At 45.1% G+C, this 213,468-nt stretch overlaps 4 protein-coding genes across 4 annotated transcripts; 2 read left to right on the forward strand and 2 right to left on the reverse strand.

The window, feature by feature from the left end:
• The first annotated feature begins 57,055 nt into the window (after positions 1-57,055).
• On the forward strand, positions 57,056-66,658 carry RFC2 (replication factor C subunit 2). Its single transcript, XM_065418366.1, has 10 exons — positions 57,056-57,120; positions 58,229-58,270; positions 58,684-58,790; positions 59,793-59,894; positions 60,587-60,687; positions 62,479-62,636; positions 62,979-63,044; positions 63,708-63,788; positions 65,100-65,213; positions 66,331-66,658. Exons 1-10 carry the CDS (start codon positions 57,070-57,072, stop codon positions 66,439-66,441), a joined length of 933 nt encoding a protein of 310 aa, XP_065274438.1. The 5' UTR covers positions 57,056-57,069; the 3' UTR covers positions 66,442-66,658.
• A 6,542-nt stretch (positions 66,659-73,200) lies between these two features.
• Positions 73,201-97,348, reverse strand: LAT2 (linker for activation of T cells family member 2). The gene is made up of 11 exons (XM_065418099.1): positions 97,261-97,348; positions 94,204-94,243; positions 90,957-91,000; positions 86,966-87,020; positions 86,239-86,276; positions 84,024-84,062; positions 81,805-81,835; positions 80,678-80,733; positions 76,070-76,135; positions 74,629-74,691; positions 73,201-73,259 (listed from the first exon to the last, which is right to left on the reverse strand). The coding sequence occupies exons 1-11, from the start codon at positions 97,346-97,348 to the stop codon at positions 73,201-73,203; spliced, it is 579 nt and encodes a 192-aa protein (XP_065274171.1).
• A 17,648-nt stretch (positions 97,349-114,996) lies between these two features.
• EIF4H (eukaryotic translation initiation factor 4H) lies at positions 114,997-129,718 on the reverse strand. The gene is made up of 7 exons (XM_065418061.1): positions 129,620-129,718; positions 122,100-122,284; positions 120,891-120,955; positions 120,678-120,777; positions 119,889-119,954; positions 117,260-117,421; positions 114,997-117,032 (listed from the first exon to the last, which is right to left on the reverse strand). Exons 1-7 carry the CDS (start codon positions 129,673-129,675, stop codon positions 116,896-116,898), a joined length of 771 nt encoding a protein of 256 aa, XP_065274133.1. The 5' UTR covers positions 129,676-129,718; the 3' UTR covers positions 114,997-116,895.
• Positions 129,719-132,920: 3,202 nt separating this feature from the next.
• On the forward strand, positions 132,921-212,349 carry MYBBP1A (MYB binding protein 1a). Its single transcript, XM_065418350.1, has 27 exons — positions 132,921-133,085; positions 133,868-133,963; positions 135,268-135,351; positions 135,727-135,801; positions 136,555-136,662; positions 137,963-138,153; positions 138,533-138,700; positions 139,845-139,962; positions 144,458-144,747; positions 145,701-145,808; positions 146,414-146,539; positions 148,603-148,809; positions 149,920-150,028; positions 151,285-151,375; positions 154,508-154,659; positions 155,589-155,681; positions 156,433-156,579; positions 157,330-157,494; positions 159,609-159,766; positions 161,171-161,305; positions 162,793-162,913; positions 163,774-163,905; positions 166,402-166,470; positions 190,161-190,277; positions 208,021-208,122; positions 208,967-209,091; positions 211,869-212,349. Exons 1-27 carry the CDS (start codon positions 132,921-132,923, stop codon positions 212,251-212,253), a joined length of 3,837 nt encoding a protein of 1,278 aa, XP_065274422.1. The 3' UTR covers positions 212,254-212,349.
• The last annotated feature ends 1,119 nt before the right edge of the window (positions 212,350-213,468 follow it).

Genomic DNA, 213,468 nt, shown 5'->3' on the forward strand with positions numbered 1-213,468 from the left:
CTCCACACCAAAATCCGCAAACACAAGCTGGGTGAACAAGAGGGAGAATTCTGGCAACACTCCGGAGGCCGCAGCAAGTGGACATAGAGAAGAAGGGCACATGGGAGGGGAAAAACACAAAAACAAGGAGAATTCCAAGTCCTGAGTGCTTATAAATACACAGGACGCTCAGAGTAAGTTTCAGCAAGGAAGATGTCCACATGGCATCAGCTTAGGGAACCAAGAGAGATGGGAATTCATAGTGGTGGGGGGAAAAAACACCAGAGGTGAAATTTTGGTCCCATTAAAGTCAACAGCAAAGCTCTCATTGACTTCAGTGTGGTAGGGCTTTGGAGACCTGCACACCCTCACCAGGCTCCCAAGCTTTCTTGGGTGAAATCCTCTCCTCATTGCAGTCCATGGGAGCTCGGAGTGCTCCTCATCTGGGAAAAGACTATCAGGCCCAAGAGGACTGGGGGCACCCAAAATCTGAAGTCACTTCTGAAAAACGTTGACTTGTACCCAGACTGTGACAATGAGCAAGATCGCAGCAAGAGCCACAAATCTCGGATCGGCTCATCCACAGAATGAGGGAAAGTGACAAACTTCTCCACCCGCCTCCCGCTGCAGCTCGGGGATAGGTGAGCAGTGTGAGCAGGCGGCCAGGGTTCCGGATGGGCCTGCCCCTGCACTGAAACCTGGGCCACTGCATCTTCACTGCTGTTTTTAGCCATACGAGCTAGGTTAAAGCCAGAGCGGATATGCCAACCTGAGCTGCGATCCCACCGCCGACTGCAGTGTGGATGTACCCAGAGAGAGGCTGAGGGACACCGTCTTTCAGCATTTTAAACAACAAAGAACAAGTGTTGCTGCTGCTAAGAATTAGACTGGTGGCTTTTTGAAACTGGACCACCTGATTTTTAACCCTGCTTAGTGAAAAGGAGAGAGATCCTGAGAAGGGGAAAGAACCTTGCGCTTAAGAGTTCAGTGCAGATCCCAAACCTAAACCCACCTTTGGGCATTTGCCATCCATGCAATCCAGACTTGAAATTTCTCTGCAGTGGGGACTGTGGGTGTCTGGATTGCAGGGAAAAGAAAGAGGAGGAGAGAGAATTTAGAGATGGGAGAGTCCTATTAGGCCATCTAGTTCATCCTCCAAAGGCACTGCAGGATTGTTCTCACGGTATTTTTCCTCCTATTATTTTATCCAATCTAGTTTCAAGCGGAGCTTCCAGCACTTCTCTTGGGAGACCATGCCGCATTCTAATAGTTCTCACTGTCATATTCAGCCTAAATGGTTCTTTTATTAATGATGTGCTGTTACTCCTAGTTATACCCATTCTCTCCCGCACCCCACTCCACCCACATCACCCTAGTCTTATTTTTCATCTACGTGATCTGATGTTGCATTTGGGAGGCCTTTATGTTATGAATTGTAGCAGAAATGCTGTTTAAATCCATCCTCGTGACCCAGGTTCACAGGGTGGGTAGGGGAAGGGAGAGATTTAACAATAATTCAAGACAGAAGAAAGAAGCCTCACAATTTATCAGCCTCATAGCAGAGGAAGCCTCATAATCCAGGGTTTTGCAGTTACAGCCAAGCTAATTATAGGAAGTTGATCATTTATTCAATGAGTTCAGCCTGCTCTTCTGTTTTGCAGATTATCTGTGAACAGACTTGGATGCATTCGTTCATTATTTGGAATGGTGAGAATACCATGCAAGCATATTGCAGCCGATGGGTTTTTCCATTAACTATCTGCGTCAACTAAATCTTTAACTATTCAGTGTTCCTGGGGTGCGATTGGCCACATAAGTCACATGATATTGTTTCTACTCCCTGCTGGGATTGACCGTTTTTAAAAAACAAAACAAAAACCGGAGAAGGGAAACCAAAGGGTTTCAAGATGATCGCTCAAGCACTACTGGCAGAAACCTCTATGCAAACGCATTTTGGGAGGGTTTTACTTTCAAAACACTCAATCAAATGAATACCAAGGAATTTCCTGGTCTTCATTCTGACCAACAATGTTAGCTCGGACACAGCTTCCACACTTAGCATGAGCCATAGGAACGGTCAGAGGGGCAGCGAGGATGAGCGCAAGAGCTGAAACAGTGTTACACACTCAATACGTCATGGCCCAGATTTTTCGGCAAGTGCTCAGTCCCCACAATGGGGGCCAGATTCTCAACGGAGCACCTCTCCCACTAAAATACCAAAATAAGTCCACCTAATCTTCAAAAGACATCAGCATGATCAGCTCTTAAGAATCTGGCCAGGAGGGTCACAATGGGAGTTTGCTGGGTGCCGAACACTTTTGAAAATCTGGTCTTTATGGAGGCGCCTACGTGGGAATGGAGCTCTTTTGAAAATCTGGCTTTAATTATGGGCACTGAGCCCTTGAAGATCTGCCGCTCATGTAAACAGATTGGAAATGCCTCACGTATTCCTTTCCCCCTTCCCACACGCGATCGCATTTGCTCTGGTTACAGAGCTTAGCCTTTCAACGCAACCCCATGAAAATTAAGGAGGCTGGCATTCTCCTGGTGCAACCATCTTAAAACCCCCACCTCCCTTTGGGGAGACGTTGGGCCTGCCAGCTTGGATTCTTTTGCTTTCATTTTTCCTCTTCCGAGATGATGCAGACTACAGGGATTTTTCTAAATCTCAACTAAATTCTTCCCCGGTCCTTTCCGACGAAAATCAATGGCTCTGTGTGTTCCCACAGCCAGGAAAAAACATCCCCGGAATGCGCGATATGAAAGTCCTTTTCTGACAGCAGAAATTTTATATTCTCTCTTTACAGCCAGAGAGAAGAAGATGAATCTGCGTTACCGCGGCACACTCACAGGCATAGAAAAAAGGGAAACAGCCGCCAGCTAAATGCACAGACAGCCTCAGAAAACAGCTTTCTATAAAAGCAATGCACCCGAGTACATCACCCCGGACAGAATTGCTTCAGAAGAATCCTAGTTAGTCATCAAAGCAGCATGAGTAAAGGAGGATGCAATGATGGATTTGCTATTACTTTGCACCCCGTTACAGGAAGCATTTGTTTAAGAGTGGCGAGCAAGCGAGAGAGGGAAAGCAGGAGTGACAGAGCAAATAAAAGGGCCTAGATGCAGAAGCCTTTGTCAGCTTTGTTGGCAGAGTTCTGCTGCAGGATCCCCTGCTGGTGAGCCACTCTGCTCTCCTCAATAAGCATGAAGCCCTGCCCCCCATATCCAACGCAGCCCCAGCTTGGCTTCCCATTGAAGGTAAGCATGAGGTGCAAAATTCAGATCCTGAATTCAACCTCTCCTCCCACCCCCCTTTCAAATCAATGGGATATTCCAATCCCAGGTTTTGGTTCAGCTCATCAGTGTGAGACAGGGTCAGCCACAGAATACAGATCTCGGTTTGCAAGCAACTATCGCAGATGCATGTGGGATTTGGAAACAAAATACCCTCCGAAGCGCTGGCTTCGGATAAACAGCTTTGCTTGACCCACTCCGGCCCCACCCTAACTCCACCCCTTCCCTGCCCCCATTCCAACCCCTTCCCCAAAGTCCCCACCCCAACTCCGCCCCCTCCCTGCCCCATTGGACCCTTTCCCCAAATCCCTGCCTTGGCCCCGCCTCCTCCCCTGAGCGCGCCGCGTTCCCCCTCTTCCCCCTCCCTCCCAGCCACGCGAAATGGCGGAAGCGCTGGGAGCTAGGGCGAAAAAGCGGGCACTCTCTCGAGTGATCAACATTCACTTTCTTTCTCGAATGATCAACTCTTCTTTGGGGAAAAATAATAATGGCAAAATCCCGGACGTTTTTAGATATTTAAAAATTCCTCCTGGACGGCAATTTAAGAACCAAAAAGCCGGACATTCCATAAAATGTAAAAGCAAAATTTATAAGTGTGGACGCCTACAATTTAGATTCCTAAATCCACCTTTAAGCAACTAAACAAAAGTAGCCTGATTTTTTCCTCTTATGGCTATGCATGCCCACGTTTGCAGGATCAGGGCCCCAAAGCAAAAATATGTAAAGAAAAAATAGCCAAAGCTACCAGCTCAGCAGTCCGATCCCTGCCATGCTGACTATGAATACAATGTGCTGTTTGAGAAGTGGTAGAAAACAGACATTATAAAATACTGACCCATTTGAAGTTGTGGTTACTCCCATGAGACTGCTGGTATAAGTAACAGTTTGCAGGATCACATCCTGGCTCTCATTTTAAGCTCTTCCCAGCTAGAACAACCTTTAGAAACCCAATAGCTCGTGCTGTTGAAATAAGTGTAATACACCAGCTTTCCACACACAAGTACAATGTACGGGGAATGCCAGAAAGCAGAATGTGACCCTCTAAGGGGGAAGGCAAGGGAGTAAACAGACTCTCATTCATTTTTAGGGCTCTCGTGACCATGCAGTGACACAGCTGAATTATGCTCAAAGGCTCTGGCACTTTTAACAGTAAAGAGGCAGCTTGTGAAGCAAAACACACACACACACACACTCTCTCTCTCTCTACACTCTGCTCACAGCTGCTTTGCTACTGAAATAACCTTGACTCCACACACTAATGACAAATTCATTTTGTGCTTGTGAGATACATCCCCCATCTACTATGGCTAAAAGATAAATAAAATTCTAAATGCTGGCAGATCATCTGGGCAAACAAACACGTTGCAGGATGTTCCCCAATGTAAAATCCCCTTATGTATGTTTTTAAAATGAAAGCTGAGATTCTCACTTAATAAAACCCCAGCTCCTGGAGTCATGTTAAGTAGAACACCAAATATTGCTAGACCTGAGATGAAATGAAGAGTTATCAACACCAGAAACAACGTGTAACTGTTGATAGTTGGGGGCGGGGGGGCACAATTTAAAGGTTTTGTGGGATGCAGCAAGGTTCAGGGCAAATTGGGTTACCATACGTCCATATTTTCCCAGACATGTCCGGCTTTTTGGTTCTTAAATTGCCGTCCAGGAGGAATTTTTAAATATCTAAAAACGTCCGGGATTTTGCCATTATTATTTTTCCCCAAAGAAGAGTTGATCATTCGAGAAAGAAAGTGAATGTTGATCACTCGAGAGAGTGCCCGCTTTTTCGCCCTAGCTCCCAGCGCTTCCGCCATTTCGCGTGGCTGGGAGGGAGGGGGAAGAGGGGGAACGCGGCGCGCTCAGGGGAGGAGGCGGGGCCAAGGCAGGGATTTGGGGAAGGGGTCCAATGGGGCAGGGAGGGGGCGGAGTTGGGGTGGGGACTTTGGGGAAGGGGTTGGAATGGGGGCAGGGAAGGGGTGGAGTTAGGGTGGGGCCGGAGTGGGGCAAGCAAATACCCCCCCCCCGCTCCTCCCCATGGAGTGTCCTCTTTTTTGAATGTTCAAATATGGTAACCCTAAGAGCAAAGCATATAAATCCTGGCAGAAATCGGGGGTGGGGGGGTGGGGCGGGGGGAAGACATGACCTCTCCCCATGCATCAGCTCTGATCAACACCATCTCTGATTTCTGCCCTTTGCACTTGGTTCAGCTTGGCCTTTACAAACACTCAGTCTGTTTCACTTTCTGTCTCTCAGGCACTAGCCCAATCCCGTTACATGTAGGTTTGCAGCACTACAGAGGAAAAGTTAAGTAAAAATCCTTTCTCATGTAATTTTTTGAAGTGACGCAAAAAAAAAAAAAAAGTTTTGTTTTGCTAAACCATTGCAGATGGAAGGGGACTGAATTGAGAGGTCTGATTGGGTGGGGTGGCCCCAGTGGTAGGAGGACTAGCTCACTATGCCCCTTGTGTCTCCAGTCCATGGGTTAGTGGTAGTACAGGACTGCTTTAATATCAAGTCATTTACTGAAGATCCCATTCCTTAAAATATGCACATAAGACCCAGAAGAGCAACAAGGTGGACAAAAATGTCACGGCAGCTGCAGACAAAGTCCATGGGCTTTCGATTAGCTTGAAGAGGAGGAATAAAGGAAAAGTTTACAACTAAAATATTGCCTCTGTATTGAAGAGGATTATGGGGGATGAAAGAGTCACATGAACAAACCTGTTTCGTTACTTGGTGGTGTGCTCTCCTCTGCAGCTAGGTGTACCTGGCATTAACAACACGGCAAGCTACCTTGCTTCACGATTGATGTGCTAATGCGTTCTTGGGAGAGACCCTACCAAGAGAAGCAAGATTCTTTGTGCACGTGTGGGTCGTACTCTCTCAGCCAAGGGGGGGGGGGGGGGGGAAACCACAAAGCAAACATCTGAACTGAAGCACTTATTCCCAAAAGGATGGAAATAAGCCATTTTCAGATGTTAAGTTCCAATGTGGCATCCAATACTGCAAGGACTATTGGGAGGAGGGAATAACTTAGGAGCCTAAGTCTCAGGGCAAATTGATGGGACTTAGGATCCTAAGTCTCAGGGCAAATTGATGGGACTTAGGATCCTAAATTACATGCTTTTGAAAAGTCTCCCCTTATGTTTACAGAGGGACTGGCTCCTTGTTCCCAGTCATCTTTGCCATTTCTGAAAGCTGTTCCCCCACTTGGTTGGAAGTAAGCTGAATTTGGTAATCTTCCAGGCATGCTACAAAAGACCCCTCTTTGATATAGTTTTTGGAGAGGGCTACGGGTATACTTCCTATAATGAAGAAGGGATGAAAAGGTCTCTCTTTAGATGGCTGGTTGGCTGAGTTCCTGCTGGAATGAGAACTTAATGCTGCTGGGACTTTGTGGTGTTAATGCTGATAGGGCACCTGAAGACTTGGGTAGGTTTCCTTCTTATTTTAAATCTAACTGAATAATCCCTGTGGACCGAATGCGTTTGGGATTACTCAAAAGGATGGAAAAAACGGATGTAAATATCTTGGACTGCCCAGATGTAGGAGAGCTCAACACGCAGCTGCCCTAACCTCGACCAGCTCTCACGGCTAGGGAAAGCCAGAGATTTATGAGGCTCTCGGTCACACCACTTATTAAATGTGTTCTGCAGAATTAATGACTTACATGAGCGATGTTATTTATTGCTAATTCTGCTATTACTTTATCATGTAGCACTGATAGGACTTATATTTTTTTTTAAAAAAAAATAGTCATCAGTGACTAGCTAAGTAATTTTTATTCTACCGTTCCCTTTAAACTAAAATCTTATTGTGGTGGGAAGGGGCATCTCAATTTTTTTAAACATGTGACTTAAGTTGGTTGAAATGTTTTAAACAATTTTTGGGTGAAAAATTACATTTATCTTTATAAATAGAAATTTTTTCATAGAATCACAGAAATGTAGGGCTGGAAGGGACCTCAAGAAGTCAGCTAGTCCAGCCCCCTGCACTAAGGCAGGACCAAGTACACCGGAGATCTCTGACAGGTGTTTGTCCAACCTGCTCTTAAAAACCTCCAGTGATGGCAATTCCACAACCTCCCAGGAAAAGGGGTGAGGAAAAAGGAGGGTGGGGAGAAGGAAACCAACATTTTTTTTTTAAATCACATATATGAAAATGTCAATGACAAAAATTCAAATTGAAAAAAATGGTTCCTTTTAACAACCATGTAGAATGAAAATTACTCCAAGATTTTTTGAAATTTTGAAGTTTTTTTGCTAATTTTTCTGCTCTTTTTTGACCAGCTCTACTTTTCGCTAATAAAGCAACTAAACAAGTTACTGGTATATCATTCATTTTATAAAAAGTTAAGTCATATCCTACACTGTCTTTAAACCTACTGCAAATCTCCCACTGATATTCTTTACATGACTCCCAGAAGTGTGCCGGATGCTTCAGAGAAATGCAAAGACCTGGGGTAAAATCTTTTAGAACTGACTCCCCTAAGAACTAAGGACCTTTAGAAACCTCACCACTTTCCTCTCCAAGTGTAAGGTGCATTTCTTTGACATTGCCTTTTTTAACATAAACACTCAGCAACATTTATATTATAAACAGAAGACATCACACTGCACATTCTTCTCCCCCTGGGGAGAAGAGAGAGAACAAACATGTGACAGATGTCAGCCATGTTCCTTAATGCACTACTGGAACGGGCTTGGATACTAGGGTGATGAGCATGGTATATGTATATAGAATAGAACAGGATATCCTGACTCTATTAAGTCAATGGCAAAATTCCCATGGACTTCCAAAGGGAGCATGAATGAAATCCTTGCCCTGCCCCAAAGTCTTATTTGCTGATGCAACACAATGAATGAGAGTCACTGAAAATGTGGCGTGAAGCAGCACAGGCCTTATAATAAGAACATGGGACTCCCAGTTTTGGTGCACAAACACATCTTGCTGCCCACCCAATAACAGAGTATAGGCCAACAGAGGGAAAAATTCTGCCCTCAGATCGTCACAGCACAAAGTTTAACAAAACAAAACAAAAGAACCCACTCTCCCTACATGCAGGGAATTGCCTTTGTTACCACAGGAATCCTGCAAAGTTCAGAATATCCGAACTCGCCATACGTACCAAAGAGCAGAATTTGCCTTGGGAGTGAACTAATTCTGAAGGCAAGGCTCCAACTGTCCAGGCCTTCGTGAGGGACAGGAAATGAAGCCAGTCAAAATAAAGAGGATGATTTGATAAAGCCAAATTGCGGCTTTGCTGATATCAAAGGAAAAAGCAGATGCTGAAAACAGAGAGCAGCTTTATCTTGCTGCAGATTTAATTCCATAAATTGTTCCATCTGATCCAACGTGGTCACGCATTCACCTTTTTGCTTCTCTAATAAAGTTACTGACCGCTTGTCAGAGATAAAATAACTATTTCTAAAGCACCAGTTAGATTAGGATTAAATCCTCAAATTTAATCAGTGCACGACAGAACGGGGGAAGAAAAGATATTCCTTCTTAATTAAGAAGACCAGAATCACTCACCAAGAAAATATTTTCTGTGATAAATAAAATGGAGACAGGATCCTTTCCCAATAGCTTAGCTGAGCGAAAAGAGTGGCTCTGTGCTATAATCAAGTTTTTAAGGGAAGGGCACCCTGGAGTGTTCACTGGACTACACAGTACTCGTTTGGCAAACACAAGCTTCTCTCTTTCCCTGGTGAGGAGTCAAAAGTTTCTTGAGATGGTCATAATGATTTGCTGCCCTCACACTGCTCTCGCCACATCTATGGAAGATGCTCATCTCTTAAAATGTCTGTCTTTAATCTCTTCTTTATCCAGGTTTTCTGATATTTAGTGCATAGTGCAATAGGAAATCCTAGATGTATCCAGGGGCGGCTCTATGTATTTTGCCGCCCCAAGCACGGCAGTCAGGCGGCTTTCGGCGGCGCGCCTGTGGGAGGTCCGTTGGTAATGCGGATTCAGCGGCATGCCTGCGGGAGGGCCGCCGGTCCCACGGCTTCGGCGTACCCGCCGCCGAATTGCCACCAAAACCGCGGGACCGGCGGACCTCCCGCAGGCATGCCACCAAAGGCTCCCTGACTGCTGCCCCCACAGCGACCGGCAGGCCGCCCCCCGCGGCTTGCCGCCCCAGGCACACGCTTGCTGCGCTGGTGCCTGGAGCCGCCCCTGGATGTATCTTAGGGGGGTTTTTTTTGCATTTTTTGCTTAGTTCTTCTATGCATTTATACTGCACTAATCACTGTGCTGTCTAGGCGTCCGATAAGCCACAGAGACAAAAGAAAACACTATCAAAGGGAAAAAATGAGAGACTATTACCTAATACTGTGTACTAAAAATACCCACAACACAGAAACAAAACCAAAGTAGAAAAAACACAGGCTAAGGAGACTCAGACTCCTCATCATAAACTAACTGGGGAATAAGTATGAGCCTGGGCCTGCAGTTAACAGATTCCAAATCTCTGTTGCAGTCAACGGGGATGCGTACTCCCCATGCTGGCAACACGCTTATTGAAAACTGAAGGATCAGCCCCTTAGATAGCAGTAATGTAAACAACACAAATGACTCTGGGAATAGTTAGGGTGACCAGATGACCCGATTTTATAGGGACAGTCCCAATATTTGGGACTTTTTTTTAATATGGGCTCCTATTACCCCCCACCCCCATCCCGATTTTTCACATTTGCTATCTGGTCACCCTAGTGCTAGTGGAAGTCCAAACCATCCCCCATCCATGGGAAAAATCCAAGGGAAGGGCCTGGAAACTGCATGACCTCCAACTCCTTGGCATCCTCCCATGGATGGAGTGAGGTTCTCGTCTCTGGAGTGGGGCTGGGATTTGGCACCAACTGGTTTAATCAGTGCACGACCCCTTAGGCTTGATCCAGTGACTACTGAAATCAATGGAAAGATTTCCATAGACTTCAATGGTCAAGCCCAAGTTTTTCATAAAACAAGGGGGTGGGGTGGTGTGGTGTGGGGGGGGATTGTTTCTTTACAAATTTTTGATTGAAAATACTTACCATTTATCACCCAGCCCTATTTAGAAAGAGTCTGGTAGGAGACAGAACAGTGGGCAGAGTCCCAGGGAGGCAGTTAAGAGGTATGATAAAAATACAGTCCATCATACAGCTCTGCAACTTACCATTCATGGCATACCCTTTTAGATCTGACTCTTTCTGTAATTAAATACATGCCATAACATACACAAGGTGTACCGCATGGAGGAGTAAATCCTCCAGTAGAAACCCTCACACTGGGAATTTCCCGGCTTTTGACTGTTTCATTTAACACGGCATCAAAGTTTGCGCTGACACTGACTCAGTTATTCGTCACACCTTGGGCTCATGCACGTGGCTTGATTTGTTCATGGTTGGTAGTCTAACCTCTGCCCTGGGTTTGGATTATGAAATGAAAACAAGACTAAGGTCTTTTTTCCACCCACGCACCCCACCCAGTCCCACTTTGCAGAGTGGAATTGAAAGGCGGGTGCAACGTAAGTGCTGAAAACATGACAGCCACGGGGATGATGAAGGGAATTGCAGTTTCGCTCGACTTTGAACATTTAAAACAAACGTTGGTTCTATGAGATCATTTCCTTTCTGGAATTCATTTTCATCTTTTACCTGGCAGCAGGAGAGCTCCTTTGAAGTCAATAGAGCGGCAGCAGTTTACACCACAGAGAATTTGGCCAATAGAGAATAAAGAATTCAGAAAGTTTAGGGGGAGGCAGCAAAGATTCACCTTAAAACAGCAGGCTACATTCTGACCCACTTTACACCCCACAGGTGGGTGCAAGACAAGGAAGTATTTAGCCCAGTGGGTTTATATTAAAGGTCAGATTGAAAGTCTTACTGCTGAAAGGTTTGATGCATCCAACTTCAAGATGGAGATTGGACAGCAAAGCTCAAACAGGTTCTTGTTTCTAAGAGCAGTTTAAGGAATTCAGTTGGATGTGTATGGAGAGAAAGGGGAGCAAGTGTAACTTGCCTCACTTGCATACCTCTGGTAAATTCACCCTTGTGTGGGTCGAATCCGGGGAGTGGTTCCATTGAAGTCAAGGGGATTACTGACATAAGTAAGACAAGCCAATCTCGCCCCTATGTTTCCATGTAGCAGAACAGTTTGGGATGGCAGCATTTCAAACTCTCCTCACCACAAAGGAGCATCAAACTTTCTCCATTTCCTGGGGCTCCCAAAGGATCAAGTTTTCACTTGACAAATTGCCAGGCCACTGGGTAGAAACCAGGTGCCTTTACTGTGCTCAGAATCCCTCACTGCACTGAATTCCAGAGTCTTTTGAAAGCACTTGAACCAATTACTGATGTATTTTTAACCTCCTACGCCTTGTCTCTACAGGGAAAGGCCATTGCATTATAATGGACACAATGTGATCTAAGCATGATAGACAAGGACCATCCTGGTTAGCCCTAGAGTGAATCTTCACACCAGACCACCGTGTATGCTGTAAGTGCCACATTTGTTACAGAAATCCCATTAGACAAACTGTGACCGGCTGAGACATAATTCTGAGCATGTCTGTCTTATATATGCAATTATACACACACACACACACACACACACAAAAATGTCCCAATTTTTCACATTTGCTATCTGGTCACCCAACACTGAATGCTAAATCAGATCAGTTAACACACGGGCATTCTCCCATGTAGTCAAGCCCTTCAAGTGCCCTTAACACAAGCAATGTAAGGAAACAACTAACTTGACTCACTGCCTGACCCCCCCAAAAGCAAAAAGCTGACCCAATGCAGGGTGGAACCCAGAGCTCTAGAGAGAGGAAACACTAGAGCAGGGGGTCCCAAACTGTGGGCTGCAGCTCTAAGATGTGCCGAGGTACAGTCCCCAGTGGTCCACCGGCGTAACTGCCTTCTCCTGTCAAGTCAAACTGTTGGGTTTCAAAGATCTTGAAGCATTTCTTTGAGTGCCTGTTGCTAGGGATTTCTCTCGTTACAATGAAAAGAAAGCCTGGACATTATTTACAGTGTTATAGTTCATATGGTCTAATCCTTAAAATTAATAATTTTCCTCAAGAAGAGTTAACAGTGAGCCACAGTGCCTATTGCAGCTGCACAGGTGGGCCATAGGGGAAAAAAGTTTGGGACCCCCTGCCCTAGAGCATGGGTCTTGTGGCTGAATCGTGTATTGGCAGCGAGGACTACTGGGTTCTACTTTCACTTGGGCCAGTAATTTCAGCTTTCTGTGCCGGATGAAGAGTGAAAATAAGAGTACCAGTCTCACGGGGGGAAATGACATGAGGCTTAGTTCATGGATGGCTGTTACGTGGTTTGAGATCGCCAGATTGAAGGTGCTATGGAAGAGTGAAGTATCTATTCTTACTGAGCCCTAAGCCACTGAGGAGGCCCCGTCACTGCTCTTGTTCCATTGCAGTCATTCTGCTGTCTGTCTGTCACTATTCTTGGGGCAGCTCGGCAGTGACTGAGACCAGTTCCCAGAACCCCTCCTCCTCTTTGCTGATTCACCAGTGCACATTAAGTTTCCCACACAAAAAGCTGACCCACCCACCATGGTTCATGCTTCTCTGACTGCTGCTCGCTCTGGAGTCTCTGTGATTTCTCCAGACCACAGTTAACATGGACACATTTATGTAATTCCCACCACCCATAATGGTGGAGACAGGAAGGCCAGGAACTTAAACAATGTTTTTTGCCCAGTGTGCATTAGTCACATATAGTTTCCTACTTAAGCCTACGGAGCACCGGAACAAAAGGCCTCTTTGGAAGAAAAGCTCTGGATGGCTCAGGGGCTTGGAGCTAGAAGAAGAGCATTCCCCCTAAAAGTCACCAGTTCAAATCCTGCCCAAGTCAGCAGATGGCAAGTTTCAATTACTGCCACCAAGTGACTTATTACAACTAACATGTGCTAAAAATCAAATCATCATTGTTACACTGCCCTCCCTCCTGCCGGCTTCTTTATTCCACCCACCTCTTACCGTTTGACTTTTAGATTGTAAGCTCTTTGGGGCACGGGCTGACTTTGCTCTGCATTTGTACACTGCTTGCCATAAAGAAGCCTCAAGCAGAGTCGGGCCTCTAGGTGCTAATGCAACAGAGCCACAACAATCTCATCTGATGGGTGCGCACAGGCTTATGCAATATAAGGCAGAGGTCACGGGCTAGTTCCTAGCAGATGGGCATCCACAGCGCAGAAATCACTGTTCTGCACAGCAGTCGGATAGGCAAGGAAAGTGAACGACTCCCTCCCTCTGCTCTCTCTGCATCAGGGCTGAGGCACAGCTGGTTGGGGGGGAGGGGGAGGCTTGCACTGCATGGGACGTGCACATCCTGGGACGGGGCTATCAATCCGGCATCTTTCACCAGCACAGGATTCTTTTGCAAGAGCAGCTTTGCTGCACAGCCTGTTTTTAATCACACTTCTAATCTTACGGTTTCTACAAGCCACAGTGCTATTGGAAAGCACCCATATATTGGTTCTTAACATTTTGTGGAGCTAGGCAGACAGTGAGCAGATCCTGCTAGAAGGAGTATGGTGGAAGTAAAATTTCACATTATTAAATGTAAAGGGAGTCAGGAAAGTGCCAAAGTGACCGGAGAACCCAGATAGAATCGGAGTGTTAAAGGACTGTGCTTCATTTAGATCATTAGGGCGTCATCTCTTGATAGCTGTACCCCTGGCAGTTGCTTTACTGCTACAGCAGGTTTATTATGCAGGAAAATGTCATTTACCAAAATACACAGTCTTTCTGCACTACAAGTCCCATTGTTCCACCCTGTACTCTAGGCAAGACCATAACCATGTTCTGGAACCAAGGCAAAGACTTGGCCCTGTCCAGATGTGCCAGTATAGCCTGGTTACAAAATACAGCTACGGTTGTTGTACTAGGGGCCCCCGACACAATTGTATTGGTAGAGTAAACAAACAGTTATATGCAATGAAAAACTCAGAGCATTAAACTGGCTATGTGACTTCTTTTAGCCAAGGCAAGCCATAAACTTTGGGCACCCTAAGGGAGATTAGACCCTAAATATTCCATAAATGTGAACTATCCTATCACCCATGAGTGCCCTTTAGAATTTGGTGCCCCAAAAGGACATTTTTCAAGTGCCCTAACACCTCCTGTACTTTATAGCCAATGAACTCACGTATTAAGTTTCATTTTCATAGGGGAAAGCTGTGCTTGCTGATGCTTCAAAGGTCTCAAGACTAAAAATCTCCAGAAGGTTAGATGAATCCTTGTTATTTCAAGCACCATTTACTGGGATGCATTTACAGAGGGCTTCCCCTATAGAACAGACTTTAGCAAGTTCAAAAAGCTTTTGCGCAGATCCCAACGAAAGCTGGAAAAAAATTCCATGACATTCTGTGCTGTCCTACTGAACTTAAGCATAGACTTTCCCCAGGCTGAGCAGTATGTTCAGTACAGGATTGGCCAAGAAGATAGCTGATTAATGGGCAGTCCTATGGAGAGACCATACTGATCACATAGGATAGTGCTATTCATCTATATTCATTCTAGTTCCAATAGTTTAATGACTTTGCCACTTTAACCAGTTGATATATTAATTGGTGCATCTCATGTATTTGTATGACCTATAATATTTCCATGCCCTGTTCCAAATATGGAACCACCTGCTTTTCTTGTCTAGATACCGAGATTCTCAGTGCCAAAGATCAGTATTTTTCCTAAAATAAATAAAAAACAAATGCAAAGAAACTACCCAAGTATAGGTGTTTTAACTCACAAACCTCCTCATTCATCCACTCTTAAGTGGTTGTATTTGGATTCATCCCAGAATCATTTGCACTGGTTCCCCATGATACTTCAAACCACATGACAAGTCCTGCAGCACTTCAAAAAAGCATCATTAGATTAGGTGCCACACTTAGTGCGAGACTCTGGCCACTAAGGAGCAGATAGCAGGGAATAAAGGACAGAAATTTTCCTTGTGACACACAGGTTGAGACACCATTATATTTATGCCATGTTATCCCGCAGTAAACTGCCATTCAAGGAGGGACTGCTGTGTTGTTCACTAACTAAAATATCCTAGTTCTAGTCAAGGATGTCCTTATTTTACCCATGTGGAAACTGAGGCCAAGGAGGTTAAGTGACTTGTTCAAGATCACACAGTGCCGGACACTACCCACCAAGCGAGAGCAGTAACTTTGTTAGCTATAAACTAAACAGAAGCTATAGAACTAAGCTAAGTGGAAGCTCTATAGAACTACTATAGTAGAGCTAAACAGAAGCTATAGAACTAAGAAGCAGACTATAGTCTTGGGGCAGCCTGTGTGGAGAGATGTGACTACATGCATTAAACCAGTGTTTTACAGACACAAAATGCTCGATATTCAAAATGAAGCTAAAGAAAAATCCGTTAAGTACATTTTCCATGACGTAATTGCCTCGTAAGCTGTTCCAATAGAGGCCTCCTTTTCTGGGGTACTTACACATTCAGAAGCACTTCAACATCCAGGAGACACGCTAACAAGTCATGAATGGAAATGGGAGAGCTCCCAAGTGATGGGAAAGTCTGGGTTGTTTCTAGAGGCAGCTGCTTTTCACGCCTGCCAGGCTCAAAGAATTATTGAAAACTTTCCAGCACTAATTGGCGAACACAAAAGTCTTCAGAGCCTGATGCAATAAACCAGGGGGTCAGCAGAAAAAATGGATCGCCCAGAAAAAGGCGTTGTCAGTAATTGCACCGAAACTTGTTGCAACGTTTTGGCCACTTGGTTTTACAGGGGCTGTGTTGGGAGGGAAGTTACAGTTGCACATCAGCCCAGGCCCGGGTAGGAAGTGGTATGAAGGGGCTGATGAGATTAAAAAGAATTTAAAACAGACAAAAAAAAATCAAAGGGAAACCCCAAGTAACATGTACGTAGCTTCTTACTGTATTCTAAGTACAATACAAATGTTTAACGAAGCCTTCCCTGCAACACTGTGAAATATTAATACAATAAATAAGTTAATTATTACTGAAATGCCCTTTGAGAGTCAATGGAAGTTAGGTGCCCTGATGCTTTTGAAAAAAAAAAAAAAAAAAGTCTTACTCTGTATGAGTAATGGATAAATAAGTCCATTTTACAGATGGGAAAACTGAGGTACACAGGTTAAGTGACTCATTCTAGGCCACTGCGAGAATCAGTGTCAGAGTTCAGATAGTTCTCCCAAAATTAAGTAACAAATTTAAGCCGTGTCAATGTCTCAGATCGCTTTTGTGCCTTAATATGGGTCATTCCTTCCTGGGAGGCAGCCTGGGTCTAGGGGATAGGGGACTTGAGTGGGACTCGGGAGAGCGGAGTTTTATTCCTGGCTCTGCTACATAACTTTGAGCAAGTCACTTCACGTCATGCCTCTTTTATTATATTAATTATGTATTTATTATTGTACAGCAGCTAACTGCACAAGAGACTTAATTACTACTGTAACAGAAATAATAAAACATCCATAGAGCAGCAGTCTGAGTTGTGAGCCCAGACAGTCCCCACCCACCCAAACTGATATAGTATTTGAAGTCATCAAGCTGGAGTCAACAATGTTAAGCCACAGGAGTGCAATTTGACAATCCTTGGTTACATTTATTTAAATGTGTTCCTTTCACTTCTGCTGTAATTGCGCCAACTCTGGCTATTTGCTGGATCAGATTTTGTTTTTCGGTTTAGAAAGTAGCTAATAAAAATATCGTTCCTTTAGGACTTGTTCCAAGGCAATAGGGCTGATGCAAAAATGTTGTAATTTTTATTGGCTTTTTAACAAAAACAAACAACTTTTTTTTAAAAGACAAAACGAGAGATGAGTGCTGGTATAAGGTGTGACTCCAAGAGTCATGTGGAATGAAGTCATCTCTCCACTGAGGGAAGCACTGTGCTAGAACATGAAAACCAGAAGCTGAAACTGACTACAAACCAAGTGAAATTGACCTGTGTAGTTTTATCATCCCAGCAAAATGTAAAGAAACTGCATCAGGCCCCCCATCTAAGGAGCAGGTGTAATTGTGTTAAAAGTGTGTGTGCACTGTTGAAACAGACTCTGTACATGGTAGGGTTCTGTGTTTGTTTCTTAACAATCTACCTACCACCCACAATCAGTTTACAAATAAAAAGATGGTTTTTTTCCCAACTGCTAGCTCTGGAGAATCAACCAATGATCTGAGAGCTGAAATGGGTTTTTTACAGCTCACGCATCACTGTCAGCAATAAAGATTCTGCAACAGAAATGCATGTTAGGAGAGAAAGGATGATTCTGTGGCTAAGGCACTAATATAGGACTCAGGAGGGCTGGGTTCAATTCCTGGATCTGCTGCAGACTTCTTGTGCAAATCACCTAACTTCTGTTTCACCCACCCTTTGCCTGTCTTGGCTAATTGGACCATAGAGATCTCTGGGATAGTGTGTCTCACTATTAATTTATGCAGTGATCAGCACAACGTGGCCCCGGTCTCCAATTGTTGTTGGGGAACTACAGTAATAAAGCAGGTTTCAGAGTGGTGGCTGTGTTAGTCTGTATCAGCAAAAAGAATGAGGAGTACTTGTGGCACCTTAGAGACTAACAAATTTATTTGGGCATAAGCTTTGGTGGGCTAAAACCCACTTCATCGGTTGCATGCAGTGGAAAATACAGTAGGAAGATATCTCTGTGTATATATATCTTCCTACTGTATTTTCCACTGCATGCATCCGATGAAGTGGGTTTTAGCCCATGAAAGCTTATGCCCAAATAAATTTGTAAGTAATAAAGCAGTTAACAATCCTGGAGATGAGGAGGGAGCTAGAATAGAATCCAGACCACTCTCTCTGAGCTGTGTTGGCTCTGCAGGGCTAAGAGGAGTAAACTAATAAAAAATTACGTGTGTCACTAGTTAGCAGAGACAGCTCTGAACACAAACAGGGAACAGATGTGTTGGTGAAGAAAAAACTAGGTTTTTACATCATAGGCCCACACTAACAGTGACCCACAACGGGTTCTATTTAAAAGTGGGCTTGAGTCTTTGTTTATAAGGCCTCAAAGAGGTTTTTTCCCATGCTTGTTTTTTTTAACCTTAGAAATACGAGAAATGTCAACTCTGGTCTTCTCTCGTTTTGCTGGAAGAACTACTACTTGTCTCAGACCATGTGTATTGTGAGTTCTCACACCTCAACTGAAACATAGAGGAGCTGAAAGCTTCCAAGACATCTTTTCTTCAAAACCTTAATTAATGAATGAAGCTACACTGGCATTAACACACAAAGCTTTGTCTGACTCAATTCCCTTCCTCTCCCAACAGCTCAGCTTTCACTCTCCCGACTCATGCAATGTCATCATTCCACTGTCTAAGCAGGGACTGTCTCTTCTGAGTTTGTGTAGTACTACCTGGTACAATGGGGCCCCAATCCTGGCTGGTGTCAACCATAGAGTCCTCTAGGACAAAGAAGACCTGAATTTCTAATGTAAAAAACAAGTGCAGGGGCCAGGGGGAGAAATAAAAGCCACAGACTCACAAGCCATCTTTTAAAAAACTCATAAAGCAGTAAAAAAAAAAAAAAAAAAAAAAAAATTCTCTCTCCCTACCAGTAACCACCATTGACTTCAACAGGAGCTCTGGGTGGTCAGCACCTTTGAAATAAATCAGGTCATAGAGGGTTTACATAAATACTTTTTATCTGACCATTGGGAATGAGGCCAAACCAAGTTCTAACAACTAGGTGAACAAGAACAAGCCACGTTCTAGCCTAGCTCTCTCTGCCTGGGCTAACACATTGCTTTAATATAGAAGTAGTCCATTGAGGACCACTGCCAGGTGGCGTAGGTGGTTCTCAACCATGGATACATGTATCCCTGGGGTATGCAGAGGCCTTCCAGGGGGTACATCAACTCATCTAGATATTTGCCTAGTTTTACAACAGGCTACAGAAAAAGCACTAGCAAAGTCAGTACAGACTAAAATCCCATACAATGACTTGTTTATACTGCTCTATATACACTGAAATGTAAGCACAATATTTATATTCCAATTGATTTATTTTATAATTATATCATAAAAATAAGAAAGGAAGCCATTTTTCAGTAGTAGTGTGCTGTGACACTTTTGTATTTTTATGTCTGATTTTGTAAGCAAGTAGTTTTTAAGTGAGGTGAAACTTGGGGGTACGCAAGATAAATCAGACTCCTGAAAGGGGTACAGTAGTCTGGAAAGTTGGAGAGCCACTGGGTTAGAACAGCCCCCCAGCCCGGAGACGGCACAGAGCCAAGCAGAATATAAGGACACCCAATTGAATCTTGGCCTCAGCAGATAATCCAGGCCATGATTTTTATCACAACAGTGTCCCTTTGAATATACAGGTTTACACTAGTTCCGAAACATCAGCCCTCAGCCTTCCAAGGTCATAGCTCAACCCCTCACACGGCTCGTCATTGGCATTTTTATAATGGCTCTTGCTAACAATTTAACCTGTGGCTTGCCTCCGCGCTGCCCATTTGAAGTCCTGCACCCTTAGTAGTTTCTGCCAGGCCCAGTGACATTGGTTGGGGAGAGCCCGGCTGTCTGACTGCAGACCTGCTCCTTGCTGGACCTGGCTAATAGAAATGGATTACATTCAAGCAGCTTAACAGCAGGCAGCAATTGTTTTAAACTGCCAAATAACAGACCCAAGTTTAAGAACAGGCCAGGCAGCTCCCCCCCAGCAATGACAGGGCCGGGCTGAAGCGTGCTGATTAGAAGGGGCTCTTCATGACCGCAGCTGGATAGAGGAATGTCGCCTAGCAGCAAAGAGAGCAAAAGCTAGGGCAGACACCGCAAATCTAAAACCCCTTAAAATGCAAGTCACCCCCGAGAAAACCCTCCTTTCCAACAATGCAGGCTGGGCTGATGAAACTTGACACTCATCCCAGCAGGAATAATTTCTGAGCTGGGGTTCACAGGCCTACTAGACTGACAATCAGCAGAACAGTAAACAGCGCTTAGCACTGACATAGTGCTTTGTCTTCAAGCCATTTCCAAACATATCTCCGACCAGCCTGCCTAGATACCTAAAGATAACGGGCGCCTCTGCCTTTCGCTTACTCACGTTTATGGGGCCTGTCCAGATGCACCATTAGCCTCTTCCTATGTTTGGAACGGAAGCTGCCAGGGGCAGGGACCTTTATGCCGTATTATTTATATGAAGTACCACATACTCCTGCAGCACTATAGAAATACGAACAATACATTCCAGTCTGCCCTTGTTTAGAATGGCATTTCCCAGCTACAGACAAGAAGAAAACAGATCCTGTAGCACAGCAATGCCAGCCTCTAAATGATGAGACAACCCGAAATCAGCAGCGATGCCCAGCCCGGCAGCCAAAGAGTGCCACGCAATCAAACAGCCAGCACACAAAAGAAAAACCCAGCTCCTGTTTGAAACCAGAACTTGATCGAGTTAAGCAATAGATGATGACGGCCAATGTCATTCCCATCTCTCTGGTTTCAGGTCCCTGTTTGTTCCCCCTGCTTGGAATTAAGGAGAGGATGGAGCCATTCTGTGAGCGTGTGTATATCCTTACTGTCAAGCCTACACCCATGCGTGGAGGTTACAATCCAAACCAAGCCAGGATTGCAGTCTTGGTTGTGTTCAGGTGGGTGTGTACCAGGGAGGGACGGAGTGCACATCTCAAAACAAAAATCTCCTCTAACAGTCTCTCCCCACCACACACAGCCTTCCACGTTTAATCACTGCCAAGCCAAAGGGGACTGCAGCAGGCAGCAGCATCCCTAGCACAAAACCCAGCCTACCATAAGGACTGTGCCCTTTTCTTTCCCCGGCCCCAGGACAATGCTTTGCCATGCACAATCCTGTAGCAAGGAGATGCAATGCCAGACTTCAGCGCCCCACCCCCACCCCTGGCATTTTCCAACAGGGAACCACACCAGCTTCATTCATTCCCCCCTCTCCTTTGTTGCTGGCTCAAGACTCATAGATTCCAAGGCCAGAAGGGACCATTGTGGTCATCTAGTCTGAGCCCCTGGATAACACGGGCCAGAGAACTGCCCCACAATAATTCCTAGAGCAGCGTGGGCTTGCATGATGAGCCCCCCAAATCCCCTTTGCTGCTGTGTTCTCCACCCTCCCTCAACCCAGGCCCTTCTTACCTTCTTCCTTAGCATCCAGCTTGCAGGGGGGCTGTGGAGGAGCCCTCCAGGCTGTTTGCAAGCCCCTCTTGCCCCCCCCCCAGCCCTAGCCGGAGGCTGCAGCCCTCTGGAATACAGCCTGCCACTCCCTCAGGCTAACGCTGGCTGCATCCAGGCGAGGGAGAGAAGCCGGAGCAGGAGGGAATTGACGACACCGATGCAGCCAGAGCTGGAGGATGCTGCCGCCAGACAAGCCCAGGGACCGTACAGCGGAATCTCCCCCCTCTCCCTAGCAGGCCATGGGGAGGGGAGCAGGCACTGCAGTCAGGGGGGCTGGCTCGGCTCCCTAGCAAGGTGATGGCTATTGCTGGAGAGGCTCAGTCTATGTGTCTCTAACGCCGGGCTCTGCGAATCCCCCTTCCCCGCCTGCTTGGAACAAAAGGGGAAGGAGCAGGGGAGGGAGGGGCATTCCAGCTGTTTTTGTCAGAGCTGCACACAAACCTTAATCTTCCCGTTTCCCAGGCCTGAGCCCAGCAACAAAACGAGCGGGAGGCTGGAAAATGTAGACCCCCATACGATGCTTGCAGGCAGCTGAGGAGGAAATCTCCACAGATCAGTTTCAGTGAGGGTTTTGTTTAAAGTGCCCTACGTGTTTTTAATGGAATGAGGGATAGAGGCCAAGATAATCAGAAGACCTGGACAAGGAGTCTATTCCTAGCTCTGCTACTGATGCACGGAGGGGCCTTGGGCAAATCACTTCTCCGGTGCTTAGTGCCTCCGTTTCCCCCTCTATCAAGAAAGACAAGGGCAATCCTTACAGGTGTGTTGCAAGGCTGAATGCATCCGTACCTAAGAGGCACTCTGAGATGCCCCAAGGCAAGGTGCTCTTTGTACAATTATTAATTACCATGCAGGAGAGACGCACTGTAAAAAATCCCCCATCGTAAGTGGGAGTCATTTTTAAAACTGCCTTGTAGGCCAAGCAGCTGTACTGAGCCACCGAAGCCTCAGTAGGCTCTGTGTTTTGTTTTAAAGGCTTTGCTCGGGGCTACGTTATGCCGCTTGAGATTCAGGTTCAAACACCCCCCTTCTCCCCTAAAAAAAAGAATCAAACTGGAAGTCAGTCCAAGTCATCCAATTTCACAGTCTCCCCCGCAAAAATATAATAAGTAGTCCCAGACCCACTTGGAAGGCCACCTAACCTCACCTAGAGGTTCACAGCCCTCTGCCACAAATTCCCCCCAACTCTCCTGGCTTCACCCAGCTCTGATCTTAAAATACTTTTTCCTCCCTGCCCCTAAAAAAGGGGTGGGATGGGGAGGAAACTTCCCCTCCCACTCAACAGAGATGCTTGGTCCTTCTAAGAGACCCATCATTCAAGGACCTTCACGTAGCCCCCTTCCCTCATCATTTCGGTTTTGCTCCAGTTAACTCAAGGGAGGGTTTTTCTACACTACATTGAACTTTCTGGGTATTTTTTAACTTATGATGATTATTATTATTTATTTGTGTAAAGGAGGGGGAGGAAGCAGGAAATACCTTGTGGCTTGAGAAAGACAGCCTGACTCTGGAGAATTTAACTAGAGTGTTTCTAGGGAGCCCAGTAAAAAGGTACCACCTGCAGCTTGTGATTGGTAAGAGATGTGCCATTCGCTATGTTATCACCATGCTGATGCCCTCAGATCTGTAAGCAGGCACAGCTGAGCTGAATTGCTGCTTGGCTGGCCAAACCTGCAAGGCAGAGGTAGGTGCTGCAGGAAATGGCACTTTGCCCTCCAAGTCCCTAGAAAGTAGTGCTTCTGCGGGTGTGGGGTATCTCTGTGCTGCCAGAGGTGCGCTCTTTTGGATGAGAAGTCAGCATTAGCGATCCCAAGGTGCTTCACTCCCACAGCATCTTTTCTCCAAGGATCTCAATGGAGTTTACCAACATAAGTGAATTAAGCCTGAAAAAAGCCCTGTGGGGCAGGCAACTATTCTCATGTCCCATTTTACAGGCGGGGAAACCAGCACAAAGAGGTGAAAAGACCTGCTCAAACTCAGAACCCAGGTCACCTGACTCCTAGGCCCTTCTTCTCTGATATGTTAAGTTGCTACATATCCCGCCCCCTCCCCCAAATAACTGTATTTCAATGGTGGGTGCAGCAAAGTAGGGGGCACTGTGGCCTAGTGGAGAGAGGCCTAGATTACAAACTGGAGTCCTTGGTTCTATTGCTGGCTCTGCCACTGGCCTGCTGGGTGACCTTAGGCAAGTCACATCACCTCTCTGTGCTTCAAGTATCAGAGGGGTAGCCGTGTTAGTCTGTATCCATAAAAACAACAAGGTGTCCGGTGGCACCTTAAAGACTAACAGATTTATTGGGGCATAAGCTTTCATGGATAAAATACCCACTTCTTCATCTTATGCCCAGATAAATCTGTTAGTCTTTAAGGTGCCACCGGACCCCTTGTTGTCTCTGTGCTTCAGTTTCCCCATCTATAAAACAGGGATAATAATACGTAACCTCACTTTGTAAAACATTTTGAGATCTACTGACGAAAAGTGCCTTATACAAGCTAGATAAGAGATTTTCAAAGCTACCTCAGGGATTCAGACGCACAAAGAGCTTTGAAAATGTCACCTCTCTTTTTAATGTGCTTTCGGATAAGATGGTCATTAGTTAGTATTATGAAGCTTAAATAAATCCCTGTGTAACCTCCCTGGATTCAAATTTTAGGTCAATTGCACAATTTTATGAAATATTTTAATATGATATTTCGGTCTTGGTACTAAAATTTCCATATATATAATTTCACTTACAGTTCTCTCTCCATTACAGCATATAAGGTCAGCAAATTTTGTGTTGTATTTTGTCTGAGAACAGTTTGTGGTCTGCCCAGTGGTTGAATGTCATTTCCTCACTTCAGTTTCATTTTATTACAAGGTCCCAGGACTAATTTAATCTAAAAATGCTTTAAAGGTAGGGCTTGGAAGGATTAGATTTTTAGCAGTAAATGTTGATTTCATGATGCGCACACAAACTGAAGAAAAAATATTTTCCATCAAGAATAGTCAAAATTTGCAGACAGGCAAAGTATGAAAACTGCAGCTTGAGAACTCTTAGAGTTTGATTTTAAGGCCATTGACTTTATGTATTTTGATAAGTGATGTTGACAATTTGTGTTTTTAATGGTTTTAAAGCTTTAACTTTTTGAATCTCAGCGTCTATTGTCATTAAATAATTATTGTCTGACCACTGCCCCCCATAATTTCCCACAACTCTGAACATTTAAGTAGATAAAAATAGGAAAAAATGCTTAAAAATAAACTGAATTCTGCTAAGCCTGTTTTAAAGGCAAGTACATCAGGAGCTGGTATGTTCCTGAATGTCTTTGCATGTCACGAGCAGACGACTTGAGTTACAAGAGCACTTTGCTTTCTCCTGCAAAACTTCCAGTATTCCTGAGAGCTCCTCTCGTAAACAGCCATCTATCAAAGTGACTCTTATTTGCATTTCACCAGTGTAGCTTCAACCAGGATGAGAGGCCAATTGTGTTAGGTACTGTCCACACTTATAGGAGGACACAGTCCCTGCTTGAAGGAATTTACAATTTAGAGCCCTGATCCTACAATTGGGATCCGCTACTCGGAATCCCTGAAAACCTGTGGGGTCCCAGTGGGCTAGATTCTCCTCTCCCTCACACTAGTCTATATTAGTGTAAAATTGGTGTAAGTGAGAGGAGAATCAGGCCCATTGACTTCAACACAGAGCTGCTCAAAAAACTTTCCACTACACTTTTTCCATTGAAAATGCCATTTTGTCAAAACCAAGAGGTTTTGCAGAAATGTATCTGTTTTGATTACATTTCTCAGGTCCAGGATGGCAATTCTGCTGACAGAATGGAAATCCCCCCCATGCAGATTTACCAATAGCACAGTTGTTAGGTAAGCTGGGAGACCTCAGTTCAAGTCCCTACTCTGCTTGATCTGTAGGCAGGACTTACACCTGCATCTCCTACATTACAGGTGAGCACCCTAACCAGCAGGCTACGGAGCCAGTCTCTCGGGCATGCTTTTTCACAAAACATTTTGGAAGGTCTCCGTTTTGTTGCATAGTGAAACAAAAACAAATTTTGAAACCTCAGACTTTTTTTTTTTTGTGTGCAAAACAGAGTTGTTGTTTTCTGGACAGCCCAATGGGGCTCTGCATAGGTACAGGAGCCTGCACTAGCAGACCCCAAATCAGAATCAGAGCACCCCTGTCCTGCAAATAGTTACACATTTGCTTAACTTTACACAGGTGAGTAGTGCCAGTAGCGTCAATGAGGCTATTATATGCATAAATGTTGGCAGGACTAGGGCCTCTGACTAACGAACATTTCTAGCCTATTGTATTTGCCTTAACCGTCCTCCTAGCATAGACTTGCCTTGAGCTTTAAGTGATGGGATGTACATTTTGTTTTGAAACGTGGCTTTTTATAGGTAGTCAAAACTCTCTCTGCTTGACTGATACATTATTTTGATTCAGTGACTGGATTTGCATTAGCTTTTGGGATCACTGCAAATCTTCAGGGTTGGGTTTTTTTTAATGGTTCTGACAGATTGAAATGTTACACAGACAAAGTAACATAGAAACCAAGGGAATATTCAGTGCGCGCACACACACAGTGAAAAGAAAAGAGCAGACGCATGACATCTATATTGCTATAGCTATGAATGGGGGAAGCAGAGATGAAATGGACGCAAACTCTTACCTATTTTTTTTCTTTTGTTCAGCACATCCTCAATCAAATCACCAGGAGGGCTGACGAGATGTCTTGAAACACAATGAATCTGTCATTACTTCAGAGGATTACTCTTTCTAAGGCCCTGATGGTGCAAGATGTTCTTAGGGGGAGGGGAGGATCTGTCACTTCACATGGGGACCTGTGAATAACTTCTTGCTGGACCAGGTCCAACATTTGCTAATTCATTCAAATCTCCTCAATATGTATTGTTGTTTTTACATCACCCAAAGCAGGGCTAGGTGCAGCATATAAACTGCATAGGATCCCAGCCTCAGAGCTCACAATCCATGTCCCCCATCCAGCAATTGGATTTGAGTGAGCAGACCCCTGTGCCCATGCAGAGCCCCACTGACTGCAGTAGGACCATGTGCAGGGTCCATCCACATGAATCCAATTGAAGGATTGGGGCTTAACTGGGGAGAATACAAAGGAAGGGGGAAGGGATGCGACCCAAGACTCTTCAAAATCCGTTCTAATCATCTTGTCTCTGGGGCTTTTTCAGCTCTTTCCATTTTGTTGATTTTTATTTTCTATTTTTGCATTTGTTTGATTATAACATTTTCCTTTTTCCTTTTTGTTTTTTAATCCTTTGCTATTTTTCTTATTTCCACCCTAACCCTATTGGACTTAGGGTGACCAGACGTCTCGATATTTAGTTGTTTGTCCCACGTCCCGACCGATGTATGGTCGGGATGCCATTTGTCCCGATATTTTGCACTCCGGCTTTTTTTTTGCTTCGGCGGCATCTTGTTCTTGTCATCTGGTCACCCTAATTGGACTTCCCCACCCCAAACCAATTTCAAGCACTCCTCTTTTCTTTCACTTTTACACCAGTGTAACTACGACATCTCGGCCACACTCTGCTCCCCACCAGGGACTTCTCTCCTGACAGTCCTACGCTTCTTCTTACCTTTAGGGTCCTATAGCCCAAGTGTCATTGAATGAAAGTTAGTTCTGATGGCTAGTTCTGCTGACGTCAATTACCAAAGGCCAAAATGAGAAAAGTTTGGTGGGTGGAGATTTGCCCTGATGACAGTAGTCTGCTACATGGGACGCTGCAAGTTCTTCCCTGCTCTGTTGGTGTCCTCCAACCTTTTACACTGGTGCATCTCCCCTGACTTCAATGGAGTTACCCCTGGTTTACATCACTCAGAGAGAGAGAGAGAGAGAGAGAGAGAATGTGGCACAGGATCTTTGAAAGACCACTTGAACACATGTATGTTGGAGTGAGGGAAGGCCACAGGGGCCTGATTTGATATAATATGAGAAGTGGCAGGTTTGAATTCTTACAGGCTGTGTGTTTGCAACTACAAGTGCTCTTAAAAGAATGTTTATGTTAAGCAGCGGCCATGTGTGGCTATCAGTATGGGGAAAAATGCCAGTTGCTCTTCTCCCTGAAGTGAGCCCAAAAGATCCCCGTGAATCTTAAACATTCATGTTTCTGAATATATATTCCTGTGATTGTGACTTGGGCGGTTGGGGGTGGAAATCTACTTGTTTGTCTAGAGAATATCAAAATGAAATGACCATATTTGGAAATGTTGCATAACTTTGTCTGCTTCCTCTGTGCACTTATTTCATTCCCACCAGCTCATTGATGCAGTAGCAATGACAGCATAAGCTCTTCCTATACAATTGCACTGGAGCTATAAATAGTATATTGCACCGCAAGGCAAAGTACAAATTCCGGCATTGGTGGGAAAAGTAGAATTAAAAGAATGATTCCAAAAAACGAGGCATTTCGTTCTTTGGATCCAGATGAGCTGGAAGGATTTGCTGCTCTTGGGATTGGAAACTGCTTTAGGCCTGATTCATGTTGGGCCAGGAATAAAGTTAAAGAGCAGAGTGTGAGCAGAACTTAAACACAGCTCCAGCTAAACCAGTTTCCAACGCATTTTGACCAGGTAGGGCCAGATTTTCAAGGGTTCAGCTCCCATTTGGCACCGAAACAAGAACCAGCTTTTTAAAAGTTCTCTAGTACCCAGCAGCCCCCACTGTGATACTTATGGCCACGTTTCCAAGACCGCTCAGCACATTGGGTGCCACTGACTTTGGTGCCTGATGGGAGCCGATCTCTTTTGAAAATCTAGCCCCAATTGTGGGTGCTGAATTCTTTTGAAAATCTGACCCCGAGTATGGATGGGGCCAGTCGGTGTTACAACTATATTTTTAAAGTATGTTCTAGTTTGAAGGTCTAATCCCACTCCCACTGAAGACAATTGGACTGTTGGAGTTGATTTAACAAGAAGTAGGATCTGGCCCCAAGACTCTACTGCGGGGCTCTCTACACTAGGATGAGCACAGGGTTCTGGAAGGAAACTTTCCACATTGCTCAGTGCTGTGCATTCCTACACACTCGTTAAGACCACTGAGAGGCAGTGGGTGAAAACATTCTGAAGGATCATGGCAATTTTCTGAGGAATTGTGAAGACAGAGAAGAGCTCACTTGCTGCTTTTCCATTATTGTTCACCCCTGCTCAAGTTAAACGAGTATCTTAACTATTACTTGACTTTAAGACAACTGTATAATTTATTCATTAAAACTCTCCTGGTTCCTGTTGTTCTACATTTTTAAAATAAACCTTCTTGCAACATCCCTGTTGATCGTACGGCAGTGGTGAACAGACTCTACGCAAGAGCAACCTGATAAAGCTGCCCATGGCGTAACAACGGGGGAGTCAATGTGGTTATCCGCTGAAAAGGAGCAAAAGTGCTCAGCACCCAGCAGCTCTCATTGGGGCTGGAATTTCAAAACTGCTCAGCACTCAATATGTTGAGCCCTTTAGAAAATCTCACCCCAATTTTGGGAGCTGAGTCTAAGTGACTTGCTCAAGATCACACACAAAGCCTGTGGCAGAACCAATAATAACAGTACTAGCTCTTACCTAGCACTTTTCATCAGTGGATCTCAATGCACTTTACAAAGGAGATCGGTATCATTATCCCCATTTTACAGATGAAGAAACTGAGGCACAGACAGATGAAGTGACGTGTCCAAGCCCAAAGTAACCCAGCAGGCCAGTAGAAGAGCCATGAATACAAGCCAAGCCTCCTGAGTCCCAGTCCAGTGCTCTAGCTATTAGACCATCCTTCCTCCCAGCTGTCATTGAATGTGCAGCTGCAATCCAGATAGGGGTATCAAACACCTGGGGAGGCAGAACCAAATTGAAAAGTGACTCAGGTGGGTCAGAGCAGTGAGAGGCTGAAAGGAGACTTGCTGCTAATACATGTAACCTCCTATGCTCGGGAGAGAAGGTAACAAACCCGGATATAAAATTAAGGGGAGGATGTAACCAAGCAGCAATACTCCACTTGCCTTATAGCATGTTCACTTTCATTTTCTTTTCTTGATGCTGCCCTAATATTGCTGGCTTGCCTGAGTAAGGACTGCAAGATCAGGCCCTTACTCTCTTCTCGGAGGATCAAGGCTGCCGATTGTGCTAGTTCAGCTAAAAAGCACCACCAACAAGGAGCACTTATGGGGAGGACTTTCCCATTGTAGATTGCAAAGCACATTACAGAGGTGGGAAAGTATCATTATCCCCATTGCGCAGATGGGGAAACCGAGGCAGGGAGCAATTAAATGATTTGCCCAGGGCTGCACAATGAGTCAGTGGCAGAGGGGGGGACTAGAACCCCAAAGCCCGATTCTCCTCCTCATACTGGTGCATTTCCCTTAATTTAATCAGTTACTCCTGACATACACAGGAGAAGCCAGCCCCAGCTCTCCTGATATTCAGTCTTATGCTCTATCCACTGGACGAGGCTGCATCCAACCCCTCACCTTATGCCTGCTAATTCTTCGATTAATCTCTTACCTGCTACACTATACCTTAAAAAAAGATATTAATGAATGGGGCAACTCTGAATTGCTTTGGAAATCAGGATTAGTTCAGGCTCATGGATAGGGAGGGTTATCTTTAGAGAACATGATAAGATGACTTCTTCCTGCTGCTGCCTCAGCTATGCATCAATGGAGTTTTCTTTTTGTTGCAGGGAACAAGAGTCTCTTACCTCTCAGTTCGTATCGTTTGGGGTTTGTAATGATCAGGGCCCCCATCATATGGTGTGAAGAAAGCAGCCTGCTTGCCGGTTGTATGGGCCCTGACACAACTGCTGTTTTTAATCTGAGACTGAATAGAAGAACCAGATGTTTCTGGCACTAGAACTATGGACATAGTGAGCAAGGGGACAAGAGACTCCGATTTCCTTTGGATAAACTGGGTGTTTTAGAAAATCAAAGAGTGGGGATAAGAGCCAGGCTGAAAACGTCCCCTCACTCCAATTTCCATGGCTAGAATTTTCAGAAGAACTCAACATCCACAGCTGGGACTGCATTTACAAAAGGAGCTTAGCTCCCATTTAGGCACCTAAGGAAGGGCCAGATATTTTCAAAAAAGCTCAGCACCCAACGTGTTCAGCTCTTTTGAAAATCTGGCCCCAACTGCAGGTGCCGCGCCCTAGAAAATTTGACCCTGTCTGTTTATAAATTATTACATGCAATCAAATTGATTTCTTGGCTTCTTAGCACTCCAAAATAGTACGGCTCCCAAAAAAGAATTGGCTAGTGAGTCACACCTTGCATCAGAGTATCGCCAAGCATTTAAAAATGTAGGACCATATCATTATTCCCCACTTGGCAAATGGAGAAAAGTAAGGCAGAAAGAAATTGGTGAGACTTGCTCAAAGTCCTACAAAGAACATCCTGATGTCTCTTAATTTCCATCTGCCAAACTGTAACCACTAGACTACACTGTCTTTCCCATTTACAGGTGACCATGTATATGGTATTTGGTATTAGCCAAAGACCTTGACCCAACCCCTCAGATGTCACAGTAATAAGCAGGGTATAAACAGACAGATGAAACCCCAGAGCAAATCCTATTTCCAGACTAATGGTGGGAAGAGGAATGTGCCTCAGGGTTTTTCTTGGTGACAATGATTAAATTGTATTTTGTTCTTTTAACAGAAGTGTCCATATGCAGCAGCAATGCTCTCTTCTAGTACAGGGGAAATATCCAACATCTGTTGGAATTTCAGTTTTCTCACCACGCTGTTTTTGTCATCAGCCAGCTCCACCACCCACTAATCTCTGCTCTCCTTTGTTAGAGAAACAGTAAAAGGTTTACTTTAGAGAAAGAGTGCAATACTTTCATAGGAGAGAGACTATTTCTTTATGGAGTAAGGATATATGCCTCTTGACAGAAGAGTAGTGAAGGGCCCCGAATGACCTCATTCTGCCATAGGATATTGCTGGAGCGTGAATGCCATGTGGAAGGGACAGCAGTGACAAAAAACACTCGGATTAAAATGTTGATACAATCAGAGTGAGGAGGCAAACTATTTTGCCATGTGTTTTTATTGCTTTTAGAATGTTAAGTATGGAGAAAGTCCAGTGTAGTGTGGAGTTTGTCAGTTAAATGCCATAACAGATATCAAATCCAGGAACTCTCTCGCAATTTCAGGCTCCTGCCAGCTTAGCTGTACAACGTCTTGCCTGCATGGATATCCTGATACTAGACAGAATCACCACTAGGGGGCTCCATGGCACATACTATATATAATACTATAAATCTATTTACCCCATGTACCTACATAAATGCCTATGTAGGTACATGGGGTAAATAGATAGATTTCCATAGCAGGACCTAGAGGCAAAGTCTTGGATATCCTGTGAGGACACATGTTTCCTTGAGATTTTGAGCCCAATTTTGCAGAACCCAGAAGATTTAGCTAACTTCTCTGCCTCAGTTTCCACATCTGCACAATGGAGCCATTACATTATATTTATCTGCAGATACATGTGGTAGCATGTGGCTTAATTCATTAATGGTTATTAAAGTGGTTTGAGACCCTTAAATGAAAAGTAAATGCTACATGTCGTTCATTACATATTTCCTTTCTTCAGCGTATATTTACAACAATAACCCCTTATTTCTGTTATCTGCATAAAAGCTTCCATATGCACTGCAAAGTCTGTAAGATCCTAGAAACATAACATTTTATAATACTAGGTCCCATTGTGAATACCTACAGTTGAAGCCAGTGAGGTTGCACATGCTTGATACCCTTCAGTCATGTCAGGTCTAATAGTATTTAGCATTTATCTTCAACATGCAGTGCAAGACAGTGTGGCCTAATGGAGACAGTACTAGACTAGCACTCAGGAGACCTGGGGTCTATTTCCAGCTCTGTGAGTGGCCTACGTGGTGAGGCACTTCTCCATATGGGGATAATGATACTGACTTCCGTTTTAAAGGGCTGCGAGATCTATGGATGGAAAATGCTGTAAGAGCTAGCTATTGTTATTACAGCCTTTAGCCAATTCATCCTCACAACACCCCTAAGTATCTACTACTGTTCTCATTTCATAGATGGGGAAACAGCCACACAGCCAGTGAGATCTAGCATTAGAACCCAGGAGTTCCTGGGTCCCCGTACTGTGCTCCTGAGCACACTGCACCCATACCACATTACACATACACAGTGCTTGACAGGAGCAGCATGCTCTTTTACTACTGCTAAGTAAGGTACAAGAAGTATGATTGCAAAGAGCGTCCCTTTGGAATAGGATGGTCTATAAATCAGACACAAACTGATGGTTAATATTTTATGAACTACCGTAGGTTATATTCTGCATGGGGAGTAAATAAAAACCAGATCCCATCCATCATTTAGCTTCTTGAAGTTTTAAAAACAGTTTAACTTTCTGGAGCAAGCCCAAAGCAGGTGATGTGTGTATTCCCTTCCTTGACATCAGCAGCAAAGTGTGCCACGTGCATGAATGAACCAGACAGAGCAGCCTGCCGCAGCTGAATCACTTTTTGCAAATGTGGGCCCAAACATCCAAACACATACTTACTCATGGGCTTAAGTAGGATGGAAGTGGTGTATGGGCCTCATGCTGGGATTCTGCATGGGATGAGTTTCTCTCAATGTGAATTAGAAGGGACATATCACATGAGTACAAAATAATGCATGGATCAGAGGAGGTAAATTGTGTGCTCCCATTTACCCTTTCTCATTATACAAGAACAGGAGATGGTCAACAAAACTGAAAGGCAACAAATTTAAAACTGATAAATGGAAATCTATATACAATGCATAATCTGTGGAACTCATTGCTACAAGATATTAAAGGCAAATGCTTAGTGAATTCAAAAAAATAGACATTTACATAGATAGGAGACATTTGTAGAAGGGATATAAAACCACATGCTTGAGGGTATCAGAAAGAAAATTCTATGGACAGGTTATTCTGTAATTGTTTGCTTATAGGGTTTCTAATCCTTTCCTGTGTAGCATCTGGTACTGGTCGGTCTGAAAGGCAGGATATTGGATTAAATGGATGTTTGGTCTGATCCAATATGAAAAATGTTATGTTTCTAGGATCTTACAGACTTTGCAGTGCATATGGAAGCTTTTATGCAGATAACAGAAATAAGGGGTTATTGTTGTAAATATACACTGAAGAAAGGAAATATGTAATGAACGACATGTAGCATTTACTTTTCATTTAAGGATCTCAAACCACTTTAAAAACCATTAATGAATTAAGCCACATGCTACCACATGTATCTGCAGATAAATATAATGTAATGGCTCCATTGTGCAGATGTGGAAACTGAGGCAGAGAAGTTAGCTAAATCTTCTGGGTTCTGCAAAACTGGGCTCAAAATCTCAAGGAAACATGTGTCCTCACAGGATATCCAAGACTTTGCCTCTAAGTCCTGCTATGGAAATCTATCTATTTACCCCATGTACCTACATAGGCATTTATACCACACACAATGCCTTGTAAATATTTTTTTTTAAGCCAGCAAGATCTAACACCAAATTGTCATGTCACGTTTGTGCTAACCCTTCTCCGCCAGAGGCTGTAGTAAGAGATCATTAATAGCTTGTGACATCAAGGTCATAGTACAAAACCAAGATTGTATTGCAATTCCAGTGAAAATTGCCTTTTGAATGACATATGGCAATGACCTTCAACTCTTAATAATCTAGAAGGAGGTCACATCTGATGGCTCATGCATTCAGAAAGCCCAGCTCATGCAGAGCATCCTTTAGGAGGCTGAAATGATAGAGTTAAGGAAGAGCCAGAGGGGAAAAAAGAGCTTGTAGATGCAGGGCTATCTTCTAAAAACACTTCCCAAAAAGTAAACATTAAGCAGGGGATAATCCCCATAACTAGGGGAATGGCACTGCAAGGCTGCAGGGGAGATTAATAAAAACCACTCTGTTCCCTTCCCCTCTGCACGGCAGTAAATAGGATGATACTCTTATGGCTGTTAGTATAACTGTATGGTCATCGCAGAATATGACCTCAGCAGATCCAGGGCAGGTCCAGATGGGTGGCGGGTGAGGAAAAACTAAGCTCCTTTTCATCAGAGATGACACCCTCCAGCATCACTGCTTTGGTTTTGTATCCCAGGAGGCATGGAATGCTTGAGAAAATGCTGCCTCGGGGACTGTCCATGTGGTGGGCTAGGCCCACCCTGGCTAGCTCAAAGAGATGGAGTACCCCCCCACCCACTGCACTCCTGTAGGGGGAGGTCACTTCCAGGGGAAAAGAAGCAGCATTTCCACCTGCAGCTCTGAGGGTTTCTGCTGGATGGGGCAGCTCTAATTTCCAAAGGAACCTCACCGCCAGAGTCGGTGCTGAGTCAGCACATCCCCTGGCTATACCCGTCTCTGGCCAACATCTCCCAATTTTGTCATGCCACCGGCCCAAAGTAGATTGCAGCCATTTTCCTCCCAGGCAACCGGCCCTGCCCCCAGCAGACTTTCTACCATGTCACCCTTGTGCAGCAGGAGTTTACATACTAGACTGCAGTGGAATGGTTCCCACGGGCCCAATCCTAATCTGTCCTGAAGCCCTTCAACTCTCTCTGATGTCCGTGGGAGCTGAAGCCCCAATCCAGCAAAATACTTAAGTGCATGCTTAACTTTAAGTGTGGGAGCAGCCCCACTGGAATCAATGAGACTCCTCATGTGCTTGAAGTTAAAAACTTGCTTGTGTGTTTTGCTAGCCTGAGGAGGCTCAGCACCCCACAAGCTCAGGCCTTTACATGAACTCCATGTACTTCCATTGTTTCTGGGGAGCACAGCACAGGTTCACTGGGACGCCATTAGAGACAGCACTGGAATTTCAAATTGTAAATCGTTCATTTCCTCAGGAAAACTCCACTCTAATGCAGCAGCTGGTATCTTCAATGGCGTTCGGCCTTTTACCCGATTTTCCAGCTGGGCTGATTGAGGCATAATGAAGTCAAATGCATGCTCAAGGTTACAGTGACTGATAGGCTTTTTTTGCCCAGTACATTTTTGACTGTTGAAGATAGGGTGACCAGATGTCCTGATTTGATAGGGACAGTCCCGATTTTTGGGACTTTTTCTTATATAGGCTCCTATTACCCCCCAACCCCTGTTCCGATTTTTCACACTTGTTGTTTGGTCACCCTAGTTGAAGATGACATGTATCTTCAATCATTTACTGCAAGCAGAATTTTAAAAAAAGGACACCAATTCCAGCAGGAAAAATGATCATTTATAACCCTGTCAGATGAGGTGTGTCTGCTAGATATGTACCTCTTTTTCACACATGCACAAAATACTCTGTGGAACCCTTATTGTGAAGTCATTTTTTTCCAGAGAACAGCATTCTGAGATGAGATGCACTCTAATTGGAATGGCCATTTGTTCTCTACAATGCTATGAAACAAGGGGGATATTGATGTATGTTGGTTCCATGATAAATCATACACCAACACATCAATAATGTTAGAGGTGTGGCTGACATTGATAACCCATACAAGTAAAGCAGGTTGTATAACTGCTAATGCTGCTAGACTCCAGTGATAAATGTGCTCCAGTCTCTACGCTGGCTGTGATGCTTGTGCAACACAGCACAGGATGTCACATGCATTGTCCTATCATAGTCTATGAAAATAAATTCTGAAAGGCAGAGAGAAGCCACCAGGCCAACCCCACCTCCATTCTAGTTTCATGGGAGTACATGAGGTTCCCTCATTCTTTGGTGCTTATACCACAAACCATCAGTTCCCTGATCTGACAGTCAGTAGTGTCTTTAAGGGAACAGTAAAGGTCTGTCAGGTCACTATACACTTATGGAGCACTCAATTTGCATGCCCTTGCCAGCCCACGCAGCAGTTTAGCTCACCAAGAATCCTCCTGAACTGCAGCATTAAAGGCCAGTTACAAGAACAATGGCCACCTCATTGGGTGAAGAATAATTTGAACACTTAATAATTGCACTTGATTTACTTTAACTAGTACAGAACACTGCTGCATTTCTCCTCAGAAACACAGGCTACTACCAGCACATCAGACCTGTCCTTCACTCCTCCACTGGCTTCCCACAGAATTCTGAGTCAAGTTCATGGTCTCAGTCCTTATGTTCAAGGTGCTCCATGGCCAGGGCATGAACACCGTGGTTGACAGCTACACTCCTGTGGCCCAGTGGAACTCTCCATTATAAGGGTAAAACTTGTCGGCACGTGAGGCAGAACTTTCTCAGGGGCTGGTCCAAGACTGTGGAATGAACTTCCCCAGGAACTAAGGGCTATTATAAACCTCACCACCTTCCGCTCCAAGCATAAGGCGCATTTCTCTGACCTGGCCTTCTCTAACAAACAGAGAGCAACATGTGGATTTATTTTAAAACAAACCAAAAAAACCCACCTACCAAAACAAAACATTCCACTGCACATGCGTCTATCCCTGGGGAGAGGATGAGAGAACAAACACGTGACAAACGGTAGTCGCCTTGCGCAATGCATTAATGGAAGGCACTCAGATCTACAGTGATGAGCATGGTATAAACACATACATAGAGTAGAACATATAGCAGCTGAATCTACACCAGTACTTGCATGTGCACACACACTGAAACATGTATGTACATACACTTTATACAGGTGCATAATAAACACATGCACATGTATACAAACAAAGGAGGAACATACTAGTTCTTAATGAGAGTCATGGTTCCAGGTGTATGCCTGGCTTAGCTACTGAATTGCTCTGTGGCCTGATTCTTGCCTCAGTTTCCCACTCTATAAAATGGTGATAATAATGCTTACCTTGCAGGTGAGTTGTGAGTCTTAATTCATTAAACTCTGTTCATTGCTCTGTAACCGTTGGATAAAACAGGATCTAGAAGGATGAAGAATTATTATTAGTGCATGTGCATAAATTATTTCAGGGCTGAATCCTTCTGTTACCAAGCAAGAACCCTGCCTAGATTCTAAACCTTGGAAATAGTGAGCTATAATAGAAAAATTGGCACCTAGCAGGTCTGTTTCCTGCTGATATATATGTATATTACATTCAAAAAACTACATTAAAAACTTTAAGGTTCAAAGTTTAGCACTCAAAGATTAGGCAATGCCAGAAGTAAAGTTGTCTGTGCAACCTTAATTCAGCCCCTGCATTATGATACAGTCTTTAACTACATGATCGCATACTATTTTATCCACAGAACTGCCTGGTTCCTAGTAGTGAGAGCAATGAGAGCACAGGAGAGACAGTCACCTTCCTCATTTCTGGTGCCTTGTGCCACAACAACCCACAGTAGCCAGATGCAGCAACTGGAGGGAAAGTCCTGCTCAGTTCCTGCAGCCAAGGCCTGGAACATGCTCAGTACAGACAAAGTCTTCAGAGAATTTAGCTGCCAAACTCTCACAAGTCTCTATCGAGCATGTGCAAAGTGAGATTTATTTTTTTTTCAAAGAACTAGCAAAATTTGGGTGGTTTTTCATGGGAATGGCAAAAGGTTCAGCCCTGACATCAGTATGCCCCCTCTGCCAAATTTCAAGACCCTGCTCCAAAGCATGGAAGCACTAAAGCTTCTCAACAGAATGGTTGTAAGAAATTTTTTAACGTAGGTAAAACAATGCATTTTTCTCTAATCTCATTCTCAGAAAAGGCTGAATCATTTTGCTGAAACTTTCCAAAACAATTCAGCCTGAGGCAGACACCCAGCATGGAAACTATCAGCATAGACTGTGAAAGTTTGACGAAGTTATAAGCAACTGAAAACAAGGTCTTATAATGGGATGTTTTGGGCAACATTGACTATAGGCAGCGCTGATAGCGCTGCCTATAATTTTGATGCCCATAATTCAACTCTGCATGTCACGGAGCCTCAGCAATAGCTGACCGCATTCAATCTTGAAGGCTTGGGGATTGCTCTTTTCCTCTCTGCTCTGGCTCTCTGTCTATGTGAGGCGGGAGGCATCAGCAACCAAAGCAATAAAGAGCTGTGGGCCACACCAGCTGGCAGTGGTTTCCTCCCTTAGTGACTCCAGAAGAACAGCTCATATTTTATTCATGAAAAGCGGCTGCTAGAGATCTAGGCAAGAAACAGGAAGTAAATATTTCTTGGGGCACACTGGGTCGCAATCTGGCCAGCATCCAAAAAAAGGAATCGAGAGGGAGGTTGGGGGCAGGAGGCGTGAAACCTCCCTTGCTAACAGATGCTGCCGTGGGAAGGAGAAGGATAACGGAAGGCATGCAAGCCCACCCAGCAGATCTGCTCCCTGCATTATTTCCAGGCTGAGCAGCAGGCACACTGCATATAGAAAGAAGCTCCCCTTAGTGTGGTGCATGCGGGGGCTCTTTCACCTGGGGTGGCCTAACGTGGCATCTCTGCTCATGTCCTAACACTGCAGTGCAGATCCAGCCTCCTGCGAGTTGTTCTGAGTGCTGCACAGACCCTGCAGGGTATATAAGGGAACTCTCTGGTTCACAGAGACTGGCACCAGTCTATTCTCTGGTGGTCAGCCTCTTGCATGAAGGTCTGGCGTCAAGTAGAATCTAAACCTCCATGGAAACTTCCCCTCTCCCCCTGCCAGGTCTCCTACCCGGGGTCGCTCTCAGGCTCCTCTCCTAGGTCCCAATATTAAAGTCACTGAAGTCCAGGGTTTGCAAGTGACTTCAGAGGGAGCAAGTTTGGGCCCCTAGACCTTACTGGTAAGTGTGTTCAGCAGAAGCCAGGGCTTGCTCCTCCTCCATGCAGCTAGATTTCTCCCTTCTTCTACTTGTGTCTTTGTAGGGGGTGCTTGGTCTTTCCAACCCTCTCTCCAGGTCTCTTTGGGGGTTGCCAAGGGTGTTATCAAGGAAGCCACTGTCTTCCTCAATCTTACAAAGTTCTTGCAGGGACAGAAATGGTTGGGCAGGAGGTGCCCAGACAGGCAACCCGCTACAGCTGCCCAGAAACTGAGGAGGGACAAATGATATCCTGTAATCCTTATGCCGCAGTAACTAAGGAACCACCACTAGAAATGCCCCATGATCCCTACTCTGTTTGCTAGGGAGCACCTAGGGCTTCACAAGCTACCCTGCCCTAAGGATTATGGGGTGTTGTGTGTCCCTAGTCAGTCCTGAGCAGGACTGAATCAGTTTACCAGCTCTGGTTGCTTGATAAAGGGCATCCCTTTTTGGAAGATCTTTCAAGATGGGGCAGAGGGGCTGTCGTCCTTTCTGCTGTTCCCCAAAGATCTAGGGAGAAGGGAAGACCCTACACAATGCCCACTTGGAGACCTGAGGAGGAGGGACAGATGCAGAGGGAGATTCACCCACTGACAGTTACAAGAGAGATACAGCGTTTCACATTTACATCAATCATTCCTTTATTTTAATGACCACCTAATAAATAAATAGAGACCCCCAATATCCACTATACAAGGCCAGAAAAAAGAAACAAGTCACCGCTGGGCAGTTAGGGTGACAGGAAACAGGAGAGGCAGAAAGCAGCAACCTTGGTTGTAGTAAACTATCCTTATTTAATCATCCCAGTCATATGCAAAGTCTTTCTCTGTGGCAGTAAATCTATATTAACATTTCACATGTACTTTACAATTTAAGAATTAAATTCAGAAATCAACTTGGGGGGGGGGGAAATCACATTTTTCACATAAGTGAAAAAACTTAGCTACTAGCAGTACAAATATCACCTAAGATTACAACACATCTGAAGAAGTGGGTTTTTTACCCACGAAAGCTTATGCCCAAATAAATCTGTTAGTCTTTAAGGTGCCACCAGACTTCTTGTTGTTTTTACCTAAGATTACTGTAACAGAAAGAAGCTAGTGAAAAAATGGGTGAAATCCTGACCCTACTGAAGTCAATGGGAGTTTTGCCATTGACTTCAATAGTGCCAGGAGTTCACTTATTATATTTAGTTACCTTTTTAGTTAGTTTACTTTGAAAATCCCACCCAAAGTACTGTTTGAAGCACCAAGCCTCCATGGGATCTGAATGTTCAAGCCCCATTAGAAATTCATAGGAATTGGGCATCCACATATGGAAAACACAGACTCTGAGGTGCCATTCAAAATCTCAGCCTTGTTCATAGCTGGTTCCACTGTTCTCCAGTTACAGTTCCTTTTCCCCTGTCTGAAAAGAGTTATATATCTGAGCAGAAGGGGCAGGGGAGGAGGAGGGTAGCAATTAAGGAATATTTTGTTTTTAAATCAGGACATATTATTTAAAGAGTGCTCTATCAACGTATTTTTAATTAGTCAGAATTTTTAAAAAAATCAAGCTGTGTCTCTTTAAAATTTGAAGAGGCTACCAGAAATGAAGGTATGTCATATATATATTTTAGATATGATTTTTAAGGATGAGTTTCCCTGTACATTTATCACTGAAACAAGACACATCTCCCCAGTGGTATGGCTAGTTATTCTATGTATAGTGTGTCATGGCGTTTGTTTAACCTCTGTATGACAGTGATGATAATCATCTTACATTTATCCAGATGGGGCTCAAAGCATTTTACAGACTATGGCCTGGATCCTACAAACATTTAAGCACATCTTTAAGTGTTCGCAGGCTTGAAACCAATAAAGTCATTTCGCCAAAAAAAAAAAAAAAAGAGATGAAGACTAGTTTAAGGTATACCTGCTCCTGAGTCCCCCAGCCAATTTTGCTATATTTTTTACATTTTCTTCCTCCCAAATACTGTGTAAAAGACTCACACAGACAACAGGGGAAACTGATTGAATGCACTACCCATAGGAACCCTACCCCTAGCACGCGGAGCCCTACCCAAAGCAACCCTAATCCTAGGGCAGGTAGCCCTACCCATAGGAACCCTAACTCCAAATGGCCTACCCATAGGAACCCTAACTCTACAGTGTGGAGCCCTACCATAGTAACCCTAAACCTAGGGTGGGGTGTCGTACCCATAGGAACCTAAACTGTAAATCCAAGTGGCATAACCATAGGAACCCTAAACCTAGGGCAGGGAGCACTACCCATAGGAACTCTAACCCCAACTCCCAGTGGCATACCCATGGAAATCATAAACGGGAAGTTCTACTCATAGCAACCCTAAACCTAGGGTGGGGAGCCCTACCGATAGGAACCCAAACCCTAGGGCAGGGAGAACTGCCAATAGGAACCCTAATCCTAACTCCAAGTGGCCTACCCTTAGGAACCCTCACCCTAGGGTCGGGAGCCCTACCCACAGGAACCCTAACCCTAGGGCAGGGAGCACTACCTCTAGGAACCTTAATTCTAACTACCCATAGGAACCCTAACCTAATTCCAAGTGTCCTACCCAGAGGAACCCTAACCCTAATGCCAGGAACGCTACCCATTGGAACCCTAACCCTAGGACCTGGAGACCTACCCATACAAACCTTAACCCTAGGGCAGGGAGCCCTACCCACAGGAACCCTAACCCTAGGGTGGGGAGCCCTACCCACAGGAACCCTAACCCTAGGGCAGGGAGCACTACCTCTAGGAACCCTAATCCTAACTACCCATAGGAACCCTAACCCTAATTCCAAGTGTCCTACCCAGAGGAACCCTAACTCTAACCCTAAGTGGCCTACTCATAGGAAGCCTAACCCTAGGGCAGGGAGCTCTAACCATAGGAACGCTAACCCTAACTCCAAGTGGCCTATCTATAGGAACCGTAAGCAGGGAGCCCTACCCATAGCAATCCTATACCTAGGGCTGGGAGCCCTAGGAGAAACAGTAAAACCGACTATACAAAAAATGTTGTCAAATTCATAGAATAAACAAACTGGAAGAAAAAAAATGAGAGAAATACTATTTTTTTGCTTTCAAGGCTTTCCATTACTGTAATTGTAGGGTTTACTTGGAACAATAGCAGGTAAAAAATATTCAGAGAGAAGTGGTATTTTTTAAGTTAACATGGTACCTGTAACTGACTGCACTAACTATGGATTAGATTGTGATCTCAGTTATTCTAGTGACACTCCACTGATGTTAAATGCTGGACGAGATGGGCACTGGTCTGATCTGGTTTAGCAATTCCTAGCTTCTTGCATGTGAGATCAGTGGGGTGACAGAATCACTTTGACCACCACTAAAGTGCAGCCATCTCTAGGTGAAATGTGACAGCTGTTTAACAGCGCCCAGCAACACCTTACAACAGGTGAGGACAAAGAGGCCAGGTTTTCACTACCAACTTTTTCTGGCATAGCTGTGTCCATCAAAGGTGTGATGAGGTATGATCTCTGACCAACATAGCTATGCTGGCAAAATCCCTACTTTAGATGCAGTTATACAGACAAAACTGCTTTAGCTGGCAGCATACAGTATTATCATTCTGCTCTGATCCAGCACTTTGCATCCCAAGGTGATATGCAACCGTTAACACCAGTCCTAAAAACACAACCCCTGTAATTGTATCACGTGTGTGGAAATTTATATATAGCACTTTGGGTGAAATTCAATAATGTGCAGAAGGCCACCACAAGGACGATGAACCACTTAGGTTTTCTTTTCCTCCAGCAACCAACCTTCCCACTCACACATCTGCATGTCTGTCCATCGCCACCACCAGAACATTGCTGGAATCCATCCTTACTGTAACCTTCTGCTATAATCCTTCCTCTGGCTTCAAGTACTCCCTGACTTGACTACTGCAGTTTCCTTTTATGGCATTTCTATATCCTCACTCTGTTAATTTCAAGGAGACCAGAATGCTGCAGCCAGATAAACAATAAACTATTATTAGTCCATCTTTTAAACACTGAAATTGGGCAAAAATGCAACTGGTTCTGATCTGGGTCCCATTTTCTCATAGCCCCACAGAGCTTGGGTGGATGGACTCTGATGAGTAGTTTTGACCTCTCTTTCAGAGGCTATATGCAAATGAAATGAATTGCAGTGTGATGCATCACCATCAAGAGTGGAAGCCAGTGCTGAAGAATACCTGAGTGCTGATGCTAGGAACGGAGTATGAGATATTGCAAATGGTGTTAACACCACGCCAAGAACCTAGAAGCCTGCAATGGTTCACAGTAGAAAGAAAAATGTAATAGTTTGGGGTGCAGTAAATGGAAATGCTCTGGTGAGATATTTCCTACTAAATCTTGCTTGGGCTGTGTCTGTCCTGTAATCAGGCATTATTAGTAGTATTAATACTTTGTATTTCTGGCACACTCTCCATCTAAAGGGTTTTAAAGCACTTTATAAACATTCATCAAGTTTTATAATAACCTGGTCCACTTTTTTATATGGGGAAACTGAGGCCACAAAGGTTAAGTGACTCTGCCTACGGTCACACAGTATGTCAGTGGCTCAGCTGGGAACAGAATGTGCTTGGATCCCAACGCCAGTTCTCACCACTAGACAACATTACCCTACGTTAGAGTGGACTGAGCTACTGCGTTCCAATATGTGTCATCTGGATTTGCACAGCACCACAACTGAGTTTCAAAGCAGGATCCTCATGGTGCCTTGATTGCAGAAGCATCAGGTGAGACAAAGGGATCCTTCCTCTGGCTGAGCCAGTGAGCTTGTCTCAGCTGCAGGTTGCCCTTTGCAGAGTTTACGTTTGGCAGCAAAACTCACGCACACAAATGCTTTCTTTGTATCTTCAATGAAAGGAGAGAAGGCGGCATCATCTCTGCAAACACACAGCATGCAAACAGGATGCTGCAGCAATTCATAGGAGTGCCTGATCCTAACAATAAAAGGGGCCACCCCCTGCCAGCCGTTAGCAGCAGGGGTATGTGGCCAGAGAGCCCCAGAGTGTGTCAGCTGTAAGAGGGAAATATTTTAGGAGCCTAAATGAACAGTCGCTTCTCCACCATTTTTAGCATATTAATAATATCCCACATTTGCATCGTGGCCTCCAGGAAAATTTGTGATTAAAGGAGTTCTCTGTTTACATAGACTCAACAGGAATCTGTCTAGTTCTATTTGTTTTCATGGCTAGGGTACGGCAGTATAACTCCCTCTAGTGACTAGTGTTGTCACTTCCGCTCTCTTGCACTGATTGTAAAATTCAGATGGTTGAAACAAAAAGTTAAGGGGCTTTCATGAGGTTGTTGTTCTTAGACGATGCCTATACTATAGCTGCTACAGTGACACAGCCACGGCGGTGTAGCTGGGCCACTGTAGTTCCATAATATAGATGCTTCCTACACTGAGAGAAGGGATTTTCTGTCATTGTCATTAAGCTAACTCTCAGAGAGGCGGTCGCTAGGTCAACAGAAGAATTCTTTTGTTGATCTAGCAGCATTTACACTGAGGGGTTAGATCATAGAATATCAGGGTTGGAAGGGACCTCAGGAGGTCATCTAGTCCAACCCCCTGCTCAAAGCAGGACCAATCCCCAACTAAATCATCCCAGCCAGGGCTTTGTCAAGCCTGACCTTAAAAACCTCTAAGGAAGGAGATTCCACCACCTCCCTAGGTAACCCCATTCCAGTGCTTCACCACCCTCCTAGTGAAAAAGGTTTTCCTAATATCCAACCTAAACCTCCCCCACTGCAACTTGAGACCATTACTCCTTGTTCTGTCATCTGCCACCGCTGAGAACAGTCCAGATCCATCTTCTTTGGAACCCCCTTTCAGGTAGTTGAAAGCAGATATCAAATCCCCCCTCATTCTTCTCTTCTGCAGACTAACTAATGCCAGTTCCCTCAGCCTCTCCTCATAAGATCTACCTAACCACAGCAGTCAGGGCACAAACTTTTTCACAACCCTGAGTGACTTAGCTAGGTCAATCTAATATTGAGAGGTAGACCAGGCCTTAGTCATCAGTCCAGAGAGAGTGTGATCTAGAGGTTAGAGTAGGACCTGGGAGTCAGGACTGCTGAGTCCTTTCTCAATAGCCCCGCCACTCATTCACAGTAGGACTTTGAGCAAGTTATTTCTGTGACTCCATTTCCTTATCTGTACAATTGGGATAAACCTTCTCTACCTCATTGGAGTGTTGTGATCCAAATCCATTCTTTTAAGTGCTTTGATATCCCTTTATGAAATATATGTGTTATTTAAATGATAATAAAGATATCCGAGCTTCCCACTCAGGCAGTATGCTGCAAAAATCAATGCTGGATTGCTGCTATCTATTTTTTTACAACCACAGGCCCTATTGAATGTGCCATGAAGCTCTTCCAGCAGTATGAGATTGCTAACCTAGGGCTAAGGCACCAGGGTCACATTCTGATGTTACCTGTGATTCTATATAACATAAAAAACCCACATACAATACTTAGGCACATAAAGTAAAAAGTGAATACTGTACATGCTGTGCATAAAGGTACATGCCCAGAGTCAATTAACAGCAGTGGATAAACATTTGACTGTACCCATCCTGCCTATCCTGAGGTGCCGCCACTGCTCTGCAACAGCTGGAGTTGCTCACTTGGGAGGAAGGAGGACCTGGTGGGTAGAGATCTGATAACACAGGGCCTGGCAGAGCCAAGTTCAGTTCTCTGCTTTGCCAGAGATTTCCTGTGTCACCTTTGGCAAATCATGTAGTCCCAGATCCACAATGGTATTTAGACTCCTATCTTCCACTGAAATACCTTTGTGGATCTGGGCCTCTCTGTCTCTGGTCCCTATCTGTAACATGGCATTGATAGTAAGTTCTCTAGCTCACAGGGGTGTAGGCAGGATAAATAGAGTAAAAGATTATGAGATGCTCAGATACTATGGTGATAAGGACAATCTAGGCACCTTACATTGTTAGCAATCTAGGATACCACACTCTTGTTTGGGGTGATCAAGCCTGTTAACTCCACAGTAATCTCGGCCTCCACAAGTCTGAGGAGGGAGAGCCCAAGTCTTGGAGCTGAACCCACACAGCAGTGCAGTGTTTAACACTAGAGAACTAGCCAGCTTCCCTTGTGGCACTCCCTTTATTATTCCTTCAGCTAGTGGCTTCTGTACCTGCTTCCCCTTCTGTTATAGGTAATCTCTTACTGCACTGGGAAAAAAACAACCTGTGCAAAATAAAATGATCGGCAGCAGCGGTGGCAACAGCATTCGTTCCAACCCCACCAGCATGAAAGAGAGAGAGAGAGAGAGAGCAGGGAATATTCTCAAAGGGGATTGCAGACACTGTATTTCTCTGGCAATGAGACAGCCCATGCTGCATGACCTACTTGTGGCTGCTAAACAACAGCAAGTTGCAATAGGAAGCAACGGATTTAAGATTAAGAAGATGCTGGTGGGATGAATGAGATATTGCTCATGGAAAGAACGCTGCACATCTCCTAGTCACCTCACCTTTGTCCGACTTGTCCTCGTCCGTCCTACCACGAATGCAAGTCATAGAATCATATAATCATAGAATATCAGGGTTGGAAGGGACCTCAGGAGGTCATCTAGTCCAACCCCCTGCTCAAAGCAGGACCAATTCCCAACTAAATCATCCCAGCCAGGGCTTTGTCAAGCCAGGCCTTAAAAACCTCCAAGGAAGGAGATTCCACCACCTCCCTAGGTAACGCATTCCAGTGCTTCACCACCCTCCTAGTGAAATAGTGTTTCCTAATATCCAACCTAGACCTCCCCACTGCAACTTGAGACCATTGCTCCTTGTTCTGTCATCTGCCACCACTGAGAACAGCCGAGCTCCATCCTCTTTGGAACCCCCCTTCAGGTAGTTGAAAGCAGCTATCAAATCCCCCCTCATTCTTCTCTTCTGGAGACTAAACAATCCCAGTTCCCTCAGCCTCTCCTCATAAGTCATGCGCTCCAGACCCCTAATCATTTTTGTTGCCCTCCGATGGACTCTTTCCAATTTTTCCACATCCTTCTTGTAGTGTGGGGCCCAAAACTGGACACAGTACTCCAGATGAGGCCTCACCAGTGTCGAATAAAGGGGAACGATCACATTCCTCGATCTGCTGGCAATGCCCCTACTTATACAGCCCAAAATGCCGTTAGCCTTCTTGGCAACAAGAGCACACTGTTGACTCATATCCAGCTTCTCGTCCACTGTGACCTCTAGGTCCTTTTCTGCAGAACTGCTACCTAGCCATTCGGTCCCTAGTCTGTAGCAGTGCATAGGATTCTTCCATCCTAAGTGCAGGACTCTGCACTTGTCCTTGTTGAACCTCATCAGGTTTCTTTTGGCCCAATCCTCTAATTTGTCTAGGTCCCTCTGTATCCAATCCCTACCCTCCAGTGTATCTACCACGCCTCCCAGTTTAGTGTCATCTGCAAACTTGCTGAGAGTGCAGTCCACACCATCCTCCAGATCATTAATAAAGATATTAAACAAAACCGGCCCCAGGACCAACCCTTGGGGCACTCCGCTTGAAACCGGCTGCCAACTAGACATGGAGCCATTGATCACTACCCGTTGAGCCCGACGATCTAGCCAGCTTTCTATCCACCTTACAGTCCATTCATCCAGCCCATACTTCTTTAACTTGGCGGCAAGTCGACGCCACATCATTCTATTTTGTTGCGAGCACGTTCTTTCCATTTCTGGCCAAAGAGTTTTGTCATGGGATCGGCCCAGCGCGTTTTCAGTCTGCCCAGCGGTCGCTTGTAGTCTCTGGGGATCCAGTCACTGATGCAGGTTGTCCACCTATTGTCATGTCTGCGGACTACATGACCCAACCATCTTCGCTTTGCATTGTACATCGCCTGCACTACATCGGTCACCCCTGTATGCCTTCTGATCTCCTCATTCAGTATATGATCATGGAGCGATATCTTACACATTCGCCTTTCCATTGCTCTCTGGGTGACAGCGAATTTTTCTTCCTCCGCTTTCGTCGTTGACCAGCTTTCTGCTCCATATATCATTGCTGGCAAAACAGTGGCATTAAACAGTTCTTTCCTTTTCTTCATGGGCAGTTCATCATCCGTTAGAGACATCTTTATTTTGTTGAAACTTGCCCACCGCGCCTTTCGCCTCCTACTGCATTCCCCTTCGAATGAGTTGTCTCTGCTCAGCTGCTGACCCAGGTAAATATATTTGTCGACCTCCTCGATTTCTTTCACGTTTACAGTGATGTTTCCTTCTGCACAATGCTCATTCCACATCCACTTCGTCTTCAGTTGAGTTCACTTCCAACCCGAAAGTGTTTGCCATTGATGCAATTTGTTCTCCAGTTCTGCTGTGTCCTTTGCCAGTATTACACAGTTGTCAGCGAAGAGAAGATGCGTTAACTGTTCTCCATCAATTCTGATTCCTTCTTCCCAGTTCAATTTCTTGAACAGTGACTCCAGTACTGCTGCAAACAGCTTCAGTGACATTGTGTCGCCTTGTCTGACTCCTCTATCTATAGTAATAATGCAGGAGACATTGAATGTTATCTCTGCCGAACAATTGTGGTTAATTTCTTCCAGCAGGTCTACGTACCTCAGGTTAATTCCGATTTCATTGAGCGTGTTGAGTACAGTGTTAATCTCTACCGAGTCAAATGCTTTTGTGTAGTCGACAAATGCAATATACAATGGTACTTTGTATTCCTTGCATTATTGTATGAGCTGTCAAACTAAGTGGATGTGATCAATTGTCGAACACCCTGAACGGAAACCAGCTTGTTCTTTGCTTTCATGCATTTCAAGATCCTTCTTAATCCGATTGAGTATGATGCAGGTGAAGACTTTATACACTTGTGAGAGGAGTGTGATTGGACGGTAGTTGCTCAGTTCTTCTGGATCGCCTTTCTTCATCAATAGTATTATGAAACATGCTTGCTATTGATGTAGATGGTGAACTGTTGCGCCAACGCTTTGAAGAGAGTATCTTCCCCTGCTTTGAGATATTCTGGCCAAACATCATCCACTCCCGGACTCTTCCCTCTCTTTATGTTACGAACTGCGTATTCAATTTCTTCCCACATAACTTCGGGAACTTCTTCTGTAACCTGCTGCCTTGACGGTGTATGCTGGACATTGACATGCGAGGAGTAGTGGTCATTGTAGAATTTGTTACATATTTCATTCATCTTGCTCCTTTCCGATGTCCTTTCACCATTTTCATCTTTCAGCTCTGCTGGGATAATCTGTTTCAGCCTAACATCTCTTTCTACTTTCTTCAGAATCTCGTTCTTTTCGGCCGCCTCTCTCAATTTCTTCTTTCTATAGTCTTCGTAGTCTTCTTTGATCTTCACACGAATTTCTTTGCACTGTGTTCTATATTCTTCGCCCATTTTTCCTTCTAATTTCATGCATGCCCTCCTTGCCATCAGATTCACAGTTTCCTCGCTGATCCCCTGCTTGTGTCCCAGCGTTTTCAATGCCTTTGCCTTCTTAGCTGCTGAGATTATCTGAGAGATAAACTCTTCGTAGTCCTCATCAATGTCCTTGTTGACCTTATACTTGACGTCCATTTCACTCACTGCCTGTGCAAATGCCTCTTCTTTGAAGTGCCATGTGTGCTTCGGTTTCTGGCTTCTCTTAATTCAGTCTTCATAGATATTATCAACACATAGTTTTGAACGCAACATACGATGGACTGAGCCTGTGAAAAGGATTCATTCTCTTATTGTCGCTACATTGTTAAAGATTCTTCTGGTATCTGTCATTACATAATCAATCTGATTCAGTGTAACTCCATCTGGGCTTTTCCATGTCCACTGCCAACACTTTTTTTTTAAATATCGTGTTCATTGTGGAGATGGTTTGCCTCTAAGAATGCAACCAGACATGCTCCATTATCATTTCTTAAACCTTTACCAAATTTTCCCACGTACTTTTTCTTTCTCACTCTCCTTTCCACCTACTATTGCACTGAAGTCCCCTTGGATAATTGTATAGGTGGATTTCTTCTGCATCATCTCCTCCAGCTCTTGGTAGAAATGTTCCATTTCTTCCTCTTCCACTTGCTGCATGGGAGTATGCACCTGAATATTCCTAGTGCTGGAGTTTATAGTCTCAGCATTTGGCCTTGTATAAATACTGGACAATGAAAGCCACTCTGTGTTAATCCCAGCCTCAAACTAAACTAAATCCAGATGTTTCTTGGCTCTTTGCGTCCCCTCACCAGCCTCTTCTTCTGGTTGCTTATGGACAGAGTAACTCTTATGCGGGATTTTAGAGCATAAGTGGAATGATCACCCGGGAGAAATAGTGGAGGCTCCCATTGCTTGGAATACTTAACATTAAGCTATACTGTTGTGAACCTTCCTGCACGAGCGCCCAGTGATGGACTATATGGCCTAATTTTTCAATTCTCTGAGCTGGTCCTGGATAGTGTTAGAGACAGGGTAGCAAGCAACAGCACAGCTGATTGCAACTGACCAGCTGCCTGTCCAGTGGGCTATCCTGGTTCACTTGAGATAAAGATCGAGGATTTAGAAGCGGGAGTGTAACAAGAATCTATCTGGGGCCATGGGGCTAGGAGGGAGAGTCTGTCTCAGGTTAGGTGGGCTGTACAGGAATTGTATAGTCTGTCCAGGGGACCACAACATTTTGATTGCATGTTGGTTCCACTTACCATTGAAAATAATGGGAACTGCTGGGTGAGCACTTTGGAACGTCTGGCTACTTCATGTAGGCACCTAAAAGGAAGCAGAACTCTTTTGAAAATCTGAACTGAGAGCTTCATTACCCATCACCAATTCCTTGAGAAGTCTAATACTCAGGTTTTTTTTTACTTTGTTTGCTGTTTGCAGTGGGGAGTGTGAAAGCTTCAGAGAGAACAGTCATTATAAACAGAGAACAGTTTAGTTACCTCCTTCTGCTACCCATAATCTTCTGGCCTCTTCCCTGTTTGCAGGCTAATAGGATGGACAATACCATATCCTTTCTTCCTTCTATCTCCTTGGTACTTAGAATTTACTGAAAGCAGTCACAAGGGCAATTTCTCTCCTGCCAAAGAAAGAGGATTAATGATTATCGTGGGGTCCAACAGCACCCAGAAAGAATTTGCAGTGAATATATTTTCACAGCACAGTAGTTCCATGTGGTCTAAGCCTGAGGCTTTCTGCTCCTAAGAGTGTCTAGGGAAAAGTGTTGATATTGTTGATCGGGTTTGCTCCTTCCCATTATTAAATGCCATATGGTTTTGGTTGTATTTGCACGTGAGCTGTGCAGTCAGATCTTTGAGGGTTTGGTTAGGACATCAAGAACATCTCCTCCTCCAAAGCAGGGACATGGATAAACAAGGAACCAAAACCTTTAGAAACAATAACCCATTTTCTGGTCTGACAGGGGACCTGACATGGTCCTGCTGTACCCACCCCTACCCTGAGGATCATGACTGAGGCTCCCTAGGACTGTGTTTTCTCTCATATATGATTTTTCCAATTTTTTTATTATGATACCAGTTTGTACTTTTCTCTGTAGTATCCTGGTTAGATGCTGAAGGCTGCTTATTTTTTCCCTTCTTTAGGGTGTTTGCTTGTAACTGGACCTTGAATTACAGCTCTACCTGCTACATTCACGTGTTGTTTTTTTTCCAGGCTTCTTCATATTAAACAAGTTCTGCCATTTTGACACTGAACTGGATAGAGTTGTACCCTGAATTTGGTCCAGGAGCCTAATAAAGAGGCCAGCTTAGCAACGGTTGAAATTGTGGCAGGGAAATTATGGTTTTAAAAGGTCCAGTTCAAGGGGTTCTGATGTCCTAGGGAACCTAGCAAAAGTCCACTTTTCAACCTGCCCCAAATCACCACAGTTACAAGCAACCCTTAACATTCTTCTGCCCTAAATGAGTGCCCATTCTGCCTTTATGGCAAAGGCAAAGCCATCCCTGGTACCAAACTACTGGATCACCATGGATCTGAAAGAGGTTACTGCTCTTAACAGAAGCCTGGATGCCTGTATATAGGCTGCACAGGGCTACTACAGAACACTGTACGCCAAAGAAATATGTTAATTGCATTTAGCTAGTGGAATGATATCATGCAAGCTGTCATCATGCACTCAGCAACAGTTCTTCTGTATGGTTTTCCACAGTGCCTTTGGGTGCAAATTTGCAGCAATACTGCACACATAATGGGAAAATGAACGTCGGCCAGGAAATTCTATCTTATCTGAAGGTTGGCACCTCCTAAGAGTGCAACACCTGTTGAATTTGGCAAGAAACCAAAGCACAATCCACTGTTTTGTACCGTGGGAGCACTCTGACCAGCAGCACTCAGTCAGTTCAATGTATCTGCATTATCTCACTCTAGTGAGTAGGCTCGTTACAAAGTGGTTTAATGAGCTACCCCCCAAAGACAAAGCTACCCCCCAAAGACAAATAAAACAAATGCATTGACTGCCTAACTCTAGTGAGTATATAGTAAATTACTATAACTATGCATTCAGTTATCAATAGTGATGGGAACAGTGCAAACACTGAAAAAAGATTGACAGACAGATAAATAGGAGAGGCTTGTCCTGTCTCTGTCAGCCATATATTGCTTCCTTAATAAGTTTATTAATTTACTGCCCTTGAAAATCTGACCCAAAGTGACTTGCACAGTAAGTCTGTGTCAGACTTGTATCAGAATCCACAATCTCTTAGGTGTCATATCACTCAAACTCACTTCTCTTTCTATATTTTAATCAGTAATTCAGACTCATACATTTGTTGGGTTTTTTGGTCAGTTGCTGCCTTACCTGGGATACATCAAGCTATACAGAGATCCTACTTCTGCAGAGACTATATGGCTCTCTGACTCTTCGCACAACAAAACACTGACCTGAGCATGAAGTTTAACTACTGAGATTTGTAAATATAATTTTAAAAGGTGGGTATCCGTCTCCTCAAAGATCACAGCCAATTCTGAATTTCTAAACAAGGGAACATTACATTCCCGATTTTTTTCTCCCCATCAGTCTAATTCCATTGACCTTGAGTGGAGTTGCTACTTATTTACAACAGGAGAAAATCATAATCAAGCCTTCTATTTCCAATTTTTTTTAAATGAAAATGTGTCTGACTCTGTCATGGCTCGCCGCTTACACCCATACAAAATGCTACTGTTCTGATTTGTCTAAAGGCAGCACCCAGGACTCCCAATTACTCGAACACCAGCTCAACCCTCTCGCTCATGCTCCCACCTAAGGGGTGGCACCAGAATCTAGGAGTCCTGGTTGTCAGTCCTCTGCTCCTGGCATGAGCAGAGAACCCAGGAGTCCTGGCTCCCAGTCTCTGCAGTGGAAACAGCGCAGGAGTCCTGGCTCCCAATCCCTCTGCGGTGGAAAATAGAACCCAGGAGTCCTGGCTCCCAGTCCTTCTGCGGTGGAAAATAGAACCCAGGAGTCCTGGCTCCCAGTCCTTCTGCGGTGGAAAATAGGACCCAGGAGTCCTGGCTCCCAGTCCCTCTGCGGTGGAAAATAGAACCCAGGAGTCCTGGCTCCCAGTCCTTCTGCGGTGGAAAATAGGACCCAGGAGTCCTGGCTCCCAGTCCCTCTGCGGTGGAAACAGCGCAGGAGCCCTGGCTCCCAGTGGGCACAGAACCCAGGAGTCCTGGCTCCCAATCCTTCTGCGGTGGAAAATAGGACCCAGGAGTCCTGGTTCCCCACCCCGTGCTCTGTCCCTCAGGTCCCCCACGTAGGTACCCAGGAGTCCCCGTGCCGGGGCATGGGGGGGGGGTGAACACGGAGCCCCCTTAAGGCTGCCATGGAGACCCGGGCAGGAGGCCGCGCAGCCCCGACCGGGCGCCGCCTCTCTTAAGGTGGCCGCTGGCTCGGCGGCGCGGCTCGGCAGTGACAGGGCGAGGGGGCGGCGCTACCGCCCGGCTGGCGGGAAGGGGAGGCGGCCGCGGCCGGCATGGAAGTGGAGATGGCGGAGGCTGAGAGGCCTGGGCCGCGAGACGGGGAGAAGCGGGGAGCGGCCGACGCCCCTGCGGCCTCCGGCAGCGGCCACTACGAGCTGCCCTGGTGAGAGCGGGGCCGGGGCTAGTGAAGGGGAGAGCCGGGGAGGGAAGGAGGGAGACGGACGGGGATTGCCCGGGGGCGGGGGCTGTAGGGCGCGCCTGGGCCTGGCGCTGTTGGGGGGGGGAATCTGGGGGCTTGGGGCGTTGGAGGGGGAGTTGGGGTCTCCTGGCAGCTGGGGCCCCTTGAGGGAACGGGGGTCCCCAGCTGCAGTAAGGAGGGAGGGAGATAGATCTGCTATTGATTGGGGGGGTTGCCCTGGGGATCCCCTTAACTGGGGGTGCAGCTCTGCCAGCATCTGGGGCCGGCTGGGGCCGCCCCATTACGCTCAATATCATGTAACACTTCCTTAGCCCCCATCACCCTAATGTGCTCTGGGGGTGTCCCGCTGCCTGCACAACCTCACGGACATGCAGCTGGCTCTGGGGTGGGGAGAGGCAGCTAACCCCAGCATTGCTGCACAGCGAGTGGATGCAGCTTTGGCCAGAGATACGGTGGCAACAAATCCATAAGGAAAGGCTCATGTGCATATTAAAGTCTGGACCTGAAGCACCGCAGTGTATGGAACTGAAGCCTGAAAGAGCGGCATCCTTGCTGTAATGAGCTGGCCACTATGCAAACACCACTGCCTGCTATTAGAGAGCGGCAGCTAAAATTGTTAGTGGCTGTCAGTCCACTTCACTGACAGATGTAATGGCTCTGCACCTGTGGCTTCCATGGGAACATACATTTTGCTCTCTTATCTCTGGTTTGTGTAGCCCAATATCACCCATAACTGATGCTTCTGAGAAAAGGATGCTAGGCAGAATTATAAAAGGCCCATAGCCAGATGTGCAACACCATAAATAGGGTGGATGATTCCTTTTTGCCCTCACAAGTACTCTGGTCATTGATTATTTTTGTAATTTGCATAGCTGCACAAGTTATTAAGGTCATAAAATGATCAAATCCCAAGCCATCCTGCAGCTTGAAGTTCATGTCTGGCGCTACCATTTGAGAGTTCAATTTTGTTGTCACATGTGATTTGCTGATGCACATGGTACCTCTAAAGCAGTCACATCGCTGCAAGGTTTTCTGTACATGGCCATAAACTGTTGCAGCAAAACAAGTGTATTACTCCTTGGATATTACTTGTGGCCAAAGTCCAACTTGCATAATTACGTTATTTTCCTATACCTAAAATGTTGTATAGTGTAGATGTACACTAGCAAACAGTTGTTGCATTCCATCCTAGAAAGTGGATGAAGGAATCCCTTTATCCTTTGTATATCATTTAAAAGGACATCATCAACTCAAAATCTAGTCAGTTTGATAAATAATTAAAAGTTTCAGGTACTACACCTGCCCATGTGTCCCTTTGCCAGTTTTTGTGGCCTGCAGCTTTTAAATGGTTCTGTTTTGTGAAAAAACAAACATCCAAATAGCACAACAGATGGCAGTGTGGTCTAGTGAATAGGTCACTGAATTGGGTGTCAGAAGGCTTAGGCACTGACCTGAACAAGTCACTTCATCTCTCTGCCTGTGTTCCCCTCCTGCCTTGCCTATTTACATTTTAAATACTCTGGGGCAGATACTGTCTCTTACTGTGTGTTAGTACCGGGCCTAACACAATGGGACCCTGAACTCAGTTAGTCCTCTAGGTACTACTATAATACAGATCATGACAATAAAGAGGGTAAACTGAAACTGACAGCATGCTGTCATGTGCACAAAGTAAACAAACTGAAAAATAAGAATCTCTAATGTTTTCCTACTCTAACAATCGTAGGGGCTATACTTGTGGCAGTAATAATTTTTTTAAATACTTAGTGTGACGGCCTTGGGCTTTGTTTGTTCTAAGCTGATGGTGCTCTTCTAAGTTAGCAGATGCTTTGGAATTCTTTAGGAGGAGGAGTGCCATATAAGTGTAAGAGGCCATTAAACACTGCTGTCATTCTGCATGAGGGTAGAACCAAAATGATTTACCAGATATTTATACTGAGTTCTGTTTGCAGACTATGGTGTCTTGCTTGTGGTATAAACTAGGCAAAATGAGGACATGCTCATATGGCCCTGATCCTACAAATGGCATAAGCTTTCGTGGGTGAATGCCCACTTCGTCACATGCATCCGACGAAGTGGGCATTCACCCACGAAAGCTTATGCTCCAATACATCTGTTAGTCTTAAAGGTGCCACAGGACTCTCTGTTGCTTTTTACAGATCCAGACTAACACGGCTACCCCTCTGATACTTGACAACAATTAGATTGCTACCCAGCATAGGATTACAGGCCACATTGCATTTGTATATAATGTTTATTTAGAATCCAGCATTTTTTAATTATCTGAAGGGTGTAAACCCTAATCCTGCAATTGATAGTGTTCAGTGCAGCAGTTCAGCCTTATGCTATCAGTTGCAGGGTAGGGGGGCCTAAGTGTCATGTATGCAAATCAGTGTACAGCAGTTAAATAAATTTCTCATCATCCTTCTTTGTCCTTTACAAAAAAATCAGTCAGTTTATAATGATGAAATAAACAATCATTTGGTAAGATAAATTACTGTGACGGAATACAGTCAAAGGATCAGCATCTCCTCCCTTTGCATTTAGCAGCACCCGAAGATTATCAAATGGCTGTGTTCTAATATATTGACATATTTAAAATATTTATTGAATGTTTGCTCTTAATCACGTGAGCAATCTGCATGTAAGTTTCCTTTGAAGATGTCAAAAATCCTCAAGAAATTTAGACATTAACTTCAAACACTTCCAATTATTTTATACTAATTGAATCTTGATTAGTGTAAAACATGATCTAAATTAGATATGTCTAATGTTTTGGGATTTGTTTTTAAATAGGGTTGAAAAATACAGACCTATGAAGCTATCTGAAATAGTTGGGAATGAAGACACTGTGAGCAGACTGGAGGTATGTAGTTTGCTTTTTTATAACAAAAACAAATTGTCATCTTGTATTTATTTTGTATTGTTTTACTATACAATTCTGCTTAAAGCCCCAATTCAGGAAAACATTTAAGCCAAGTTTAACGTTTACCTCTATTCAGGAAATCACTTAAATGTTTTTTCCTTCAATGGGATTTAAGCCGGTACTTAAGAGTAAAGCATGTGCTCGAGTGTTGTCCTTTTCAGTAAGTATGCTTTCCCGAATCAGGGCCAAAGTTTATTCATTTAAACTTACTATCGATTTGTCTAGTTTTGATGTGGTTCAGAAAATTAAATTAGTGCCCTGCATGTTAATTGTAATCATTACTAAACATAGTTTGCATTACAACTGACTTTACTTTGTATCTTCCTACAGATATATTTGTTGTTTTTCTAGAGTTTTAAGTCAGGTGAAAAATATTTTCATTGTAGTCATCCTGACAAACTACTGTAGTTTGTAACAGAAATGTTCACTGATGTTGTGGTCATACAAAGTTATACTCAGTTTTGTATACATAAACATACTCAACTTATTTAAATTGTACTATTCTGTCGTGTGTGTGTACTTGAAATTTGGAATGACCATTTTAACAGCCTCCTTGGGGGTTACTCTAAGAGGAAGTGTTGTTTAATGGTTAGAATGTGGGACTGGTAGTCAGTATTCCGGAGTTCAATTCCCAGATTTGCTAGTGACTTATCACAATGTTGTTGGTTTTTAAATGGATGGAAGGAAAATGCAAGGATACTAAAAACCTCAGGTTAGATGAACCGTTTTAAGTATGACAGGACTCTGCACACAAAGGGTTAATATAAAGGATCAAGTAAGGAAACCTGAAGTAAGTAAGGGACCTGAAGAAGAGCTCTGTGAAACTCACAAGTTTGTATCTTCCACAAACAGAAGGGGGTCAATTAAAAGATTTCTTTATTTACTGTCTCTCTCAAGTAAGACGTATGAAAATGATACGGCGGGGTAAAAATTAAAGTAAGAGGGGAGGAAGTGAATGAGGAGTTTTTAATTCCAATTATGAAAAATGGTAGTATGTAGGAATTACTCTCCAATTTTCTGGCCAAGTAATCACTCATTTTTTTCCTAGGTTTTTGCAAGGGAGGGAAATGTACCAAATATTATAATTGCTGTAAGTATTTTTGTGTTGCACCATATTTCTTCTTGCTGTATTTTTGTTCTCTATTGGCGGTGTCGGTTCAGGATGGTAAACAGGCTCTCTCTAGTTGCATTGGTCCGTGAGTCTGTTGGTAAGGGAGACCTTAATTGTACAGCCAAAGAGCAGTATTTTTGTTTAATCCATAATTGTCCCAGATACACACCCTCATGCTCCAGGGGGTTAGGTTTTGTCCCATAACTGCAAGGTTTCTTGCACTCTTCTCTGAAGCATCTAGTACTGTTAGAAGCAGGATATTAGACTCCATGGACTTCTCATATGAGTCTGTATAGGAATTCCTGTGTTTTTGTTACTGCTAACAGAACACAGTAGCCAGAAAATGCAACTCACTTTAATGATATAATACTTAAAATTCATTGTATTCATAGGGTCCTCCAGGAACTGGTAAAACAACCAGTATCTTATGTTTGGCTCGTGCACTGCTTGGTCCTGCATTAAAGGATGCTGTTCTGGAACTGAATGCTTCAAATGACAGGTATGTATGAGAACTCCATAACTAAGTTTCAAATTAAGGAAGAAACACAACAAACTTCAAATGTTTTTACTTGAAATCTATATGCTTGTTAGATTAATGCTAGTAAGATTTCCAATATTTGTTTCTCAGTCTCTTCCCGCCTCCCTCCCCCCACAAAAGACTTAGGTGATCTTAGATGTTTTAAGGTCTCTTGTAGACATTATCCACTTCCTGTTTTGGGAACATTATAGATATTAATGGAATGGAATTGCAAAACATATGCAGATTATTAGGTCCTATGTAATCTAATTTCTGTCCAGAACTTCTCAAATTTATCCTAAAGAGCTCTCCTCCGTCTATTGTGCTCATAAAGTTCCCATTAACATTTAAAGGAAAATAATTTTATTTTGTGACGGAGGAAAGATTATTTGAGTTTAGGTATATAGGTGGTAGGAACCTCAAATACTAAAACAACAAGGAGTCCAGTGTTGGTTTTGTGGATACAGACTAACACTGCTACCGCCTGATACTCAAATACTAAAGATTGCTTTGTGGTGAAAGCTTATGGGCAGGAGAACTGGGTTATATTCCTGATTTTGCTAGAGATTTCCTTTATGATCTTAAGTAAGTTACTTAATTTCTCCCTATGTCATTTCCCTGGTTCACAAGGGTGTTTTAAGGCTTGCTTTGTGCGTAAGGGCTTGCCACACTACTGATTACTTTCAGGCTCTAAGTGCTTTGAGAACCTTTGCTGGAAGAGTGCAAGTATTTGTTCTGTCTTTATTGTTAACTTCAGTTACTGAGTAACTGTAGAACACTAAATTTTGTAACTTGAAACTGAACATCGAAGGATAATGAAATGTTTGCTCTTATTTTCCCCAAAACTATTTACAGTTCCCCTCAAATGTAAATAGTGTCCATTTTGTGTTAATGGAATGTAATTTTTTGCACTTCTTTCTTTAAATTGATGTGAAATACAAACTGGTGTGAGTGATCATTGAATGAATAAGATTATTGTTTCAGGGGCATTGATGTTGTGAGAAACAAAATCAAAATGTTTGCTCAGCAGAAGGTCACACTTCCCAAAGGTCGGCATAAGATAATCATCCTGGATGAAGCAGACAGGTACACTGTGTTTCTTTTGATCACAAATAACCCCTCAGAAGTGTTCTGCCTCCATGTTCTGAATAACTTGCATAAAATGCAAAGCTTCTATTATAAACCAATTTCAAGTTTAGGGTATTTTGCTAGCCTCTCAGAAGTAATTTAGTTGTGAATAGATGTCCATTTAACAGCACTCTTATCAGACTCTCTTCCAACAGAGGCTGCTGCATTTCAGAAATGTTTAGTATCTGAGAGAAGCACTTTAGGATTTGATGGGATGTAAAATAGCATCCAATTTACTGGCTATTTCTAAGCTCTCATTTGAAAAAGGGGTGACTGATATAGCATACATAGTCCTGCAGTAGATAATTCTATTTTAGCTTTCCTGGATGAAAAGGGGTTATGGGAAGATTGCTACATGTGCATCTACAGCTAGAGATCATTCTTCTAAATTTTGATGGCTTGGCTTTAATTGTGTAATATTTATATAATATTCAGAAATGGTATGTATTGGGGGGTGACTTGTTCCTGTAAGTTTCTGGATAAAGCTACTTAGCTTCCTAGTTGCCTAGCCAGAAGATCAAATAATTCACAAGGCAGTAGCTAATATAAATAGAAACTGTGAAGGTGGTATAAATATTTATTAGACTGCAGCTGGATGTTAGATAGTGAAGGGCAAAAGCCAACCTAACTACTTTTTTTTCCACCCCCAGCATGACCGATGGAGCACAGCAAGCATTGCGAAGAACAATGGAAATTTATTCCAAAACAACTCGCTTTGCACTTGCATGCAATGCCTCAGATAAAATCATAGGTAAAAGAAAGCTGTTAGTCTCTGTATACACCTTTATTACACCTCTTCCATGTTTACAGTTAGCTTCCTGCCGCTGTTAAAGTATGTGATGGTAAGGCCCCAAGATTGGAGCTCCCAAAGTCTCTTAAGTATAGCCATATGTCTGCCTTTGCTTGTACTTTCTTTGTAGAAGACTTTGGAGTTTGAGGCAAATCTTGATAAGTTCCGTAATACTAAACTTTTCAAGTTTAAATAAAGGTGGCCTGATTTTCATAGATGGGTGAGCATCTGTCTGCACACCACAAGAAGGTGTAGGTGCTCATCACCCCCCTTGAAAAAAATCTAGCTACCTATAAGCACCCATGTTCTCAAAAGTTAAGCACATTCCACTGGAGTAAACTCTCTGACCACCTATTCTCATAGTTAAGGAGGAAAAAACTTAGCACAGACAGATACAAACTATATCAGAAGTTAGCTGATCTAAGTAAAATGTTTTATCCCATTGTTCGGCTCCCTCTAAATATACTTAAAGTTGCAAGGTTATGTTAACTACTGTTGCATGGTGGACTATACGAGGTGCTGTCAGATTGTTCTGTTCATAGGGGCAGTTAAAAATCTAGTTTGTTAAAACAAGGGTGTCTTTTATTTTGGACATTGTCACAGGGTTCACTCACTGTTAGGGCACCTCCTCCTGATTGCTCTGGACATTAGCTCCTCCCAGCCTTATGCCCCCTTCTGCTGCTTGTTCACACACCCGACCACCTCTCTCTCCATGACTTGGCCCTTCAGCCAGGTTGCTGTAGTCCTCTCCTTCTGGGGTATCAAAGTCCCACTGGACAACTGTCCTTGGTAGTCTACAGCTCCTCTGCCTGGTCTGTGCCACTTCCCCAGTGGCTGGTAGGGAACCCAGGCCTGCCCGCTACTCCAGGTTCCAGTCCCGGGATCCTACAACCACCAGCCAACATCTGCACAGTTCCAAACCTTGCTACTGTTTCCCTGGGCTGCTCCTACTTTGCCTCTATCAGCCTCTTTTTCCACACTCCTCTGGGTACACGCTTCCTTCAGGGCTTCTATTCTCCCCCTGGTTTCCTCCTTTCCCTCTCAACAGCTAGAGAGTGACTGCCCGCCTCTATGCTGCAGCCCCTCTCTGCTGCCAGCTTCCTGCCTTTTTCATAGCCTCACCTGTTCCTTCTCAGCTGAGCTTTATTCCCAACGGGGGGTGGGGGTGGGAGTGGGGGTATGTGTGTGCTTATCCAGCCTAATTCCCCTCAGGGTGTACCCTATCCAGTTAATTGGCCCCCTTCTCTGCCTCATTAACCCTTTCAAGGCTGGTATGGGGTGAACACCCAGTCACAGTTACATTTCAGAACCAAATTTGGCCTTCGTATTAGCTTGCCGGAGACCTGGCCTTTGGTCTCAGTTGAAGAGCTCTGTGGCCAGAATCTAAGGGTATGTCTACACTGCAAAAAAACAACTCCTCTGCAGCTTCAAGTCTCAGATCACAGGTCAGCTGACTGGGGCTCGTGCTATGGGGCTAAAACTCCATCTATACTGCTAAATATACCTGACTCTGTGGCAGGTGGGGGTGCAGTACAGGTCCACTACCCACCACCATAAGTAGTGTGCATTGTAGACATACCCTCAGAGTGGGCTTTGACAGTGAAACTTTTCGATGTAAAAGGAAATCAGATTAAAGGGTGATGCAGAAATTTCACAGATGCCTTCTCCCAAGCTGAAAAAAGTAATCTTGGATGGATACTTAAGAAGACCAAGATGTTCCTCCTGCAAATGTCTCTCTCTCTCTCCCTTCAGAGCCAATCCAGTCTCGCTGTGCTGTGCTGCGCTACACCAAGCTGACAGATGCTCAGATCCTTGCAAGGTTAATGAAAATTGTTGAGAGAGAGAATGTACAATACACAGATGATGGACTGGAAGCCATTATCTTCACAGCACAGGGAGATATGAGACAGGTATTAAAACAAACCCAGCAAAAGAAAGGCCTTCTTACTGAAGTACAAAGCCTGGGGTTGTGGCCTTGCAGGCTTTAAGTTGTGGGAAGTAAAGGGGAGACAACATGATCTGCAGTACTCCAGTATACACTGTATGGTTTCGCTGAATTCTGAAATGGTTAGTCACTAGACCCTGCATCAATGGAAATTGAATGCTGACCTTTTAGAGTTTGTGCTATTGAATCATGGGAATGGTTGATATGGCAGCAGTTCCAAAAAAAAGTCTGCGCTTGACTCTGAGGAGGAGAACCAGAGGTAGAGCATTTCAGATAGTAATAGAAATGTTAATTTTACTCTTTACAGGCATTAAACAACTTGCAGTCCACATATTCTGGATTTGGCTTTATTAACAGTGAGAATGTATTTAAGGTTAGTAAAAGTTCTTATAGCAAGATGTGATTGCTCAGTATTTGCACTGTAATGGGAACATACATAACATATTTTCTTCCTAGTTTTCAGTATCTGGCATTGTTCCCACACTAAAAATACTTGATATCTGGCAGCTTAACTAGATCAGACATTGGCCAGGACATGTAAAAGTTTGACATTGGTTTGTCAATTCCCAAGCAGTATTATGTCTTGAATAAGATTGCTACATTAAGCATAAGAGATGCATGCACCTTTTGAAAAGATTGTCACAAAGAGGTTTTTCCTTTAATGCTGGAGAAAGAATGCATCTGAATGTAAACTGACACAGCTGAGACCCATTGTCTGTATAACAAATAATCTTAATAGGACTTCTTTGAAATTCAGTGATAGTAACTAGTATGTATGATAGTCTAGTATGTTGGGTGCTTTGTACTTAGTGATATAAAGTCTGACTTAATGTTGGGTGAGTAATTATGTTACCAGCTAAGTTAGTCACTTAAAAATAAAATGTGTGGTGAATAACCTATATTATAGGGCTCTGTCAGATATAGCATTTAAACTATCAACTATATAGAAGACTATGAAAATTATTCAGGGTATTTGGGTGCAGGAGGGAATATGTGCATTGATGTTTCCTAAAATTCGAATTTCTCTTTGGTATAGGTGTGTGATGAGCCACACCCTCTGCTAGTGAAGGAAATGATACAGCACTGTGTGAATGCAAATATTGATGAAGCATACAAGGTGTGTATTTTAGTCTTTTGGGCACTTTCTCAACAGAATGCTCGCTTTTCAAAAGACTTTAGTTTGCCTTACTTTCCATCCAAAACAAAGGTAAAACTATACAAATGCAGATAAATTCATGAATATAAACATTTTTCATGTAAGGGAGCTTAATATGTAGAAATCCCGATAGCATGTATATTTCTACACTGAGGCATCTTTGTGATTGACTGGATCTAAATGTCTGAATACAAGTGACACCACATTAAGTGACACACTTTGTAATTCACACACTAATAGCTGCAACTCCACTTCTCGAAAATTTAGTAGGCAAGACAAGATAAGAGCTAGTTTCACTATCTGTATTTTCAAAGAACATACTACAGAGCCGTTACTGGTGTATTTTGATAAATGGAAAAAATCTGTTTCCAAGATAAATAAACAAAATACATCTTAAGCACTATCCTTGCTTTCAGTCTTCACTTGCAACTCATTCATAATTATGTGAATTATTTACTGGAGAGGATTAATAGGGTTCTGAAGTTTTACTCTAAATAGCCCTTCTGGCATCCATATGAGGTTCTCTTCCCCCCCCTCCTTTGGTGCGGTTTTTAATTTATACCTCTCTGCTTTTAGTTGTCAGACAGTCATGGTGTTTCCACTTGCAAAGGAAAACGTGTGTTCATTATAGAATCCCACCAATACTACTTTGTAATGTGGCTGGTGGAAAAAGGTTTTGGTCTAAATAACGTGTCTGTTCTCTGCTGGCCTCTGAAACAGCTCAATCCCAAACCTGGATTATTCTAACGGCACCATGAAGGGTACCAGTGAACTTGAGGGATTTTAATATAGCCTGTTTACCTTATGGTGGCAGATGTAGCTACTGTGTAACAATACTTGATATAAGTATTAGGGCAGTAGCAGCACCAGGAGCAAATAAATATTTGCTCTCATATCACTAAACAGGAAACTTGTTGTTGGTCAGTCTCAGTGTTCTGGTAAAAGGTGCTAAATATAGCAATAAAATATCAATGTATTCGTTTATAAATGGGAGACCATTGATACTGGCTCCCGAAATTTGCGGCTTGCCTCAGATGTAATTATGTCTAAGGTGGAAAAAAAAGTAACGACCAAAACAAGTACGAATGGCGTGTCCCTTTGGCACAAAACTGCTTGCTAGCACACGATGGAGATTACACCTCTTGCTTTAACATTAAAGAACTATATGCAGTTTCGCCATGTGGGAAATGATTGGTTTACAAGAATGACTACAAACTTAATCCACAACTTTTTTCCCCCCAGGGAAATTCACATTTGTTTTCTCCTGCACAGATTCTTGCCCACTTGTGGCGGCTTGGGTACTCACCAGAAGATATAGTTGGCAATATCTTCAGAGTGTGTAAAACCTTCCAAATGCCGGAGTATCTGAAATTGGAGTTCATCAAGGTTAGTGCTAGCCTCGTTATCACATTAGTCCTTTAAAAAAGAAAAAAGATTCCTACTAAAGGGACAGCCTCCGTTTGTTCTCCAAGATTTGCTAGTACTTAGTACAAAAGGTATCTAAACCTCTCACTGTGTTTCCCCTCCCACTGTTTTAAGAATAGTGAGAGTTTATTTATACTTTAACAATATCAGAGGGGTAGCCGTGTTAGTCTGGATCTGTAAAAAGCAACAAAGAGTCCTGTGGCACCTTATAGACTAACAGATGTATTGGAGCCTAAGCTTTCGTGGGCGAATACCCACTTCGTCAGATGCATGTGTCTGACGAAGTGGGTATTCACCCACGAAAGCTTAAGCTCCAATACATCTGTTAGTCTATAAGGTGCCACAGGACTCTTTTTGTTACTTTAACAATAAATGCCCATGGAAGCTCAAGGTGCCATATTTAATTAGACTTAGTCATAATATAATCCTATTCAAATAATGAATAAACTCAGCCGGCCACTACATCAAAGCTTCAAATAACCATTTCAGCCTTTGGCCCTGGAACATACACTCTCTTATTTCCCCTAAAACTGTCAAATAAATGGTTTTTGCAGCATGGCCAGGTGGTCATCAAGTCTGGGTTATTTCAGTAGCTTACTAAAGGTTAAATGGCATTGAGTTCTAATTTGACACGTGATAATCATTGTATGTCTTGGAATCAGACCCCGGAGGGTTAAATCCTGACCTCAGACACAGGCATAGTGCTTCCTTGAAGGAAAATGGGAGGGATATGCGTGCACCACAGAGCAGCATTTGACCTGATCTATCTGAAAGTTGTTGTATTGCCCTAGCATGGCTGGCTTCAAGAAGAAATAAGCCCTACAACTTAATTTTTCCTTCAGCTCAGGGAACTTGAGGCCAGCATTTTTGGAGCTGACGGGCAAGCTCTATTCTATATGGTGTAAATGTAATTTGTTAATGTCTGGGGACTCTGTACAACGTGTACTATCACAGGACAAAGTAGACAAGACAAACTACAAGTCAAAGTCTTCCACTAAAACTGCCTCCCTTTGCTGTAGAAATGTAGACAAAGCAGCAGAAAAAGCTGAAGTTTGACACCTAATATTTGTATTGCCAGGAAATTGGATATACTCACATGAAGGTAGCAGAAGGGGTGAATTCTCTCTTGCAGATGGCTGGACTGCTTGCCAGGCTCTGTCAGAAGACGGCTGCTCCTGCAGAAAGTTAAATGGAGTATTTTACTGGACTGCAATTATAGCCTTGATTCTGGAAGTATGAGGTTACAGTGTTTAAGGCCAGCTGCTATCTGCATACTTGAACCTCGTGTATATAGTAAATTCTGAATTCAGTGAGCTTATTCTCTGTTCTTGCTGAACCTGAAAATGAAAGCCAGCATTTGTTTTTAAATTACTTTGTACTTTTTTTAGGCCAAATAAACTTAAAATCCACTGAGAACGGTTGTATCTGTGGTGTAAAAGTGGTGGGGTAGGACTGGATAGTACAGATGATTAGCAATAGAGTTAAAACCCCTTGTCCTGGTCTGCCTATTAACTTCTGGTCAGTACAGCCATGAACGATTTCAACAGCCAATGGCTGTTCAGTGACCGTGAAATGAAATGGTTTCAATCTCATTCCTAGTGGACAGGTGTATACATCACACAACTGATCATGACTGGAGATCTCAGTGAAGCCAAGGAAGAAATGGGCTGTGGAAAATGACCTGCCCTCTTGCACACATGTGATTTCACTAGGTTAGCGTTGAGCAGGTGCCATGATCTAAGCTATACCTGTGCTGTGGATAACAGGGAAACCATCCAGTAGGCACCTTTAATACAACTAACAACATTTGTATAATAAAGTGCAGATGTAGTCAAAGTGACACCATATCTTGGATACTGCCTTTGGAACCTTTGAACATGGAAGTACTGTGTCAGTATTGAAGTGTGTGCCCATCTCAAATAGATGCTGGTGCATTCTAGATTTAGGCATCAATTCTTGCTGGCCTGGGTTAACTTAATGATTAGAAATGAAGAATGCCTGATCTTTTGCCTGTTGGATTAATTCATCTAAAAGCTAAGGCATCTATTCTGCCCTTCCATGTTCAGTTTCAGAAGTAATTAGCAAGCGGTTCAAATACAGTCGTTCCTCTCATAAGCAATAACTGTATAAAATGCAAAGGGAATATAAATATGGAGTGACAATTTTACCCACCTCTCCAGGAAGTCTAAGAGAAGGCTTCTGGAAATGGAGCCATGTTAAATTACCCCAAGTTCATAATTTACAGGAATTATGGATACACAAAAGAAAGACAAATTAAATGCTGCTGCTGGTGGTGATTGCCTGGTCATGCTTCTGTAGGCAGGGGGAAAATGTCTTGCCTGATTCAGCTGCATTATGTACATCCCTGCTCACTGAAGAGACGTGAGAGCTGAGTGAATTACTGTCTGCACAAATCTCATTGGCTGTAGGGATTTCAGTTTAGGAAATATTTAACTTTTTCAGATGTAAAAAAGTGGAAAGAGTTGAGGCAGTTTGGCAGAACGATGTGACAAGTTCCTCTTTGGAAAGGGTAGTTCTAGACTGGAATGGAGAGGGAAGCTGTGAATGAGGCCTTTGCATCCAAAGTACAGGTACACTTGGTCTGATTGGTAATGCAAATGAAGACAGCACTAGAAGCAGGTAAGAGAGAGAGTCAAAGTATTTTATTTAATTAGTTAACCCAGTATTTCACTAAGTCGTTATCAAACTGTACATCATCACTGGCACGTCTGAGTCTCAATGTATATAGCAACTCCTTAGTACAAGTACAATTATAAACTATGCATTTATTAAATACTATTAATTCCAGGTTGGGACCCTAATCTGCTGCATGCTGTACACACACAGAGTCTTGGCCCCAAAGAGCTTACCAATCTGAACAGAGTAGGCAGACAAGATATGAAAGGCACTGAACTACTTCCCAAATCCTTCCCCTCTTTCCATGTATTCCAGACAACCTGCTCTGCCCTTAGCAGCCCAATGTGTCCTCACTTTCATAGCATTTACTACAGGCCCAGTCAGAAGCAAGGGGAACGAACTACAATTGCAGACGAGTCAGTTGTTCAAGGGCTTCCACTGGCACAGTGGCCAGGGCCCTATAGGGTTGGTCTTTGCCCCCATTGTGTCCTCCACTGGGCTCTCCTAGCTGTACATTTTCCCTATTCCCATAGAGGAGAGAAGAGCAGCTTTTGGTGACATCTAGAATCTAGGGTGACTCCCTCTTCTGTAGCAGCTAATGCCTGTTCTCCTCCTTCCACCATCGGCAGCTTCCAGCAGGACCTCCCAGGATTGAATGAAGATGTGGTTGTAGATGTACTCAGCTTTGAGCTAGTTCATGTCTCCCTGGGTTGTTGCTGGAACACACAGGCTGGATGCTACTCCCATTCACGGGCAGCCAACGTTGTACATACCCTGAAGTCCCTGTACACCTACAAATTAAAGATTTCTGAAAAGGCAACCAATCTGTCATTGTAGATACTTTTCTGGGTGTACATAGGTGACAAAGGGGTGTTTTAAAAGCTACACTGTAGAATTCCAATCACTTCAATATAATTTGTTTGTAAAATTTACTGGATATGTTCTAGCACACTGATCCTTGAGTGAAAGGTACCCTTGTTATTTTCAAGTGCTTCACAAAACTAAGAAAGGGTTTACCTCGCTTTACAGAGGACCCCCAGAAGGTGGGGATTTGCCTGCATTCTCACACTGGCAGATTGGGGAATAGAATCTGTATCTTCTCCTTTAATCACTTTCCTACCCCATTTATCTTATACAACTTTGAACTCCTGTTTGGGCAACAAATATTTTCCATAAATGCTCCAGGAAATATTACTTGATTTATTCACCTCTCCCTGCTGAGCACAGAGTACAATAAATCCTGTATTGCCCTGGCCTAACATCTGTTTAAATCCTGGAACTTAGTCAGCGTTCTGTTACTCGATTAACTGTATCCCAGGGAACTTGTACTATTGCTAAACTTTAAGCATTTGAATGTCTCCCTCCAAGTATTAGATCAGAATCTTAAACTGACACATCAACACAATTGCACTTCTCTGACAACTGACCAACATTTTCAAAATTGAATTGAAATTTTGAGACACGTTATAGAGTCACAACACTTCTGAAAATGAGGCAATTTTGAGAGGTATCATATTGGACATCCATCATCACCGGTCACATAACATTTTGCATGGTCTGTCAAGTAACCATATTTCTATAACAAAGGTTAGAACTTTTCTATTTAGTCACTTTGGATGAAATTCACCTTTCAACAAAAGAGCCAGGAGAAGGTCTATGCAGTGCATAAGTCTTCATATTAGGGCTTTAATTAGGGTGACCAGATAGCAACTGTGAAAAAATGGGACGGGGGGGGGGGGGAATAATAGGCACCTATATAAGAAGAAGTCCCAAAAAACAGGACTGTCCCTTTAAAAATGGGACATCTGGTCAGGAGCGCCACCGGCGGAAGGTCCCGCCCCGAAATGCTGCCCCCCCACAGAGGCAGCGGAAGGTCCCGCCGCCGAAATACCGCCGCGGTCGCTGCCTCCCAAATTGCAGCGCCCTAGCCGACCACCTAGGTCGCCTAATGGGTTGCGCCGGCCCTGCATCTGGTCACCCTAGCTTTAATGATTTACTAGGCCTTGGGTTGGACCCAAGTCTATTGTCTCAGTCTATTGTTGGTGTCCCTTATTTCTGTGGGCCCTTTGCACAGCAGAGAAGAATATTTTGGAAAAAAGGAAATGTGATTCTAGCTACAAACTGATAGGAAACTTGGGTCGGTGTAAAACCGACCCTGTTTAACTCCTGTTCTGAAACTGACTACGTATATCCCTTTCAAGAGGTTAAGGACATTCTAGATCGTTTTCTTTCCTACATGGGCTACATTAAAGGCCCTGTCTTGCTGCCTCTATGCAGACTTCAGGAGTACACCCATTAGTGGGAGCTGCGATTAAGTTTTCCCCCAATCACTAATTACAAAATGCTTGATTGGCCTCCTAGTTTCAGACACACGAGTAACGGGCACCTTGTTGCTGTGATTAAGGTGTCTCAAATACAAATGAAATGTTAAATCCACATCTGTAAAGAGGCTTAAATTCGACCTTAACTCTCACTGTGCATAGACTGATTAGATCAAATAGAGCAAAATTTCATGAGTGAAGTAATTTGTAGTAGGAAAGGTTTCATGTCCATACCTTCCACTTCATAGCTGACTCTTATTACCCTTCTCCGAGGTTCTCTCTAGTCACTGGTACCAAAAGGGAGGAAATTGCTTGGGTGACTCTTTCCCCTGCTAGTTAGAGAGTACCTGTTCATGCTGGAGCATAAGAGCTTGGTGAACCAGTTGCCAGCAGTAAGTAGGACTGGTAGGAGACAGTTGCTCCAACACATAACTTGCTGTTCTAAAAGAACTCCCTTACTAGGCATTTACCTAAATGTTCTCACTCTACCATGGGTGAAGTTTACCCCTATGCAGCAGGCCAGCATGTACACCACTTAAGACTGAAGTACTGCGTGAGCTTTTCCTTGATTTCCTGCCCAGAGCTGCATTTCACCCTTAATGAGCACATGCTGTAATGCTGCCAGGTAAAACGCTATGCTCATGAACATTTTAGTGGTCAGAACTGAAGCATGGTTCAAATGCAAGGTTTGAGTTCTAGCACTGATGTCAGCAATTCTGAAAAGCAGGTGCCATTCCTGAGGCTGACAATGTGGTAAAGATGAGCTCAGTGCCCCGCTATCTGTCTCAACTCCTATGGATTGCTGTAAAATAAATCCCAAAAGCACAAGGAAAGATACTATCTGTCAGCACTCTGAATATTATCTGTAGCTGCAGTGATCTTGTTTGTAGTAGCCTTCCGTCCTTCACCATGTGTGAGCACTTCAGTGTATTACTTAGCTATACAGAACTACTCCTATTCTAAAAACTTGCTGTCTGGCTGGAAGGTTGGATCCCACTGTTGAAAGCAGTGTCTGTCCAAGAGCTTTGCTGCATTGGGAACTAAACAAGAAATATAATTCATCAGCTTTAATACCTCCTTACAGGAGTCAGCTTGGCAAGTTAAACTGTCAACTGCGTTGCCGCTCAGCAGTTTAAAGATTCATTTCACACTTGACAGCAGAAAATATTGTTGAGCAGACAAGCCATCACTCCCTTGAATGGATGTGGAGGAAAATATGATAGAATAACAAAACCTTGGCATCTGCTGCACCGAGCAGCTGAAATTCACTTGTTGGGGGGCAGTGGGGTGGGCTTTCTCCATATACTTTTTCCAGTTGTATTTTTGTGGGACTTCTGGATCCAGTGCATTTACTTTCAGCAGTGTGCATCCATGTCCTTTAAGTTAGCTACTTTGGGCAGGGTTTGGAGAACAAGTTATTCCATTACACTTGTGAATCAAAGGACCCCTTTCCACGGTGTGTGTGGAGCAGTCTTCAAAATTAAACATAAGCTTCTGCAGCCTTGCAACAGCTTTTTTTTTCAGTTGTAGGGAAGATACCTTGAAATAAAAGAAAGACCGTGAGTTCACTGCTTTTTCTCCCCTCCCCCTCCCCGCATTATTATTGACTTTCGGCTTGCATTTTATTTTCAGTGCTAGGGTTTTCTCCCTTGGCTGCTATCATTCAGGTAGATTTTTGTATGAGCTGGATAATATAAAGATTTAAAATTTATGGGGAGTGTTATAACTGATAATCTCTGAACAGTTCCAAAAATATATGGATGCCAGGAGTCCAGATAATTTAAGAATCCATCATTCCTGGAAAATCCATCTAACTAAGGGCAAGTCTATACTAGAAATTCTTGTCAGCATAGGTGTGTTGGCAAGGGTTGAGAACCACTGATTTGTAACATTCAGTGTTGTTTACTATTTGTTTGTGGTATTAAGTGCTTACCTGAGATTTACGAGGGGACTTCCATTGAGTTTTTTTAAGTTACAGTACTTTACAGAGGTCTAATTAATCCTTCCCTCAGCTGGTGAGGTAGGTACCTTCCATTTTACAAAGAGAAACTGAGGCATAGAGAGACTGACTTGTCGGAGGCCACAGAGGGAGTCATTGTCAGAGCAAGGATTGGAACTTGCTCAGTCCCATAACAAAACCACTTGATTAATCCTCTCTAATATGAAAATTTAATCCCCTCCTCTTTGAAGTTCCTTTGGAAGGGGGGACCAAATGGAGAATTGCTTGCAAATGTTATCAAGTAGCCTTTTTCTCTGCTTTCATGTAGATCTGATTTCCCCGCTGCATTTGTCCAAACTAGTGCCTTGTAATTCAGTAAAACTTTCACACACAGCAAAAAGAAAAACTTCAGTTAATTTCCCCTAAAAAAAATTTCCCATGCCCCTTTCTGAACTAATTCACTTTTTTAATAATCACTCATGGAAAACTGTCATTTTGCTACTGTTAAAGCAAAGAGCGACACCTAGCTGTGAAATGCTGCTAAGATGTGGACGGTGAGTATCTTTAAAGATAAAATTGTTCTGCTCCCACAACTATGCATTTTAACTCCTAGCAGACTCCTAGTACCTCTCAGCTATAGTCTTACAGGGACTATAATGGCATACAATGGCTACTTGCTTTGGAAATTTAGGACAAATATCAGATAATTAACGTTGCCACAGCCATGACTTGGTTTGTAGCATCAACTAGATAATTTTATAGGCACTAGATATTTGCTAGCTGATCCAAAAATGTTAATTCCTGTAAACGGGCAATCAGCACTTGTCATGCTGTTACTCCCATTATGGATACATCAATACATGCAACATTATCCCTGCTTTTTTAGAGTCTGCCAATATAGAGATTCACTCCTTCCATGTTTGCTTTTAAACTAGACTAACACCATCTTGCAGTAGAATCAAGTTTGAGTGCAAATCATTATCTAAGAACAGATATGCCCCCACCCCTGGGTTTACAAAAAATGCATCAAACATTTTATCTATTTTTACCTTTAGTTTGGCACAGCTGCAACATCTGAGTTAACGTAATCTGGATAATCATCTGGGCTTTCTAAACGTAGAGAGTTGTTATTGGGAATTGAAAGCACTGATCAGTAAATGTGTTGATCTACGCACATCTTTATACGCCCTGCCAACCTTTTTAACTCTTGTTGTTGATATCAGCTTGTGTGTTCCATACCAGCCATTTTTCTGTATGTGCCAAGAAATACCAGATTCTAGCATCAAGGCTCCTTGGAAAGTCTTGAAGACTGTATATAACAGCAGTTTGCAGTGTTCCTTCAGTAGATTTTTAGAATAGATCATAACAGATCCACAGAGACATTCCAATCTACTGGATTTATAAACAGGGCACACACAAAAAAACCAAGAAACGGTTTGCCTAGATTTCAGAGTGGTAGCCGTGTTAGTCTGTATCAGCAAAAACAATGAGAAGTCCTTGTGGCACCTCAGAGACTAACAAATTTATTTGGGCATAAGCTTTCGTGGGCTAAAATCCACTTTTTGGTTTGCCTAGAGCAGGGGTCGGCAACCTTTCAGAAGTGGTGTGCAGAGTCTTCATTTATTCACTCTAATTTAAGGTTTTGCGTGCCAGTAATACATTTTAACATTTTTAGAAGGTCTCTTTCTAGAAGTCTATAATATATAACTAAACTATTGTTGTATGTAAAGTAAATAAGGTTTATAAAATGTTTAAGAAGCTTCATTTAAAATTAAATTAAAATGCAGAGCCCCCCGGACCGGTGGCCAGGACCCGGGCAGTGTGAGTGCCACTGAAAATCAGCTCGCGTGCCGCCTTCGGCACGTGTGCCATAGGTTGCCTACACCTGGTCTAGAGCATCCCGAGATCAGATATGAGAAGTTCCTAAATACGCCCAACAGTGCATCTCACAACTAAAGCTGTCCCAATGTGCTTCATGGGAAGCTACATATCCAATTGAACCTCTGTTTTAAAAAGTTAACCTAACCAAGGCTTTTATGCTGGCCCATCAGGGAGCTTCATACTCCAGGGACATAAGATACAAAGATACTGTTGCTTGTTCGTTTCCTGGTCTTAGGGCTCCAAAAGCAAGGCAGAGTTTGCAGCTTGGAGAGTTAAAAACTGAGAAGGTTTGAAATAAGAGAAGAAACAGTCTTCTGTAAGGGCCTGCCAGGGGACCACAGTCAAACTGTAGGTCTTCCAACTCTGTCTGTGCTCCCTTAAATATCAGAAAGGCAAGAGGCACATAAAGATTCCAAGCTAGTACTCAAAATCCTTGCTAAGATATGCAACAATGTGCAACTAATTTTTTTAATGTTTCTATTATCATGACTAGGGGTCATGTCTTCATCTGCAGCTCACAGAATGGGACCCCAATCCTAACTGAGGCCTTGGGGTGCTACCATAAAAATATTAAATAACGATAGTTTTCAGAACATACCTGATATATTTGATTGTTTCCATATCTTTATAGAGGCGCTGTTCTCATAGTCGTCCACGTCATCTGTGAGCAAGAAACGTGTGCACAGTGCAATGAAAGCAAGTGGACTAAGAATGTGGAACTGTTCTTTGAAATGTCTCACTTCTACCCTCTAAAAATGTAACCATTTGGACAAGGCTGAGTTTCCAGTCAGACCTGTGGGCTTGTGCATTTTAATGTGGAGCAACTCCACTCCCATGTCTGGTCATTGCCATCTCATCTACTTCCCAGTTTAGCGCGTGGTTTGTTTGTTTTTTTCCAGGCATGGGTTAGACCTGCCTGTTATTGGTACTGCTGCCCATTAAAACAGTATACCCAATGTAATCATTCAGCATAAAGCTAATTGTGATCAGATTCTGAGATGTTATCAACACAGCATATAATATCAAAAGCCAAAATTAATCCACAATTTTGAAAAAATATCCCAGAGATAAAAGTTCTCATTTCAGAATAAAGGCCTGTCATAACTATAAAGGGAAGGGTAACAGCCCTCCTGTGTACCACACTATAATCCCTCCTGGCCAGAGACACCAAAATCCTTTTACCTGTAAAGGGTTAAGAAGCTCAGGTAACCTGGCTGACACCTGACCCAAAGGCCCAATAAGGGGACAAGATACTTTAAAATCTTGGGGAGAGGGAAGGCTTTTGTTTGTGCTCTTTGTTTTGGTGAGTGTTCGCTCTTGGGACTGAGAGGGACCAGACATCAATCCATGCTCTCCAAATCTTTCTGAACAAATCTCTCATATTTCAAACTTGTAAGTACAGCCAGGCAAGGCATGTTAGTTTTATCTTTGTTTTCTCAACTTGTAAATGTACCTTTTGCTAGAGTGTTTATCTCTGTTTACTGTAACTTTGAACCTAAGGCTAGAGGGGTTTCCTCTGGGCTCTTTAAGTTTGATTACCCTGATGTTATTTTCCATCCTGATTTTACAGAGATGATTTTTACCTTTCTTTCTTTAATTAAAAGCCTTCTTTTTAAGAACCTGATTGATTTTTCCTTGTTCTAAGATCCAAGGGGATTGATCTGGACTCACTAGGAATTGGTGGGGGGAAAGAGAAGGGGGGAGAATGATTAATTCCTCCTTGTTTTAAGATCCAAGGGGTTTTGAATCAGTATTCACCAGGGAATTGGTGGAAGAGTCTCTTAAGGCTACCCAAGGAAGGGACTTAGCACATTGGGAGTGGTGGCAGCAAAAGCAGATCTAAGCTGGTAGAGAAGCTTAGAGGTTTTCATGCAGGTCCCTACATCTGTACCCTAAAGTTCAGAGTGGGGAAGGAACCTTGACAAGGCCTAAGTGAGTAAAGCTTTAAGCGAAGTGATTGGGGGCCCTGCTCCATGACTGGGGCGTCTCAGCACTACTGCAATACACACAGTAATCGTCCCCCCAAAACTGCCACTTACCAGACTCCGCACTATTGGATGCCCCAATCACAACATTTTGATAGGAACAGGAATCCTCGTCCTTTTCTGTAAGAGATAAAAAGGAAGGACTTAACGTGTTGGATGATGGTGAGAGCTCTCTGCGTGTGGCTCTGTGTACAACACTAAGTCTTAGCACCAGCTACCTGTGGAGAAGAGGTGTTTACCACAGAGAAACAAATGCACTACTTAAGAAAGTTAGCAGAAAGGTCACTGTTAAAGACTGTGCTAGAACTGGAGCTTGTGAGGCATGGTCACTTTCAGTATAATCACTTTAACATGTTAACATGGGATCGGATCCTGCATTGAAATCAACTGGAGTTTTGCAGTTGGCTTCAAGGAGAGCAAGACTGGGTATTCATGACAGTGTTTAGAGGGTAGCAGGGGGTAGCCGTGTTTGTCTGTATCCACAAAAACAACAAGGAGTCCGGTGGCACCTTAAAGACTAACAGATTTATTTGGGCATAAGCTTTTGTGGGTAGAGAGGCTGGGAGCGTCTGCTGCATGATATAGAGGTTAGGAATGGATGACCTACTACAACCTCAAATAGATTGTCCTGTATAACTAGGAGTAAAAAATTAAACTGGGGTTATTAATCCTGCATAATAGGGTAGCAATAGGAACAACCAGCCTGTATTAGCTCATTGCAGTTCTGGTAAACAACCAAAACCTCTATGATTTAGATCAGAACCTACAAGCAGGGGTAAAAAGTCCTCAGGCTCACACTCCAATCCTACAGTTGTAAGTGCAGGGTTTTTTCCTCCTTGTGAACTAAGAGCTGATCAGAGGCCTGATCTACACTGAAATGTTTCACTGGTATGTTGTTGAAGGGTGTGACTATTCACCGAAATACTTATTACCAGTACAACCGCTCGAGTACATGCAGTTATACCAATATAACAGGGTCTTACACTGACATAGTATGTTTCCTTTCCTGTACGGGAAATAAGCTAGCCCAGGATAAGCCCTTTTATACTGTATCCACACTAGGAAGTTGTATTGCTTTAATGATACTAGTATAGTTAAAGTTGTCTGAGTTGTATGTATAGACGAGCCCAAATGTGCCAGTTGGCAGCCCTTGAAACCAATGTTACCTACTGAGCCCACATGGCAGCCAGGCAGTGGAGAAACCTGCACCTGCTGTGCACTGCTCTACCTACCCAGATAGAGATCATTTCTGGGGTGAAAGGATTCTTCATTTTCCATGGCCAAATCACTCCTTGTTATCAGTCTCAGCAGAGAGGCCAAAGGTGCCAGCTGTGATGGTTTTCTTGGGACAAGGACACAGCTTCACAGTGAATTGGACGGAGACTATCACCAACGAACCATTCGAGAATAAGTTTCCGTCATTACCAGCCTGATTTTAATTGGCAATCTACACATGTAAAGTCTGTTACACATCCCTGAAGTGCCGCCTACTCTGAAACTGGTCTCTAAAAAAAATAATGGTGTTGGGAGGTGTCTGTGTTTACTGTCAGTCAGTGGCTTCCAGATCAAATGGGCACAGACTACTGGTTTTAAAAGATGTTTTTCTAAATACCAGCCCTGCAAACTCACTCTGGAATCTGAGAATCAAGCTGGGTTCTTTCCATCTCACACATCATGACCAGTAATGAAGGTTCTGCAGGCCAAATTAACCCCTCAGTGATACTTGAGAAACACCCCTGTCTTCCAGTTCTGGCCTCAGTGACAACTAAATAGCCCCATTGCTTTACTTATATTAATTATTATCAAACAAAATTGCTATATTCCAATTAATTTATCCCTAACACCGCCTAAAATAAAATAATTAAACTACCACTGTTTAGGGTTCTAAAAACCCCAAATAACACCCTCAGGCCCCACTGGAATACAAATAGTAAGCCATTATAATCACACAGCCAGCTGGTAAGATTGCTTTTGAATTAACGGGTACATCTTACAGGCCTGATTCCAATTTCAGCATGGAACTCCAGGAAGCTATTCTGGATTTACACCATGTCAGAGAGATCACAAGCTGGCCCTAGTCCTTATGTACTAAAATTCGTATGCTCTATATGTGGTTTGCTGAATGTGTGCTTTGAAGAATCCGTTCCATTTGATAAGTAGCTTCCCGTTGCCTCTCAGCCCACATTCACTATCTATTTTCAGACTAGCCCCACAGCTGAGAGATACTATTGGCTGAGACCAAGGCTCAAGTGCAGGCATTTAATAATATTTATAATTAGAATCCGTTTAAAAAGCAACCATGATGTACATGGGCAGTTAAACCACACGAGCAACTGCCTGTAGTTTACTATCTGAAATGTACATCCACAGATGCAGAAAATGTAACTGAAGCCTGAACAGTTGATGTGGTCACCACATCAAAGTTAGGAAGATTCTCAGATATTCATTCATGCAAATAGACATGCCAATCACTTTCCATCTTGCTTTAACCCCTCCCATGGCACAAACTGGAAGTGCTAGGCTAATAAAGTCAGTGGATGCTGTAGTCACAACACAAAAGTACCACTTGTCTCTGCACCACTCAAAATTCAGGATTTTCACATTTAGTTTTGAATTTCCCCCCAAAGAGTTACATTTTTGCCACCAAAAAAAAACCCCACCCCAAGAATATTTTTCTTTTTTCCCCCCTCAAAAATAAGACCATCTTTGAGTGGAAAACAGACAACGTTTTGAAATTTCTTTTGGACAAAAAAAATTGATTATCCAAAAATGGTGTCAGAATCAGAAATAATTTCAGATAAGTTTTGCACACTTTGGGATATCAAAATGGCTATTTCACAGAATTTCACACATGCAACATCCGCATTGCGTTTTTTGAGAGTCTCCTCCTGCCCATAATTTTCACACAGTCCTCAAGCACTAGTTTTATAAAATAGAAAAACAAAATAATTAAAGTCATTGCTTGGATTGCAAGCTTTTGGGACAAAGACTGCCAGTTAGTATGCATATGTATAGCATCGGGCACAATGGGGTCCTGATCTCCATTAAGTCCTGTGGTAACTACCACAATATAAAAGAATAATAATTAAACAAATAAGTCAGAGAAGTTTTTTTTAAAGGTCTTTACACCACATCCGTCTTCTGGTGACAGACTTAAATTAGTTAACCTCTTTTTTGTACTTTTAAGAACAGTGTATTAAACACCTCTTTCTGTTACAACGTATTTAACTCTAAGTGTGTTACAGGATTTAGTTTTGCAGAAGCAATTTGGGACACAGTTTTCATGAAAGACCCTAGACAAAATAGGACCCTAATTATGATGATTATTATTTATTGTTTGTATTATGGTATTGCCTAGAGGTCAGAGCTTCATTGTTCACAGCACTATACAAACATATAACAAAGAGACAACCTCTGCCCTGAAGAGCTTTCAATTCTGCAATGGGTTTAGCTGCGCCTGCATGGAGCCCCGTTAAAGTCAATGTCTCTCTAAACATAGCTTCCAGGCTCGCTACCTCATCTGTTCTGTATTTAACACCGATTAGTGTTCCTAATAGTAGAGATCTGGGGCACCGTCCTGCATCCCTCATGGGCCTACTTGTGAGGATGAGAGCTGCAGGATCAGCCCCAAGGTCGAGGTCCTGCAAGCGTTTACTTTCGGGAGTAGCTTGAGACACCTCAGGTAGCCAAATGGGATTATTCCCTCCCAGTGCATACAGGTAAGCACATCTATAAGTGTGTGTGGCGTCAGGCCTAGGTGGATGCACCTTTCTGTACGTAGACTCAAGTTATGAGAACACAGAATATTGTATGGTTTGAAAAACAAAAAGAACAGGAGTACTTGTGGCACCTTAGAGACTAACAAATTTATTTGAGCATAAGCTTATTTGTTAGTCTCTAAGGTGCCACAAGTACTCCTGTTCTTTTTGCGGATACAGACTAACACGGCTGCTACTCTGAAACTTGAAAAACAAAGTGACCATTGGAGATTTAAGACCTGTGGCACTTCACATTCTCTTCCTGGGACATTCCATTCCATTCTCAGGGAATTCCACCGTGAATGTTAAACCTCAGGGAATTCCACTGTAAATGTAAGGTGCCTATACGGACAGCCGTGCCCAAATCACTTTCCTGACTTGCTCGGGCTTGGGGTTGATTTTGTTTGCACCACCTACTGTACGCCACTGAGACAAGAACTTGATGGTGCTGCTGTTAGGCAGGGATAGCATCGCCTTTGAACATTCAGGGCTTTGGCTCTGGACTACATGCGGTGCGGCTTTAGGCAATGCTCTGCCACTGGCCTGAAGCCAACCAGGGCTTAATGAAAATAAACCAGCTGATTTGCATTGAAGTATGGCACCTGACCATAGCCCTGAAGCGTGGCACAGCTTTTCAGTGGTTTTGCCGCTCTGTAGCACCCTCCTTTTGGATTCCCCCCCGACACAATAACTTTTAACCCCTTGCTGCCCATGTCTATTCCTTAATTAAAATTATGTCAAACCATATTGTAACAAAGGAGAAAGATAAAAGAAGAAAACTGTCTGTTTCTAGCTCATCCCAAACCCACGCTACAACCTGGCTGGCTGGAAATACTTCATTGGTTTTATCTTCCATAAGTGGATTGAATAAACAGCAATTCATTTGTCTGTCTTGTGAACGTACCATTTGCTGGTCTCAAGAACGTCCCACAGTTCAAGTAATCTGTAGCTATAGGGTTGCTGGAAAAGATAAAACATCTCAGTCTTAGATATTTTTTGCCTTTGAGATGGCACTTGGGGCAAAATCCCACTCACCTTACTCATGCGTGGGACCCCAATTTCCCAGCCACCCAAATCAATCAGAAAGAGCCACAGAGCCTTCTTTTCCCAGAATCTTAAACTTTCCTTAAAGTTGCCACAGCTATCACAAGCTGCCTCATCTCCTGGGCAATGCACTTCTATAACTGAGTAAACCAAATACAAAACTTCCAAAGGTGCCTCCCAAAGCTATTTCTTTTAAATGAGATTTCTGTGACCCACATCAATACCGCTGTCCATTTCTGTGATTAATCTAATAGGTAGATTCTACAGTAGTGGGTCTATGCAAGGATGTAAATACCTTCGTGAAGGTGAAGTACAGTATTTGTATGTATGTATTGCACTGTATCTTGGTTGCATCTGGAATGGGTATGTTTCTTGTGATTGGCTCCTTGTCCAATATCATTCTTGAAACAAGCCTATTGCATTCCTCATGGTTCTAATACTACACAGACTATGAGATGTGTAGTTTCACGTTCAGGTGTGAGCTGCACTACAGGCTAATATGATACAATGGAAGTCATATTCAATACGAGTTATGTACAACTGCAGAACTTGGACATGGAACACCTTCTCTGTGCATGTATCCTGCTTAGCACCTGGCTTCCCATAGGTTATTCATGACAAATTCAGAAGCACTTAGGACAGATTTTTCATTTCCATCCTGAGATCTTGCATATTCTGCTGAGAGTAACCGCACTAGCAAGTTACTATTCACAGCGGAAACAATGGTTCACAGTAACGTGGCCCATTGCAAGGTCTTAGAGAGAGTGTGAAATTAACACAGCTGTTCACAATCTGAATAATGAAACAGAATGAATGTCATGATCTTCAAAGCTCTGCTTTGGAACCCAAATCTTTGGAATTCAATTTCCTCTTTAAGAAGATGAACTAAACCCACTGTAACATCCTACAATTCAAAGCTACCATTAGCAAGGGAGACTGAAGAGATTAGATTCAATGTACTGATGGATGAGAGAAAGATTGACTTACACATAGGCAGCATCCAATTCCTGGTTGTCTTCTGCAAGTACAAATCATTTGCCATTAGCACAGTCTCAGGGATATTTCTCACAGCGCAAAATCAAAATAAAGTCACAAAACTGATCCAGAAAAGGTCTATGCACTTAGAAACACGCAGGGCCAGGTTAGATTCTCCAGGAGCATCTGTGGCGATTGCTTCCCTTCAAACAAGCATTCCAGCTCTTTCCTTTCTCACTCAGTTTTTTACTGGATCTGTGTATCTCTTGCCTCGGGAAAATTAACACTTCTCCCCCCAATGCACAGACTGCACCAGTCTCACCTTCCTGTTCTCTTGTCTTGGTGTTCCCCGTCTCCTCCCCATTCTGCAACACCTTCTCCTCTACACGCCCCACCCTGCTGCTTTCTAATGCACTGCCCAGAAACTTCAAAGTGCACTGACCAAAAGGCATCAGCCATGTCACTCACAAGCCTGCAGCTCAGACACCTCAAGACAGGTTTGTGAGCAGGCTCAAAGTATTGAGCAAGCCACATCCGGCCTGACACCCCTGAACTAAACATGAATTTAATGCAAGTTTTGCCATTGACGTCCATGGGAGCAGGGATGGACCCTATGGGGATGTCTACATGGCAATAAAACACCTGCAGCTGATCCTCGTCAGCTGCCTTGGGCTTGTGGGGCTCAGGCTGCAGGGCTGTAAAACTTGGGCTGGAGCCTGGGCTCTAAGACCTTGCCGGGGGGAGCAGAGGGGGGAGGATCCCAGCCCAAGCCTGAACATCTACACAGCAATTTTATAGCTCCACATCCCAAGTCCCACCAGCCCGAGGCCACTCACGCGGGCCAGCCATGGGAGTTTTATTCAGTGTAGACGTACCGTAAGGGCCCAGGGAAAGAGAATTTAAGGGGCTTTGTTTTAGATAAAGAGTAATTTAGCATATAGTCTAAGTTATCCTAAAGCAGCGGTTCTCAACCAGAGATACGCATACCCCTAGGGGTATGCAGAGGTGTTCAAGGGGGTACCTCAACTCATCTAGATATTTGCCTAGTTTTACAACAGGCTACATAAAAAGCACTAGCAAAATCAGTACAAACTAAAATTTCATACAGACAATGACTTGTTTGTATTGCTGTATGCAGCATACACTGAAAATGTAAGTACAATATTTATATTCCAATTGATTTATTTTATAATCATATGGTAAAAAGGAGAACGTCCGCAATTTTTCAGTAATAGTGCGCTGTGACACTTCTGTATTTTCATGTCTGATTTTGTAAGCAAGTAGTTTTTAAGTGAGGTGAAATTTGGGGGTACGCAAAACAAATCAAACTCCTGAAAGGGGTACAGTAGTCTGGAAAGGCTGACAGCCACTGTCCTAAAGGACAATGAGGCCTGGTCAAGGGGCATGGATAGTTAAACAAAAGGATTTGATGAGCTCCTCTATAAAAAACAGACTGAGCAATGCCATCATTTGGGCTTTAACATAATCATCTGTGGCCTTTGTGATGGTTGCTTCACTCTAATCATTGCATCACAATGGGCTAGTGCCCTGATCAGCCCTATCTTCCTCCAAAGATAAAATGTCCTTTACAGAGCTGTGCTACTGGAGACCTCGAGACCAGAATAATTACTATATTCCTATGCATTAAAGAATAAAATACTAATGAAGGGAATTCGGACGGCAGGAGATGCCTTCTTCCTGCTACCTTTGTTATTATTAATTATTTGTATTACGGTACCATCCAGAGGCCTCAACTGAGATGAGAACCTTGTTGTGCTCTGGATGCTACTAAGAGACCGTCCCTGCCGCTCTTACAATCTAAACAGGAGAAAGGCAGCATTCTGACCTCCATTTTACAGCTGGGGAACATCTTTTAGCCTAAGAAATATCCTGACAGCTGAATACAGACAGGGTGTGATTAGAAACTCAAGGGGAAGCCAGCCCGTATACTAACAGATTCTCCATTCAGAGAAGAGACAGGAACAAAAATGTGATGTTGTTTCCAAAGGCTGGTGACCTTCCATCTAATATGCAGAAACACCCACATACATTAAAGCAGGGATCACAGCTTTTCATTTTCCCACTATTATTTTAAATAGAGGAGTAGATCCAGTCCTAGCATAAGTGGGCGCGAGTTCTATTGACTTCAATGGGAGTTACTTATACTAAGGCTGAATTTTGTCCGCCACGTTCTTAGCCTAATTGAATTATGTTGCAGTCATAATGTTTACCTCTAATGAAATTTTGATATCTGGGCTCAGCACCGTCACCTAGAAGAGAGCACATGTTGACATTGTATGTTAGCCATGATTTGCTAGCTAGCAATTACAGGGGCTATGAAATCCGATTCAGAGGCGATTGAGCCACCAGATGTGAAATTCAGGGGGGAGGGATAGCTCAGTGGTTTGAGCATTGGCCTGCTAAACCCAGAGTTGTGAGTTCAATCCTTGAGGGGGCCATTTAGGGATCAGGGCAAAAATCTGTCTGGGGATTGGTCCTGCTTTAAGCAGGGGGTTGGACTAGATGACCTCCTGAGGTCCCTTCCAACCCTGATATTCTATGATTCTATGAAATAGAGCTCAGTATAAAAAGAAAGGGGAAAATAATGAATTGTGGAACAATGGACCAAACTGGGGAAAATGCTCTAATGGGAAGAGCCACCTAGGTCACTAGTGAGGAAATAGATTTGGGGGTGAGAGAGGAAGAATCACCAACACCATCAGCTCAGTGCAGCACTGTAGGAAAAACAGAAACACCAGGTAGCAAGCGATAGTAGCAGAGACTAGAATCCAAGACACTCGCTAAACTCCACCCCTGGACAGAGAGGGTGGTGCTGTGGTCCAGGTCTGAGACTCAGGACAGCTCGTTTCAATTCTCAGTTCAGCCACAGACTTCCTCTGTGAGCTTGAGTGAGTCACTTAATCTTGGTGTTCCAGTTCCCCTTCTGTAAAGTGAGCATAACGACAGACAGACTTAATACGGGTCTGGGGAGACATTCATTAAATGTTTGTGAGGTCCTCACATATTACCTAGAAAGGTGCTTGGACAGAACCCTTAGGGACTCTCTGTCTCCATGGCAGGCAAGGTGCTTTGGAGAACAGTCCCTAGCTATACAGGGGGCCAAAGATGTGAAAACTCCCTCCTCTCTGGTATTTCAACAGAGCCCAGGTTTGCAGGTCAAACCAGGGTGGGGTGCAAGACACATGTTTTAGGGAAAGCTATGGTCCATCACTGAGTTATCTATTATTATTGGGCTGTTTAAGCAGTTGGAAGGGCTCAGAATTTGCAATCAGCAAGATCTTTCCCCCCAAGGAACAGGCTTTGTAGCAAGGGAAGGGAGGATAATAAATGAATATAAGCAGAAAGTCAATAGGAAAAACTCCCTGGATTGCAGTTTAACCCAGTCTTAGGGTCATTGGATGAGAAGCCTGATCTTCGAAAGGGCATTTTCCTTACATCTCACAAGCAGTCCCTTCTCTAGCCCTTAGCTAAGCAAGAGGAGAGGGTAAAGCTGAGCTGGGATTAACTCCTTGTTCACCAGTGACTAGGTAGCATATTGTCTCACAGCAGGACAGGGATGGTAGCTGTTTGTACTGAATATTGTGGGGAAGAGGGATTTCACTTAATACCACATTTAGGGCCCGATTCTCAGAAGCATTGAGCACCCAAAACTCCAGTTGAAATTACTGGGAGATGCAGGTGCTCCGCTTCTCCCCAAATCCAGGTCACCTGCCCACATGCTCCAGCAATGGGCACTCAGAAAATTAAAGCTGGAATACTGTGTGCAGAGCTGGCTCCCGCACCCCAGTAAGACGACCACTGCTTAGGGGAGAGCGCAGTGTAGGGCAACAGAGACCAGGTCTGAAGAATCTGCAAAGTTGTGGAAAGACTCAGGAGGTTGGTCTTAGTTTCAAAGGAAAAGAGAAAAGGAGAACTAAAAATAGGAGTTTTCAAAGGGACTGAGAGAGGTGCTGGAGAGAAATAGTCACATAGATAAAGGGTTTAAACACAGAATAAATGGATAGAGAATGTAAGCAACATTCCATCATGCAAAGGGTAACGAGTTACATGGGGCGTCATGAAGGTTCGTTGTGTGTGTTTGTATAGTTCTACAAATGTTTGTGCGTTAGGTATTATTATAGGAGTAGGTTGTAGCGTTAGCTAACTTACTTCCAAGGTAACCCCTGTCCCCATAATGCACCATTCAGAATTCAAAATGGATGACTATAAATGGGAATGGAACATCCTCTCCCAGGCTTAACTTCTGTGAGCTTTGTAGGCGTATATAGCAGTCAGGGATCTCTTACCATATATGTTCCATTTGCCAATATAAACAGGCAAAGATTTGTAATATTCCCACGTACTAATTTTGTATTGGAGTAACAACCCACCCAGGGCAGATAACAAAAGGTGTAAAGAAATGGATACTTTTGTATAAATACCTACCATCAATACCTGTGGCCTGCAGTTGCTTATTGGTTTTCCTGAAAGAGAGAAATTTATTAATTTAACAGATTCCGGCAAATGCGGTGTAGGTTAGTTTAATTTCAACTAGTGCCTCCATCAAACCTGCAGCGAGGACCAGGAAAGAGCGCTGGACTAACGCGGTGTAGGTCTATACCTGGAATACAAGCCATTCACACTGGAAAGTAGCTAAAATCCCAGTTCTAAACACACCATATTAAATATTGGATATTACAGAGGTCCCCAACCAATGGGCTGAACAATCCCCATGCTCCACGGAGCTTTTCCTGGTGGGGCTGTGCAACAGGAGACCTTTTGAGGACTAAGAAATGGGAATTGGGGGATTTGGGATGGGATTTGGATAAACAAATATATACTCAAGCGACAATATTCTGCCATATATGTTCCATATCAGTTTGCTTGGGCTTCACAATGTCAAAATGGTTAAAATCAAGGACCTCCTGCGCTACTTGCCTTTCACCCGCAATGACAGTTCATTTCCCTGGCTTGGTTTTAAGGATTCATGCTAGTGGATGCTATAAAAGCAGTTGGAACACAGATATCAAGAGGATTTAGAACATTATGAAAGGATAAGCAGTAAATTAAATATAGGCCAAGCCAGATGTGGACCCAAATCCTCAATTTTCTCAAAGTTTGGGTGGACCCAGTGGCCCAAATTTTGGCTGAAATATCTTATTTTGTCACCTACCTTGTTACTGGGATGTTGTCTGGCAATTTAATTTGATCTTGCCTTGTCACTGCAACTGGCGTGGAAAATAAAATCAGATGTTGAAGGTTATGGCAGTAGGAGACACGTTTTCAAACTGAGCACAGAGCAGTCAAATGCAAAGGATTTCCAGATATTTGCAGACTACGAAATCCAGAACTTTTTCAATTACCTTCCTAAAAAACATAGGGTGGGCCAGGGAAGGAAATGACTATAGAAACCTATTGTGTCTGCAAGCAACAGGAACAGGCCACTGCAAACAAATATGTGTTAGATAAAGCTCCAGTCCTAAAAGTTAGGCTGGTCCCTAGTCCCCCTGCAAATTAGCTGACATTTTCTCCAAATTTGCATGAGTTTCCATCCCCGAGCTGCTAGCAGTTCTTTTTTATAGACTTCCACTCTCTAAAAATTATAGCTATGGGTTCTCCTAGATCAGGGGTACTCAAACTGGGGTTCGGGACCCCTCAGGGGGTCGAGAGGTTATGACCTGGGGGGGTCGCGAGCTGTCAGCCTCCACCCCAAACCCCGCTTCACCTCCAGCATTTATAAGAGTGTTAAATATTTTTAAAGTGTTTTTAATTTAAAAGGGGGGGGTCGCACTCAGACTTGCTGTGTGAAAGCGGTCACCAGTACAAAAGTTTGAGAGCCACTGTCCTAGATGCTCCAATAGCAACTTCTCCTGAGGTTAGGTTGCATCTGTCATTGTCCTAGATCTTGTTAAAATAAAGATTCCTTAGATTGTTTGGCCCATCACTGCTTAATAATTCTCACTCTCCTCCAGGGATGAAAGGCTGCAGAAAGGCAAAGTATTATTAAATGTAAGTTGCTGCAACCCACTTTTGTTCATTTTTAAATTAATTTCTCTCCACACCATAAAAACCTCTTCCCAGTTCTAGCTATCTATATTAGGGACTTCTCTGGCCCCCCCTCACTGTAGTAGTCAAGTGAGGCTGAAAATTGCTATTATCGCCACATATTACCAATGGGGAAACTGAGGCACATAAATACTAAGCAACTTGCCCTAGTTCACATAGGGAATTTGTGGCAGAAGAGGGAACTGAATCCAGGTCTCCCAAATCCCAGGCAGGTACTATAACCACTGGACTATCCTTTCTCTCTATGCTGGTTTAATCCTTCTGTGGCTGGGAATACATTCCATTGTACAACAGAAACAGCACTCCTTGGACCCATGGATCATCAGAGGCAGGATATCCACAGCTCCTACTACTGGAGCTCTCCACAGCATTTGTTGCTGTTGATCATGATTTAGCATTGTCCCATTTTAAAGATATTGGAGGAGTCAATGGACACCTGCTGTGATGACCCAAATCCATTCCTTCCAGGCTGTTCCCAGACAGTATTGTTGGACAACTGCTCTTCTGCCACCAGTGCACTCCCTCATGTTTTCCCCCATCCCAGACAGTCACAGCACCTCGCTGCTGGGGAAAACTGAGACATCAAGTCAAATGCCAGCAATACATGGATGACACCCAGATCTCGGTTTCATTTACATTCTGAGCTAGCAGCACCATCTTTCAGCTATCAGAGGTCAGCACCTGGATGTAAAACAGCTGCTTAAGGCAGCAAGACAGAGGTATTGTAGGCAGAGAGAAGGAAATGCTTTGAAAATCCAACTCCCACCATGGTGTCTCACTCTGGGGCGGGAGCCTTGCTGCTCAGATCCTCATGTCACTTTGCAGCCCCTACACCCTTCTGGACTCCTCATTGCTGCTAGATACTCTAATGACAACCACTGCAAAAGACGTTATCTTCCAGCTGCAGCTGGCCAGAAGACTGCACCACATCCTGTCCAACACGTACTTGGCCATGATGCTTTCTAGGCTGGACTACCGCCACCATAGATTCACCGTATCTAGCTTCGAAATGCAATTGGTTCAAAATGCAGCAGGCCCATCTCCTCAGGAGCACAATCCCATAGTGCTTTGCTTGTTTTAATAGCGGCCATTAGAACGCCAGTCACATTCCAAGGTCTCAGTCCTATGCGCTCCATTGAATTGGCTCATGTTAGCCAAGAAACTTTCCCCTCTCTCAATGTGACAACACTCTCCCTAGAGATCTGTGGTCATCAGTTGCTAGGAAACAGCCTCAAGAACCCAAAGACAGAGTTTTCTCAATAGTCAGTTCAAGACCGTGTAACTCATTTGCACAAATCTTGCTCCTTTCAGAGCCAGGCATAACACGTCTTTCTTTCAGATTAGCTTTCCCAAAACCCGAACCGAAACAGCAGGGGAGGGGAAGTAGCAGCAGAAGATGGCATAGGAAGAGAAATAAAGAGAAGAGGGGAAAATCATTAAAATTAAAAAAACAAAAACAAACAAAGAATAGAAAATGTAAAGAAAGACAGACAAAGGAAGGGGGGAAAAGAAAGAAGGGGCAGCCGGAGAGGAAAGAAAAGCTCAAAATGAAAGTCCCCTTGAGGTGACTCAAAGGAACAAGGGCCCAAGTGATGGTGCCTTTGTTTGGTGCTGTGATATTACTGCACTCAGGATGATAGAAGTACTTAGATCGACTGCAACGGGAAGCCAGTGCCTCGGCAAGCTTAGCTTCCGGCACCTTCTTTGTTTGACCTTTAATACCAACCCAATCAGCAGCTCAGTTTAGGATGAAATCAAAAGGTCAGCTTGTAACCAAATGTGCCGCAGGAAGCAATGACAGGGCAAGGATAAATGAGTCATTCGTATCAATTTGGGTTCAAGTGTTTCCCCCCTCTCTCTGTCATTTTCAGGGGCAGTTTAAGTTTCTGCTCAGAAGAGCAGGGACCCTGTAGCCTAAGCCAATATGTTGTTACAGTTCACGATACAGATTCTATGTGACACTAAATATTTAGGCTGGGATTTTAAAGGAGCTTAGGGGAATTAGGTACCCAAATACCAAGTGGGCACCTAAGTCTGCTTTGAAAATCTCAGCCTTCTAGTTCTGTCAGTTAGGCCTTCCATGCTTTCCCAATTGTAATGTATTATTCTCTGAGACGGGAATTTAATTCTCTGCACTGCAGGACACTGTCATGAAAAAAAAAAAAAAGACACAAATTGGTATCCTTGCAAAAACTGCAGCCTGGAAAACTTTCTCAGTACTTAATAACTACAAGATTCTTCCAGATACCTATAGAGCATTGGTTCTCAAACTTTTTTTCGCAGACCACTTGAAAATTGCTGAGGGTCTTGGCGGACCACTTAATGATCTTTCCAAATGTTGTTTGTACCGTTAGCTAACTATTGTAAAGCACTTTGGATAAAAGTGCTATACAAAAAAACGTTTATAATAATTAACGTTATTTTGTTCTACAAATAAAAGCACACAACTCATATTTTAATATCAGTAATCTTACTTTTCTAATGCGATGGATGTGCCCGCTCTCCCCCACCGCAGCAGCCCCTGAGCTGGGGCTGGGAAGGAGGGGGGATCTCCCCCTCTCTCCCCTGCAGCGGCAGCCCCCGATGTGGGTCTTGGAAGGAGGAGGGGTCTCCCCCGCCGTGGCAGCCCCTGAGCTGGGGCTGGAAAGGAGGAGTGTCTCTCCCTCTCTCCCCCACCACAGCAGCCCCCGAGTTGGGGCTGGGAAATTGGGCCATCTCTCCCTGGCAGCTGCAGCCCCGGAGCTGGGAAAAGTCGCCTCTTTTTCTGGCCGCTGCAGCCCTGCACATCCCAAATTCCCCCCACCCCCTCTTCTCCCCCCACTGTCCCCTCCCACCTACCCCCAATCCCCCCAAGGCCACCACCTCACCTTACATGTGCGTCTTCTCCAGGGTCCAGGCACCTAATTAGTGGAGCCAAGCCTGCGCAGCTCCACTAATTAAGTGGGTGGCCCTTCATTCTCTTGTGTGCGGCCGCCCAGGCACACATCTTAGAGGGAACTATCCGCGGACCACCTGAATGGAGCTCGCAGACCACTGGTGGTCCATGGACCACAGTTTGAGAACCTCTGCTATAGAGCTTTGTAAAAACATATACTCACTTGAATAGGATCGTATCACCTCAAACCCCGACTGGTTTTCATGCCTGAAAATACAGGGAAAGTTCTGGCTAATGCAATAGGTACTAAAGGGAAAGACATGCAATGGGGGCGGGGGGCGTATTGTTAAAGTCACAAAGCATAAGACGGAGGCAGAAGCCACTAAGGGCATGAAAGTGGAGCCTAAGGAAAGCTGAGGCTTATATTGCACAGCACGTCAGCACGAAGGCTGTTGCAACCGAAATCCAAAGAAAGGGGCTTCTGTGATCACTTTAAATGTTAATATTTCTTGGAGGAAGGCAGAGAAGTTGTTTGATTTACAGCTAGAGCTGGGCAAATAACTGGCTTTTCAGTTCTCTGAGCTATAGAATCGTTCTCACTCTCTCTGGCCCGGTGGCTAGTCATGTATTTTATACAAAGTGGAACAGCTTCAACAGGAGAGACTGAGAAAGACCCGACCCAGAATACCCTATGGTCCAATGAGTAGGGCACTCCCTAGTGAGTGTCTTAGCCACAGGACGATAGGTATTAAGGAGGCACTACCCTCATCTTCTCCTCCTCCTCTCCCTCACCCCTCTCCTCTGGCTGTGTTACGAATGGAGCCTATGTCCCAAACATATTTTTTGGCCAAAGCTTTTTGGTGACATCATGTCACATTCACAAATATTTTCAGGTCGACCAAAACTGCATTTTCAGCAAACAAACTATTAGTCAAAATAACGTCACCCAGCTCTATTTTCAGCCTCTTTATGGGTCTGATCTTGTGACCTTTGACATCAAAGGGAGCATTGCCAATGACCCTTAAACACACAACAGGAGCTGAGGAGGGGACCCAAGGATAGGGGCAAAGCCATGTGTGATGAAGAGATAATCCTGGTCCAGAAAACAATGATGATTTTGACTCTTTCTATCCCATGATGAAAGCATTTCGACATAAAGTAAGTGCAGACTTGCAATAGAATTCAAAAGGTTCTAGAGACAGGTCCACAAAGCCCAAAAGGAAAGTTTAACCTCTCGCATACCTTGGGTCTATTCAGTCTTTTCGGAAGGCAAGCATCATGTTGTTTACTCTTTTTTTAATAAAGGTAAAAGAGCTGTTGACCATGCATTTTGCTGTGGTAATATTTAAAAAAAGAAGGTGACATACCAAAGGGAAGGGAATACAGCAGAGCTGTAATACTAAAGAGTATCTGTTACTGTGGGTACACACATTGAGGGAGGTTTTCAAAGCCCTAATGGGATTTGAGCACTCAGCTCCCATTGACGATGGTCGCGGCTGGAGATGGGATGTTGGATGGGGAGGGGCAGGGCTCTGAGATGGCACCGAGCATTCTTTCTCTCTCTCAGGTGCTTGGCTGGCTGGTTCTTGCTCACATGCACAGGGTCTAGCTCAGGGGTCGGCAACCTTTCAGAAGTGGTGTGCCGAGTCTTCATTTATTCACTCTGATAAGATTTCGCGTGTCAGTAATACATGTTAACGTTTTTAGAAGGTCTCTTTCTATAAGTCTATAATATATAACTAAACTATTGTTGTATGTAAAGTAAATAAGATTTAAAAAATGTTTAAGAAGCTTCATTTAAAATTAAATTAAAATGCAGAGCCCCCCGGACCGGTGGCCAGGACCCAGGCAGTGTGAGTGCCACTGAAAATCAGCTCGCGTGCCGTCTTCAGCACGCGTGCCATAGGTTGCCTACCCCTGGTCTAGTTGATCACCCTACGTGAGGCTGGGAAGGATTTTCCCCCACATCAGATTGGCAGTGACCTTGGGGGTTTTGACCTTCCTCTGCTGAGTATGGGTGCGGGTCACTTGCCAGGATAATCTGGGTATACTTCACTTAATCATTTCCCTGCCATTGTGGGGGCCTCGGGCATTGGTGCCCCTCCTATTCTCCCCATGACACATAATGGTTAAGTCTCCTGTGGGCTGTAACACTTCAGTCTCATTTCAGTTGTTGGGTTTGGTGTGCGGATGCTGGTGGGTGTTGGTGGCCTGTGATAGACAGGAGCTCAGACGAGATGATGTGGCGGTCCCTTCTGGCCTTCAACTCTCTGACTTTCAGTGAGCGCTGGGCACCCAACTCCCCTTTGTCCCTGCGAAAATCTCTCTTTCTTCCAGTAGCGCAGCTATTAATCTAACACAGACAGCGAATCACTCCATTTCTCTTCATTCTGATCAGCCCCGTTCCTATAGCTGGCACTTTAGTAGTGAACAGGGGTGTTTTCAACCAAAGTCCCTGTTTAGATTCCTTGGGAGTGTGTGGGTGTGTCACTGGGGTTGCAAAAAAAGCAACAACAACAACAAAAACAGCTATAGAAATGGAACGTGAAATCTTGACCCCTCTCAAGTCAGTGGTTGTTTAGCTACTGACTTCACTGGACCAGGAATACATCCAGGCTCTTGGTTTAATTTCAGCAAGCCAGGACATCTCTCTAACCCTAGACGGGATTCAGAGGGATAGAGCCCTGCGGTAGCTCTTCCATCAATTGCCAAACATCACACCAAAAGCCTCTCACATAGTCATTTTTAAATGGAGCAGCAGGGTGGCAGCACACAATATGGCCCATCACACAATATGGCCCATCCTTGGGCCCTTCCAGAGCCCTTTGCAGCAGGTTAGCTATGCTGCCAAAGGCAGGAAGAGGTTAAAAGCCATGATTTTTCTTTTTTCTCTAATCTTCTGACTTGTGGTTTGTCTGTTATTGAAGGAAACAAGGGTGTGTGTGTGAGAGAGAGAGAACTCATGTTTCCTTACTTAGCTGACATTGTAGGTGTGGTAGTTTAATGCTAGCATATGTTCTTATTAGCTAGCACATGTTATTGTTTAAATACAGGTTTTTGTACCTAATAAAGTTGTTAATCTACCTTAATCCTAGTATAGATCTATGTGGTGGCACCATTTTGCAACATACTAATTTGCTCCTCTAACCTTTCTCATCCAAAACTCTTATTAAAGCCAATTGGTACATCATTCAGGCCCAAGGTCATCGCTTGTCATTTAATTTCATGTTATTCTTTCTAAGGGCACTACACAGCTTTCCTCTGTCTCTGATCCATTCTATGTTCTTGGGCACTATGGGATTGTGGACTATCATTAATACTCTGAGGCAGCTATTTTTCACCTCCAGATTTCCTAATATGGGCAGATCTGGGATGCATAGAGCTCTGATCCCAGCTGCTGTGTGGGCTCTGTAATCTCCTCCCTATGAGGACCTCTTGGGGAAAAAATGGGAGAGTGAAGGGTAACTTACAGTTTCCTCTGCTTGCACAGCCTCTTTTCCCGTTTAGTAGCTGGAAGAAGATCATCAAAATGGGTGAGGAATTAGGAAGAAAGAAGACAAAAAACTTGACAACATGAGCTAACAAGAATTTAGACACCAAGAGGATCTGGAGAACAGCAGCTCTGAAAAAATTTCAACTAGTGCCTCCATCAAACCTGCAGCCAGGACCAGGAAAGAGCTCTGGACTAATGCGGATGTCCTGTTGGCCAACTGAGGGACGTTTTAACAACATCTGGAGGATCGGAACCAGGATCAGTCAAATTAATCCCTGGTCCGACAGCATGGAATGCAGTTTAGCCCAGCCTTGCAAGTCTGTGCCCAGCAAGCCGCTCAGTAGCAAACCTTAGAGCATTACTGTCAGCGGCATTCTCCAAGGGTCTGCTCCTTTGTGCAGCTGAGCAGTCTCCATTCCCGATGACTTGCATAAGAGGTGAGGGCACTCGGCACCTTGCAGCAGATGCTGAACACCTCACTTCTAGGTACTCTGCTGGCCCTCATTACTGTAGGGTCTGAGCACCTCACAACCTTTCCTTTACTGTCCCTGTAGATCGGACAGTGCTATTATCCCCATTTTACAGACGGCGAACTGAGGCCCAGAGAGACTAAGGGCCAGATTTTGAAAGTATTTAGGCCCCCAGTGGAATTTTCAAAAGAACTTCGGCACTTAACTCCTCTTGAAACAAGGGGAGTTAGGTGCTTTTGAAAACCCCACTAGGCACCTCTTTGTATCTTTAAGCACGTAAATAATGTTAACAACCTGTCCTTAAGTGCCATGCCCAAGGTCACACAGAAAGTCTGTGCAACAGCAGGAAATCAAACCCTAGGCTATCTCCCTGACCAGTAGACCATCCTTCCTCTCACAGGATCAGCTGTAAGCTGGGCAAGGGCCACTTCTTCAAATTTAGTACCACTGCTGCTTTGGGTTTTTCTCTCTCTAGAGCATGGGGTCAAACTCATCCTTTGTACAAATCCAATGAACTGAGTGGAATTCCACGAAGGATGAATTTGACCCATGGTTTCCTTTAAGGAGTCATTCCATCTCAGACAACAGGTAGGTATGCAAGCTCTGACCTTCGGGTGGGAGGTGAGGGTCCCCATATCCCATTGTCCTAAATGATCACAATGGCCAGACAGGTGGATGCCAGTAGCAGAAGAAAGATCAGTAATGCCAGACTTTGCTTTGAAACCATTGGCATCATGCTTAGCATAGAGCGCCTCCTGTCTGCGACCTCTTGGAATGACACTCTGGGCCAAATCAGTGCAACTTTATTAAACTGCTGCAAAACACAATCAAAGCGCGGCCAAAACCCACCCATGATTACCCCGTAGCAGGAGCCCACTCTGGCACTAATTACCAACATCTCCTAGTCAAACCAGCCTGGGGAGATCCTTTATGGCTCCGCACCACCGCAAGACAATGGATGAAACACATCCCCGGAGAATCTCCATGGCCTCGGAGATGGATTTGCCCCATTGCGCGCAGGTGCTGAACTGAGAGATGAAGCGGCAGAACAGAGATTCAGGTGGGAGATGTGATACTGAATGCGAGGGCTCTAGGCCACTTCGGAGATGCATGCTCCCTCCCCGCATTAGAAGGCAGATGATAATGAATCACAGAGTTGTAAAGGTCAGAGATGGCAAAGCTCTACTAGATCATCGAGTCCACAGCCCCTGCCAGAGGGGGAGTTGGCTAGGAAGGGAAAGTTTTAATCTCAGTGTAAACTTTATTCCTGAGCTAAACTCCACTGACCAACCACCACCAATGAAATGCCAGCCAGTCGGCGCTCTGCCTGATGTAGCTCTTTTGCTGGAGGAGAACAGAGACAGAGTCAGGTCCAGCAGCCTGGCTGCTTGTGACTATTGAGCCATATTGCTGCTGTGGTCGCATTCTTTTGCATAAGGCCCGCTCAGTGACAGAGCAGGGCAAGTATGCTTGGCAAGGCTCCCTTGATGTACTGCAGGACTGTGAGCCTGTCATCACGGGTCCCATGCACACACAGAACATCTCCATTTCAAAATAAGACTTCTTGAGTGTCTTGCTTTCCTAGTGAACCAGCCACAGCGAAGTGCTTTTCGATTTCTCCCCATCCCCAAGGCTTTGAAGCTTTGCCTTCTACATCCTGCAGTCACCTGCACTGACTGGGGTGGAGAGGGAACCCTGGACTCTCCTGCTGTCTCTCTCCCTGGGTAAGAAGCCAGGGATTACAACTCCTTGATCAATGGTTCCTTGCCTCTGTTCCCACTGGCCCCTAGACAGCACAACTCCTGAAGGGGCTGTGCCACCAGGGGCTGCCCCTACAACCACCCCTGAAAGCTTCCACAGCACGGATGAGTAAAAGTCGCAAGCCCACACGCAGGCTGTATTAACTTTCCCTTGTTACGTATGGCAGGGGTTAGAATCTGGAGGGGTCCAGGCAGATCCCCACCATCCATCTTCCTCCCTACTCCATTCCAGCTCTACAGAGCCCTAGCTCTGTGTAGGGGATTGCACTGGGTGAAGGGGGAAGAAGGGTGCAAGCCGCACAGGTGGGCACTGCCTGCGAGCACCAGCTTCCCGCCAGCCACCATTTCAGTAGCAGGAGTTGCATGCGAAAAGCAGTACTCGCCATGCACACGGCAGGGTCAGGGCAAGTGACTCCCTCGAGGACTTTGTGTATCAGAAGAGAATTGGCAGCAGGAGCTCACGCTGCACAGAGTGCAGGTGGCAGACAGTTAATGCCTAGATCTAGCCTTCCTGCACATGCCCAGGAAAGAAACGCGAGCCCAGGCACCTGCTTTGGGACATCAGACTCAGCTTGATTCTGGCGAGGATCATATCTGCAATGCTGAATGGCAGCAAAACCTTTATGCTCAGGCAAACCACCCATTACAGTTAACTCCCGAGTAGGAGAGCAGGCACCATGCCCAGCCCACACTGGGACTGCAGGGAGATATGTAGCTGTCTGGCATAGGCGAGCAGACTGAGCAATGCAGGATTTCCTCATGCTGAAGATGCCCCTGATTCAAGGCGGGAGGAGAAAGTCTTACCAGAACGCTGACACTTCATGCACATGCTCACAAGAGCCCCCAGCAGCATCAGTGAGGCCGCAGCCCAGAACAGCTCCACTTGGCTCATTGCTCCGCTGAGGTCCGGCCTGAAACACACGCAGCAGAGGAGGAAAACATTAACCGAACCTGTCAGCGCTTGACAGCAGTGTCAGCCACATGCATGTCTGTGGCTGGGAGGGTTTAAGCACAAACAAGACCTATTTCATGCCTGCTCAACAAGTCTCACACAAGAGCCAAATACTTCCCTCTCTTCACCCACAGAGCCAAAAGTGCTTTTCAAAGGGGATCCAAGTATCATCATTAAGTTGTGTAGAAGTTGCTTTTTCTTATTCCCTTTTCCCTGATCTTTGGGGTTAGATTGTGAGGTCCTCAGAGCAGGGGCTCTCCTTAAGCATTTGGAAAGCATCTAGCACACAGTGGGTGCTACCTCAAGTCATTCAAAATAATCATCCTCCCCATTTTATAGATGGGGAAACTGAGGCACAGGGTGGGAAAGTGACTGGCCCAAGATCACCCAGGAGGTCAGTGACAGAGCCAGGAAGAGAATCTGGGTTTCCTGACTCCCAAGGGAACTCCCAATCCACTAAGCCACACTGTCCCCACCCCCATAATTTTATTAATTAAAAAACAACCAGGAGAGACAACGATGGAGGGCAGGTAGGGTTTCCTAGCAGGTGGGAAAGACCTACACATTAGGCCATCCAGTCCTTCCCCCTGTTAATGTAAGATTGTTCTCTGTGCTATATTCTCCAATATTTTTTCTGCATTTAAATGGCTCAAACCATGGGGCCTCCACTGCTCCTCCACCTCCTTAGCAGAGCGCCTCGACAACAATATTTCTCACTATTCCGCCTGGATTTTCTTTTGCTTGGATTTCAGCCGTAAAAATGTGAAGCGTTACATATCATTATCCGGGACTAGAGAAAACAGAAGGCCTGATTCTCCCCTGCCTTGACCTCTGTGAAGCGGGTGTAAAGTGCTACCAAATCAGAGTTCTCCACTCTCACCACTGGTTATCCTTTTACAGCCACTTTGCACAGGTGAAGGTTGGAAAAAACGCACCCAAGATGGCCCCATTACCACAGCATCCAAGCACTTCACAATCTTTAATGTATCCTCACAACCCTCTCTACTATCCCCGCTCTACAGATGGGGAACTGAGGCACAGAAAGATTAACTGAAGGCCTAACATCAGACAGGGGGGCTGTGGCAAAGAAGGAATTGAGCCCAAGTCACCTGGCTCCGTAAGCTAGGACTCTACCACTGGGCCATCCATGCTCTCATGGGAACCCCTGGGAACCAGGCCTTGGGTGAAGTTAAGGAAAGGACTGTCCAGTACTTCAGGCCGATGATCACCTGGAGACAATGATGCTTTCTCTCTGCCAGCAGCACCTGGATGTCAGAAAGAACAGTAGTAGCTGCAGCAGGTGTGCAAGGATTACTAGTAACCTCTCCCCATTAGAGCAGAGTTTATCGGCAGACAGTCTGCATTCAGCACACAGGTCCTTGCAAAGCCATCTGACTTTCCAAGCACGTACACAATGACTTTAAGGCCAGCATGTCATTACAGATGACAATATTAATCCATAGCAATTTGGAACCACTTGAATCCTTTCGGCTCATCTAGGATTGGATTAAAGCTCCCTGAATTCACTACATCTTTCACTGACAGGTTCCACATCCCTCTCTCCACCTTGTCAGTTCTTTCCGCCTTCATAGAGAATGTTGTGACATTTACATGGGTACTGAAACGATTCTATGTCCGCAGTGTGTGGAAACCATTCCCGCCACATCTGCCTTCCGGGGTATGGACAGGCCCATGCTTTTTGTACATCTGTCCTACACACACGTATGCACAATGAAGGATAGCTTCCTGCAATCCCTTTTCCTAGGACTGACAAGGTGGGTGAGGTAATACCTTTTATTGAACCAACTTCTGTTGGTGAGAGAGACAAGCTTTTTCCCTAGGACTGCAAGTCATGGCTGGAGCTGGTGACTTTCTGGAAATTCTCCTAAGCAATACCCAAAGTTAGAGTAAAAACCAAGTCAGGGCTATAAACCCTTATTCCTCAGGGCATAAGCAAATCACTATCTCCTCGTGCTTAGGAAGAAACTTCTCATTTCATAATCATAGCTCACGCTTAGAACTGGGAGGTGCTAAGCACTCTGGCTGCTCGTCAGCAAAGAACTTAAACACTCGCTTACTCTTATGTACATGAGTAGCCCAATGGCAGTGGCCAGAGAGGATCCTGGACTAATTTGACCATTAGTCTGATGCCACATTGCAGTTCCTAGGCATTTGAATACTCTTCTCACATTCTGTATTTCTCTATCTGTATGCACTCAGACAGAGAGAGAGAAAAAGAAGTCCCTCAGTTTTCTCCATGAGTGGTCCAAAGTATTCCATGTTACAGACTGCAGCCGTTCAGGCAATAATGGTAGAGTTTTAATTTTTTTTTAAATAAAGGTTCTACGTGACCCAGTTAAAATCTCTGCTCCCTGCAGTGGGCAGGGAGCTATTTAGGCTCAAAGGGCTGTGACTGTCCTTCGGCTAGGCCAGCATCTGCCCCCCCAGGAAGGAGTGGGGGTTGGGGTGTCTCGGGAACAGGATTTTAAATCAGTAACTGCACTAGCTGGCTGTAAGAGGAACTGCAGGAGGAGAGCGCTCCCGCCACAGAACCAGTGCAAACACTGTTGTCCTCGCAGTATATCGTCTTCTCCTTCCACGGGAAGCCATAGCCCAGTGTCTCTTGCTGAGGTTTGTGCAGGAAACAGGCCTTGTGAGAAAACAGCTACTGTGAGCAATCAAGTGCACTCTGCCAAAGCCCTGAGGACTCCCCCTTCTTTATACCCCCGGCCACAGCCACCCCACCGTCATTGTATTCAATTCCCTTCATTTGTGTGTGCATCCATGTAATTTCTAGATTATTCCTCTGTCTGTTTTTCGGACTGCCATTGGCCACCCCAGAGGCGGCTGCATTGCTGCGGCGCTACAGGTACTTAGCCTGTGAAGTGCTTCAGGATGCGAGTTACTATAGCAGCATAAAATGTGATTATCAATGAGGCCTGCAGAGTACAATGAAACTTTTAGGTCCTGGTCCTACTGATTCAAAGCGGGGAAACCTCCCCTTGGCATGAAGTGGTGCAGGGTCAAGCCCTTGGTCTAAAGGTATTTTTGGTATTTAGCAAGGTTACAAGGGGGCAAAATTGATCCCCAGACAGGCTATTGCTGTCAAAACTCAAGGATTCCACCACAACAAAATGTTAAGAAGAGCTTTTTCTTACAAGACACCCTCCCCGAATCCCTGAAATTTCCCACTTTTGCAGTGTCAGAAACTGTTTGTGGACATAAAATCCTCCTGGAAAGCAGAGTCCCAAAAGTCCAGCGACACTACATTCTGTTATAATTCAATCCAAGCCCAGATAGAGGCAATTTGCACTCCCGAAATAGGGGTGGAATTGGTCTAAAAACTAATGAAACACCCCAAATCAGAAAAAAAAATGTCCCCAGCCCGGATAAATGCATTATAAAAGCCCACTGGATTGCCTGCAGCATGACCAGGTTCATGACTGTGCAAGGGTGGAAGGGTAGTCTGAGTCTTGGAATCTCCATGTCAAGCAGACATCACATGAGCTGCTGGGAATGTGATCGTGAGGGAGCAAGTGCGTACGATGACTGTCCGTCTGTCTGTAGCGCCTTAGCCCCAGAGTGCAGAGATGCTGAAACACGCAAGCCTCTCTCTCTTTAAAGATCTAATGGAAGAAGTTGACAAAAGGATTTACGACCCGGCAGAGCGAGGCCGGTAACATTTGCTCAGTGTTTGAGGAAAATAAACCAACGGGATGTCTTTTTGAAAGGCTGAACTCTTCCTTCTCTGGCTGTCTTTGGGAAACGGGTGAGGAGGATCAACATGCTCAAACAGCCACGTTTTTGTCAGGGTTTCCAACACACCACAGTTCAGGGGATTTCAGAGCAGAGAGGGTTCTGGGGTGGGGTCATTTAGAAGATGAGGGCCATCTGCAAAATTCGAGTGTGGATAGAAAACAGGATTCCCTATAGTTTGGGGGCGGCTCAACTCCTTCTCTAGGAGTAACACTCAGAGACAGCTCTGCAGGCTTGGCCCATTTTAAAGTTTCTCAAGCTTCTCTTTGATCTGTCACATGTCCTCACACAAACCAGGAGACCCCTGTAAGAGTTAGGTAGCTGGAACCATTAATAGTCACTGTGTTCTAATGCTTAGATTTAAACACTGTAAGAGGCTGAAGAAGAGCAAGCAACCATCTGTGAATCACACACTGCATGATAGTTTCTGGAAGAATGTCTTCCCATACATGCTTATTCCATTCAGAACAGCAAGTAGTAGGGTGGATACACTACTAGTAGTTTCCATTCCATATCACCCGTGAGGATGAAGCATACATTCCAGAGCAGGGCACCTACCTACAGCAGCCTAGGGACTCTCTTTTTTCAAATACAGGGTGTTCTGCCCAAACAAAGATGCTCATTTTAATGGAGATGAAATAGGGAAGTTTTCAAGTGTCCTTCAGTCTATACCAGCTAGGTCCTGTGATCTGGGCTGCTCTGGTTAAAGGCGTCTCAGCAGTTGGACGTTACGACCTGATCCTATAGTTAGGTCCAAGCAGAGAACTGTGAAATCATTCGGGTTTCCAACCCTCCGGGATTGTCCTGGAGTCTCCAGGAAGTAAAGATTAATCTTTAATTAAAGATTGTGTCATGTGATGAAAATTCCAGGAATACGTTCAACCAAAATTGGCAACCCTAGAAATCATTATAGTGAAGCCAGCAGGGCTCTGTGAAGGCACCATATTTGTCCTGATGGCAAGATAAGGGCTGAAATTGATACCCGAGGGAGTTTATAAATGTCATCTATAAAATACAGGCTTCTGCCTGAGAGGCTGGGGTAAGTAGAGGGTCATCCACGCCTTCCCCCCCCCCCACACCATTTTAGTTTATGGTTATGAAAGCCACTTGCATAACCCGCACTGCTTTTAAATAAAATGTGAAGAATTAAGCTGGTTTGGTGATTTGCTGGAGTAAAAAAATCAAATGGTTGGCTGATTGAAAAGCTTCCCTCCAGGAATTATAGCACGCATATTAAGGCTACGTCTAACACGAGGGGCACTTTATTGGTACAGGAGTTCCGGTATACTACCACGGCAAAGCGCTTCTTGTGTGGATGCAGCTATGCCAACAGAACCGTGCTTTGTACTGATATAGTAAAATCACCCCTCCCCCTGCGAGAAATACACCATCAAAATAGTGCTTTTACTAGTGCAGTGTAACTGTCTATGCTTGGGACTTCTGCCAGCACCGCTCTGTTGGTTGCGGATCCCCCCTGACTGACAGCTATGCTGGCAGCAGCCTGTAGCATAGACAAATCCTTGCTAAACAGATGCAGTACTCACGCCAACTCAGTAGCTTCTAATAGTTCCAGAGAAAGACCCTTCCCTTTTGCCCTCATCTATGCTAGCTATTTCCCCAGAAATTCGAACCGATTTTAAAAACTGTCAAAGCCCTAGGATAGGCCAGGCTCCAGCGACTGCAACTGTTTTTATAACCCGTTTATAGTTAAGCCTTCAAAACCAGTTACAGAAAGCAATCGGGCTGCCAGAACTTCGTCCACACCAGTTCCAATCAGTTTGAGTTTGGGGGAAAGTCTCAGCAGCAAAGATAAGGCCTTCGTGTGTATTTGTGCAGCACCCGACACAACGGGGCCCCGATCCTGACTGACACCTCTGGGCACTACTGACACAAACAGCAACACTGTCAAGGAAAACAGACTAAATTCAGCTCACAGTTCCCAAACGGAAACCAAAGGAGTTGCAGCCACTTAAACTAGAGCTGCATTTTGCTCACGTGTTTTCCAGATAGCCCTGGACAGATGTTCAAGTAGACACAACATTTGTATTTTGTGCCAAGAGAGGAGTGGATGCATGTTAGCTGTAGATGGAACAATAAAGATAAATAGTCCCTTCCAACTCTCCATTTTTATGATTCTATAAACATTTGAATTGGTAAATTATTACTTTCACACAGATTTTTATCTAACGGATTCTGATGGATTGCATGACAATCATGCGATTTGCTGTTTTGTTTGGTGTTTTTAAGTAGGCAACCACACACACACCCCTAATCCACCCAAGCTACCTCCTCCTGGAAAAAGAGTTGCCTGGATCGACACGTATTTCAAAGGGTATAAATAAATAAATAACCGGCTTCGGACACATGGCGTTCCATTTGGGTGTATGTTACATATGCCCACTGTAGTTGTCTCTCTCTCTCTCTGTCTATATGTAATCAATTCGGGTAAAACACAAGAGTTTAGTGCTTATATGGCCCTTTATATCCATACACCTTAGCTCATCCTACAAAGTTTATTTTGCACAAAAGCCTGAAATTGTAAACTTTGTAGAAATATACATGAAAACATCCTGCCTGAATTCATATGACGCTTTGTGTCCCCACTGGAGCAGACAAAGGTATAAACAAGATCCAATGGCTGAAAGGTGAAGCTAGACAAAAAGGAAAAAAGGGCAACTTTGTAACAGTGAGGTAATTATTCACTGTAGCAATTTACCGAGGGTTGTGACGAATTCTCTATCACTGGAAATTTTAAAATCAAGATGTCATGTTTTTCTAAAAAATATGCTCTAGTGCAAGCAGGAATTAATCAAGGAAGTCCTAGGGCCTGTGTAATACAGGAGGTCAAAGTAGATTATCACAATGATCCCTTCTAGTTTTACATTCTGTTAATCTAATGTTTTGAGCATCAGGGTTGAATTCAGAGCTAGGCAAAACAAAGAGAAGACAATGGTTCTTCATCTCAGACTTACAATGTCAAGGCCATAAACCTGCAATGTGCAGGTGAATCCTGGGACCATCACGATGCCCCATGAAAGTCAATGGGGAGCCATCCTCTGCCCACTTAGATCCCATTGCAGGATCAGGGCTAAGGGGCCTGATCCTGAAAGCAACTGATTGCTGAGGAGTGTTTGCTGTTGTTTAGCCCCACTGAAGTCGGTGGGAGTAAGCACTGTGCTGGTAGTAAGTGTTTGCAAAGTGATTTCAAAGAATTAGAACAATTTCCCCAAAAGGAACCCAGCACTGTATGTCAAATACATATTGTGGCTGTCAGAGTCGTGGAATGGTTCAAGCAAGAATAAAATCACATAGCAAAGGAGAGAGCTAGAGCAAATGCAGAAGCTTCATAGAAAGAGTTAAAGAAGGAATCAGATAGCAGGTGAAATAAAACAGAATGACAAAGAGCCTCCAGTTATGAACTAGTTAATCCCTTAGCATCTTGTAAAGTGCTTTGACAGCCTCAGAAGATGCTAAGGAAAAGTCTATCACCTTCTGCATTGGAGATTGCACACTTACATAAGAAAATATCTGATAACTACCCATTACTTGTCAAGACACAGGCGACGCTGAAGCCATGCTGTATGGTTAGTCATCACCACAGCTCCTGGGAGGGACTTGCTATTCAGAATGGCAATATAAGCATGTATATGGAATAAAATACTTCTATTAACTTTTCTGAGACAGAGAATGTGTCACAAAATTCTCTAATTATCCCAGATTTTGCTAACCCCCCTGGGGCATAGCTCAATGAACCTAGATCTCAAGAACACTTTACACCTGTCCTGATCTTAAGAACAACTTGGCACGAAGAGGGTTTTATTTTTTTCTAACCAGAACTGGTAGATATTTCAAGACATCTGTATGTGGGAAAATTCAAACACACACAAGCCATGAAACAGGAGGAAACCCCAGAAAGTGTAATTACAGCTCAGACTTTTCATAGGGCTGGACTTCTGGAGGGAAAACATGGCAAACAGCTGGAGCCCTGAAGTCGGGAGTCGTACGCAGAAAGCTACAGTCCGATTGCTGGAGAGGGCAGCTAGATAAGCCTAGCATATAACTTATACACAAGAACCCGCAAAACCTAGGGCTCACTGCAGATTTCATATGATAAAGGTGTAATATAAAGGGCAGAATAAAAATAATCAGCCAGGATCAATCAGCAGGAAGATAGGGAGGAGATGTGAAGCCACTTTTACAGTCTGACCCAAACGCAGTGGAAGGAGCCGGTAGGAGTCTAATGGCCTTTGGAGCAGGCTCTTCGTGTGAGTAAAACGCTACTGGGGGAAATATATTTTGGTACTTTCTTCGCATGGTGGGGCCCCATCAGCTAATTTATGTACGTTCCACCGGTACCCCCACCACAAAGAGCCACACACAACAGAAGGACAGTAGCCTAGCTGCAGTCCTTCTTGACAGGGATAAGTCAAAGCTCCAAGTGCCCTCCCAAAATCATTACTGAATTAGGGCCTGATCCAAAGCTCATTGAAGTCAATGGGAAGACTCCCACCGACTCCAGTGGACTTTGGAGTAGGCTTTACCCACTCCCAGCCAAACCCCCTTCCCTACCCATCTCACCTGTAGCATCAGCCAGTTCTTTGCAGCTTCCCCATTCTCCTCTATCTCCCCTCACGGAAGCAACCAGCAATACTGGAACAGGTTCCTCATGGGGACTGTAAGCAGGTCTCTGGTTTCCTGTCACCATCTGAATCACTAAACCCGACATCCGTTCTGTGCTGGACAACCCCCTTTGGCTGATGAAGAAATCAACACACAATTTGACACACACTCGTCTCAGCTGGCTCTCACTCAAACACTTCATTTTGTGTTCGTTGGGCGGGGGGAAGAGACTCAACAAACCACACTAAATACACCTATTGCCAGAGCTTGTTTCTACACTGAAATAGTGCTGCAAAAATTGTCTTTTGCCCCTAAACAAATCAGTGCCGGCAAGTTATTTCTCCTTGGTCAGCAAGTCAGTACCAGGAATTAATAGCTACACAATTCGTTACAATTGTTATTATTCATATTACAAATAGCACTTAGAAGCCCCAATTGAGTTCAGGGCCCCAGCCTGCTAGCTGCCGTTTACACACATAGGAAGAGACAGTCCTTGCCTCAAAGAGCCACCAGTCTAAACAGATGAGACAAAGGGCTTGGCTACACTTGTGAGTTACAGCGCAATAAAGGAGCCCGGGCACACTAGCTCACTACCCGTCCACACTGGCAAGGCACGTAGAGCGCTCTGACTCTGCGGCTACAGCGCTGCTGGTTTCCACCTCGACGAGAGGAATAACGTTCGCTGCGCCTTGGCTACAACACCCGGGCGTCAGTGTGAACGAGGTGTTGCGTTACTGCGCTCTGATCGGCCTCCGGAAACATCCCATAATCCCCTTAAGTCAAGTGGCCACTCTTGTCATTGTTTTGAACTCCTGTAGGAATGCGGAAATGCCCCTTCAAAGCTCTGTTTCTGACAGCCGACATGCCAGCCGTTACGGGGGAATGCTGTGTGTCAGAGAGAGAGAGAGAGAGAGAGAGAGAGAGAGGCGGGGAGGAGGGTGGGTCTGCTGCTGTCTAAACTTACAGGACAGCATGCTGACATGCTCTCAGCCCCCCAAAAACCCCACTCTCTCCCCCCACATACACACAACACGCTCCCTGTCACGCTCCACCCCCCCCATTTGAAAAGCACGTTGCAGTCACTTGCATGCTGGGATAGCTGCCCATAATGCACCGCTCCTAATGCCACTGCAAGTGCCGCAAATGTGGCCACGCCCATGTGCTTGAAGCTGTCAGTGTGGCCAGACTGCAGCGCTTTCCCTACTGCGCTCTCTGAAGGCGGGTTTAACTCAAAGCGCTCTACATCTGCAAGTGTAGCCATGCCCAAAGAGAGCACTGCCATCCCCATTTTACATATGGGTATACAGAGACCCAGAACAATTAAGTGACCCAAGACCCAAATTGCAGTTCAGTGCCTTAACCGCATCCCTCCTTTCCAGCTTCAGCAGCGCTTTCCAGATTGGAAGCCTGCAATTAGATCACGGTCATGGTTTATTCCATTGAACTTTTCTACAATGCTCGAGGAATTTTTTTTTTGTTTTTTTTGTTGGAAGATAGAATTTCTGCTTAATGGCAATGGGGAAGGACTTATGAACCCTCCCGGCAGGGTTACTGGCTCAGAATTTTTCCATAGAAGCACATTTTCATGTTTCAGGAACAAAGTGTGTGTATAAATATACACACACACACACACACACACACACACACTAAACATACACCCATCCACACACATTTAAGAAATACAATTAATAAGAAATCTATTGGATATACCATGTTGTAAAGCACCTTCCATTGATGTACAATATCTCCCAAATATGCAATTGTGTTTGTATTGTATGTGCTTTAATATTTTCACACCTACCGGATGTTTTTCAGCAGAGGGAGGGGTTTATTAAGCAGGACACTGAACAGTGATGGCACGCGGTATCTGTTGTAACAACCTGGGATTTGTGCACACGTTCAGCAGAGGGCGGCATTTTTCCATCACAATGCCTTATTGAAACAGCTCCCCAATTTTAGGTCAGGAACGCCGTTAGCCAGGTTAACATCAGAAAAAAATAGAACGACATTAGCAAATATACGTGTATGTACATATGCAAAGATATTTAAGCCTATATAGAACTCTGATCTTGGGCCGAAAAGTAGTTTTTTCCCCACGTTTCTTTCAAAATAGCTACTGTGTAAAATCCAGATTTGTGGAAGGCCATACTGGAAGCAGCATGCATGTTTGTAGATAACGCACCCTAGGAGCAGGGCAAGGAATGGAGCATTGGTCTGCTTATTATTTGATTATGCTGCATTTTATTAAGGGGATGGTTCTGTGACGCTTCCCAAGGGTACCCAGGAGCACCTCACTACCACCCACCTGTAGCGTGAGGGAGCCTTGTCTGTGCCTGCCAGGGCTCAACTCCCTGACTCTCCCAGCCACAGGCAGCACAAATCCTCCCCTCAGCCCATCCCTCATACAGGTTAGCGATAGACATACTCCAACTCCAGCGTCCTCCCGGCAGCCCCCTGCAGCGTCCACCTCCCGTTCCACTAAATACCCACAGAACGACCAGACCCGCTGTTCCCAAGGGAACAATCACGGCAGCTTAGTTACACCCGAGAACACAGCTTCACTTAACACACCATGCTTAGATTTGTGTGCAGAGAAAGCAAGGATACGTTTATTTAACAAAGAACAGAGATTCATAGGATAGCAAACAAATATTGGAAAACGGTGTTACATAGAAAATCAAATCATAACATGCATTCTAGTGCCTAAACTTGACTAACAAGATGCCCCCTCTTGTCTAATAAGATACTGCTTACCCGAAGTCCTTCTCACAGCATTTTTCAACCAGGATGGCCGATATCCTGTTTCATAAGGTAAAGCCTGCCAGGAGCTTGTCTTCACAGAAGGATGCCCAGGTCTCGCTCTGCACCCCTAGTTATATTAGGCCAGTCCTTTGTTCTATAAAACAGAGTCCCTCCTCTGTTTACCTATTCCTTCTGAAACACCACAATCTCTTCATTAGCATTTGACTCACTATGCTAATAGACTTCTGTGTAAGGCCTTGGCTACACTCGGGAATTCACAGCGCTGCCGTACACCTGTACGTACTCCACCTCTCTGAGGGGAGTAGCTTGCAGCGCTGCAGGCTCTGATCACACTGGCGCTTTACAGCGCTGCACTCGCTGCGCTCGGGGGGGGGGGAGGGGGGGAGGGCGTTTTCACACCCCTGAGCGCAGCAAGTTGCAGCGCTGTACAGCGCCAGTGTAGCCAAGGCCTAAGACACACAATACACTATGGTCAGCTAGGGAGATAAGCATCTCACCTTCTGTCTGGGGGACTCTCCAGGCACACTACGGGTCACCTGCCTTTAACTACAAGGCCTTAAAAACAATTTCCAATATATCTACAGATCTCCTTACATATAATCCACACATACCTTGAGCAAAGGTTATGATGATCAGTGTGACACAGGCTTTCAGAAAACTTCAATACCAAACCTAGGGATCCCTGGGACCCTTATGCACCCCTGTGGACTCCACTTGTTGGCATTAAGAGGTCCCTAGTCACAGATACTAAATGAGGTTATTTACCCTAGTGCATAATTTTGGATGTGGTTTTGAGTAATAGCAGAACTTTGAATGGGTTTTTTTCCAAAATAAAATAAGGATTTTAATCAGAGCTCTTAGCTATCAATCAGTTTCTTAGGGGTTTTCCAGAGATTTTTCTCAAAAATCTACTAGAATATTAGCTGTGCATAGCTATTTAATCTTAAATTACAACCTATTCTAGTCCCCATTATTACAGGCCTAGTAAACACTGCATGGAGGGAAGTGAAGAAGTTATTTTACAAGTGTAGTCACCACAATAGCTGTATGTTCTATAATTAGACTGAAGATCATGGCTGGTTTTCTGTCTTCTTCAATATTAAAAGCAGAAGTGTTTAATTCGAGTTGCGGTTCCATTCACATTATGATTGTATGTGACAAGGATACAGTAGGCATACAGACCGTTCTCCAATTTAGAGATGACTTTTTATTTATTTATTTATTTTTGGTGGTTGGCATACCCCTCTGTGGTAATGATATAGGTGTACTTTATACCAGCATCCCCATTTTCTGCTAGTTTTCAGCGTATGTGGCCATTTTCACGTGGATAGCATAGGTTTGAAATGCCACTGCAATGGAATGGCAGTGTTTTACAACCACACTGCCCAGAAGTAAATGACAACAGAAGGTGCCATGGTGGAACAGACACCTGCTGGATTCCAGTGGCATGCATTTCCCCCCGTGCTGCAGGTAGACTCTCTTTTCCCCCTGCTACATTGCTTTTAGTTTTAGATACTGGGACACTTTCTTAATTTCTAACTAACTTAATTATTTCAACAGTAAGGTCAGGTATAAAAGCAGACTATTTACCCAACAGGACAGCTGTGCCCAAGAGGCTAGTTTGCACAGTTGGCAGGTTCCAAGATACTGGCTCCTCTAAGTGTTTAGCTACTTCTAGCCATCTCGACTTTGACTTGCAAAGAACGCAGGTGCCTTTAAAAGGGACTGAAAATGAGGAGACGGCCTAGCTGCAACAAGGGAATAAGAAAGATGAGGCCTTGGCTTGTTCAAGAGTCCTACTCATCAGAACAGAGCACATACACAAAGCAGCAGACAAGCTAGCCGAATACTCTGGTCTTTGCAAGACAGAAGCTTTGGGGAGGGCTGGCAGCCTTCTTCCTGCCTGAGAGGAAGTTGGTGAATGGTTATTCTCTGTTGATATTTGAGGCTGCAAGACCAGTTTTCCCACACACACACACACACACACAAATCCAGTGTCCCACTGATTTGAGCTGCTGGTACAAAGGAGGGCTGATTAAGTCAGTGGTAGAGGCTCCCGCTGCCACCAACTGCAATAAATTACTCAGGCTACATCGACACTCGAAGCTAAGGGTGCAATTCTCAGCTCAAGTAAACCTACTCACGCTAGCTCTCAAGTCAAAAGTGGGTAGCCGACCACAGTAGAAAGGACGGCAGCGAGCAGTGGCACAGGCTGTACACACGGTATCCGGCTGGGTTTGTTCTCAGGGTGACTAGTCTGGGTTGCAGCTCGCCAGGGCCCATGCTACCGCAGCTACACTTGTTTTAGCAGGCGAGCTCGCTGAAAGCTAGAGCAAGTAACGTCTATTTAAGCTGGGAAGCACAGCCCTCGCTCACACTGCAGACCCAGCCTCAGATGCCACCCTAGAGTCCATTACACTTTTTAAAATGTATCCATGTCCGTTTTTTCTAGGCAAGTTTATACAGGTTGCTCCTTTGGGCCAGTGCTGCCTTGTACACATTGTGCCAGTTCACATCACTTCTGTATTCTAAAGCCACATAGAAACTATCGACTGGGGGAGATTGCTAGGGGCATTCATCGGAAGTAGGCACCCAACTTGCATTTGTGCCATTGAAAATCCAACCTCTGATTGGGAGAGCTAAATGATTCAAGTGTGAAGGATTTTAATCTGCAACCACCTTGCCTGGGAAGGTTGGCTGATACCTCTTATATGCCATATAGAAATAGGAATGACTGGTCAAAGTCTCTAGCCCAATGAGCTTGGAACAGAGGTTACAACTGCACGGGCCTCAGCTAAGGAAGAGCGAACATTTCCGACAGCCTACCCTTCTCCCTGCCTTAATGCTGTAGGTCTGACCTCAGCGCGGCTGTAACTAAGTGGCAAGGTTGCGGCTGAAGATGTACGCTATGCTACCACCCAGTGGAAAGAAGAGCTAAGTGCAAAATAAAGACTAGCAGTCATTTATAGGAGCTGTGTAGCAATTTGACATGAAAGTTTGTACAAAATTTTAACCTTCCACCTTATACTTACAAAGGCTACTGTACACCACTTAATGTTAGGATGCTTCTGGCAAAGGGTATTCCCATGCTAGTGTTCACTTTTTATGGTCAAGACAATCATTTCTAAATTGGAACACAACCCTACCAAGGGTAGAATGCTTTATTTGATTGTTTACAGCCATACAAGTTACACATTTGTTACAGTAGAGAGATAATTGCAGGACTTTATAGAGGTACTTACTGATTTTGGTTAAATTTAGAATAAAGAGGCAGCTCTCGGAAGCAAGGTGTGCACAAGTCATCCAGTCTCAGATACCACTCTGGACACTAACCTGGCTGGAAACTGGTAGGCAGAAACAACCTGACATTACATGCGGCAAAGATAACAAAATTAAACACCAACCCTAGAGTTTTACGTAAGAGCTTGTGGGTTTCCAAGTAGCACATCTGTTTCTTTAACAGTGCTTAAAACTAAGACTTCAAGCCCATGGAGATGTTTTGCTTGGAGTAGAACAGAAGTATCAGGGAAGCCAATGTTACAAGTTTTAACTTGCAGCTGAGCATGCAGTGTTAACAAAGTGAGTCAGCCTGGCAGCATAAAAATCAACCTATCCCTCAAACACTTTAGACATATGGCCTATGTAAACATTGCTATGTGAAATTGGCATTTTTTAAATAATAGTCTACAGTTTAGACCAGAAGTCCCCAAATTGTGGGGCGCATGGAGGACCCCCAGCCTCAGCCCCGACTCCCCACTGGAGCTGCGGCCCCACTCCCAGCCCTGACTCGGGGGGTGCGCAGACAGGGGCAAAGGGGTCATGACCCTGAAAAGTTTGGGGACTACTAGTTTAGACCCATTGACAATTGATTACATTCATGATCATATACAATCCTGGGACCAGTACTGCATTCCTTATGAACCTCTTCACTTCCTCTTTAAATCAACAGTTTTGGGAAGACAACAGAAATGCAGTACCTGGCCCTTTATGGATGGGACAATTCTACGCAATGCAAGTACAGCAAGGTACAAGAACCATGGTGGAACAGAATACCGAGGCCAATTAGAAAAACCTGAAGTATTGTCATAAGGATAGCAATATTACAACATATAAGCCAGCTGTGTCAAGCTTCTAGTGTTAAAGGATTAAATTACTGCTGATGTGAGTCATTGTATACTTCTACATTGTTTCAAATCCCTCTCCCAGCTCAAGATGGCTTCTGCTGTAGTCCCCCGCCCATTAAAGTACTTTGCTTTAAAGTAAGCTGAACATGTAGTTTGTCATGTGGAGCCAGTTATCAGTAACCAGAAAGGCCAATGTAAGGTGGTACAACATACAGATGCTTTCAGTGTCATCTAGATTAAAATACAGATTTTTGAGTCCCTATAGTCCTGGGTAAATGTCATATAATGTTTGGAATTTAGCCACGAGGCTGATAAGACGTTGATTACTACAAATCACTGCAAATTTAGCTCTGTCTTAAGAGTGAAAAGCAATCTGGTATCCAAGCATACAGAGGAAATTTCTAAGAATTAAATACAAACATCAGTACTTTATATTCAGAATTAAAATCTCAAAGCTGAGACCAACTGAATGCTTTTGGGTACCTCCAAAATGATACTTGATTCTACATTAGCTGAACATATACACAAATATTCTTCATAAAACTACCCTGGTGCACCACCAGTACCTACAGTTAGCTAACCAATGAAAGGCATGTTATCTCCAGGACACTAAAACACCAAGACACTAAAAGCCAGATGTTCAGGACACGGCAAATGTGGCCTTGAATAGGACACTGCATGCTGTGATACTTCAGTAATCCATGAGTAGAACTGATGGTCTCTCCTTTTGTAGTTCAGCTCAGTCCATGCCATGGGATGCATGCTGTTAAACCCCAGTAGGAGGACTGGTGAGCCTGCATCAGAAGATACATTGATACCTGATTTATCTGGATATTCAGGTTTGCCACTGTGATCCAGCCCAACAGCAAGATATTTAAATTTCGTTTCAGTAATAAATTATGTTTCTATAGTGTTTAATTAGGAGACATTCAATATATTACTGTTTTCCAACATTGAAGTTTACATCCAGTTCTGAAGAATATTTCACTAGGTTGAAGACCCCAAATCCCCTGCCTGGTGACTGACAGGTTTCATCCTGCCACTTGAACGACAGAGCAGAGGAATAGTAACCCTGGATATTCAGAGAAACCAGGTATCAAGTTTATCTCAGACTAACGTGTATTGTTACAATGCTGCTACAAACTGCACCAAAGGACTCTTGTCTCAGAAATATGCATTAAAAGAACACACTAGCCACTGATCCATTGGTGAAGAGGGACTATTTGCAGTCTCAGAAAAGCAGGTTGCCTTCAACTAAATGTGATTTATTAGTACACTGTACTTAGTTTAAAAAGCCCAAGTGAAGTGTAAAATAAATCAACATAGAATGGTATTTTTTCAGTACAATTTAGATGCTCTTATGTACTATCTCCAGATTTCCCACAAAAAAAGGCAGAAAAGGTACAATGAATCCTTGTTTTCACATGCACCTAAGAACTCCAACTACTGCGGGTTTCAGTTATGCTACTAGGATTCTCAAAACACCAAGTCTCCCATGTTTCCCACTTTCTGCTGAAGATATGGATTTGAAATGCTTCTGTATTTTTAACCAATCTCCAAGAGAACCTATTGCAATGTTAGAACAATGCAAACTACCCCATAAAAACAGGCACGTAAATTTTTCATTTCAACAAAGTCAAATTACAGAATAGACTTCTTTATGAGGAAGCCATCACGCTGAAGGCTGCTTAAGCTTACGAGTAGTTCACCCAGTCTTGCCCAGCCACCTTTTATCTCAGTGCAAAGAGAAAAAGACCTCTCACTGGAGTACTGACCTGTGTGAGAAGACCTTTGTGTCCTATTAGATAAGATAAATTCTAGTAACAGTCCAGAAATCTGTCCACTTAAGGCTGTTAACTTGTTCCACTTTAATACAATGCTCTGTAAGAGGAACAGAACTAAACTTTTAATTTAAAATGAATTAAACCAAGAGACATCAAATTTTTAGAAGAATTGCAGCTTTCACTTCTGCATCTGTCTAGTATCCTTTACTTCCAACTCCAACAGTGGAATTCAGCCCAAGGCAGAGAAAGAAAATTAGGATTGTTTTATTCACATTCAACTTAAACACAAGTATTTTTACTGTATTTGCAAACTAATTGATCAGTTTTATGCCATTCTTATATGCTCCCAATGCTTTATTAAACAAGAATACCTCTCCACTGAAGACATTCCTTTGCTACTGTAAGATACACCCCATTCTACATGAACATCTAATCTGATAGTTTCCCTATTTTAAATGGACTGACCACAACTTTAGAATTAATGCAATGTTGCAGAGGGCTAAAAAACTTTAGCAGACTCAGAAATAAAGATGAGCATTAAATATTACTTAATGTTTTCTTTTATTTAAAAGATCATCACAAAATACCATATTCATAAATTTACTTTCTGTTATGAAGCAGAATGTGTTAAGTGTTTGGAATTCCTTTTTTACATTTAAAAGTCAACTTTATTGAGTAGAAGTGAGTTTATATGGGAGTTTTTTTGTTCTTAAAATCTTTTCCACATTGAAGATGCAAATAGGTCGTTGGCTATTATTGGTTTGGAATACAACCACACAAATGCATGTCTTTGTCTTAAATTAAGTATTAGTGTTAGACAAATGGTTCTTATCTCAGAAGCAGTTTAAGTGACAGACAGAAGGAAGGAAAGAAGGATCGTTCTGTAAATTGCTGAGACTCTGATGTTAACAAGGTAACAGTAAGGAAAAAAATCCAGTACTATCAGTGAATTTGGTACTTCCAAAACTCTTGGCCTCTTGCAGGTACTCTGGTAAGCTGGTTGCTGGGTACTTAAAAATTCTCAGCAGTGGTGTTTGGGACCCAAGACTTTTCATGCACTGGATAAGTCTTCACTTAATATTTCTTAGAGTGTTACAGCTCAAAATTTTTGTAACACTGCAACTATTCAATATGTCCTTCCCCCCAACACTTCCATCAAAACTGATAAAATAATTCAGATTCAAAGAGATGCAGCTATTACTACCTATCTGTTTGGAGATAACCATTATCTGAATCTCTATGCAGTAAAAAGCAGAATTTATGGAGTGAAATGAAGGTAAAGAATTTAAATCCTGTTCATTTTAGAGACTAATCTGTCAGCTCTACACCAATGGGCAAAGATATATAGGGGCTGAAGGCAAAAAGAGTGGCAAATTATACACTCCTTAAACAAAACAAAAAATAAAAAGTCAACTTTATTTGTAGAAACTTCATTTAAAAATTTACCAACCATGTAAAACTTAAAGAAATAGTAAGCAGAAAGAGCCAGCCAGTAGTAATGTGCTAGAACAGGCACCGCTTTATAGCACCAATCTGCAAGTTCAAAAGAGTGTAGCATTATACCATTGGGGAGCTAAAAGTAGATGGCACGCTGCAAAACCTAATGGCAGATGCATCTTCCCATCTAGTATGCCTATTGAAACGAGTGCTTTATTGGTTCACAGACAGCCACAGTAGTTTGGTGAAATCAATTACAAGGTACAGTCAGCCCGGAGGATTTCCTTGTGCACTATACACAGATATTTCAATGGAGATCTTTCTTCTCTTTTACTTCTATCTGTTTAGAAGAGATATTTTCCCTTATGGTTGGAAAGGACAATCTAATTTGTTCTCTTAGTTATATGGAGCTTGTTGTACATGGTATTATTCTTCACCATTGCATATGGTACCTAATTCTACAAGGTCAGGGCTGTATAGCTTACTGATACTGTTTACCTTGCCAGGACTCTTCAGTTTACCTCTTTAGAGCCACAGCAATACAGAACTAAACATGCAGGTCAGAAAAGGAGCACTGAGGACATCAAAAGAAAATGATACTGGATAATAATTAAGTCTAACCTTTGCTTCTAAAGTAAAACAAACTCAGGAAAGAGAAAGTGAAGCAGCACCTTAGTCTAGAGAGGATGCCACAATGGTGGAAGCAGCCACTGATTTACCTGCTGGAAACAGTGTGCTGCTTGGAAGGAAAAGCAGAGGAGGGAAAACTTAGCACAAAGCAGGCACTAGATACAGCAAAGCCAAGAACGTACTAAAAACCACTTGTTAACAGCTGACATGCATTCACAAGCTCTGTGTTTTGGGTTTCAAAGAGGACAAGCGTCAGATGGCAGGAATGGTAACTGCAGGGTAGACGTTCCAGCAGAGCTAGTCACTCTGTACTGTCTTACTTATTCTCCTGCCCGCCCCCAGCCCCTCCACTCCCATTCCCTCAGCCCCAAGCTCATTCTTGCTCTTTTGCTGTTTCCTCTCGGGGCTTGGCTCCACCGAAGATAGCAGAGTTAGGATTGGCTACTTGATTGAGGGGAGTAGCAACTGTTCGAGGTTTGAGCTGAAGTCGGGGCCGCTGTGCTCTTTCCTCTGGAAAGAGAATATTTAAAGATGTTAAAGAGGGACGAAATGCTGAGGAACAATTTTGAAATGCTCAGCTATATTATTATATGCATCACTTTTGCAGAGCTATGTAGTTTACTTCTGGGACAAGAATAAAAATATTGCCTGTTAAGGGTGCTAGCTTTAAATTTGGAGTGAAGGTTAAAGGTTAATTTTACTGGAGATACTTAGTGCAAAATATACAAGTTTTCCACCTTCTGTTGGCTCTCTGAAGTCCATGGAAGTCCCACGAAGGGGAGGTCCATCTCTAAAGCGACCAGTCCCACCACCCCCCATTGGGGGGGCGCCTGTTCGACGATCTCCACCAGGACGAGTTCCTCTATCCCGGCCTCCCAAGAAATCATCATCTTTGAAGCCTGAAGAAGGAAGATGTTGAGTTTTGAGAGCATATTTTTGTCATACCTTCAAACTTAACAATGCATATCTGGATGACTTGATCGCTGTGCAACTATCACTGCCGTTAGTCCAAATACTGCAATGTGACTTTATGTAAGAGACAATTTATCTGTCACTGAGAATCCAAGATCACTTCACAGACCTGAAGGAAGCCAAAACTAATTTTAGAAAAAAACCCTAAAACTTCCACTTGAACTGGTAACATTACCATGTGGTTGTCTTGGACTCAGAAGCTATTTACCCATGTAGATATATATACCATGCTCACCAAAACGTCAGCTGAGCTTTGGACATGAGTTCTTAAGAGCAAGTGAAGGCATTGTTAAAATCACAACCACTATAATCTGGGAAGAGGGCTGAACATTACACCACTGAAAAGATCTAATACAGGCATTCTGTTTAGAAGCACTTTGACCTTGCTAGCCACAGAAGTGGAGGCAGCTTTTGCATGGGGTATGTACAAGTGTACGAGGAAGAAAGGAATGAGGGAGCAGAGAAGCATATACAGTATTTAGTACTATGAAAGCAAAGCCAGACAATAGTAATCTACTGATAGCGTGAAACTGACTGCATGTCTCCAAAGACTAAAGTTCAAGAAACTAAATAATCAGCCTCTTCCTCGTGTAATACAGAAACATTGGGGGAAAAACATCACTGGATTAACAACAATGAGGTTTAGAGTACCTCCCTGTGATTTTTATATCGAAGAGAAGAGAGCAGTAGAGAGAACCAGGAGAAGAAGGTGGGGGCAGGAGGAGAGGAAATCACATCAGAAAAGGATTATTATACAAACACCACCCTTTGTGGTAGCAAATAATTCTGCCACATTACCGGTGGAGAGTTCTCTCACATTCGTCAGGAATTAGAAAGTTTAGTACATCTCCCAATGCAGTGTTTCATAACTATCAGAATATCGAAGTGTATTTGGAAGCATATTAAGAGATCGTGCAGATGTTACCTGGGATTGAAAGCTATCTTGCCCCTATTATTAAATCGCTTGAATTAGAATGATAGGATAGTCCCCTTCACCAGAGCAGAAGTAGTAAGGTTTAAGGAAGACAAGTTTTAGACCAATGCAGTGCCCCAAGAGACAAAGGTTCTGCAACAACTAATTACAGTGGCAGTTATTTAATGACTTGTAAGTATTTGGGCGCAGAAGAGTATCATTTAAAAGAGTATCATTTAAACTAATAAATGAACTGCTGCATTTTGAAATGCTTAGATATATGACTTGCTGTGCATTTCAATCAGATCAGCTTATCCAAGTAGTGCAAGTTTTAAAAAGTAAACTGTACTTTCATGAATAGGCTACCTTCTGATTGGGTTGATGGTTTTATCAGTGAATCCATTCAACATCTAACTGGCTGGAACAGATTCCATTTTTTCAAAGGGAAATTACTAGTGAAAGGCACAAAACTAAGACCTGGATATCAGAACTCTAGCTAGAGTACACTGTATGAGCAGTGGCATTACAAGATTCTCCTACTTCCCCTCAATATCATGCTTCAGCTTCACCCTGGAGGAACTAATACTATTAGGAGCAGGTTGTGCAGTTTGCATGTCCATTCAATTCTAAGCAGGGACTGACAACTGTCCATTTTGCAACATAACATCTCCCCACCAGAAAATGGATCCAACGCATCAACCCATTTCACAGAGGACCATCAACAGCTATTAGGTGGTTATAAATTATCTCATCCAAGCAAGTAGGTGGGTTTTCTGGATGAAGAAGAGTTATCAACTCTTCAAAAACATGAAAAATACATCCACTGTCACTTGCTATTTACAAGCTGTAATCTGAAGCTACTTGCAACTACATTACAAAAAAAAAAAAAAAAATTCTGGAAAACAATTTTTAATCATTCAGACTTGACAATTTCTTTTGGAGAAGCAAATCATGATTGTTCAATGTATTTGAAAGGAAAGATGAGAACATACTCCCACCTGTAGCAAAAATAAATATCAACTTGTAATTATCTTGTGAAAGTTAAATGCATCATTTTCTGCACAGGAAGTACCTACTTCTGCTCCTATTCAGACATGTACTCTGCTGGTTAGTTTGTTTTTGTCACAGATTCTGAGGGAATACTCCAACTGTCATGAATCATAAGTTTTTTTAAAGGAAGCATCTATTTTGCAGATTCACACTGAACCACAGGCATCATTTTATCTTTTCCAGAACTAAGGTTACTCCATGCATCCTGCTAGCATCCCTGTCCTTACTATTCTCAAAGATACTGGAAACCTTCCATCTGGAAAGTTCTGTTCTAACTCACTTTAGATGCCTAAGTGAGATTGGCTTACAAATATTAAGTCTATAAATTTGATACTTAATTAGCCGTTATGGGACCCATGTAGTAGGCATGTCAATGAATAGGCAGCATAAGAAATGCAGGAGTTTGTCAGTAGGAGCATAAATACGGATACCAGAACTGAAGTCATCTCTAGGTTCCCATCCACCTCCTCTTGACTCCCGAGGACCTCCTCCCATTCCTAGAAAGAAAACCATGTCACAATTGTGGTCAGCTCTAAAGTTACGCAAGAGAATGATTAATGGGGGGGAAAAAAAATCTGAATTCTAGTCCGTAAACTGCCAAATTAATCTGGTGCAAAACCCTTGTACAGTTTAATAAAGTCACAATGCTGCCTACTCCCATTAGATATACACAAAAACGGTTTCCAAAGTGAGAGCTTTCCAAGTGAACTAAGGAAGGGCTGATGACAAAGCCTCTCTAATGCAACACAACTAGGTAGAAATGTTTAAAATACTCTCCCTTAGAAATCCAGCTCAGAGAAGCTGTGGTGAAGGAAGAAAGAACTCAAATTTATCACAGGATGTTTGATGAATGTCATTGAGCCTATATCTTCTCATACTGACTTAGCCTGCTCATCATCTTTTATCCCATGAGAAAGCAGAGAGAACCAGACTGCTGGACTAATGATTGTGGTTTCACTTCCTGGACCAGGAGTGACAATGCATCCAGCTCTCAAGGAAGTATGGAGTTTATTTACTCCTCTAGACAACTAAGGAGCAGCAATGACTGGGCTAAACGGAAGTATGCCTCCTTTCTACTTTACATTTAATCTGAGTGGAAAATTTATCCATATGCCTGCTCTTCAAATGTCAGGTAGTTTTCACCCTACATGGTCATTATACAGCTATAATCAAAAATGTGAACACATTTTAAAACTGCCATTTAAGTAAGAGAAAGTCACCTCTGTCATCAGGCCCGGCACCTTTTCTGAAGCCAAAGCCACCTTTGTCTTGTTTTCTGCCCTCGGCTATGTCCACTCGGAGTGGTCGGTCATTCAAGAGCTATTGAAAAGAAGAGGGGAGAGTCCTCTAAGAATTTGCCAAACTGGATTGCCAAAGAACTCTAACTTTCTGCTTGTCTTTACATTTAGGAACATAAATGGAGTTATACTTACTGCACCATCAAATGTCAAGGCTTCCTTAAGTGATTCCACCTCATCAAATTCTACATAACAAAATCCTGTAAGAAAAATTAGAAGTTAATAAAAAAGCTTCAGCAGTGGGAACACACATCAATACCTAGAAAGGTGAAGAGCAGGGATATGAAGAGTAATTCTGCTGTATATAACTAATAGATGGCATGCACATGTCAGAGACTACTTGCTTTTAATTTTGCAGGTTCTCGTGATAGATTAAGTTTAACATTTCTCAGATTTTACAGTTAAGTAGAAAGTTTTCAACCAGATCAAGGAGTGAACGATTAGTTGTTCCCAAATTTTCTAAGATTAACTGCAGCATCTGTTGGGCTCAAATCCTGATTATTTTAAATGCCAAAGTAACATTATTATCCAATTCATTTTAACATCACCTTAACACTACCATTCTGCTTGCCATTCTGTTTTTTGAAATCCTCTCCTTCCTGAAGTTATAAACTTTCTTCCTGCTCCAAACATCATTAGATTATACACAGGCTACCCACTCTGGCAGCTGCTGAGGGAGAAAGATGCCAATATCTTAGTGGTGAAACAGAGGGGCCAGAATCTTTTCTTTTAAGCTGGTTGCCCTCATGAAATGCAACCCCCTTCTGCAGTTTATCCTTTTCCTGTAGTAACTAGAATTGAAACCCATGTGAGTTTTCCTAGGAGCTAGAAACTGAGTTGATCTAAGGATCAAGGATGAGTAGAATTTGTCTAGGTTTCATGGTGCTTAAATACTGCAGAAGTCTCAGTTCTGTTCTCAGAACACGGTCAGTGGCACAAATTACTAAAAATACGCATGGCCTGAAAAAGCTTGCAAGGGAAATGCATGAGAATCCAAATTCCAAAATCCCTTGTGTTGGGCAGCAGAAATATTTACTGTTCTGGACCATGTCACCTCAGTTTTCTGCAAATGAAGTTCATGTCTCTGTATGTCATCCATCTGAGAGAGGTTAATGCTGTTTGTGTTCATTCGATTCATAGTCACGTCAGATGCCAATAGGTCCACAGAAAGTCATCAGCATGCATGAGAAGATTCATTCAAATTTGTCAGATTATTTACTTTAAAAATATGGATTAGAACCCTCAAAGATAAAGCATCTGTGCAAACCTAATGAGTCTCAGCACCCTTTACTAATCATCTATAGCTATGCAAGAAAAAAAAAAAAAAATCACACAAGTGCCCACCTTTAAATTTGTCTGTTTCTTTGTCTCTGACTAGTCGTACACTCCTTACACTGAGATCCTTAAAGATTGCATCTATGTCTCCTTGAACAGTGTTGAACGGTAGATTTCCCACATATGCTGTGAAAGGGGGTTCTGTTGGCAGATCTTTCTGTTTACGAGAACCAGGGCCAGCACCACCACGAGACCTAATGAGAAACACAGAATTACAACTCTGACACTTGGACAACTTCCAGAGTGGTTAAGCAGCAGTAGTTACATTCTAATTGTTGTTTGGCTTGTAGTTTTTAGTCAATGAGATGATCCCAGCTCTTAAAATATTAGTTCCTTTCTATTTCTTTTAAAAGGTTAGGTAATACTAAATATGAATTTCCCAAGAGACACTGGTTTTATGAAAAGTCATCACTTTAATGCAAGAAACACTGGTTAGCTCAAATATGTTAAAGTCAAACGAATAATAGCCATGTGGAATGAAACCTACCCTAAGAACTACAGTGCAAGCTTATGGACACTGCTCACCAGTACACTTCAAAACTGAGCAGAAGGGAGGGAACACTTCTGGGGGGTGAGGGGCTATGTTCCCTGTAAGCTGCATGGCCGCGCAGCAGGCTCTCAAGGGCCATGCAGGCAGGCCGGGAGAGGCGCCCGTTCCTTGGCCCTGGCCCACCAGAGCTGCCAGGGAGAGGATGGAGCCCCTCCCCCGGCCAGGCCCAAGGGAGAGAGGAGCCCCTCCCCCGGGCCAGCCCACCGGAGCTGCCAGAGCGAGGCATTTCTCACCTGGCCCCGAGTTGCTGCAGCAAGAGAGGGAGCTGGGGGGGGGGGGGGGGGGGAGAGGGAGGCCTCTTTCCCCACCGCAGCCCCGGTCAGCCTGCACCCCAAACCCTTCATCCCCAGCCCCACCCCATAGCCTGCACCCCCACCCCAACCCTCTACTCCAGCCCTGAGCCCCCTCCCGCACCCTGAACCCCTCATCCACAGTACCACCCTGGAGCCCTCACCCCAAGCCGGAGCCCTCATCCCCCAAACCCTCTGCCCTAGCCCTGAGCCCCCTCCTGCACCCCAATCCCCTCATCCCTAGCCCCCCCAGAGTCCTCACCCCCCTGCACCCCAACCCTTAGCCCCACCCCAGAGCCCTCACCCCCCACACTCCAAACCCCTCAGCCCCACCCACACCACATCACCTACTCATTGGTGCACATAACAAAATTCATTCCACACATGTATGTAAAAAAAATAGAGATAATACTGGTGAGGGGAAGTCTGTCTATCTGACTTCCGCAGAGAACGCACAAAGGTTCAGATTAGTGCTTATTACAGTGGACATCTGACACTTATACCTTCATTTTAGTATCTTTAAGTTGTTGCAGTATGGTCTTGGTTTTGTTGTTTTTTAAAACTGTTTAAGGTTATTTTTCAAAGGTCAGATCAAGATGCACCTGCAATATCACAAGCACCTGCTGCTGTCAAAGAAAATTAAATACTCAAAGGAATACTCAGTAATCAAGGAAAGTCAAGCAATGGGTGAAAACTGAGGGGAAACACTGCATCTTTGATTATAGCAGTTTGTCCCTGTACTGTCTAACACAAGACTTACAGGACCCACTGTTATGCTTTGAATATAGAGTGTAGTTAAAAGCTTAATTCAGAGTGTGATTTTCAAAGGCATCTAACTTCCTTAGGCACAACAAAGTCAGCTCCTTTATGCTCCTTTGAAAATCCCAACCTTAGACCAATAGATCAACTCAACTGCCCCTTACCTATCATCTCTACACTATTGAAATTTAGACTTAACTCCAGTATGTTACTAGATTAAGCTGTACCAGTGTAAGATCCCCCTTTGCACTGGTGCACCTCATCTACATTGGGGGTTGCACTGTGTGCAGTTACACTGGTCTGAATTTACTTAATGTAGACAGGACTGGAGATTGGAGAAACATCCACTCAAACTACCTGTAAGACAACAATTTTAATATCAGGTTCTTAGAAAACAAACTTTCCTCCAAAGCTGTTTAGAACTTGGCTCTACTGAACTTTTTGTCAAGTCAACTGCATTTCACTGTCCAGAGGCTATAAAGACATAATACAGCCATTTAATATGACAAGTTTACTCGGCAACCTCCCAATAAACCCAATGAGATCATAAATAGGGTTCATTTCAGGCTGCAGCATGATGGCCTAACGGTGACCTAATGTCAAAACTGTTATTTTCTAGGCAGTATTAAGACAACAGTTCTTGCAGGAGAAAGCTACAGGTGAAGAAAAGAATCAATAGCACGGAGATTGCTCAAGACTTCTCTCTCTAGTGATGTGTACCAGAAAGCAGCACACAGGCTACAGATTGATCCGTCTCACTGTAGGACTAAAGGTAAGCCAAACCTTATTGGCCATTCTCATGTTTGCAGCTAATAGAATGAGTTTGGGAAAGAGGGGAAAGGCAGAGGGAATAAGCAAAGAATGCTAGATTTTCAAATGGTGTTCTCAACTTACTGGCATACAAGATTTCCAAGTGCATTTGGCATTTCAATATTGCTTACTATACCATTCCTGAAACAGGAACACAGTTTAAATGAAAGTATAAACAGGTACTGTCCCAGCAGTGTTCTTTCTACCTCTACATCAAGTTACTGGATTCTTTCAAACGTTGTCCTTTGCCCAGATGTCTGCTGCTACATGTGTAGTCTGCTTGTCAAACTGGCACTGACTCCCAGTTGCCAAGTTAGCATCAGGTTCTCCCTTGATTTCATCTCTATAAATAAAAATGTTTGCACACTGCTGCCTACCCTATTTAAAGTTGGTAGCAATAGAGCTATGCTTATATTTGTTCAAAAACTACAAGCTTGTATTTGAAGTTTCACCATGTACGTTCTATTTGCCACCTCAATGACCTATTTCACCCTATACAAGTGTACTATGCAAATGAACTGAGGCAGGCTACAAAAGAAAGGAGTGATTTACTTCCAAAACTTACAATTGGCAAGACCGTTAAAACATGGTGTCCTTTGCAGGAATTTGTAATAACCTGCTTCCACTAGACCAGTGGTCTACAACTTTTTTATGCACAAGATCACTTTTTGAATTTAAGATTAACCCAGGATCTACCTCGCCCCTTCCCTGAGGCCCAGCCCTGATCCCTGCATTCCCCCACCCTCCCTCCATTGCTCACTCTCCCCCCTCCCTTTCACTGACCGGGGTGGGGTAGGGGGTTGGGGTGTGGGAGGGGGTGCAAGCTCTGGACTGGGGCTGAGGGGTTCACAGTCTGGGAGGGAGCTCTGGGCTGAGCCTGGGGCAGCGGTGTAGGAGAGGGTGAGGGGTGCAAGCTCTGGGCTGGGACAGGGGACTGCGGTGCAGGAGGGGTGTGGGCTCTGGGAGGAAGTTTGGGTGCAGGAGGGGACTCCGGGTTGGGGTAGGGGATTGGGGTGCAGGAGGGGGCATGGGGTGCAGGCTCCGTCCAGGAGGCGCTTACCACAGGCAGCTCCTAGTCAGTGGCGCAGCAGGGCTAAGGCAGGCTCCCTGCCTGCCCTGGCCCCACGCCGCTCCCAGAAGCGGCTAGCATGTCTCCGCGGCCCCAGGGAGGAGAGGTTGTTGGGTGGCTCTGCGTGCTGCCCCCACCCTCCAGCGCCGACTCTGCAGCTCCCAGTGGCCAGGAACTGCAGCCCATGGGAGCTGCAGGGGCAGGGCACAGAGACCCGCTCACCCTTCCCCCCTGGGCCTGCAAGTGCCACCCACACAGAGTCAGTGTTCAGTGAGGGGGGGGTAGAGCTGTGCCCCCCGGGCTGCAGAGATATGCCAGCCGCTTCTGGGAGCAGCATGGGGCCAGGGCAGGCAAGCAGCCTGCTTTAGCCCCGCTGTGCCACCGGACTTTTAGCAGCCGGAGATCGCGATCGACTGTCAGAAGCTCCTGGATCAACCAGTTGATCGCAATCGACCGGTTGGTGACCACTGCACTAGGCTGTAGAGACTGCCACCTTGCCATGATGTGACACGACAAAGTTTATTTATCTGTATTGCAGTAGTACCTAGACTTCCCAGTCACGGACCAAAGTGCCATTGTTCTAGGCCAGGGGTGGGCAAACTTTTTGGCACTGATGCTGTGGAGGAGGGGGGGAACAGCAGGGGAGGGGCTGGGGGCTAGCCTCCCCGGCTGGGAGCTCAGGGGCCGGGCAGGATGGGTCCTGTGGGCCGGATGTGGCCCGCAGGTCGTAGTTTGCCCACCTCCCGTTCTAGGCTCTGAACAAAGTAAAAAAGATCCTGCCCCAAAACAACTTACAATCTAAGTACAAGACAAGAAACAGTAGACAGATGCAACTGAAAGGGGACAGAACACAAAGACAGTAAAACAATACACAATACTAGTCACCAGGAAAGGCAGTGATCTCAGAATACCAGCTGCCTACCTGTACTGATGAAAGTAAAATGTCAGAAGGATTTGCCTTATATGAGAGAATTTTACCATCTAATAATCTGTTCTCTAGAATCAGGTTTCAGATCTCATAAGAAAGGCCGTACCGGGTCAGACCAAAGGTCCATCTAGCCCAGTATCCTGTCTACCGACAGTGGCCAATGCCAGGTGCCCCAGAGGGAGTGAACCTAACAGGCAATGATCAAGTGATCTCTCTCCTGCCATCCATCTCCACCCTCTGACAGACAGAGGCTAGGGACACCATTCCTTACCCGTCCTGGCTAATAGCCATTAATGGACTTAACCACCATGAATTTATCCAGTTCTCTTTTAAACTCTGTTATAGTCCTAGCCTTCACAATCTCTATTTGGTATTCGGTGAACAATGCTCTCCCTCTAAGTCAATGGTTCTCAAACCTATTGGATCGCATCCCTCCTTCCTGTCTGTAACAGTTTATGCTCTCACCCTGCCACACAAGTACATATACTGATAAAAAAAATCAACATGCAATTCTCACTACATATTGAAAACAGTAAAGCATTGATTCAAACAGAGCCTGCCCAGAATACCTTCTGCCCCAACCCCACAGTTTGAGAACCCCCTCTGCCCCAGGTCAACCAGATATGATTTTGGATATACCTTATCAATACAGTAGCTATCATGTTTCAACATGTTTCAACATGTTTCAACAATGATGATTTAGCAAAGTTTCTACAACAATTTTATATACACTATTTTATAAAATGGGTAGAATAACGGAAGAGATCATTTCTGAATTTAAGAAACAGGCCTTAAATTTGAATTGCAAAGAATAAGATTTAACTTCATTTCCATTAATCCTTTCTTTCTATTAAAACAAAAACATAAGGAAGACTGGAGTAAGGAGTACAGTAACCTGGTATGCTCATCATATTTATGATGTCAAAGCCTTATGAGTCAGCCGTGACTAAACAGTCATTTTCATTGGGAAACTAGTAAAAGCTCTCAATTAGGCACAATTAAAGAGATGATGCAATGTTTTAAAGTAGCACAACCATTAACAAAACTTTACTAAATTGAGAGTTCAGTGTTTCAGGCACAAGAACAAGGCTCCATTAAATTAAAAAGTAACGTATTCCCTCAACCAAAGATTTATTTACTGATCTGCCAGGTATGTTTTTATATTTCAGCTTCATGCAAAAAATGTCTAAGCAGACTAAGCTGTCCTTTGCTTAAGAGATACAGACTGTCCCTTCATTTGTTAAATCTAATCTAGATTTTCGGTTTTTTAAAGACAGAAACGTGTCCTGTCTCTAGAGAACCACAGGAGTGCATGGCCCTATGTTAATACAAGTGAATTCCTCTTGTACGTATCATATGACTCCTTCCCTCCAACTTTGTGCTTATTTGATTAATATACTTATGTTTCAGCCATCTGAACACTATTTGAAACATCTGAGGAAGATGAACACTGAAGTTGTTTTAACTTCATTTTCATTTCATGAGTTTTCTACAGAACCTTCGGATGTTTACCAAGGTTATATCATTATCTGGTAATAGCAAGATTTGATACAACAAATTGTGAGTTTTATTTTAAGTCATTGTCAAATAAGCTTCTAACCTAATGGGGGCTAAAAAGTATTGCAATTGTACTGGAATCGCAAATAAGCTGATGCCTTCAAGAGATTTTTGCTGTAGAAACCGGGGCTTTGGAGCGGAGCCCGGAGCAGCGGAGCTGCAGGTTTTTGCCTGAAGCTGGAGCGGAGTCAGAGCACAGTTCCAAAGCCCTGGTAGAAACACAAGAACACTTGATCATTCAGGCACAATGTTTAGTTTGCTTAATATACAAACCTAGACATTCTCTTAAATATTTCTAAATAATAAATGCAGGGTTTTGTTTTGACTTTCTGTTTCTATTATTACTACTACTCTATGCATTGCTTATTATTCAGACAATGTGCTAGCACACAGGAACCAGAAACTGAAACTAATTAGCCAATTTTCACTGTGGACACTGACAGAAGGGCAAGAATAACACAAGTGACTAGTGGAAAGTAAATTTGGTATTTCGAAGTGTTTTATTACACAGTATTATATTTTATCAATGAAGATGGGTTTTAAAAAATAAGAGCAGAATACCCCTTTTATACACATCTGTGGCCCAACCTAAGCAAGATACATTTTAATTAAGCCATCTGACCTGAATAACCTGCATAACAGTGGAATGCCACCTGCTTCCTCCTGCAGCATGCAGTAGTAGACTATGATGTTATCCTAAAGGCAATAGAGCCACTTTATTTCAGATAAACTTGAACTCCTGTTACTCTCCAGAAGGGCTTTGAGACGACCCAGAAATATAGCACAAGGCACTCCCGGGGAGTAAGGCAGCCCCACGAGACAGGTTTACCACGAATGTCACCCTGCAGTCCCAACTCTTTCAGTGAAGCAACTCCACCCCCCGGGGTTCGCAGACTCAGGAGCCAACTCCCGAGCCCTGAAGCCCCGAAATCTCAGCAGACAACACGTGACACGTGCGCGTTCCCCACCCCCCCGCGCCCCGCGGAGAGACCGCAAAGCCGCCCCATTCTCTCGCCGCCGCAGGCCTCACCACGCTCCTCCCCCTCCGCATAGTCCCTGAGCCGATGAGGCCCCACAAGACCCTCCTTCCAGACCCATCTGCCCGCAACCCAGCCCGCGCCCGCCGGAAGCGCAGCCACCCCCCTGCGCACGCCCCCCTCGCCCCACCGTCCCCTCCAGGCTCCGCCACCGAGCTGTGCCGCGGCGGGACCGGCTCTTCCCGGAGCTGCGCCCCCCGCCCCGTTAAACGCCTTTCAGCTCTTCCCGCCCCCCTCCCCATTATCGCCCCCTCCCCCCCAGCCCACCGGCCCCGGAAACTCGCTGCGCCCTCGGCCTCCTGCCCCCCAGCCCCCGGGACGCGCCACCCGCCCGCCCGGCGATGTCAGCCCCCAGCCAGAGCCAGCCGCAGCCCCAACGCGTCCCCTCAGCCCTGGCTCGGGCGGGGGGTCCAACATTCCCCCATCCCGGCCCCAGGGAAGGGAAGCGCCACCCGTCTCCCCGCGCGCCCCGGGGATCCCCCGCCAGCCGGGCCCAGCCCCCGCGCGAGCCCCGGCCCCCCGCGCTCACCGGCCTCCGCCGAAGCTGCTGTAGGCCCGGTCGTCATAAGCATCAAAATCCGCCATCGCCGCCTCAGCCTCCTCCCCGTGCGAGCGTGACAGGGCCGCGCCCGTAGGACCCCGCGCCACTTATATAGGGGGCCCGGCCGGGGCTGCCCGCTCCGCTGCCTGCGCCAAATGCCCCGCCCTGCGGCAGCTGCCCGCCGTACTGCCTGTCTAAAAAGTCACCCCCACGGCACATGGGGCTCCTGCCCCCCCCCCCCCCGCCTGTGCTACCACCACAGGAGCCAACGCAGCCACCTCTCCCCCAACCTGTGGCAGCACCATAGGGACTAATGTGTTGCCTCTCCCAGTTCCCAGGTTGTGTGCGCTATAGGGGTCAATGCAGCTGCTGCTAAAAGCATGCCTGTGTATGGGCCATAGGGCCGGGGTGCTCGCCCCCAGGCCGCCAGCTTGTATGTGGACCCTGAGAGGTGGTTACTGCCTTCGCCATCGCAGCCCAGGCCAGCACCATCAGGACTCGGGCCGTTATAGGGTGACTAGATGTCCCGATTTTATAGGAACGACGAGGAGTCCGGTGACACCTTAAAGACTAACAGATTTATTTGGGCATAAGCTTTCGTGGGTAAAAACCCCACTTCTTCAGATGCAGATGTCTGGATACAGATTAACACGGCTACCCCTCTGATACGATTTTATAAGGACAGTCCTGATATTCAGGGCTTTTTCTTATATAGGCACCTATTATCCCCTACCCCTTGTCCCGATTTTGCCCCAACACCCTAGGCTGTTATCACATGTATGTACTTGTAGAAACCAATAACATGTAATTCATAGCAAGCACATTGGTGTACTCTGTCAGGTACTTTTAAAGAAATGCTGTCAGGCAGCACAAGGCCGCAGCATTTAGGTTTTGGAAAGAAAAAATAGTTTTACAAACTCTATGATTCATAGAAATGGTTTTTGATTTTTTTTTAAAATATAAAAACAGTGGATTTGAACAGTGCTTGCAACACAAACACAGCAGCACCGTATTATATACGGGAACTAGAAAATGAAATGGCCTTTAAAAAGACCCTGAGCACTGTCCATTTTCACCATCCAACCTGAGTGGAATGTAGAAGTAAACAGCATACATTGTGAAAGGCCTTAGATGTTACAGACATTTTCACTTTTAATGATCTAAGATATCAAGAACACAAAGGATATTTGATTTAAAATAAGATTTTTAATCTGTTTTAAAATAATATATGAATCTGTCAGGATGTCTTTACGTTGACAACAGATTGCCTAGCTATCACTAATAGCATAATAGAAAGTACAGTTATTTCACATTCCAGATACTGTTGTTCTGTTTTCTCTATATATTTGTAACAGATAGGATATGAGAAGAGATTTTAAAAGGAAAAACTACACCACACATTTATTGGACAGTTCTTCCTGATAAATAGCATCTTGAGTGGGAACCTATCCTGGTTCTTTGTGGCAGCGTTGAGAGGGAATATAATGGATTCTAGCCGAGAAACTGCTAATATCTTTAAAGGTATATCCTTTGCATTATTTATTTGTTTTCTTTTATTGGTCTGCTCTTTGGGTTTTTATTATTGAACTACAAGACTTATCGATTTTTTTCCACAGTCTGATTGATTCTGTCAATATGGCTAATGTCTGACCCAGAAAAAACTACGCTGTCATATTTCAAAAGCATTTAAGAAGCTAGCTTTCTTAGCATCCATATCCACACAGCAGCCAGTTTTAGAGAATCTCACTTTAAAATTTAGGTCAGGAGAGATGATCCCTATTCATAGAGTCTGAACTGACTCTAGAGGCTGCCAATAGGAAGATCCTATTTTGTGTGTGTATGTGTGTTTCAGCCTTCGACACTGGTCGCTCTGTGAAGCTTTGTGAAATGGAGATCGTGTGATTCTAGAAAATTTAAACAAGACATGTTAAAAAGAAATGAGTTGATCCCACATCACTGGTTCTTGATTTCCGGTTCTCTGCTGTGAGTAAGGTGACCAGACAGCAAGTGTGAAAAATCGGGACGGGGGTGGGGGGTAATAGGAGCCTATGTAAGAAAAAGACCCAAATATCGGGACTGTCCCTATAAAATCAGGTCCTCTGGTCACCCTAGCTGTGAGTTGTTGGCCCATCTGCCTGTGTGAGGCCTATCTCAAGCTATGAGAGTTGGTCTTAAGTTTTACAGGTCCATCCAACCTTTCTGCCAAGGGGACCCTTTCCTAGATCTCTCATGATAGCCTGTGAGCTCCTCTCCCTGTCTATAACTAGTAATAACAATGCTTAGCACATTACATAGAACTCTTCATCGTCAAAGCTGTGTACAAACATTAAAATCACTTGACAGATTGCTCATGAATTTAAACTGGGCAAGTCACTCAGCCAAAAAATTATGGGGGAATCTTCAGACATTGCGATATGGGTGGGGGATTGTGAACACTGAAGGACACAAAGGCCCAGGGGGAAGAGGGACAAGACTGTGCACACTGACAGCACAGGTTACCCCAAAGTGCAGCACCTCCCCAAGTGTGGAGCCGGGGGCATCCGCCCCTTCTTGAGGTCTAGATTTTGCATGTGTGAGACAATTTAAATGAAGGGATGGAGGGTAGGGGTGTTAAATCAATAGTCAGCGAGATTTTAAGCTTTTTCTACTGAAGTGCCCACAGCAAAACCCGGCATTTCCCGAGGGAGAGACTTTAAATGACCCCTTAAAATATGATACCTGCCAATATTTGAAACCTATAAATGGACACTTAATGAGCTGGTAGCTCAGTTTAAGTACATGAGGCTAGACATTTTTGGAGGGACCCAGTGGGAAAATAATAAATATTTCATTAAAAAACAGAGACTCTACTATTTTCCTACAAGCTTGGCCATGTGCGGTGCCGCGTGCCCCCTGCGCTAGGCTGAGGGGGCATGCAGGGCCTTGGAGGATGGGGGACCAGTTGGCACATGTGAAGTGACTTCCCAAGGAGGTGGCTGTGGCTCCCTACTCAGGAATAAGACTGAAGGTAGGTCTGGTGAAAGCAGCACCGTTCCTGGGACCCTGCTGCCGGTGCCTCTCTGCTGTTGCACTGGAAACCTTAAATCCAGCAGGGGATTTTCAACTGGAACCGTATCATTGCCCAACACAGCCAAGCACTGCACCCTTCCCAGGGCTGGGGAGGCTTCCCAGGAGGCCAGGGCACAGGCTGGACGCATGGGGGCTGGCTGCTGCTGCTAACCCGGAAGGGGCTGTCCCCGGGAGCCCACGTGCGGCTGCAGCGTGGCTGAGCAGCAGCAGCGGTCGCGTTATGGAGGCGGCCCCAGCCCCGAGCCTCCCCCCCTCCGGCCCGCGGGGGGTCCTGCAGCAGAACCGGCAGTTCCTGGACTTTTTCTGGGACATCGCCAAGCCCCAGCAGGAGGTTCGCCTGGCTGCCACCGAGAGCCTGCTCCGGTACCTGCGGGCCAGCGAGCAGGTCAGAGCGGCGGAGACTGGAGGAGGGGGGCCCGGGGTCGCGGTGGGAGTTTGTGGGGTGGGGGGTGAGTCCAGAGCCCCCGGGGCTGTTGTAGGCGGGAGTGGAGTCCCGGGGTGGGGGGAGGAAGGGAGGTGGGTTCAGGGTCTCAGAGATCTGCTCTGGTTGGGGGGTGGAGGTGGGGGAGTGAAGGGAATCGGGCTCTGGGGGGGCTACTGCGGTTGGGGGGTGGGTGGGTAGTGGATGTAATTGTGTCTAGGTTTCCAAATGGTTGGGGGGTGGGAGGGGTGGAGGAATTGGGCCCAGAGAGATGGGAAGGGAATTGGGCCCAGCGTCCCAGGGGGCTGGTTGGGTTCAGGAGGGGGTGGAAGGGTTAAGGCAATTGGGCCTAGGCTCTCAGGGGGCTGCTGTGATTAGCGCTAGATTTCGGGGCACTGTTTTATTTGGGGTGAGTGGGTGCATAATCCCAGCCCTACCTTCTATGGCTGTGAAGTAGAGGATCTGGTTACTCCCTGGTCTGGTACTAATCAGTGGCCCTTTACCTGGGTTAAATCCCTGAGCAGACCAAATCACAGGGATATATGCTTGGGCCTGGCTAGTCTGAATTAGGGCAGTGAGGTGCATTTGTAGAACTGGGTATTCTTTGTAAATGACAGTCATGAACCCAGTTAGGAGTACGGTTCGGACAGTATTTATGTATTGACTAGCAGTACATCCGTATAATTTTCCTTATTGTAGGAAAGTGTTCCTAAAAGTACTGTATTTTTTAAAACACAATTTTTTAGGAAGATGAGCTGAAATATACTCTAAAACGATTGATAGAAGGACTGGGAGCAACTCGAGAGGCAGCCCGTCCAGGTTTCAGTCTGGCACTAGCTCAGGTTGGTATTTTCCCATGGGAGCGCACTCTCTCTAGAATGCCGATGGGTATGTTAATAACGTCTAACGGGGCTTGGTGAAAGCATGGTGCTTATTTTTTGTTTAAGTACTTGGGAGTTCTGATTGGGTAACCTCTGGATGCACAGGGGTCTTGGGAAGAGTTCTTGTATTTCTTCTAGGCCTTGTCTACACACAAAGTTGTACTGCTTTAGCTACACTGATATGGTAAAGGAGTACAACCCCACCCCACGCCTAGTGTGGGCACACTGATGCTGGTATAGCTTTTCCCGATAAGGTAAGGGAAATGTGCTCTATGGCAGGACTACGATTTCCAGAACATCAATCTTACGAACAACTAATTATATGAACTGTTTTTTGCTGCTGATCGAGAATTCAGTCCTTTAGCCAATGGTCAAGCAACTATACAGGTTGGAAAAGATGAGAGAGTGGGTGGCAAAGAGATGCAATTCTCCCAGAGAAAAATCAAGCATACTGTATACATTTGTTACCATTGTTTGCGTACTCTGTTATTGAATGATTAATGCATTAACTTTTGCACCGTACCCACAGTCATTTTGAGATCTTCAGTTTTATGAGCTTTTTGGGTTTTTATGAACGCCTCAATCCCCAAATAGTTCATAAAACAGGAGTTCTTCTGTACCTACATTGGGCACCGTTAGTGTGGACACTGTTGTATTGGTATAGAGGTTGTACTGGTATAACTGTATTGGATTAAAAAAAACCCAAAACCCTCGCTGACGTATAACGATACAAAAACTGTGTGCAGATCAGGCTTTAAAACAGGTTGGCCTCTAGGACTGATTGAAAAAACTGAAAACATTTTAAAATCAAAGCCAGTCTGCTCCTCTCTGGTGCCAGTCTGTTAAGACTGAAGTACCCTACCTTCGGAACAGGTACAATCTGGGCAGTGAAGACTGTTCTCTTTCATGCGCTCCCTTGCTAGCAGATCTCTATTCTGACCCAGAAGGACCACCTCTAGAGGTCAAAGCATATTTCGTACTCTACTATAGACACAGTTATACTTGAAAAATTGTGTGCAGGCTATGGCTTTTCCCAGCATAGCCATGTCATTGGAAAATAAAACACAATTTAAAAAAATGGCACCCCTAACCAACATAGCTATGCAGGGAAACTTTTAACTGTAGACCTGGTCTAAGGTTGGTAGAAAAGAGAGTTCAGTTCTAGTTCTTCCTTCAGTCTATAGTTGTTGAAGGTAAATACAGGTGTTAATAGAGCATTTTCTCATGGAGTTTAATCTCTGTCTCATGTTGGTCGTGATATCCAGGTTTTGCAATTTTTTGAAGAAATTCCACTGCATGCTGTCCTGCAGCAGATAAAAGAAAAACACAGTCTTGAGAGAGTAAAAAAGGTAGGTCCGCCTTGTGCTCATAGCAACTCCGGACAATAGTTGTAAATCCTCTGTGTTCCTTAGTGAGTATTGATTACCTCGTCACCCTGGCTTTGGGGCCCCTTTTAAGGTAAATGATTCTATTTGTCTGCTGGAATCGAGTTAACCATGTTGTCACAGGACCCCGATGTGCATGCACCGCTTCCATTGAAGAGGTTTGCATATGTGTATTGAGGGCAGCACAGTACCTTTTGCATGGAAGGATATTCAAGGCTGACTCTTCCTGCCTGCTTTTAAGCAGTTTTCACCTGCGGTGGGAGCTGTTGTTGAACATGAGATCTAACTATTTTTGCATTTTGAATTGTTGGACTACAGTGTTGATTTTCTTCTTTTCAGAAACTCTTTAGAAATGCTGCCTTCGGAAACTTTTTTGGGGTACTGTCTCTGTTCCAGTCTGGTCGTCTTGCAAAGGTAACATAAGTGTTGCTTGTTCATGAGCAATTGACCTGGTGCTGTCCCAAATGTGGAACAAGACCCAGAGAGAAGGGATGGTCCAGTGGTTATGACATTAGCCTGGGGACTTAGGAATCGTAGGTTCAATTCAATTTCTTGCTCTGCCATATGCTTCCTGTGTGACTGTGGGCAAATCACTTAGTCTCTGTGCCTCAGTTCCTTATTTTACAAATGGAGGTAATAGCATGTCTATATCCCGCGGGGGTGTCATAAGGATAAATACATTTAAGGTTGCAAGGTGCTCAGGTATTTTGGTGATAGGGGCCAGACAAGCTACCTGCTGCTAAAATCATAAGCTTTGTTTCATTCAAATTTATTATATACAGCTGGAAATCAGAAGTGTCAAGAAAACCCAGAAAATGTGCCTCCTTGTAGGAACGTTATCAGATCCAATCATCCTGTGATGTGAAACCTGGGGAGGGTGAGGGTGGGGAGGGGAAGGGAAGGATGGGGAGAGTGAGAGAGGCCAGAGGTAATATGGTAACAATATAAAAACTCACCATAGATGGAGGGACAGAGGAGATAGGATATCATGTGTCAGTCACACACAGGGAATGCTGTATCGGGAAGATCTGACTTATGCATCAGGAAGCGATTGGGTCGGTTTATTATTAATAGTAAGATTCAGCATATTCATTATGAGTTAATAATGGAGCCATGAGCTTAACCTTGGCTGTGTAGCCTTTACTTTTTTCTTATTTTAATTTCTAGGACAAAAAGGCCCTCCTGGAGTGTGTCCAGCTTCTGCAGAGCTTGGCACAGTACCATGCCCACCTCAGAGATCTCCCCAGGAAAACGCTTGTTGACATCCTCTCGGAGGTATAAGACCTGGCACCTGAATAGCGTAACTTTTTTGTTTGTGGTATTGTTTTTTCTTCGGTTGGGTCTGAACCAGCTCCACTGATGACAAAGGAGGCTTTCCATTGACTTCATTGGGTGTTGCATCGGACACTTGGTGGTCATGAAAAATGTCATCTGGCATGTGTATAGGGAAGCTCATTGTCTGTCCATAAAATTGGTGTACGGGCAACAGCAGTATAAGTCTCCATGTGTTGCTCAGTGTTGGTTGCTCAGGATAAGGGTGGATATGTTTGGACTGTTGGGGCTGGGGGAGAGGTAGGTGGTGATGAGAAGGGGAACTAAGGATTATAGCATAAAGAAACTATAGAATGATTTATATGCGTATTTCCTTGCTTCGTATGGTTTCTGTGGGTAGACTATGCAGACTAGCAACCTTAACTCCAAGTTAACCAAGCTTTTTATGTAAGAATGTTCTTGGTCCAGCAACTTTGATATCAGTTTTTTTTTGTATGTTTGCCGTACTCCTGCTCTCTGGCAGATTCAGATACTTTGTAGGTTCTTCAACAATGGAGCTTGTCTCTTTTTATTTCAAAAGCATCTATCCAGTTTATTCCAAAATCTATTAGTGTTCAAAATATTCAGCCAGGAAAATCCCATTGAGATGAACAACACCGTTTTAAAATGGATTTGTATCAATGTAAGAAATAATACAAAAAACTCATGGCTGTATAGCACTGAAAGAGAGAAGAATCAAAATGCAGTAGGAAGTTTGCAATTACAGCCATGAAATAAAGCTCTTAGGGCAGAGACCATCTGGGCCCATTCTTGGTTTGACCTTTTTTTGTTACATCAGTAAAAAGAAAGTTTTTATAAGGTGCCAAAAATTATACAGCCTTTGCTGCAATTGATGAAGGGTCCCTAAGATATTTTTAGGTCAGAATCTGCGTCTTTTAAAAGTCAAGGAAAAGGGTTGATATCCCTCTTCCTATCAGATCCACCGTGGCTTTTGATGTTGTGCATTCTTGTCTCTTAGGGCCTGTTTAAGCACAAACTTTTTAACCTTTTAACTATACCAGTATAATTACACTAGTACAACTATATTGGTATAACAATGTTGTATATCAATATAGCTATTTCTGTATAGGAAGGAGAATATGCCATGCTGGGTATAAGGCACATTTGTACTGCTATAACTGCATCCACTCTAGGGGATTTAAAAAAAACCCAGCCCCTTACCTCATATAGTTATACTATTCAATAACTGTGTGGAGAGCAGGTATCACTTGCTGTGTTGCTTCTCAATTGCATTGCTATGTAGATTCCTGAAGCTGTGTTTGAGGAAGTCCTGTTCAGCGCCTTACAGGCTGACCTCACTTCGGCCTTCAGCACCCCGGAGCAGCTGCACCTCCTGCTCGTGGGCATACAGAAATTCCCTGGGGTTCTGAAACCCAGTAAGCTGAAGATACTGCTAGGCTCATCTGCCATCGTAACCATGGAGAACATTCCCAGGTGAGCTGTAGGAGAAGGGTGCAAAGATACCAGGTCTCCAACTTCCTGAATGTAAATGAGAAACCTAATTTGGCTCTGATGCCTAGGGGTGCTGGATGCCTGCATCTCCCATTGAATCTAATGGGAGACACGGTATGGAGCTGCTGCTGGGGTTGATATTTATTCTTGGGCATCTCCAGAGTGGCAGAGAGTGCTGATCCCAATATTCAGATCAGTTGCTCATCTTTAGAGGCAGTGGCCACGGATAACTTGTTAGTTTCCATGCAGTTGTCTGTCCACTCCAGAAGGTGCTTAGAAGAAGGGATTTTGCCTTCAGAAAGTTCCTTCCCGACTGGATAGTTCAGATTTCCTATCCTCCTGTGGTTGCTTTTCTCTCTAGGCTTGTGAAGGTTTTGAAAACTGCTGCCAGATCTGAGAAGAAGGATAGGAATCTTCCACGTGTCGGGCTGGACTTGCTACGAGTGTCTGTGAAGGAAGGCGCTTTTGAACTCTTCTGGAAAGAAGCTGTGGAGAATGGGCTGCTTAAGGAAAAGTCGGGTCCTAACAGGTTTGTTTTTAAATGTCATTCATTGTTCTCAATATAATCTACTCTTCTGCTTCCTATCTGAACATAAGTTCTGCTGCTGTATGGTAACTAAAACCTGACCAAAAAAAAATTGACAGATTTTTCGTGAGAAATTCTCTCTCTTCCCCCCCCCCCCTTTTTCTTTTTTAATTTTTCTAACCCAGATCTAGTTGTGACAAACTGAAGGAGCAGCTTTGCTGCAATCTAGGAAATACTGCTTAAAATGTGATGTTGTTTCCTGTTCGTAATAACTGGGACAAAAAATTAGGCATATGTGACACTGAAGACCCTGGAAACTGGCAGAGGGACTTAAGGGCAGATGTGCAACTTGAAACTACTTATAATTCTTAAATTAACCAGATTTCAATGTAACAGTGTTCTTCTTAATGTGAGATTTGGAGGTGGACCAGATCCTGAAACTTGTGTCCAGTCCCCTTTGTGTGTTACTGTGGGCTGAATTCAAATAGTTAGACCTTATGCACACCTCTTTTGGATTTGGATTTGACACAGAACCGAAAAGTATCTATTGTTTCCATTTCTAACACGAAGGTGGTTGAGACTGCAAGAGTTAGCTGTTTTAGCAAGTTTTCAGGGTGAGATACCAAAATATTTTCAAGAACAAAGCTCAGTCATCTGCTGTATTGAAATTGATTCTATTTGGAATCAAAATCTTGTAAAATGGTTTTTTGTGTGTTTTTTGGCACTGTTTAATCTGAACCTTGATTTGTTCACAAACCTGCTCCCTGAAACCTGACCCGAATCCAGAGCCAAACACTGTTTCCTTGGCCTATCGCTAAGGGATTTTGTTAAAACTTGCTGCATGCAAGTTACAGGGAAAAAGAGAGACCATTTTCCAACAGGAGCTGCCCAGATCTTGTATTTCGGTGCTCGAATCGGCATCAGGATAGATGGGTGAATGCTCTTTTTATGCTCTGAAGTGCTGTTCTTTATAAAATCTGCCCACCTTAGAATGCTAGGCTGGTAGTGTCCCTGTAGTCTTGACTGCTGTCCATTTCTTTACATCTCAGTGAAGCACACACAGGTGCTTTTCTTTCTCTGTCCTGTCCTTGTGTGTGGTGTTACTACTGTGGCCTTCGCTGAGGGAATCTGTTCTCTTTTCACTCAGTTACATGTGCTACCGGTTGCTGGGCAGTGCTCTCCCACTCTTGTCTCTGGACCAGCTACAGATTGTTCTCCGAGGGGATGTGATGCGGCACTATGGGGATCATGTGGTATCGGCTCAGGTAGGCATCCCTGAGGATATGATGCAATCCATGCTAAAGGCCCCATACTCAAGAGCAAACCCTACTTGATACAGCCATTTTCAAATATCACAGTACAGTATTGTTAGAGCATGTGTTGTTTAAGACAGTATTTGCTGTGGATATATATATATATATATATATATATATATATATAATGATGGGCTGAATTTGGATTGTTCTTTATCTTCATTGTGTGTTAGTTTGTTAGTTTCTGGTCTTATTCCTCAACTGCTATTATTTTAGGCTGCGATTTTTTTTCAAAAGGAGTCAGCAATTGCCTAACTGTTTTTATTGATCTTGGGGTAAAATCCCCGTTGACTTTGCTGGGAGTGGAGTTAGGGCAACGCTGAGCACTTTTGAAAATCCCATCCTTAATCCTTATAGTTTCTTTTTATTTTTTGTGGTGGGATAGTGCCCAGAGGCACCCATTAGGACCGGGGTCCCATTGTGCTGGGTGCTTTACAAACACATTTGAAAACAAGGTATAAAAGTGTTAACAGATGCTGGTAAGTCAGGGGTTCCCAAACTTTTCGCTGGCACGACCCTGTTTTAATGAATTATTTCCTCATAGGACCCCAGACAGCACATGTGCGGGGTTACGCCGCACAGAGGATGCCATTTTGTAGTGCAAAATGGTGTTCTCCACCCAGCATGACTTTGCAAGAACTGTATGTGTGAGGTCACACCGCACGGAGGATACCACTTTGCTCCCCAAAATGGCGTACTCTAAGCATTGTGACCTCTCATCCACCAGACACCCGAAATCACGCTGTGCGGAGCAAAATGGTGTCCTTCCCACACACACACGGGATTGCCGTGACCCCATCTTTTTATGGCGTGACCCCATTTGGGTCAGAACCCACAGTTTGGAAACTGCTGCGTTAAGTAGTTTACCATAACATTGCTAAATAATCTGATTGGGGCTGAGGTGTGAGTTTCATTTGGAAATTCACTGTAAAATTCATCCCTTTGGCTCCAAGAAAACTAAAATAGTCATTTTTTGAGGGATGTTGGGGGGAACGCACTAAAAAGTGGCATTGGCTAGGCTCTGTGGGCTAACGTAATCCTGTTGCCCTTTGCTGTGGACACAGCAGTCATTGCTCTTTTCTTTTTTGGGGGCACACTAGTGTTCCAAGCTTCCGTTACTGGTATCACGGCAGCAGCTGAAGTGCAGTTGTAGTCTGCAAGTGAGGGTAACAATGGCACCTTCTTGCTCTTTTTCTCTAATATCTGCAGACTTACAGTTTTAGTACATCTTGCTCCTGTTAGCCCTGCAAAGCTGTTGGAGCGTGGACTGAATTCTGTTTCTCTTTGTGCAGCAATAGACTTGTTGACTAAATTCTCACCTGCCATCCTTGTACGAGGCCATGGGATTCTACAGGTGACGTGGAAGGCCTAATTGGAAGCCATAAAAATAAATGCTAATTAATCTCCAGCACCTTTATTACTACTTTGAGCTTCCAATCCCAGGTTAAATTAAGTAAGAACCGCTGGGTTCTTACTTTCCTCCAAGTCACCGGTACAGGCTACTGGAGACTGGGTGCTGGTTTGGTGATCCCCCTGTTCCTAAAAACACATCAATCCATATATATATATATATATATATATATATATATATATATATATATATATATATATATATATATATATATATATATATATATATATATATATATATATATATATAAATAATTTTTTTACTTGTAAAGTGAGCACATTTGATTTTGTTTAATCAAGAGACAACCAACATGAAACCCCTGTATCCCGATGCTACTCCACTTTCAGCATAGAATCACATTTTAATGAAATTTTTCGGGGTGGTTCTGCTGATTTTGAACAATACTGACAGTACTGGAGGAGCTGACCAATAGAATGCAAATGTAAGCTCATTCAGTTGTGCTTTGCAGACGATATCTTTCTGAGGCATATGTTTTATGGCCAAATGAATGTGGCTGCAGATTAATTACCTGTGAAATTTACTGGCTTTCTAGTCTAGGGAACATTCAGTCTTTAAATTTCATTACTGCTCCAGCTTCCCTCATATCACCGTATTGATCTTGACATTTCGTAAAACAATTTGTTTAATTCACTTAGAAAAGTTGCATTATGTGGTTGGAATGGAGTCACTGTTCTTTTCCCCTTCAAGCTTTCTCCAGATATATTTTCATTCTCCTCACAGCACAGTCGAGTGAGTGAGGATGAATGTACGACATAACTGAAACGCTGTGGATTGTAAAAGACCATCGGGAAAACGGGATAAATAAACGTGTCTGGTGCTGCTGGGTTGAAAGCTCTAACCCTCGCAGACTACTGTCTGTATCATTCTAGCATATATGGAGTCTGGGATCTAGTGTAGATCTCAGCACCATGTGGCACTCTTTACAACACTCCTAGACTCAAAATTTGAACCACTTGATCTGGACAGCTTTCAGCAAGCCTGGGAGAACAGGCCCCTGTAGTAGTGTGAGTCGGGGCTCTACCCTGCCGGAGGCGGAGGGGAGCCACGCCGACTCACTGCAGACCAAATCTACAGCCGGTTAGCTCAGGACTCAGGCCCTCTGGGGTGGGGCTGAGGAAAAACAACAGTTACGGAGCCCAGGCCCTCTGGAGCAGGGGCTGGGCAAACACAGTCACAGCTTAGGAGCCCAGGCCCTCTGGAGCAGGGGCTGGGCAGGCAAACAGTTCAGGAGCCCAGGCCCTCTGGAGCAGGGGCTGGGCAGGCAAACAGTTCAGGAGCCCAGGCCCTCTGGAGCAGGGGCTGGGCAGGCAAACAGTTCAGGAGCCCAGGCCCTCTGGAGCAGGGGCTGGGCAGGCAAACAGTTCAGGAGCCCAGGCCCTCTGGAGCAGGGGCTGGGCAGGCAAACAGTTCAGGGGGGGCTCAGGTCCTTACAGCAGGAGCTGAGCACTAACAACAATAGTTCAAAGGCTCAGGCCCTTAGGCAGGGAGTGAGCACACCAGTAGTGGCAGCCCAGGCCCTAGGTCAGGGCGGGGCAGCAAGCACTCACGGCTCAAGCCCTTTGTGGCAGGGGTTGAGCAACAAGTAGGTAAGGGGCTCAGGTTCCTACCTGAACCTTGGGTGAGGGGGAAGCCTGCCACCCGTGAGTGGGGGTGGCAGGGGGGGACGCAGGCCCACCCACTCCACTGCGTCCCAGCCCGGGGCCCTAGCAGCGATTATTGTCGCTGCCGGTCAGTGGGGTATCCTGACCGAAACACACTGACGTCGGCTCACAGGCCTCTGCAGCCGGACCGGGGTCGGCTACCCCCGGGCTACTTCCTTCTCCCCCCTCGGGGCTTACCTCGGTGGCAGGGCTGGGTTCAGGCCAGTCCACCAGCATCGGCTCCTCGGTGGTGGGGCTGGGGGGCTGGTTCGACTCTTCCTCCCCAGGACAGCTGGCAGGGGGCAGCCTTGGCTCCTGCTCGGGGCCGCTGGTCCGGGGCAGGCCGGGCCAGTCCTCCTCGGTGTAGCGGGTCCGGGGCAGGCTGGGCCAGTCCTCCTCGGGATAGCGGGTCTGCGGCAGGCTGGGCCAGTCCTCCTCGGGGTATCTGGCAAGAGGGAGGCTCGACCGGCGCGGGGCGTTAGCAGGCGGTTCGCGGTCTGCCGGTGTCTCCCAACCGGGAGCTCGGCCCGGGACGTCTGCTCGCTCCGGCGGGCTGGCTGCTACTGAGCTTTGGTGGCGGGCTTTTATACTTCCGGGTCGGGGCCGTGACCTCGGAGGGGCGGGCCCCGGACCCGGTAGCTCCGCCCACGCTGGGGATGGAAGCTGCTCCACCCTGCCAGAGGCGGAGGTGAGCCCGCCCACCTCCCAGTTAACCAATAACGACTCACTACAGCCCCATTGAACATTTATATGTGCTGTGTTTCTACTGCAGGAAACTAAAGCAATTCTCACAAACTTTTTGGGCAACACTGCCAGCTGATGGTTCTTAAGACCTCCCCTATATCAGTCCATGTGGTGTCTGATCTACCAGGGAGGGAGGGCTACTTGCAGTTTGAGATTAAGGTTTGGTGAAGTCCAAGATCAGTGGCAGGTTAGAGCATGCAAGACTCCATTGCTGGTAGGTGAAGCAGTTTGGTCTAGTGGATAGAGCACTGGACTGGGCCCCAGGAGACCTGCGTTGTATTCTTGGCTCAGCCACTAGCCTCTTGGGTGACCTTGTGTAAGTCACTTCCCTTCTCTGTGCCTCAGCTTCCCCATCTGTAAAATGGAGCCCATGAGCTCATTGTCCAGCACTTTGTGATCTACTGATATCTGATAGCACATAGGGCTGACCTGACCACTGAAGGGGTGAGTGGGTTGTGGGGATCTGGAGTATTGGTACTGCCTCAGTGAATGTTCAGACCCAGGATTTATTGTACCAAGCGCAAATACAGAGCAAGGTCAGTTTTGTACAGTGACTGAGTGTGCATATTTCTCTGTCTCCATTGTGCAATATGATGGGCCGTAACCTGCTTGTATTAACTGTGTCTTTCAGCTTCCGGACCGGTTTAAGTTCGCTCCGGAGATGGAAACCTATGTTAACTCATTTCTAGAGGGCTGTGATGATCCAGAGAAGCAGCTGGCGGTGATGATTGGCTTCTCCACTCTAACCAATCAAGGCTATCCGGTTGTGCCCAGCTTCTGGAAGGTGGTGAAACACTTACAGCCTGCAGCGTTGCTGAAATACGTCGACTGGCTCAAGAGGATGTTCCTTAGGCCAGATTTTGACTGCTGCTTAGATTTCACCACCAGCCGGCAAAAGCAGAACCAGGAGAAAGTCAATATGTGAGTGTATTTACAGTACAACCCCCTCCTCTTTCTCAGATCCGTGTTGTATGCATCTTCCTGTATTTAGTTCTGTTTGGTTGGCCTGGGGGAGATGTTGGGAATCAGCTGTTGTAGCTGTCCCACAACACTTTTAGCTGGTCCTAGGTCAGGAGCAGCTTGTGTTTTCTGTTCCCTTTATCCTTATTGGGAAACCATAGAAATTTCCTATTGGGGAAAACTCTTGGGAAAATCTGGGGGGATGGAGTGTCTCTAGGTGGTCTTTCTCACTGTGCTACTACCCCAGCTGAACACTCTGTTGCTCAGTGTCTCTTCAAACTGAGATATAAAACTTAGGTCCTGATCAGTTGTGATACAGCACTTTTTGTGACAGTTGGAGCACTGGTCAAATGAAAGTTTGGGTAATTGTATTCTGCCTAGTTAAAATTCCAGCTGCACTCCCTCAATTTTAGATGACGTGAAGGAAAGGGGCTTGTCTGTCTTAACTGTTACTGTGGTGTGGTACGCCAGCGTGATGCTTCACCCCAGACTTAGGCAAAGACTTGTCAAGGGTAAAAGACACTCTGTCAGTATGTTGTATTCTCCTTATGACTAAAGATCTTCAATCATAGGAACATTCTTGCTTTTCTTGAAGCAGTTTTTGGTGGAACACAGAGGCTCACTGGATTAGAATTGATCTGAGTTCATATTTGTTTATAAAGTGCATTTATACCAGCTGAAGAGCAAATGCAGGTAGCTTAGGAAAGGTACCTTTATACATGCACCTGTCACTTCTTTCTGCATATGTGTCTGTATATGCTGCATTCTAGCTGATTTCTAACTATATAAGGCCTCTGAGCTGCTGAAAGTCTGCGCGGTATTCAGATTCTCATCACCCATTGTTTCAGTGTTTTCTTATCCAGTGCAGTGTCTGAGCTTCTGTTTTATAATTGTATCCATTTGCTTATTGAAAGGACCCAACACCGAGTGGTTCGGCTGAGAAAATGGATTATTGCCCGACTAGTCAGCATCATTGACAGTCAAGGGAAGAAGGAAGAGGATTTGGTGATAGATGTTGTCAGGTGAGAAGGATTTAAAGACTACTTAGTGCCACCCAGTGGTGGGGTGATTCTTGCTAGAAGGCTGGAGTGGTACTAAAGCAACTGACAAGCAACCTTGGGCCAGTCACTTAGGGTAAAATTTTCAAAAACGCCAAAATAACTTAGGAGCCTAACTTCCATTGATTTTCAGTAAGACGTAGGTTACTTAGGCACTGCATAGGTGCTTTGAAAATTATACCTCTAATCTTTTGGGCCAGAGTTTTCAAAGGTATTTAGGTGTCTATCTGCATCTTCAAGCCACCTAACTACCTTTAGAAAAGTTGGTCTTTGTGCCTAAATGAGTATTGTAGTAATAAAAATGATGTTGCAGGGTGTTAAAGGCCCTCTTCGAGGTACTGAGCACCCTCCTTTTCCATTAATAGCAGGTACCTGGTGGGGTCGGGTGCCTATAGAATTGATGAGGCTTAATTAAAATTTGTGACGTGCTCGGAGATGCTTGGCTGAGAAATGCTAGATAAGCACATGCTGTTTACAATATTGAATTTGCTTTTTATAAAGGTGGTTTTGTATAGGTACACAGAACCCAAGTCAAATCTTCATCTGCTCTCTTCCTTTTTCCCCTCTAGGTTTTGCTTCTTCCATGCTTTCTTCGAGACCCAGAAACCAACCTCTGAAATAGCAGAGACGAAATCCCTCCCCTCAGTACCTCTGGATGGACAGTCTCACTCGACGGCTGAAAACTTGTTTTTCAGGTATGGACTTTGCCTGCGTGCATTTAACATTGGAAGTTGACCTCCTTTCCAGAGAGAAGGAGCGTATTATTAATTATTATTTGTATTGTCCATGGCTGGGGCTTCTAGGCGCTAAGACAAGTACCCCATGATGATAGAACAAACACAGACACAGAACAAACAAACACAGAACAAAAACATGGTCTCTGCTCCCCAAATAACTTACAGTCTAAGTGCCAAGAAACAATGGGACAATATTGTCTAAATAGACAAGACAAACACAGGGTAGGGGAATGGGTAGAACACACAAGTAGAGTGAACAATGTGATGGCGGCAAACATCATGCTCATTCAAAAATAATTTGTTTTGGGGAGGGTAGGGGGGTGTTACTTAGGAGAGTGTCAGCTAAATGGGGGGGGAAAGGGATGGGAGAGGGGGATGGGACAGGTGTAGAGTGAAACTGAGGTGAGAAGGGAGGGGGAGGGTTGGCACAGGGCTCAGACAGCCAGAACATTCTGGAATTTTGACTGAAATGTCCTGAGGTCCCAGCTTTGGCTGCTTCTGAGGAGTGTCTAGCTGGCTTCTCTGGTGTGGGGGGAAGGCACTGCCTTGTCCTAGTGCCCCCAGGGGTGTGTGTGTGTGGTGTCTCCCCTGCACAGTTGTGGGTCCAGGAGGGGTGCTGGGGAGAGGGATGTGGCTGGACCTCATCTTGCCCCCTCCCTTGCAGTACGGCAGTTCCTGCTTTGGGTATTTCTGGCCCTACCAGGCACGTGGCAGGAGATGGGGGTTATTGCCCTTCTGTGGCATTAAGTGTTGTGTGTTGTGCATCAGTGCAGCTGTAACCGAAAGCCCTTTCCTTAGAGGTCTTGAGTAAAACTTCCTAGAAATGCTTACGCTTCTTAACACAATAACTGACCCAAATCGTATCTGTGCAGTGCTGAGGTGAGGCCAGATTGCCTTTCTCCTCCAATTTCCGTTTGGCCCCCATTGACTCGGCAGCACTGGCTGAGGGGAGCGCTATTTATGGACTCCAGAGAGGGGGGGTTTGTTGTGACACTGCAGAGCCTGGCAGGGTCACGTGGCTGCTCTCTGTTGCCTGGCAGTGGTGTAATATAATTCCAGTGATCCAAATTCCTTAGATCCCAAACGCCTAGTTATCCGAATCCACAGGGTGTTCCAGATGTAGCCCGTGTTAGTTAAGATAAGTATCGGTTTATCTGACTACCTGGTTATAGGCAAGTTTCGGCTGTCCCATTTGGATGAACAGGAGTGCATTGTTTTTGGGACCTGCTGATTGGTGCTCCACTCACCCTGCCTATTCTTAGGCAAAATAAATGGTGTATTGATCTCAGGGCCATTGCTGCATCCAAAGCTCTTCTGTCAGGCAATTGAGAGGCCAGGTGCTCAAGTGCCCCTCTGTTGGAGGTCGGGAGAAAGGAGGAGGAGGTGGGGGGAGCGTAATGAGTAGAGCTGTCACTTTGCAAAGAATCCCGTGAAGCGTTGTGGGATAAAGAGCTTGGGGAAGGATGGCCTTGTGGTTATAAGACACTGGACTGAGAGTTGGGAGAGCTGGGTTCAATTCCCAGCTCTGCCACAGACTCCCTTGGTGATCTTGGGTAAGGTACTTAATCTCCCCTGTGCCCCAGTTTTCCATCTGTAAAATGGGGATCATGTTTTCTGTTCCTGTCCTGTCTAAATAGATTGTAAGCCCTTCAGGGCAGGGACTCCTCTGACTTTGTGTTTGAACAGCACTTAGCGTGGCTGGTCTTGGTTGGGGCCTTGAGATACTGCTGTAGTACAAATGGGCCCTGGAAGCAGAAAGCTTGCAAACTGTTGTTAAATTAAATAAATCCGTAGAGCTACCCAGAAAGGAATAGAATGAGTGAGCCATGTTTTGGGACCGGTTCCTCTTAACGCATCCCAGCCATTGTGGTGTTGGGAACGGACGGTGGAATAAATCAGACTCAGTGGGGCGCTAGTCGATAATTAGTGTGTCTCGGTGCTATAATAATCCAGTAACTAATGAGAACAGCAGCAGTTCTCCATGTTAATGTGGCGCTCTCTGCTGTCTGCTTGCTTCTCAGTTTGCTTCAGATTTTAAACTCTCTACCCGTGCTGGGAGACACGGCGGAAGCTGCAGCCCTGAGGGAGAAGCACATCCACGGGGTGACTGCAGACAGGAACCTGTGGATCTACCTCATTATCCAGTACGCCAGCGTCCTCCTGTCCCATGAGAAGCACGTCAAGGCTGTGACTCCTTTCACCGCCGAACAGAGGGCTGCTTGGGACCGGTGAGAGGCTTGGGAAGCCAGCTGAAGTCTGGTGACTAGCTGTGGGGGTGAGGAAGGGCAATGGGAATGGCTGACGCATGCAGGAAATCAAGGCTTCCGTAGCAGAGTGCAAGAGATTTGGGGAAAATGTGCTCCATAAGTGTGTTTGCCCGGACGATTCTGTTGGTGTCTCCAAGGCTGTGAGCTACGCCTCTGCGTTTGGGTCAGATCAGCCTAGAGCAGCTGATTTGTCTAGGCTGATGGGTCCAGGTATGTAACATGAGACAATGGAAGCTGCCTGACTGAATAAGCATCTCCTCCCCTCTGGGTGAAGCAGCCTGTATCTGCCTGCTTAGTCTCTGCTGAGGGTGTATCCTAGATGTTAGAAGTGCATAAGCCCTGTTGGGGCACCTAGTCCAGTGACTTGGCCCGTGCAGGATAGTTCCCTATACTGTACTACGCTTTTTATTGCTTTGTCCAGTGTGGTTGAACCGTCCTAAGCAGTGCGGTTCCGTTCCTTCCCTTTGCAGACCCGTCCTCGATGTTTTGTTAGTCTGTGGAATTCTGCCTGAAATCCAGCCTGTGTTTTCCCTTTAACTTCACCCCATTGCTCCTAGCTAGACTCCCTTGCACCAACTCGAACTCTTCCTCCTGCTCCTTCCTCCCTTCAGATATTTGTTGATGGTCATGTGGCTTCCCACTCCCATTAGCTTTCCCAGGCTGGATTTCTCTTTTAATCTTTCCTCCTAGAAGGCCAGTTTCTTTGGCCCCCATTTGACCTTTTCTGAACTCCTTCTCCTCTAAATGAGTATGCTGTTGCTGTGTATTCAGCTGAAGTCTATTGGGAATCCGTGCCTTGCCCTAAATACATTATTTAGAAGCCGTACAGAGAGTGCTGTTGCGAGAATTCAAGAGAAGACATCTATTACCGCCAATTGTTAGTCAAAGACAGATCCTTTCCTACATGCTTTGATGTCATTCTGGTCTAGTTAAATTGCCTCTGAGTATGTGAAGTAGTGCAGTTAACCAGTGCAGGGACCAGCAAGATCATCTGAAGCTCTTGCTCTTGTCTGAGATGCCGTGGACTTTATCTTGTAACACTGAAAGGCCTATCATCGTTTGTCTCTTCAGAATGCTGCAGTCTCTGGAGAACCTGCAGAAGAAAGAGAAGGAGTCCCGCAGTATGGAAATCTTTGCTTTCCAGCACCTTCTGCTCTTAGTGGGCATTCATCTGTTCAAGGTAACAGTCGCCGTGCATATTGCGCTATATAAACCATGCTGATGTCTGCTTAGGAAATGCGTTTGGCTATCAGGGAGGGAGCAAGAGTGACTGGGAGTTGGAGTCCTGGTTTCTAGTCCCAGCTCAGCCTCCAACTTGCTGTGTGACTGTGGCAAGTCGCGTTCTTTCTTTGCTCCTAAATGGGATAATGTTGCTGCCTTCTCTGGGGTGTTGTGGTTGATTAATGTCTGTAAATGTTTGGAGACCCATTGGTGAGTGGTATTATATACACCTCTACCCCGACATAACACGAATTCAGATATAACGCGGTAAAGCAGTGCTCTGGGGGGGGCGGGGCTGCGCACTCTGGCGGATCAAAGCAAGTTCGATATAACGCAGTTTCACCTATAACGCGGTAAGATTTTTTGGCTCCCGAGGACAGCGTTATATCGAGGTAGAGGTGTATATGCAAAGTTATGAATACAGTGGGGGTTGGAGGACTCATGTTGGACTGTCCGTCAAAGTCCTCATTTAAAATATAAAGAGCATCCAGAAATACATTGTGCAAAGTGTTGCTATATTCAGACCCTCCACTTTGGGATTGGCACCTTGTTAAAATAAGAATCGTGTCTGCTACTGGTAATGGAAAACAGCCAGAAAATCCTCACTCTGCTTCTCATCTTGGCCACCCCAGCTACCAGCTTTGCACGGTCTCCAGCTCAGATGTGTGCTATGGTGCTGACGGCCAAGGTGGGCTCTTCAATTGTACATTCTGCTTGAACTGGAATCCCTGGTCTGAACTATAATATAATGTTCACGTGCGCTATATATACACAGAAGACCAGCAAAGCGTTTCCTGGCATTTAATGACTGGAAAGTGAGGGGCTTTAAAACTGCACTCTCCTGGCAGAATTGTCCTATGTACAAAAATCCTTTTTTGGGGGGGAGTGTTGGGCAGATGCCTCTGAAGTGCTGAGCCCCCTTCCTTCCCATGGTCTTGACTCCATGGCACTTTCCTGAAGGCCTACACAACCCTGAAACACTGGGTCCAGTAGGTTCCTAGCTAGTCCTGTTAACTCCTGCCCTTTGTCCTGCCATATCCACGTGGCTGAGACGAAAACCCCAACGTGTCTGTGTGCCTAGCATCCTAATGGTGGCACATTGTGTTGAATTCAGGAGCAGAGATGGGTACGTTTCTTGCGTTGTCGTTGCACTTGCATTGGTCGAGGGTATTCACTGCTTGGCTTCTCTCTCTGCTCCTGTTTTACATCAAACAGACTCCGGCAGAAACCCAGGACCTTCTGAATGACCTTCTGAACTGCATTGAGAGGGCGTTTGACAAGAAATCCAAGAAGAAGCAGCAGCCTGGTGAGTTCCGGTCTAAAGAGAGAGACTTGGGGAATTATTAACAATCCTCTACCCTGTTAATGTGTTTTCCATTGCCCAGAGCACACTGGGAGCCCACCAAAATATAAAGCCCATCTTAAAACAAAACCAGAGGAAGTGCGCTACTAACCAGTGGGAGATAGGTCCTGCCCTCTGCGGAGAATGTTGATTTTTGGTGGAAGAGGGAGTGGGGTGTGTCTCTTCCCTTCCTCAATCATAAGAAATACTCAGCACTGAATGTCAGCATTGCTTGTTAGCTGGGGGTCGGCTTGTCGTCCTTTCCCACCAGCAGGTGCGTATGGTGCCCATTCAAAGGTGCTCAAAACCCACCTCCCCATGTGACTAATTCCCTTCCCCACCCACCTAAGGAGAAAAGCTATGGGGTACATACTCTGAGAACCTGAGCACCCGGATACGATCGTGAGGGCCATGTTGTAAATGACAAGAGTAATTTTCTTGGTTAGAAGCTCAGGACAAGAATTCTAGATAAATCTCACGAGGGAATTGTCTTTAGGAGTTTGGGTTGAATTTTTACTTGTGAAAAAACTATTTCTTAACCACTGAGGGCTAAATTCATCACTGGCATAAGTGGGAGCTTCTCCAGTGGATTCGTGGCATCTGCTTACGCCAGCAGTGAATTTGGCTTACGTCATCTGCTTTGAGTGTGGTTATTTGAAATGGCTGCTCTCTAAGGTAATCGTTAGAGTAGAGCTAGTAACTGACGCATGATCCAGTGATTGCAGCTGGGCACTGGGAGACAGGACTTCTGGGTTCTAATTTTGGCTCAGCCACTGACTCGTTGTGTTGGACAACTTGTGTTACCTCTCTGTGCCTCAGTTTCCCCATGTGAGAAACAGTGAGGATAATACCTGACTTGCAGGGTGTGTTGTGAGGCTTAAGCCTTTCCCTTAACTATTTTTTTTCCACAGAGCGGCACAGTAATTCATGTAAAAGATATGACACAGAAAACAAAGCATCAAACATAAAGCAAGGGATTACATAAACGTACCTCGTTAGATTATTAAAGTAGAACTTGTTACATTGTGGGGCCAATAGGACCTCAAGATCCCATGTAAAACCCAGATACAAAAGAGCATGGTTAAGTTGAATGCTGTGGGGATTGTGGAAGGAAATGAAAGAGAATTCAAATTAACTTTCCCCTGGCCAAGAGGGTAGGAAGGCTAATGGAGTGTCCAACTCATTGGGAGCAGAGGGCTAAATTCCATGTTTATTCGTGTGAAGGCCAAGGTATAAATTCAGAACTGTTTGCTCCCCACAGCACACAGGATGCCCACTGGCGTTAGTGGGAGGTTTGCACGGAGATCAGGGGTGAGCATGACCTGTATCGATTAGCTAAGTGCTCAGTTATAAGTGGGCCAGTGCGTTTTTGTTATATTCATCACCTGGTGAGAGAATCTGCTCCCCTTTGGGCCACTGCTGCTAGAGTTGCCATTTGTTTCTCTTTCTTCCCCATCCTCCTTTCTGTTTCTCTCTTCCCCTCCAAGCCTTCCCATCTTTGTGAGTCTTCTTTGTTCTTCCCTGTGGCAACCCTCAATTCCCCTGCCAGAGAGCGTCACTTCCACTCCCTGTCCCTGTCGTCCACAGAAATGATCAGCCCTTCAATGGTTAATGTCAGAGGTGGGCAAACTATGGATCATGGGCCACATCCGGCCCACGGGACTGTCCTGCTTGGCCTTTGAGCTCCCGGCCGGGGAGGCTAGCCCCTGTCCCCTCCCCTACTGTCTCCCCTTCCCCGCAGCCTCAGCTTGCCATGCCGCCAGCGCTCTGGGCAGCGGGGCGCGAGCTCCTGCCAGGCGGTGTGGCTGGCTCCGGTTGGGCAGTGCGGCTGCCAGACATGCTTCTCTGAGCGGTGTGGTAAGGGGAGCGGGGGGGTTGGATAAGGGGCAGGGAGTTCCAGGGGGCAGTCAAGGGACAGGGAGCAGGGGGGCCGTTGGATGGGATGGATGTTTTGGGGGGAGGCAGTCAGGGGTCGGGGGTGTGGATAGGGGTCGGGGCAGTCAGGGGACAAGGAGCAGGGGGGGTTGTATAGGGGGTGGGGTCCTGGGGGGACGGTTAGGGGTGGGGGGTCCCGGGAGGGGGTGGTCAGGGGACAAGGAGTAGGAGGGTTTGGATGGGGTGGGGGTTCTGAGGGGGGTGGGAAGTGGGAGGGGGCGGATAGGCGGCGGGGGCCAGGCTGTTTGGGGAGGCACAGCGTTCCCTACCCGGCCCTCCGTACAGTTTTGGAACCCTGATGTGGCCCTCGGGACAAAAAGTTTGCTCACCCCTAGGTTAATGTTGTCATTAGTGGTATGAGTGTTGGCAGTTAAAGTTGATCCTTCAATCAGATTAATAGGAACGAGGGGAGTTTGCGCCTTCAAGTGATTGGTTCCAGGCTGTCTGTCGATTCAGGCATAGTTACCTTGGTTCATTTTTGGAAGGTTTTTCTCTCTAGTTATAAGGCAAGACCCTTTTTATGAAAGCTGAGATTCCTGAGACTGAATATTTCAGGCAGCTGGATCCGTCCTTCCTGCTCTGTATTTGACATGCCTGATCTAGTGGGTTGGGCACTAGCTTGTGACTCAGCAGACCTGTGTTCAATTCAGAACTCCTCCGTAGACTGCCTGTGTGGCCTTGGGCACGTTGCACTTTAACTACCCTATGCCTACATTCCCCATCTGTAAAATGGGGCTATCGCTTCCGGGACTCCGTGGGGATGGGGACAAATCCATTAATGGTTGTGGGATACTTGAATACTAAGGCAATGAGAGCCTTTAAGTACCTAGATATAGGCCTGTGGAGCAAACCAGATGGCAGGACTGGCCAGGCCTGTTACCTGGTGGAATGCTCATTTGCTTAGGCCGTGTTCTAAAGATTTTAGGTCTGTCATCTTTACACTGACAGTAACCTGTTCAATACAATTGCATTACCTAGCAACATACTGTATTATTCCCAGTCCAAGTCACTGCAGGAAAACCTGTGTTCTTCCCCCATTTGGCTAGCATTATTATTTTTTTGCCTGATGGAGGTGTCTGCAGCCCTTTCTTTGAAGCACCTTGAGAGCCTGGTGCCCAAGTTTTAATTTCTCCTCTGCTGATGCCTTTGTTTCCTGCACAGATGACGAAGAGCCAGAATGGGTAGAGGTGATTGTGGAAATTCTTCTATCCCTCCTCTCCCAGCCCAGCCTACTCATGCGCCGGGTCTCCAAAAGTGTGTTTGGACGCATATGTCCTTACATGTCAAAGAAAGCCCTGCACCTGATCCTGAATGTAAGTGAGGGATCTGGGGTGGGAGCTGGACTGATTGACGTTTCTGATTGTTTTACAAGTAAAGGGAGGTTTTTGGTTAAATGAAGACAGTAACGGGGACATCCTATGGCTCAGAGGATTTTGGTAAAGGAGATAGCAGGCTGCAACCTAGAAGGCGAAGGCGCTATCTAGCTGCCTGTGTCATTCTAGGTCCAGGAGTACATGTCCAGTTTCTAGCTCAGGGGTTAAAGGAGAGGCCTCCGTGCGAGTGCATGCTATGAAATGGGAATGTCCTCAGATACGGACTTCAGAGTCTTAAAAGAATCTTATGAGAGGATTCGTGCAGGGCCACCTGTTCTTGAACCAGCGAGCCTGGGAACAGCTTATATTTGGCCACTTTTTTCCTTTGTTATCTTTAGTTTAGGAAATTATTGTGTCACTTTATACATCATTGTGCTTATATGTTTTAGCATGAATCGTAATTTAAAAAAAGAAGAAGCTAAAAGTACCTGAAATTCAAAATCTGAATGAATAGGGTCACATCACTACCTAGTGTTGCATCTTATGAGAGAATAATCTATTGATTGCAAAAAAAGACAACAACTAGAAAGTACTTCCTATGAGGAATGTAATCTGTATTATGAGTTAGAATAGGTGTCTGTTCATTTTACCACTCTCTTCCTCTCATATTTTCCTTTCCCCTCTTATTTGTTAGCTGTAGAAGTATCGTATGGCTTTTTTCAAATTTCCTGGTATGGGTTTCCATAAATAGCAGGTACAAAAGTATTGACGCAAGCTAGAAAGCTATGTTTTTCTAGCCTGTTATAACTTTAACTTGGTCATTGTTCAGCAAATTCAGTTTGCTGAAAACAGCTGTACATTCTGTATATTTAAAAAAAAAAAAAAAAAAAAAAAAAAAACTAAAACTTGTTTGGGAAACTCTTCCACAGGTTCTTGATCCAGAGCAAGATCAGGATGAGGAAAATGCTGTTGTTGTGATGGAAGAAACCGACAAAAAGAAGAAAACCTCGCTGGAGGATACGGTAACTCCTTCGTTTAAAGAAATAATCTTCCATCCCTGACCATTGAAAACAGTGTTACTGCAGATCTGGGTCTTTTAATATTTCTCTTTTAATAAAATGACTGCTTCTCTGCTAAGGGATATTTTTCTGATGCAGTCTGAACGCGTCTTGTTGAAAGTGCCTAAATGTTAGTTTCTTTGTGCTGAAGAAAAATACTGTTGGAAATACAGCTTTATAAAGTGTATGATTTCCAGCGGACAGGTCTCCGCATCGGACAAGCCACCCTGATGATCACCTCTTGTTGGAAGTGAAGCAGAAAGGCCACAGGCTGAGTAGTTGTGACGCAGGATTGCCTGGATCCTGGAGCTCAGAGTCGAGGAATTGCAGAGCCTCAAGTGGTGTGGGCCAAATCCAAGTTCATTAGGCATGATAATAACTCTCCAAAGCAGGTTCCCTAACAAGGCCCCTTCCTGCAATGCCTGAAGGTCTTTTTCTCCAAAGCGAGTCCCAGACTGACTTCTCTTTGGTAATTCTCTTATTTTATACCCTGGAGAAGTTTCCCGGCTTGTCCTGCTCTTTCTGCTACAGTGATTTCCCTTTCAGTCAGACCGGATGTCCTTTCTGCCAGCAGCATTCTTTCCCCATCCCATTTGAGGCACATGGGCAGGGCAGCATTGAGAAAGCGTGCATTGCCATTGCTTGTTCTTTGTCTCACCAGCCTTAAATTCGCACACCACTTAATTGGTGGGGTGGATTCTTTTCTTCTTCACAGAACGAGGAGGAAAGTGCAGACTCTTCTGATGATGACAGCTCCGAGGAAGATGGAGAGGAAGACAGTGAAGATGAGAATAATAATGAAGGCGTAGATGAAAATTTTCGGAATCAGCTGATGAATGTCCTGCAGGCGGGGAATGCATTGGTAGGTGTTGGCAAACCTACAAGATGATGGATGCTTCAGAGAGCATAGAGGAAGGCTTGGAATATTCTGTGGTACAGTATAACTAAGGCCCTGATGTAGTGTAATCCACTTTCCTTCTGGGTAGCAAGAATCCTGATTCAGCTATCCTTTATATGCATTTGAAACCCGTGGCTGGTGTTTTCACGGGAGTCTAAGGGAGTTAGGCACTTAACTTCTATTGAAAGTTAATGGGACTTGGGTGCTGAGCCCCATTCAGGCCCCTCTGTAAATCTCAGCCTGTAGCTACAAGTTCCACATGCATCTATGTCGGAAGCAGTCTGAGTTGGTCCTATATTGTGTAAGTGTTTCTGCCTCTTGCCCCTCGCTGGGTCGGGTGGCTGGAAAGCGCCCAATTACCTGTCCATTCAGTTACGCAGTAACCTGGCCATCAGAGACATGCATGCAAGACGTAGGCAGGTAGTTGCCCTTTTACGCATCTCTGCAGCCTTCCACAGCCCTTTGCATTGTAGGCTTCCGCTGGGCTAATCTTTGCCGGGCAAAAGCTTCTAAAGCTCAAGTCGGTCTCCACATGTGGGGAAGTCTGTCCGACACCTGCGCTAGCCAAATCCATCCTGTCCCTCTTGAGGCTTAATGGCTAGAACTCTCCTTTGCTCTTAAGTGTTTGGACCCCAGTGAACTGCAGTCCCAAGAGGCTGAGGAAAGGGGGATTGAATTTTAAAATAAGTAAAATGACTTGTTTGTTTTTTAAAGGGAGGAGACAAGAGCGATGAGGATGTGGATGATGAGACCATGCTGGCCCTTGATGAGAATGTTTCGGCCCTCTTTGCTGAACAGCAGAAGCGGATCCAGGCAAAGAAGGATGAGAAAGAAAAGATGCGGAAGGAGAAAATCTTACGGAGGGATTTTAAGATTAAGGTAGGTGGCAAGTGTCCTATTGAATGGCCCATGTCTGTCTTTGTAGCATGTTGTTAGACAGCTGGATGTATTTTATTGCATTGAATAAGCTGCTAAAGAAACCAAAAACATTAAATGTGTCTTTATATTGTAAGCTTCGTTTGACAGGGACTGTGTTTTGTTCTGGTTTTTGTACAGCTCCTAGCACATTGGGGTTCTAGAGCATGAATAGGTCTCCAAAGACCTACTACAGTATATATTATAATAAAGAAGCAAAGCTTTTCAAAAGAAAACAATGATTTTGGGTGTCTTTTAGCTGTTGTATGTTCAATTGGGGACACCTTAAAGGGGCCTGATTTTTCAGATGGTGAGTACTTGGCACTTTCTGATTTTATGTCTCAAGTTGAGCATTGAGAAATGGAGGCAGCCAAGAGTTTCCAGGAGGGATTTTGGGTGTATGTTTTCCCTGGGTTATTAGGTATAAGAACGGTGAGTCTTGGACTCGGCAGTGAAAACAGTTTCCCTAGGTGTGAACGTAGTATTAATTTGTGACAGGTTTCAGAGTGTTAGTCTGTATCAGCAAAAACAACGAGGAGTCGTTGTGGCACCTTAGAGACTAACACATTTATTTGGGCATGAGTTTTCGTGGGCTAGAAACCACTTCATCAAATGTTAAATAAGGTGCCACAAGGACTCCTCGTTGTATTAATTTGTGACCACTAGGTGGCAGTAGAACCTGTAGAATGGATTTGCAATTTGTCAAGTTGCTTCATCTGGTAAAAGGATTCTTGAGCAGTAATTTATAAATAGGGCCCTATCAAATTCACGGCCATGAAAAACATGTAATGGACCATGAAATCTGGTCTACCCCTGTGAAATGTGGTCTTTGTTATGCTTTTACCCATTACTATGCAGATTTCACGGGGGAGACCAGTGTTTCTCAAATTGGGGGTCCTGACCCAAAAGGGAGTTGCAGGGGGGTCGCAAGGTTATTTTAGGGGGACCGTGGTATTACCACCCTTACTTCTGCACTGCCTTCAGAGTTGGGTGGCCAGAGAGCAGTGGCTGTTGGCTGGGCGCCCAGCTCTGAAGGCGGTTCCCTGCCAGTAGTAGCGCAGAAGTAAGGGTGGCAATACCATACCAGGCCACCCTTATTTCTGTGCTGCTGCCTGCAGAGCTGGGTGGCCAGAGAGTGGCCGCTGCTGACTGAGGGCCCAGATCTGCAGGCACCAGCACAGAAAAAAGGGTGGTAATACCATATCACGCCATCCTTACTTCTGCAGCGGCTCTGCCTTCAGAGCTGGGATCCCGGCCAGCAGCCGCTGCTCTCCTGCTGCCCAGCTCTGAAGGCAGCGCCGCAGTAGTGCAGAAGTAAGGGTAGCAGTACTGCAACCCCCCCCCCCCTACAATAACCTTGTGACACCCCCCCCCCCACACACACACACACAACTCCTTTTTGGGTCAGGACCCCTACAATTACCACACCCTGAAATATCACATTTAAATAGCTGACATCATGAAATTTATGATATTTTAAATCCTATGGCCGTGAAATTGACCAAAATGGACCCTGAGTTTGGTAGGGCCCTACTTATAAATGTTGCCAAACTGATGGGGGGGGGGGGGAATAACTAAGGGGTGCCCAGGGTCACAGGAGCGTCTGCTTTTTTATTTTAGTAACACCAGTGCACTGGTGTGAGATCATCATGCTGGTCTGGAAGTCAGTGGGCCTTCAGCTGGTGAAGTGGTTGTAGTTTCTTTGTCTTCAACTGAATTATGCCAGTTTATACCATCTGAGGATCTAGCCAGGAAGTGTAATTGACACATCAACAACACAGAAACTGACTATCCACAAAGCGCTGTCAAATGCATTAACTAAAGAGAATGTTTGTTTTTCTCTCATCTCTTTCAGTTACAGTAATTCTGGGTGTTAGTAGGTGTCAAATTTTCAGATGGAAATGTGATTTTTGTTTTTTTGTTTGTTTTTAAGTTTTGTTTTATTCCCTACTACTTGCCCCAAGTTGACAGGTGACCCTTGAAAATGGACAAATTTGAAGGAGCTGTTTTTGGCACATCCTGATAGTCCATATTGCCTAGTCCACTGGGATTCTCATTTGAACGACCTATATTTCTAGGTACTGGACCTCATTGAGGTGTTCCTTGCTAAGCAGCCAGAGAACCCCCTTGTGTTTGATATTATCGAGCCCCTCCTTCTGGTGATTGAGCGGAGCATGAGTTCAGACTCTGACAAGCAGGAGCAAGACTTCCTCCAGAAAACAGCTGATATCTTCACGTAAGTGTCTGTGCTGAAGTGGCTTTCAAAGTCCTTTACCTACCTGTCAGTATGTCTTTGGTTTCTGTAGTAGCTGCTTGGTGGTGCTGACTTGACTCCTAGCAGCTGGTTGTGATGAGTCTGTTGTGTATGTGGATTAAGTATAATTCTTCTTTCTGCTAATTGCATGTTATTAAAAGGAAAAAAATCCTGATCGTTTATAGCATTCCTCCTCCACGCTCCTCCCAATGAAGGATTTCAAGTACAAAACACATTTGAAGAAGGTGAAATCCCTACTTCACATGCCGCTGAAGTCAATGGTAACCTTTCCATAGACCTCAGGCGCAGGGCCGCCCAGAGAGGGGGGCAAGTGGGGCAATTTGCCCCAGGCCCCGCAGGGGCCCCCACGAGAATATAGTATTCTATAATATTGCAACTTTTTTTATGGAAAGGGCTCCCAAAATTGCTTTGCCCCAGGCCTCCTGAATCCTCTGGGTGGCCCTGCTCAGGCTATGTGTTGAATCACACACTTTACTGGAAACTCGCCCTCTTTTGTCCAGAGTGAAATCACCCAGCAACTTACTCTGTTACTAAATTTCTGTGTAAATTTCACGGCACTGTAAAAAACGAATTTTGTAACAGCCCTACCCTGCTAGACCTTGCCTAGTGAGCCCTGCAGTTGGATGGGGGACAGCACCAGTTGAGTTGTTCATGATCATGCAGCAAGGAATCTCACTCAGCTGCTGGAGATTATTTTGAGAAACCTGCTGTCCTCCTACGCAAGGTGCGGAGACGCATGGGTTTGACACATTCCTGATTTCTCTGCTAGTTGATGTCATCCCAGACAGCTTTGGGAGGGGAGGGTGTTTTTATGAATAGAGATTCTTCATGTGCAGAAGTCTGTGTGTGTGTGTGTGTGTGTGTGTGTGTGTGTGTGTGTGTTGGGGTTGTTAAAGAGCACAAGGGAGGCTGATAGGACAGGCTGGAGTTAGGCATAAAGTGCTGTGCATGGTACATGGCGCTCTCCTGTCCCTCACACAACCTGGCTCTAGGCACCGTCAGTTCTGAGTCACTCTCTCACCTCCAGCCGCTGCTCTGCATGTGCTTCAGTACTGACGAGGTTTGAGGCCACCAAATGCGTTCCATGTGTGAGCCTGGATCTCTAGGTGAAAGGTGTAAACAGCTGCTCCGCAAACCCTGCCCTCCTTGAACTGAAGCACAAGAAAGATCAAACAGCTAATGAGTGCCGTACCCACTCCGCCACAGGGCTACCTGTGGTTGCGGCACAGCTCCCATTTCCAGCCGTGAGATGCATGCTGGGTAACTCCGAGCCCTAATGTCGAGGGTTAATGCCAGCGCATTGCTCCGAACTCTCTCTTCCGAGGTGACAGCCCTGCATTCTTCATGCCTGAGTCCTCTTTTCAGGAATCACTTATGTAGAGCCAAGCAGTACTGCAGGAGCGTGGGCGACCTGCGGGAGGATTTGCATGCCTTGCTGGAGAGCCTGGTGAAGAGAGCCAGCAAGCACACGGACTCCGCGCTGGCACTCTACTATTTCAGGTGGGTAGCAAGGCTGGGAGAACTCTTCATTTAACACCGTGCTAGGAGGGGGGCTGTAAGTGGGTAAGTTGCATTGGCCTCAGTGGGAACCTTACACAAGGTCTGTCTTTGGTCCAAATGCCACAGGCAGTTTCACTAAGTGAATGGGGAGGTGCCTCCATTCAGGTTGGTGAAATCGAAGACCTCGGTGGTTCATAGGCTGAGGAAATGGTGCTAATATTTCAAATCATTAATTGAAAGGGGTAAGGCGGGGGGGCGGGGCGGCAGCGGCAGTTTTGTCTGGTCCATTTTAGTTGGTTACAATGGTTACAACTAACCATTATAGCTGGTTAGTTATGGTAACACTGAAACCATGCCAGTAGACAGAGCTGGTGAGACCAAGTTGACCAGTAGGCCTGGGGGAAATGTGGGCGTTGGAAAATCCCGAGGAGGCTGTAGAGAAGTGAGGGGGGACAGCGGCTGAGCTGGCAAGCTAGGGAGAGTGTCCTGCCAGTTTGAAGCACCACTGACATGAGAAGCAAAATTTGTAGTGCTCCTCTTGCCTGGGATATATGGTACAGAAATGGTCCAACCCAACTGGTAGAAAGTAGAAAGGCTCTCGCTGGCTTCTGTAGTCGGTGATGGAATTGGGTCTTGATTCTGGCTGATCGGGATGGGAACTGGTGTCACTGCAGGGCTGGCGTCCCCTTGCAGTGGCCGTTCTGCATGCACCCTGGTAGCTTGTTTCCCCATCTGTGTTTCACAAGGGAAACACAACCAGAGCTTTAAACAGCTGAAAACCTTAAGCAGAAGGGCGCTAACCTCTACTTGACAGCGTCTGCTTCTCTCCCCCTTGGTGCAGGTGGGTTAGTAGCTCCCAAGATGCTGGTGCAGCATATATTTATTTCTCCTGTTGCCATGTTATGCCAGAAAGCGGGGGTGACCTCAAGCTAGTCCCATCCATTTCTGAACCTTGGTTCCCCCATCTCTGAATGGGGATGCCATTACTTAGCACTCTAAACATGCCTAGTCAGGTATGACTCAACTATAACATTGTGCGTCCCGCTGCAGTCTGTTGGCTGTATCCCCCTGATGCATGAGAATGTCTGCTCTTTGGGGTAGGGACCGCCTTCCCATGGCATGTGTGTATGGTGCCTAGTGCAATAGGGCAGCTGTAGGCGCTACCACAATACAGTAAAAAGAGTGTGCAAGGCACTGGGCTATTCTTGGGTGGAAGGTGTAACAAGAGCAAAGGGGTGTTGGCTCCTGACATAGCCATCAGTAAAACAGAGACTGCATTAGAGAGAGGAGACCCTGCAGCTACCCCAGCATCCAGACCTGTTTGTTGTCCCTGCTGCAGACCACTGAGAAGAGCTGTTTGCTCTCTGTCTGTCTGACCAGTGGCCTGCTTGTAAGTTCTGTTGGAGACCTGATTGCAGGGGCCTGGGCCTCGGCTTTTGGGCACTCCACTAAACACTGCCCACTTCTCGGTTTTGTTTCTGGTTCAGCGCCTCTTTGTACCTGTTCAAAGTGCTGAAAGGAAATGTGGCCAGAGAGACGGCGACTCCGCTTTCTCCCTCGAAAAAGAAACGGAAAAACAGCGAAGGGAGCAGTGCACAGACTGACCAGGTAAGAGGGCTGTCCGCCTCCCAAGGCAGGGGCTCTACGGGGCTGGGATCCCAGGTGGGCTTTGTATTGTCAGTGTGCATTGTATTATTGCCATTTGGTGGTCGTGGTCCCCCAATGTTCTGCCTCTTCGTTTCCTGAACTGCCATATCCTCGCTGACCCTCCTATTCAGTCTTCTTAACCACCTGTCCAGGTGAGGTCTCTCTCAGCCATCAAAGGGTGCTAATACATTTTTAGGTGCCTGCTAATTGGATAATAAACCAGACCCCGAGCTTACATATTAATGCTGCTCACCCCACTGTTCTCACGTATCTTTGCCCCGCTACCTCTTCCCGCTGACTCTGAGCCCTTTTCCAGGAGGGGTCGGGTGTAATCCAGCAAATTGGAGCATGGCCAAACTCACCTGTGTATGGAGGCAGTGTTGTCCAGTGGACTGGCAGTCAGGAAACCTGGGTGCTGTTTCTAGCTCTGCTACTGATCTGCTGTGTGGCCTTGGGCAGGGGTCTCGAGCTGTTCTGAAAATCCCAGTGTCGATCCCTTTCTGTGCCTTAGTTTTCACTACCTGGACAATGGGAATAAGGATAGTTCCCTTTCATAAAGCACTTATGGAGCTATAAATAAAAAGCACCAGGTAAGAGCCGAGCGGTCTTGATCCTTGCACACTCAGAGCTCGCGTGACTTTGGGGGTGTGAGGAAAATGCTGAGGGTGGGCCCTTGAAAAGGCATGTTGTTTGGGACAAATGTATAAGTTACCCAAGAAGGATAAGTTTTGGCAATCTCGGCGTGCTCTCTGGTGCTCTGGTATAGATAGAATCGCTCCCATTGTTTCACAAACCTCATCTTCCCTTGCTGCCCTTTCCAGCTTTCTGGCACAGGCATTCTGGACCTGAAGAGAGTGACCATGGTGTATCAGGAGGCATTGAGTGGATTCCTGACCAGGCGAAAGAGTGCCCTCACGGGATCTATGTTTCTTGATCTCTTCAACCGCTTCCCGGTAAGCGTTGCTAGGAATGTGGTACCCTGTGTTCCAGGGTAAACCCTCGGAAAGCAACGAGTTTTATTTTTCAGTTCATTGCAGGCTTGCAGAACAGCTGTAAGATTTACAAGAATGCAGCTTGCTAAGTCTAAGAGGCAGAGGAATGAACTATTGTTACCCTCTGCCATTTACACAGCATCGTACGGGGGAGTACTGGCATAGAAATCTGAATTGAATTGAAAGGCCATACTTTTTAGGATGCCTTATGAGGCCCTAGACAGATGAAACCTGCCATTGTGTATTAGCTTGATACGTGTACTCAAGATGGTAGGGATGCATTAGACTTGCAATTCTAGTCCAGCTGCCTCCGGGCAATGGCTTTTTATCTGCGCACACAAGGTATGCTGAGTGTCTGCATTTTCTCAGTCTCCTGCAAACTAGACTCCAGTGCACATATTCCAACCTTGTTTGTGGAGCAGTGTTGTCACCCCCAAACCTTTGGGATAGGCAGTGGATGTTGACTCCTGCAGGCTTTGAACCTCTGCACCTAATTGGAACTGGTACTCCTTATATAGGCTGCCTCTAACCCTCCTGAGCCAGTTGGCTTTCCAGGAGTCTGTCCAAGAAATAGTTCTCTGAACCCCTTCCCTCCTCTTGACAGCTAGAGGACATGCCCCTCCTGGTACTTCAGATACACAGAGGCTTTCGGGTAAAGGAGGCTCTGCTTTAGGAGGGCCCTTTCTCCAGAATCTTCAGCATTGTAAACCCTCTCTGGGGATGAGGCTGACCTCGGTGTATTGGACTCAGTGAGCAGTATTTGTCCTGAATGCATGTCTCTTCTCAAATAAAACCTCAGACCTGCAGACATCCATCTCTCCCTGGGCTGCTGTGGCAGTTTAATTAGCTTCCTGGAGAGCAGTGGTGTTTGCAATAAGCTGGATCATGGAGCGTCTGAGCTGGGGCCATCAAGAAATGGAGGTGATGGTTTATATTACCCTCCCCCCCCCCCCCCCCCCCAAAAAAAAATAAAGCTAAACCAAAGCCCACAAAATTCTGTGATGCTTCAGGTCCTTTAGGAGCAGGGGGAAAGCCACTGGACAGCTGTCTCATGGCTGTTTAATTAAGGAAAGAGGCTCTAAAATGTCAAACTGAGAATGAGACATTTTCAGATTCTTTACGTAATTTAGCTCTGGCAAGGGGGAGCTTCTGGAACGCTGGTTTCCTTGTGAGGCTGTGCCCTGCCCTACCCTAATTGACTAGTGAGAGATGGGACGGGCAAATACCATCTATTGGCCAGAGAGTCTCATGTGCCTACTCCCGGCTCTTCCATTGATCTTGGGCAACTTGTTAGGACCCGATTCTGCAACATGCCAAGTATTCTTGGTTCCCATTGGAGGCATCGGGAGCTAAGGGCATGGAGTTGCTTTCAGGATCATCCCCTAAACTTCCATCTCTGATTTTGTCCATTTAAAGGTGATGGTTTATGAGGGTGTTGGGATGTCTAGTTTTAGTTTAACCTGTTGCCAGGCCTGTCTATTCACTGAGTCACAGATCTGAGTTCCCTCCTGAGTCTCTATGGTTTTTAATAACCGCACAAAGAGTAAGGGAGGGGTTCATTCTATAGCAAAGAACTGCACGTGCCTCTGATGGACCAGGTACTTTGTCAGAGCAAAGCATTACAATTATTTATACATGAAATCAGAGATTTTTGAGCAAGATGTTTGTTCACCCTTCTTGTTTGCATTGTTTTCTTTGGATTCTTAATGCTCGTGAAGCTGTGAAGATTAATTTAGGGACATAGGAGTTGCCAGATTGACCTCAGACTCAAGGTCCACTAGTCTGGTAACCTCTCACTGACAGTGGTGAATACTTGCTTTTTCCGAGGAAGGTGCAAGAAACTCCGCAATGGGCAGTTGTGGAATAACCTGTGCACAGGGAAACTTTCTCCCTGACCCGCATTAGTTGCAGGTTGATTTCACCATGAAGCATGAGAGTCAGTATCCTTTCCAACACTCTTGCTTGTTTTTTTTTAGTATTCACCTTTCTAAGAGCTTGTCTACTCATGAAAACTAATCCAGAATAAATTTGGTTAGGGTGAGACTTTAAAGCAGATTAAGTACTTGCCAAGTGGATTGAGCTAATTAGGAATAAGGCACTCTGTTCCAGAATAAGAGCATCCACACATGGAATTCATCAGGAATAACTCCCTTTGTAGACCAGCCCTAACTCTGGGTATTCCCATGCGTCAGTGGGACAGTAGAGGTGCCTAAAATGTTGGCAGGATCTGGGCTTAAGCCCACAGTGCCAGAGCATGAAATTGGGACCCTATTGAAGACAGTGGGAGTTTTGCCACAGACTTCAGTAGAGCTAAGGTTTTGCCCAGCGTTGTGAGTAAAGCTGGTTACCTTTCCAGGAACCAGGTGCTGAATCCACATACAAAATGTAGGCCTTTTTAAAACAAACAAACTAGGCTTTGCAATGAGGCACTAATGGCCAGGTCCTTCTTTGTTACAGGTCATGTGTAAGCCGTTAATAGACACCCTCGTCAAGTCTATCACAGCGGGAGCAAGGCAGCATCAGCAGGTAAGAAGGAAAACAAGGCAGCAAAGCTGCATTAAGCAGCAATTTGGAGATGGCACTTAATCATGTTGGCTCGGCTGATGCTTCATAGGTGTATTGCTGCCTTTGGAGTTGCCCAATTCTGCAAAGTGGGCTTCCCAAGGAGGGTTCTCTTGGGGCTGTTGCTTTCCCGCTGTGGGTCTATGAGGCAAATTCTGAGGTTTTGTATTTTCCTGGTCACTCCCTGTGTTCTCTCAGCTACTGAGCTTTTTCAGTCCTGCTTTTTACTCATTAGTTCCATCAGGGTGCTTGACTCCTCACAGGAGTGCTCACCTCGCAGCGTTGAGCGGATATTATTGTAGAAGATGCCTGATTTTCCTTGCCTTTGAATCACTGCTTGATGCTTTGTGGGTCAGAAGCTCCTTTTATTAACTCATCATATTAGGAAATATCTGCTTCCTAATGTCAAGAGCCTGCAATTCCAAGGTTAGCCTCCTGCGCCTGCCTTAAGCACCATATACCCTCCAGGCAATGCCTTCTCCTCAGCGACCCAGTTCCAGCGATCCTCTGCTTCCCAAGCCACGTAGTTCTGTGTTTAGCTGGAAAGCTCTTGTACTATGGAACTGTTGTTGTTGTTTTTTTCCAGGTTAATTGTGTGAGCCGGGCTTTGCTATATGTGTGGTGCCTTATTGATAAAACGTGACTGGGGTGACTGCCCACTGAGGCTGCTTTACGCCCACGCGATCGAACCCGACTTTTATACCTTCAGCCATCACTGTGACATCCGAGTGCCTCCCCTGAAAACCCCTCTAGGCCAGTGACATAGTCTTGCTAACATTCCCTTTCTTAGCTGTAAAGTGCCTCTGGCTTAGAAACCCACGGCCTGGAGTGACCTTACTCTGTTGTTGTTTGATCATTAACAGCAATGGAATTAAAACACGAAGGGCCAGATACTCCTCTCTACTCACACTGCCTGAGGTTGCCAGTATAAATGAAGTTTACTCACTCTGAAAGGCCCCTGTACGCTGCCAGCGCGACCTTGGTGTAAATGAGAATCAGACCCAAAGTGACTTTGGTGGATGAAAATGAGAACGGGTTCTGTTAATAAGCAAATTAATTAATTGAAGCACGTTCTCGGTTCTGTCCCCGAGAGACTGTGCAGCCTCCCTAGCAGAGGGCTTCGTTTGTGTTACTATCTCGGCTTCTTCCATGGGGAATAACCACTCATTCCTGTAGGGATTCCCATGGTAATGTGTGAGCTTCATTTCAAGAGTCTGTTTAGCTGAAGGACTCTTGGCTCTGGGTGCGTGGGAGGGGAGAGAACATGGGCCTGGCTACACTGTGCTGATAAAGAACAGGCAGAAAGCCTGATGAAGTGTGGTGTTTTTTGTTTTGTTTTGGAGTCTGGAGTAGCAGCTAACTGACTGCAATCAGCCACCTGAATTACCCAGGCTGCATCCATCTCAGGATGTTTGGCTTCTTACAGTCAAAATTTGGTGTGTGCGTGAGTGAGTGAGTGATATCCTCCTCTCCTGATGCTAACTGACTTTATTTTGTCTAGGGATGAGACCCAAAGGGGACACCCCGTCCCCTTACCTATGGGGTAGGAGGTGTGCCAGAGATGGGGGGGGGGGTATCCTGGGCACAGGAGGGGGCATCTGCGTAGCACTTGGTGCAGTTCTGAGCTGCCCTTGGGAAACTTATGAATTAGAACAGCTCCATGGCAGATCTCACTTATACACAGCGCTATTCTGCCCCAGAATCCAGGAGGTGAAAAAGTGGAGTAAAACCATCTTTGGCTCACCCTGGACTGAGCCTAGGAATATAGGATTTGCTGGAACCGAGCTGAGGTCCATCTGGTGGAGTATCTGGTCTCCAGTGTCAGATGTTATGATAAATGTCCATGCTGTGATCAATCTGGATATTCTTGATGGCTGTATGAATGTCCTTGAATCTTGTTGAGTCCTGGGCCTCAATGACTTGAATTCCACAGAATCTAACCTCTTGTCACTGTGAGGGGACCTTGTACTTTCTGCAGGGATATATTCAGGCTCTGTGGGGCATGCTGAAGCAATTGGGTCTGCTGACAGGTGTCTCTCGTTAGCCTGTCAATTAACCCAGCAGGCTATCATCGGCTGATCTGCTGCTAGGCAGAATGTCCCAGCCAGAGCCTGCAGGAAGGACTCGTGCCAAAGGAGCAGGGTGAGTCAGACCTGGGTTTGGACTTTTGTGTTAATGTCTACAGTTAGTTTATGGTGAAAGGGGCGTGAAGCCTGTTACCCTGGGTTAAGGGGGGGTCCTCTACTGGATTTGTTCAGCTGAGCCCCCAATGTGGGGAGACAACATGGCATAGTCCTGTACTTAGGATATTGGGTGTCAGGAGACGTGGGTTCTATTTCCAGCTTGGCCTCTGACCTGCTGGGTGCCCTGGGGCAAATCACTTCCCCTTTCTGCTCCTCTCCCACTGTTTGTCTGGCTTGTCTGTTGAGATTGTAAGTTCTTGAGGGCGGGGACTTTCTCTGGGGTGTGTCTGGTGCCTAGCAGAATGGGGCCCTGCTTTTGCTGTGGGGCCTCTGGTGCTATTTTCATACCAGGAGTTAAGAGCTACTAATAATGGGTAACACCTTCTGTTTCAGTCGTAAACCTTGGTGTGTGGGGAGGGAGGTGAGAGAGGCAGACACACACAGAGCAGGCTTTCTGTGTTTGTACGGGGCTTCGCACAAAGCAACTCTGACCTGGTCAGCCACTAGCACCATGTTTAAATAATAATTTATAGACCCAATGCATGGCTGGGGTGTGTGTACCTTTACATAGCGTTTACAAAACCATTCCAATGGTTGGAGAGGGATTGGGTTGGGAGACCTGGTGCAGGCTCTTGAGGCAATGCTGGATAGTTTTAATGCAGCAGGCTTTGTTTAGGAAACTCCTCAGTGCAGATTAATGATGGAAGGATCTTTTGAAGAGCAGAATCTATGCCAGATGCAGAAAAAGGATGGCCCAGCGATTCAGGTGCTAGTCTAGGACTTAGAAGACCTGGGTTCAAGACCCTGCTCTGCCACATGCTTCCATTGAGACTTGGGGCAAGTCACTTAATCTCTCTGTTCCCCATTGGTGAAGTGTGGATAATAGTATATCCTGCACAGGGGTATTGTGGGGATAAATACATCAGATTGTGAGGTGCTCATAATCACTACAGTAATGAGGGCCATACAAGCACCTAATAAGTATGTTGCATTGACCCTCCTTATAATTACTACAGAACCGGGTCTCTCCTGGAGGGATTCGGGGGAGGGGGTTGTGGAAAATGGGGCCTGGTCTGCAGATAAAGATGCACCAGTTGAGTGAAATAAGTGATTTTTAAACTGATTCATTTAAAATGGTGCAACTTTGTGTGCAAGTCACTTCTCTCCCAGGGCTTCAGTTTCCCTCCCTGTGATAGGGAACTGATGATGCTCCTCTCCTTTGTAAAGCACTTTGAGATCTATGGAAGTAGGTGGCGTTATATTGTGGGTGGGAGCTCTGAAATCAATAGAAACCTGGCTCAGAGGGGTCTAGCCTGTGTTGGTAAATTTGCAGACAAGCTAAACCAGTATAGCCAGTTTTAAACTGGTAGAAATGTCTGGAGCGTGGTTTGTACCAATCCCTCAGTCTGTTTTGAAACCAATTCATGTTTAAACCAGTGCAACTTGTGTGAGTAGATAAGGCCTGAAATTCCATGAATGTTACTCCCATCGAAGGAAGGAATTATAGACCAGTCAGCCTAACTTGGATACCTGGCAGGAGACTGGAACAAATTATTAAACAATCAGTTAGTAAGCGCCTAGAAGACAACAGGGATATAAGGAATAGCCAGCATGATTTGTCAAGAACAAATCATGCCAAATAAACCTATTATCCTTCTTTGTCAGGGTTTCTGGCCTAGTGGTTGGGGGGAAGCAGTAGATGTGATGTATCTTGATTTTATTTAAGGCTTTTGACACAGTCCCCCATGACATTCACATAAACAAACTAGGGAAATGTGATCTAGATGAAATTACTGTAAGGTGTGAAATTCATTGCCTTCCTGTTGGTACAGTGCTCTGAGACCCTCCGATGGAATACAAAGCATTGACGTTTGTAGTTGGATACAGTGGTCGCATTCCGAATGCTGTTTTTCTTCTGAGCTAGCAGCAAAAGAACAGGGACTGCTGCTCCAGACATGCCCATCTTCAGGCTAAAAATCTGCAAGCCATTTGAAATGAACCCCCTTCTGCTTGGTAGTGCTTGGCAGCTGCTCCCTCTACAATGTCTTTCAAAGCTTAATTTCCCTTCAAGGGCTGGGGGGAGCGGGCTGTGTTTTTTACATTATAAAAATTCACAAAGGCTTAAAATCTTTAGACTCTTTTGTTAATTGCTACTCTTGCAGCACTTTCTACCATTGCCCCTGAAGCCATGTGTATAGGTAATTTAGATCTCCACTATAATGACCTCTATGAATATGGCCTATTGCATGTTTATTGGGGCGTTAATTTACTGTGCTCCTGCTGCTAGCAATAAATACTTTCTAATAAAAATCTGTTTAAACAAATTCTGGATTGCAAAGGATTATTCATGGAGCCTTTAGACCTGCTTGCATGTGTATGTTTTCTTACAAGTCAGAGCAATAATTACTGGAGACCATATGTTATAGGCCAGAGCTTCCATAGGGCTCGGCTCGTTGGATGCAGTTCTGGGTGCTGAGCACTTGAAAATACTGCCAGCTAACCTTGATCCTGCACCCACTGAAACTAATGGCACGATTAGTGCATGATCAGGCTCATTGTTTGTATAGAAACCATCTGCATGCAGTGGAGGCCTTGTCCTTACCCTTAGCGCAATGTAACCGTACTGGTTCAGATTCCTTTTTACACGTGCGTGCGCATGCACAAAGGTAGTACAAGCAGAAGTGGCAGCGAGCAGGAGGCTCTTTGATCACACACATTAACATAAGAAAATAATACGTCTTCTGCCGCCAACGAAACTGCTTGTGTCAGACCTTTGAACTAACCTGCCGCTAATGAATTGCATCGAACTTCTGGTGCATACGGGTCTGTTGGCAGTTCCGACGCTTGCAATTAGTTAAGCAGAACGTGTGTGGCATATTAACAAACGTGGGAGGCATGCTGCTGTCTCTGCTGTTCTGTTGACTATATGGGACATTGGCTTCTAGTGCTGTCAGCCTGACAGTTTCCATGAGCACTGAACTGCCTTCTTCTTTTAAATTCTGTTTTGAAATATACGTGCATGGGCTCATTTCCCTCCTACTTCCCTAATGCAATTTGATCTTATTGCTGCAATTGTTTCCTCAGGGAACTTGACCTTCAAATTGCTTCCTTGTGCTTTGTTTCACTGCATGAAGAATTGTTTTTTCAATGAACTCCTGAAAGGATTGTTTTTGCTTGTTGGGCTGCCGGAGTATGAACAGGGGATTGAGATGTGCATTTCATCCTAGAGATGGTTGCACAACTCAGCTACATACCAAAGCTCTCCTGACCCTCAGGTGAGAAATGGCTTCCTGCTTTATTTTTAGCAACGTCAATACATTGTGTGAGTAGCTGAAGTAACATTGAGTTGAGTAGCATTGGATGCATCCCTCTGAAGCTATTAATGTGGTGTTTGTTAAAGCCCCTTGAGCATCGTTGTGGAAAGGGCTGGAAAAGAGAAAAGTCTGATCCTTCTTTATACGATGGACCACTTGGAGGTTGTGGCAGAGATCAAAGCTCTGTGCTGCTATAGGCAATGTGCGTATACATAAGAGACTGCCTGCGACAAAGAGCTTACTATCCAAACAGGACAAAGAGAGAGTGGAAGACAAGAAGTGCTGTTTATCCCCTTTTTACTGATGGGCGAACTGAGAGAATAAGTGATTTGCTCAAGACAAAATAGCGAGTCTGTGGCAGGGCTGGGAATGAAACCCAGATCTCTTGAGTCTCAGTCCAGTGCTTTGACTATGAGCCTGAGCTCTCTTTGGAAGGAGCAATATGCCTACTCTGGTGCTCATTTGCTGTCGTTACTCTAGGGCAGTGGTTCCCAAACTTGTTCTGCCGCTTGTGCAGGTAAAGCCCCTGGCGGGCCAGGTCGGTTTGTGTACCTGCCGTGTCTGCAGGTTCGGCCGATCGCGGCTCCCAGTGGCTGCGGTTCGCTGCTCCGGGCCAATGGGAGGTGCTGGAAGCGGCACGGGCCGCCAGGGGCTTTCCCTGCACAAGCGGTGGAACAAGTTTGGGAACCACTGCTCTAGGGGCTTGTGTATACGGGCACCTTTAGGGAAATACAAACGAACTGACTAAATCTGTGAAGAATGCACATCAATTAAAACACGTTTAGGGCCCCCTGCCCCACCCCCCCACCCCACAGAGGGCTCTCATTCCGCCAAGGAGGATTAAACCACAGTGAACTGAAGGCCACTTTATTTCTGAATGAGAACATCCATGCATGGGTTTAATGTGCTTTAACTTAGGGGTGGTAACTTCCCAGGTGTAGTTAATTCATCATAGTGCCCTGTGTTGACCAGCCCTGGGTCTGTTGCTGTCATCCAAGCAGGTGGTCTGGATTAGACGGTTGATGCGTTCCGTTGAGACAGTAGGAAAATGTGTTTGGATAATTTCGGTGAGTGGTAATAGCCATTTAGGTGCATCCAAACAGAGCACTGAGCCTTTCACGAGGGTTTAGGTAATTTCCCTGCCATTTTCCAAAGTGAAACTAAGTCGAAAGTGTTTGACTGTCTCGAAAGATGCCCATGCGCGTACTCTAAATCTCCTGGTGTGAGGCAATGTCTGTAGTGAAGACTTTCTTTTAAAGGCTGATCCAGTCATTTTAAGCTTTAATGAACCTTCCAATGTGGAAAGGCTTTGGGCTACTGGATGATGGCTCTGTACTTGCGGTGGGGAAAAGAACCTCTTGCTCATAGCTTGAATCTACTCAGGTGGGTTTTGATGGTGGTTCAGTGGCCTGTGACATTAGTTTCTGATCTCAGTCTGTTTCCTAATGGAGAAGAGTTCATCCTGCAAAAACATCCATTACCATGGATAGGAATAAGTCCCCTTATCAAGTGTCGCAGTGGAAAGCCGCAGGATTCCCAATCTCGAGACCTTTTTCCAGGGCTGGGGTAATGGAGTAATGCATGTTCCATGGCCTGTTTGTCTGGCAAATATTCATCATTGTGTGTGTTGTGCAGTTTGTGTTGTGTGTTTGTTTAAACACAGTAACCTGGAGCCTTTGTGTTCACCTCACAATGTACCAGGTGAGGTGCAAAGGTGACTCACCTGCCTTTTCTCTGTGGAGATTAAGGATGCAGGGGTGGGCCAGGGAAGCAGAATAATATTTTACTTGTCCAGCAAACACAAGATTCTTGTCCTTGGGTGATTTGGCTAGAATTCTGCAAGGCCTTCAAGTAAGTGCATAGCTGACATTTAGGCTTCAATTGGCATGGAGATGGAGCTCAAAATGTTACCTTTTGTCAATATATATTCATAGCTGTTTCAAAATGCATTTTCTAAAGCAGCCCATGATGGGAAACACTTTAAAATGTATTTAATCTAGAATATACTTTAGGCAAGTTACTGATTATTCTTGGTGTCTCCGGAGCCTCCTTTAAGAGCTCTAATGTAAATAGATAAACTTTGCAGAATCCAAGTAATTCTGTGCCAATGCTGCCTTCGCCGTGAGAGTGAAAAATGATCTCTAAACCCTGCCAAAAGTGGTCTTGGCTGGGTGACAACAATGTATTTGAACAGTTTGTTTCATATGAATTTTTTAAGTTGAAAAGTAATTAAATTTTAACACGGTAAGTACAGCTAAAGAGCCGCACAGCATCAAAAGCTGGCACCCCCCTGGGTAAGCATATATTTCTGTCCATGCCTGTGATCAACAAATGAATCATTACACTAATGCACCTTACTTTGAATGAATTTTCATAGATGTTTTCCAGCAGGTGGTAGGGAGAATTTGTTACGGAATAGTTTGCATAAGCTGCTATTGGTAATGAAGCAAATTTGAAACCTGCCCAGATTAGTACCGTTGCCATTTGTACTCCACCTCCTTTCCTTTTGAAATGTGACTTGAGAAGGGAGAGAGGGTGGGAGATGTTTCCCAGATCTCAATCATTTAAACCAGCCTCCATTCTCTTTTCTCTGCATTGTTCCAGTCACGGTACTTGCTATGTAGTTCTTTCACAGAGCTTCCACTAGGGGCCAGGCTCGATTCCGTGTCCGGCAGAGACAGGTGGACTGTTAGACACCTCAGTTAACTAGAGGAAGTGGTATGGTTCTTTATGCAATGCAGTATTGCAGCAGGTGTTTATTTTTAATCATGGCAGACAATTTTTTAAGAGCAGAAGTAAAAGTATCTGTAAAAGTCAGGGGTGTTTGCACTGAAACCTGATTGCAGTTTTCTGTCTGATTTCCCCCCCCCCCCCCCCTTCTTTTGCTTAAAGAGAAGAGTGGTCTAGGCCAGTTGGGTGGAATTGAAGGAAAAGCTGAATTTAGGGGTTAATCCCACAGTGCTGAGCCACTCTGATCCTGATCCAGCAAAGTACATAAGCATGTGCTTAACGCTAAGCATGGGAGTAGTCCCTTTGGCTTGAGCTGGAATATTCATGTGTTCAAGGGCTTTGCTGATCGGGGCCAGAGTGCTTTGTTCCTGGCAGGATCAAGCCTTTAATTCCTAGATCTTTGAGCTGTATTGTGGATGTAGATCCATCTCAGCCTTCCACTTCTGCAATGGAATTGTGAATTTGACACCCTGTTGTTTGCCTCAGGAAAACGCAAAGAAACCCGTTTTTCCCTTAGATGCTGCTGAGTCTATACATAGCCTCTGATGTTATTTGGAAACGTGTCTTGTGCCATTTTTAAATGCAATCTTCTGGCCTGAGTTGCTTTATAAGCCACTTTTATTTTCACCTATTCGACTGGGCTGATTTAAAATTTAAAAAGTACCTTATTAACCCCATTCAGGGGAGCGTGAAACATTTAAATAAGCAGGGGTTCCAGAGGAGCCAATGCATGAGTTTCCATTGTGGTACATACCTGTATTCGTTACCAACTGGGGTGTGTAAATGGGGTTGTGCTACATCTCAGCCATAGATGTGGCTTACTTTGTGCACTCAAACTCTCTTGGGAACGCCATACACACCTGTGTGCGCCTCCTCTGAAAGATCATCTCACACCTGTTTTCCCCTCAATGGTGGTGGTAATTTTTTTTCTGGTTGCCGTGTGATGGCTCTCGAGTGGCCTGTTGCAAATGTTGATCAGAATCCGTTTTCCGGTGGACAGATGTCTGCATTGCACACCTAGAAACCCACAACTGGCACTAGCCTGTCTCAATAGAGATGGTGAAGACAGATAGACTTGGGGACTTGAAGCAATCTTGAGGTGGGCCCCCCACATCAGGCTTCTGTGGCAAGTTGATAGGTTCTTGATGGCCAGGTGGAGAAGCTTCTGCTGCTGCTGTCTGTGCTCTACCTACTCTGTGGATAACTGAGGTGAGATTAGGTTATTGCTCCAGCACCTTTGGCAGATACTAGACACACGCCGTCTCTCCGGGCCAGATTTTCAGTAAGAGCTTGACTACTGTTCAGACACCTACATAAATGGACAGATTTTGGGGGTGCTGAGCTCTGTTTGAAAATATGGTCCTGTCTGTGTGTCATAACTTATTTGTTTGCGGTGTTGTAGCTGTGTTGGCCCCAGGACATTAGAGAGACGAGGTGGGCGAGGTCGTATCTTTTATTGGATCAACTTCTGTTGGTGAGAGAGACCAGCTTTTGAGCTGCGCAGTCTGCATGAGGCTCTCATAAAGAAGAGCTCTGTGTCACTTAAAAGCTTGGCTCCCTCACCAACCCAAGTTGATCCAATAAAATATATGACTTCACCCACCTTGTCTGTCATTTTTATATTGCCGTAGCATCTAGGAGCCCCAGTCATGGACCAAGACTCCATTGTGTTAGGTGCTGTTCAAAAACAGAACAAAAGGATGGTCTCTGCCCCAGTTCTCTCCTCCATTTTGGTTTTTAGGGGATGTAAAATATTCACTCTGCTAGATTCTTCATATTTGATTGCAAAATGATGGGTTTTTCTAGCAAATTCCCAGGGATAGAGGAAGGGTATTTTTTTTTCTTTTTTGTTACTCCATCAAAATGGAGGCTCTTTGTGAAATGCATTCTGGCACACCAGTTTGCGGTCCCTCTTTCCTTCAGTGTTACAGGTTACAGCTGATAACAAGAACTTTCACCAGCTTTCCTGGCTAGAGTCATTCACTGGGCTTGTAGTAGCCCTACCTGTCTTCAGTGGACTAGTTTGCAGTGGGTTGCAAGTCTGAGTGATTTCTTAACCTACTGAATTCTATTGGCCATCTGAGGTTTTTAAGGAGCCGTGCATTTGAGATTTGAGCTGTGCATTCTGCTCCTCCTATTAAGCAAAGCCCTGTGGTCTAGTCAGTGGAAGGGTAGATGTCTTTGTGGAGCCAGTGGGATACATTTGTTTGGTTACAAGGCTATTGTAACATGCTTAATAATTAAGAGTGGAGAAAACGAGGGGGGGGGGGGAGGCTCTCTTTTATGTTGGCTTATTTTGATGCCGTGGGTGACTGAATGACTGGATCATCAGGATTTAAGTAGCATAGATCGTACAGAACGTTTTATGGTTTTTAGGGTCAAATCCTGTTCCATTCAAGTCAGTGGTAGTTTTGCCTTTGCCTTGAATGGGGCCAGCATCAGACCCTGGGAGAGAAATCACTGCTTTGCTCTCAGATTTGTATGCAGCTACTATTCTGCTTTCCTTTCACATACGGCAAAGACGAAGATGGCAGGGAGAGCATATGTGCAGTGTTGACTCTTTTCTTGGCGTTTGATGGGTTGAGGAAGTTTAGATTCTTACCACCTGTGACGAGAGATTGTTGTGTAGCCTTGACTACCCCATCCTAAACAGGACCTGGAATGCGTTGCTGATGGCCACCAGTGAAGGAAGGATGGAGGCTGTAATACAGACAGAACCACCAGGTACAGCAATTCCTGTCCGTGGCTGCTCGCTGTGGTGGGTGCAGCTGGAAAATAATCTCTCCTATTTTGCCAATGAAGATGCAGTTAGGACCCAGTCTTGCAACTTGTGTGAGTAGTTACTGGCCCCACTTACACAAGCCATCCTCTTGACATCCGTAATAACAATAATGCCGAGCTGTTATAGCACGCTTTTATCCGCAGATCCAAGTGCCATACAGAGTGTCGTTATCCTGGTGTTAGAGATGGGGGAAACTGAGGCACAGAGCACTGATGTGACTTGCCCAAGATACCCCACCCAGCCAGAGACCCCCGTTCTCCCAAGTCCTAATCCAGTGCTGTATCCACTATGCAACACTACCTCCCTTGTAGCGTTCCTTCCAGTACTAAGGATTGTGGGATTGTCTTAATTGATGAAACTGCATTATTTGGCCCAATATGTGCTCCAGTGTTTTTGCTTCCCAGACAGCAGCTTTACTGGTGTGATGTTTTTTTAATAGTTTGAATGTTAAACTTCAAAACTGATTCTTGAGTGAATCTGAATTTTAATTTTTCATTATCTGGCTGGTAAGCGTTCTTGAGAGAGATGAAAAGCTCTGTCCATCAATTGCAAAGTCACGATTCTCATTGAGTGAATTGGGGAATACAACTGAAAGAGAGAGAGAATGCATGGGCAAAATGATAATTAGGACTTTTTTTTCCTTCCCCCTTTGCATGTATATTGGTCTTAAATCTCTGATGATTTGGCACCAGCAAGGTCTTAATGCAGTAGCCTCATTATGAATCGCCTTGAAATAAACACTGGCACATGCCTCTTTGAATTATGGAAAGGCAGCATTTTGGACCAGGGGGAACCATCCTGTTCAGGAATTGTTTGGAGGAGAATTTATTGCAGGACACAGGCTTTCTTAGGCATGCAGATGACTTTGGGCACATGAGATGTTCCATGGAGTTTGATGGGATTACTCGGGTGTGTAAAGTTACTCATGTGCCTCAGTGTTAGCAGGATCAGGACCTTTGATTCTCAGGAAGAAGAGAAGACTGGGTAAGGAGGGAAGTGGTTGCTAACTCTTTTTATTATGAGGCTTATGATATTTGACCTTTTTTTCCTAAAGCCCCAGCTACTGCAGTATTCCATGAGGATCTCTGCTTGCATTTAAAATCAAAAGGTTCTAGGGCTCACAGCTGGGGACAAATCACAAGGTTGTTTTTTTTTTTTTTTTCCGTTTTTGGAGGCTGACTCATGGTTTTTGAACACTTGAGCTGTTGGCAAAGGTGAAAGCACCCAACTAGACCCTTCACCGGGTGGACCAGCTGTGGATGTACAGCACAGCGTATATTTACAGTTCCAATGCGCTTTAACAGCCCAGTCCTGTAGTGAGATGCTGTAACTAGAGCGAGAGACTGTATACCTGCATGTGCGAGTTCTGGTCCCAGCTCTGCCACTAGTTCACCATATGACCTTGTGCAAGTCACTTAACCTTTCTGACATTAGTATATTCTCTCTCTTCCCCCCCCTACCCTATCCCCCTTGAATTTTAGGATAATAAGATACTGACTTCTGGTGAGGTGAATATTAAGAATGATTGGCCCTTCTGCTTCAGTCAATATTTATCTCAAGGGAAAATAAATCTTTATGTTCAACAAAACAAGAAGTCAATATATGGATTGTTACATCTATTCTGATTAACTTCATCAGACATTTTGGATTGGAGGGAGGGCAAAGGGGATCAGTGTGGATTTTCTTTTCATGAGTAATTTTATCAATAGCATCTGCCCAGTCATCTATGGTGAAAGAGAAGCAAAAAAAATGAGAAGTCCCCTGAAATATTTGAATTTTGCAGGGCCTGGTGCCTGATGATATGTTGAATTACTAAATAGCCAATGTACTCTGAAAAGTGCCTGGAGTGGGGAAGGCACCTGCTGTATTAGGCACATCTGCTGACTTTTAAAAAAAACCAAAAATGGTAAAATACTATTTCTGTTACTGAACTCCTGTTAGCTCGGCAGTGACAGCTCAGCTACGGGAGAGGCAGCTGTATTCTGTTCCATTGTGTGTTCATGGTTGTTTACTGAGTTCTGATCAGCTACACCTGTGCCAATGGGGCTGCACAGGTGTAACTGAGAACCTGATCAGCAGAACCCCTATCCATGGGGGTGTTGTGTAAGATGGAAAGAGCCCAGCTTGAGTCGGAGGGAGTTGCAGGGCCGGCCATTGAGGGGAGGAGGTGGGGGTAAACATCCTTTTACTTGTAAATATTTACTGAATATTTTTCATCTGAAATTGCTGAGAGAGACTGACCGTGGGACTCCACAATGCCCTTTCTAGGCCTGGTTTGCCGTTGAATGGCCCTTGAAGTCATCGGAGGGCGATGTTACACACTGTGAGTGGCAGAGAGAGAGTGCTGCATGTACCTTGCCCGTGTTGGCGAAATAATTACATTTTTCAGAGGCACCTAAATTAGACAAAAGAGGGTCCTGTGGCACCTTTAAGACTAACAGAAGTATTGGGAGCATAAGCTTTCATGGGTAAGAACCTCACTTCTTCAGATGCATTGGCCACTGTCGGTAGACAGGATACTGGGCTAGATGGACCTTTGGTCTGACCCAGTACGGCCGTTCTTATGTTCTTATTTTTTTATGTAATGCATGTATTCAGCACCTAGTCCAATGGAGCCCTGATCTCTATTGGGGCTTCTTGGCCTACTATAGGCTAGCAGAGAATAGAATGGCTGAAAGCCTTTCGAACGCATTAGGGACTGCAGTTACCGGGACGTGTTGCTTGTAGGAGGCGAGGTCTCAGCTGACACTGATCTGGGATGGGAGATGCCTGGCTTCTGGGGGCCCAGTTGCAATTATCAAGTGTGCATTCTTAAAAGGTGGACATGATTGAAACTATGATAAAAAACTGTGTCTCAGAAAGAGCATTTCTGCATTGCTGCCCTGATCCAAAGTAGACAGCACTTGCTGTGTCTTAATAATAATAATGCACATTCTCCCAGAAGTGGTTGGATACTTTCATTCTAAACCCCTTTAAATAGCCCCCAAATAAGGTTCTTAGGCTGTCTGGATTCTGTTTGCCTTGCACCAGTAATGCTGAAACAGGATTTTGTTCGCTTCTCAACTTGATCAGAAAAAAAAAAAAAATACTAATCTTTATCAACAGGCAACTTTTCTTGCTTATTAGCACATTAAAATAGTCCCATCGCAGAATAGGCACATTTTGCTTGCACTTGTGGAATATCTCAGTTGTAGCTCTAGGTTGGAGAAAGCTATTGGTGGCGGCTTCTTAGTCAACTGTTTTATCTCTAAGCTTTTGAATTGGAAAGTGGCTCTTTCTCAAGCCTGTCTTTGAATGAGTTGTTGCTACCCGAGTGTTTTTTCAGTGGCCACGGGAGTTGGATCTCATTTCAGAGCCCACAGGACAGTTCTCCATGGCCCTGATCCAGGAATGCATTCTTAATCAGGAGAGCACTTAAGTGGATGCTTATGTCTTATCAAAGTTAATGGAACTGAAGCACATGTCTCAAGATAACTATAACAAGGAGTCTGGTGGCACCTTAAAGACTAACAGGTGTATTTGGGCATAAGCTTTCGTGGGTAAAAACCTCACAGACTAACAGATGTATTTGGGCATAAGCTTTCGTGGGTAAAAACCTCACTTCTTCAGCTGCATCTGAAGAAGTGAGGTTTTTACCCACAAAAGCTTATGCCCAAATACATCTGTTAGTCTTTAAGGTGCCACCAGACTCCTTGTTGTTTTTGTAGATACAGACTAACACGGCTACCCCCGATACAAGATAACTATGTACTTATGTGCTACATTGAATAGGAATGGACCTAACCATGTACTTAAGTGCTTTCCTAGAGCGACGCCTGTATCATAACATCAGTAGTCTTGAAGACACCAAGGTCTGAATGGGCTATATAATCACCCAGTAACCCTGCAGTGATCTATGCAGGCATGCTTGGAAGGACGGGATATGGGGAAGTTTGCACTGCTGCTGCTCATTCACCGTACTTCCTCCGTCTCCAGGGTTGTGAGTCTGTACTCTCATTCTTGGTTTTTAATTTTTTGTTTCACATTTTGCTTGCTGTAATCTGCTGCTGGTCAATCAGTGGCCCATCCTTGTGTGTTAGTGTTTGTTTGTTAGTTAGGCTCCAGCAACGATCAGGGCCCCATAGCAACATTATTTCTGCCCATTGAGGGGTGGGTATGTTATAGGAAACAACATGGCCCTCTGGATAGGGCATGAGACTGGCAGTCAGAAGACATTGGGCCAGATCCTGTTTTCAGTTACACCTTTGTAAATCCAGAGTAATTTCATTGCTTTCCCTGGTGGTAAATCTGTACTGGTGTAACAGTAGAATTTGAACAAAGGTTCCTGTCTCTGATTCACTCTGCGATCTTGAGTTGAATAGATTGCTTTAACATGTCTGGACTTCAGTTTTCCCATCTGTTTTAAACTGAAATAAAATAAGGAGAGGACTGTTTCTTTCAATAGGCTGTTTAATGACCTAGTAATGCAAAATGCTATACAAATGGGCATTTAAGGTGAAAGAAAATGATGTACACCTCTACCCCAATATAACGCTGTCCTCGGGAGCCAAAAAATCTTACCACGTTATAGGCGAAACGGCGTTATATCGAACTTGCTTTGATCTGCCTGAATGTGCAGCCCTGTTCCCCCTCTTCCCCCCCCCCCCCCTCCCCCGGAGCACTGCTTTACCATGTTATATCTGAATTTGTGTTATATTGGGTCGCGTTATATCGGGGTAGAGGTGTAGTTTAAATACCTGGTTACTTACACAGACTTACTGGAGGAGCAGAATAAAAACAAATTGTGAATCTTTTCCATTATATTATTATGTTTGCTGAGTCAGACACCACACTGTACTGGCATTGTGCGATCATCTAGCGAGAGTCGCTATTGTAATGTAATATATGCATTGACACGTGGACACGGTCGCAGTTAAGGTTGCTTTGCTATATAGCCTGACACCTGAGCCCACAGTTTGTATGGCAGCAGTTGGCATCAGTTCTTCAAAATGCCAATAGCCTATTGGACTGTAAAGGTGCACGGATAGTCGGGTAAAACTTCCCGTACAATTTGCCTTCTCACCAGGGTATGTTAAATCTATCACCAGAATAATGGTGAATTTCCTGGCTGTAATGCAATTTTAAGTTTAAGATTTTAATTGCTTATTGTAATTTTTTTTATATATTAAAAAAAGGACTGGGTCTGATACGCCACAGCCTTCCATCTGTCATTGTTGACACATCTGCCAAGTTGGTAGCATACGTTCGGAGTTGCTAGAAATTCTACTTCCACTCTGCACCTGCCATAGGTGTTGGTATAAAGCAAAATCAGGCCCAGTGTATGTTTTGCATTTTGATTTGCTGAAAAAGTACACCCTCAAACCGAACTGTAGCATCACTGCTAATAGTGAAGTACAGGACGTGTGGCCTAGTGGTACCAGTACGATCCTGGGTCGAAATGTCCAGGCTCATGGGTTCCATTCACTGTATTGCCACTAACTTTCTGTTGAGTGGCTCTCTTAAACTCTGCCTCGTTTTCCCTTTGTGTAAGATGGAGATAATTCAGGGGAGCTTTGAGGCTTAATTAGTTAATTAATGTCTGCAAAATACATGGAGAGCCTCAGATGAAGTGGTATTGTAGGAGTGCGAACTGTTCTAACTTCTGCAGTGCCATAATACATTGCAGATGCTGCTGTCAGTCAGTCCTCTGCACAATTCTGCGTGGCGTGACACTAAGTACAAACCCGGTGAGTAGCTCTATGTAATTGCTGACTTTGGGGGCTTTCTCCTGTCTCTGTGTTTGTGTGATACCTTTTCACCTGCTTGAAATGCCTCCCTGGTGCCGTCCTTTTAAAACATGCAGAACTGGAAAACACTGTCTAGCCTTGTGTCAGAAACTGATGCCTGAGTGAACCTGTGCAGCATAACAATTAACCATGTGTAAAACACGAGCTGAGATTTGGACAGTGCCTTCATCTTTTGAACACGGGACGGTGACTTTGATGCCCTTGTAAAGGGCTGTTACCCCTGGTGCTGTCTGCGAACTGTACACTCGGGGGGGTTAAAACTCCCCTTCCCTACGCTGTCTCGGATGGTGATTTGGGTAACCTTTGTCTTGTTTCCAATGTAGCAACCACACCAGATGTGATCAGTCAACGTGAGAACAGTGGTTGTGTTGCTCATGGTTAGCCCATCACTTGCCATTTAAAATGATCAGGTTGCTTATGCCTTACTGGGACAGATAGAGGCATGCTATATATCACAGCATCTTAGCCTGATTGCTCTGTGTGTTAGCCTGTAAATAAGGGAAATGGGCAGATTTGGGATCCCCCATCATCTCAGTTCCTGCAGTGAGTGTACAGTTAGTATTTTAAAGGGAGACTTTGAATGTTTATACTGAATTGACATGCATGTTAGTGTAAGAGAGAAACAAACAAAGTTGGCAGAAAACCCACAGAATTGGCATGTTATGGATTGTTATTCATTTTCTTCCTCCCACATGAACTAATAATGAGCATTTCTACCTCATTTAGTCGTACGGGTGTGTGGATGGATGGATATGTGTGTATGTCATCTTTGGATGAATTTTTTTGGCAGATGGGTGGAGGGTTAGTGGGGTTCCCCCCCCCCTCTTTTTGTTAACTCTGAATTTACTGAATTGTTTTCTATAGTAGGTTTGACTGGGGAATTAGATGGCTTATAGGACCCAGAATGGGTTATAAAGTTTTTCACCTGGTCACGGGATCTAACCTAGCTCAGAATGTGGGTTCACTTACAAATTTTCATTTCAGGGATATAGAAGTGTGTAGGGGGGGCAGGGGTGTGTGTGTGTGTGCAGTGAGAAGCGGTGTGTGTGTGTGTGTCCTGGAAGTATCCTTGTCTAATGGATTAAGCCCAGGTTTGGGAGCTGGGAGCTCCTGGGTATTCTGAGAGAAGGTTGTTTTCTGAGTGTAATCTTCTTGAGCCTTGGTTTTGCCACTTTTAAAATGGGGAGAATAATATGTTTACTTCCCTACCAAGACTGTCACGAGCCACAACTAAATAAAGGGTCTAATCCCACTCCTAGCGAGGTCAATGACAAACGCCCTCTGACTCCATTGGGAACAAAGTGGTACTGCTTGTTTCTAAAGTGCCACATACGTGCAGAGGGGTAGGAAGATTCGGTGGCGTAGTCGGGGATAGAACTTGAGCGTTGCTGGCCTCTGTCCATGGGCTGAAACTGTTACAGCCACACTCCTTGTAGGGAACTCTCCTGTGTACATGGTCAGTCTCTTTTGCCCTGGCAAACATGCACTTTAAAATGTAAGAGTTCCCAGATTAGATCAGGCCAGTGGTCCCTCTAGTCCAGTATCCTGTCTCTGACGCTGGCCAGGACTCAGAGGAGGGTGCAAAAATCATGGAGGAGCCAGTTATGGGACACACTGCACACAAGAAAAACTGCTTCCTTATCCCGTTCAGCTAGAGGCTGGTCTATGCCCTGAATGTGAGGGTTTATATCCTTTCCAAAACTCTTGGCTTTTTAAACCCTTGCCATTGTGTGAAAATGTTCTGCCAAAAAAATAATAATAATAATAATTTTGCAGAATGGAAAACAGGCGAATGTCATTGGAAACTTTTTTCTGCACATATTTTTCACAGTTCTAGTAGATGGCAAGTTATTTGGGGCAAGGACAGCGTAGAGGTCATTGCTTACTGTAACAATACGCGTGTATCCAGAGCAGGGCATGTTTCTAAGCATCTACTTAACTAAAAATAAATAGCATTGGCTCTTAGAAATCTTAGATCTCTGTAGGGTTTGCTGGTCTCTCTCTCCCTGGCCCATCTCTTCGATTGCCAGCACCATCACTTGGACATGAAAATTTAGGCTACTATTTATTTCTAAGAGTGAATAGTAATTTTAGGTGCCTCAATTTTGGGGCTATCAGCTTGAGTCACCTTTAAAAGAGCTGGGTTCTCAGGAAGTGCTGAGTACCCATTCTCAGAAAATCAGGCCCCCTTATGATGGGCCCCCCAAATCACTAATCGTGTTGTAATCTTAGTGTGTTCCTACATAGATTCCCTTGCTAAATTCTGACACATTTGAACTCCTTGAGTTCCTTATGCATTGTATTCATGTCCTCAGTGTACCTCCTTTCAGCCAAGCTCTGTCCACTAAGGAAATATTACCTATAAAGAGAAGAGAGCAAGTGGTTTCTCAGTGCACCTGAAAGGAAATGGCTTAATTTGAGTTATAACTGTACTTCAGTGACTCTTGTATTCCTTTCCAGCAGACTTAGTTCCCACCCCTCTTAAAGTGTCGCAATAAAAAGGAAAAGCTTCCTAGAGCAGCCCACTCAAACAGCAGATTATCCCTTTTAACTTCTCTGAACTTCAGTAGGCACTCAGGGGCCGTTGTTCTGCAGGCAGCTTTTAATACGTGTCCAGCCTTCAGGTCCGTAGCTTGGCATTTCTCAGGGGGCGCTCTCTGACAATAGATCCGCTTGGTTTAGGGCTATAAAACTATTGCTAAGGGCTGGTAATTTCCAGTCCATTGTGGTGCTGTCACTCACCATCTCAGGCGCCTGGTGAGTTTCAAATCGGAGCACCAGAAGGTTTCAGGTGTCCACGATTGTCCCTTTTGTGGAGCTATAGAATCAAAGTTCCATTTTTATGTACTAATAAAATGATATGAACAAGGACCGGTATTTGTACTTCTCTCTAAACAAGAGGGTGCTGATATTTGCTGCTGGTTTGTTGTGTTGGTTGGTAGCTCTCATGCTATAATTTGGGACCTGCTGAAGCTGATCAGTTTCCTTTCTTTTCCTTACTCTCTTCAGGATTGTTTAATTTCTTGCCCTTTCCAAGGACAGTAAAGCATTAATGTTACCAGGCGTGATTTATCCATAGCCACACTTCATAGGTTCATTCAGTACGCAGTCTGCCTGGAGCAGGAGTTTGGTTGTAGAGTAGACAAGGAGGAATGTGGGCCAGGAGATTAAAGCCACCTGTGACAGTAATCCTCATTGCAGTAGGTCAACCCATAACCTCTTAACTCACCAGGCCTCTCGCTCTGATGCAGAAGAAGAACTAGTCCCAATGCCAAACTGAAGTCTGCGGGGTAAGATTATGGTTATCTGAAAAGAGGAAAACTGCCACTTGCATTAGCAACCTAGAAGATAAATGGGTGTGATGGGGCTGTGAAGTCTCTTTGAAAACTGCAGCCATTACAATTCTACCTGCCCATGGGGCAAATTCCACTGGAATAAAAACAGAAATAGAACTAAACCTTTCTTCCCAGCAAAGGTGGGATTGTTAAGGTTCATGGGCTACAGGAGTGACTCATCTTCAGGGCACATAGCAACCGTGTTGGCAAGAATAGAGACGTATAGTGTGGAACCAGGCTTTTCACTTACGCACAGTAACTCTGTTAGCTGGGTTATTTCAAAGAAAATTGCAGGAGAGGTCATTTGATTGTTGTTGATTTAACCAGAGTTACAGATTCCTACCACCACGTGCCAGGCAGGCACTCACACATACTTCTTGTAATTTACGAGACAGCTATGGCTTATGAGACCAATTACGGCATGTCTGGGTGCATGCACCGAGTGTAGCGGAGAGCTGCCTTCGTGCAATTATAAAGAGAATAGGTGACCCCTGGAGTAAATGAAAGGCTGTAACTCACTTGAAGGGCCAGACGAGATCATAAACCTTAAGACGTCATCTCTCCTCTTGCAGTTTCAATAACGTTCGTCCAGGCAACTCATCTTGATTGCACCAGGATGCAAGAGAATGGTTCCTTTAAACTGCTCTAACAGCATCTCAGGACTGTAGATTAACTCAAGAGTGCCATCTTGCTTTTGTGTTTTATTTATGTGAAATGCTGCTCTTGTGGAGAGTCCTACCAGGGCACCAGTGACAAAGCTGTATTCCAGAGAGCTTAAGTAATTATTGGGTGGGAACATCACAGATCAAAAACAGCAGCATCAAAAGTGACTAATAATGACAGGTGCCGTTTTGGATACGTGACTTGAGACCTGAGTGGGACCTGATTTTCAGTAAAACTGCTGAGCACCTGCCCGCCGAATATCAGGCTTCTATGAAGTGTCTCAAAAGACCTAGTCCCTTGAGAACCTTGCTTGTCATCACCATTTAGTGACAATAGCGGGTGTCACTCGAATAGTTTACATGCCTCCAGCCTGCACCCTAAATTCCAGCAGACATATACACAGACATGGTTTTGATTTTCACCTAGCTAAAATATTGCTGATTACTCTAACCAAAATTATGCTATGTTCCCGATGATTGTTTTTGTTGGATGTTAATTTGGCGCCAAGTATGGATTTAAAAAAACCCATCCCTGCTCACTGGCTGGAACTGTCCGTTTTAATTTATGAGCGTCTCAGTCAGTGTGCAAAGGTAAAGCCAGTAACTGCTATTTCATCATTGCCCATTCTCTTCACGCTGGGCCTGATTCTCCTCTCAGGGGCTGTCAATCAGGAATACATTTGATTAGATCAGTGGAGTTCCACCAGCATCACGCAAGCTGCATCCAGACTGTGGTGTGTAGCTACATGCATCAGTGAAAGGCTCTGGTCGTGGGGAAAGGCTCCGGCAGCGGGGAGGCAGCAGGACACGTCATGCGAAAAATAGCAGTGTGGATGGGGGAGGCACTGCTTGGGGGTGTCGAGAGTAGGGTACATACCCTAGGGTTCAGGCCTGTCTTTATTCCCTAAGCTCTGCCTCACTGTCTACAGTGCTATTTATACACGTGGTAGGGGCGTTTGCCCTCTACATGCCACCGTGAGGGGTATGCGGCTTAGATGTACCCACCGATACGAACACAGGAATTGCCCTATCGAATGAGAATGGTTTTGCATCTAGTCCAGTATCCTGTCTCTAAGTGCAACAATGTTGAGTAGGCAGCTAGAGAAAAACTTACTATCTGGAGAAGTTTCCTTCTAAGCTCCCCTAATTGGAGGCTGGCTTATGCCCAGGACTATGAGGACTTGTATGTTCCTCCCAAGCTCTTGTTTTGTGATTGCTTTACTCCTTACTGTTGTAACTCCGGATGTTCTTATTACCCATAGAAACATCAGATCCTTTTCTGAATACTGCTAAACGAAGTCTCGGGTATCTTGCGTCAATGAGTTCCACAGGCTATGCACTGCACGAAGGCAAACCAGGCCCCCTCTCTTTGTGGAGTTAAGATGCGGTACATGGTTACAAAATGGAGGCTTTTTTGGGGGGCAGATTCATTCTTGATGCAACTCCATTGATTTTCAGTAGTTGCACCCTGTCGCTCATCTGGCCGCGGTAGGACGCCCCCTTCAAGCTACATGGGGAGTGCACGCACATCAGTCCACCCCCACCCTAGCGGGTGCTGCAGGGCGTCCTTCTAGCAGGCCGGCACTCACCTTTCGGCCAGGGTCTCTCAAAACTGTCTCGTCCCTCTCTGTGTCCCCGGGGATGTCACCAAATAACCCGTAGTCAGCAAGGGGTTAAACAAAAGAAAGGTAAGGAAAAACCTGTAAGGCGCTCCCTCCAGAATATGGGCCTCTTACTTCAGAGCGGGTCTGGGAGAATCAAGGTCCACTTCAGAGTTCACTGAGATCCAGTACAAGTCTCAGTTCTTTTCCCCTTCAACGGAGGGGTTCTGCATCCTCCTCCTGCGTGTGCAGGGGCCATGCAGGCTGTCAATCCGCGCTCCAGCTTCTCCCGTGGGAGGGGAGTTCCCTCTTTGTAACTTCTCCAGTCCTGGCATGATGTGCCAGTACCCGGGGGCTGGGCCACCCCAGCCCAAAGCAGCTCCTTAACCCTTTCCATGCTAGTGCGGGGTTTATATAGCCCATCACACACCCAGATTGAAATTAGCCCTTTGTGACTGTATCTGCAGACAGCAATACGGTGTTTCTACCTGTGGATAGAATTCACTCGCTCTTTTTCTTTCTGATTAGTTTGTTGTCAGGGAAGTGTCCCTGTTAAATCCTACAGTGTATTTATACTAATTGTTGGTGTTATGTCTTGATGTGTTTCTTTTGTTTGCTTTGTGCATTGCCTGTACCTAAATGAGGACTTAAAATAGAATCTCTGGACTAGAGGAGGACACGTGAGAAGGCTGCAAATTCCCATTGGGTTTCTATTGGATACTCCTCTTCAATGGTCCTGTTAACATGTAGGTTTAATGAGTGCGTTTTACTCCAGGGCTAGACTGAGTGCTGCTTGGAGCTGCAGTTTCCATCTGGGGCTTCCTTTTGAAATGGAGCATTCACTAGGCTGCCAGCTCCAATCTCTTACGTTTTGTGTGTAATGCATTTACCAACAGAGCTAGAGTGCAACAAAAGGTAAAGTGATGAAAAGGTTGCTTATAGATTTATGGAGACTATATATGTTGCAGTGCCATAAAAGGTTGATTCTGAAATAACTGTGATCTCTCCACCCGCTTGACTCCCATTTTAAATGCATCCATTCTACCGAATAATTCCAGTCTGTGACTCAAGTGCATTGTGTTAGGAATGACTCTGAAAGGGAGAATGAATGTTCTGTGACAAAGCATTAACTGTGCTGGTGAGTCTAATGCGGACCATCCCCATATTTAGCTGGGGGTTTCAGTGGTCTGTAGGTAGCTAATGCCATCCACCAAAAAGAACGGAGTTTAAAGTGTCCCTCTCTTTTCCTTCCAAATTCCAGGCGCAGGCGTGTATGCTTCTCCAGAGGGCCCTGCAGACTCGGGATTTGAAGCTCTCCATGACGACGGAGGAGGAGTGGGAGGAGCTGATCAGAGAGAGTACCAATCAGATCACAGAGGTAATGAGAACCAGCAGGTTAAACGTGGGTAGTGCCTACTGGATGCCTTTTCTGCACCTGTGCCTCATGGGCTCATAGGGCCAAATTCAGATGCAGTACAATTGTTTTGGCTCCATTAAATTGACTTCAGTGCATTTGCACCCACTTACATTTGATCTGAATCTGGACCCCCTAGTACCTAGCGAATGCTTTCTTTGGTGTTCATGCCACATGAACTCCTGCATGCTGTAGGACATGGCCGTTTTGTATCCTATATAACAGGCCTGGGATGCTTGGCTGTAGGTCTGATACAAGAGGGTGTGGATCCAAGTGGAAGAGGCTAAGCATGAGGAATAAACTTGCTTGGGTCAGAACATTTTAGGCATTTTAGATTCAATACACAAATGACATTTTGCATGTACCTTTCATTGAAGAATCTCGAGGGGCATCATACATATTAATTTAACTTTGCAAAACCTCTGAAAGTTAGACCTGTTTTACAACTAGATAAACCTGTAAGGCAAAGAGGTAAAGTGACTTGACTTGCGTACGGTCATAAGTGGAACCAAGATTTAGAACCCAGGAGTCCTGGCTCCTGGTCCCCTGGCATAGCCCCGGACCACTCGCTGCTAATGGCAGATGGATATTTGCCAAGAGAACCCTAAAATCATTTGTTCTAAAAATATAATGATGCAAAGATTGCAGCACAGTGAGAGCAAAAGAATGATGGGTCCATGCTGATTCTGGTGCTTTAGGGAGTGAGTGTTCCGAAACGATACAGGAGGTGGTCTCAATGAACAGATGGGGCTTAATTTCAGTGACTCATATTGGTTAAGGTCTTACCTGTATTATTATCATCTCTCTGAGTATAGCTTTCATTCTTCGTGCATTTGTAATTGGTTATGATGGTCTTAAGTTTCTATAGCAATAAGCAATATTAGAATGTTGGCAACAGATTGAATTTTTCTTCAGCGAGTAGGAACAAGAATTCCAAGCAAATCTATTTTAAGAAACTCAGGGATGACCTTTGTAGTACTCTCGAGAAATCAGGGAGTCTTGGGTTTCAGCGAAATGCATTTTATTAATGATTACATCAACAACACAATGGGTAGAATCAGATCAGCTATCTTCCTCAGCAAACCTTCTGTGTCACCATGTCTCTCTCTAGCCAGCAGCCCCTGTTATATACCTGCAGGGCTCACAAGAGGGCCCTATGTCACATTAGTGATACCCATTGAATTTTACGATGCCTCCATATGATGCTTTGGTAGCGACATGAGCTGTTGCTGAGCGGAATGATTCTTCATCCCTTTCCATTTCTGCGGATGTTTGCATATTAACAAAAATTACCACAATGTGGTTCAGGTAGATGGGGATTTTCAAGGAATCCTAAAGGAATTAAACTCCCAACTCCCACTGAATGTCAATGGTATTTGGGCACCTCACCCCCTATGGCTGGAAAATCCCAGCTGTAGGGTCTGAATCTCCAACACCATGCGCCAGTTTTATACCAGTGTAACTTCTTTGAAATCAGTGCATTTACATTGGTGTATAACTGACATCAAGAATTGCCGAACTAGCCCCATAAAATGCTGGTGAACAAATACACGGTGTATAATTCCTAATTTATTGTAAAAATTATTTGCCTGTTTCCAGTTTAGTTGAGCGATTTAGTGCATTGCGAGGTTGAACGTTGTGCCAGAAAATTGTTTCCAACGTTACAAACGCTGTAACAGACCTTGCTGCCAAAAGAGCACCAGGTGTTGTGGGGTGTTGTTGTACTGAGTAACATAGACAGTGCCTGACTGATAGCACTGGAAACGTGCGGTGGCTTGATGGTCTAGTGGAAACATTCTTAGCAAGTGGGCACAGGTTCAAATCCTGGCTTATCTCCAGGAGAAAAAGGCGCATGGCAGATCCAGCGGTTAGAAGCTGAAGCTGGACAAATTTGGACTATGAATAAGGCACACTTTTTAAGTGATGGTAATTAACCAGTGGGACAACTTACCTAGGAACGTGGTAGGCTCTCGGAGTTTCCAAGGGTGTGTCTGTACTTCGAGCTGGGGGTGTGAGGAGACACACTGGCGAGAGCTCTCATCAAGCTGATGTGCTTAAAGAGACGGTTCCTGCTGTGGCAAGAGCAGCAGGGGGCAAGCCCCCCCGAGCACGGACCTAGCTGTGTCTCTGACAGTCACATCCTTGGTGCCTCTCTTGCCGCTTTCTGCCGCGGCTGCATTCTGTTTGGAGCTGAGAATTGCACCTCCACCTCAAAGTTCTAGACGTGCCCTCAGTCAAGACTGGACATCTTCTTAAAAAAAGAGGCTCTAGTTCAAACAGATGTGAGGGGCCGTGATGCAGTCGCTTTTGGGTGAGGTTCTTTGGCCTGTCTTTTGTGCAGGAGGTCAGACGAGGTGGTATCATAATTCTTTCTGGCCTCAAAATCTAGGAATGCCTTTGTTAGCTACTGACTAGGTAGGGCATAGGAAGAGACAGGAGGAGCTTCCTGCTCCCTAGGGGATTCAATCTCAATGGCCTGCTCAGCCCATGATCCCTCTGCAAACTCGGGTGCCCTTCAGTGCCTGCTGTGTCAGGCTTCTGAGATGTGTCCACTGGGAACAGGACTGAGAGCGGTAACCCATTACGTACCGGCAGCTGGGAGGTGGTAACAGAACTCGCTCGCTACCGGTGGGAGGTCGGATTTAGACGTGAACAGCTCAATAGTCTCCAAATATCCTGCACCACCTCCTGAGCCATCCGTTTCCCAAAGAGGTGACGGTGTGAGTACAGGGTCTGAAATAACTTGAAAAGCCGGAACTTTTAAGTGGCTCTTTGCTAATGCGTGCGCCGGCTGTTTAAACAGCAGCACGGCTCGCCGGGGAGCTGTGGTCAGGAGGGTTGAGTTCCATTCTAGCAGCTGTCAGTCAGGTTTTCAGCAGCAATGCCGGTGATTTCCCAGATTGAAGTTGGCTGCAGCAGGGCAAGGGCGACAGGAGAGGAGTGGAAGCCGTTTTCTGTGTTTTGCTTTCCCATCTTGTCTTGCCTCGGTGATTGCGTTACACGCCTCCAGATCGGAGATCTGCTTTGCGATGGCAGCACAGGAAGGGAGCCCTGTGAGAGAGCTGCGTCCGGGGATATTATTGCAATATCCGTGTGTCCCTGTGCAAAACTAAAAGGCAAAAGAGGGAGAATCAGTTGTTTGGGAACCTTAAATGATGAGACAGCTGCTTGAAATAGCGGCCCTGACTGCTGCAGGGCTCTGCCTCTTTGATTTATATAAGCTTCCTTGACCTCATTTGTTCCCAAGCTATTTACACACACTTACAAAACATGCCCAACACAACTGCTGGGGATTTGTGTTCGCCCTCTCCCCAGCCCGTGTGATGGTGCCTCGCAGATAGCAGGACAGCCAGATACTTCGGAGAGGATTTGATCTTGCACAAACCATGTTTCCTGTGTGTGTGCTCACTCCCTCCGGGCGCTGCAAGGGAATCTCTCCACTGCACCTCCATACAGCCGGAGCGAACGGCCGTGCATGCACAGAGCTGTCCACGGAGGGCCCCTAGTGAGGGTGGAACTCCGTGCAAAATAGTTAATGGTGCAGCACTTTTTGTTCTCCTCATTCCACGGCGGGTACTTTTTAAAAAATATAATATTACTGCAGCTTTTAAAGTTGCCCTAATTTGGGGACCTAGACAACATGACGGTGTTGCCAGTGAAAAAGGAATAATAATACTTGCCACTCTACTAACTCCATTCACCTGAGGCTCTCAAAGAGCCTTAGCGATGTTTATTAATAGTAATAATAATAGTACTGGTTCTTACATGACTGATGAAAAGCGCTGATTTGAAAGCACACTAAATAAAAACCATTTCACTGAAACCCAAGACTCCCAGCTTCCTGAAGAGTAGCACAAACATCATTATCCCTGTTTTGCAGATGGGGAAACTGAGGCACAGAGACGTGAAGTGACTTGCTCATGGTCATGCAGTGGGCCAGTGGCAGAGCCAGGAATAGAACCCAGGTCTCCTGAGTCCCAGTCCAGTGCTCTCTCCACTACTGCTTCCCCATTAAACCTCGCAACAGCACCGTGTTAGAGAAGTAGCATTATCCCCAATTTGCACATGGAGAAACTAAGGCACCATGTTCTCAAATGAATTACTCAGGGTCACACAGCAAGTCCAGTGGCAGAACCTAGGACTCCTGACTTCCCGGCCAGGAGATCCCTCCACACTCGCTATATGTTTTCATGGAGCGGGGGTCGTGTATACATTGGCTTTGCAATTTATTGGCCAAATCGCTAGCCAATGTCATTACATTCTAAAGATCTCATTTCAGATGCAGCTGCCCTGAATTCTCCTCACCTTGGTGCATTCCCTCACCCTCTTGTATCTGTAGAGCTCAGTTTTCTTTGTCCTCCTATTCTGCTGCTGTCCTGCCTTTAAAGTAGTCTCGGAGCCAGTGACCCATTGATAAAATTTGGTTAGGAGCCAATGTAATTCTAGACCTTGGACAGACTGTTTGAGTGCATTTGTGGGGTACCCCCTTACCAGACACTGCACTTGCTTTTTTGTGGCCAAGTCTCTAATACTATATGACCAACCCCCCCATCAACTCTTGCATAGGATGCTGCAGCTGAGGTTGTAAGTAGTTGTTGAGAGTTGAAAGCCAGAGGGAAGTGGAAAAGAGTTATGAGATGTCACTGGAAAATTGGTATGTTTATTACTGAGCCTTTGTGGAAAACCTGTCCGTGAAGGTTGGTCTTTTCTTGGCTCGTAAACAGTGGTTTGCTGGTTGGTGTGTGTTTTTTTGTTTGTTTTGTTTTGATCTGCCTTCTCCTGTAAGTACATCCTGGGATGGCCTGGATTCTTTTTAATTTCCTATCAACGTAGCATCCTGTACAAAGGGAAGGGTCAGCAGGCAGCGCTGCTGTTCCTGTGGTCAACCCATCGCTGTGCTGAGAAACTTGTGCCGAATTTGATACCGCATCAGACCGTTAGCCTGTCTACCCTGGAATGAAGACTCTGGCTATAGCCAGTACCTGAGGTGTTCAGAGGAAAGTGCAAACGTTCCATGCTGTGATACACCTATTTGTGTGTGTCTGAACCCCTCCACCCCCATGGGTGATCATTTTAGGCCTTGTCTACATGTGAAAGATACTTTTTGTTGTTGTTTTCCCCCCCCATATAATCTGAGGCGTGAATTTAATGTTGTTCTTGTTATGCCATTATAACACCCCATGTGGATGCTTTCTTATTCTGGTATTAGAGTGGCTTTTGGGGGTTAGTTTATGTTGCTTAGGAAGAGGTTTAAGCTACACTGGAAAAAGCCACTAGTGGGATTAGAGCTTTCACACGAGGGGAGAGAGTGATACCATATAACTGGTAAAACTTTCCCATGTAGACCAGCTTTAGTCTCCAGAGTGCATGACATTTGATAACCTATGTTGGTGTCTTAATTTGCACGGCTGTGAAAATCACCAAGTCCTGTTTTAAAAGTCCAGCCGCAGTGTGTGTCCTGATGATCTCCTGAGCCGGTGAGTCCCTGTGTGTGTCTGTGGGCACATCTAGGCAGCAGCTTGTGTGGACGTGCCTGCGCTAGCTATATGCTAGCCAGCTTGCTGAATGGCTGTGCAGATGCAGCAGTGCTGTTAAAGTGCTCTGTGCACACTAAATATTGCTGGGGAAGCGTTCAGTCGTGTTTATTCCATCCCCTGCACTCTGGCTGTCCTACAGTGTGTCTTTTTCGGTATTGTGTTATGGCTTTAAAACACCCCCAAAGCTTTAAACTCAGAAAAAAATTAAAATTTTCTGCGTGAACTTGTGTTTGCAGATTTTTTTCCATGTCTGCCAAAATAAACGTTGCAGAGAAAATGTAGAGTCCTCCAGTGATGCTCTTTTGAGCGGGATCTGTTTGGTCTCTCATGTGGCCAGGGACAAAAGAGGGTCTGATTCGCTTCCTTCCCCGCTCATTAACGACCACGTCCCCACTAACACTGGTCCTTTCCAGGCTAAGTAATTCTGCCCTACCATCCCTGCCTGCACCTCCTGCTTCCTGCATGCATATAACTGGGCAGCATGGAATTCACCCCCCTTTCTGCACAACCTCTATAAATGGGCAGGAAGGGAAATACATTTTGAGGTTTGAGCCTAATTTCTCACCAGGCATTCTGGGGAGGAGATAATATGCTGCCTCCTCCATAGTGTTGGTGGTAGCTACTGTATTGTTAGGGAGTATGGTTTGACAGCCCTTCCTTAATGTACAAATGGAGAAGAGTCCTCAGATTCCACAGATGCTGCCTATGCTGAACCTGTTCCGTGGGAAACAGAGGTCGTCTGTCTTCAGGCCTATCCATTTGAAACCTTTTGCCCTTGCTGAAATTAAATGATTGAGCAAACGGTAGTTGGTTGGGGCCAAAGATGATGAGTGCAGGGGCTTGGTGGAACTGTGGAAGTGTTGTGCTTTTGTATCCGTGAGGTCCTAGGTTAGGGCCTGGCTCATCTGTTGCAAAAGTAGTGAAAATCCGCCGGAGAGGTAGGGATTAGGATGCCGCAAGCTCCTTGAGTGACCTTAATCAAGTCACTTAGCCTCTCTGTGCCTCGGTTCCCCATCTGTAAAATGTGGATAGTAGCACTTCCTTACTCTCAGGGGTATCGTGAGGATAAATATGTGAGAGATTATGAGGTGCTCAGATAGCATGGTGATGGGTCCCATAAAAGTATCTAAGATTGAATGCTTTGGGTATTTTTTTATTAGGCTGTTGGGTTTTTTTTCTTGGCCCTAACTAGAGGAATCCTTTTGACGTGTGAATCTCTGTGTAACAATGAGGAAGTGAACTTCTCTCCAAACATGAGTGGACTTCCCATAATTTGAAAAGCTCGCGGAGCTGTTTGCTGGTGCTGGAAAATAACCTTTAAAGCAGGAGTTTCCTTAAAACAATGTCGGGGTGTACCAGGGGATGTGAGGCAGTGAAAGGTGCGTGTCTGCTGCAGACATCTGGCATCGTGCTCCGTCACTAATCGGTACATCCATCCATCAGCAACCAGGTCTGTTGTGTGGGAGGAGGGAAGGTCGGGGAGAGCGCGCGGCATGTGGAAAGAACGCAGCTTGGCTGTGGGGTTTGTTTGACTGAATGGAAGATCCACCCCATGGAGCGGTGACTGATACGTCAGGGTGAAGGGCTGTTTGTTTTGTATAACAAAGTATGCTGGAGGGTGTGCCAGGGATGTAGAATTTTGAACTGGTGCCAGAGCCCTGAGCTAGGAAACCGGCCCTCCTCTCTCAGTAACAGAATGATCCTCTGGGATATCGCTGTGTTTCGCATCAGCCTAGACTAACAGTTCCCACTTCAAAAGTACCAGGCAAGAAGCTGTACTGCTTGGGGCTCCCTCAGGCGGCAGAGCGACCCACGCTGAAATGTAAAGGCTTTGAGAAGTGTTGAACTTGTAGGGCCTGTTTCACTGCCCTGGTGACTTTCCACTGACACCCCCCCCCCCCCCAGGTATCCGCGGGAAGGAAAGGTATCTCTCAGGTTTGGGTACTGGCCTTGGACTCTGGAGATGCCGGTTCAACTCCTGCTCTGCCACAGACTTCCTGCACAACCCTGGCCTTGGACTTATCCTCAATGGGTACATCTACACTGCAGTAAAATGCCTGAGGTACAGCCCTGGCTGGCCTGGGTCAGCTGACTTGGGCTTGCAGGGCTCAGGCTACAGGGCTGAAAATCGCAGTATAGACCCTGCAGTGTGTGACTGTGTGTGACTGTGTGTGACATCTCAGAGCCTGGGCTCCAGCCTGAGACTAAACATCTACGCAGCTATTTTTAGCCCTGGGAGCTCAAGTCAGTTGACCTGGGCTCTGAGACTGGGTGCTGTGGGGATTTGCATTGCAGTGTAGATACACTCTCTGTCTCTGATCCCCACCTGTAAAATGGGCATCTTAGCATTGCCCCACCTCACAGAGATGCTATGATTAAAGATAGCAAGGTGCTCAGATGCTCCTGGAAATACCTGAGAGCGAGAGAGGCAGCTTGGGTTTTGGATCAGCTCAGCTATTTGTTTTTTTTTTTTTTTAAACACCTAATGTAAGTTAAAGCTCTTGGCAGTAGGAGGAAACTCAAGGTCTTACACATTTTATACTGCCACGGCTCTGGCTCTGCAAACCCCTGCATGCAAGGTGGCTCCCCATTGACTTCAGTGGAGCCCTGCACAAGGGCAGAGATCCAGCAGCACAAAGCAGCAGGATCGGGTCCCGGGTCTGTATTTTGTTCTGTTTTGTAAAGGTCAGATTTGTAGCTGGTTGAGGAGTGTGACTGCTCCTGATTTCACTAAGTTACCATGACGGTGCTTGCAAATCAGGTAACTGCATGTACACAGTGTATCTGTCTTACCTGCAGGTTTAGTTACCTTGAGTTATACCTGGTATAATTACCACAGGAATTGTGTCTCCAGACTGGGTATGCAAGTGTGTGCCAATTTGGCCCCAAGAGTTATACTAAACATGGGAGCGAGCATGTGACCTGTTCTTAAGAGGGAAGTTGAGGGCATTTCCCTTCTGCTTTCCCTTCCCTTCTGAAGTTTCCTGGCTACAAATGTGCAATAACTTCCTAGCCTGGGACTATATTTCTCTTTTCCTGTGTGTGTGTGTTTCTCCATCTCCTTTGTGTTATCACTTCTATGGAGGTTACATGTGCTATTTACTGTCAGTTGTACTTCCATGACCCCCCACTGCTGTAGTATCTGAGCACCTCACGATCTCCAGTGTCCTCACCTCTGTGATGTAGGCATGTGCTATTATCCCCATTTCACAGAGAGACATTGAGGCACATAGATACTTGCCTAGGATTATACAGGAAGCCTATGGCTGAGCAGGGAATTTGAACCCAGGTGTCTCAAGTCCCAGGCTAGCCCCCAAACCACCGGACTGTACTTCCTCCTACTCTGTTCCTCTGTTGAAGACTGTTTTTGTGTCTCTCACTGGCTTTAGTAACACAGGAAAAATAATGAATTGGAAAATTCCAGTTGTGCTTTGCACTCCAGACAGCAGCCCTATGCGCGGTAAGGCTTAGAATAAGAAATGCCAGATGCTGGCAATGGCAGAAGCCTTCAGAGGCAGCAGATCCCCTGTGTAGCCACCTCTACCATTTGGACATGAGCAGGACGAGGCAGAGACTGTGCTGCTGGTGTTTGCCTTGGAGTGAGATGGGAATTCCAGCTGTGAAAACTGCCTTCATATTTTTTCCTCTTGGAGAATGACCTGCCCAAATATGCTGACAACTCAGATGTGCTAGAATGATTAACTGGCGAAGGTGTTGCTGAGCTGAAATCTGAGCTGAGTTTCCTTGTTAAATGGCACTGGTGGTTCTTAGGGTAGCGACAATGGAAACAATAGGAAATACTGTGATTGGCCAATAGTGCCAGTGTGGACATAAAGGGTGTAAGCAGCATTTCCCATGATGGTTAGAGAGGGTGACAGGGTAATTTGATCAATAAGCTGTCCTTGTGAAGGATCTTTAACTACAAGTTCCATAACCTTGGACAAGTCATTTCACCTCTCCATGTCTCTGTTTTCCCTTGTATAATAGGAGGATATTTATCAACTTTGCAGGGGTTTAGTTAGTATCTCGCAAGGATGCTACAGATGCCTGAAGTATTGTTAGAATAGTTACATATTTGCGGTATATGCAGTGTGCCATTTGTTGTTTGGTAATCACTTTTGCTTTACATTTGTAAAATATATTTTAAAAGTTTGAGGGTTCAGTAGTAGAAATTGCACTCCATACAGTGACTTGCATACCTAGACAGACTGTGTAGAGTTTCTTTCCTAGAGTTTCAGGGGGGTGGGAGGGTGAAGATAACCAAACCCTCATGCAAACCTGTGATGTACAAACAGTAGTCTATGCTGCAAATGGCAAGAATACTTGGGCTGATATTTTTCAAAGCTGCTGATGGGATTTGGAGACAATTCTCAATAAAATGCACTGACCCACAGCTGGGAAACAAACTCCTCCAGGGACTGAGGACCATCCGAAACCTCACCACCTTCCATTTCAAATGCAAAGCACAGTGCAGCATGTATAATAACTTAAAAAATCCTCCCTTGTGCACGTGTCTCCCTGTGCAGAGAGGATGAGAGGAATAAACACTTGTGACAGAAGTTAGTCGCCTCGCGTAATGCACTGCTGGAAGGTGCACAGATACTATGGTGATGAATGCAGTGTAAGAAGTGACGTAAAATAGAATGGGAATTGGGTGTCCAAGGCTTCCTAGGCAACTTTCATCATCCCAGCTATAATGTGCACAAGGATTCTAATAAACTTATGTGCTTTCAGACTTGGAGGAAAATATCTTCATTGCCCTTGTCAAAAAATGAGCACGAGCTGGACGAGAAACCCAATAGGTTAAACCGTGTCTGGATCCGATTTCATTAAAATCATTCTCTCCAGCTTCTGCACCATTACAGCTTGCACAAGCTACAAGAATTAATATTGGCTTCTTCTGTGCTGGGTGATTGGCAATCATTTGTCTGATCGAGCTTATCACCAATAGGTGATTGTGTTGGTTGGTTGGGTGTTTACATAGCGCCAACAGAATGCTGGAGTCGTCTTGAGATTTTTGCACTGGCATAACTAAATCTATATACCCTCTCACATGCAAACCACCTACATCAGTGTAGACAGGCACTGGTACAAAGCAGGGTTTTTGCTGATGTAACTTAGCAAAGCACTTAAGTCAAGGGGACTAAAGCCCATGCTTAAATGTTTTACTGCACCAGTGTGACTGCATCAGTTTCGTTGTATTGAAATCCATTGAGATTAAAGAAATTTGCACCAAAGACCTGATTTCAGAGGTGTCAACCCAATGCCGTTTTGATTTCAGTGAGAGCTGCAGGTGTTCAGTACTTCTGAAAATTAGGCCATAGGTAGTTCAGGACTGATCTTGCTCCCATTAACATCACTGGGAGTCTTTCCTTTGATTTCAGAGGGCTCTGAATCAGGCCTTTATTACTCAAACACAACGACATGGTGTTAGTGCCTGGGAATCAAGAACTCAAACTGAATAGAAACTATTGAGTCTCTGGGCTTGGCTACACTTGTGAGTTACAGCGCAATAAAGGAGCCCGAGCGCACTAGCTCACTCCCCGTCCACACTGGCAAGGCACGTAGAGCGCTCTGACTCCGCGGCTACAGCGCTGCTGGTTTCCACCTCGGCGAGAGGAATAACGTTTGCTGTGCCTTGGCTACAACGCCCGGGCGTCAGTGTGAACGAGGTGTTGCATTACTGCACTTTGATCGGCCTCTGGAAAGGTCCCATAATCCCCTTAAGTCAAGTGGCCACTCTTGTCATTGTTTTGAACTCCTGTAGGAGTGCGGAAATACCTGTTCAAAGCTCCGTTTCTGACAGCCGGCATGCAAGCCGTTACTGGGAATGCTGTGAGAGAGAGAGAGAGAGGGGCGGGGGGTGGGGTGGGGTGGGGTCTGCTGCTGTCTGAACTTACAAGACAGCATGCTGACATGCTCTCAGCCCCCCCTAAAACCCACTCTCTCCCCCCCCACTACACACTCCCTGTCACACTCCACCCCACCCCTCCCATTTTAAAAGCACGTTGCAGTCACTTGCATGCTGGGATAGCTGCCAATAATGCACCGCTCCCAATGGCGCTGCAAGTGCTGCAAATGTGGCCACGCCAGTGCGCTTGAAGCTGTCAGTGTGGACAGACTGCAGCGCTTTCCCTACTGCGCTCTACGAAGACGGGTTTAACTCAAAGTGCTCTACATCTGCAAGTTAGCCATGCCCTCTGTCTACCATTTCACTAAGCTCAGACAAAGAAACAAACAGCATACATGGTAGAAAGTAAATGGGTGATTTTGAAGTCTTTTGTTTTAATCAAAAGTGTTGTTAATTTTCAAAATGTCAAATAGTTTTATTTCTCTTCAGTTTCCCCCTCCCGCCCTTTGTCTTTTCTGTGTAGATTATAAACTCTTCAGGGCAGAAGTGTCTCTCACTATGTATTTGTACAGAACCTTGCATAAGGGGCCCCCCACTCTCAACTGATCTCAGCTACTGTAATACAAAGAATAATGCTTGCCTGGTAGCATCCTATTTCAATATTAACAAGGATAGTTTTAATACAAATCTATCTCTGCTTTGTTGGTTTAAACAAATAATTGACTTGCTGATTTTTTTTTGTGGGGAGAGGGGTAAATGGAATGTGCATAGTCTGTGGAATAATTTCATGCGTGTGAGTATTTTTAATTACACAGCTAATATTTGTTTTTCCTTTTACCTGAGAGACTTTAGAGCCATCGACTCGTGTGTAACCTTGGAGGTTATTGATAGCTCTGCCATAGGGAAGCATAGCTTATACACACCAAGAGGGAGTAATTAGCAAATTATTGACAGTCAAATGGAGTGGCGATGTGAATTCTAGCCTGCAGAACGTGGTGGCATTCAATTGCTGGCTCTGCTTGTGGAGCATTTGGTGGACCTGATCATGAAATGAGTGTATTTTTGTAAGACGTTTAATTCAGGGGTGCAGAATCCCTTAAAGATAATGAGCTATCTGCTACTCCGAAAGCTATATAATCATATGTTTCCGCTCTATTTTCCTGTAAAGCTGTGCATCAGATTGCCTTGCCAACTGTTCTTTTACCCTTCTGTTGCAATCCACAGTCAAAGAAGGAGCTTCTCTGGTGCAATAGAATTCTTTATACTCCTCAGAATCTGCTATACATAAGGGGCTTGATTCTGATTTAATTTACTCCGGTGTAAACCAGGAGTAACTTCTCTGAAGCTGTTGGAGTGACCGGTGGGTCAGAATGAGATCTATGTTGTATGTGATACAGCGGGGATAAGCGTCTGTGTGACTGCTCTGACGTCTGTTTCAGGTATTTATGACCATAGAATCTGCACTCCTCACACTCTTTAATGTATTTGTCCTCAAAACACCCGTGAGGCAGGGCAGTACCATTAGCCCCATTTTACAGGTGGGGAACCGAGGCACACAGAAGCTGAGTGACTTGCCCAAGGCCACACAGGGAGTCTGTAGCAGAGCAGGGAACTGAGTCTCCTGACCACTGGAGCATCCTCCCTCTCTAACATTTATCCAGATTTCTTTACCCTCTTAATTCTATTTTATGTTTTGAAGTGAGTAAAGTTCTGCTAGAGGCGGGCGAACAATCCTCAAGGGAAGTTTATTCGGTAAATGTAGTCGTTTTCCTCAACTGTTCATGAATTGTCTGAGACCAAATTGCAATCTTTATATATCTGTTTGCTATTTGAAACTGAACTGGCTGATACGGGAGACATGACAGCTCAGTGTAGACCGGATCTTGAGTTGCAGAAGAAGAGGAGGAGTTTCTGGAGAGACTCAACAAGTCTGTAGTTGTGAATTCATAACCTAGTGTGTCTGTTCCAGGACTCCACATATGGTGTCACTTGGCACACAGTCACATTGAGAGACTTTCTGCAACGGTGCCTTTTCGCACTTGTCCCCCGTGTGAACTTGTGGCATTCCTGACTTGTTCCAGATAAACTCTCTCCTTTTACCCGACATACACAGTATGCAGTCATTCTCACCCCCTTGGTGGCATTTGGCTTTATTGCAGCATGGATTGATCCAAATCAAAGCGATTTAAATAATTGATTTTACTCTTGATTTTAAATCAGCAAGCAGGAAACCTTGATTTAAATCATCGATTTTAATCTTGTACTTTTTAGTTATTTTCCTAAAGGAAGTTTGATTGTCACTGGTTAGTAGCCATTAATACCTGCTGATTTGCAGCTAAATATAGCCTCTTCTACACTAATTTTAGTGCTGCTTTTTGCTAATCAGGAGGATACACTATATCTATACACATTCATTTAAGCAATTATGTAGCTTAACTTACATTTATTCAGATTCTTAATTTTAAATTTTTTTACGTTAGAGGTGAATGATGCATTTCTTATTTACTAGATGATGATTATTTTTTCACCTGTGATTTTTTACTAGCTTTAAATACATAGAAATTCAGATTCAATTAAAAATGCACAAATGCAGCATTTTCAAATTGTTTTATTTAACTAAAACTACTTTGACTGTACTTCGGCGGCGATCCGTTGAGGTTGAGCTCTTTCACGGGTTTTATTCTTCATGGGTCCTTTGGTGACTGAAGAGTCTGATTTTTGAGCCACAGGCTTGTTGGCAGACATTGCAGGTGGTGTTGGAAGACCGGGTTGGGCCGCGAATGTTGTCTGTCTTTTCTTTTCTGGCGTTTTTCTGCGACCAGAGCAAGGTGGTTTTCCTCAAAAGTGGACGTTCCCTCTCTGACAAGTCTTCACCAGTTATCCCTATCCTGAGCTGCTGTCTCCTAGTGTCTGGTGTCGATGCCACATCTCTTGATGTTTATCCTGAGGGTGTCTTTAAAGCATTTCTTTTGGCCTCCTCGTTTCCTTTCTCCTTTGGTGAGTTGGGCGTACAGCAGTTGTTTCGGTAAGTGTACATCAAGCATGCACACACAGTGCCCGTTCCACCTCAGCTGGTGCTGGATAATCAGGGCCTCAACACTGAAGATGTCGGCCACTGTGAGGACACTGACATTAGTGCGATGATCCTCCCACTTTATGTTAGGATCTTCCGAAGAAAGTGCTGGTTCTGGCGTTCCAGGTTTTTCAGGTGTTTTCTGTAGGTCACCCAAGTCTCACAGCCATAGAGGAGAGTTGGGATTACCATCGCTTTGTAAACTAACAATTCAGTATGTGTTCTGATGTTGTGATTGTTGAACGCCCAGCGAGACAGTCTGCCAAAGGCAAGGCTGGCACAGCAAATTCTTTGCTGAATCTCGACGTCTGTGTCTGCCTTCTGTGAGAGATGGCTGCCAAGATAGGCAAAGTATTTTATATTTTCAGTTCTTCTTTGTCGATTATAGATCTTCCTTGCTGGGTCTGATGATTGACCGGGCACTGGCTGGTGGAGAACTTCTGTTTTGCCGATGTTCAGAGTCAGCTCTAGGCTTTTGTAAGCTTCAGAGAAGGGCTGTTTGTAGATCCTCCTTTGAGTTTGCAACTAAATCACAATCATCTGCATACTGGAGTTGGGTTATTGTTGCCGATATTACTTTAGTTCTGGCATGGCAACGAGAAAGGATGAAGAGGTTGCCATCAATCCGATATTGGATGCCAATACCCTGTGGTAGACAGTCTTGGGTTAACATTTTCATAGCTGCTAAGAAAATGGAGAAAAGGGTGGGTGTCAGCCTTGTTTTACACCAGTTCGGATGACAAAGGGCTCAGAGGTAGAGCCACTGCACAGGATGAAGGCAGTCATCTGGTCATGGAGGAGTCTGACAATGGTGATAAATTTTCTTTGGCAGCCAAACTTTGACATGATTTTCCACAGAGCCTCACAGTTGACAGGGTTAAAGGCTTTGGTCAGATCGATAAAGGCCATATACAGCACCTGGTGTTGTTCTTGACATTTTTTTCCTGGACCTGCCTGGCTGCAAAATCATGTCAGTGGTGCCTCCTGATGGTCTGAAGCCGCACTGGGACTCTGGAAGGACTTCCTCTGCAAAAGGAGCGGGCAGTTCAGTAAGAATCTTCCAAGTGATGGAGAGGAGGGCAATGCCTCGATAGGGCTGGCTGTGGCAACTATCTTCCTTTTTGAAAATGGTGACGATGTTAGCATTACGTAAGTCGGCAGGAATTTCTTCGCTGTGCCAGATTTTGAGGAGCAGCAAGTGAAGCTTGTTAGTGTTTCTCCCCCACACTTTCACTACTTCAGCTGGTATGCCATCAGGACCTGGGGTTTTATTGTTCTTCATTTGTTTAATTGCTTTGCGGACCTCCTCAGGTGTTGGTGGGTTGGCAAGAGTTTCCCAGATTGGGTGCTGAGGGATGGAGTTGATGGTGTCGTCAGTCACAGTCGATTCTTGATTTAGAAGCTTTTGTTAGTGTTCCTTCCAGTGCTCTTCAATGGATTCGTTATCTTTAAGAAGGGTACTACCATCTTCAGACCTCAGAGGTGTGAGGCCACATGAACTTGGTCCGTAGAGGGTCTTTGTCTCTCAAAAAAAGCTCCGCATATCATGTCTGTCAGCGAATGTTTCGATTTCTTTTGCTTTGTCCTCCCACCATTTGTTCTTGATTTCTCGGCTCCTCCTTTGAACTTCAGCTTTGAGCTGATGGAAAGAGCTCTGCTTCTGACTGGATAGTGGTTGGTTTTGCCAGTTGCAGGAAGTTTTTCTCTTCTGGTCCAAAAGGGCTGTAATCTCAATAATGTTGTTGCCAAACCAATCCTGATGGCGGCAGGTAGCCAGGCCAATGGATTCCTCGCAAACCTCATGGATGGTCTGTTTTGTTGACCGTCAGAGACTGTTGCATGGTTTTCGAGGGGAATTTATTTCTTATTTTTGCAGCATGGTTATTCATCGGGGGAGTTGCTGTTTGGTTTGTTCCCTTTTCACTGCATTAGTTGTAATTGCCTGAGGTACTGCGGATATCAAGATAGGAGTGAAAACTCTTGTTGGAATGTTGTTGGTTTTTTAAAAACCTAAATCAATAACTATTCTGCTGGAGTCGAGAAGCCGCCACCCACCACTATAGAACATAGCTGTGTGCCTAGTGCAGTGAGGTAGCAACACTGCAGACTGAGGCTAAGATTTTGTCATGGATATTTTTAGTAAAAGTCACGGACGATAAAAAGAAAAATTCACGGAAGCCCGTGACCTGTCCGTGACTTTTACTAAAAATATCCATGACAAAATGGGGCGCTCAGCCGCGGGGGCCCACTCCCAGTGCTGGGGCCCCCACCACCTGTGGGGGCTCGCAGCTCCAGGGTCCCCCACTGCCCATGGTGGCTCAGAGCTCTGGGGTGGCCAGGAACTCTGGGGTGCCCATGGCGAGCGGGAGCTGCGGGGTACCCCTAGCAAGTGGCAGGGGTACTCTGCAGCTCCCGGCCGCCAGGGCTGAAGTCACAGAGGTCACTGAAAGTCACAGATTCTGTGACTTCTGCGACCTCCGTGGAAAAAATCGTAGCCTTATTGTTGACTCCGCTATAGACAGATCTTGACTTGGGCACCTGCATGCAGGGTTCTAACACCTGTCAACAAAAGACCCAGCATCTCTGTGCAGGGTGGCTGCTGCTGCTGCCCTTCACGCTTTGTTTTCCCTTCTTCCCCTCATAAATAAATCTGGCCTCCTTTTAACCCATCTCCATTACCGCTGGCGTGGCTCTACTTTAAGACTAACTATACTGGTGTCTCAAAGCCTTCAGTGCATAAAGGAAATACAGAGAGCGCTTTTCTCCCTCTCCTTTTTGGTGAATATGCTTGATTGACAAGATCCCTCTTGGGACTGGCGATTGGCGCTTCCTAGACATACGTGTTAATAGCGTTTTGCATTAGCACGTTGTGTGTAAATCCCCGGTCCTGCTGCCATTGAACTGGATGGTGGTCTCTCAGTAGAAGCTGTTTTCCAGCAATGGACTTCTCCTTTTAGCGGGTGAGATATTAACTTTCCTCTTTTATCCAGCATACAGTAGTAGGTCTCTGATTGCTGCAGTCTCCCAGCAGGATCGTTCCTTGCTTTGTTCGGTCATGTTTATTAACCCAAGCGATAGCGGTTCCTGGCACTTATCTTCTTAGGCTTTCTTGCAGTCTGATCGCTCTTGCCTCTCTGAGTGTTTGACTGATGTTTTAAACCTGCGAATCACTTGTTCTCTGCTTTCTCTTGAGGGAAGTTCTTTGTTTTTCAGTTTGATACACCGTGTTCCTTCCTTCCTTTGCAGAGTTTGAAGGCGGTGAGCGAGTTCAAGGTGAAAGTTGACCAGGAGAAGGTCATTAAGTGTTTGGAGCTGTTGAACTTCCTCATCAAAACTGTGAACCAGCAGGTGAGCCCAGACTTTGGCCGAATTTGTGATCCCTTTCAGGTTCAGTCCATCACACATGCTGTTACAGGTTTGATGCTTCAGTCAGCAGCTGTCCTGTTTGCATCCTGCGTGAAGGCCTGTGTTTCCAAGAGTTGCACTGGGGTTTTAACCACATGGCTCCCACTGAAGTCAGTGCAAGTCCCATGTCTATATCCCTGTACAGCTTTTAGAAAATGAGTTAGTAGCTGGGTCTGATGACAGAAAAACCCTTAACAGCCACAATAATTATAATAATACTTAGCTCTTATATAGGGCCTCTTGAACTGGCCCTGCTTGGACAAGTCACTTCCCCTTTTCCTGAGCCTCAGTTTCCTCCTCTGTAAAATGGGAATAATGATACTGCCCTACTTTGTAGGGTGGGAAGCTGGGTGGTAGTTATGTTATTATATGAAGAGACAGAGCAGAGAGTGTGATTAGCTTTGATTCCAAAAAAGGATAAAACTGCATTAAAGGCCCCTTACAAAAATGCTTTCCTAACATCCCTTTCTCATGCGAGCAATTATGGGACTAGGAATGGGAGGGTGGGTGTCCGCAGGATGGCAGATGGTTTTGAAACCAGGATAAGCCACACAGGTGCAAGTCAGTTTTGACACAGATGCAAAGTGTGTACTGGGGCATTGTCCCCCCCAGGATAGACAGTCCCTAAGGAAGGAGAAAAGCCTAGTGGCTGCTGGGAGCTGGCTGAGGGTTGGGGTTTGCCTGTTGTAGCTTTTGGTTTAAGGAGTAGCTGGGTGCAGTGCCACTATGAACGAGGATTGAATGCCATTCACTGTATGTCTGTCTTCATTTGTTACAATTCTTGCAGAAGCTGAATGTGGAGTTGGCGGAGCTGAGTCAGACGCTGCAAGCTCTGAGCCAGCAGGAGGGGTTTGGGAAATCCGTGCGCCTCGACAGTCTCTACTGGAACGTCATGAAGCTGCTGGGATTTGCGTATGTACCCTCAGCTCCGGGGCCTCTACGCCAGGTTGTGCATCGGGCTTTCTGTGCTGCTCTGGCTTCTCAGATTGGGGAAATAGGAACAAACAGATCAGTGCCTTTGCCGTATAGAAGACTGGCTAGAGACTGAATGTCAGCCTGAGCTGAGCTCATGGGGCTGGTGGAGTTGGGACCTCATTAGGCCAAGTGCAGCATGTATAGGTGTCTCGTCAGCCCTGGGGGAAGGATAACAAGTTCTCCCTGATCTCGGATCACCTTCAGTTAGCCGGTGTGCTGTCTCCAGACACTTCACTTCGCAGTGCAGACCAGCCCAGCCATGTGAGTATGACTAGCCACGGTGGAGGCCGGGCTGGATGAGGAGAGCAGAAATACCCAACCAGTGGGTATTTCCGATACTCCAGCTGCCCAGGGAAGGGTCTGAGTAGCAAGTAGGTCAGCCGTTTCAGAAATGACTTGTGATTTTTGGGTGCCCTGGTTTCTGGATGCCCAAATTAAAACACTTTAGTGGGTAGGGTGCCCAGATCCTTCTAAGGTGCCTCAAGTTAGATTCTCAAGATCACTGGTCACTTGTGACCATTGCAAGAGGAGAGCAGATCCGGAGGGCGAGGTCAGCTGGTTTAGGTGACTGTTTTAGTCCCCACCCCACCCCCCTTGAGCTCTGTTATCTCATGTAAGTCTCTGAGTAGGAAACAAATTAGTTTCCGCATCCCTCAGCAAGGCTTTAAAACCCTCTCAGAATAACAGGGTGGGGGTCAGGCATAGGGCTGAATGTGTCTCTTATATCTCAGACCAAGCGGGTTAGTTGTTGGGCTGTATTTAACTTCTGCAGAAAGAAATGCTCTGTTCCTGGAAATCAGTCTTGTTTTCAGGCTAAAATCAAACTTTACAGCTTTGCCATTTCCTGGTGGTGGCATCAGTTTAATGATTATGCAGACATTAGAAGACGTGGTCCCAGCCAAGGGCTTCTTTCCATCTAGGTTATAATTCCTCCATGGCAGTAAGATGATCTGTAGGGGAGGGACTTGTGGAGTGCGTGTGACTCGTTTCACAGTATGCACAGACATGCAGTTTGGGTTTTAAGCTTGACCCAAAGCCCATTGAAGTAATTAGGATAAATCCCTAAAAACATAGTATGTCCTGCTAATGCAGCAGTGTAAGCTCTGGTAGAGCATACCAATGACGGAACAGTACTGCTACTCTTTATCGACGGCTGAAACCATTGCTAGGCATTCTCTGTCCCTCTGATGTCCTGCCTGAGTTTACAGAGCCCAGCTGTCGTAACCAGAGACAGAGTGGAGTGTTGGTGGCTAATGTGTCAACTAAGGAACAAAGTGGAATCCAATTAAGTTAATGAAGCGGGGGTTTGTGAGACTTTCTCCCCCTTCAAGACACATGCTCATTCTTCAGCCTAACTCAAGGGCGTTCTGTGTAAGTGATGCTGAAGGGTCGTGGTATAATGGCGGATAACAAGAGCGAATGCTGCTACCCAAACGACCAGCCTGGCAGTGCCTGAGGGAGGCTTTAGGGATTCCAAATCTTATTCCCTGCATCGTTCTTGGATTGCGTCAGTTCCTTGGGCTGGCACCAGGGGGCTGGAGGTGTCGCAGCGCACTGAATGGTGCAGTTTGGCCCCATCTTTCCCCAGGTGGCGTCACTGATGGGCAGCCCTGAGAACCCGAGACCTCTGCAGTGAAGAGACTCTGACTTGTACGCTCTTGAAAAGGGTTTTCTGGATTAAAAAACAAGGAGAGAAGCCAGGGAAATTCAAGACTGGATCCTTTCCCGAATGCCTGCTCCGTGCATTCCGAGAGACACGGTAGCTGATAGCAGTGCTGTAACCTCACTGGTCCAGCAGGCAAATGGACCTGGATTAACTGTCTAGCCGCCCCACTGAGTCACGCTGCCTCCAGGGGAGTTCGGGAGGTGGCCGGGTTTGCCATAGGCTGGTATAACTTAGCAGGGTTAGAGGCGACTCAGTCGAAGTGTCGGTTGGGATCGCTGGCATGCTGAAAACTGCCCGGACCCCCCTCCTCTCTCATGCCATGCGAGGACAAAGGGCACTAGATAGAATCAGATGGGAGTGTGGTTTCACATAGCGTCTTGTAAACATGGGCAATTGCTGCTGCTTAACGAGTGAATTTATGCAGGTGTCGGGGGGAGGGGGGGCTAGCATCCCCGCAATGGAAATATTGTGGGGCCCCCACCCCTGTGGCAACGTGCACATGCCTGGGACAGGGGCAGGCGGTGAGAGCAGGGCCTGCAGGGGCTGGAATGAGCCCAAAAGTTAAGTAGGAACCCCCGGGATCCTCCTTTCCATCTTTGAGCTGGCTGCCCCCCATCAAGTATCTCACTCTCCCTTCTGTCCCCCCACTTCCCCAAACCTGTGTACACAGAGACACTCACACACACACACACACACACACACACACACACACACACACACACACACACACACAATGTATACAGCATTGTTCATTATTGGAGTTGGGGTTGCCTTCCTCTGAAGCTGTTGTCTATCTGCTTGGATTCCGGCCCAGTTGGGGCTGTCGTGTGATCAGATGGAGCAAATGTTCAGAGAATGTAACTGACTCTCTGGGGCGCTGAACGTAGCTAACCTGCTCCATTCGCTTGCTATGTGACGCTTCCCGTGATGTGCTCGTGCTTCCGCTTGCCGTTACTGGCCTGTACTGCCATCCATAGGGGGCAGGCTGCGGTGCATGTCACCTTCCTAGCTGGAACGTGCCATGATCTCTGGTGCTCTTGGTTTGCAGGCGTCCCAAAAAGGAGAAGGCAGTGGCCCGGCCTGAGCACGCCCCTGGAGCAGAGCCGCTCAAGCGGAAGAAGAAAGGCTTCCTGCCAGCTACCAAGAAACGCAAGAACCGCAAAAAGGCTCCCCAGGAAAACGGGGCGGAGAGCGGCAGAGAGGCAGGCCCGGAGAACGGGGCGGAGAGCGGCAGAGAGGCAGGCCCAGAGGGGGGGCAGGCCGCAGCACGGAAGAAGAACAGAAAGAGGAAGGGAGGAGCGGGAAAGGCAGGTGCAGAGGGCCCTTCGCCAAAGAAGGTCAAGGGGAGCCATGGCCAAGAGACTCAGGGGAAGCAGGGTAAAGCCAAGAAGAAGAAGAAGAAAGCAAACAAAACACCAGCTCAAAAGGCGTGAACTCTGTGGACTTACTCAGACCTGGTTGGGATGTTTTAATAGCTTATATATATATTTTTGCACCGTCCCATAGTTTTAATAAACCATCTGTGGTGCTGACCCGTACGACCTGCCTGTCTGATTCATGCACGGGGACTCTTCTGCGTGCAGGGTGTCGCTGTCTGTGAGCCTGAAGCCTGGGATCAGAGAGACACATCCCTGCCTCCAACCCCTCTGCACGTGCTCTCACGCTCTCTGCTCTGTAACCTTGCTGCAGTAGCTGTGTGCCCCCAGGTACCATCCTCCTTCCTGCCAGGGTGATTGTCTGTCTGGGATAGCGGGAGCACTTGTCTCGCTCATGTCTCTGCTTTGCCAGTGGTAAGATCTGTCTGTTTCAATGGGGATTAGGCAGGTAGTTGGCCAGTCAATCAATGCTGGAGTTCTGGGGTCAAGTCCTGACATTCTGCAGGTCAGAAATGGTCTGTTACAGTCCTGATGGACATTCATGTAAGTCGCTATGACTGGAGAGGTGTGTCTCTCCCTCTTCACCCCCCGGGCTACCCTCCACTCCTCCAGCTGAGAACTGCAGGGGTTGATTCCTTTTAGCTCTCCGGTGCTGGACTGGGGCCCATTGCACAAGCACCTGGTCTCCATCCCCACAGGCCGAAGGTGCAGCCTCTGCAGCGGTCCTGGTCCTTGCCAGCCTGGGAAGCAGGAGCTGGGCTGTGGGCCAAATTCCCAGCCGGTGTAAGTGACACTTTGGCGTTGTACCCGCTTACGCCAGTGCTGAGTGCTTCCCATTCGGGCACCGAAGGAGACCTCTTGTGCTGTGAATGCCGTGGCCTCTGTCGGCCACGCCAGAGTGACGCCCTCCTGTCTCCCACCTCCCAGCAGGACGGTCTCTGGCGAAGCAGCATTTACTGGGAGGGTTGATGTCGGGCCAGGCACCCTGGTTCCCTGGGGCTGGGAGGTGGGTTCCAGCATTGCTGCTTCTGAACTGCTTTGCAGCTGGTGCGGTCGGCATTATTGACGGATCCGCCCCAGATCGCAGGTATCCTGATTCCTTTCCAGTCCCCCATATATTCACCCCTGATAAGTGCCTGCGGTTAGTAAATGGAGACTTGAATGTCAAGAATCGATCACTTCTTTTAAAATTTACCTGTGGAAACACTCAGTGGGTCTTAGAACTGGTTTCTGCTGCGGTTCACCCTCCCGGCTCCTTTCCCAGCTCTCCCT

Source organism: Emys orbicularis, chromosome 17 (genome assembly GCF_028017835.1).
Source record: "Emys orbicularis isolate rEmyOrb1 chromosome 17, rEmyOrb1.hap1, whole genome shotgun sequence".
Lineage (NCBI taxonomy): Eukaryota > Metazoa > Chordata > Testudines > Emydidae > Emys > Emys orbicularis.

Excerpts from the sequence above, each read along its gene's own strand:
- RFC2 (XM_065418366.1), top strand. The coding sequence starts at position 57,070 with ATGAAGCTATCTGAAATAGTTGGGAATGAAGACACTGTGAGCAGACTG. Across the intron at positions 58,791-59,792 it reads CTGAATGCTTCAAATGACAG|GGGCATTGATGTTGTGAGAA; the intron begins GTATGTATGAGA and ends TTATTGTTTCAG. Across the intron at positions 59,895-60,586 it reads ATCCTGGATGAAGCAGACAG|CATGACCGATGGAGCACAGC; the intron begins GTACACTGTGTT and ends TTCCACCCCCAG.
- LAT2 (XM_065418099.1), bottom strand. The coding sequence starts at position 97,348 with ATGAGCCAAGTGGAGCTGTTCTGGGCTGCGGCCTCACTGATGCTGCTG. Across the intron at positions 86,277-86,965 it reads GACAACATCCCAGTAACAAG|GAAAACCAATAAGCAACTGC; the intron begins GTAGGTGACAAA and ends TCTCTCTTTCAG. Across the intron at positions 76,136-80,677 it reads GTTCTTGAGACCAGCAAATG|AAAAGGACGAGGATTCCTGT; the intron begins GTACGTTCACAA and ends TATCTCTTACAG.
- EIF4H (XM_065418061.1), bottom strand. The coding sequence starts at position 129,675 with ATGGCGGATTTTGATGCTTATGACGACCGGGCCTACAGCAGCTTCGGC. Across the intron at positions 120,956-122,099 it reads AGAAACAGACAAATTTAAAG|GATTTTGTTATGTAGAATTT; the intron begins GTGGGCACTTGT and ends TTTTTCTTACAG. Across the intron at positions 119,955-120,677 it reads TGCCGGGCCTGATGACAGAG|GAATGGGAGGAGGTCCTCGG; the intron begins GTGACTTTCTCT and ends TTTTCTTTCTAG.
- MYBBP1A (XM_065418350.1), top strand. The coding sequence starts at position 132,921 with ATGGAGGCGGCCCCAGCCCCGAGCCTCCCCCCCTCCGGCCCGCGGGGG. Across the intron at positions 133,086-133,867 it reads ACCTGCGGGCCAGCGAGCAG|GAAGATGAGCTGAAATATAC; the intron begins GTCAGAGCGGCG and ends ACAATTTTTTAG. Across the intron at positions 136,663-137,962 it reads TTGTTGACATCCTCTCGGAG|ATTCCTGAAGCTGTGTTTGA; the intron begins GTATAAGACCTG and ends ATTGCTATGTAG.